Source organism: Oxyura jamaicensis, chromosome 4, assembly GCF_011077185.1.
Source record: "Oxyura jamaicensis isolate SHBP4307 breed ruddy duck chromosome 4, BPBGC_Ojam_1.0, whole genome shotgun sequence".
Lineage (NCBI taxonomy): Eukaryota > Metazoa > Chordata > Aves > Anseriformes > Anatidae > Oxyura > Oxyura jamaicensis.
Window position 1 is genome coordinate 24789249 of NC_048896.1, and position 207855 is coordinate 24997103.

The 207855-nt window shown below is 38.8% G+C and overlaps 5 protein-coding genes and 1 long non-coding RNA gene across 14 annotated transcripts; 3 read left to right on the top strand and 3 right to left on the bottom strand.

The window, feature by feature from the left end:
• Positions 1 to 7497: 7497 nt before the first annotated feature.
• MICU3 (mitochondrial calcium uptake family member 3) lies at positions 7498 to 54883 on the top strand. Of its 5 annotated transcripts, XM_035324346.1 has the most exons (15): positions 7499 to 7819; positions 17752 to 17905; positions 22168 to 22199; positions 23056 to 23134; positions 26740 to 26787; positions 28216 to 28298; positions 32011 to 32082; positions 33409 to 33447; positions 36600 to 36695; positions 40349 to 40449; positions 40731 to 40902; positions 42533 to 42641; positions 43602 to 43759; positions 46764 to 46838; positions 52432 to 54883. In XM_035324346.1, the coding sequence occupies exons 1-14, from the start codon at positions 7532 to 7534 to the stop codon at positions 46830 to 46832; spliced, it is 1500 nt and encodes a 499-aa protein (XP_035180237.1). In that variant the 5' UTR covers positions 7499 to 7531; the 3' UTR covers positions 46833 to 46838; positions 52432 to 54883. The 5 variants fall into 5 exon arrangements, with proteins under 5 accessions (XP_035180238.1, XP_035180236.1, XP_035180239.1 ...); XM_035324344.1 differs by lacking the exon at positions 46764 to 46838; XM_035324347.1 differs by lacking the exons at positions 36600 to 36695; positions 46764 to 46838 and having other exon boundaries at positions 7498 to 7819.
• Positions 54884 to 61489: 6606 nt separating this feature from the next.
• Positions 61490 to 93917, top strand: ZDHHC2 (zinc finger DHHC-type palmitoyltransferase 2). The gene is made up of 13 exons (XM_035324375.1): positions 61490 to 61716; positions 71634 to 71660; positions 74833 to 74927; positions 78062 to 78182; positions 79119 to 79188; positions 80478 to 80510; positions 85245 to 85365; positions 86044 to 86176; positions 87552 to 87678; positions 87861 to 87953; positions 89106 to 89215; positions 89684 to 89761; positions 92534 to 93917. The coding sequence occupies exons 1-12, from the start codon at positions 61524 to 61526 to the stop codon at positions 89722 to 89724; spliced, it is 1164 nt and encodes a 387-aa protein (XP_035180266.1). The 5' UTR covers positions 61490 to 61523; the 3' UTR covers positions 89725 to 89761; positions 92534 to 93917.
• Positions 93918 to 101166: 7249 nt separating this feature from the next.
• On the bottom strand, positions 101167 to 118845 carry CNOT7 (CCR4-NOT transcription complex subunit 7). Of its 3 annotated transcripts, none has more exons than XM_035326126.1 (7): positions 118710 to 118845; positions 118021 to 118230; positions 117525 to 117718; positions 114498 to 114659; positions 108623 to 108767; positions 104484 to 104594; positions 101167 to 102904 (listed from the first exon to the last, which is right to left on the bottom strand). In XM_035326126.1, exons 2-7 carry the CDS (start codon positions 118135 to 118137, stop codon positions 102776 to 102778), a joined length of 858 nt encoding a protein of 285 aa, XP_035182017.1. In that variant the 5' UTR covers positions 118138 to 118230; positions 118710 to 118845; the 3' UTR covers positions 101167 to 102775. The 3 variants fall into 3 exon arrangements, with proteins under 3 accessions (XP_035182017.1, XP_035182016.1, XP_035182015.1); XM_035326125.1 differs by having other exon boundaries at positions 118021 to 118237; positions 118710 to 118843; XM_035326124.1 differs by having other exon boundaries at positions 118021 to 118239; positions 118707 to 118841.
• Positions 118846 to 118951: 106 nt separating this feature from the next.
• Positions 118952 to 132401, top strand: VPS37A (VPS37A subunit of ESCRT-I). The gene is made up of 12 exons (XM_035326123.1): positions 118952 to 119135; positions 122056 to 122130; positions 123015 to 123129; positions 124026 to 124126; positions 125051 to 125270; positions 126269 to 126339; positions 128537 to 128664; positions 128759 to 128817; positions 128899 to 128967; positions 129703 to 129846; positions 130553 to 130633; positions 130863 to 132401. Exons 1-11 carry the CDS (start codon positions 119008 to 119010, stop codon positions 130631 to 130633), a joined length of 1191 nt encoding a protein of 396 aa, XP_035182014.1. The 5' UTR covers positions 118952 to 119007; the 3' UTR covers positions 130863 to 132401.
• Positions 132402 to 136449: 4048 nt separating this feature from the next.
• On the bottom strand, positions 136450 to 185039 carry MTMR7 (myotubularin related protein 7). Of its 3 annotated transcripts, none has more exons than XM_035326121.1 (15): positions 184934 to 185039; positions 184669 to 184766; positions 167730 to 167852; positions 166809 to 166971; positions 163138 to 163295; positions 161426 to 161554; positions 157976 to 158110; positions 154139 to 154271; positions 149144 to 149253; positions 146544 to 146669; positions 145734 to 145783; positions 143884 to 144084; positions 141987 to 142127; positions 139587 to 139713; positions 136450 to 139113 (listed from the first exon to the last, which is right to left on the bottom strand). In XM_035326121.1, exons 2-15 carry the CDS (start codon positions 184690 to 184692, stop codon positions 138757 to 138759), a joined length of 1977 nt encoding a protein of 658 aa, XP_035182012.1. In that variant the 5' UTR covers positions 184693 to 184766; positions 184934 to 185039; the 3' UTR covers positions 136450 to 138756. The 3 variants fall into 3 exon arrangements, with proteins under 3 accessions (XP_035182012.1, XP_035182010.1, XP_035182013.1); XM_035326119.1 differs by having other exon boundaries at positions 184669 to 184770; positions 184936 to 185005; XM_035326122.1 differs by lacking the exon at positions 146544 to 146669 and having other exon boundaries at positions 184669 to 184770; positions 184936 to 185006.
• LOC118166962 lies at positions 177218 to 179669 on the bottom strand. Its single transcript, XR_004750839.1, has 2 exons — positions 179064 to 179669; positions 177218 to 178403 (listed from the first exon to the last, which is right to left on the bottom strand). It is a non-coding gene; the product is annotated as an uncharacterized LOC118166962 (long non-coding RNA).
• Positions 185040 to 207855: the final 22816 nt, after the last annotated feature.

The following is a 207855-nucleotide window of genomic DNA, read 5'->3' on the forward strand; positions in this document are numbered from 1 at the left end:
CCAGAGGGTCGCGGGCCGGCGGAGGAGCGGGCGGCGGCTGCCGGGCATGTGGGGGGGCGCGGCGGGGCCGGGCCGGGCCGAGCCGCTGCGAGCCAGGCGGCGGGGTGGCGGCGGCGCGGCCCCGCGCCGGTATATATAGCCCGCGGGCCCCCTGACATATGCTAATGGCGGCCGCGGCGGGGAGGCCGCGTTTGAAATTGTAAACCCCGAGCCCCGCGCATCGCACCTCCAGCACGGCCCGGCCCGGCGGGGAGCGGGGAGCGGGGAGCGGGGAGCGGCGGCACGGGCTCGGGCACGGGCAGGGCAGGGCAGGGGCGGCCCCCGGGCGGGCACGCACTGATAGAGCCGCACACACACACGTGTATACGCATATACCTGTGTACACACACATAGACTTGCGTACACACACACATGTACGTGTGTACACACGTGTATACGTATGTACGCGCATACACAGCAAACATGCACACGCAGACAGACGTATACACACATATACACGTACACAGACGTACACACACACACACACGTACATGCACACATATACACATGCACAGGTGCCTTTGCTGCTGGTGGACAGTGCCCAACCCAGGGCTAGGACCGGGGCAAGGACCAGGAATCAGGGCTAGGACTTGGAATCAGGACCTGGACCGGGACCAGGACCGAGAGCAGGACTGGGATCAGGACCGGGACCACAGGTGGGACTGGAATCAGGACCAGGACCAGGACTGGGATCAGGACGAGGACTGGGACTGGAATCAGGACCAGGACCAGTATCAGGAACAGGAACAGGAACAGGACTGGGACCAGAATTGGGACCAGGACCAGGATCAGGACCAGGACCACAACCAGGACCAGGACCAGGGCCACAACTGGAATCAGGACCAGGACCAGGGCCACAACAGGAATCAGGACCAGGACCAGGACCACAATCGGAATCAGGACCGGTATCAGGATCAGGATCAGGACCAGGACCAGAACCAAGATCAGGACCGGGATCAGGACCAGAACCAGCTCCGGGTCCACAGCAGGGCCCACGTGGGAGCTGCTGGAGCATTACGTGGACAGGTGCAAGGAGAGGCAGGAGGGAAGAAGGAGAAAGGGCGTTACCTGAGGGTTAGACCTGCCCAGACACACATGAAAGAAAAAAAACACAAAGATCTGACAGCTTTGCTCCCTGTTTCTGAAACGCTAATAAAATGTACATGCATTACCCTTTCCTTTTATGACTTCAGTTACAAGGAGGGGAATTTTTAAAGAAATTGGCATAGTCAGGGAGGTGTTTTCCCCTCTGCAAATTCTCCCTCGGATTTAATTTATCATTAACATGACATGAAACTGATCTATGGCGTTTGTATATCGGTCTTAAAAACATAAATGGGCAGACACATGGTTTGTGATAAATATTTTCAAAGCTTGCACCCACGAAGAAACAGAGAGCAAGAGATGGCCCATCTAGTCCATCTTTCTTGGGGTTTTGCAATGGGACCATTATCAAAGTCCGTAAGCACCACAAATTAAAGATAATGTAATATCCTAAAAGCCCCCTGTTATCTTTCTATGATGTTTTAAAAAATGTGGGACCTTTTTGTCCTGTTCTAGCTAAGCATATGCATTTTTCAACACAAAAGCAGAATGGTTCACACAAGCAAAATTATTTGCGGAACACATTAATTACTAGCAATGATAAAGCAATGGTGTATTAAAACCAAGAACTCAATTTCTGCCTTTTGTGCTGCTTTTCTACCATATCTCATGAATTTTAGGGCTCAAACTGCACGGCTCATCTTAGCGTTCAAGATGTGCAATGCAGTTCCTTGCCAATATTAATACAAGGTTTTAAGGGACGAAACGCAAAGATCTTTTGCAGTTAACTCTCTCAGAAGTTTGAGAGAATTGCTTGGCTGTCTAAGGTTTCATTTAAACAAAAAAGTTGTAGAGAATCATGAAAGATTAGTTCTCCAGTCTTGCTCCGTGGTCTTTTCAGTCACCGTCTAAATCTGGGAGATCAAATGGATTTGACTGCTTAGCTTTATTTGCTGTGGAGAGTATAGGGCTAATTAATTGGCAGGTGCTTTAAAGCAGGTAATGCTACACCTTTTCATCATTGCAGTCCTAAGTACTGCCCCTGTGTGCACCTGAATTATAAAAAGGCTGCTTTAAAGCAAGTGATTTACTGTGGAGGGATTTAAAACTGAAAAAACTAACGCTAAATACAATGATCAGATAAATCACCTCAGAAGAGAGCACAGGCAGACCTGCTCTGAAGGCAGTTACAGATAGATGTTATATTATTTTACCTTTCAGATAACAGGAGCCTGTCATGTGGTGGGACCCAAAAATCCACCATAATCGAGATTTCAAAGCACATCTGTGTAAACATTATCACATCAGTGTAAAACATCAACCAATGAGCTTTCTCTTTGAACCAAATCTACTTAATTGCAGTGCTAAATCAAAGAAATAGATCAAAGTTGAATTATCTATATGGCACCTATTTCTCAAGTAGCCTGTACGCTGATTACTCAAATATACCTGAAACGTTTGAAACACGCATCAAGCATTTTTATTGACATGACGGGTAGGTCAGGATCAAACTGTAATTAGTTCATCACAGCTGCTAAGTTGCAGGACATGCACTTGGATGGTACAGCTAAGTATATAGGAGGTGTATTCTGAGCCGAAAGATGCCCCGTTACCGAAAACGTTCCCGGGTCCCAGCGGTACTCGCCAAGCCCTACCAAGCAGAGGGCTCTTCTGGTTAGATGGCACCCAATGGAGGAAGGTTTTTCTGAAAACAATATCCTCTGCCGTCATCCACTGGAAGACCCTTATGGCTAAATCTTTCCTGTTATATAGTGGAAACATTTTCTGTAGAGTGGAATATGTAACGCCGATCTGTTCCGAGTGGAGTCTTTAATGTCTGGGCACTGAACCGGTTACGCTGTTTTATAAAGCACGAGAAAAGAAACAAAAAGATAAGAATTTTTTTTGTTGTTTGCACTAATCATGTGACAGGAAAAGATAACACTGGAGATTTTTTTTTATGCACCTTCTGAGACTATACCATGGGAAGTTAAATAATTTTGAAGAGTGTTTTTACAAGAGTGCATTATTGAACTTAAAGTATACAGTGCAATCTAATCAACGTTATGTATACTTCCTAGAGACTGCACTTTCAGCGTCGTTGAACAAATACATATGTGGTCAAGTTTTTATTTCTATAGCAAGTAGCTGGGGCTTCTATAGACAATATAATTACTGTACATTGCCTAAGAATAGCATATTGTCACAGGAAAAACCTAGTGGCTACCAAGGAGAAAGCAACGCACCAAAATCTTTGATGTGCATACATATGCATAGAGAGAGAGAGATCTATGTATCTATCAGGTTGGTTAGAAAACCTTGTAAAACTTTACGTCCTGCAATGTATTGTGCCATTATTAATTTTAGAACTCCTTTACAGAAGTGTCATGCCAGCCATAAAATGGTAATTGTATTATAAAATAACATTTAACAGAACAAAGGGGGCAGGTAGGTCATGAATACACAAGAAAGCAAACACTGGGTGGAACAAAAACTACTGAGTAGAACACGAAGAAATTTGTCCAGCTGGAGACATCTGTGTATCATGGTCATTTCCAGATTATTCCTAGTCTGGGACCAGAAAACATGGCTGGCTGCTTTCAACAAGAAGAGCAGAACAGGATGAAGCTACAGTGAGAGCCTGATGGAGTACTGCAAATCTGAGTGAAGTAAGGTGTATTCTTATATAGGATTTACTAGGAAAAAAAAAAAAAAAAAAGATAACTTTCAAGGCTGCATGTGCAAATAGGGTCATAATCTGATGACGCAAAACCTTTAAAATGCAATACGCACATCCAGAACCTTTTCTTCTGAACTGCTGTAGTTACAGATATGTATGCATGTATATATACATACATATGTGTGTAAGTATATCTATGTATAATGAAAAAAAATGGAGGTAAAAGTAATGCTGAAAAAATAACTTTCCTATAGAAATTAAGTTCTACCTTTCTGGCATCTTAATTTTTTTGTTTGTTTGTTTCTTGAGTGAAAACAGAAATTCTTAGAGCTTTTTAAGATTCATTGTTTTATTGCCCATGTTTTTGTGGGTAAACTCTCGTGTAAGTGGAATGGGATAGAGAAGTTACGCAGTGAGCTGCCTAGGTAGCGAGGAACCTTTACATCCAGTTACATCCACAGAAAATGGACCTTTTCCATATATATCAGCATCCAAATGTCGTTTGACAACTTTCATATTAGTTCTCCAAGCGGATCGCTAAATAAAAAACACATAGATTTACTTAAATTAGATGGTTTCTGAACCTGTGCACATAGGATCATGTGCACAGACAGCTTACAGCTTTTGACTTACTGCACAAATAAATTGTGCTCTTGTTCTTAAGCAAACACTTCACCAGGGAAGTTCTAACATACCCAGACATAAGTAGTTACAGATGTGTATTGGTTTTTCTGAAGTGGAAAAAAAAAATTAAAAAAATGAAGGTGTTATTGAAAAGTTATTAAATTGTGGCTAATCAATTTCAGAGAAACAATGCGATCAGGGAGATAACTCATGGTTCTTGTCTACAGTTTTAAGTGACTGATCAGGCATTCAGCAAACAGGTTTACTCAGGGACACTGCGCAGACCAAAAGATTTCTTTTCCAGTAAAATTTAAAAAAAAAAAAAAAAAAAAAAAAAAAGACTATTTTTAAAAGGTAATTCCATTGCTGAATGATGTCTCCTCATAAGGCAGCTAGAACTGAAGAGATCCAAGAGCCACGTTCTACTAAACTTTCCAAATTGAATGCTTAGTCATGCAACTGCTGAAAAAATACCTGAGTAGACAACTTGTTAGACATCTAGGTGGCAATATTGCCTTGACACCTAAATACTGTCCTTTTATCATTTAGTACAGAGATGTAGTTCAGATCTGGAGACGACCGTTTCACTGTGTAAACACACATATACTTACAAACAAAGCAGTAATCATTAAAAAAATACTTTTTAATATATGGGAATAATGAAGTCAATGCAATTACTGTAGTGGCTCATGAATTGGCTTACAGTATTCTAAAATATCAAAAGAAATGCAGTGACTATCATTCACCCCAAATACTAGCCTTTCCAGACCTATCTTGGAGGTAAATCAACCCTGGACATACATACAGTTGTACGAACTGTCAGGTTGCCTGTTGTCAAATATAGCCGCAATTCTCCCTTTACAGAATATGGTAACTATGGAACATTTTGTTAGAAATTGAAAATGTATAAATGCATTAAACATATTTAAATGTTTAGTTTATGCATTTCCTCAAACATGCATATACAATTACGTAACAGATTCACTTCTTGTTCATAGTAACGTATAAACCCAGCAAAGATTTAGGAAAAAAAAAAAAAAAAACTCTGGAAGAGCATTCTTGCAACAATTAAAGGACAAAAAAAAATAAAAATAAAAATAAAAATAAAAAAATTAGGCTGCACCTGACCATTGCAATAAATGCCACAGGGCATGCAGTGACTTGAAATGTGTGTATGCAGCTTACAAAATTTCAATGCAGCGTAGGAGGCAATGCAGGTTGTACCGTGAAGAACGACGAATCATGAAATGCTTGACAAGGTAATGAGCCATCACCACCAGCTAGGGACAAAAGTACATGATTATTATTAAGAACTGTTCTTTAATACTTGGTTATGCATGGGGGCTGACTGTGGCCAAGAAAATTTGTCAGAGGTGAGGCTGCAGACATGGCAAGTGTCTGTGGTTTCCTTCGGGGGCTGATGAGAAGGCCTCAAAATGCAAAGTTATAAAAGGGTAGGAGAAACTGAAGTCTGAGGTCACTTTGAAAGGATCAGTATAAATACTTGAAAAGGTTGTGGGAGAATCCCACTTTTCTGAGGAGAACATGAGGTATAGAGAGAGCTATTGGAAGGAGAGGTGAGATGGTTTCTAGCCTACTGGTATTTAGGAATTAAGTAATTAAATTGGGTCCCAACTAAACAATGTAGTAAAGAAAAGGAACATTACATGGCTCAATGTTAAATGACACTTTGACTCTTTGACGATTAGATTAGTCACTTAGCTCCCTGCTTCACATTTCACTTGCAGAAACTGTTCCTTTTGTAATCAAGTGCCTCCTATGGACACATAACAGCACAGTTTCAAAAATTGTGGAATGTCAGTTTCCAATAAACTTAAAAAACAACAACTTGATACATGAAATGCATCACAGGCAACACCGTTGAATGCAAGTTTATCTGAAACAAGCCTCACATTTTTAGTTTTGGCAGGCTGCAGACCTTTATATAGCTGGCACGCCCCAAGAGTTTCCAACATTTTAAATGGATCAGGACATTAGTAGGTTTTAAGGGACTGATGGACTCACAGCAATCTTCATTTTAGTAAGGATAACTAAGGTCAGTGAATGTTTTTGACTCAGCAGTAAAAGTGAACACTTTTGATGCTCTTGTCACCTCTAGACTTCATGCTTATGACCCAAATGAGGTATAGTTGGAAGCTCCTTCTTCTCTGAAGCTAGTGCTTCCAGGTTTCTGTAAAGACGTATTGCTGGGCCATGAAGGAAGACCTCAGAGGCATAACTCTACAAAAACAAAAAGGTAGGCTCTGGAGCATTGCTAGCCGGTCTAGAAAAGGGATTGTCCTGCTCTGCTCTGGTGCAGTCTCACCTTGAGCACTGTGTGGTTGGGCACCACAATGTAAGGACATTAAACTATAATAGTGTTCAAAGGAGGGCTACAAAGATGGTGAAGGGTCTAGAGGGGAAGACTTATGAGGAGCAGCTGAGGTCCCTTGGTTTGCTCAGCCCAGAGCAGAGCAGGCCAAGGCGAGGCCTCATGGCGGCCTGCAGCTCCCTCACGAGGGGAGCAGAGTGGCAGGCGCTGAGCTCTGCTCTCTGGGGACAGCGACAGGACCTGAGGGAATGGCATTGAGCTGGGACAGGGGAGGGACAGGCTGGGGGTTAGGGAAAGGTTCTGCACCCAGAGGGTGGTCAGGCACTGGGACAGGCTCCCCAAGGCAGTGGTCACAGCACCAAGCCTGTCAGAGTTCAAGAAGTGTTTGGACACTGCTGTCAGACACACGGTCTGATTTTTGGATCATTGTTGGTCCCTTCCAGCTGGAGATATTCTGTGATTCCATGACTGTACACCACAATGCCCACGAATAAGCTCAGTCCTCACTCAGGGCTCTTTCTACACACCCTGCCCTGCAACTTCGCCCTGAGCAGCCCGGCTTTGGGCTCCCGCCCGCTCACAGCCCAACACGGGCACAAAACCCTGCGGCTGCCCGGGGCCGCCCCTCGGGCACCCCTCGCTACGACCACAACGGTCGGACTGGCAGAGACCTCCGGTACCGACGGGGGGACGGGAGGGGGGCAGTGGGGCGGTGTCGTGCCGCTTCCCCACCCCTTCCCCGCTTCTCGCGAGCTTTCCCCTTCTCCCCCTCGGGGGCTCCGTGCGCCCGTCAGCGGGGCGGAGCCGCGGCCATGGCCGCCCTGCGCACCCTCCTGCGGTGGCGCCGCCGCTTGTGCCCCGCGCCCGGCGCCCAGCCCGGCCGGCGGCTGTGGGCCGGCGGCGGGGCCGGGACGAGGCGGGGGCGGCGGGAGCTGGGCTGGGCAGCGGCTGCGGCGGCGGCTGGAGCGGCTGTCGCCGGCTACGCGGGGCACCGGCTGTCCGAGCGGCGGCGGGAGCCCCCCCGGGAGCCGGCAGCCGCCGAGGCGGGCGGAGCCCGGGCGCTGCTCCCCATTCCGGTGGCGGCCGCCGCCAAGGAGACGGTAGGTTGGGAGCCGGGCCGCTGCCCGCCGCGGCAGGACTCCGACCCGGGGCGAAGGGGATGGAGAAGAGGGGGCTGTATAGGGCGGGGGGCTGCCCTGCCCTGCCTCCCCGGGGGTGTCCCGCTACTGGGCACAGCCAGCGCCGGGAGGCTCCCGCTGTGAGCAGCCTGCGTCTGTGGAGCTCTTAATCACCTTCTGCTTTATGAAAAGTTGTTCTGTAAGGGGAACCGCTGCTGGTAGCACAAAACCTGCGTCTTGTGCTCCGCACGGGGGTTTCCTCGGAACTTCGGTGCTTGCTGCTGGTGAGAAACGCGGCAGGTGCGGTGGCCGGCCGGCCACGGGTGGCCAGGAAGAGTTGGCAGCCCCATGGGGACTGAAGTTTCCCCCATAGGGAGAAAATCCTGCACGGTGCTGTGCTTAGCATATGGTGGTGATGTCTGTCTGTCCGTTTTTTCATTGAAAGTTACAGGTTTGTTAAAATGGCAAGAGCCGTGGTTAGGCAGGCTGATGGCTCCTAAGGCTGAAAATCAGTGGTGCAAGTGGCCCACTTTCTTTACATCGAGTTTATCTTATAATATATGCGGGCACAGGCTCTGCATTTTTACAGTGGAGGCCTTGGGCTCAGTTATGAACGCTGGTAGCACGTTTGCCATCGTTATTAGCCAAAAGGCGGTCTCTATGGGCAGCATCATGTATGAAGCGAAAGGGAGCCAGGTACTGTTGATCCTGCACCTACTTGTGGTCTCAAGTCTGGTACCAGGGCGTAGAGGACCTAAGAAACTCTTTCAGCCTTTCATGCCATTTTGATTGGACAGACCTTTACATCATTTGACTTATCCAGTCTTAATTCCGGGACTTCTTTTGAAGGAAATACGGCTGCTGCGTCCTTGAAAAGTCAATAAATTTAGCGTGACTTGGAATGACGTTTTTAACACGCATAACTTCCAAAGTGTTGAGGTTGCAAAGAGTAGAGCTTAGATGTCAGAGCTAAGGTTAGATTTGAACCAATATAAAATAACGTGTAAATTAAAATGTCTACTTTCTATACACAGAATATTTTTGAACGCTGTAGAGTCAAACACCAGGGAGGGAAAAAGAAAGAACAAATGAACATGCTTATTTTTGTGCGCCTGTGTGAAAAGAGAAAGCAGTTATTTGGGGTTTCAATTGGGTTAACAATAAAATCTGAAGGAGTAAGTTGAAATGCGTCCACTCAGCTTGTGCAGCCAGACTAAATGCACAGAGAGCGATTGATGTATTGGCTTTGTGTTCCATCTTTTATTTTGAATGAGAGTTCTCATTGATTTCAAGTTGCAGATCTTAATGGTCAGCATTTGGGGTGACAAAACATCCTTTCAATTCTGCCCCCCCTACCCATCCTCCCAAAATGAGGATCAAATAGGTGTGAAAGTTTTGGTTTGAATTAATGTATTCATGTGCTTTTCCTATCATTGGCGGTTGCCCTGCAGAAGGGTTTGTGTGGCAACAGAGGAATGCCATAGTTTGATACTGGGTCTAGCTGTTCAGCTACCAAGAGTAGTTTGACCGTGAGCTCGGTCAGTGATCTGTGCGCCATTTGTGATTGCCCTCAAGAGTTGTGCCTGCTCTTTCATTACAGGCATCTAAAATACCTCCGTGAATAAAATACCACGAATGTTATTCATGGTATTGTGCAATGGGAGTGTGTTGTTCATAATCTTCCGTCCAGCAGGATGGCCTTCCCAGATGCTTCTTACTTGGATCGTTTGAAGGAAGAGGCAGCTGGTGTCTCTGCTCTTGCTTCCTGGTGCTATAGTGAGCTGCAGTAGCTGCTAGAAGGAATTGCACTGCATGATTTTTGCCTTATTTCTGGGGCTTCATGTAGCAGATGGAAATGAGTATTCCATCCAAAAAAATGAGTATTTTTGGATGAAGGTTTTTGTAGGCTCACAACTTCTTATTAGAACAACAACTTAAAAGAACAGTCAAAGTGATCACCTCTTTGCAAAACCTGAAATCCTCTCCTCAAAACATGGAATTGATGGAGATTCTTAACAAATCTCAAATATTCTAGTGTGTGCTACACAAAATGCATCTCTTCCCATGTATTGGTTCCATTAAAAAAAATCTGGAATATTAATTGACGATGGAAAAAGTAGTTTTTAATGGTTAGTGCGCTGTCGACTTGTAAGTGAAGACAGTATCACAATGTATTCAAATATTAAAGTACTTAGATATTAAAAATGGTCGGGATAATTCAAGATAGGTATGGATGAGGCAGTCGTAAACAGTCCTTAATTCCCACGTGTTCTTTATTTCTTGAGGTGGCTTTTTATGGAAGTGTAATAGGCAGAACAGCCTTGTTTCATCTAGGCAGCTCCAGTAAGCAGCAGAATAGGTTTCTGGTCCCCCTAGATACTGAAAAAGATGCCTGTGTCTTTTTTTTTTTTTTTTTTTTTAAACCTACTTTATTGTGACTTTCCAAGAACAGCTTGCAGGCCAACAGCTTCCAGGTAACCTTCATATGGCCTATGGGAGGAGTTGTGCTTGGCCCAGGTAGTATCGCTACAGGTTACTTTTCTTCAGGTTCTACCACTGAGTGCAAATAATGCTTGGGAAAAGTAAAGGAATATTTAGGAAAATGACATTAGCATATCCACCTTGGTAATTAGTTGCCTTGTCCTACCCATTGTGTCTAGTATTTACTGGTATGGAACCAATCTTACGAGAGTTTTGGGATTGCATGCCTAAGACTGAAGATGATGTGGATGTTGATGGGGGTACTTCCCCATTCCCGGCCAGTTCAGGAATGATGTGCATCATTTGAGAGTAACTGGAAAAAAAAAAGTCTCCTGGAGAAAGAGAGTGTCTGAATGAGCTGCAGATCTTTCTGTGCTATGAAATGCTTACAAAATGAAACCCGGTGAGCAACAGATTTGTGAATTTATGTGCAGCTGAATAAGAAGTTGCTCTTTCCTAGAAGTCAGATAAATGCTAATATGTGTCACTAACATGTGGCGACACGTGTGATGTGGCAAACAGTTCTGCTGTTGAATTCATTACTAAAGTCCACAAAGCCTTCCACTTAATTTCCAGGTCACTTCCATGTAATGTTTCAGAATCAAGTAAAATTCTGCACCCAGACCTGCTGATATCGTGCCTGAAGGCTTTGGTAAGGACTGAGAGAGCTCCTTTGCGGGTCTAGGAGATGCTTATGCAGAACAGGAAACTCCTTGAGACAACAGTTATTTTGATATAGATTATCTGTACTGACAACTGAGAATGGTATTGATGCCAAAAGAGCCCTGATCCTGAAGATTTCAAACAACGTTCTGTTCATGAGGTATCTACCTTGTCAGGACAGCTGTGTATCATGCTTTTTCAGCACATTATCGCAGTGCTAGAAAAAAATAATGTGGTATCAGAAGATCTGGCTTCCAGTTCCTTGCTTCCATGTTCCTTACTTCCCGTGTCATCTCTGCAGCTTATAAAATTTTTCTTGGAAATACCGATGATGACATATTTAGCACCCCAAAAAGATCTCTTCTGTAATCGTATTGTCATTGTGTAAAGGTAGTGAACTCCAGGTCCTCATGTTCAGACGTTTTTATGAACAGCTGCTGAGAATCACTTCCTTCAGAGGTGACTTAGGAATTAAAAGGGAAGTTGAGGAGAGACAGACACAGAATATTTACTTACCATGTTTCTTGAAGGCATGCTCCTTTCCAGAAGGAAGCTGCATGCTTTGGATGTTTCTCAGAGGGTTTTTTCCTTCTACCTCAGCAGTACCATGAAACTCTCTCTTTCTCCTTGTGAAAATACTCAAAAGGTCAAGTTTATTTGTAGTAGCACATTTCTGAGTAGATTACATCATATATTTCCAACTCGATGAAATGAAGAAGAGTTTAACTCTAAAAAGTAAGGCAAATGCCCCTACAGAGCAGGCTCTTCTGCCTCCTCAAAGAGGATGCTGCTTGAAGAGATGCGTAAAGGATCATTTTCACAAGGATCACTTGTAGTTAACCTTTTTCCATATGCCTTGTGCATTTCATGTAGCAGGTCAATTGCCAAATGTAGGCAAGTGGTTTGCTTGTTGGCTGATAACATCTGATGCTCTTCACCATGTAATCACCCTGCGAGGGATAGTGCTTGCCAGCCAGCTGTCGCAGAGCCTTGTTGATGGAAAAGGAACATTTTCCTCTCAGCATTACTTCTGTGTTCCTCGGGCTGTTAAAAAGGGATGATAAGTGCTTGGGAGAGACAGATCCAGCATGTTTCAGTCTCGCACGCAGCGAAGCATATGGACATGTATAGCAGGGTATACACGCAGACTGAATCTTCTGGAAGAGCTGCTGGAAGAGTTCAAGTAATCTGCATGTCAAACTTATGCAAGACGGACTGTTGGAGAATATGGCAGTGTAATACTAATTTTGGAGGATTTCTGGAATAGCTGTGCTTCTAGATAAACATTGTTACCCCAAGAATTTCCTGTAACGGAATTGTATTTGAACAGGGCCCTTTTTACAGCATTTTAAACTCATTCCAGCTTCCTATGCTTGTAAATATTTTAATATAATAATGTCCTTGTCTTAGAGAAAAGGGATCAACTAACAAAATTGTTGGCTGTGCTACATCTAAGTAGCTGCTAGAAATATAACTTCACTAAGCATCAAAACAATTTTGTCTACTTTGGGATTTTCCCCACACTGGGAACTTGACGTTTAACCTTTTGGCCACCCAGCATGAAAACAAAATTGTGCTACTTTTATCTACATGGGAGCATATTAAATAAGCCTGAAGTCAAATATAAGTGAAGGAAGTAAGGAGCAGCATTGCTTTGAAAACCTTTTTATTTTAATAATTTGCACAGATTCTCATTGATGGAAGACAGATTACTTTGCAAGCAAAAATTCAAAGAAACTCACTCACTTGAAATAAATTAAAGATTAAACTACTGTAACATAACATATTTTTGACTGCAAGCAAAAGGTACTTTTCGTAGCAAATGTTGGCTTCTTTAGCTAAAATAGTCTCACCTTTATGTCAGTTGGGAAAAGCAAAAGAACACTGATTTGACTTGGAACACAACAAACGTGTGTTTTTTATGATACTGTTGGAGCCATTCACTTCATATACATGTACATACAGAGTGTATTTTTGTGTGTTCTGTAAAATATTTTGCATTAGTTTAGATATTCTTAGGACCTGAAAGTTGAAGCGTTGTTATGGGTTTTGATAATATGTTCTTTTGGGTTACTTCTGCTTGTAGGCACCAGTTTTTCTAATTTTCAAATAAAAATCCTGTCTCTGGCATTTAAGCTTGTCTCTATGGGAAAAAATAGATCTTTGGCCACAGAATAAAACTTCATAATTACTGACTTAACGTTCTATGACTAACACTTGGCAAAGGACATTTCTCCTCTAAGAGGAAGAGTAGTGATTTCATGTTTTATCGTCTGCACCGTGCTTCTGCTGACCCTGAGCAGTATCATTACCATTTATTGATATTTTCAAATAATTTGAGGTCATAACTACTGCAGTGTTTTAATTACCTTGACGTCACTGTGTGAGCTTGTGTCCAGCGTCAGGCCATCTTACGGCAGGTTAGAGTTACTGCATGGATTTCAGTGTAACCATCCAGCTTAATTCACGTTATACCAAATTCAGACATCATATCAGTGAGGTAAGAGAGCCAGTAAGAGAAATATGGGACTAGAAATGGAGATGAAACCATGCCTTAAGGCAGTTGGACTAATACAAGGAAATCTTTGATGAGAGTGGACTTTTGGGGCTGTTTGACTTGGCAGTGCTGGCAGACACAGTAACTGAGCTATGAATACAAAATGGGAGTGAGTTCGGCCTAGATTTCCTTCAGTTAAGTTCTTGCTGTGGTTTAAGGGAGAAAATACAGGGTGGTATCACTCTAAAAGAGATGCTGCTTGGAATGCATTCAGAGCTGATTGACTTAAAAATGCTGAGCGACCTTAACAAAGATGCACTGGACTTAGAAAGGGGAAGGGCAGAGGGATGAGAGGCACAAACTGTTTACAACTCCTGGTGCTTAGGCTCCTGTGGGAGCAGGGAGAAGATAACACATGGTTTGTGAGAGCTGCTGAGCCTCAGTCTCCCCCTTCTGCATCTACTTGATCAGTTGTGAGGTGGAAGGATGGGAATTACGGCCATCACCTGGATTATTGGTGTCAGCCACCTTTTTTCCAGCGAGCTCAGTGAAGTAGATGGTACGCATGCACAGATAAACAGGAACTAACCTGCTACGCTTAAAGTTAAGATAATACTGCTACCGGGAGGTTCGTCACATTCTGCTCGAAGGGAATTACCATGTCCAGTTTTCAAAAGAACCATAACACGATGCGAGATCATTGTAGTTTGCAGGTAGGATTGCCCAGAGGATTAGTAAACAGAAGCATAAAAAAAATCTCCCCTCTTTTGTTTGTCAAAGAGATGTACTTTCATGAAAGTATTTTTTTTTTTTTTTGAAGATTGCTGGTAATTACAGAGAGATTTAGTCTGGATAAGATCATGAAACTTCAAATAGAAATTGGAATCTTACCGAATGCTATTCACTCCCTCACTAAGAGTACCTTTCCTGAGGTATTCAGTATCTACTCTCTGTGTCTCGTTCCTGCGTCCATCGGATTTGATACTAGTGCTGTTATAACAAGATTGCCTAACCTGGGCGAAAATATCAAATAAACCAATTGAGAGCAAATCATGGTGTCACAAAAATTCTCATACTTGCCTCACTGGAGTATAATCTGCTAAAGTCGGGGAGAATATATTGAGGAGACATTGTAATTACAGGTTGAGAACTCCTTAAGTGAATGCCTGTAAAGGTATGGGTTGAGGTAGCATTTTAGGATGTCTCGACTTTTTAATTAGCATATTAAGTAGTTTCTAACAATGACAGACTCTATGCAAATAAGTTTCATGAATTAATAAGCAGTAGTAGAAGAAGGAAAGCTTTCATAGGTGGCTTTACTTGGCAGTTTAGTAATGCTTGTGCCTAGAGTCTTCCGCAGCCAAGCCCTGCCTAGACACTTGGACACTTGATAGGTGAGTCCAGTGATCTGGCACAGTAAGTTAAGCCCTGTGTACATTCATTTGAGTTCATGTTAAATCAGTAGCATTGTTCTGATTCTTTCAGGTGAAACCACAAAGTTCATAGTAAAGTGGTATTTTTATACCTTAGACTAAAATTATGCTTAAACTGTGATTTCCCCACCATGCTAACCTGAAGTAGGTGCAGGTTTCTGCTGGGAGAGGTGAAACTTTCTTTTCCATAAGCTACAAATTCCTGTGGCCTAGGTTTTGGAACAAATACTGTGCTTTGGGGACAGATCCAGGATTTTGTCTGGCTAAGAAATAACACCACGAAAACAAAAAAAATTCGGATCAGTACACTTATCCAGTTTGACACTTAGCAAATAGAGCATTTAAGTGCCAGACCAAGGGTGTGCAGGGTATTGAGAGGTATGGCTCTTAATGGTGGCCAGCAGTATTTCTATTGGATTGCAATGACTTCTAGCCAGAGGGTAAAATACTGGTATTGCTATTTAGCCAGAGGGAAAACGTAGACTGGTGAAGGTGAAGCGGAAAATAAGATTTTGGAGACCAGAGTGCTGGCATGAATTGAGTCTAAACGTGTCTCAAAAATTCCATGTTTGCAGTATGTTGTTTTATATTAGTGTAGGGTACTTAAGGTAACGTTAAGATACGCCTGAGAATTTTGCAAATCCTTTTTTAAGTGTCTTGAGGGAAATACTAAGCAGCAGTACCTGAGATGGTGTGAGTTTCTCGAGAACAAAGAAACTCAACATGCTCTCCAAATCTTAACAGTCAAGGTGAGATGATATTTCTTGAATGATGTATTACCTACAGATTCTTCTGATTATGCGTGATTGGTTATGATTGATTACAATTGATTACACATACTGCACGTGTAATATGGCCTTGAAGCAGTTTCTTTCCTGAAAGTTGACTTTGCAGAGGTACTGCTATATTACTCATGCTTACAACCTGCATTTATTCAAAAGCATGTTTGTAATAGTGATAAAATAACATATGTATCAAAAAAAAGATAGATTATTAAACTTCAAATACAAAGATAATCAGTTATGTCGCTACAAGCTCTACCAAAACAATGGTGTTGTGTAAATCCCACATGAAGGCATAGCTTGAATGCCACTGGACTGTAGAAGGATCACTAAGACTATATTCAAACAGCAGTAGCACATAACTATTTTGGCTTGAATATGGATATGTCAGAAGAGAATTCGTCTTTTTTTTTTTTTTTTTTTTTTTTTTTTCCCCTCCGGGGAGACCTTAGAGGCTTTCCAGTACCTAAAGGGGGCCTGCAAGAAAACTGGGGAGGGACTCCTTGTCAGGGGGTGTAGTGATAGGGCAAGGGTTAACAGCTTTAAAGTAAAAGAGATTTGGGTTAGGTATAAGGAAGAAATTCTTTACTCAGAGGGTGGTGAGGCACTGGCACAGGTTGCCCAGAGAAGCTGTGGATGTCCCATCCCTAGAAGTGCTCAAGGCCAGGTTGGATGGGGGTTTGGGCAACGTGATGTAGTGGGAGGTGTCCCTGCTCCTGGCAAGGGCTTGGAACTGGATGGTCTTTAAAGTCCCTTCTAACCCAATCCTGTGATTATATGTGTGTTTGTAGGTCTGGTTGTTAGAATATTTTTTATTGGTCACATTTAACTGAGTAATCATTTAAAAAAAACTATGGAAGACTGATTCTCAGTCAGAAGTATAGAATATTTGTATATAGAGCAGCCTACTAAAAATTAAATGAATGTATAAGCATTTCATTTAGAATTAATTTCTGTGACCGTTTTTGCCATTGAAACTAAATTTGATTCCCTTTTCCTTCTCCCCTGTAGACGCAATAATTTCAGAGGGACAAGAGACAGTCCAGAAAGAGAACTATGTACTCAGTCATCTTTTTTTCTTCCTTCTAGAAGGCAGGTTAAAATGTCCTAGGTAAAATATCCAAGTACCAAGACTCCTATATATGAAATGGATTTAGGTATATCCTTTCTTTTCCTTTTATGAAGCAGTTTGGATTTTATCTTTTTCACCTCTGAAAACACGTTCAAGAAACACGCAGTTTCTTCAAGTTATTGATTCCACCATGGAGGAGTTTGCCTGGCTTTGAGGTTGAAAAAAAAAAGCTTTCAGTTAGTAGTAGTATATTTTCTGTTTGAAGCTTTGACAGTATAAAATAAAGATACAACAACTTAGAATATTTACAGCTTTGTACTACTAAGTTTAAAAATAGTGGGATGATGAACACAACAGAATTGGCCAATATCTATAAACCTCTCATGGGTTGTGTGAACTCCATGCCATACAATACTTCTGTACCTCTGGAGGAGTAATTCTGCTCTTATTCTGTTCCCTGAGTATGATAGCTTTGATTGCAGTAGATAGTTGAAACAGCAATCATCATAGAAGGTTTGCATTGTGTAAATGGAGTTATGGAGGTGTTTCACCTATTACTGTCAGTAGCTGCATTCTACATGAAAAAGCAATACAAAAAAAAGTTTTCAATTTTCTTCTGGAAATGTCAGACAACTGAAATAATTTTAACACAGTCATTTAAAGTCTGACTGCTCAAGTTACACTGACTTCTTTGAGTTAAAATTGCCCTCCTTTCTCTGATTCATGAGCCTAAGTCCTCCTCCCCCGTCGAGCTTGAGTAGTATCAACAATTTCAGTGCACGAAGATTTATTGTTAAAATTGTAGACGACTGAAAATTATAGCAGTAAAAATCTTAATTTCAGCTCTAACTGTACAAAAATATTTGGTTGGATTTGACTTTATGAATTATCACCTTTACATTTACAGTTTCTTTGTAGCGAATGGCAGTGGCAATTGTAAAACAATGCTTTTTGTACATTGAAATTATTTCCTTCTGTCTTTGAAGGTTACAGAAAGCAGATCAGACCTTGAAGATTTGCACCTTTATGCGACACCTCGGGAGCAACGGTTTCGTAGGTTTGCCAGTTTAGAATTTGAAGGGCAGCTGTATATGACTCCATATGACTTCATTCAGGCTGTCACAAACGATGAACCCAAACGTAAGCGGGATTTTTATATTGATAAAATTACTTGGGAAGTGATGGTGGTTTATGTTATTTTTCCTTTTAGTTTTGATTACTAATGTTGTTACTGATTGTGGTGAAAAGATGCTGAACCTTCCAGAATTTTATCTGTAACGGTATCCAAATGCATGCAGACAGTGTCCTGATTTCTACTAGGTTGTAAACATCTGTATACTTTTTTTTTTGGATTCCCTCAGAAAACATTAGATAAACATTCTTACCTTAGAGGTCACACACAGCGTAATGGGCATGAAAGACAAATTCATGTTTACCTTTTGCATTGACACAGTTACAGTTCTGGTTTCTTTCCAAGCAGACCAGTGTTGCTGTAAAACTCACCTCCTCTGTGTACTTTCTGTGTAAATCGGCAAGCAAGAATCCAGTATTCTAAATAATTTAGGATAGCATTGGTTTGCAATTTTTGCAATCTTAAATTGTCATCTGGGATCATTTTTGTTGGGGAGGGGGGTTGTTTTTTGTTGTTTGGTTGGTTTTGTTCTACAGAGATTCTATAAGCATGTCATGGTTTTCTAGATAACATAACTTTGAGCAGGAGTTTCAGTCCTTTGGGGAATCTACTTTCTACACTTTCTAGCGCTGCGTGTTAATTAAATTGATGAAAAATAAGCTAACAACTTCATTTCACTTTTTCTAAAATTTTTGCTTTAAATATCAAAGAGTGACCAAAGAGTAAATGAATGTTACAATCCATTGCTGCTCCAATATTACTTTTGTTTGCAGGGCATTGGTAGCAGCACACAACTGAGAAATGAGAGTATCTCTGCTCAGATGTGACGTGTATAATACCTTACCATAGACTTCAGGAAGAAAGATCTATACCACAAAGCTAATACAGAGAGCAGTCAAAAGCAGGTAAAACAGTCAAGGAGCTCTTAAAGCTCTCTGCAGATTTTTCCCCACTGTTATGTTAGCTGTAATGAAACAAAGAGGAAAGAACCTAGCCATGGCACATCCATGATCAAAACTTCCATAACATTTGAATAAAGATGTAATCTCGTGACAGTGAAGACAGAAGATAGATGCTTAGGGAGTGAAAACTTGCAAAACTTTGAAGCACTTAGCAGGAAGCAAATCTTCATTCCCTTTTTTGCTCTCCATTTGAAACAGAGAAAGCAGATTCCTTATCACAAAATATATATATATAATTACACATCAGCACGTTGGATCTACTTTCTTTACCCAGATCTCCAGGTTATCCTTTTTTTCCTTTTTTTTTTTTTTGGTCACTGTGAAAGTGGGTTTCAACAGCTTTTCCATTGGCAGTGCATCCCATAGCATAGCCATGTGTGTCTATGGAGTATTTGTGTCATTTACTGGGCATCGGTTAAATAATCTACTTCATTTTAAATTCATTTTATGATGTTTTGACTAGTCTGTCTAAGCTGCATATGTGGTACATCTGTAAGAGTTTTCATGTTAATTAAACTTAGGTATCTTCCTCCCTCACTGCAAGTATTCAGATGTTTAAAAAATAAAAGTATTAAGCCTACAAGGATATTCTGTTCATATCATGTCAAAAGAGAAGAGATCAGGAACTCAAACAATGAAGAACCCTTCTGAGTTGAGTGTAAAAAACCTTGCTTGTGTCAAAATCCTTCCCATGTATCCAGTCGATCTCGGAGACAGAAAGCAAAACCAACCTGCATGCCTTTTAGTTTTATACTCTAGTTTAATAGATTACATGACTAAGATAATTATTTTAAGGGATGGTGTAGGAGGCTGCAACTAAGTAGAAGTGGATGACTTCATTATGATGGAAGTCATCTAGGATATTTAGGCAGAACTGGGCTGACCTCTTGGATAGAAGGCTGACAAATAGGAAATAATAAATGAAGTAAATGACATGTACTTAGTACCATTTCTAGCTTCTGATCTCTGAATGTTTAGTTTTAATCTTTATATTGCTTTGTCAGTTTGCACATCTTAATTATCTGTCTTCATTATGTTCTCCTAAAGGAAGTAAGTTTAAATAAAGTCTTTTTCTGAATAAAATAATACCTGCTAGAAATACTTTGTAATTTTGGATCATTTTAGTTTTGTTTGAAACTATAAATAGCAGGGTCCGTGCAGGCCAACATACCACAGTGTCTATATTTTTGCATAAAAGAAGAACATATGCTTAATTTTTTTTTTATGGATGAAGACTATAAAGGTCTTAAATATTGTCAGAAAGCAAAACCACCCTTTGAAGAGTAATAATAGTAGCTCTTTGTGTCTGCTTTATAGAAAAGCTAATGATACTAGACCTGAATGAGATTTTTGATGGAGTGAATGCGTCTATTGTGATTGATTTACTCTGGAAATCTTGTAAACCCCTACAAAAGTCAAGAGGGTGTTCACTTCCTTTTTTTGATTAAACACTAACTAATATGGTAAGAGTATATTTTTCTTTTATAAAATGTAACTTTTGACTCCAGGCAGCTGGAGTCAAATATGAAATAAATGGTATAATTAACTTTTTGCTGCTGCCTTTAAGGTGAAGGCTTTCATTTGGGAAAATATATCTTAATAGTCATGCTTGATACATTTTTACCATCTGAATGCGTGTTTATATGTTCAGAAAGTCAATTAAAAGAAGAGGAAATATTTTGTTTGTTTTGCTAAAAAGCTCTTGATAACTATAAAAACTTCAACTTAATACTGAGCTGTAAGAAGTATGTATATAGACAGAAAACTTTACTTGCTTGTCTAGAAGGATAAATCTATATATAACATGAGAAATTATCTGGCTGGAAAGCTAGATATAATTATTCCCCATTTTTGCATAAACATACAGTGATTTATGTGGTAAAGGAGGTTGTTTTGTTTTAGTATTTTGAGACAAAGCTTTAATTGACATTAAATAAACTGAAAAGTATATAAAAAAATTGGCTCATGTTATGATGTTGTGTGATATAACCTCACCATATTTGCAGTGGGATTTGCAGACACTCTTAGTGCTATTGCTGAGGCGTAGAACTAAAATTTCAGTCAGTGTCATACCACGAACCAGTAAGAGACCATAGTGAGTAGCTTTTGCGTCCTGGTTGTTATTTAATGAAGCATGGACACTACCGTGAGAAAGGGTTTTATAGCACCAGAGGGTGTTTTGCTCTATAAAAATTAGCCTTTACTACCCAAGAATATTATTATTTGACCACATAATCAATTTTTTGTACCTTTGCAAATTCTGATATTTGCAGTGCTTTATCTTGATACTGAATGTGTGCAAAGGTTTGTCTTGAGAGGGTGGTGATAAACATCAAGTTCTGAATTCTTAGGTGGTTGTAGACAACTGTTGTCAAATGCCAGTATCATCTGCTCCTGGATTCTTTCATACTAAGGCTTCAGGAAGAAAGCTTCTGTTCAGTCTTATTCATTATGAGTTTTCAGGTGTAATGAGCAATTTCAGTTCTGAACTCTTCAGCTTCTTTGTTAAAATTCCTTACAAAAAAATTAACAGAGGCTCTAAAAGGGAGCACGAATCTGATCACAGAATCACAGAATCATCTAGGTTGGAAGAGACCTCCGAGGTCACTGAGTCCAACCTCTGACCTAACACTAACAAGTCCTCCACTAAACCATATCCCTAAGCTCTACATCTAAACGTCTTTTAAAGACCTCCAGGGATGGTGACTCAACCACTTCCCTGGGCAGCCTATTCCAATGCCTAACAACCTTTTCAGTAAAGAAGTTCTTCCTAAGTTAAGAAGTTCTTAGGAATGGCTGAAAGGAGTCCCAGCTTCTGATGTTGTTTCAAGGATTTTTTTTCTATGTATTTGCTTTAAAATACATGACTAGTGAACTGAAGCAAGGGCTAGAATCTAGGTTTCCTTTACAGTCAGAATTGTAATACTATTGCTGCTAAATTATGGTTCAGACTATTCATTGATACCACAAGTTAACACAAATGCTCTCTATTTCCAGTTTAATGCTTTAATGATGTGTTTAGGAGATAGAATGTATTTTCTCATGCTAAAGTGGAGTTTGATTAAAAATTGTAAGTCTGAAATGATTCTTGAACGTTAGGAGTCTAGGTATGTATTAAACTATTTTTTTCTATTAATAAGATAAAGATAATTTTTTTGAACCAGGCTGAGGACTTACCTCATTAATAAAGTAGGGAAAATACTTCTTGTTTGGCTAGAAATGAGGGATTGCGGATGTAGTATTATTTTAATGACATCATATTGACATAACTAAATTTGGTATATTCATAACTTTGTCTTTTGTTGCAGGTGCTAAAAAGTGGCGATCCCTTTCAAAGCAGGTGGGTAATAATTCCTATGCTGGAATAATTCCTATAACCATACGTTTTGCTACAACTGCCTTTTTCCATGATGTAAACTTGGGGTTGCAGAAGAAAGGTTTTTCTTCCTTATAAAAAAAAAATGCAAAATTTTTAATTTCTTCTTTTTTGTCACTTCAGACTGATTTGAATCCAGAATCTCAAACATACTTGAGCAGCTGTGCCTGTTACGTTGCATTTACTGACTCCCGAACCTCTGCCAGTTCCTTCCTCAGCCTGTATCTGAGTTTCTTTAGTGGCTAAGTGTAACAGCTGCCTGAAATACTCGTGCCACTCTACCTTTTGTGATGTTGAAGTGCCTCTCGCATTTTATTTTTTTTTGTATTTGTACAACTGCAAGAAGGCCGTTTCAGTGTCCATGTATTGAAAGTAAAGTACATTTGTATTCATGGGTGAAGTTTGCTTTAGTTTAGGTTGAGTATTTTAAAGGAACAATTGCCTAGAGCTTGTATCAAAACCTCACTGAAATCCAGGGGGGACTCATCCTTGGCTTCAGTGAACGTGTGCAACGGTGAGTAATTTCAGCAACAATATGTTATACGTATCTCTCCAATTCTACAAACACTTAGTATTCTTGCAGATTTTTTCTTGGATGAGCAATTCTTGTATTAATCATGTTTGCAAAATTTATGTATGTGTTTGAGGAATTAATTACAAAGTCATTGTGATAAACTGAAGTTAAATTAAGTGGTAGATTTGCATGGAGTTCCTTTCTTGTCTTTTATGTGGATTTGCTAGCATTTACTCATAATCAGAGAACATCTTCATTTAAATATCTAAATATATTCTTCAGTATTTTTCAAATGTTATTTTTTAGGAATTGAATCAGATACTTATGGAGACACCACCAGTTTGGAAAGGATCATCCAAACTTTTCCGTAATCTTAATGAGAAAGGTGAGGGATAAGAATTCATTTTCCTGAACCAAAATGTCGTATGTATTAATTTGTTGTGGCTGAAGTTATGTCATACTTAAATCTTTCAGAAGTAATCAAGTTTAAAAAAAAAGAAAATGTCGCTTTCTACATTTTAAAGAATACAGAAGTTCCCTTTAGTCTCTACAGCGTTTTAATTGTGACATCTTCCAGCTAATATTCTTAAGTGAATTGGTAATTTAGTATATGTTAAACTGATGTTTGGCTGTTTCACGTTCAGTTTCTTACAGTGAAGAATCATTTGTAGAACTGTTGTCAGTTTGGACAACAGAACTTATATGGAATGTTCTAAAAAAGATGTAAAATGTCTTTACTTTTTTAAAATTGGTACAGTGATATGATTATAAAGACAGTGATGGTCCCTGATATAATTGAGTAAGCGTTTTCTTCACAACAAAAAGAGAGTTTCAGAAATGCTGTTTATCCCTTTAAAGCGAGCAGACCAAGCTATTTCTGAGCCTTTAAAACTTTATTGGTAAAGGAAGAGCCATGGTCCAGGTCTCCTTTTATTTTTTTCCCTCTAATATTCTGTATCACTTAAAAAAATAAATAAATAGATAAATAAATAAACTGTTAGCTTGTGTACCAAAATGCAAAAGCTACTTATGGTAAATAACCCCCATATTCTTTTGCTTGTTTTCAGAATAATAAAGGACTGATGGAACTTTAAAAATATTTCTAAAAGCAGCCACAAGTAATTGCTGTAAAATAAAGACACTTTTTGGATCATTAAAAAATCATGCTAACAACAAAACTCAAAACAAATCTGTTCTCTTATATGATGAGTCTAATTCAACTACAGCTTAAATTTATTAAACGAGTAAGTAATCCACTATTTTTAGAGGAGGGTCCCAAGTTCAAATCTCTAGCGTGTTCTAGAGACTTGAATCTCTTGAATCTTGAATTGTAAACTGCCCTTAGATTTTTTTTGCCCCAAGTTTGCAGTCAGTACTTCAGGGAGAAGCAGAAACTGGCACGTTTTTCCATTCTATTTCCTTGCTCTTGGCTGACAGTTGTATAGTCAGAACACCTGACTATTCACCTTCAGAATCTGTTAAATCAGTACATTATCAGTTTATAAAAATGTATTTAGATATTGCTTACTAAGTCTGTAATAAGATGGCTCCAAAACAGACGGTCTTGATTCAACAATATTGTACTCCAGTCTTTTGTTAGTGGAATTCTACAGAATCTCATATAAGAGGACTCAAAACTAGTGTAATAAACTGGTAACATTGGTAATAAACTTTAGCACTTACATAGCTTTTCGGTACACTTTACAAAACAAGTGAGTTCTGCTCTCCAATTTTATAGATAATATAAGAACAGATGATGGGAAAGGGAATAGAAATGGATGGGAATAGAATTCAAGTCTCCTTCATTCTCATTTAGTATATGACATGAACACTTCAGGATTATTTTACTCATATTCTTTAAAACATGCACATTTTAGTATGAAGCAGGTACCAAAGTCAATATATTTTGCGATAGATAAACTACACAGGTTTATTGCAGCCATCCTTAGGTCTTAGTTTTTTGTGTTTTACCCTCAAGTGACCTCCACCTCTTCTTTCTGATCTTGGTATAAGCTTTTCTTTCAATTCAATTGAAATTACAGAGCCTCTCTCCCTTAACACTCAGAGCAATCAACCAGAACTATCTGTCTACAGCTAGGACAAACAAAAGGAGGGAATGCTTTCAAGGCCTTTTATATTGCTGTCTTCATACCTGTGGTGGACTGTTTGACAATTGCACTTCCTTCCTCCGTTCTACAACAAAGAAGGTGTCATCAAACAAACAAAAATTCATTTTTTACATTTATTGACGGGCTATTAAGGAATGTTTTACATCACTGAATGAGAACCTTTGAGGTATCTGATTTCTTGATAGCTGCTTGTCCAAACAGACTCAAGTAGGCATTTGTCAAAGAATTTCTGCAAGGTGCTGTATAAATTCAAGCCACACGTTTATTCACATCTTTGTGTTACTGGAGAATGCAGCTGAAGAAGTATCTAAGTTGATTTTTATAACTGTTTTTAAAAGCAGGGAATCTTCACTGCAAATCTGGAAAAATGACAAAGTCTTCATTAATGTTATTTCAGGACAGTACTAATATGGAACTTTTTGTGCTATAAGTATTAATAAAAAATACTGGTTTCTTAGTTTGGCAGCACTGGAAGTACTGATGTTAAATCTGTTCAATAATTGTGAAATCTAAACACTGGATAATACAGTGTTTAAGTTTGAATTATACAGGTGTTTCAATGAAAAAAAAAATCAGAGGACAATTTACATAGTTCATTATATCTTCTAAGGTCTAACTCAACTGAATATATTTAAGCATCCGAAGGTGTGACTGGGTTTTTTAAAAGTGCTTACAAACTTCACTTGGACTGAAATAAAGGAGACAGACAATAACTTTTGAAAATCGCAGCAGTTAGACATCTCTGCTATCAGGCATCTAATACTTTTTTGTTCTTCTTTGTTAGGCTTTTGAAATAGTCTAATATTGTGGACTGACTTAAGATTTTGGGTTTTATAAAGCAGACAGAATCAATTGGTTAGAAATCAGGAACCAGTTTTGGTAGCTCAGCATTGAAGATGGTTAGAGCTAAAGGCTGTTGGTAGAGTTGCAGGTTACTGTTGCCAGTTCTTAGTGCACTGCAGGATGCTCTTCTTCACTTGCGCTATATGCATTCTGCAAGGTTATCTTTTTACGCAAGAGATGAAGAAGTGGAGGTACAGCTTATGGTACTGGACATACCATTTGGATACTGACTTCAGCACTAACTTTAATTTTGCCTTTTTTATTTCTGAAGAGGAAAGGAAATGCCATTTCATACTGTGATTGCCTTTTGACATCTAACAAAAGATGAAAAGCTTGGATGTATTCCTCACAGGTCTTTTGCATGTGGAAGATGACAGTACAGGTTCCATTAATAGGCTTTGAAAATATTTAACAAAATCTACACAATCATTTAATAAGAGTTTTAATATAAAATTCAGGTTATTATTTTGAAAGTGTGCATATAAAGTCAACTCAAAAGCCCAAACTATGCTTTCATAAGTAATACGAGGTCAAGTTTTCAATTAATACAGGACATGCACTTAGAAAGCACATACTAAAGTCAAGAACTGTTTTCAAACTATGCATCAGGAGGAAGTACTAATAAAGTTCTCAGAGTAAATGTTCTCCTTGTTAAAGGGTGTTTTCATATATTATTGGTGAGATTTTCAGAGACCTAAATAGCTTCTAAAAATCTAACCAGCTTCTGTTTAATGAGCTATGCTACACTGTCTAGTTTATTTGCCTTATTTAATGTATCTATCTCCCAAAATACTCTACAGCAAAAACAAAACAAACAAAAAAACCCACCATAGATCCATATTTTAGTCAAACGAATCAATGACTAGCTTGAATATGGTCACATGCAAACAAATATGAATACACATATGCATATGTATGAAAATGTTCTGTCTTGTACGTAGATTTAATGTCTTCAAGTTTAAGATTTGAATCCAAAGTAAAACTAATATTGCATATTTTTTTCTGTTTTTGTTATCAGGTGTGATATCTTACACAGAATATTTATTTCTCTTATGTATTTTAACAAGTAAGTATTTGGGGGAAAGAAAAAAAATGCTTCCTTAGAAATTCTTAAGTTTTGAATGTATTGCTCTACGTTGGGATGTTTTTTGTTCTCTCCTGCATATCCCAATATTGAAAAAAAAAATGTTTCAAGCATCTTTATATTCATTTGAACCTCTCTTGTCCTACAGAATCCTGTGTTATGCTTTAAGTGATGTATTCTCTAGAAACATCTTTTACTGGATGTTACGAAAGCTGAGGCACTTCAGCCAAAATCCAGTAAAGATCTCAAACTTACTTTGTTCTTTGAAATTCCTGTACAATTTCTAGTTGAATTTACTAAATGTACCGAATTCACTAGTCCTAAAGGACATTGAATATAGGGAGAAGAATATATGTTATATACATTATTATTGTTTTGTTTTACCTCCCAGTGCATAAAAGATAGCATCAGTGGGATAGTGATATCAGTAACGTTTCATTTTAGAAAATCTGTCAAACTGAAGTAAATGTTTATTTATGTAAGAAAACACTAACAAAATTGAATACTTATTGTTCTACCACCTGTGAAAACAAAGTAGAACTTATAGCTAGAGTAAACTAAGCCTGATGCCAACTGATATTTTAAGAGCTGCTTTTTGGGAAGGATCAAAGTGTTTTGTCTTTCCTTTGTATACAGTTTTCTTGTTTCTATTGGATTCATCAGATTTTTATTCAGATATGATTTGGATACTTTCTGTGAAACAGACAGAGTGGGAACTTTACCCCAAACCTGTACAATCCTTAAGTGCTGCATCAGTGGATATCCTTCCATCATCTCTTTATCTGGACTAACCTCTAGCCATAATTCATCCATATTGCAAGGCAGTGAATTATCACCATAGTGTTGCCCAAAGACTTCACTTACAGTTGCCTTCAAAGTCAACGTGTTTCTGAACTGTTGTAAAATTCTAACCTGATCTCAAATTTCAAGGACTGTAAGCATGTAAGCAAGAAAGTTCTGCCTCTTTCAACACGTCATTCATTTTGACCAGGAGTTGCATCCTGTACTTTTTTTTTTTTTTTTTTTGGAAAGCTTTTTAAAGTGTCTTGAGAACACTGTTTTCATAAACTTATTTTTTACAATTTTATTAAGTAAAATGGACTCTAATTATGAACTAACACTCTTTTAACTGCTGAACCAACCTCTAGTGAAATGTTTTTCTTGAATATTTCATGTTCTGTTTCTATTGTATATTTCCCTAATCGATGCATTTGTGAGCATGCCTTATGTTTTCATAATATTGACAATACTGTTATATTGATGTTATGATTTGCATTTACTATGTTCACAAATATACTAATCTAAGTTAGCTAAGGATATGGCTATTATAAAAGACACCAAATAATTTCTTAGAATTTTATATGTTTTTTTTCTGAGCATATGAAGAAATGATTGTTGTTTTTTTGGCAGAGCCGCATGCAGGTTTTAGAATTGCTTTCAACATGTTTGATACTGATGGCAATGAGATGGTGGACAAAAAGGAATTCTTAGTGGTACGTATATTTTCAGTCTCTCAATGTTTTATGTAAACTTGAAATTCACTTTTTATCCAGACTGAGACTTAAGATGATGTCAGCAATCATGAGAACGTGAGGCATTCTCCGCTGACTAGAGTGGTTCCTTTGCCTTATTTAATGTAAACAGTAAATGTAATGTAAATAGTAGCTTCTTATTACAGTGCATGTGTATATTGTATATAATGGTTTTTGAAGCTTAATTCCAGTTTTTATTCTGGATCTTTATAATTGCTACTACATTCACAGATAATTAGACCGTTGTCTAATATAAAGTAATATTGCTATGTCAGTGATCAGTAGAATTATTTAATTAGAAACACAATTAAAAACAAAGGCACCCTAACTTCCCATGTTCTGTTTCTGAATTATTTCCAACTCAAGCTATAAGGCTCAATTCAAATAACCTTTGCTAACCTAAAGAAAATGGAAACTTGAAAGAAACTGTCCTCAACCTACTGCACTTCCTTCAATTCTCTTTTTCAAGGAGATGATGCACAGCCAGTAAGTGAGATCTGAAGAGGACTTGTTTTCTGTTGGCCTAGCTCCATCAGAACAGGTCTCTTTTGTTTTGGAAGCTGCTGCCACATGCATATTTTGGCATGCTAAACATTTTTTCTATTATAATATTAAATGCACATTTCCTTCTATTTGCTGATTCCAGTAACGATCTCCTCCAGAAAAAAAGCTCCAAACATTGAAGTAATTTGCTGGGAGATGGGAAGGTTGTCTTTCATGACTCCCCAGACCAGCTAGTGGAATAGACTGTTAACTTAAAATAATAAAAGAAGGGCATGCATTACAAGAGCTAGAAAATTGTAGCAGGAAGCATTGCCTTTCAGAAACTTACAGGAAAAATAGGATCAAATACATACATAAAGGAGGTAAACAAGTGCAACATTTAGGGATGGATATTACATCTTTCTAAATGTGCTTTTATAGTCCTCTTCACATCCTGCTTTCTATTTCTTCTATGTCACGGTCACCGATAGCCATTAAAAATTCCTCTTTACTCTTTTCTTGTTACCAGACTTAGTGGATAGAAGAAATGAGACTTTTCAAACATTAGATACACTGTTCTCCACCTATCATATTTAACAAAATTGTATAAATGACCCTAACTCTGCTGGATTAGTGCCAGTGACCCTTCAAAAAAATTAGATCAAAACCCATACATCAGAATGTTAGACCTAAAGTAAGAAAAACTAAAATACGTAGGAAGGTAGATAAATAGTGTCTGTGTAAATAAAAGTAAATATGAGAATAAAAGTTTATTCAGTGATACCAGAGTTATTCTCTGATAGACACAGCTGCAGACTATGTATCTGACATCCGTACTCACTTTGCATGGGTGTGGATCTTCTCCTCTGTGCTTGGAAGCAGGAAACCGTAAGCACAGACATTTGAACTACGTCCAACATTTGGAAAATACTTCATTGATTATGGAGAGCTAATTGGAAGTAAAGTTAATACTTTTCAGATTTACAAAAAACCCTCTTTCTAGAGAATGGTGTAGGGATTGCGTGTTACGATTCCCAAAGAAAAAGAGTACATGTAGTGAAGAGTTGCAAAATACTTAGCTTTTCTGATAACAGCTTTGGTGGTTTTGTAAACTAATTCATCAGGTGTTTGTGCTTTTCCCTCTGGTTATATCATAAGGGTGAGGTCAGAGAACAGAAGGATTGTGTTCCCTTGTTACAGGAGATCTTGGTTTTGCTCCTTTCAACAATCTCATTATCCTGTTCCGAACAATGTTCCTATGAAAGTACTCCCAGATCCTTTCACATTCACTTTTCTACTCACTGGTATCCTATAGCACTCTTTCTGAAGAAAAGATCCATTTCCAGAAGTTTAGCAAGCGCTTTAATGATGAATGCAACAGAATCCTACCCTCTTTGCTTCAGTGCAAGGGGAAATATATCCAAAGATGCACTGCTTTTTTTTTCCCCTTGATTTTTTTTATTTTTTAATATTTTTTTTTTAGGGGGAGGTGTGTGTGTGTTCAATTACTGCCACTCTTCTCTCTTACTTGATGGCTTGTCACTTCAGTTTTCACAACGTATTTTCTTTCTACGTCTATCTCTTCATTTACCTTTCTCCTTTCCACAGTTGTGGGTTGCAAGCTGTTTAATACTCTAGTCCATCAAACTAAATGTCCTCTCATCACTCTTTCCTTGTCAGCATAGGTTACAGTAGTTTGTGCCTGTAAATTTACAAAAATATTTGAAAAGATATAACTAGATCTGTAAATTAATCCTGTACTTAAAAGTAGGTACAGTGACACACAATATTCTGATCTGTATTTGCACTATAGTCAGTTCCAGAAGACAGCAGTTAATTTTGGAAATTCATAAAATGTTATTTACAAAGGCATTTGCTGTTTGATCTCTAACACAGCATTCATTTATTTTATTGCTATTATACCACAGCAGCAGCGTTTGCTGATCCCATTGTCTTTCATTCTCTGAAATACGTTATTCTGATTAAATTTGGAAAAATTTCTTGCAAAGTATATCACAAACACTTTATCAGTACTGTGTTTTTACCAGACTTCTGGTAGGTAAAATCCAGTCTTTGCAACCACTGTTTGTATACCATGATGTTTGGTTCTAAAAATACCATATTCTGGATAGGACAAAATTGTCAGCTACAGTGTTTTTTTTTTTTTTGTTTTGTTTTGTCTAGTTTTGAATTAACACATGCTACAAGGGGCAGTATAATATTTTCAGTTGTGATTTTTGAAAAGCTGAAGTTCACTGGTAGATGGCATCACAGTAATAGCATCGTAATACTGCTCTGGCAGCTGTGAAGAATAATGGCACTTTTCTTTTTCTAATGGTTTGGTAATATTGTAAGTATTGCAATAATAAAATTATTTAAAGTATATTGATACTTACAAAGAAAGAGAATTGCAGACCATTTCATAAAATGAAGACATTGCGATTTCTAAAAATAAATGTGTAACAATCTCTGTATGTTTTAAATGTTGTGTTTGAAGTTGTCTCAGAAGTCATGTCTAAAGCTCTTAACATAAAGAAATTTGGGAAGGAGGTGTTTTACAAGACTCAAAAGTATTCTTTGAACATACTTGAAAAAACAAAGGTACTTCATAAATTACTCTTGAGTAGTAGTTTGTTGCTGCTTAAAGGGAATGTTTCGCCCCCACCAGGTGTTTCCACCCCATGCTTGTGCCAGCGGGAATAAGAACTGATCTAGCTAACTAACATGAAAAAAAGATTGATCCAGCTGACTGCATAGCTATACAACTATACTAAATAGTACCTGACAACAAAGGATGTACTTTGAGGAGTTGGAAAAGACTGGAAACTCCCATTTGTTGGAAGCCAGTACAGACCTAGGCTGGCTAAAACATAAAGCTAAATAGGATGTTCTGAGTATTGTGCTCCCAATCAGAGTTATTAGCTTTAGTTTGTGGGAAAACAAATAAACAACTTTATCCTTTCTGTGTTATGCTTAAGGTGACAGAAGGTTCACAAAGGTATGAATATAAACAAAAAAAACCATCATCGGAACATTTATATTTTACTGAAGAACTAATATAAACAAAAAACATAATTGGAACTGAAGAACTGTGTTTTAATAGTGCATGCAGTGTTACTCACAGTGAATGATTGTTATGCATATGAAATGGCCCAAAAGCACAATAAGAACAAAATGATTTGTTTTGTAGCTACAGGAGATTTTCAGGAAAAAAAATGAGAAGAGAGAAAGAAAGGGAGATGAAGAAAAACGTGCAATGCTGGTAAGTAAAATCAGAATGGTTGCAGCTGGTAGTCCGTTTATTTTCTTTAATGCCGGTCAAAATCGTACAAGATTGTGTGTGTCTGTGTATTGCGTTCACTAATGACTTTCAATTTGTTTTGAAACAATTTTTTATCATTAACAGAATATTTATAATTTTAAGTATATACAAAGAAAAACAGTTTCTGCAGTTATTGGAAAAAATACTTAAGTGGTTTATAGAAAAAGAAAAAAATAGTATTTAAATATTGTATTGTAAGTATTTAAATATTGCCATGACGGTAGCATTGATTCCACTTGGAATCTTTAAGAAAACCGAATAGTAATGAGGCAGTGCCATTCACTCACTTAAAAGTGAGGCGTCTCGGTAGCAAAACCAAACTATACTCCTGCTCTTACATCTTACAAAAAATGTTAAATGTAGACATAGTAATGCTGATACTTGCTGTTAATGTAGCAGTTTTACTATAGCTGATAAAATTTGATAAGCAAACAGATTTTATATATTTTTTTTTATTAAATACCGCTTATGACCAGCGCAAAACATCTTTAGTTGTTTATATTATATGAATAGATTTTTGTGGAACATTAAACACTTAATGTAATGTCAAATTTGTGTTTATTACATGCATGAGAAAAGTAAGTCAGAAGCAGACTAGTGTCATTTGTCTGGAGGATGGCAGCAGTACCAGGAACTATTTTACTGGTGGACAAGTAAAAATCAGGTGCAAGTGTCTGTCAAGCCCATGGCAGAATAAACGTGTTCTTTTGTGATTTGCACATATTTATGGAAAGAATTCTTCATTATAAGAAACATCTTGACATATCTATGAAGCTTGTCATGGTGCCCGGTATCCTTTTCGGACCATTGATTCACAGTCTCAGGTTTTTGTCCTTGAAACTGTATAAAGTTTGAATTCCAAGAATTAATACTTTTTAAACATTACTTGAGCATGAAAAGGGGTCTGTTCTTCCCACCCAGAGAAGACCTATCCTTCGTAGTTTTTCAAAACTGTAGGTCGATTGTTGAATCTCTCACATACTGTTTATTCTGAACAAGGGAACATGCACCCAAAAGAAGAGCTTTTCAATAAAGATTACAAAATGGAACTTTCCTCCTGGCATTAATCTCTTTAACTTTGTGCTTCTCTTAAGAAAATTTAATGAATGAAAATAAAGCAAACCAGTTTCTATTCACTGTCACCTTAAAGTAAAGCTAAATCTAATATTATATAAAATAAATCTTAACCTATTCTGTTATTTTTTTCCTTCTTTTGTCTTCATTCTGACGTGATACTTGGTTTGGCCCGTTTTTGCTGTATGTCAGCGTCTTCAACTTTATGGATATCATACCTCTACTAACAGTGTATGTACTCTAAATATTTTTAATTTATGCAGTCTTCACCAGCAAGGTGAAATAATATGCTATAAGAATATTTACTATATTTATATTTTTCATCAAAGTTACCTCTGCTAATCAGTAAAAATGTGATGGTTGCTTACTTTTCCATGAAAAGTTGCATGTGCTCATTGCAAGCATTCAGAAGCAGACTGGACTACCAGAATGAAAGGTTGTTCTCACTGTTTATATAAAATGAAGGAATTAGTATTTTTTTAGGAGAAGGACAAAATAGTTCTTAAGAAATTGTAGAGCCGTCTTGTTAATTAAGCTAGGTACATCAAGCCCGAGTCTGTCTTGCCTACTTGTATATAATGTGAAGTAATTGCAAAAGTCATATGAAACCTTCACCTTTGTCATCTGCCCCCACCCTGCTGGCAAAACACAAAAAAAAAAACACGACCCACACACAACCGGACAAAAAAGGGGGGGGGGGAGGGGGGGAAAGAAATAGAAGAATAGAAGGGAGCCTTTGTGCTTCATTTACAGAACAAATAAGAACTTTTAGTGATGAACTAGAATAGGATCTTACAGAAAAAAGCCCCTGCATTCCTTCATTATGTAGGTGACAGTAAACTTATTTTTGATCATTTTTGAAGAGTAGGAGATGAAACTGTCAAGAAAGAAAAAGAATGTTCAGGTTTTTTGAATATATTCACAAGGATTGTAGTGGCCTTTTCAGTTTTTCCCTTAATGTCCTGGGGAGTAGAAGATACTTAAGACCAAGGAAGTACAACCCTAAAATGTCTGAGATAGTGCAAAAGTACTATGTTGGGCCCTTTTCTTCACCTCATCCTTAAAAACAGTTGTAATTTTTTGAGAAGTGTCAAGGTCTGTAAGCCATAAGGTGCATGCCATGCAGCTTTAAGTGGTTTAAATATGTTTGCATTTTCATTTCCGTAGGTTAATTTTTTTAAGTCATGATCTGGTGCATACTGCAGTTGTGTGCTAAGACTAGCTCAGCATGTATTGCATGAGTGCTTTTACTAGCCAAATGCCAACTGAAATGTAATAATTGTCATGAGATGCATGTAAGGAAGATGAAATCTGCATGCCCTAAAGTACTAATTCCATTAGCTAAAGTAAGACAATAAATTCAGTGAGTACTTAAGATAGATATATTACAGAATTGTATGCATAAAAGAATGAGGTGTTCTAACACACAGCCTAGTGAATACCAAAGGGATATAAATAAGTGTTAGAGAAAAACTGATGCCATAAGGACCTATTCCTGTACACGCTGAAGTAAATCAATGTCTTCAAATTTAGCAGTTTAGAACTAAACGGAGTTTTGAGAATGTATGAGAGTAATGCGAATATGAAAAGCATATGGACTGTTACTCTACCATAAGAGAAAGATAAAACCAGATTTTTTCAAAAAGGAAATAAAAGTGTAGTATATATTAAATAAGGCTATAATTCCTAGTAACTTGTCACATTTCTTTGATGACAATTCACAGAAGGAGCTGAATTGAATTGGATAGAGGAGAAAGTACATAATAGAAGTTCGAGAAGCAGTAGACAAGTTAAAATATTTCTATTATTTAGTACCTTCCAGCAAGTATTTTGAAATGTTCTGCAGTTAACACCGTATATTAAATATCTTAATGTATTTTTATTGGTTCTATTTTATAAAATTACATATTGACTTAGTGCTGCAATATTGCTTTGGTAGTATTAAGAGCATTATTCATAAAAAATGCAAATTACAGAAATCGTAGACAGATTCGTTAATTTATACATGTGAAATACAGCTGAGACAAATTAATACATGACAGTCCCATTTGCACTGAGCCCCACTGCATTGATAAGAGCTCTTAGATAATACCTTCACTCGTGTAGTGGTATCACTGGTGGAAATATTACAAGTGTATTGAAGACCTGTTACCTGAGGAGCTATTGTACTGACGAACGTTAAGGGAAAAGAGAAGGTTGGAAATCGTACTATATTTCTGCTATCTAAAGAGTTTTGTATATTAGTACTTCTATTTTTGGCATAATGTGAAATACACAGACACAGTAACCCTTCAACTTGTTGAAGGTCAACTATTAATACAAACAGTATTCTTTGTGATAATGGTGTGTATTACACATTGCACAACATTCTGATCAGTGTAAATTGTCTAATAGAACTATTTGCTGATACAAAGAAAAAAAATCATATTTGGAAGATTAAACTCATTCGGTGTTTTTGACTTGAATGCCCATATGGACATGAGTAGGGAGTCCTAAAAATGGAAGACCTACTTACGGTTAATTGGAGGAAAGAGGAATATTCATGTAGTTACAATAACCCTAACCAAATTCAGATTAGCCTTCTGCTGTCTCCAGGATCATGTCCCCTTTGGGGGAGGGAAAAAAAAAAAAAAAAAAAAAGCAGTATTACATAAATCTTTCAAGACTAATTGCAAGATAAAGGAATGCTTATAAAAAGGGAGGATTTTTCAGGTGACCAAAAATAATGCAGATCATTTCAGAGCAAAAAGGTAAGCATATTTTCCTTGGAGAAATTAAACACCCTATTTTTCATTTAAGTAAGGTAAGTTTGTTCATCATATTTGCCTAGTGTTTTCTTGATACGTATGTCAGTAAAAGGTTTGTTAGGCTTGATAGTTAGGTTTTGTTAGGCTTTTCCTTATTACTACAAGAATGTCATCCTGGTGATTGGATTAAATTAATATAACAATTTGAATGGTGACTTTTATATTCGGATCAATAAGGAAATAAATTTTGTATTGTAAGATGGAAAATAAATATATTTGGCAAAACAACATTGTGAGGAAAAATCTACAGCAAAATACGAAGTTTAGATGGCCATTTTCACACGTACTTATAGAAAAAAAAAATTTGGAAATATAGAAAAAAAATCATTCTGCTTTCCCTAGCTTGCTTACTTTGGGTAGGTGGAGTCTGGTGATACTTTCAGCACAGCCACATCTTAAGTAAAAATCAAATAGCCATAATGGACCGGTATTGCTTTGATTTACAGTGTCATATAACTGGGTAGAGATTTCTCTGTGTAGAAGCAAAAGAATCAAGCCTTGTTTCTGAGGATCAATTAGGAAAGATTTTAAAGTCTGTAACCTGTTGTTTTATTGTGCTTCTTGAAACTTCTGCAGGTTCTTAAAACAGAAGGAGAGGACCTTGTCCCCAGGAGCTACTGGGATACTTTGAGACGTAGCACAAGTCAAGCACTCTTTTCAGACCTTGCGGAGGTATAAGACAACCTCTGTCTCTGGTCCATAAACACATCGCTATTTTATCTATTTCTGTTCTGATTGTTCTCTTATTTCATGCATTTTGTTCCTTTTCCTCCTTTTACTTTCTTTAGATCTGAAAGTTCTCAAATCTCGTGGATTTGATTCCATGCAGTGCAACAACTCAAAAGTTTTCATTTCCAAGTAAAAGCAAAGTTACTTTTTGAAAGAGTTGGAAAATCAAGTCCTCTTCAGTCCATATTGTAGGAAGCATTTTCTAACATTAACAGTGACGCTATTTCACAGTTAGAGAAGGTTCAGGAAACCTTTGTCATTTAGATTTGGTCCAGTGATGTGACAATTTAAATGAGGTAAGCCCCTTAGGGATTTAAACCCTAGGTCCTTAATGTGCTTTTTATGCATGCTATTAAAGCTTATCTTCACAAAAAGTATTGCACAGTTGTTGGATCGAAACAGGAATATTTTAAGGTAACACTTGTCAATCTTATTGAATATTACAAAATCATTATGGAGGACTAGCAATATCCCTGAGCTGTCAAATTTCCATAGTTCTTTAAATTCTAGTAAGATTCTTCCTTCATGATCTACTTTCAAATACTTGAATAAGACATTTGTACTGATCACTTAAGAGGGTCAGAAAACTAGATTATTTAGGCTTTTCTGTGCCCCATACAGTGAAGTTGATTGCTTTTCTAGTTGTGGCGTTAAAGGATGTACAGCAGCTCCTCGCTGATTCTCTCGTGATATGCTTCATAAGCAGGATCATAATGAGAAAGAACATAGAACTAAAACAAACCTACAGAGCAAAATAGACTTTCTCTTTGCTTCATAAACAATGTATGCTCCATATTAAAAGTAATTTGTATTTTGTCCATGCTGTTCCTCTTCAGAAGCTATTCTATAACCTGAGGAGTTGGATGGACTTCTTCCAATTTCCAAGCTAAATTTACTTACAGTCCCTTTAGTCTGTTGCCCTTTCATTTTAGGAGGGCCTTTTAACCTTTTGTTATTCTTTTACTCATGATTTTGTCTATAAAAACAGTCATAGCCCTCAGTTTTCATTATTGTAGGCTAAACAAAACATGGTCATTGATTATTCTCTTAAGGTAGAATCCGCATTTCCCAGATATCAATTACAAATTGATAGATATCAATTATGAATTGATTTGCTTTTGCAAAAATCTCAATGTAGTGGTACAGAATTGAGTTTTAGGCCAATATTTATAGTAATAATTCACAGTAATAATACAGTAATAGTAATCTTCCAATGTAGTACAGCTGGATCAAAATAGTTTCATATTTTTATATATGGAAATAGGTTTGGTCATTTAATTTTCTCTGATGTAAAATAGAACATTAACTTTATAACAAATAATAAAATATTTTTAAGTGACTAAAGCTTATGTTTTTACCCTAAAGAGAGAGAATTTATATCGTCCTATCAATGTAGAAGGAGTTTTTCATTGCCTGTAATTCTGGGGAGAAACATACAGGGTTGAGTTTCTGGGGCGAGGTTTTTAGGGATTGCTTTTTTTTTATTTGTTCATTTGGTGAGGCCAGCCAAATGGGAATTGTGAAAAGACTTACAGATTGTATTTTTTAAATGGTTCTTTAGGTATGGGTGAGTGCAACCTAAGTCTGAGGTTTTGAAATTTTTTGCAAGATGAAAGGCTGTAATTTAACATTTGATATCTTTTCAGTGTACTTGAGGGTAATTGTTTGAATATACTTGGGGATTTAATTGCTTACAAGACATAAGAAATCAGGGTATCTGTGTTTCAGTATATTGTGTCCTGTAGTGGAGGATAACAATATTAAAAGACAAATAGTGATTACTTTTCTGAATTAATTTGCTCACTGACTTAACTGAAGGGCATGAAATACCTCTCTCTATATATACACTACATCATCTTATTTCTCCCTGGAGAAGAAGATGAGAATAAAGAGGAAGCTAAAGCACATTAAATATAATCTTGAGAATCCTACGCTGATTATACTGAAGTATAGAAATGTTTCCCTCTTACTTCTTTAGCTCTTGGATGTTAAAAGGAAAGATTTTGTGTTTTTACTGCCTCATGTTTTTTCCTAGTTGTTGATCCATAAATACTATTAATCAATATTGCATTTTACCTTTCTTACAAATTAGTATATAAATGTGAAATTAATTAACTATATTTCAGAGAATGTAGATCAGAAATGTTTTTTTTCACAACCACTTGAGATTTTTTCCTAGTTTCCTCATTTAGAGTTTCTCCATAATTATCAATACATGATCTCTTCAGTTAGGAAATAAAGTCAGACTTAAAGGATTCTGAGTGCTGCTTCCAGATTTGTATAAGCTGATCTTTACAGATTTCTGTACTTAAAATAAATCCAGTATGTTTATAATCTGTCATGGTGATAAATAACTAATATTATAAGTCATCTTCTAAATACTTGCTAGGTTTCTGTACCGTATATTCTATTTTGTACTCTAAGAGTGGAGTCGGTAGGCATACTTTCATGAAAATATGGTGTTGCTGATTGTTCGTCCAAGGCAAGCTATTAGCAGAGACTACTGCCTCCCACCCTTTGCTTTTAAATAAGATCTTGTCTTTGTAAGAAAATGGGAGCTTGGACAGAAGTTTCTCCCTAGGCAGGTGCACAAGAAAGCTACATATATTTTTGAATTTCAAATGTTAGCAGATGTACGTAAGAACAGAAGGACATTTCCATGGTGGAATACTATGGCTTATTTAAGACCCTTATTTTACAGAATCATTTTTCTAGCTCTTCAGTATATGAAGAGTCTCCTTGTAAAAGAGGTAAAATCAATGCACATACAGTGACAGTTATGGGTAATGAATATTTATATAGTTTAAAAAAATGTTGCACATATTTAAAAGTCTTCCTGTAACAAATGGTCAAAATTAGTTTCTATTTGTCTCATTCTATGCCTTAGAAGTTGATAGTTATTTATTAAGGAAAAAGTCTCTGCAGGGACCACATACTCTGGAGATGATGAATATTCTTAAGAGAATAAATGAAAATAATATCCCTCCATGGAATTTTGTTTTGTTTGTTTGTTTGTTTTGTAATTCTGTTGTTTTCAATCTCTTTTGACAAGCAAATTTGATCTGTAGTCATCTGCTACTTGTAATACAGAATCAAATAACGTACACCTTCTTGATTGTTTCTGGAATACAGTTCCATACTTAATAATTTTGAAATATAAAATAAGATTATATGAAGTAACTGCTTTTAATATCTTTGTAGTTGCTTGGGAGAGGAGTTTGTATGCAGAGGGTGTTATTCTTATGATTTACCTCAACTGACTAGATCATTCTTATCTCAAAAGCTTCTGTTTTTTTATTCTTTTTTTCCACCTTCATCATATTACATTAGATTGTTCATTATATTCAACCATTATATTAGATTGTTGTTCAAAGTGTTTTCTACTAAATGCAATTAACAGCTTAAAGTTGTTCTGTGTGAAAATTGTGTGACTAAATTAACTTCAACTTTAATACTAAAATCTTTTTTAAAGCTGTGAATGTAAAACATACAAACTCTTTTGATAGAAAGGCCTATTGTGTTGATAGGCATTCCCAGATTATACTTCTGTAACTGATCCAATAATGGCCTTTAATTTTTTTATTCTAATATTTAAGCGTGCTGATGATACTACAAGTTCACTGTCAGATACAACACTGCTTGTACACTTTTTTGGCAAGAAAGGAAAAGCTGAACTGAACTTTGAAGATTTTTATAGGTGAGTCTCAATTTTATGAATTGTTTGTAAAGAAATACTTCTTCAATTGTGTATATAATGTATATAGGATATAAATGTTATTTTTCCTCTGTACTACACATACGAAGAGCAAAATAAAGCAATTAACAAAATAAAACAGATATATGGTTTGATTTAGGGTCTGATCCTATGTGGAGACAGAAGTTGGACTCAGTGCAGGTCCCTTCCAATTCAGGATATGCTATGATTCTATAATAAAAAGCCATGTACTGTTTATATATTGCTTCCTATTTGTGCTTCAGATTTATGGACAACCTACAAACTGAAGTTCTAGAGATAGAATTCCTTTCCTATTCTAATGGGATGAACACCATCAGTGAAGAAGACTTTGCCCATATTCTTTTGAGATACACAAATGTGGAAAATACATCAAGTTACCTGGAAAACATGCGCTGCAGGATCCCTGAAGAAAAGGTAATCGTTTAGCTGGGACAGCAGTGGGCCACGGCACCAAGTCCCAGTGTCATCAAGGTGAAAATACAGCCTTGCTTGACTGAAATTCTGAGATTGTGTCACAGATTTCATTTGCACCGGAAATTTATACTGATAATAATCTGTGCATCATGCATTTTTCAGATTTCTTCCTGAATACAAAGTAGAAGAGTAAACAACATCAAATTATTTGTGTTCATTATGTGATTTAGTTAATAATATTTTTGAAGGTTTGCATTACATTCAAGTTCACCTTAAACAACAAAGAACATAAGACTTGAAAAAACAAATTTTTAGCAATGAGATTAAAAAAACCTTTTTTATCTGGCTTCTCTTTTTCATTGTATTCATATCTACCTGCATTATAGTTTTAATAATGGGTCACATATATAATTATCAATGAGTGTGTGGTTCTCTTTAATGGCTGGGGAATGGAAAGGGCAGGCAGGGCTGTCTCTGTTGTACCAGATTAGCTGTAAGAGGAAGCAGTACGGGTGGGATCAGAGTTTCTATTCACTGACCCTTCCTGAGTTGCCAGTCTAGCTGTTGAGGAGTTCAGTTCTAAGTACTCTGTGAAAGGTCTGCATAGCTTTTAATATATAAAGCCAAGACAGTGCAACAGAAATTGTATGAAACTTTTTTTCATGGTTCCTAGATGGTTTTTGTTTAACTGAAATTACTACAAATATCAGCTTCCAATGAAAGTCTATGAATTTTAACAGAATTTGTGCACTAATACAACAGTTTTATTTGCTGTATTAAAATATTATCTGTCCAAAGGAAAGAGAACTTTTTTATTTATTTTACATCGAAAGGTATTCCCATTCTAGCAAATGAGAGGCAGGCATTAATTCAGTCCTGGCTCAATTCAAAGTGTCTGTTTAAGATTTCTTTCAGAAATGATACAGAGGTAAATTATCAGCACTTTGAATGTGTAGGGGGAAGTAGAATACCACAAGAAAAGAAAAAAAAAAGTTCTTTTAACAACTTAGCGCCTTCACAGAAGAAATTTGAATTCTGATCAAAATTAAAAAGGTTGTTTGTGGGTTTTTTTGTTTGTTTGTTTTTATTAAAGTTGAACAAGCCCTGTAATGTAAAACGTAGAGTATCAACTGAAGAGATTTACGTTGTTAAATCTGGATATGTAAAACCCTCAAAGTATAGAGCTTACATTCGATCATAACGCATCTATGAATTCAGTGTATTTTTGCACACACACATAGAATTAATAGTAGTTTGCAAGTTTTGAGTAGTAGACATATTCTAATATTTATACAAACCCGAACTCTTATTCTCAGTATCTATTGCCATATCATAAAAATCCTCCTGGAATTTTTAAGATTGCCTTAAGTAGTGAAAAAGCATTTTTGACTGTATTTTGAGTGTGAATTATTGTCCATTGCAGTGGCAAATACGAAAAACATCTTACATTCTTCAGGTGGCTACAATTCTTTACTTCACTCACTTCAGTGGAAACTTTTGTTTATTTCAATGAATGTAGTACCTATTATTAAATGGAGTAGACATATGTAATGGCAAGGTTTGTTTATTCACTTGTCACCACTACTGATAATTCTAATGGTACTAATACACATATTCTTTTATTCATTAGGGTATCACATTTGATGAGTTTAGATCATTTTTCCAGTTCTTGAACAATCTAGAGGACTTTACAATTGCAATGCAAATGTATAATTTTGCAAGTCGTTCCATAGGTCAGGGTAAGTATTATTAAAAAGTCAGATAATTATTGCATTTGTTGATGAAGATACTGCACTGTTAACAAAAACAGGGAGGAAATTGTTCTATGAGTCCTAGTTTTTAGTTTTAGCATCTAAGGTAAAATGCTGAAAAGGCTAGAAATCCAGCTTTGAAAGGGGAAGTCTCAATTATATGATAAAGCTTTACAAAATCAAGTAAGTGGTGGATAAGCAGAATGCAGAAGAGTTTATCACCAAATCCTTCAATACAAGAGTTAAGAGGCACTTGATGACACTAGTAAGAGATCAGCTTAAAGCAAACAAAAGCATTTATTTACACAGTGGGTCTGTGGAACTCACTGCTGTGAAGTTCACAGAAGGAAACAGTATCAGGAGGTTCAAAGAGGGATTAGACATATTTTTGAACAAATCACTAAGTGGGCACTGAAAGGCATGTACCAGCTGAAATGCGTAACACAACAGTAGAGATGCTTGGGGAGTGCAAGATGAACAACCATGTAAAGGTGTCAAACATGTATGCTCGCTCCAAGTAGCATCTCAGTGTGTCTAACACGTTCGCACCCGTGTAGTCCTACCTTATGTGGCCTTACTAAAGAAGTATATAGTTTTCTCTGTGCTCTATTTCCCAAGTTCTGTTTCTTGTTAATTAAGTAGATATCATCAGTATAAATGTAATGTAAGGTGAATTACAATAAAATTTTCTGATTTTGCTACATATAGTATACAACGTGTGCTGTTGTATTTCATGCAAAATAAAGGATATTGTATGTATTATTTTATACCATTTGAGAGCTACTTATTTTAGACCTGTGAAATTCAATTCTACCTTTCATGTTTTATTATTCTTGAGTGCTTGAGTGTGAAAGCTTAGTTTAAAAGTGTACTTGATTTTCCTAATCCCAAGTTTCTCAAGTTTAAATTTCTGTGTTTATTTTTTCTTCTTCCATTTTCTTTATGTAGATGAATTCAAGCGTGCTGTGTATGTAGCCACAGGTGTGAAGCTTTCACCACATTTGGTGAATACAGTGTTCAAGATTTTTGATGTCGACAGAGATGACCAACTGAGTTACAAAGAATTTATCGGCATTATGAAAGATAGACTTAATCGAGGGTTTAGGGTAAGGATTTTAATTTTTGTAATTACCTTAATTGACTTCACTACTTACTGTTACTTTGTGATCTGAAGCATCAGTATGTTGCAAACCAAATGTTTATATGTTTAAGCATATGTTAGAGAAATCCTGAAGCAGTCAAACAAATCAGATGGGAGATGAGCAATCCACTGCATACTGTATTTTTTTTTCTATTTGATTCAACTGATTGATTAGCATTAGGAGTTTTGACAAGGATATTAATTACACCTGGGTTGTTTTCAGGAAAGAGAGTTTGTCTCTCTAACTTGGGCAGTTTAGTTAAAGGTCCATCAGCTGTTTTAAAACATTTAAAATACCAAGTGTTGACAATGAGTGTTGGAAAGACTTGAAGCATATGATAGTTTAAATTTTCAAAGAATTAGTGAAGTTACACTGAACAACACTATATTCTGCTTCAAAGTTGCTTTTGATATTTTGAATCTGTATCTAACATATTAAATTACAAGAAGCTAGAGGGCAGGAAATTACTTGCAGAAAATTTTCCTAGGGAACAAGCTTGTAAATCACACATAGAACTTTGTCCTTTAGGTGAATATATAGGCCTTACTGCCCTCTTCAGGTTCACTGTAGTATAGTACACTGTAGCAATTGTAAAGTAGCAGAAAAAAAATAGAGTATGATCAATAACAGTTGCATTTTTTCTTCATATAACAGGTGTTAACATTTTTAACCAAATGCAAAAATCTGTTTTTACCTACAATCTAATCCCTTAGGCATAAATTTTGAATTTTAACCTCTCTGTAAGGAGTGTATAATGGTTTCTAAATTCATGTTTCAGTATATTCTTTCTGTAATGTAATTTTAGTCATTTTTAATTAGGTTCCTAAATGCAATTTCAGAACTTTCTGTGAAGTGATGTTGGGTTTAATAGGTTACTTGTTATTTTTGTAATATGACCTAATGTAAAAGTGTGGGTAACAACCACTACATTTGTGATGAGCTTATTTTCTTGTTGGTCCTCAGATCCTTTATGGTGTGGGAATGATGATTGTTTCATGACCGTTTCAAGATGTTCAGCTATATGTTTTAATTGTTTACTAAATGTAAATGTGCAGTGTATGTTAATTTAACCAGAGCACAGTCTGCTTACTAAGCAATTCTTGTGTTTTACATGTTTCTATTTCACAAAATGCATGACAGAAATCACATATAATTCTTGAGTGTCACCCAGCACTATTTAAACTTATGCATGTGCCTTTCTTTTGCCAAGGCCACTTGAAAATATTGTAGTGGACAGTGTAAAAACTATGAAGGCAATGATAAAAACTATGATAGGCAATGATGTTTAGACAAGTAGAACCTTCCTTCATAAATGTTAAGTCTAGCTTTAATTAGATACTGGATATCTCCTGGATTGTGTAGAAAGAGATCATTATTTGGTCCTATAGCTCAGTGACCAAAAATACTATATATATATATATTATTTTTTTTTTAACATACCTACATGCAGATTTGAAGATTATTCAGGAAAAAAAAATAGCTTTCTTTTCACTGATCGGCTTTTCACTGATCGGTAGTACTCCGAGACAGCTACAGTACCAAACTTGTCAGTTAACCACTTCAAGAAAGGTTTTGTAAGCATCACACAAACCTGATTTTTCTGGGTGTGTGGGTAGTGGCCTATGATGTGAAAACTCTGCACAAATCCTCCTTCTAAGTTTAATTCCTCCTTCCCCCATATTGTTTTAGAAGGGGAACAAGAAGAAACATAGGAACTTCTAGTCCAGAACCAATTGGTTGAAAGTGTTATTAAATGCTTCCTATTGTTTGTACATTTAAAGTTGTACAGTATTTAGTGTGATCAGACCAAGTAAAAATTTACTCTTTAGCACCTACATTGTGGTAGGCTAAAACATTGTCTTGTGCTAAATCAAAACTAACAAATCACTAATCTTTTCTTTGTTAATAACTATGTTTTGAAACTATATGAAGATTTGGTTAGTTCATTGTACACATCAGAGAACATTATAGCTTCCGCTTATGCAGTAGTTTGTAGCTCCGTGGAAATCCTTGCCTTGTCATTTAACCTGTGTTATCAAGTGTAAATGCCTGATTTTAATATTAAGTATCTTACAATTAATGCCTGCCCAAGTCAGTGTAGTTCCTGATTATCATTCTGAAAACATCTCAAAATAGCAGATTAAAACAGACCTATGATGTGAAGTGTGATTTCACAGTTAACATTTTCTACTTAGTAATTCAAATTTTCTTAAAGTAGCTTTATGAAAATGTTTGCCCAGAAGAATCTTGAGCTTATTACAAATTGTGTTACTAAACCATGTATTATAAAAAAAAGGGCATTTGTAATTATATAATCCAACTAAAGCAAAGGCACTTAAAGCAAGAGCAAAGAGTTAATCAAGTGTGATGAAACTGGAATTCTGAAAGATCTGTGTCCTATTTGTCCTATTTAAAAAGTGAGCCATAAATTTATGAACTTTAAGTCAGGTGCTACCCCTTATAGAAACGTTATAAATGTTCATTTTAACATGTATTTCAGAAATGGTTTTGAGAAAACAAAAGTCTTGAAGAGTTTATCAAATGAAATTTCTCTCTTTTTGGAACACAATATCATAATCAGAAACTTTTTATTGTTTTACTATTTTGAAGCACACTAGTATATAATCTGCCATCAAGTGGTCAGTTAGAGTATTACCATAAATTTAAAATGAAAAGCTTTTTTTTCCTGCTTGCTGTTTGGTTTAAAAGTTATTTCCTTTTTTTTTTCAGTTTAAAAATATCCAAGTAGATTCCCCTTCCTTTATAAATTAAATTTTTAAACTGAAAGATTCAGTCCTTGATGACTAAATGATAAAGGTTTTACCTAGCAAATACTATACTGTATCTTCTAGTTATTCGTCACTTAAAGCCATTTTTTTGTATTTTCATGATACTGTTGTCTTATGCTTAACTGGCTGCCTTCACATGTTGTCTGCATCTGCGCACTTCTCCATCTTCTGCTCCACAGGGCTACAAACCTATACAGAGGTATACTACTTTCAAATCCTGCGTGAGGAAGGAACTCTATAGCAGATAAATTACGGTATGTGTTAGCTGCCCAGTCTGAGTGCGCTGGCATGCTTGCAGGAATGGCTGAATGTTAAACTGTCACTGCTTCGTTTCCCATTTCAGAAATCAGGAGTTAAGTTACCTGATTGTAAGCAACGTAGTAGCTCAAAATGTCATGTTGTGTTTTTGACTGAAGTGGTAGGATTTTATTCTGGAGTTGGCAATAATTAACTCATGTTGTCAGTGTTTTGTAAGCCAATTGCAACTTTGTGCTATGTTTGGAATAGGGAAAACTATTCTTTCCTAGTTTCTGTTATTGTTTTCTGTCTGTCCTGTGATCATCTTTTCAATAATTTCTCAGGTACCTAGAGCTAATAAATATTTACCAATGAAGATTATAGAAGCAATTTTTTCTCTCTGAGGGCCAATAGGTAACTTGATCGTTCTTTGATTTATACAGTTGCTTTTGAAAACAAAAATGTCGTTTGGACACAATTTATTCTACATCAGCAGTGTTCAAAAATAGGCACTGTGCCTGTACATGACCACCATGGCTGTTTCTGTGTATCCACCACATGAATATTAATTCTTACAGTTAAATTGTATTGTGAAGTATTAAAAATGCAGTGTAGATATTCTGGAGACATATTTCAAAACCACTGGTCACCCTCTGGGCGCAGTAGAAATGTCTGTCTGAATCTTAAACTCCCTTGCACAAGGCAAGTTTGCTCCTTTGCAATTGACTGTTTTGGTGCCAGCACCTTTTTCCTGTTTATGTTGACCAATGAAGACCATTAGCAGCAGCTGACGTAGGTCCCAGATTTATTTTTTTGCAATGGGGAGTAACAAAGAGATGTACCAAACAAAACCCCGTAGCCACTGGTGTGTGAGTGGACCAGTGGAGCAACCAGTGCATCTCATGTGCTCTTGACTCAAATGTTTTGACTATGGCTCCCCCAATGTTTTAAATTCTGAGGAACAATATTAAGCTGAGATTTCTCATCTTTGGATGCCTCTGGTTTAAATATTTCTTCCCTGACTTTTAAACAGGCAGGAAAGCAAACAATATAGGTTAATTCAGCAGGATTTCCTTGGATCCTGTTTATCAGAGGTGGTGGCTGGCTTCCAGCACAGTGGAAAATCAAGTCTTTAAGGATGAGAGGTGTGGTCCATTTACTTGTACTGGTAGCCCACCAGCTCACCATTCCTTCTGATGTTTTTCTTTTGTAGATGCCTGTGCAAGATAGGTAAGGGAGAGAGAATAATATTTAAACTACTGACACACCCCCATGGCATGTGTCCCAAGCTGTCGTCTTTGGTACTTTTTGTACCTTTCTTCTTTTTCCAAAGAGGTGTCACATCTTTTGAGCAGGGTGCTTTTTTGAAATGCAGTATTACTATTACCTGATAGCTTGGAGCATATCCGGGTTTACGCAGCTGATTTGTCTTCACAGAGAACATGAGTTCCATTTCATCTGCATACACTATACTGTTACATTAGAATAATAATAACCATAGGATTCTTTCTTTATTATTTTGATTAACTGTTAACCTATAGTTAGTATAACCTAAATGTTGAAACATTTTACGAGTACATAAGGAACAAAAAAGGAGAATTGATCTTACCAAAGTGTCTAGTTTCTCCACCCAATTAATGGAAATATAAATAGCTAATGAAATCCTTGGATTACTAACATGTTGGTTTAGCTTAACAATCACGTAAGAGGAAATCTGTGGCTTCAGGTAAAATGTGTGTAACTTTATCTCTTTAAAACTTTGACTCTTTCAGAATTTCCTTTCTTATTTTCCCATATCTTTAAATATCATGCTGTGTCTTTTTGTCCCCACTAATTCTGCCATTGATTAGGTTGTGGTTTTTTTTTTTTTTACATTTCACATTTCCAGGTACAATCTGCACTGTAATTGCACAAGTGTTGTTTATACTCTGCACTTTTCAAGATAGCGAACAGCTCTTACAGGACATAGGCAAAACATTACATAGTCATGATGCTTTCCTGATACCTTCAGTGAAGGTTATGTGACTGACTGGAGCAAGATGAAGTGACACAAAAGAATCCAATGTCTAATCATCATGCCTAATAAAATTAGTTTGGCAAAAACAGAGACTGTGATAAATGCATCAAGTTTACATACCTAGACATCTTGACAGAGCCTGAATTCAGGCAATAAATTGTGTGTTAAGACAGAGCAAACTCTAAGAAGAAAACATGTATTTACATATACAGATATTTACACACATACACAGTGGAGATTTATAAAGGGAGATTTTATCTGTATTTTGTCTTTATAAACTCATTCTCAAGGGAAATTTTGAAGTTGAATAACAGTATGTCTACAGTATACGCTGGGAGACAGCATAGAGCAAACAAAGTAATTCCAAGTGCAATTCCATGATCACAGGCAGCCTCATGATAGTAGTGTAGAGATTGCTGGTTAATTTAGCCTGCTCTTGCCACCCTGAACTCCTGGGTGCTATAACAAGAATGCTTCTGGTACCAAAAGCTTGCTTGTGTAGGACTATATCAGATATCCATTCCTTGTGCAGTGAAGAATGTGGAATAAGCCTCATATGTGTAAAATTCCTTCTTCCCTACAGACATGTTAGTCAGCCACTGCTCATCACTTGAGTAACTGCTCCTTGTCTCTTGTGATGGATTACGTTAACGTATCTCGTTGTTAGCTCTTCTGAGTTCCTTTTGTGTAAAATGTTACATAGCTTATCATTTCATGTTGTAAGTATTTCTTAAAGATAGTTACAAACTTTTGTTAATGGAAATGGAAACTTTAGTCAAAACATTTAAGAAGTGGTTTAGAGTTAGCTACTGGAGAGAAACTAAATTTGTCTTTGCTATGCAATGTGAGGTGAAAGCGAACTAAAGATAATTATTTTCTATTTAGTTTTTAAATGAAGAAGAGGATGAAGAATGATTCATTGGTATTTAAAATTGAAAAGTTTCAATTGTTAATTAAATTTCAGTTGGATGTACAATTTCTGATGTACAGAATGGAACAAAATGCAGAACACAAATTATGTGAAATACAAAAATCTGCTGCAAATGCATCCCAAGGTTAGGTACAATGTGGTTTCACTGAATTTTACTTTGTTCCCAAAGTAAATGTAAAGATCATTGTGCTTTGATATACTTTCTGTGGTAAACTTAGAACTCTGATGAAAGAAATGCAGATTTTTGGCATACTTACCACTGATTATGCCATAGTTTGAATTGGCACCCTGAAATGGGGTAAACAGTTCATTGTGCTGAACAGTGCATCTCTCTAAATTGCACAAATGCCATTTGCCTCACAGCGTAAAGAATGTTATACCCTTGTAATAAATAATTAAAATCTGTCCTTGGGGATCAATTATACAAGCTCCCTGTGGTATAAAGAGCTGACGATGTTGTTGGAAAGCTTGTCTTTCTACATTGCTCATGCTGCAGGGCACAGAACCTGGCTTGGCATCAGCAGGTGTACTGCTTTGTATGTACTGTAGGGAAAACAGGAAAAAAAAACTTCAGTAGAGAATTGGTAAGTAGAGTTGAGAGGAGGACTGTACTTTGAACATTTTAAGAAAAGGCTATCCATTACATTTTTAACAAAGCCCTTCCAGAGCTAATTTAGAATCACAGCATCACAGAATGGTTTGGGTTGGAAGGGATGTTAAAGCCCACCCAGTTCCAACCCCCTGCTATGGGCAGGGACACCTCCCACCTGACCAGGCTGCCCAAAGCCCCATCCAGCCTGGCCCTGAGCACCTCCAGGGATGGGGCATCCACAGCTGCTCTGGGCAACCTGTGCCAGTGCCTCACTGCCATATAGTAAAGAATTTCCTCCTTATATCTAATCTAAACTTACCTTAGTTTAAAACCATTATTCCTTCTCCAGTCACTGCAGTCCCTGGCAAAGGGTCCCTCTCCAGCTTTCTTTTCATTCCTGAAGCAGGATGCTAGAGGCCAACTTCATTAGGAATTCTAATCCATTTAAACATGCTGTTTGATAAACTGTTTGTGTATTCAGTAACTGTAATAGCTATTTAAGCTGTAATTCTGATTGTATTGACTTTTACGGTATTGGCATAAATACTCTGTCATAAGTGTAAAACTAGAAATGGAGAAGTATATCCCAATGATTTATTCAATACCTTAAGATTTTTGAATTACAAAAACTATTTGCTAGATGATCTGAATTTTGTGGGGTTTTAAAATTTCTACTTAAGTTTTTTAGGAAGTAATAGTAGATAAAACAAAAATGGGAGTGATTGGGAAAGGAAATTTCATTTTGAGAAAGATGTGAAAGACTTAAGCATGAACTTAGAAGAACTTCATTTTTATTCATACTTCAACAATAAATTACTATCTTCTGTCTTCTGGTTTGTCATGTAGTACTTTGAAAGCAGTTAGTTTCCATACCTTACTAATATTCAATAGCTGAATGCGTCTAAAAGAAGAGAACTTTTTAAAAATAAAAAATAAAAACTGAAGTGGCTGGTGCTTAATTCATCTCCAAAGTAGAAGAAGTGAGAAGTGTGGGATAGCCACACCTTAGTCATTTAACAAATGTAACTGGCAGTTACAGAAGTCAGACTTGGTGCTAAAATTGAGTAGACCCTTAAAAACATCTCTGGATACAGTGGGAGGAAAATATTCCACTGGAATGGGAAAATATCAGAGAGCAATGTGACAAGATGTTTCTTCTGTAAGTTTAGTACACTGAGAGTAGATACAACAAAAATGTGTACATTTAGAAGTAGGTGAACAGTTCATGTAGTTCAGCATTTCTTTTACAGACTTTCATGAACATTTCTCTGAATCTGTTTAACCAAAACAAGCTATCAGGCAGTCTCTCACCTTGACACTGTAACCATTTTCCTGTAGATGCTGATGGATTACAATTGAAAATTACTTGTAAATGCTTGTGACTCATCGACAATTGCTATTCCTCCGTTAGCTTCTTTCCCCAGTTGCTATCGTGCTCCATCTTTGTGTACACACTATCAAAAAAGGCTTGTGAAATTAGGTATAGTGGAAGAAATGAGGAGATCCAGTGGTGCCTGCAGACAGCATACAGGCTTCTGAGTCTCCCAGGACAGCCTTTGGCCATTATTCCTCTCCATTCAATGGGCACTTAATAATGTTACTGAGCTACAATGCAGTTTAGGTTTAAGGTAACCTAGTATAAAGAAGCTTTCTTATCATCTACCTGGCTTTTGTTAATGCCTCAGACTCATGAACATCAATAGTTGTCTATGTTCATGCTAGAGGTGAACTTTTTAGCGCAGTGTCAACACGAAGAAGGAAGAAACAAAGCTATATAGAGAGTAGGAGACATATCTGAATGAACAGGAATAGTCCTTTCCTACAGCTTTTAATATAAATAGGCTTTGGTTGAATGCTGTGTGCTGTGAGGTGAGGATGTTTTTTGAAATCTTACCCTACCTAAAGGTTTATAAACTCTCATTTTAAGTACTTTTGAGCCATTGAAGTATTTGATCTTTCATTATTTTAATATTAAAGCATATATCTGGTTTGTATCAGTCTGAGTAAAATTTAATGTAGTATCAGAGTGAAAAATATCTTTTTCCAATTCTAAGTTCTCACTTTTCACAGGAGAGTCCGAAGTCTGGTTGGAAGGAATACTATTCTTGTGTGATGACTGTAACCAGTGAACATCTCAGAGATCTATGGAAGCAATTTCGGAGACGAGATATGCTAAGATAAAGAAAGAAATAAGGATTACGTGCACTGGTTAGAACTATATTTATTCCTATAAATTTTGGATGACAAACAAGCTAACCCAGGTGAATTGTGAATCTTCCAGCTGTGTTAGAAAACAGAGGACAACTTAGCCACTAAAAGTACTGGTTATGAACCCTTACAACCAGTTTTCAGTATGTATTTATTTAAATGACAAACTATCCTCTGATTGGCAGAAGCCTTTTTTTTTTTTTTTTTTTTTAAGATCACATTTTGAATATTTGTCATGATTTTGAGATACGTTTGTCACATAAAGGAAAACAAAAAAGAAGTATTACACCTGGGTAAGCAAACGTTTTGGCAACGAACAGAAACTGCCCATATCAACTTAGACTGTGAATTTGCTTTCAGAAGAACACTACTAAATGTTTGTGCTGAATTGGAAATGAGAGTGTGTTATGTAGCATAACCATTACATACGAGTTGAATGTACAAATTAAACTCTTAGAAGCTGTAACAAAGCAGTTATTTTGAAAATGGTAATAATATTATGGTCATAATGTGAAAGATAGGTTATTTACCTGAGAGAGGTACTGTATGGACTATAATGTTCAGATTCTCTAAGTCTTACTATTATTTTTATTAATTTATCTTTAAAAAATATATATTGATTTTAAGATATCTTATGAGCAATATGCTGAAGGAAAGTCAAAATATTCAAATTCATGTTAAGTAACACACACTTCATAATATTTATTCTAAACTGTATTTCCGTATGTATAAATTCACTTAGAGTAAAATTTCATGTGTTTCTGTGAATAGTGCACTTTAATAGGAAGTAAGACATGGTATTGAGTAGAAATTGTTGTCATCTAATTTGCTACTCTGGAATGCAGCATCTGAAAAATGGTTAAAGAACTTGTGTTTGTGTCAAACTAAAAAGCAAAAAAAAAAACATAAATGCATGCAGCAGCTCAGAGTAATGCTCAGTTATATTACTTGATTATTATGCATCAAATATTAGACATAAATTGGGTTTTAATAAGGTGATGGAGACTACAGGCAGTCAGTAGCCACCATGACCTTTTATGTCCTATACGTTTAGGTGTTACTGAAACAGTCATAGGGACATTGTTATATTTGTTTTTTCTCTTCTCTAATTTTCTTCTTTGCAATCCAGTAGCAGTGTTCTTTTCTTACACCCTTTCAAAATGATTATTATGTGGTGTGAATTAGGTCTAAAGAAACATGAACACAATTTTTATATCATTCTTGAAAAGGTTCACTGGACCTTAAATAAATCTGTATATGTTTAGGAACAATCTGTGCCTTGAAAGATTTCTGTCTGGATAGACACACATTAAAACTAATGTCAATAAATTAATGTTGCCAGAAAGGCAAGTATTTTGTTTGGTTGACAATAAAACCAAACTAATGGTTTTAAATCTTCTATTATTCCTAGTACTTGTAAGCAAACATTTCAAAATTGTGTTTAGTGCATGTTGTTTGAATACCATCTAAACATTGCATGCAAGTGGAAAAGATGTATAGCATCTGTGGAAGTACACCTAAGTTCATAAATACTTAATTTATCATAAGAATTATCTCTATTTAAAAATCAAATTAAAAGCAGACTGTTTTTTAAGAAATTCCACTTTGAAAATAAAATTTTAAAAAAGCTAATTAGGATGTCTTTTTAAGTGTGGCTTTAATCTAAGAAAGAGCCAGTTCAGAAAGCTTTTGGAAGATGCTATTTTAATTTATATTTCATGATAAATACTTACCAAATTTCCACTTTGACCTGCTTAAGCCACTGGCAACAAAAATCAAAAAAGATTTGTATAGAGGTTCTTGAACTGACACAACAGAACATGGATAAGCTGCAGTCCCCGTGTGATCATTTAGGGAATCATTGGTATTCAATGTATCATCTTGGTACGCAGAACTGTCTCACTGCTTCTTGTCAGTGTATGTGAAACCCAATTTGTTACTTCAGCGATGAAGGACAAGAAATGGGAAGAAAGGATAGGGAGTTACTGAAGGAGTTCCCCTCCTTCATCTTCACTCCCTGCTGCCTGCTCACAGTGGTCCTCGCCGCGGAGAAGGCAGCAGCACCATCATCATTCGGCTCCTCCGCTACCCTAGGCAATAGTGCACTTTGCTTTTAAGGCTGGCTAGAGACAATTTTATCATTTTTCTATATATATTTCCTAACTGTAGGCACTTAATATAAAATAGAATGTGAAAATGTCGGATTAGTTTTTAAGAGTATTTTTCTTGTGTTTAATAATAATTTATGTAATGTAGAATATGAAGATATGCATATAATATTCTTGTTTATTTCAAAATAAATGCACTTGAAACTAATTTTCTTTGCAGTATATATCATTCAAGTTCTGTCATTGATGCTTTTTTCGTGTAACACGGGTGTGCAAGTACTTTGCATTAGAGCATCTCTTCATCACAAGAGTTCTCTTTTTTGATCTTTTTAGATGGCTGTGCTTTTCTGCCACAGAATTCTGTATCAAAAAGCTGGACATACAAGGAAAGACAGGTGAAAACAAAGTATAATGGGACATGCCATCTGCTGTGGGGGCACCCCTCGGATAAGGAGCACTCAGTGTGCTCAATAAAAGCTTATTCAAAATCCTCCAAATTCCTGTCAGCAGGAAAAATGTATATGCTGAAACTAAGTAAAAGTTGAGGAACTGAAGGCTTTGGCATTTTTGTAATACCGGCTCTTGCTCTCTTCCATGAATTAAGAAGACTGTAATAATTGCAAAAGTTATTTAGTGGATGCTAGGAACTACTCGCTGAGGCCCAGTGCAGCTGTAAATTCTGATAAAATGGTAACTGCTAAACCCCGCAGCTTTGTGATACTCGCTTCTGTCTGAGCTCTGATTAATTCCTCCTTCCCAGCAGAATATCCTGTACAGTATTAGCTGCTCCCTGCTAATCTTCTGATGGTTAAAATCACACTGGCAGATTCTCTCCGTGCACATTTTGACAGCAAGTTGGTTCCAATTACTTTCACAGCAAATTTATGCACTTTCTTCTAAAGTTATCAGGCTGAAGAAGAAATATGAGCTAATGGTGACTAACAGCATAGTGTTGGTCATACTGCCTGCTTTTCTATAGTTAGTTGGTCGCCTCTTTTCCTAAATACCAGGATAAGAATGCATTCAAACAAAATGAGAATAAGACAATAGAGGAATATTTCACTTTGCTTTGATTCAACATTGCATTATACTCTCAAAGTAATGATCCATCGTGCTCTCTTGTCCCTCTGGGGACACGTTCAAAACAGTTTCTGGGAAAAGAACTCCAGGCTAATACTTGTAGAACGAGAAAAATCAGACCAAAATCTGACTATTCCAAAAATCAATCTGAAAAAAGACTATAGCAGTTATCAGGTCTGAACGCCCCTTAAAATTAAGCCAAAGCTAATGTATTTTCTTATATCTGTGAGGTCTGAATGTTCAGTATTTTTTCACAATATCTGAACATTCATTTTGTTTGGCATTTGTTTGGCATTTGTTTGACAGGTTCAGTCAGCAGATGGTGCCGTTGGATATATTAAGTTCTTCTTACACACAAAAAGACTATTAAATACATGGAACATGCTTTAATCTTGAATTGGGTAATGTTAATTTTTACCACTACATTGACTTATAAATTCTTCCTCCAGGAGAACATCACTGTTACCTAGAAAAGTTCCATAAGAATAGTAGTATCTAGTTGAAAAATTGTAATATAGAATACCTAATCTGTATGTATAAATATGCATATAAACAGCAACTTATTAAATTTTAAAGTTTTAGTAATAAGTTGCTATTTATTCAATATAAGAATATAAGGAAACAAGTTATTACTCCTGGTTGCTTTTTTTTTTTTTTTTTAGAAAGTAGACAGAGCTGAGTTACCTACTTATACATCCACTTTAGTTTAAAAAATAAATAAAATGAATATCACTGCAGAAGAACTTTACCTGCTCCTGTTTCATAGCATTCATTGCAAGCTTTTAATGTACAGTTTCCTTCTTAGATTGATAATCCTTCTCCTTTTTTAACAGCCATAGCTATTAGCCGTGCTTTTTTAATAACTGATTTTACCATTAAGCAGTTTAGGTGGTATGCCTGAGGTTGTATTTTCTGGTTGGAAAGAATGAAGTCATTTCATTCTAATCCTGAATTAGACGCTACAACCTCAATTCAAGAGAGGTAATGCTGTAAGGAGGAAAAAAATAATACAAATAAAAAAATCAGGTATTCAAATCTCTGCAGTACAGTACTGAGCCACATATGCTCTTTAACAAATGCACACAGAGAATTGCACAACGTCCAGAAATACTGCAAACCATTTAAAATCAAACGAACTACACGGCATACCAGGTCAGCCCTGAGTGATGAATATGTCTGGGGGATAAACAACACATTGAAAAAATTTCTGCTGAAAGTGACAGAAGAGTGGGTGGATAATAAGCCTAAATACGGCTTTGAACAACATCCCTGAGGGCAGACTCTGCAAATACAGTATCATATCAGTCTGGAGCAGCAATCAGGAAATCACCAGGAAAGATTTCATTACTTGAAAACTAGCTAAATGAGCCTCCCCCGTGGAGAACTGGGCAAATTTCCACACGAAGGAAAGTGAAAAAGAATGTAAATAAAGCTTAAAGCAACAGTTAGGTTTGGTATGCAAACAGTTGTAGTTTATTAAGTACCTAGATAGGGTGAAGGAGGAGCAAGAGGGTGAATACCTGTGGGCCAGCGGTTCCATTAAAACACGTCCTATGGCTAGAATAGTTAAGACAGGAGTGGCTACCAAGAGGCTTTTCTTATGCAGCTGAGAACCACGAACTGTAGGCAGATGGTACTTGAGTCCAGCTGGGATGCAGCATGCATTTTCTAATTGGTTTCTTAGGAAGGAGACATTGCAGAGAGATTTCTTTTTCCATGTGCAGCAAGAGCGCTCTATCTCCCAAACACTAGAGAGAAGCAAGCAGCACGTTGCCTGTTGTGAAGGTTGAAGAACGTCCCTGCAGAGCCACTGGTTTGTCTAATTAGCATTGTCTGTTGGCTTGTGTGGATGTCTGTGTCGATGCAGATTCTTGCTTCTGCCTTCTTGTCCGTGCATTGCACTGGTGTGAAGGCAAATAGTTATCCTCCTGTCCTATCGTCCCTCCTTTTCTTCCTGTTTCATTTCATGTGTGGGACAATTGGTGATGAAGAAACAATTCCATCATAGCGGATTGTTTACACAGAGGAGATGATCACAGTCTATAAGCCACAAATTTCTGGTTGGATTCTCTGGAAAAAAAAAATAATAATAATTAAAAAAAAAAAAAAGTATTTTTAATGTGTGTTTTATTTAGCACTCACTGTGTTCTGTATATACCTAGTTCAGGAGTTTTTAATTGACCAAATAAACATTATTTTTCTAAAATACTGCACTTAAATTAAAGCTATTATGGGAATGTAGGAAGAATAATGCTTTATCACTTTCAAATGATTTTAGCATTCAGTAAATCTGTGACGTTAAAAGGAGCTCATAATATGAAGTCTTGTTATTTCACACTCAGTTGTTGTAATGGTAGTCTTAAGAGTTCAGGGGAATTTTATAGCTGAAATGTAATGAGCTGGATACACATTGTATTTCCAGCTACTTATTGTAACTCATGAGTGGGCTGTAAATGTGAACGTCTATGGCCAGCCTTGGATATTAAATCCTCAGGAAACTAAATGAATGCTGAAGTAATTCCCAATCTAAGCCTGACAAATGCTCTCTCACTGCAGTACTATGGCATTTAAATCACATATACATTAAGGAGAATGCTGTCAATTTACATAATTGTTGTTCTTCAAGTTATTTTCTTTTGTGGCTCATCTTGCTTGTTTCTATTCTTATTTTGAAATTTTATGACCATTCAGACTGGTACAAAACTGATCTCTGAAGAGGCTTTTTATGCCAAATTATCAATGACAGATTGTTTCTCTCCACCACATATTAAACATTCTCCTTTGCTTGACATTTCCTTCTATTTTGCTGCTTTTACTTTACAAGGTTGATTATCAAAAACTGCTTATCACATCTTAAAATACATTCAAGATGCCTGTGTAATTTCATTAGATGTCTACATATTATGTACGTCTACTATGTCTGCTATGGTTTGCTCTATCTGGATGACTTGCTAAGATCTGAAGTCCTAGTACATTTTGTCACTTCCTAAATGCACCACAGTGCTCTGAACAGCTATCCGTACACAATGGACATTGTAGAAATGCAGCACGATCTGACAATAATTTGCGTATTCAAAGGAACTCGTCATATCAGCAACGACAACAATTCTTCATCTAAAGGTGGTGCTCTCAATGAAATGGAGCCCCCCAGACTTCCACAGGAGTATCTTTTAGTTTTTTTACTGTGTGCTAGGACATAAAGATGACTAGTGTTGAACCAGAATGACCATGATTTTGCATCTCTAGTAAACACTATATTACGGTAATAGCTATGTTAATAGTTATACTAAACAGTGAAATCCCAGTTTTTGTAGAATCTGAGCAGCAAGAGGAGAATGGTGCTGGCCATTAAAAAAGTTAGAAAGCCAGACTACAGAAGCCCATTTCCGTGAAGGGGCAATAAAATTCCTCTGACCAGAAACTGTGTGATGTAATTTGAGGTCTTTGTAACATTTCATCTTTTTGTTCCCGCATCTCTGGCAAGCTGCCACCTCTCTGTATACATAGTTTTGTATAACTACTGTTATCGTAAAGAATTAATTACTATGGTACATAGTGTTCTCCATTTAGCATCTTGCCCTGGCATGTGTTGTTGTCTGTCCTGTATCCTATATGGCATTTTAAAATGGTTTACTGGAGAATTCTAATGTCATGAGAACTGCTTTACTGGCGTGCATACAGCAGCATGGCAGGTGCTGTCTGAACACTTAGGGAACACTTAGGAAACAGAAGCCAAGGCATTTACTGTTCCTCTTTCCCGTACCCTTCATAAACACATGAGGGGACAAAGAATCAGATACCTGAACATTAGAGAATTAGGTCAAACATACAATGTATGTATGGTGATGGGTGAAATAACACATAACATTTATAAAATAGTGATAGTATTAAGAAGCTTTCCACAGCCCCCAGGTACAATACAAAAACTTATTCCCACTTAGGTATACAGTTTCCAGCAGCTATTCCCTAGAAAAACATAACACACCAGGTGCCTTTTCTGAGAGAGGTCCCTGTCACTTACTTCCAAGTACGTGTGTGAAAAGCCATCAACAGGATTAAATTGCCTTCATTTCTTTTAGCTTTTGCCAGTAAAGCATGGGGTATGCCTTCAAGCAGTGGTAACTTTGCTCCTTATTCTTTTAAGATCTGTTTTGAATAACCATGGATATTTTCATTAAGCATACTAAAGTCAAATCCTTTAAATGTTCTAGTAAAATTTTGGCCTCAGCAATGACTTGTATGTTTAATTACAGTAAAATCAGTTAAGTGAAATAAAATGGTTTTATTGTCTATATCATGTTGGTTTTGGTCCCTATCCTCTTGTTTTATGAAATACAGTATGTAAGAAAATCAAATCTAGTTTTTCGCTATCTCTACATTTTCAATGTAATTTGTTCCCTCCATTTTCATGTTTCAGATTGCCCCATTGCAATGTATATCAAACTCTAGAAGTTATTTTAAGCAAATTCCATACCATAATTCCATGACACATAGCACTTCCATAAATTATTATATCCCGGTCTTTCCATGGCATAATATTTTGTGCATTTCTTTTATAATGTGTGTACAGGGATGAGACGGTTTCACTGAGCCATTCACAGTGATACACAAGTCTTTCTCTTGAATAGGTAAAGATCATTTCCTGCCCTGGTCTATTTTATAGTTTTACGCATTCCTCTCAGTATGTAATTCTGCATTGCTCAGTCACCCGGTTTACCAAGGGTACCTCAAATTCCTCAGCCTCATCGTGTAACAATGAGGAGCATGCAGTTTTGCATTGAGTAAAAATACCACAGCTATATGGCCAACTACCTTTTCAGTACCTTTAATAAATATGCTAACAACTCATTTTCATATTGTGGAGCCTGGCAGCTCACCTATGCTGTTTTTGTCATATTTCATCTATTTTTCTGCCTTGCAGCCTGTTTCTAATCTAATCAATGGCAGCACTATTCTGATCACCGCATGGTCTCTTATGTGGGACATTATACAAACCTTTTTTCCAAATCCGAACACATTTTATTCAGCCACATCTTGTACACCTACTGCATTGCCAATGCTCTGGGAGATTCCAGCAGATTGCAGAAACGCGTCGCGCCGTTCTCGGCATTTCTAATTCTGGCACGATAATTCAGCCACGACTTGGGCGCACATACCGTAAGGCAATGTGGATTTACCAGGACGTTTCACGAGGGTTTGGTTACCATGCCCGTAGCGTAAAGCATCTTTGGGAAGGCGTGAGTCAGCAGGCCGCAGGCCAACCACCCCCGGGACGCCCAGGTCTCCGACAGCCTCCTGCTCGCTGTGACACAGCGACCTGCCACGCTCGCTGCTCGCTATTTAATTGTGTGCCAATGTTTTAAGGGCCGCTACGAAACATTGCACACGAGGCACCACTTTTCTATTTTTTTGTCCGAGTGTTTTCAAAGCATTTTCAAGGGAGGTTAAATATCACCATCCCCGGGTGGAAAATAAACTAAAATAAAAGTGGAGGGACGGGGAGAAAACCAGAGGACCCCCCCCCCCCCCCCCCCCACCACCTCAGAGGAACCACAAACTTGTGCCCCAGCCTAGGGCCTGAGGCAGCAGGGGCCCGGCCACCCAACCCCGTGGAGGGGGGCGGGCAGAGCCGCCCCTTGTGCCGGCCCGCGGTGGGAGGAGCGCGGAGGGAAGGAGGGAAGGGAGGAGAAGGAGGGAGGAGAAGGAGGGACCCTGGCGGGGCGGGGATGCGCGGCCGGGACGCGGGGCGCAGAGTGCGCGGCCGGGATGCGGTGCGGGAAGATGGCGGCGGCGCCGCCACCAGCGGCAGCAGCGGGGGCAGCGGCGGCGGCCGGGTCGGCGGGCGGCTGGGGCGGCGTGCGGCGGCGCTGCCAGCGGCTGCTCTACTGGGTGCCCGTGCTCTTCATCTCCAGCATCCTGTGCTGGTCCTACTACGCCTATGTCACCCAGCTCTGCCTGCGTGAGTGCCGCCGGGGAGGGGAGGGCAGGGGGAGGCCGCCGGTTGTGGCCAGCCCGTGGCTTGTGCCGCGAAGGGGGTCGGGGAAGCGCCGTGTGCCGACATTCGGCTTGTGCCGACCGGGGTGGAAACGTGAAGGGGTGAACTGGAGCCCCCCGAGGTGGGAGTGGAAGGACCGTGGGGCAGGGCAGCTCCCTGGGGGGGGTTGGGGTGCCCAAAGGATGCCCGCTGCCCCCGCTCCTGGCCCTGGGCAGCAGGCAGGTGGGCACGCACCTGGCTGCTGGGCGTTTGGTGCAGCTGGGGCGTCGAGCCAGAAGGGTTAACTAAATGGCAAGCCAGCTGGGCTCTCTGGAATCGGTTCCAGTTTCTGAGGGAGTATATCCTGCAGGAAACAATCTTTAAATTTTAGATGCGTCATGATGTTTAGGTATGTCATGGTGTTTGTGTAAATCCAGGTGTTTCGTGAACAGCGTTAGGATGCTGGGAACACAAGCTGTCCGCTGCATCTCCTTTACCCCTTTGCTCTAGGGGGGATCACAGTGAGCACTGAGCAGCTGCCAAGCATCTGTTTGGGAATCGAGGTGGTGGTGGTGGTGGGGAAATACCCTCATCAAGCTCACTCAGTGCATTTATATGCCCGTATAACTTTGCCAGACTTCGGCTGTTCATGTGGAAAATCTCAGCAGTCTGGTAACTAATTCTGGATATTTTTTTAACAGAAGAATGTGATGGGAAGGTTTTTGTTGTACAGATGCCTGACTGAACTGTTGAGGCATTAAGCCAGACATGATTCCCTGGCTTAGCACCTCTGTTTTGGGGGGGAGGTATCAAGACTTGATGTGGTCTAATTGATATATATATATATATATCACTAATAGCATTCAGATGTGTTATTTTTAAGTGCTGCTCTTCTGCTAGAAAGTGGGATTTGGGTGCTGTGTCCTGGTGAGAGGGGGCGCGAAGGGTCTCCCTGCAGAGCATTGTGTGGGAAGCTGCGGGGAGAGGTGGCTGAGGGGAGCTGTGGGCTGGTACAAGGAGGGCAAGGATGCTGCAGGAGCGAGTGACCCTGTAGTTCATGTCTGTCCTCATGTACACAGCCCCTTGATATGTACACAGCAGGGGAGGCTTGATGTGGGCAGTGCTATTCGAGTGATCTACTGTATGCTTTTTTTCTATGTAATTCTACCAAACAGAGGGAAAAGGAGTTGTAGTGTACCTGAAAGCATTTCATAAGGCCTCTTAGAGTAATTGCAGGCTTGAAACTTCCTGTCAACTATGGCACTGTAAGTCCTTGAGAACCCCTCGGAGCAAAAGGCCTGCAACAGGAAGGAAGGGAGAGGGACTCTTGGGACTCTGCTAAAACTGCTGGTGCTGAAGCCCTGTCTGTGAACAAAGGTGGCTTTTAAGATTTTATTGTCGTTTCCCTCTACCCACATTCCTCCTAGCTTACCAGCTTATGAATTCAGCATAACAGTTGCCCACGACTTGCCTTGCTTCCATCTTTTATCCATCTCTGGATGTTTTTCCTCATTTTTGGCATGTTAAGATAAAACAAACTTACGTCTTGTCTTACTAATGAATATTTAGTGTAAACAACAGAAGGAATAGCTAACAGCTCTGAGAACGAAAGCCAGCAGCAGGAAAAGACTGTAAGCGTTTCAGCGCTTTGAAGCCAGCCTGTCTGCTCTGCTCATCTTTTATTCCTGCGGCGCTGCCAGCTCCCGGGGATGTGTGTAACTGCTGATTTTGTTGCGACTGGCTGTCAGGGATGCTGATGACAAGACAATGTACAGCAAACAATGTTAACCGCTGTGCCGTAGGATTTAGCAGGCAGCGTTGCACGGTTCTGATGTAAATGGTTTCTTTGAGCTTCTAGTAATGAGAGTTTCAGTTGTAGTGTTCTGGGTGCTTTTGTAGTTTTGACTGAGTGTTGTAGGAGGGAGCTTACACTGGAAAAAAAGAAGTTCCCTGAGGTGTTCCCTTTAATCCCTAAAACTTAGCAGTTACGGTATTGGGCAACGTTTTAGAAATCAGGAAAAATGATTCAGGCTTTAGAAACAATAACAAATAAAGGCAGGGGGGAGAGAAAAGGAACCACAACTTTTACGCGTGGTGTTACCGCGCTTAGAGTTCTGCCTCTTTTGTTAGTGGATTCAGCTAAGTGCTTGCATGTCTTTAACCTTTAAGATAATTGAGAAAGGCATTCAAGGCCTTCCAGTAAATGGTCGTCCTCTTCCTGCTGCTTATAGAACACTGGAGTTAAATGAGTTGAGACGATTTTTAAAAACTGCAAAGCTGGAAATGTTGTAAAATGCGTTTGTTTTCAGAGAATCTCTAATACGGGAACAGCACCTTTACAGTATATGAGAAATGTTGTTTTTTACAAACCTAAAGGACAACGCTGCTGCTTGCTGTCTCTTGGATGTCGCTTTGGGAGCAGGATGTAAAGTCATCTCTGAAGGGCTAGACTAAACACTAATGCACACAGAAGGGAACATGCATTGGACTGGAAACTTTATTTATTTATTTATTTTTACAGCAGTGTCTATTTTTTCCTAGACAGTGTGGATAGCCTTGTTTCTAGGATCTGCAGTGCGCTTAAGTAAAACAGAACTTTTTTTGTGTGTGCTTTTTAAATTCTCTGGTATAATAATATTTTGTGGCATCTCACAGTGCTTCTGGGCTTGCAAGCATCCTGCTCTTTGAAATCGTAATTGTTCCTTATTGCTAGAAGTGGAGTGATTCATAGGACTGATTGAAAACTCTCCCAGAAAGAAAAAGGCTGCATGCTGTAGAGGGTAGATTTTAATTCGGGATTTCTCAAACATATCATCTCTGATTAATTGTAGCCTTTGGTTAGATCAGATGAAGTTTTGTATGAGATACCACAACTCTCGTCAAATTCCTTTGTATCTCTAAGGTTAATAATATCTTCAAAATAAGATGTATTCTTCCATAAAAATAATTTAGAGGGTTTGGTATGACCCCAAATTCTCACATCTGGAGATAAAGTGAAATCAAAATGATGTTCAGTTAAAATTTATTTGCTAGGTGGAAGAGTGTGTTGGAATCTCATGCTTTTCTAATTCCTGCCAATTGTTCTCACAGTAGCTGTGGATGCATAAATATAAAACTAGAGAGTTTTTTAAACATACTTTTTTTTTTATTGTTTTTATATTCTGCATTTGCAAGCCTTCCAAAATTTCATAAAGAGTGATGCGCTTTAAAAAGAGTAGAAAGCACTAACAATGCACAATGATTATGTTGCACTTTGGTAGTGAAGTTACTGAAATTTCAGCATAAGGTATTTGGAACAACAACATGAACTGCAAATGCAATGTTCTCCTGTCTTCTTCATCCATGTGTCTGTACTCCGAAAATGCATTTTGGATCCAGTAAACTCTGCATATGCAAAGAAATTTTTTCTTAGGTTTTCCTCTTTAGGTGCATCTCTAATTTGGGTTAGTAGAACTATAAGGGGCTTTGAATAATTACCAACTCCATTACCCACTGCTTTGGGTGAGGCAGAACCATTAGATGTGTGTGCTGTTTCTGACAGCTATTTGTCAGAAATGTTCTTGACAATCTTGGATATTGAGATTTATTTATTTTTCCTACCAGTTCATGATTAAAAGTTATTTATAAGAAGGAAAACCTGAACATTTGACAGTGCTGGGACAGATGGTGACAATTTTAACTGTGCTGCTGAAACAGTTGTCCAATAAAGTACAAATTGGTTTCATATGTACAGTATTAATCCTTTTATACTTGTCACCAGTTTTAGTTTGAAGGATAATACTCTTGCTCAGGGAATCGTGTCCTAAAATACAACCTGAATTTGTAACTTTAAAGAAGGAGGATAGGTCTGCTGTGGAACCTGGAAAGGAGCAATGGCATTTTCTAACTACTTCAGTGAAGAGAGAGGAAGGAAACGTTCCCAGCTGGTGAGTGGTGTGGCTGATCTGAGAAAGCGCGAGAGACTTCAGCAGAGTTGAAGGTGGAGGCAGCAAGACATTCACCATCCAGTCAGGAGAGCTCATAAAGCACATCCTTGTATTCTATATGAATGTGTAACTGTGAGCTGCCCACCACTACCTTCAGTGCAGAACAGAGAAACATGATGTGACACCCAGCTGCTAAAGATGTTAATGGGTGTAAAAGAGTTTTGCTGGAGGACCAGATTGGTTAGTGCTGAATGGAGGGTTTTGATTCAATGCAGTGACAGCGGAGTGGAGTTATAGCGGGATAAAAAGCTGCTTAATTCATCACAATTTAGAGGCAGGAATTAATGTGTGCCCTGGAGGCATGGCACAGTGTGATCAGGGATCAGAACGTGTTGAGATAGATAGAAGCTGATAGACCCGTGTGCATGGCAAAGGAAAAAGTGGGGGCCCAAGATTTGGTCATCTGGGTTTGAGCTGTTTGCTCCATATGTTCTCCAAATGGATCAAAGGATTTCTGGTACTTAGAGCTCATGTCTTGTAATCAACTGCAGCTTCCATTTCACTACAAAAATACACATATGTTGTAACACTGCTGTCTGTACGTTGGCTGCTAAGATAGCAATGGATTTTGGTCAAAGCATAATTGTATATGTATTTATGCCAGGTTCTGCAGATGCCACATTTTTTCTCTTCTGATCTCCCGTTGCTTTTAGGAAAGCTTAAAACCTCACAGCTGAAGTAAAATCAGCGTCTGAATTTTAGCCAGCAGGAATTCCTGTGCATTTCCCAAATTTCATTTGATTTCTGTCTCAGAATTTCAAAGAAAGCTCCACTTCTGAAATTGAGTTAGCACTGCTTGAAGTATAGTAGCTTGTATAGATGTGTTCGTCGCGGTATGCGCTTTCTTTGCTAAAAGGGGTCTGATCTTACAAATTTAGGAGTAGTTTAAAAGTAGTCCTTACGGCATGGGAAGTGAATAAGAACTTTTATAAAGAGGAAAGATTAGATCACTTTTGGGGCATACTCAGTTTGCAAGCAATGGTTTTGTTGTGACCCTACCTGAAAGGATGTCAGATGGCAGCTTGCTGTTGGTAGGGGAGCACTGATGTAGTTCAATGGGCATCGTAGTAGGGGTTCAATACTGACACATTCACAAATACTGTCAAATCCAAATGTGTGCATTATTGAGGACTACACTAACCTTATATCTCCCAGGAATAGTTTGTTGCTTTTGTTCTTAAATGAAGCAGTGTCCCAAGCCTCCTTGTCATTCTGAGTCAATGCAATTCACTGCTCTGCCTAGCAAAGTGGCAGTTTGTATTATAGCACTGATTTTTATTATTATTGTTATTTGTAAAGGACTATTGCATATAAGGATAGAATACTTGTCACAACAGTAAAACACTTTTATGTGTGCAGAGAGTTAAACTGCATCTATAGATCAGTGTTTTACAGCTTCAAATGCATTATAAAGACGAAATACATACTTAGTTTTGTGAATCAGATCCAGGATGTTAAATTGTATACAAGTTTGAGAGAAACAGCTATTTATAGATGTGGCTGCAGAGGCTCAAAATTAGATCTATCTGATATTCCCATCCCAAAGTTTTAAATATTTTAAAGATGTACATCAAATGTGGAAGCAAGATTTTGTATATCCGCTTCCATTAAAGCTTTTAAAGATTCATTGCTTTCTGCAGTCTTATATTATTATTATTATTCATCCATTACATTCACTGCTCAGAAACTTTGATTTTGGGTTTAGAACTCAAGCAAGATTTAACGCAGGAAAACTGATGCTTTTTATTTATTTCATTAATTTTATCTTCTGAGATCACTTTGGGGTTCTGTGCTAGCAATGTGTCTTGCTGTGTCCCAGGCTATCTGGAGACGGATGCCTACTTAATTTTTCCATGGGTAAGTGAAAATAAAGATTTCTAGAGAAAATGAGCCCTAGCTCAAGAAATGGGAAGTCCACTTCTAAGCTGAAGTTAGGTCTGATCCAGCACGAATTGACTTCACAGAGTCAAAGGAGCATGCATGGATTAACCTTTTACAAACGAGTTGTTTTGCATCGAGTTGTTGCTGCACAGGCTGCCCAGAGGGGTTGTGGACTTTCTCTCCTTGGAGATCTTCAGAAGCCCCCTGGATGTGGTCCTGGCAGCCAGCTTTGGGTGACCCTGCTGGAGCAGGGGTTGGAGCATACAGGCTCCAGAGGGCCCTGCCAGCCTCAGTTGTGCTCTGGTTTTGTGATAAAGGAGTTGTAGCAGGCAGTCTTGAGATACTTTGGCGCCTCTTTGGCTATCGAGGTGCATTCCTAATGCTTGAATGCCTTTCTCCCAGTAATGAGGACTACCAGCTGGCACAGGGTGAATTCCCCAGGCTTTTACAGTGTCCTCTCCGTCATGAATTTTTACTCTGCTGATAAATTATTATTATTATTTTTTTTTTTCACCCTATATCATGTAGTGTAACTTTCTGTCCTCAGTCTGATGTGGTGTTTTTTTGTTTCAAGCATAGACAACATATTCAGTGGCGTAGACTAATGAGTGTGCTGTACTGTGGCTGATGGCCCAGGAAACCGGCATCTATGTTGGCCAAAGTCCCACGTGTGTCCCAGCCTGTTCCTTGATGCTGATGAGCACCGTCTGTAAGCCGTGTAATGAAACAGAGAGGCTCTAATGACGTGACAGTCTGCTGGTGCTGAACCGTAAATGGCATCCTGGCAGCGCAGCAGCGGAAGGCTAATTCTTCACGAAGCGTGCATCTCAGATGAGCAGAGCTCTGACTTGGTGCTGACTACCTGAAGGCAGGTCGTGCTTTGACAATTATCTCTGGCTCTGAAAATATGGAAGCCGCCATGCCATTGCTATTGCAAAGGCTCTTTGCCTGTTTCCTCCAAACCTGTAAAAATTGCTTCACGGTTGGTCCTGGTGTGTCCTTGGTGCTTATTTTTAGTTACTGTAGATGCAAGTACTTTCTATGCTTATTATTTCTGTGGTATTTGACTACCAGTACGCGAATGTGCAGCATTTAAGCTGATATTTATTAATGACAATGCGGTCTGACCTACTTTTTTGTGCATTACCAGCAGTTAACGCAACCCCTAGGAGAAGAGATGAGAAAACCGCCAGAAAGTAGTATAAATGTTTCACAAAAGACTATATAATCAAGTACCATTGAATAATGTTGCAAAGGCAGATCATTGTATCTACTGAAAAACGGGGAATTCATTTTTAATAAACATATTGAGGGTGGTGGTTCGGAAGGTGGGAAAAATAGCAAACATTTTTGTTCAAATTACAAATTAGTCAGATTTTTCTTGTTAAAAAATGACTTTCCATGCACTTAAACAGTGTGATTTATTTATTTATTTATTTATTTTAGAACTGTAAGCATCTTGTAGTTACCTGGGAAAGGCTTTGTATCGTGGTCATTCAACAAATAAATTAAGTTTACTTTTCACAGGAGATTTAAGGGAAAGATTGATTTCTAAGGGCAATTTTTTCCTGTTGTTTAATTCTGTCTCATTTAGGGGGAAGGAAAAACATATTTCCTCCCTGGTCATGTGGTCCCACAGTCACCTTTCAATTACTTTCCCACTTCTTTATGCTTCCTTCAGGGAGCCTTTGTCAAAGGCGATTTAAAAAAGCATGAACAGGAGGAGTAATACTTCACCCAGGTTGTTGGATAGCTGGCATATTCCTCCGTGTCACAGTCAGAGGGGATGTTTGCTAAGCAGTGCAGTCAGGCTCTGTGTAAACATCCATTGCAGTATGTGTGGAGAAAAAGAGCCGTGAGGTTGGAGAGGGGGGCCTCTCTCAGACGTGGTGCTTCTACCTCAGTCTTGCGTGGTGGTGGCGACTCAGGAGCACATGAAATAGCTCTCCTGCCAATCGGTAAGAGATTAAAATGACACAAATGTCCATAAAATTGTTTCTCACTCATCTTTGGGCACCTAATGTTTCAGCCTTCAGGATCTGCAGCTGCTGCCTGTCAGGAATACTTGGCTTCCAAGCTAGATACTGCAAAGCTGGAAAGCTTGTCTCCTGAGCAGATGCAGGCTCTGAAGAGCCTGTCTCCTCCAGGAGGTTCACAGAAACTTTGAGAAGCTGTAGGCCTGCAGTGAAAAACAGATTACTAAATTTGGATTTATCGGTTGTGTCGGTCCTTTACTTGCAGACATAGAAATGTTCCTCTTGTGAGCAGACAGACCATCAGCATCCAAAGTCTCTTCTCTGTCCTTAATCAATAACTGCAGTTGGTCCCCATCAGATGTGCTACTTAACAGAAGATGATGTATGGAGGAAGGGAATGTGCTTTTCTGATGCTGATTCAGTGACTGGAAAACAAGTCTCAAAAAACATTAATATGTTTTATCCAAAGTTAATGGGGAGAAAGGTGGTGACAAGTGCTCTCACAACAATGGTCTAAGCCCTTGTTAGGAGGAGAAGTACCACCAATGATTGTGAAAGGTCAGATAAGTAAACTCATTTGAAATTAGTGCTCCTGCACTGTATGCCTGGCTAAGGCTTTTTAATTAGCAGAGTAGTTATTTGGAGAAGACTAGCAGAATTTTTACTGTGGAAGGATTCTGCATACCTTCCTGGTCATACCAAGTGGAGGAATAAATTCAGAATTTGTAAACTGGCTGTTCTGCCCTAATTTGAGAGCTCCAGCACTCTTAAATTAATGCACCAACTCTAAAGATGTCTTTGGGTTATTCCTGGTGGGTGACTGATTACAATTTCACAGTTTTTGTGCATGCTTATACTGCAGCATCTCTGCTCCTCAGAGTCACACATGTATATGTATTTTCTCGGCTTCTTTCTAGCTGTTGTCTAGGTTGATACCTAGTTTGTCAAACTGTGCTGTCAATTAGCTAAACCTGAAAATTGAGGGTGGAATAGATTTTTCTTTATAATATGAAACTTCTGTGGTGTCTTTCTGACTTTTCTAAAAATGCTTTAAACATGGTTATTTACTACTTCCCCTTGGGTTATGTAGATGCTCATTTTAGTCAATCTAGAGTCATATACCCATTTTAATTGACCTGTTTTATAATTATAGAATTATAGAATAATTTATGTTTGAGGGGACCTTAGCCCATCTATTCCAACCCAAAGCAGGGTAGGTATGAGATCAGGCCAGGCTGTTTGAAGTGTTACCCAAAGCTGGAGACCATACAGCCTTTCTAGGCAACTTGCTCCACTGGTGGACTCTTCTCATGGTGGAAAAGCCTTTCCTTGTATCAAATCCAATCCTCTTTTTAATTTATGGCCAATATTTCTTGTCGTCCCACCAAGCACTCTTATGAAGAGCCCAGCTCCACCTCCTTGATGCCTCCTTGGAGGTCCTTGTAGGCTGCTGTTGGGTCCCACCAAAACTTTGCCTTTCCCAGGCTGAACAAGTCCCAGTCATGCAGCCTCTGCTCAGAGGATGGGTGGACCAGTCCCTACCACTTTGGTGGCTCTCCCCTGGACTTGCAGCTTTGTACTGGGGGGCTCAAAGCCAGGGGGAGCATTCTGGATGTGGTCTACTTTTGTCTATTTTTATGCCTTGGAGATCTAAGGTATCACTGGCAAAAACAGCTCTGGAGTCTGACACCTCCACCTCAAGAGCAGAACATGTATAAACAATAAAACTTAAAGATCCACAGTTAAATAAGTGTTCTTCAGAGGTGGTTTCTATGGGCTAAACTTTGGCAACTTCAGATGAAAGAAAGCTCTATGGAACTGAGCCTGGGAATGGGGGCTGGAAACATTTATAAGCAATTAGCATTGATTTTAGTTATTTACCTGTTCCAGTGATGAATGTACACAGCTGCACTATAAAAGCTTGATAGTGTATAGTCTTAAGCTCGTATCATTTGATGATTACTCTTCCCTATTTGGTTGAAAAACAAAAGCTTAAAATACTCAGTTACGTCATTTGCTATTTTAAAATAATTTTTACTCTTTCTTTCTCGTTTTTCAGTAACAATGACAAACATTGGAGAAAAAGGTAAGATTTTTATTTGCTGTTTATAAGTGGAATTCATATGCCAGGGTAGTACAGTAGCTTATGAATAGAATTGAGATTCAGCTCTGTTGCATTTTAAATGAAGGCATTTGGTGTGCTCCTCAGCTCCTTCTATTATTGTCTTGATCCTGAACATTGCTTTTACCATTCAAAATAGAGATGAGAAAAATGAGGACTTTTTACTCTCCTTTACAGACTTTCTGAAGTATCAACTAAAATAATCCTTTACATTCTGTTTTGTTTTTTTATTTTTATTCATAACAAGGACAGCTCTTTACATTCTGTTTTGGTTTTTTATTTTTATTCATAACAAGGACAGCTCTTGTAAAACCGAGGCTTTTGAAAATGATCAGGGTGGTTGTGCAGGGTGCAACATACTTAAATGAGAGATGTTTTCTTTTTTCTCCAGCTTCATTTTAGCCGATGTCTTTGAAGACGCAGAATCCTTCAGATACATAACCTTTCCAGAAAGTAATAAAACTGCCTGATTAGCTATCACTACCCAAAGGCACTGAGATTGCTTTTCCAGATGCTATTTTAAAGCTACAGCACAACTTGGAACTGCAGAGTGAGGCTGTGAAGCTTATGCAGAAGGGGGATAAGGGTTAGGAGGCACACGGTGTGCTACTTACACTTGTATCATCCCAACAGCTTTTGAGTCATTTGAGACTCCCTCACTTAGTAAAAGGTTTTGATAATTAAGAAATATTTGCTTGAAAAACACGTTTCTCCTTCAGTGACCTTCCCCACACAGCCAGCACAGGAGTGCGTGTGCATACCCACACACTTCAACACCTGCAGGCTGTGAAACAGCTCCAGCTTCTTCCTGCTCCGTCGTGGAAAAACAAAGTTCAGTGTGTCGGTAGGCATTGCTCACAAAGCAAATCAGAAAAAGCCATTGATGACCATTAAATTTCCTTTCATAATTTTTTTTTTTTCCTGCTCAAAACCTCGGTGAGCCAGTCAGGAGAAATTTACCCAGTGCTTCTATCCCCTGTACTTGCTGTACTTCTACCCAAAGTGTTGTCAGGGATGACAACTGGGCAGATGTGGCTCACCCCCCTGGTGCCCCCTATTAGTGGGTGTTCTAACCTTCCAGGCAACTCTAGCTATTTTTAAGTGGGTTGCCTTCATACGAGGGCTACACTAATTAATATATATTAAGGAAATGTGTAAAATAGAAGGATTTTTGTGGCAGCACCTGGGTGAGATGGGGCTCCATCACAGTGTAAAGAAACTGGTGGCTGGGTGACCTGGGAGACGTGACAGGTCAGGGCCTTGGCCACGCTGGAGGACTGAGGTGCAAGAACAAATGAAGGGAGCTCGGGTCTTGTGCAGACCTTAAAGGGGATAATCTCTTTAGGCTGTTTTTTTTTTTTTATTTTTTCTTCCTATATATGGAAAATGATTTTTCGTACTGACCACAGTTACTCTTCTTCTCTCAGTAATAAAATACAGGTACAGATTGGTAAATACATGGTGTACCGAAATGATACAGTGCCCTGCCTTGCCCTCATTTTACGCCATGAATATGCTGGTTAAAAAAAAATAAAAATACTGATTTTCTTTGAGTAGATCAGTTTTTCTTGGAATTGATTAAAAGATGGATTAAAAAAAAAAAAAAGCTCCACTAAAAATATGGACTGTACCTGCCAGAAGCTTTTGTAATAGCAAAATAGTATAATCCAGGATATTGTGGTTGATGTGGGGTCCAGGTCTATCATTTACTTACACTGATAAGATTTTTTGTCAGTTTATAGATGTGACACATGGCATCATGTCACATCATGGCACATTTTGCTAGCTTTTGTTTCATATCCTTTTTAACTGTGGAGTGAACAAGAATATTTACTGTGTTGTGCCTTTTTTGAATAAACAAACTTCAGTACCAGAAACATCTATTCAGAGTTATTCTGGAGGCAAAATTGCAAAAGCCAAGAACATTCTGGGCTACTGTTCCTGCGGTTCTGCACACCATCCCAAGTGGTATGGAGAATTCTCTAGCACTGAATAGCTTTATATATACACGTAGAAAAACCACAGGCTAACCATCTGGGGACAGCATTTCAGACTGCGCAGTGAAAGTCCGTGTTTCCTTTTGTGATGTTTTTTGACAGTCTTATGAGTTTACAGCAGCTGCATGAAGAATATTTGACAGATGTAGCATCTATATAACTGTGAGGTCTTTATAATCTGAGTTCATCTGCACAACAGGGAAATAATATTTTGTGCTGCTGTGGTTCTAGCTGGCCTTTATTGGCAATTCTGTACCCAAGGAAGAAGAACCTAAGGAAATACTCCTCCTTGTGAACTAGGGCAAGTAAATCAGGGGACACAGATTTTGGAATTAGTATACACTGTAGTGAATTGATAGCATCACTGATGGCTTCCTGCAGTAATGTACAGAATAACTGGTTTGTACAGCAAGAGTGTTTGAACAAAAATACCTAGCAATACATGGCAGGTCTTTGGAAAAGTTCATGTTACATTCTGTGTTCTCTTAAAAACAAACAAACAAAAAAAAACATAGTAAATGTTGACAGGCATCTATTAAAATCCATGAATATATTGCTGGCTGTGAAGAATATAAAGCAGTGAACACTTGAGTTTAAAGAACCTGGAGGGACGCAAGGCTGTTTCTAAAAACCTGCATCTTAAAAATCTAGCAAAACAAATTAACTGGTTATGGTTACTGTTCAGGCACCAAAGGCACATGAAGTCTCTTCTCACTCTGGTTGTTTAGGTATTGTAACACCTTATTGTTAGGTAACTATAATTCCTATAATTCCTTTTTTTTTTTTTTCTCCGTGGCTAATAGTCTCTCTGCATGGTTTACGAAACTGAAATGCAGAGAAGGTTCTGTTAAATAGGTTTTAACAAATGCAAAAAGGAAGACTGCTTGCTTGAAAATAAGCAAATAACAGTTCCCCTCAGACTTTTGTAGTATGCGTAGCCTGGCTACTCATGGCTTCCCCCATGCAGTCTGTATTGTCTCATGTAAAGTTGCAGTGCAGTATTTCTGTTGCAGAGCTTTTGCAGAGCCTCTGTATTTACATCTGTTAGAGTAAATACCTGTGGCATGTACCGTATCTATCTGTAAGCACTATACTATCACTGGTCCGTTGGTATTAATTCTGTTCCTTTTTGATTTTAGTTGTGTGCCTGGTTGCTTACCACATATTTTTCATGCTGTTCGTCTGGTCATATTGGAAAACAATCTTTACGCTACCAATGAATCCTTCAAAAGAAGTAAGATAAACTTAACTTTTGTTTCTGAAATAGCCTAGTCAAATGCCTGCTTTTTGTAGCGTTTGAGTAATTTAGGCTCTGCTCTCATGTAGTTTTACACTGTGTAGAAAGATACGGCTAGTAGTTGCAGCTTCTTATTAGGAAGAAGTCAGATTGCAAACTGCATAATTGAAAAGTCAAAAAAAAAAAAAAAAGCTAAACCTTACCTAAATTTCAAAGATACTTAAATTAAAAAAAAATAGACAATATTTTTGATGTTAAAAAGAAAAAAAAAAAAAGCTTCATTTGAAAAAATGTGTGTTATTTGAATTAGCAGATTAAATCTTTGCGTGGAAGTATATTTTTATATGGGGAAAAATATTTCCATGTGTTTTAGACACATTTTGAGTTGCCTGTCAGCATCTGTCAGTTGTCCCCTAAATTCAAGCTTCTTCCACATCTGTTTTGGTATGAAGGAACTTGGTTGTGGTACGAGTGCGCGGTCAGGTAAGCTGATACTGGGGAGAGTGTAGAAAAGCTGCATGGAACAGATGTCAAAGGTAGATATATACCCCAGATCCAAGTCCAGCTAGTACAGAAGTGTTAAATGAAAAGGATCTGGTTGTCTTGGAGAACATTATGATACAAACTGCATTCAACATCACATAGCCTCCTGGCGATTGCTTTTCGTTCTTTGTGGTTGATTTTATTTTTACTTTTTGTTTTAATTTTATATTATTTTCTAACATTAAAAAAAAATAAAGGATAATAAAACTTCATAATATTAATAACATTCTTCCCTATGCAACTCAGTACAACCAAAACAAGCTTTTGGCATCTTCCATCCTGTCTGTATACAGACACCCCAACTTCCTGAGGAGGTGCCGTGTAACAAAACCTCTCAGGCCAGGAGGAAGCATCCTCTGGCTGCTTTGGAGTTTTGAAATACCCACAAAGCCAATACTTACTTTGGCGTGGACTCCTAGCTTCATCTCCTATAATTACCATGCCAACACGATATGAATAGCTTGTGGTTTCTACTGTCTGTTTTGCGGAGGTTCTTCTCTGGGTAATTTTCATTCACTAAAAAGATATGTAATTGTGAAGACAAGTAGATAATTCAAAGTAATTGGCATCTTCCTTGAATTTCACACTGCAGTCTTTCCTCTCTGCCCCAAGCTGTAGCAGGGAAATAAATTAAGAACTTACTTCATTTAGTAATTACATAGCGAAATATGTGCATATATATATGGTGACTGTAGTGATAATTAGAAGGCTTTTCAAATCACTGGGCTGATGTCATTAAAAGGCTACCAAAACATTTTGACAAGTCTTCAGTAATTATGCTGACATTCTAAAACCACCATATGATGCTACCAAAGCACTTCAAATATCATATTAAAAGTAGTGAAGCTAGGTAATAGAAAGCAATGTGTGATGTTTCCATGTTCTTTGAATTTACACAATGTTGCTGGCAGTAAGTGACATCTTTTGTTGTTCCATGTCTTTTTGCTAATCTGCTAGAGCATAATTTTTTTAATTAATTAGGATGTTTTGTGATGTTAAGTTACTGTTTGGCTTCCAGCTTATGAGATAAAGTCTGTAAATGTGAATGGATGTACTTTCAACTTACCTGTCAACTACAGCAAATATTAATTAGAAGACTAAAAAGCAGATAAACCTTTTGCATTTTGTTCTTATGAATACTGCAGCTGGTTCAAACCACACAGCATGTATGATGCTACCTAACCTTATTTCAACTTTTTACGCCTACTAAAAGCATTAAAGTACTCTGGCTTGATATTTAAAATGTTTTCAGCTTAACGCTTTTATTCTGAAATTCAATGTGTTGTAGCCATCCCTCACGTATTAGAAATAGTTGTCCTGAGAAACGCTTCAGACACAGATGATACCATACTACCGTAACTACTTCAGGTCAGACCGCGCCGTTCTGCGCCTGTGTGTACCAGCTACATGCAGGCATTGCATGAAGGTGGGAGAGAAGATGGTTTCCCAGGCAGGAAGGTTTTGCAGACTTCAGACTACTTTGAGAAATGGTACAAAACGATGGAGGAGTAACTTTATGTGCTTTCAAAAAGGAAGCGTTAAAAAAAAGTGTTATTCTGAACCAAGTTTCTACAGTGAGAAATCCTATGTCACCCAGTATAAATCAATTCAGGTGTTAGCAACAGGAGTGTGTTCTTGCTAGGAAAAATAAAAGAAGCTTTTCCATTTCTGAGAAGCTCAGGTTAGACTGTGAACCTCTAGCTTATACTGCAAGATTGTGAAACCATCAGGAAAGTGGAGGGATGCCTCTCCCCTCTTTATGGAGGTGAGAATGGGTTCCTACCTATGTGTTTCTGAGCTTTCTTAGCTTTACATACATCATCTTTATTTAGGAAAAAAGTTCATATTATAATGACTAGTTCTTAAGCCTTTCTGTAGACATAAACACTAGTGATACCAAGGACTTCTGCATCTTCCCATTTCTAGAAGCAACAGTGACAGTGTTGGTTCTGTTGCTGTGCTAAAGAGGAATTCAAAAAGTGTAAGAAATTTGGACAACTTAATGCATACCATGTATCTCTTTCCAGTAAAACCCTCTGAGCTGTTACAGAAGCAATGGTTGCCGTTGCCACTTCAGGCAGGAACAGAAGTTACTCGGTGCAGGAGACGATGAGAGGTGGTTATTCTGTCATGTAGGCCACGCAGCTCTTTCTTGCTCCCAGCTGCTTTTCTGCTATTGCTAGTAGCATATTATATTTTGGTTAAAGACAGGTATTCCTAGTTTAGAGTCACTAGCTAATATTTGGTATTACAGTAGATTAACTACTTTTCAAGGGATTGGTAATTAAATTTGATCATGACAACTCTTGTTCCTCCCTTTGAAGAGTGTCTCTTAATACTTCTGGAAACATTCAGCATTACATCTACACCAACTCAGAAGGAATTTTAATGTTGCGTTGCTTCAATAGTAGTCAAAAATGCTACAAACGGAATTAGTGTTCATAGGAACAGAGAGTTATTTGCTGTAATACCTCATATAAGCTGCTAATCCATGTTTCTCTTTATGAATGTTTCTCTTTACATCTCTACAGGTACTTATTTAACTTGCAAGTTGCTAACTTATCTTCTGTTTTTAAAAATTATTCCAGTTTCATCTATCATACTCAGACAAGGAATCTCTAGAGAGGGAGCCTAGAGGTGAATCCCAGCAAGAAGTCTTACGACGGGCAGCCAAGGATCTTCCTATCTATACAAGGACAATGTCTGGAGGTAAATAGGTGTTCAGGAGACCACTGAAGGCAGGTGTCTTCATGTACTTGGCTGCTTAAACTAATTAAAAGTCTTTCAAGGATTTTAGGGAAGAATCTCTTTTCATAGTTCATAAATCAACAGTGTAACCCAAGAACTTAACTTCCTGAATACACGTAATTTATGCAGTTACACATATTCAATGAAAAACACTGCTGGAGAGTAAATTGCTGTGTACAATTTCTGATTTTTAAAGTGGATAGACAGTGCCTTGCTAAATGTTTGCAAACTGAAGTTAAACAGTAGCATATAATACTAAGAAACTGCAGGAGAAAATACAGTTTTATTTGCACAGATTTAATTTCTTAGTGCATAATTGAAAAATAGTATTAATAAATTATTATCTGAACGTGGTATATAGCTAGAGAGATCACAGAAAGAAACGGTTACTATTTCACTTGCTGGTTGTTCCGTAGCAAGGACAAAAGTTCTTCCAGACTGAGAATTAGTCTTAACCTAATAATACTGTAAGTTTGTGAATGCTTATTAGCTAAGCAAATGCAAAAGCTTCTCATACAGTAAATTAGAGTTGTTAGAATAATAGCTTAAAAAGGCTTTTTTGTTGGTTAGTCTTGAAAGGATTTCTGGCCTGGTTCTAGGAGGGGCTTTGTGGGTGCGGTGGTTGGTTTGTAGCATTGGCTTGGCTTTGGAGGAAAAAGCCCTGATCATGAGCATAATTAGAAGATTGGAAAAAATGAACGTTTTGGAGTCGTTCTGCTAGATTCAGCATTGCAGTATGTAAAGAATGCTTCAGTGTTTGCAAGTGCTTCCGATCTCACTGCAACACTTTCTGGGGAGCTCTGCTGAGCTGAGCTTCTAGTGCACACTTTCAGGAATTTCAGGAATCAAAATGTGTATCTGTATGTTGAGATCTAATCTTGCAACTTCTTTCTTTAGCAATCAGATACTGTGACAGATGCCATCTTGTAAAACCAGATCGTTGCCATCACTGCTCTGTGTGTGACAAGTAAGAAAATATTTTAAATGAGTAGTTTTTCTGAATAAATACATTTTTTTTCTTGATGCAGAAGCTTTCTTTTTTTTTTATTCTCTGATTTTTCAGGTTTAATGTTTTTGCAGAGAAGCTTTTCTTTTTTGTTAGATTCTTTTTTCAGATTTAGTTTTTATTTCTTATTGAGGAAGTCTGTAACGTACTCTAATTCATTTAATGACTTTCTTGATGCCAAATTGGATTACATGGTCTTATACACTAATTATGAAAATTATACATATTAATAAAGAATTTTCCTGAATAATGTAACCAAAAGTAGCTGATAAACAAAAATTTGCTTCTTTTGTTAGAATCTGAATAAAGATCCCTACCCATCTCAATCTAATCATGATGTCACTTACATCTTATCCGAGGTAATAAACTTAATATCCTATTTTTCATTGGATAACTTGCAGGGTATTTCTGTTTAAAGAAGGAACCAACCAAGCAGCCCCCATTTCTAACTGAAGCATTAACATAAAGTTTTTGTTTGTGTAACATGAAAGGAAACTCACCTCCGTATTCCCCCAAAGTCCAATTACCTTATTTTGTCAGCTTTCCTCCCTCTGACCTTTCTCCAATTAGTTTCTATGTCTGTGTGCTTCTCTGCTCTTGATTTAGATATTTAAATTGAAGAGAAGGGGCTTCCTCAGACTTATTTATCCTTACCTTGTTCCAAATACTCATCAGCTGCTTATATATCAGATCTTGCTACACTGCTGTGAGGCAGAGCAGACTTAGCATTTTGTGCAGTGAAAATAGGAGAGGCACTGAAAGAGTTGCAGTGTAACTTAGGAACAGTGTTATGTTTAAGCATAGCAGAGAAAAAGGGTGACCTGTGTTATCCTATGAAATGTAAGTGAAAATTGCAGAATGACATTTTCAGAATACCTTAACTTTGTTCTTACATTTTCAAAATTCAGTTCCTTCAATTACATCTATTTTCTTGTACATTTTATTAATGGAGAGTGATTAATTGCAAAAATATTTTCGATTTTTCATACAAGGTAAGTTCTTAAAATATTTGCGCTCTAAGCTGATATTGTAGATAGCATTTTCTTATCACTAAGCTGTTGTAAGCTCTCGGGCACTTGTAGGTAAATTCTATTCTGTTAATTTTTATAGTTGTCTTTGCTTAATAGACTAGGTAACCAATAGCATGTATAGGCAATTCTTTGTCTCTTCTTGAGTAGATTAAACTGTGTTTTCTGACTTTTTTTTTTCCTTTTTCTTTCTGTGGTGCTTGGAAATCTGTTTTTTTAAAGATGCATTCTGAAAATGGATCATCATTGCCCTTGGTGAGTGAACTATTTGTTTTCTTGTATTGCTTTGATTTGGTAAAACAAACTTGAGGGATCATAGGTGATGCTTCACTGTTCCTAGAGTTAGATGCTTACATGAAGTTACTGGTCTTGCAGGACAGTTGGAATTGTTTACTTTATATCCTCTTTTCTTAGGTGTGAAATGTAAAAAGAAGTTTAGATGCTGTTTTTTGTAGAACTTTGACTTAGCTATTTCTATAATTAGGGTGAGGTAGATTTCTGATCAGTAAGAACAATTCCTTTAAGAATTGCATTTTTTCTTGATGGACCTTGAATATTGTGGCTTCTTTGGATTGAATGATGAAATATTACCCTAGGTTGAAAACCAAGGGAAAGGGCTGTGCCTTGTTCCCCATACTGCCCTGGGAGGTAGAGCTCCTAGGACAGCTTGCATGGATTTGCTGGAAACATCTTGTTAGCTCTTCAGTTTGACAGGCTGTTTTCTTGCTTCTTCTCCTCTTTCCTTTCCCCTCTTCCTCCTTTTGCCGCATATTGGCCTGTGCAGTGTTTTTGTCTTCCTGCCTTTCTCAGTAGCCCTTGGAGGCAGCATGTAGGCAGGATATGGAATTGATTTTATTTCATTTTGGCAGATGTCTCAGAAATCATTAAAGACAAATGTTTAGTAAGGTACAAGTTAAGAGGACTGGCTAGTAGATGGCAGCTCTTCACCATGTGAAAGCAGACAGAAAAGAAGCATCTCCTGTGTTGGACAAACTGAATGGAAGATAATTCTAAACTGTTCTGACCACCTTCAATCCAATTCCTGGGCAAAAGTGACTTCCCTGTCCTGGGGGAAGAAGGGATGGAGGGTTCCTTCTGTCTGTCTTAGTCTTGACTAGATCCTCTGGCATAATTCAGAATGATTTAACAATCCCTTTTTATTTTGCAGATGCATGTTGATTAAAACAGAAATACTTATCAATATAGTATTGAGTTACTTCCTACATAGGTGCTTTTTTTTTTTCTGTAGGGATTCTTGGTGATGCTTGGTGTTAGCATTTCTACAAATGCAAAACAAACAGATTGAAAAACCCTTGAATGGTGAACAATTTTATTTTATTTTTAACCGCAAGAAAAAGGCTGTTTTTTGTACCCTGGCAAAAATCAGTGAAAAGTCGTAGTATTGTTATTAGGTATTATACATGCTTCTCATAAGCTTTATGGCCTGTTTGGCATTTTTTGAGGTTTTCATGTATTATCCTAAGGCAGAATATGTACTTCAGATAAGTTTCTATTTCGGAATAAAAATCCATTGCAGCAAATAACAAATCATAAGCTGAGCAAATCATAATTGTGTGAAGTGGCAGTGATGTGGTATTTCCCTAGAGCACAGACTTTCAGAAAAACCAACTCCATTTTCCTTTCCACAGTATTGGCGTACTTTACCTGCTGGCAGACTATTTGTATCCAAACACAGTAGACATACCCAGTTTGAGGGAGAATTTACACTGCTCATTAGTTTTAACCTAATAAGCAATAGGTACAGAAAGAAAAAGTAGAATTAGAGAATATGTTGTAATACTTCTTGATGGAGGATTGTTCCTTTATATTCCAGGTAACAGAAACATGCTAGAAGAGGTATTGCCTTGTTTTATTTTTCCTAAGTTGATTGGATATCCACAGTTCCTTGCTCACACTGGAAATGGCAGGAGATGTTTAGCATACTGCATGGATGAAATTCAAAGTGAGGATAACAACACACTCAGCCCAATTATTTTTTCCCTTTCTGTGAAACCTCTTAAGGGAAAAAAAAAATAGTTCATGTGTGTCCAGACAGATGCAGTTAGATGCACATAAACATTTGTTATTTCTTCTTTGCTGATTCTGAGGCTTTCTAGTGTCTCTGATGAGAGCGACACAGAGCAATGACTTCCAACTTCTCTTCAGCTAGCATGAGTTTGATTCTGAGCAAACATTATAGTTTCATTTAAAGACCTGTCTTTCAGGCTTTAAGGGTTCTTTGGGACATCCTGCAAGACTTTTTTTTTTTTTCCTCCAACAAAAGAGTGCAAATCACTGTAATGGGTGGGTTGTGGCCTTCCTGAAAACAGAAATCCTGCTTTGTTTTTTTTCTGTTGAGATTTTCTGGTGGGAGCAGGTTTGGTGAGCAGAAGGGGGAAAGAACCCAAGTGATGCTTAGGGAGAGCAGCAAGACAGTAATGGGAATTACTGTTTGAATAGTCTGCTTGTAGGAGGATTTCTGGAGAGGATGGGTAAAAATAACCTAGGGAAAGCTAGGTGAAGCATTTGGAAGGAGAGGTAGTAAGATGGAAGTCATGTTCTTGCCCCAGGTCAGCTGTTTCCTGCTTCTGGGGAGGCTATATTTTGGCCTGCACTTCCACAGTAATGGAAATGCCGTGGTAAGTGGACATATGTAATGCTAATTGGCCTTTAGCTACTCTAAAAGGCTTAAGTGAAGCGGAAATAAAAGCATTAGTGATTTCTGTAAGTGCTCCTGCTACTCATACTATAGATGGAGCTTCAGGCAGGAATGGAATGGCTTGAGGCATCACCAAAAATATGATCTATGTATAACAACTCTAAGACTAACAAGGTGTGTTATGAACACCTTAGCAATCATTTGAAATGTACCTCCTCCTCTGTCATTTGAGTCATCCAAGAAGAGTTTAGCATCTCCTTCATTTTGTGATTCTTTTTCTTACCTGAGTTGCCTTGTAGCTTATATTTTTTGCCTGGTAATTTTAGTAAGCTAACTTTTGAGAGGGAAGGATGTCTCTTCCTTTTGTACTTTAAAAGTAAGCATTCTAAATGTTATCTACAATCCAAGTGGAACATAGAATGGTCTTTTGAACAAATGTTTCACTGCAATAGGATGGTTATTTAGCAAGCTGTATTTTATCAGTTTTACTCTTTCTCAAGATGTTATGCTTCATATTTAACCACTCGTTTTTTTGAAATTTGATACTATATGTTCAAATAGCACAATTACAAACCCTTGGTGTTTACTTCCTTGTTAGTCTTGTAATGAAATATTCTTTTCTAGTGTGAACTCCTCAGTCTGGGGCTGAGAAGAGCAGGATGGTTTGTGAAAGCTTATTTTAACTTGTGCACCATATGTAGTAGTGAGAAAGAACAATGAGAATGAAATCTTTGATTCAAGAAATTTCATCTTTTGCTGAAGAACATTTCATGTGATGGTTTAGTGTGAGAAAAAAACTATGTCATATAGAATGTCATAAAGCAAATGCCCCGAGAGTAAACAGGGTTATCATAGAAACCGTGAATCTGAATTGCTTGCAGTTTATGATGGAGTTGCTAATTTTGATATCTGTAATGAAAAAAACACTTCACTGGGGAGAACTGTAAATTTACTTTTCAATAAGAATCATGATGAGCTTAGAAAGGTCTTCGGGTTTTTCTAATTAGAACAATCTCATGTGAATCCTACTTAATTGTAGTTGATACAGATGCTTACCTATTGCTTTCTATTTAAACGGTGATGCCAAATTTAATATTTATCCAAGATGGCATGTTTTGTAACACGAAAAATAAATTAAACAACAAACAACAACAAAAAACAACAACCTCCCTCTACCTTGTGGATAGATAATGGTGTACAGGGAGAGCTGTTTTAAGATTTTACCCTATTATGATTACTGTGTATCCTGCTCTTAGCATCACTGTCTTCTTATATAAGAGAATAGTTGCAATAACTTGTCCTGTACTTCTAGAGGCAGATGAAGTTGATATTCTCCAAGCCTTCTTTTTTATTTTTATTTTTGTCAGAATTATTTTTCAACATAGCTGCTTTCATGGCTGTAGCCTTCTCTTAATTATCTAATCTTTCTGATAGGAATATCTATTAGTTAAAGAAAGAAGGAATGTGGGTTTTTTAAAATTATTTATTCATTCATTTTAACTCTCTGGAGAATTCTGTCAAAGTTCACAGTGGAATGATAAGCTTTGGTTAGTTTCTAAATACATTAAAAAACAAAGAGAAATAACAAAAAAATAGAAGCTGTTTACCACTAAATTCTCCATGGGCATCCCTCCAATATTTTTCATCTGGTGGATGTAGCATCATTACATCCTTAATAGAACTGCAAAATTCATTGCCTTTAATGAGAAGCTGCCATGGTACTAAATGAACCCTCAACATGTCTCCTAGGTGGTAGTGTATACTAGTAGCTAATTACCATGTATAAATCCTTTAAAAATAGGAAGCAGGTGAACGTGAAGCCTGGAGAAGGATAAATGGGATTTATTTTAATTTTTGGATGTGTATTTAAATGTTCTTAATCCCTTTGGTTTGCTATCATGTTGTCACTGGTATGGAATGTTTTCTCTTTATTTAACAGTAGTATTTCCCTACAATGACTACTTAGAAGCTTCAGAATCTTACTACATAATAATGTAAACTTTATTTGTACGGTTAACAAAAGACTAACAGATTTCATACAATAATACAAATTTGAATTTCTGTGAACTACTGAAAGTGGCATTGCCTTGTGAAGTTATTTTTGTTTAGTTGGTTGATTTGGTTAGAATTACTATACGACTAATTGGAAATGTGAAGCCAAAATGCATTTCAGTGGCTTGAAGCATCACAGATAGGGGGCAAAATAGGGTTTTCATACTGATATTAACTTCTATGGAGTAAATGAGTTTGATCTTAAATTGGGTGAAAGCAAAGCAAATAACTTTCTTTACGTTCCATTTTCATCTTTACTTTTTTTTTGTTGTTATCAGGGTGAACAACTGTGTAGGATTCTCCAACTACAAATTTTTTCTTCTCTTCTTGGCTTACTCTCTACTGTATTGCCTTTTCATTGCTGCAACAGATTTACAGTATTTTATCAAGTTTTGGACAGTAAGTACTCCAATTTATGTACAGTCAGTGCATGTAGCTACTACTCTGCAAGAAATACAAGATTTGAGGTTTTACATTGTAACCTAGTATCTTCTAAGACAAAATTTAGATAATAGTTGTAACACATTTTTTTTTTTCTGTTTGTCCTACATTATTTTGAAGCTGCATAACTAACAATCATTTAGAAACTATTTTACAAGAGAATTGATACTATAGATGGTTTTAAGATGTTCTAATGATATGCTATGAAAAAGCTTCATGGAAATTTTCTGGTGTATCTGTTATGACTATCTGGTTCACAACTTAGGATGTTAACCTTCTTAGGTCTGCAGTATTTATGCTACGGTATTCTGAAAAGGCTAAGTAAACGAGGTATTTTTTGGAAGATAAATTATTCTCCTCTAAAAGACACTTGAAAGTTCAAATCCAAATGTCAGTCAGGTTCTTGTGGTTGGTATTTATACTTTCTCAAGAAAGGGCCAGTTACTTTCCATGCTGTCAACAACCTAATTGCATGACCATCTGTGCATAAAAGGTGCATAATTCATTTATTCAGGCTCTTGTTGCGTGATACGTTTCTGTCTGCACTGAATTTGATTTGGCTGAATAAAGGATTATTAATAATCAAGTTAAACAGCTATTTCCCCAGTTCTAACAGCCTATTTCTTTTATTTTTAGAATGGCCTTCCTGATACTCAAGCCAAGTTCCACATCATGTTTTTATTTTTTGCTGCCGCTATGTTTTCTGTCAGTCTGTCTTCTCTCTTTGGGTACCACTGTTGGCTCGTCAGTAAGAACAAGTCAACATTAGGTAAGTTTAATGCTCCTGCATTTGACAGGAAAAAATAAATATTAGGTGTCTATTATATCAGAACAGATTTTAAGGCAGCGCTTCTACATTTAGTTGTAAATGAACTTGGAGAGGTGAATGGCAGTTTGACAGTTACAAGTCCTGTCTACCATGTCATTGTAGATGTGTGAAGAGGACTCTGTGTTATGGGTTAATTTTAAAAACCTCAGAGAAGTTGGCCTGTGCCTCTAATATGGGAGTATATTTAACTGAATTTAATATCGATATTAAACCATGATTTCCCACCACCCTGATGCATGTTTGTCAGGTTATAATTTAAAAGATTAAAAGAAGTGCAGAAGATCCTTGTGAGCCTGCCCTTTACTGTAGCATGAACTGTAATAATACCGATGTTCATGAAAGTTTCTAGATCTATAAATGTTTTCCTGTTGATACAAGTTGAATTAGAACAAGCAAATTATTTCATTTTTTTTCCCACAGTTTTCTTGGGATTTACTAATATGCAAATGATTAATGGGAAATTTTTGAACACATTTCATTTGGAGGAAAGCTTGTTTACTTCAAGATTTCTCTAGGGTTTGTGGGTTTCCTCTGTACTGTGAACGATGTAAAGCCCCTGGTACCTCATGCATACCTACATGCGGGAGGTCGCTGCCTGCGCTCCCTGGCCTGGTGCAGAAGCGCGATCCCCACATGGATCCAGAGTGTTTTCTGTGAGCTGTGCTGTCAGCACATCAGGACATGGTTTGTCTACGTGTGTAGAGCCCATTAGGGGAATTAAACGGTTATCAGTCACTGTGTGGAAAGAGGAGGAGTTCTCTGCCTTGGGCGCTTTGTGACACTTCAGGCTATGTTTAGCTCTCTTCCCATGAAATTCAGATTGGGCATCTGTGGGGAATGGTCTGGGTCCACAGGTAAAATGCTTTCTGTATGCAGCTGTAAAAACCATAAGATATTTTCATACTCCAGGGTGTAAAAAGCTACTAAAGCTACCTACAAACGTAGGTTAAGCTTTATTTCTTTTCCATTGCTCTTACTGTAGTATACCCTTTGTTCGTTGTTGTTTTTTTGTTTCTCAAATACCGTCTGTTGTGTAGTCATGTGCCAAAACCTTCATATAACATATCATACCTTAAGAACCAGGTTCCTTCTCCTTGATCAGGGAGGAGGGTGGCAGGACACTTCCCCCTGTCCCCTGCACATACGATGGTGCCTAACAGTGACTTTAGCTTTCCTGAGTGAACCAGGTCATTGGAGCACTACAGCCTTTCCTCTTGGCTGGAGACATCATCAGTGCAATCTCCTGATTACTGGTGTGAAACTTAAATGTGCTATATTGTGAAGAAATCTAATGATTTCTTATTTTATTTTTAAGAGGTATTTAGAGCGCCCATATTTCGTCACAGAACGGACAAGAATGGTTTTAGCTTGGGCTTCAGCAAGAACCTAAGGCAGGTGTTTGGTGATGAGAAGAAATACTGGCTGCTGCCTGTGTTTTCAAGGTATGCTCAGCTTTTAATGCCTCATTTGCTGAAATTGTTCAATTGTCAGGACAAACGGGGCATGAGGGGTGTTTTTTGTTTTCTGAAATTAGATATAGTAATATTCATTTTAGGGAAAAAAAAAAAAAAAAGTTCTTCAAAGCATTTTTTGTAAGTGTGGCACTAATTCTGATTTTTTTCAGTCTAGGGGATGGTTGTTCCTTCCCAACTTGCCTTGTTAATCAGGATCCTGAGCAAGCCTCCACACCTGGTGGTCTTAATTCAACCTCCAAAAAGTAATCTGCTTTTTGTTACTTATTTCAGGTAGCTGATATTCTGTTCTGTGCCAGTGCACATAGAAATGGAACAGTGTTTTACATATTTAAAAGTGGTAAGCAAATGAAGAGTCTCCTGTTAAGAAGTACAAGTCAAATTTTAAACAGCCAAGCTGTAATTCCGCTAAGCCTCAGACTTGTATTTAAAGTTATGGAAATAACACCCCATCTACTTTCTCAATTCAGTAGCATCCCTGGACCTGAATTTTCTGTGCCTGCCTAGTTAGTGCCAGTATCTGCATGCAAGATGCTTAGTTGGTCTGCCAGTGATACAGGTGCATTGCCTTGGAAGGCTTTTTGGGGAGGCCTGCTGCTTCCTATCTGGTGAAAAACAGTTTGTATAAGCGAATCTCAGGCCTCAAGGTATGGCAGGGAGAGCTAAAGTAGAGGGTGGGAAGGAAAGTGTATATTCAATTCAAATATATTGTTTCTGCTGATGATCAGAGGCATTTTCTTAATCCTTATCCGTTGTGGTCATGACATCTTTAGAGTACAAAAAGCATGCAGATGTTCTTTAAATGAAAATATTACAATAGCTTAGTAAATTATATTGTAACTTTATAGCAACATTTAAGTAATGAAGCATGACACAGATAATAGACATGGATATGTGATTAAGAAATGATAATGGGTTCATACTGACAATCTTTTATTCATAAACAAATACGTTGCATGTTAGCAAGGTGTTCATTGACAGACAAAAAACATCACCGAGCTGGAGAACTTCTTACATCTTGCCCCAGTGATCTGAGCAGGATGAAAGGAACCATAAGCTGTATTAGGAGAGAGATTTTGGAGGTGTTCTCCGCTGTTTTCCATGGGACAGCGTATGGCTAGAGAGCCTTTGGAATGAACATATGTGTGTAAAGATAGAATATCTGTCAAAGAAAAAATGAGCAAGTTTCCCCGTTCTGTGCTAGAGTTGCCTTTTAGATTACACTTGTATTTGTGGCAACTACACTGTGTGTAATGACAGAAGTGTAGTGACTCATCAGAAAATACGCAAGCTAAGGCAGGGAAGATACTGCAGATGACAAACCTGCTTGAAGTGTGTGGTAAGGTAATGGAAAAATTACTGAGGTTTACTACAATGTTCACTTACTGGCGTTACAGCGAGAGTCACCTGTTCCCTGCCAAGCCACTGCGCGATTCCCAGAGCCACCTCCTCACTGACACGCAGTCTTGGTCAGACATCAGTGCAAAGGCTGAAAAGGGCAAAATCGGTAAGGAACTGATCTATGCTGCAACGATTTGTTCTGCAATTTGCCTGCTAAACTAGTTTTGGAGGATGTAGTGTAAAAATGACCATGCTCACTTGGTTAGTATTTCTTAGAGCTGTGCTACTGAGCTTATTTAAAATGCATCTTTGTAGAAAGTTGGATATTTCAAGCTGTTGTTGCCTTCCACATTAAACCCAACCAGGAGGTACTGAGAGCACCAGCACTAGTAGGTGTCAGTAAACCTTTAGGCTTAGGCTGGTAATTCTTTTGGGGACAAATTGCTTATACCAGAATATGATGACACCTCGTTACAAGAGCCATGTGATGGACACAGGATGGGAATAGACTTGGTTAGTAGTGGAGCAACATCAAGGTGATGATTGATAATTAAAGGCTGTATTATTTGCTGAAAAACACGAGAGCTTTCCTGTTGAAATATCTTTTTTTTTTTTTTTTTTTTTTGTATTTCAGGTATGAGCAATCCTGCATTAACCATGGAAAATGAAACCTAACTTCCCTTAAAAGAAACTTCTGAATGCTTTAGGAAAGGTAGGTTACTGTTCTGTGTATTCAATTTGCTATTCCGTGATTCCTTGCCACTTCAAAAATGCACAAAAGAAAGGTTTTTAAATAATTCATGTTGGTTTTTTTTCTATTCTTAATTTGTTTTACCATGAGGTAGTAGCCCATGAATTCAGTTTTAAACTAAGCCTCTGACTTCTTGATGGCTCATGCTTGCAAGATATTGTTTAACCTTTATACTCGTTGCTTTTAGGTAATATTCCCTAAATGTTGTTATTCCCTTTCTCTAGAAAGGCAATGGAATTTTGGCTCTTCAAGCTGTACAGCAAATCTTTGTAAAGCTAGGTTTAAAGTTGAAGTTAGTTATTAACAGTGACACAACAGATCATAGCTTGGTCTACTAAAGTGGGCAAAGGTCTATCAGATGATGAAGGGGAAAACAGATTTATTCTAATATGTAAAACCATTAGCAGCTTTTTCTATGCCAGCTACTGAGCTGTGTCCTAATCATTTAAAAAGTGCTGCCTACTGAAGATAAAAGGTATCCATATAACTTCCCGTGCGTTTACTGAGATTTATTTTTTGATCTCTTGCATTGATATCTTGCAACATAAAAGGCAGGTTTGAGAAGCAGCTAGGAAAGCCTGTCCTGTAGACAAGAGGAGGACACCTTAAGGGTTGAGGGGAATGGATGCAGTTGATAATCACATTCCCTTTAGTATTAGAAGACTTCTAAGTTCTAAAGCTTGATAAAAGATTCCTATTTAAGATTCCCACCTTAAAAATTTCATACTGGGTAATGTACAGTTTTGCAACAAGATTGGAGGAATCATTCAGGCAAGGTCATTTCCATCTCTGCTCTTGGAAGTCATCATTCTTTCAGTCATCCTCAAGAAGTGTCTCAAAAGGATGTCCTCCACTTGTGTGTGGCGTGACTCGGGGACATGCTGTCATGGCTGTCAGGCTGCACTCAGGCACTCCTGGAAGAAGTGGGGTACAGAAAGCAGTCAGGGGACTGCAGTGATCATTACTGGAGTGGCCAGACATGGCTTTACACTCGAGGCAGATGATAAAAGCTGTAGTTGGGCACATACCAACAGATGGCCTGTAGCTTGTAGCAAAAAGTTCCCAAAAGTTCAGTGTATCGAGTTGGATTCATCAGAGAAACTAGAAAACTGTTGACCCTCATGTTCCTTTTTTGTTTTAAGTGATGAATGAAGGCACAGATGGTTCCAGATATAGGTGCTCCTGGAGCATCTACCAACGCGATGATACTGTGAAATGCTAAGTGTTGAAAATGTGGGTGTCAAATGAGCTCAGTTAGAGATGAGTGAAATGAAACTCAGCCAGTGTCAGCAATTTTGCCTGCTCTGTGTATGTCTTTTACGGGATCTAAGCTCCTATTTCTAACCCTTCATTCAAAACCTAAAATGACATCCCTGTGCCCTCTTTAATCCATCAGTTGCTTCAACAAAAGAGCAGCTTTTGTGAAAAAATGAGCAATTACTCAACTTCAGTTAGTTTCACATCTTTTATGGGCCATCACCACTCAAGAATAAAGCACTGGAGATAGGCCTTAAAAAGGCAAACAAACAGAATTTTGGATTATAGCACAGAAATATTAATTATAACTAGTTTCCTTCGGTCAGAGTTCTACTTGGAACTTTGTGATTCAGATCATTGCGACTGTCAAGCATTCTGTGGGTTGTTCCCAAGACACTCACAGGGTGTAAGAAAATCGTTATTTGAGCTGTATTGCTTGGTAAACATCTCCAGCTGTTTATTTGTTTAATCCAGTCTGGGAAAGTAACAACCTGTGGTCTGATTACCCCCAGCCCTTGTTTTTTTTTTTTTTTGTCTGTTTTTGTTTAGTGTTTTTTTGTTTGTTTGAGTGTGTAAGCATCCATTTAGAAGTGCAGCTTTTTAAAGAGAGAACTTGTCTTCAGAGGAGGTGGTGTTCCCAAGAGCAGGTGTGAAATCCAGGAACCCCTTCAGATTTTAGTTTTGCCTCAGAGCAAAGCATGCGCATCTCAAAAGGGCAGTAGCTGAGGACTCATAACTTCTCTGCACAAGCGTAAGTTCCAGTTCGGTGGTATCCTTAACCATGCCTGAGATTTTTCTATGTGGCACTTGGAAAGACTTTCTGGAGAGATCACAAGAAAGATAGATTGTGTGTGTGTGTATATATAGCTGACATACAGTTGCTGGAATAAGAACCCTTATCTAAAAATATTTTTTACTGTATTTTGAAGGCACTACCTTGCATGGAACTTCCTTCCTTTGTTGTCGGTATTTTGAGTTGTATTTGTTCCTAGGGAGTGATTAAAATACTTTATTAAAAATGCTGAAATCACAATAGCCAAGCCAACTAATTTCATCTTCGATGTGAAAAATGCAGCCCACAGCCGGTGTGTTAGTAATTTACCTTTCTGTCCCAACTAAGGATATGTTCAATATCCTGTACTTATAGTTATTTGGAGGACTAATTACTGAGCATGCTGGATGTGGTTCACACTGACGTAATACAGAATTGTTTTTCAATGATGTAGGTACCTGCAAGTACTGTAAAAATAGTTCATCTCATAAACCGGTGGTCTGCTTACAATGTAGTCAGTTTTTATTCACTGTCATCCTGGACTGATAACGTATCTGTGAACAGTCTGACTGCGTTCCTCTTCTCTGTTGTGGGATTTTTATTCAGCTGTTGCTCACCCTCCCCTTTGAGTTGATGCGACTTGTTGCAATAATTTGTGTTCTTTAATACTAACAACATGTTTTGTGATTTATGTTCTGTTCCAGTTCAAGAAAAAGCTGTTGGTGGAAGGAAGATGGGTTCTTCCAAAAATCAGCCCTATCAGCCAGCTGCTCCTGTCTGCTCCTGTGTGGATGTGCTCAGAAAACAAACTGACAGATGATAGCTGTCTCCATGTCACTGCTTGAAACATGAAACAAAACATACAACTTTTGAACCACATAAAGAATGTTTCAACTTAGGATTACTGGTTTTGAATGGTGAAGGGTGATTCTGAGTATTATGGGGAAAAAAAAGTCTGAGTTTACTATTGTAAAAATTCTGTGGCTGGTTTTACTTTGATATTCAGCACAAGAAAAATGTGACCTCCTTACTTATCAGCCCAGGTTCTCACCTTGGTTTTGAAAGTTCACCTGTGATTTCAAACTGCTGTAAGTATTTGACTTACTTCAAAAATCAAATGTTTGCACTGCTGGCTATATGACGTGAGAAAACAGGGGTGATTATGGACAATTCAGTGGCTTGGTGGACTGTGTTTTCTTTTGAGCGCTTGATAAGCAAGTTATTTCTTTTTTTTGAAGATAAGGCAACCCTAGTGAAGTGTCAGACTATTTTTGGATCACTTTTGGAAAACACTATTGTGAAGGCTTTCAATAGCTGTGGAGGGCGAGGGGGAAACCTCCTTTGTTAATTAAATACTACAGCGAGTCCCTGGTAAATCAGTGATTAAAAAGTCCACATTCGGATGGCTAATACAAAAGTAAAGCTGGTAGCTGGGGATTGTGATGAAAGCTGCACAGAACGATCCTATGAAATTGGGGATTTTATTCTCCCATTTGGAGCCTTTATCCCCTAAGGAAAAGGAAGGCTGGCACTTCACTTTGAAGTGAAAAAAGGTGCTTTTTTTAAAAAAAAAAATCAACCTGTGTTCTTGATTGATGGCCACTGTCTTTCAAAATCCTAGTTTTTTATTACTCAATAGTTATCTCAACTTTTTTCACTTCTTTAAGACACTGAATTTCTCACTGCATAAATTAACGAGTATCACATCCAAACAAGGAGACACTGTTATAACTTACGATACTTGCAGTTACAGGACAAAGGACACTTGATTGTAATACCAAAAAGCCAAACTGCTGCATATAGGAAGTTCCCTTCTGTTAAGTTAGGAGACAGCAGGTTTTTCTAGGATTGAAGTTTGCCAGCCTGATGATAAAAGATGTGTTATAAATTGCAAAGTCAAGGAAGTTTCAGCAACACAAATCTATTTGTCTTGTGCCTTTTGTATGCACTAAACTTACGGTATCAGTGTTTACATTTAAATGCAAAGTAATTGTTTTTCTGAAAATAACAAGAAGGATCTTAGCTATGCTTTCTAGGTGGCTAGGTAAAACAACTAGTCAAAAGAAACCCCAACAACCTGAAAACCTGCCAGAAGTTCTCAAAAGTGAACTACTTAGCTGGTGTATTCCCAGTGGAAGGATTTTGGTTTCTAAAGAATAACAAACCCAGTTAGAAAGCTGGCAGCAGGACTAAGTGACCCATTTCTGAAAGCAAAAATTTTTATCATTAACTCTTCTACAGGCAGGTAACTTAAAATTTTGAGGTTTCGTTTCCTGGATTTACAACTTAAGTGGTAACTATGAGAGCACAAATGTGGCATTTTTCTTTTTTTTTTTTTTTTCCAATGAGGAAGAATGCATTGGGTTTAATTTATTTAAAATCTCAAAATTTTACCAGCCTGAAAACATCTGAATTTTGCCAGAAGTGCCAGAGTATGGATCCCTTGATGTAGAAGGCTTTTTTTTAAACAAGCATGAAGGTAGCGCACAGTTTACACGATGCCTGCAGACATCCTAGCAACCAAAAGTTTTCCACAGCTATTTATTCAGTGTTGTCCTGTCAGCTTATTTTGCCTTAGTGTCTGTTTAAAGGCTAACTTGTCAAGGGATAAGGGGGAGAGGGAAAATATATATTTTTAACACTTCAAGTTCTCTAGCTGTATAGCCTTGTTTTTTACACAGTCAGGGTGGTTTGTTACAGAGCATGCATTGGAAAGCAGTGACTAAAAAGTTGAAATTCAGCTTTAATGGAAATTGCTCCATACTTTCAGGTAAAGATGAAGTACCACTTTCTCCCCCAGCAAAATCCGTAATGGAAATTGCTCTAACGCAGGTGGCAGACCTGCCCTTAGGCAGGAAGGAGGCCAGCTTCCCTGGCTGTGCCTGGGGCTCTGCCAGGTGGCAGTAAGGCTGGGAATTGATATAGAGAAAGGGCAGGGATAGGGGCTCAAGAAAAGCCCTGGGTGTCTCAGCAGTCACATTTAGAAAGCACAATAGCCCTAAATAATCTGCAGTTTTGATGTAGCTAAAGGCTGTCCCTCTAGTAGAAAACTGATGGAGGCCACAGAGCCAAGAAATATAAATGGATGAGGGGAAGGGGAGAGGAAAATGAGGGTAATTCAGGTGTATCTGTTCAGCAGACCAGAGCCAGCAGGCCCTAGCTATACCTGATCTCAGGTTGGGTATGAGCTGTGCCTCCAGGAAGAGCGATGGCAGGAAGCTTTGAGGGGTCCTGGCTGGCCTCTCCTGGCCTGACAGTAAGCTAATCGTGCTCCAAGGTGTAGTTTCTGATTCAACTATATTTTTGGCTTGCAGTGCCCTAATACCTTACATAATTTAAGTGAAAATGGTATTTTTGACATATTGTCATTGAGCACTGGAGCTGTTACGATGCATGTGGGAGAAGTTGTGAACAGGTAACAGGCACCAAGAATGCAATGTTGTCCGTCTGCTTACACTGATTCTCCTGTTCTTTGTAATATTCTTGCTAGGCACTTTACTACAGTCTTTTGGGTAATTTCTGTATTTTTTTTTTAAGACTGCTTTATACCTACTGTACAGTTACTAATCTAATCTACTTTTTTGCTAAAAAAAAAAAAAAAAAGCCCTGGTATTTGTCTAGAAATAGCCCTTCACTTCAGGCTTCATTGGAAGTTGGGTGAGTTTGACAGACTCCTCGGCCAGGCCTGAGTCCCTCAAGACAGAGCTTAGTTTATTTTGTATACATAAAAGCTGTCATGTGAATCACTAGCCACCCACCTGTTTAATAAGCTTCCTTAATTTGTAGCTTAGAACAAATCCACTACATCTCTGCACCAGAAGAGGTCCACACCCATTCTGTATCAGTTGATGCAATGCTCAGAGTCCTCACAGAGATCTATTTTTAATAAGAAAATTGAGCACCTAGGTGTTGGTGAGCTCCTCCCGTAGCGCAATTAGACACAACTGCTAATATGCACCAAACTGCAGACTGAGAGCTTGTCAATAGCCCACGGGCAGGGAACTAAAGAAGCCTTGGTAATTATATTTTTTAAACTATGTGTACTTAAAATCATGGTCTTCAAGCAAGACTTCAGCATGGTTGGATGCAGCAAGTTTGTTTTAGTGCATGGTATTCTAGAGCTGTTGTTAGTCCCACACGTGGACTGAAAGAATTCTTGCCCTGATTCAGCTGACCACTGTGTTGGATGGGTGGGGGGGAATAAGTTTCCACATGTCTTTTGTGTAGAATTTTGCCACTTATTTAAAGTATTGCTCACATAAATAAACGCTTCATGTTCAGCAAGTCACAGCTGGAGTAGTCATTGGTACACCACCCGCAGTTTCACAGCAGAATAGCCTTCATCTCTACTACAGCTCCAGTAACAATCTAAGTACTGTAAGCGCCCCTCACCTCTTCACCAAGAATCACCCTCCTTACTTTATAGAAGCGAGGGTCATAAGGAGAAGTATGTTACTCACCTGGGCCATCACCAACAGCAGGACTGTGTCTTTCTACAGCTTTCCTTCACGTTGGGCTCTGTACAGTCTTTCCACGTTCTTCTCGCCACCTGTGTTTCCCCTCTTTGCATTCTGCTAACAGTCTGCTCTGGCGTAGAGAGGAACCTGTCTGCTCAGGGGCAGAACAAGCTGCAGGAACATTCATGGAAAGTAGAGGCTGCAACTAGCCCCTTCCAGTTCAGCCATGCCCTGCAGCACACACTCAGAACTTTACCCCTCTTTCTATAGACACGGTGGGGTTTTGGCTTAAAACCCTTTCATTAATAGTGGTATTGAACCCTATGCAAAAGTTCTCATCCAAAAGAAGATTAGAGAACGTACTGTAATCTGTAATGTCATATGGGTGATGAGGTGTTTTTGTTGCCACTTGTAGCTAACATTTTTTCCAGCGGTGATCAGGTAAGAGGACAGGAAAAGCAGCAGCCTTCTGAGGTAAAATTTTGAGCAAGCAGCATCTGACCTAACCCAAGGCAAACCTTCATGTTTGCCCATTGTAGCTTTTGACTTTTTCCCTTTTTTCTTCTCTGCCCACCCCTTCCTCCTTTCCATACTAAGGCAATGAAAACAATCCCAATAGAAAAGCCTTCCCTTTGAGAGGCACTACCAAGATCTACGAACCCTTCATCCCTCTCCTTCCCCAGTTCCGTTCCAGATAGATAAACCCTTCCTTTCTCACAGTTTTCCTAATGGCACTCCTCGCTGCCATACAGTAACTCAGTCATCCTGAGGTCTGCCCGTGTAGCTCCCAGTATCTGGGGCACCGATTACAGGCTTCAGCCTAGATCACCACAGTGCAATCTTCTCAAGCAGATGGGCTCAACAGTTTACAGCAGGTGGCAGAGCACCCTGTGAAGCCACGTCCCCTTTCCCACCCTCCTCCACGTTCACACCAAAACCCATCGGTGTCTCTGGAACTGACCCAACGCTTCCCAACAGTCAGTTTTGGGAAACCGTTTTTTCCTCTCCCTTCTGAACAGAAAAAAAAAATCTCAGTTCATTTAAGGAGTACCAGATACAAAGACAAAACCCACTGACCACACAGACTGCATGTTACAGCTGAACAGCAGGAACATACACCCACTTATTTTCCCCTATTAGTGATTGAATTGGCCACAGACGAGCGCAAAACAGGAATTCAGCAGCTCAGTGATGGAATAAGTACTTGAGCAACTAACCTTCATATAAAACACCATCACAGACACCACAGCTACGCTCCAGAGCATGCAGAGGGACGAGAATGAAGGAAAACACGGAGCTTGCAGAGCACTGTCTGTAGTATGATGAAAGCTAAATAAAAGATACAGTCAATGTAATGCATTTAAAAACCAAACAAAAAACACTTTTTCAGATGATAAGGTGATGAATGCAACCACAGCTCTGAACTGCTGCCCAGTCACAGATGAAGCACGTTCTGCGGGATGCAGATCGACCCTCACAGTCAGCTGCTGCTGCTTTCTGTGACTCACGTGGAAGGGAAGGCTTCCCCTCCACCTCCTGCCCCCACACTACCCAACCCAGTTAGCTGAGACAACTATCTCATGGGAGCAAGAAAAAGCACGCTCAGGGAAGAGAATCCTCTCTCTTCAGCAGACAAAAATCTCATCTGTGCTGGCAGAAAAAGGATGAGAGAAGCCTCTGCAGCAATCACATCTTGGCATATGGCATCAACAAGCACACTTCATTCGCAATCTGAGACAGCAGCCTCAGATCTCTCTACAAAGAATGCAGTACAACCTTCCTCATTTCTCTGCAATCCCTAGTCAGGCAAGACGGAAGAAAACAGCAAAACAATCTCCTATAAACCAACCAAGATACATTCAAGTTCAGGAATACCAGAAAAATAATTTCATGTTGTGATTGGGAAAGTGTCCTGAGACAATCTGTGCATTACTCTATGTAAAATTAGGTTTTATTATTTGAGATTTTGTTCAAATTCTACAGATTTGTAGTATTCGAACATATCCCACAAATTGTAATGGAGGCTTTTGGATTCCTTTGCCGACACTGACTTGGTGCAGTTTTTTTAAAAGTTAATTTCTTAAGTATTTTACACGCTAATGCACTGAACCCACACTACCCTGAATCCATTAGCATCAATATTAGACAGCTGGTGTTTGCTGAGAAGTTCCAAAAACTGTTTCTCTATGGAAGACATTTCTTCATTTCAGTGGGTTCAACTCGTTTAGGTGAGCTATTAATTGATTCAACGTCAAGAAACCAATCAGGAGTTTAAGGACAGATGAGCTGGATATGCACGTTCTCAAGTAAAAAGAGCACTTGGCAAAATGGAGAAAGAATGATCAAAAAGCACGTCAACAACACAAAACCAGATACCACTGGGAAGCTTAAGTGAAGATACATGGGGCTTGAGAGTCGTGTCGTCCCGCCCCCCGAATGGTATATTAACTAACATTTAGCATATTTAAAATAAATAAACGTGGCAGGAAGAGCAAGCGTGGCTCAGCCCAGCCCAGAGTAAAATCCCTGAACATGCAGATGGTAAGCATAAGGAAACCAGTAACAAGGACCATGTTTGCACTGTAATCCAACTGTACATTACAGTTGCTACACTGTTCTTCTGTTGAGATTTCAGTACGCTTCTGTACCACTTTTCTAAATCAAAATGCCAGGTGACGTCAGGTATCTCCAAACAAGTAAGCTAAGCATCAAAACATGAAGCCCTCCTCAGTGGAATACCTAAAAGAGCCCTGCCAGAGAGTACTGGACCAACGAACTCATTTTGCCAGCTGATTCAAGTAGCCCTTCACCAATTCTTCCAAGTGACCACAAAAGAAGAATTATACAAAAGAATTTTACAGAGCTGAACAAGCACTACCACTCAACATTCAGCCAGCAAGATAAAAGACAAGATTTCTTAAGCACTAATGCTTATCAAGCTAGGAAATTCTACTCGGAACTGTTAAATAAAATATAAAACATTATCTGCTACTTTCTCCAACAGGAACCTCTCAAAAGCTAGGTTTGATTCCGTCACTTTCATTCTGAAGTACACTGACCAGATTCAACTCCAGACAGACGGTGGCTTTCTTAACCCAACCCCTGCACACTTGGACAGTGTCTTTGCATCACTCCTGGCTCATCTGTCCCTGCTTCCACCTTTTGTACACTTCCTTTCCATCTTTGAGTTCAACCAGAAGTTCCTCGTTCATCAGTGCAGACTTTGTACAACTTTCGCTCCACTTGCTGCATGAGGGAATGAATCATTCTCGAGCTTGGAGAAAGCAGGCAGATAAGATTAGGGAAAGTTCTTGGATGTCAGAGGTCATCCCCAGATTCACAACCAAAAACGCCCCAAATGCTCTCAATCTGTTCCAGACTGATTTTCTTCTGGCTCAAAGATTTCTCTTGCCTAGTTTTAATGAGGAAAGGGATTAAATGCTTAAAAAAAAAAGGTGACAGAACATAATGTTCCTGGAACATCTGACTCCAGAAGCCAAAAATAGAAGTGGGAAAAAAAGTCAAATATAAGTTTCTGATACTGCATTTCTTCTGACAAACCTCCAACAACAGATTTTAAATGGATTGGGAAGAACAGAAGCCTGGAAAGAGAATTCCTGTCTCTGAACAAAAAGGTACATGTCTAGACAGCTGGAACTACGCCTGCACATTTTTTTCCACAAAAGCAATTAATCCTCTCCACTTTGGAAACAGATTGAGATTTCAGGCTCTGCAGTTCACAAGGAACAGTACTATATATAAGAAGAAAAGACGTTTTTCACAATCTCGGCAGCTCACTATCTGAATCACTCCTTAATGGAAACTAAACCTAATTTTGCCACAGAAACTGAACACTGCACAGATGTCTCCCAGCTGTAATCAACTCATCACGGACAGATCACATTTGATCTGACCAAGAGCTCTCACACAGAATAAAGCATAATCTTAGTTTCATGCCAATTAGTGGCTTTTGAGAATTTTTTTTCTTAAATGGGAGGAAAGCTGAAGAACACAAGTGCTTGAAGTCCAATATCCGACGAGAATTTCAGGCTAGGACTTAATGCAAACAGCCTGGTCCTGCATACTGCGTGCTCACTAGCAGCTGAACACCAGAAACACACCTATTGCACACCTTTGGGTTTAGGTTCTTCCACTTAAAGGAGTCCAAGCTCTGACAGTTCATAACTACAAGCAAAGCAAGGCACAGAACAGCACACAGAATGCACAGTCACTTCAAAAGCACATCCCAATGTGAACTAAAGCTTCTACCACACACAAAACTTTATAAACTTCTAAAACCTTCCCTTGATTCACAACTTGAAAAGTTATTTTAAAACAAAACCCCAAAGTTTGTAGAAAAGTCATTCCCTTCAAAAGTTAACCACATAGAGCTGTACCAGCTACTACAATTTAAAACAAATATTTCAGGGGTTCTTCATTCCACGTGTATGTGAAATTTCCATACCTTGAGTTCAAAGGTTAAAAGACAGAATTTCATGCTGCAGGAAGAACGCATCCTGCTTGTCTGTCGGACAGCACCTATTTTCTTGTCAAAGCCAAAGACAGCCAAGGTTAAAAATAAAATAACTCACCCTCAACTAACGTATGATGATCCTAAAAGAAATCACTAACAGCGTTTGGAAACCTCAGCAGTGAAGTGTATTTACCACCCTTGCAACTCAGGTCAGTTGGAATGAAGTTATCGATAACATCCAGAAAGAATTCTGCTCTGAAAGTGGAACCAGTCAGCAAGCAGTGAATGACATCATTTTACTAACAGTGGAAGAGAACTAGCATGCCTAAAGAAAACAACGTACAGAAGTGAATTGATTATAATGCACACGTTCCAGGAAGAAATTGGCAACAAAACCACCAGTCTCTTGTTATGTAAGAAAACATTTTTTAGGCCTTTATTTACAAAAGCTTTAAAAAGAAATACCCTCTGTTATGCAAATTATTTGTTGTTTAAAAAGGACCACCCAGTTACATCATCGTAACTCAATGAAAAAAAGGCGTTTGGTGTTGTGGGTTTTTTCTGAAGTACAAGGTAAAACAGAGTAATTTGGCGAACATTTGGAGATTTTTCTACTATTGATTTCTGTGTTGAACACACACATACGCGCGCACGCACACACAGGCACACAATGTCGCACATTCCATCATTTCAGGCTAGTATTTAGCTATTCAATACCAAAAATCCTTCCTGCACAACTGCTCCGTACACATGGTATGCAGAGTTAAGAACATCCTTTAGGGTCCTTTAAAACAATATATCTAAAATATATTGCTAAGGTATACTCAAAAATAAACTAGCATTACACTCCTCAGGTAACTTTATTAGCTATAAGTTATTTATATTTTGTTGTTTTACAACAAGTATCTGCAACAGCTGTCTTTGTATCGACTACAAAAGAGCACGATTTAATTGCCCTAATTTAATAATTCAATCAGTGGTGGGTTTTTTTTCAGATCTTTGGGTTTTATCTTTACCTAAACTGACTTTCAAAAATTATCAAATCATGTATTCAATAAATATGAATTCATAAAAAATATTTGGGGTATAACATTACTAGAATAAAAGCTAGAAGTTAATCAAGGGAAGTGCGCCATTACAAAATTCCTACTATTCCAATATCCTTCAAATCTTAGCTTAATGGCAAAATGCTAAAGCCAAAGCTGTTTTTCTCCTGAAGGGTGTAAAGCTGTTTTTTCAAGCTTCTTTCCCTCATCACAGAGCGGTTTTAAAGCAGCAGGCCAACCAGCAGTTGACATGTGCAGGATGTGCTTGACGACTGAACACTAGTAAAATAACAGCAGTTACTATGATATCAGTAGTTTCTTTTGCTCGAACAAATGCAGATTATGCAGCAAATAAGTCATGTTCTATGGGCTAAGATACCATGGAAATACAGTGTGAAGCTGCTGAGCTCGGAAGATGATTGTTTTCTATCTGAGGGCAAGAGAAAAAAAAAAAAAAACAAACAAAACTTGAAATAAAGCAGAGGATTTGAGTCAGTCGCCCTCTAAAGTGCAAATCTGATGGTCCACAATCTTGAATAGCTAAAGCGCCTGCATACTGGAAGGAACAGACATGAATGGGGAAGTTAGTTACAACCAGTGCGAGTTAATTTGGATAAGGGAGGGGAAAGAGGAAAAAAAAAAACTAAGACCAAAGACCAATATAAGTAAGTTTACCATACTGTTCATTTTGATTTAGCTTTCCCCTTCTCTCTGCCACACTGATCCTACACGTGCTTCTTTACAAATGGGCTAGTTATGACTCCAAAAGTAACCCATAAAATTATACATATCAATCAATATTAAGATCAAAATCTGTGATAGCAACAGTCAGGTTTAGTACATAGAAAGGCAGAAAAGAAAGTGTGCTGAGAAAGGGGGAAAAAAAGCCTTATTGTCCAAGGGGTTCAACCAGAGATAAAACCTATATACAAGCATGTGGAGCTCAAAAAGATGGCCTTTCCTTTCATGTCATGACTGTTTGTTGGCTTCTTCTTCGTAAGCATTTCCCGTGCCATTCTGTACATAAGATGACCCCGAACCAAGGCCATATAAGTGGCCACAATATTTGGCATCGTCAATGTGATCTTCAAAGAACATCTAGAGTGTGAAAAGAAAGACACAAATTATTGCCAAAGAAAAGGCCAAGTTCAAACAGAACTATAGAAAGGTTTAAAGACTTTTTAAAACTAAGTTTTTAAGTTACACATACATTGCTAAACAATTAAAAACATTTAAAAATGCACACTAAGCATAGTCATCTCTGCTGACTACTGCATCCTTACTTAGAAATGCTGTATTTAGAAAGAATCTCTGAAAGCACTGGAAAAAAAAACATCATAAACCATTTTTGTTTATTTAAACAAGTTATTTTCACTAAAACCCCATAATTCTATGAATAAGAGGCTTTGGGTAGACAAATTCAAGCAGGCAATTTGCCATGTTACAATCTGCGTTTTAAAGAAATGATGATGGGTTTGAACCTTTTCTCTAAAAAACTAACTAGAAAGTCAGTATTCTAGGTATGATTATCAGATACCTTTCCTTTATTTGCTTTGGATGTTGTTTCAAATTCGAGAGTAAAATACTAACGATACCATGCAGTTAGCAGCACCATGCTATGATGCTTGGATCACATCAGAAACAGAATCTTCTGCAGCCCACGACCTGCTCAACAATGTTAAGTTTCAGGGGAGGCAGAACAGTGTTACAATGAGCAAAGCAGATTAAACCACAGCACTTATTATTCACTTGTTATCTCATTAGCAGCTGGCAGAAACTTGTGGTCAGTTTCTCCTTTACACAAAAGACCAGATTACAGGAGGTAGAAGCCTCAGCATCCAGTACTAAAGCTTACTAAAGGATCAAGTTTGCTGTTTGTCACCTGTTTTGATATGGTCAATGACACCAACCCTGACAGATTGCCACATTCGGATGTCTGAGCATTTGTCCAGTGCAACTGCTTTCAAGACAAAGCCCCTTCATGAAAAATATCCTAGTATCTTCCTATTGTATGCAGACAAGTAGCAGTGATATGCACTGCTCGTAAGACTTAATTTCAACTTCTGTAAGACTTTAAATAACTGATATATACTCTTTTAGAATCTCAGTTAGTTTACCTGTGCTTATGCATGGTAAATTCAAGATGAAAGATGCATGGGCCTTTTTCCACAGCAGCCTGTGAGTCAGTGTTTAGCATGACCATACCAAAAGTGGCTAGCGAAAAAAGACCTGCTCTTTCCCTGGCACTAGGCCTCTCACAAGCAGCAGCAGACACTGGCTGGGTATTACAACTGAGAAGCAGGTCTGCAAAAAGCAGCCTGAGTACAGTCACTCCAAAAGGAGGCTGGCTCTAGCAGCTCCACTGCAACAACCACCTAAGAAAGAAATTTTGCAGAACAGGAAAGGAAAAAATAAAAATAAAAAATCCTTTTTCCATCATATGCCTGGCTTTGGGAAGCAATGCTCACAGCAACTAAGCAGGGAATTTGTAGGGCTAGTTCACACTTACTCTGGCAAAAATACAGTCTTGTATCTGTTAAGAAAGCAGAGATTCCCCGAAGCCCCTTAGAGACGTCTTTAAAATACAGCAGACTTATCAGCCATCAGCAAAGAACCAGCAATTCCCTCTATTACAGCAAGTTACTACTATGGAGATAAAACCAATACATCCACCTACTTCTCGCATTTTGAAAAAGGCCATTCCTGTGAGTAAAGAATCAGATCCTGCCTGATGCTGTGGTCCTATCCTTTCCAGCTCTAACTGCTCAGCCACTTCTTGTAATCCACCCTGAAAGAGAAAATATTTGTTAACTGCCACAGAACTGAAATTTGAAAACTGATTATCAGTATTTGGAAGAGCCCATTACACCAGACACACAACTTCAGGTATATTTTAACATTTGCACAGAAGCATAAGCAGGCACTATGCTAGACAGATACACACCTGGTGAATCCACATTTCAGTATCAAGAGCTGCATTAAAGTTCTGTGTCAGCGCTGCTTAAATAAAGCAACAAAACTACTACTGCTTCTTGTTCCAACCTGTCCAGTAAACAGATCTTGCTACTTAACAAAGCAAATCCTTTAAGGCATCAAAAGGACTGGCAATGCTGAAGAACAATACAAGGTGTTCCTGTAACCCTTCTATTTGAATGAAAGTTTAAAAGGTAAAAATAATGTTCTACAAACACAAGTATTCAAGTACTTACAAATGAGGCGCTCAGTTACAGTATCTAGGCTTCCTTTGAAATTGACTTTTCTCCCCACTTACCTTTCAACAATGAAGTTGAGGGTTGTTCACTTCCCTTTACAAAAAAATGAGAGCATCCTTAAGTATCTAGAAAACTACAGGGAATCCAGGAAAATGTTACACAGCAGGCATTTAGAAACAAGGAGGCCAAGTTTAAAAAAAAGGAAAAGGAGGAAAAGAGCACCCACTCCATCTCTACAAGATGTTCCACGCCTCTTTAAAGTTAGTTTCATTAACTGCTGTAAGAGGGTATGGGGAAATCATTTCCACAGAGTGGAAATGATTTTAAATAAAGACTACCGAGTATCTGAGGCAACCTGTCCTCATGCCCTTAACCTGCTTCAAGTGCAAGAAAGGAAGCACTAAGAGGCAAAAGTGTGTAACAGTAAAAGTTAGAACTGACACAGTAACAAAAGTCAAGTCTGACCAGAAAGTCAAACTTCGCATTATGAAGATTTCTACGAATCTTAGGACAAGAGCTTTGGGTTTGGGTTTCTGTTTCCTTTTAAAAATGGCAACTTCAGTAAAAACATTCCAAAGTAACATCAAGTAACCAACACTAGAAGCTGGTACAGGGATGTTTAGCTTTATTCTAGCTTGAACAGTACGAATATAGTTTGCATAAGTTTGAGAATGAGGCTATACAGATAGTCTAGATAAAAAACTGCTTTCTATCTCCCAGTAATTAGCCCCCAGTGTCCTCTGCTTTCTGCCTCCCAGTAATTAGGTATTGGAGTTTGCAACAGCAGTTAAACCTTCACCCTTTTCAAGGCACCATTTGCTGCTTCTAAACTCTTCTTTCTCAAGCTGCAACTTATCATCACGTTCTGCTACCTGTACAACTACACCAACTTCGAATAGCTTGGAAGAAAAAACACCCAATATTAGAAATCAACAATATTTACACAGTGGCTGCATGCTCTGCAACGTAGACATGGTAATTCAAAATTCACAGGAACAGGAGCCTAGAGAAGATTGCTTTGAAAATACCACCTCTGCTGACGTGTATCTAGTTGTATATATAGCATGCATCACTTGCAGGAGAGACCACTTCTTGGTCAGGAATTATAGAATAAAACCCAGCTGTATCCACAGATTATGAGGCTACTAAAATTCTCTTTCAGGACTTTTGCACTCCAGATAAGAACATCTTACTGTTGGGGGAGAAGGATGATAGAAAGGGACTCAAAACAAACATGAAACTAAAATGATTCACAAGGTATGAATTAGATCCCATCTTCCACTTGATAAATTAAAGAATTCCAGCTTTTCAGAGCATCAGTCTTTCAAGAAAAGGGCCAACAAAAATGTATATAACCACATGACCACAGTCAGCTGTATTTCAAACTCAATTTTCATGGCAATGCTACGAGAGTTCATTGCTCTATACAAACCCGCATATTAAAAACAAGGTTTCCAAAAAGGTCTACTCATCTTTATTAGAGTTGCCATTACTGTAAAAATATACGGAATTGACTACATAAAAAGACTTTTAGAGACCAAGCAAGAGTTTCACCTGTACGACGCTAACGTCTCAAGTTAAGTCCCAACTGCATGGCACTGAAATACACTCGTGTCCATCTGAGTAGCATACTGTGAATCCATAACTGCCTTAATCCCACAACAACAGCCTCGAAATCCTCGAGCATATTTCTCTTCTCAAGGCCAAAAATTCATTTTTGGATGTGTGGGGCATGGTGGAGGATGCACAGGGGACAAGTTACAGCAAGTCAGTGACTTCTGTATGAAAATAACTTAGACAAGTCAATAAAGGACAACTGCACAGCAGTTCAGTTCTCTGCCATTTAATAGAGATTGAATGTGACATACTTTTGGAGAAAGAGCATGCATTTTTAGTCACAACGCGGAACATTTAGCAACGCGTTTCAGAAAGCTGCACTCAGTACAAGTCCCACAATCATTTCATTGCTGGTGCTTAGAGGGGTAGGGTAGTCCACAGCCCTTCCCCTCCTCTCATGACTAGTCTGCAGGTTACAAGGAAGGATTAAGATTTACTGCAGGAAAGCTGACTACATGTTTAACTCTGAAAAATCATCCTTGTTCTTAAGGTGTGCTGAAATAAGACTCGTGAAGGTTTTTCTTATCTTGCATAATACATCCAGATCTCTAAACAATGCAAGTTGCATACAACTATATTAATTAAGTGACAGGAAATACAGTCCCTTCTCCCCAAACCCACTTGGAACATCACCTCTGGAATGGTGGTATGGAATATCACTCTGTCACCTTTCCCAGGTCACTAGAGTTAGACCATATATACTGTTCTTGACCACCACCAAAGATATCAGGTACTTTCCTTTACTAGGAGTGAGAAAATGAGAAGGATTTGTTGTTGTTGGGTTCATTGCCCCCACCCCTTTAAGGCACCTAAATGGTAACATTTATTTTTTTTTCTTCTAGTCTCTGTGGAGGAAAATCACTTCTAAAATGCCCTGTAATAACTAACCATTTGCCCAGCTGATTATACCAATACCTGGCCGAGCACAGGTAAATAAACTTTTCTTACTAACCAGAAGGGAGAGCTCCATTTCCAGCATCAATCTGGTTAACAAAAGGAATTGCACATCTTACTTCGCACACAACTAGGGTACTATTTAAAAGTGACAAGCTATTTATCTCGAAGACACAGAGGACTGCAAACCCACGCAGATCACTAGGTTAGCACGATGAAGTGGAAAGCCATTCCTCAGGATCTAGTTGTACTACAGTCAGTGCTCTCTTTTTTCTTCGGATTCTTATCAAGAACGCCTAAAAGATCGGGTTACTTTCCAAAAAAGCAGCAAGTCATGTATTGCCACAGATGAGCGACGGGCCTCATTTCAGCAGCAGTCCAGACTCTTACGGTTCTTTGGCAAGTAAAGTTGTTAACATCTGTAGCACCTTTCACTTTGCTGTCTTCCCCTTCAACATAGTTTGTTTCCATTAATTCTCCAGTCCACTTAAGTCTCCAAATTTTATGATAGAGTAAGCCAATTAGCAGCCCCAATGGCCTGACACGAGAGATTAATTTCTAGTACTGCATTTTTTCTAGAAGTCGCATGTTGCTCCTGAACATACGCTTTTCTTTATTTTTCCTTCTTGGACCATTTTAAACATTCTTCGCTCAACTTCTCTTCCCAAGAGGCTTGCACAGCATCATGGTTGCAATGACCTTTGTGAAGACGACCACAGCCCTTTAATGGACCGCACAATGAGGAAATAACAGCGTATGAAACCCATCAGTTCTTATGGCTCAGGGAGTGAAGGATTAATTCCAAACGTGGGTTTATCATCTGGCAACAAAGACTGGACACAGCTATAAATGTAGTAGCATCGTGCTATTGTTTAGTAAGCAGTTATAAAAGTTATTGTGTGCGCCTGCCTGCCTCTACTGATAGCCTTTAATACTAAACACACAAAATTTGAGAGAAAAGTGCTGATTAACGGTACTATCAAAGCAAAAAAAAGAAGAAAAAAAGGAAAATAAGAATACAGAACATAAGTTAGTATCAGTAAGTATTTCCTCCCCAAAAAAGTTGGTTCTGAGCCATTAGCAGATTACTTACCTTCAGATTTTTGCAGCTCTTCATGAGATACTTTACATCATAGATGACAGGGAAAAACAATCGCAGTATCTCAAAGAAGTCCAGCTCTTCTTCAGGTAAATTAGAGTTGGTCAGGATTTTGATTAGATAGCCAAAGTCATATCCACTGCAAATTGACAAGAAAAACAATGCAGTCAAATAACTTAAAAGCACCCTTTTCACTTCCAATATCAAGACTATTACATGTTAAAAGGAAGGCATTTTGCCAGTTTGCAATGCAATTTAGACCGACTCTTAAAAAGACTGAGCCATAATGTAAATGGCCTCATTGCAGCTTCCAGAGAAAACATTTTAACTTAGTCTCAAGGAGGTCAAGTGAAGAAGCAAAAAAAATAAAACCAAATCTGCCTGTAGGAGCTTCTCCAAACTCTGGAACAAGGTAGTGCTGACGGAGCTTCATCTGGGAACAAGAACTTAAACAGGAAGACTCCTAGCTGGTTCCCTGGACTGGAGTTCCTCTCTACAAGTGGAAAGAGAGGAAAAAACTTTTCTAGTTCTTTGAAATCCAAAGGAAGCATTAGCTTCCACAAGAGCCAACACATTTTTATGCCTGGAGGTAAGGTTCATCCTCAGCAGTGCAGAAGAAGGGGCTGTCTTTCAGCTTTCCCAATTAAATCAGCATAGACAGACAGCTGACAACTTTCAATACAAGTGAATGGGTGGCCACCATAGGCTCCAAAATCCCAGTTTACGTTGTCACGTTTGTTCTTGGCTGAATGAGAATCATACTCCAAACCAGTAATGTTGCAACATGGACAAAGCTCGACTGGGGCCTTTCAGCTTTAACTGTGAGGTGAGCAATACCAAAGATGCAAATCAGCAGAAAGCACTGTCCTACCGACCCTGCAGGAATTTAGCACCCACTTAGACCCGTGACTTCTGAGGGAGGCTTCAGGCCTTAGCTCACTCCCTCATGGTAAAGAGGATTGGTTTTTGTATCTTTTGTATATGACAGAGATCTCTACATCTCCTTGATTTTACAGGTTTCTAGACCAAAAGTAGGAAGTCTTGAACACACAAGGAGCGACTGGACTGGTTCCTGTGAGCGCGTTAATACAAGATACGAACTACTGCAGCTCTCCCAAGGGGCTTTCCAGTACGCTAAATAGGAATTTCAAGCTGAATGAATCCTGCACTGCATCTGGTGCTTTGAAGGTGGGCTGGCAGCATTCCATGCTCCACACCAGCAGCCACTGGCCAGGGAGCAAAGGAGCCAAAGACTTTCAGCCAAGTCTTAAAACGTAAAAACTTGTAGCATGCTTCACAAAACAGCAGCTGGGAAGCTTACTTTTATTAGATCACCTACGGCAGCAGGGTTGGGAGGGGAAGAGAGGGAGGTCTGTATCAGCATAAAGCCTTTTCCTTGTTCCATAGAACAGGGAAAAAAGACATTAGCAAAACAGAGGCTGTTTAGAAGGATGCAGAAAAACAAAAACAAACAAAAAAAGGACACACCAGCAATGTGCTCTTCAAGATTAAGGCGACTCACTCCTCAAGAGACTAAGCTCTCCTCTCTAGTGAGCTTACTTATTAACGCACTGAATTCCTGACGTTTGTCATTCTTGTGACTCAAACAAAACACCTCTATCAAAACTTTTTATGTAACAAAACAATACTTGTGCCGCTCCTGCTCCAAAAAATATTTGGCCCTTCCAAAAATACGTGTGACTGGATTACTGGAAAATGGATGTTCTCAAACACCTCTGAATTCTATGAAGAAGGAAATACCGTAAGAAAAGCCAAAGGATTCATTTAGTGTTTGTATTGAGAAGGAGCAGGCTATCATAAGTTAGCAATTATGATGAATTATATATAAGATTTTTTTTTTTTCTGCTGGAGATTGTAGCAGACACATTCATTTTGGAATCTTCACACAGAAAGAAGGCACAGGATACATGAACAGTGGACTTATTTAACAGACGGGATTACCCTTCTATTATTTGGCAGCATTCAATCAGATGTCCATTCTTGGATCCTAAACATGGGCTAAGATTTAGTCAGCTCAACCAAATTCTCTTTCACATTCCTTAAGTTCCAGCTGCTTGCACTTAGTCCCATTGTGCTCATATAAAACGAACACAAAACTGTGCTTTACTGTTCATGGTGCAGTATCAAGGCATTTACATTATCTTTTAGTCCTCTTTTAAGGCTTAATATGCTCCAGTCACCCAAACTTACACAGACATAAGAACAGTGACTCCAATTCAAGACTACGATAATTTTTAGTTCAAAAAAAATTGAGTGGCCACTGCTAAATTGTTAACAGAAGGGTAGGAAAGTCCACAGTGAGCAATTATGTAATTACCTGCTCATTAGTGAAGTTTTCTTCTAATCCTCTAACAGACAATTAGCGGTTGGCTTATACCCTGGAGCACAGAAGCTTCCTTTCCTTAAAGAGCTTTCACCGTTTCTAATATAATCACTTGAAGTTAGCAACAGCAGCTAGCCACAGTCCCTGGAGCTACAGAGCACCATAAGCAGGCTTACAACCACTCAATCAATACAGACAGCTCTAGGCAACAAGACCATCAAGAAAAGATCAAATGTGACTATTCCTTCCCCTTATTATCCAGAAAAAATTAAATCAAAAATCAGATAGCCAATTAGCAATGAGCTTTACTCAAGTACAAATGGCCTCTGAAATAAACCAAAACCTGACAGGGCTGAAAAAGATTTCATTTTATAACTAGCTATAAATTCACTCAGAAACAAGCCAGCAAATTGAATTTTACTAATAGTTAGACACAAATGATTAATGAAATGCGATGGCTAGGAACTTTCCAGCTTCCCCAAAACATTTGGGTTAACAGGCACATAAGAAGTGTCTCCTGAGGTAGATTGAGAAGGCTGCACACCGGTGGACGCTCAACGCTTCAGCATATCCGTCAACCAAACACCCCAAAACCAGCATTTGAGCCCTTGTGTTTTATAACTGGCTAGACCACCAGGCATCCACAGCTCTCTTGGCTGTGATGAGAAGTAGGAACTCAGTGCTTGCCCTCCCTCTCATCAACTCAAGTATATTTTTATACACACACACAAAATAACGTAGTCTCTTATGAAGTTGCAAAACGTCTCTTCTCTCATGCCTGACAGAACCACAGATCCACACAGATTTGCCAATAGGTCGGGATGCCAAAGCAGCTACATCAAATGCAGATGGAAAACATAACGGGAAAACTATTTCAGAAACTAAGAGATTAGAAAAAAAAACGCATGACTTCCAGGAAGTTGAAGACTGGGAAGTGAAACACCACCAAAACACAACCTCTCACTCTGAGACCCCCAGAAATTTTGGGGGCTGGTACTAATTAAAACTTTTTGAGGAAGCAGAAGTAAGCAGAAGCCAGCAACTATCATGCACAATCTTTACACTATTGAAAAGACTACTGCATGGAAACATACACAAAACAGATTTTCAACTAAGCTGTCATGATGTTAAAGCTTCCACTGATAAAAAATAAACACAAGCAATCTAAGCTGTATTTATAAACAACTGTTTGCTATTCTTTTGTGGCATCTTTGGTGACCTGTGGTCACTTCATAGCTATGCACAGTCTTTGCATCCCCAGAATTTCAGCCATTACTCCCAGGCTTTGTGCTTAAGATAACCTCAGCGTGCTTTGTCAGGTGAAAAGCCTTGAACACTGACTTCAAACAGAGCTGCAGACAATCAGTGTTTGTCAAACACTTGCTAGAATTAGAATGTCTTAAGAGGATTTCTAAAGGCATTTTCAATGAAATCCACAAGAGAAACTCCTTTTAGCAGATGCAAATGAACTTCAAAGGTATTCGAGAAACATGATGCAAATTGCGCTACTAAAAATGCCATTAGTGCAGTTTGCACTACACTTCCACCAGTACGGAATCACAGAATATCCCGAGTTGGAAGGGACCCACAAGGATCGTCAGGTCCAAGAGTATTAGCAAGGAATCACACAATCAGTATAATTACACTTTAAAAAGAATACCTGGTGTAAAAATGTCTCCTGTTCTTTTGCTAGTATTAGCACAGCTTTCACTGGTTCCTTAAAGTTAATAACCTATGCTGGAGAAACAATGTTTTGCAGGTATAGCTGCTTCTACGTGGCAGCTTCTGTTCAAACACTTGTTACAGGCTTAATGTGAACCCCTGCTCTTCTCCTGAACCATCCCATTTATTTTTTAACTGCAGTCACGTGTAAATCACAAATACACATATAATAATGGATTTAAGAAGCTGAAAGAAACTTAATTCGACACTGATTCAGCATTTGTAGTTATTTTGACAGTTCATGGCACTCTTCTTCCACTATTTTCCCCAGGGTGTTGCCATAGTAGCAAGACAGCAAAAGTAAGGTTATTTTGGAGTCACACTGTGAGTCAAGACAGCTATGAGTGGAAGATATTGTAAGCAGATTAGGCAACAAGATCCTCTTTCAGTATGCTTAAAGTCAGTCTAGCTGAAATAATGTTTCTACTAAGCAAGTCAAAGCTATGAATTCTGCAGCATTCGGCAACAGGCTGAATAAAAACCAGCATGCTTCTTTACAATGGCTGGCAGCAGTTGTTGAGCATGCACAGAAGACTTACAACCTCTTTGCAAGTTGTTACTGTATAGCAATTTCAGAAAAACAAATCTCAGGTACTAGCAGCCCCATACAAAATTTGGCAAGTTTTCTTTTCTATTTTCAGCAATCTTTTGAACCTTTCTACTTCTCAGTATAAAGGCACAAAGTTCCATACAGAGCACCATGGCTTTGCTAGGTGTCAAAATGTATATAACGTGCCTTTCTAGGCATCCAGGAAGAAAAAGCCTTTTGTTCTTTTAAGTCTGTATTTACGTGGAGTTGGGAATGGGGTTGTTACCGGTTTTTTGGCGTTTGTTTTTGTTTTTTCTCCCATTTCCACCAGGGAAAGTGGAGAATCACTTTCCTTGTAATGTGCAGCTTTCTACCATTACCTTACATTCCTTACTAAAGCAATCAGTATTTTTTGGTTGCTTAATGACTTGTATACTTCCGATTTCACATGCATTTCTCCTGTCCAAGGCTTAATTGTTTAGGATGAAGAAATGGGTGGGCTGCTTACCAGCCAGCATTTAAGGTGTCAACTTACACGCATTACATAGCAATGAGCCTCTAAAGCCACTGCTGCCTGCAAGAAGTGCAAATTATCTCTGGCATGTACAATGACCATTGCGTGAGTTTTAAAGTCTTCAATCTTACCAACACCAGAAAATCTTTTATATCTTGATAGATTCATGGCTACTTAGCATTGTCATTTGTATTTCTACTTGAAAAACAGGTTCCCGCAATGGAAGGAGTGGTAAAATATATTCATTGCTGCAGTCAGAATGAAGACTTATAATGGTTCTTCTTCTAATCTGAAGGATTTCATCTACTAAGATTCCTAGAAGATTTATAACAAATTTAAAGGCGCTTTATAAAACTCTTCACTAATAATTCTGAGGTCTCTCCCATGAGACAAACCCTATTTGCTGAAGAACTGCTTACAAATAGCTTGCTTTTATCGCTGTTACCATTATTACTTACACCTGCCATACTAAAAGATACAATGCCACCTGCTGGCTTAGGAGTTTAATGTATTTTGAGTTTAGTTTTCTGGTTAGAATGTAATCAGCTATGAAAACAAAATGTCATTACCACCCTGTACGCTCTGTTCTTTTAATACTCTACAGTGCCATACATGTCACAGCAGAAATACATTTCTCAGACTTACCAAACAAGATATAAACTAGCAGATGTATATCATATGAGACACCAGATCCGAAATCCAAGCTCTAGAATTCATCAATCAACACAGACAATTCAAATACTTAACACGCAAAATTTACCTGTGAAATGAAAGCCACTTGACTCCTTCACAAAGTACAACTCCTGATGTCATAAGCAGTTCTGCAAAGTATTGCGTCTCAATTCCTTCTTCCTCATGCTTTTTAAACTGGATTCCAGATGTTGTTAACAGCTCAATGGAGTCCTGTGCATACATATCTTCTCTAAAACAGAAGAGAAAGAAATTTTCCAAACGTACAGACCTCAGTGACTATAAACGGGGTAACGTTTTTTCCTGTTCACTCCACAGATGACTTTAACTAGGGAAACAACTTGGCTTTATTCCATGTTTATTACAAAAACAACAATTTTCACAGCTTTTGTTAACCTTCACTTGCAGTTCATCATTCCTAGCACCCCTGTTCTTGTCTCCTTCACAACAGCCTACTTCCTATCACCTAGAACCCTTCCTATCACCCTTTTGCAAACTCCACAGAGAAAAGCATGTGTATGAACACCAGTATTTTACCCAACAACATCTGTTACTTAAACTGTAACAAAATAAATGTAATAGTTCAGGCACTAACATCTGTTAAGGAACTAAGAGCAGTACACTCCAGATCCCAGGTACTGTTTTTTCCATCCCTGTCTTGTCATCTGTGATTTAAGTTTGCATAAATATTTAGACACATGCTCATCAAAACTTTGTCACTACAACTGGAAATTAAGTACTTGCCCTATCAACTCAACCCCTGAAGTTCAGGTAGCCTACCATTTTTGCTCTAAACCACCAACTTCAATTTTTCTTTAACAGCCAGGTCTGGGACCTATAGCTTAACAGGAGAGGGAAAAAAAAATCCTTTATGCTGGCCGGCTTGATCCCTTTTATCAGTGTATTTGTTCCATTTGTCACTAGTGTTTTTGTGAGCTCTTCGGTATTTTGTGATGAAGTGGACAGAGCTTTTTTCTCTCTGAAGTATAAACTGTATCATAAGAAATACACAGAATGCCTAACTGAAAAAAAAAAAAAAAGCAAAAGGTGGCTCTTCTTAGACAATATTCATATTGCTGTCCACAACAGCCTATTCTGCAAAGTCTCTTCAGTGTACAGATTTTAATGAAAAAAAAAATAATCCAATTTTAATGAAAAAAAATAATCCAAAGATGAAACATACTAGGCAACCCAACACACCAAACCTGACTGTTGGATCCAGTTGTAGGCTTCATACTTCCTCAGAGCAAGTCATCGTTCATCAGAACATAGACACACATTCTCTTTTTTCCTCCCTCTCACACAGCTGCTCATTAGCTCTCCAGCTTTAAGGCATCAGCTTCCTAACACCTGTCCATTTCCGTAACACATTCAAGAACCCATCCAAAACAAACACGCCTATATGCCTATGTTTTTTTTTTAAAAAAACAGTTTATTCTTGTTTGTTCTCTGCACTCATCAGGTGGATAGTTATTTTATAGAAATATTTACGCTCTTTAAAAATAAATGACCTAGCAGGAATGACAGGAAAAAAAAAAGTTGCTTTCTTCTAGGAAGAGTCAACAGCTGTTTTGCTTTGGGAGAAGAACACTTGGCATGGTGCCACTTCCCAAAAGGAAGTTTAGTAACAGACAAAAATAAGTCATTTTTCCATTCCTGTTCTAAATATTCATATTTGACGCAGCTCTTATCTAGCTTACCATATTATAAAATTCGCCCCTTCAATGAACTAGCAACAAGTCAGCCAGATGACTACCTAGATCTGGCCACACTAAACTTTATCTATGCAGCATCTGGAACAAATGGATGGAAAACCACATTTGTTTTCAATTGCTTGACATTGATAGACCTTTGAAACATGGAAAATTAATAAAACATAACCCAGGCTCTTCTTCCCAGATCACAGTTTGGATCCTCCTCTTTCTCCTGTACTCAGCAGGATTGGCATATTCTTCCAAGAGGTAACTTCCATCCAGCAAGTTATATGGCCAAGCAAGTTGAGATAACAAAATATCAAATCTGTGCTTCCTTTCAAGGGATGCTTCAAACAAAACTAAAAAGAGCACGTTATTCCTCAGACCAGACAGATCTGTGACAAGACACAGCGCTGCTTGTTTAGAAAAGCAAGAAGATCAAGAGGGGCAGCAGCAGGCTTTCTTCATAAGAATCATGATTACTTTGAAAAGAATCTTTTTATCTGCCGGTTCTCTAAACTTCCTTTGTAGGCTGCAATTTTAACTCGTGTATATCGAGCTTTCCAGTGATTGGCCTGTAACGCTGCCAAAAATCCCCAAGCCTTCAACACATTTAAATTTGAGAAGTGTTTGCTCTGATACTTATATCAGGCCATATGAGAACCTGTCAGACCAATTATATTTACTTAGGAAGAGTCAAGATACTGTTTTAGCTGCTTTAGTAACTTTGTCAACTGCTGCTAGATATAATTAGAACTCCACACAGGTGTCTCATCCCGCTGGGAAAGTCACATTCATACTTACACGTTTATCACTGATAAAAAGCATGTTCTGAAATGAAGTCACAAAACTACTCTGACCGACAGGAAAAATAACCTTGCTTTTTAAACACCACATTGCACCAAAAAAAAAAGAATCTGGAGCAGAGATCTCTGCAAGCATTATGCTATGAAATCAAGACCCCCCCTTTCAACCCACTATAGAATTAAACAGAGTAATGAATAGCAGCGTTTGTTTACAAAACACAAGAAAAGCTGCTACATTATAAAAAACAACATGCCACTTCTCTAACAACTGGTAGGAGTCAAACTGTGTTTAGGAAGAAGTACTTTGAAATGCTAAATATGAAAATGCAGAGCTAACTTTTGCACTGAACATAAACGCATCATTCAAAAACATTTGTTGAAACAACTTAGCATTTCTGATTAAGCTACTAATGGCAAGATAGAGAGCACACAAATGAGGCAAGAAAGCACACGTTTGGCTGACAAAAGATCTCCTCGCATAAAGCTTTCCAATCGGTAGATAAAAACAGTTGAAACTTTTACAGCCTGTAGTGCATTATCAGTATCAGTAAGTCAGAAACATACATCCAATTATGTAATTAGAGATTTAACACTTACGTTAAATTAAATTTAAAATTAAATTGCCAAGTTGAAGTTCCTGGAGGGTATTCCCCTTGCTCATTCATAAATGTCAGTCCTAGTTGAATTATTTTTAGCAAGTCGACATTACAGCGTAATAATTGGTACTGATAGTCTGCATTGCTTCTGAATTCTCCAATAGGCCTTGCAACTACTCCTGGAAATTCTGTGTCCTGTAAGAACAGAAGGAAAATTTTAACAAGAGACACCCAAAAAAACTCAGTGCTCAGTTTTAGTAAAGCGTATCTCAAGCCCCGAACAATTTCATGGCTAAAGAACACGGTGAGTAAGCATAGCTTTTGGAGGTAATAGATTACAATCTAAATGTTTAAGCATTAATTCATCATTAAAATTCCACCCTTTTTTCCAAGACAGATTGATAAATGACTTTAGTAAGGTAAAATTTACTAACATCAAATGAAATCGTTGTGGTTTTTACAGCAACTTCCTAGATAAACAGCACGTGCCCGCTTACCATAGCTACATAGTTATACTTCCGTATAACCTGGCGGATCTTCTTCATCTCTTCGTCCAAGTTACAAGCCCAAACTTCACAGATTCTTTGGCTATGGTCTACGGTAGCTGCTGGCATAGTGGGGGGCTTTAGAGACCATACATCAAAAGGTACACTTGACTGAGGATCAGTGTCATAAAGAGGACCTTATTTCCCTTTTTTTTTTTTTGTTTTTTTAACCTAAGAGACAAATAAAGCATTACGTTTTTATTTCTTAGTTATGGGAAGAAGAAACGCTTAGAGATACGGACAAGGCTTGTTCGCCAATGGCTCGTAAAAGCAGCGTGGCTCGGCCCCCGACCCCCCGCAGGTCTCAGATGCACGAGGTGAGGCAGGGAAGCAGACCCCCCGAGCGGAAAGGGGCTCAAACGAAGCCTCCCGGCCGCAGCCCAACGCCCCGAAGGGGCAACCCCGGGGCTCAGCGGGGCGCTCGGCCCCCCCCTCACGCGACCAGCCACGGGGCCGCCGTTAGGCCCGGAGCAGGCCGCGCACCGGGCCCGGCTCCTCCCCACCCCCCCAGGGCCCCACCGAGGGCCTCAAACCCCCCCGAGGGCAGCGCAGCGAGGCCGGCGGCCGGCCCGGGGCCTCCCTCCCGCTCCGGGGGCGGCCTCGGAGAGGCCTCCCCGGAGGCCCCGCGGGGGGCCCGCACTCACCCTCGGGGCCGTCTCCGGGGGAGGGGAGGGCCGGGCCAGGCCAGGCCAGGCCGGGCCGGGTGCTGCGAGGCCCCGCGGCGGCCCCGCCGGCCCGGAGCCGCGAGTGGGCGCGCAGCAGGCACGGAGCGCCGCCCCCGCCGCACAAAGCCATGACGTCACCGCCGCGCCCCAGCTCTCCTCTTCCTCCTCCTCTTCCTCCTCCTCCTTTCCCGCGCCGGGTGATGACGCGCGGGCCGTGACGTCACGGGAGGCCGCGGCGGCGGCGGCGGCGGCGGCGGTGGAGGCGGCGGCCGCCATGAACTGGCTGTTCCCCCTCGCCAAGGGCGGCGGCGCCTCCGGGAGCCCCGCGGCGCTGCCCGCCCGCACCGGCCTCCAGCAGCAGAAGCAGCGGCAGATCGAGGCCCTGCGCGCTGCGCACGCCGCGTGAGTGGGGCCCGGGGGGAGCCTGGGCTCCGGGGGGGGGGGGGGGGGGGGCGGGGCGCCGCCGGGGCGGGGGGGGGTCCCGGCCCAGGGCAGGGGGGTGGAACCAGCTGGGCGTTAAGGTCCCTCCCAACCCACCCGCCTTGGCTCTGTAAGCTACTTGGTTGGTGTACAGTGTTAATTGCTGGTTATTTATTAGTGGCTTGCTTTGTTTACGTGCTCCCCACAGGCACCGGACAGTTGTTGTTTTTTTTCCCCAATCAACAGTCACGCTTCCTACAAGACCCTCCCTTCTCTTAAGAAACCTTAGCGCAACGCTCATCAATTTTGCCTAACTTTTCAATCTTTTATCAGTATCCATTTTCTTTTAAAAAGAGATCCACGCTTCATCTCCTCCCAGTTTTGTTTTGAGCAAGTCATCAAGCTTCCAAGGACTTCATTCCATTGAAGTGGAATGATCAATGCCTCCAAAAACTGTCTGTAAAGACAAAGAACGCGACAACTCGGTATACTTGGTGTAAAGAAACTCCTCCACCTGCAGGTTTGCTAGTTGCAGACAGCTCACTGTCCTGATATTTTGAATCATCGCACAGGAAGCATAGCTATGGCAATATTGCTTATTATTGCTTAAACTTAAGTCCGTTCAGAGCCAGTTTCACAAATATTTTTTGAAATATTCTCTAAGAAGCTCTTTGTGAAGCCAGGCAGCAGCTTATCTACCCAGACATTTATGTTGGGCCAGCCCTACTTAGCCCTTTATTCCTACCCTTTTCACTGTACCAGGGCGACGAGCTCATTCAGAGTTAAATCCTCCAAAAAGGTGACTGTTTTTTGTCAAGGTCAGCTTGCTGGGCTGGCTTGTTACCTGTTACCTGATCGGGCCCTGCTGAAGTGTGTACAGGGAGGGAACGGACCCCATAGCCCGGGGCAGGGATACGGTGGCTGCTCAGCTGTGGCTTTGGAGCGATGTAAACTCGCTTGCCTGATCCCTCTCCAGGAGAGGGGAAAAAAAAAACAAAACGTAGGCAAGTAAAGGAGCATGTTTTGACAAAGCATCCAGTTTTTAAAGTGAGACGTTTTACAGAATAAATCTGGAGAACAGTGCCTCAAGGTGTATGTTTTTGAAAAGGTCTGTGTATTTCTGCAAGGTTTCAATAGTGCAGAGGGCTTTTTGGGGGCGGCACTGATGCGCTTGCTTATGCAGTCCGCAGCAGCAGAGTTCTGTAGGAATATTCATTCGTCAAGCCTTACCAAGCATTTGTTTCCTAAGGAATGATTGAGAAAATGTCGCTCCAGTGTTTTTGTCTCATATGGATGTTTTGTCATTCGTTTTAGTGTAACCCAACTGAAATGCTGGAAATAAAATTCTTAGCGTGGTGTAGTTTCCCTAAGTTGTTCTTTGTTTGCTTGTCTTAGGTAGTAAAAGCCCTGGTCCATGTGATCTTAATTTCATTAAAGTAGCTTTAATTTCATTAAAGGTCCCTCATCCATTAGGAGCTTGAAATCCGTTTGTTTTGGTGGCGGTTGTTTTTGCATTTAAAACATACTTGTATTTGCTTTTGTCTTAGCCAAAGTTAAGAATGTGCCATTTTTCCATTGTACCCATTCCCACCTGGGGGAGGGACAACTTTGTTGTTCCAAGGGTTTGCTCAAAGGAGCTTACAACAGTTTGGGCAGCTCAGTGAGATCCTGGGTTTCTTGTATTCTCTCTCCCTCTTTTCTTTTCCCTCCCCAGTTCCTGTGGGTTGCCCAGGTGAGGAGAACGTAATTATATGCCCTGCTCAAAATGATTTTGTAGCTGGCTTTTTAGAGCGTGACTGATCCTTGTAGTGCAGGAACACGCATGAGAGATTCCAGGGAGAATTCTTTGGTTAAGAATGAATTGATGATGATTACTGTGGGGGGGTGTTGCGGTAGAGCCCTAAACTCTGATGGAGGGCTGTTTCGGAAGGTGGGTGCAAAGAGGCTTTCTGGAAACACCCAGGTGCCAGAATTACCAATTCTAGCTGTTTTCTCCCCTCACAAGGGAGCTGTAGAGGGGTGAGGGAGAAGAATATAGTAACCAGGTGCGGGTAGGAAAAATACGTGGCAGAGGAATCAGGCTGCTTTTCAAGTTTGTTTTGACTGGGACATTACAAGGTGAAGCTGATTTTCTGCACTTTCTTTCCTGATCTCCGCCTAAGTGTGTTTACGTGGTCTGGAAATTATTCTTCTGAGCTTCTACGCCTCCTCCTCCTCCCCGTTCTTTGGGATGCCATCTTTCAAAACATTCCTGCTATGCATGCAAATCAGAGTGTGCCCTGAATGTTGAAATCAACTTCCTATTAACACAGCTGCTTTTAGAGATTTTTCTCAGAAACTAGTCTGTTAGGAGGAGTATGTTTGAATCGAGTCTCGTAAGATTTCCTAAGGTGTGTGTTGCTTCATTTGGTGGTTTTAGGGGGTCTGCTCTGTCTCTTGGTTGTCCCTGGATTAAGGGCTTGCAGTTTTTGGCAAGCAGCTCTTCTGCAGATAAAACTTCTTTAAAATATCTGCATAAGTGCAGTAAATGTTTCATGGAAAAATATTTAATTGTTAAGAAAGCACTGAAGTGATTCATATATTAGGCCAGTACGAAGAGGAAGAGAAGTTGGGAGTGTTGACAGATCAGTAGGTAGCACAATGCCTCTGCCTGTACTTGCATTGTTTGTGATAATGGTGAGGTTTAAAGGTTGCACCTGCTGTTTTTTTGCTTTAATCTTCATATTCAATATTGCATTCTGAAGCATATTAACTTATTCCAGTGTTTTTTAATTTCATTGTTACACGGCTTTTCAAAACTAAGCTCAATAAAAAGGGCTGAGGTCCTGCCTTGTTTTAGGCTGTAGGTACTAAGGCTGTTTATTGACCATGGATTGGATGCTAACAATTTCTTCTTTGCCAGCATTGCAGAAATTCAGAAAGATGTGGAATATCGACTGCCCTTCACTGTAAACAACTTGACAATAAATATTAACATGTAAGTAGAGTGAGATACCTCTGTGCACATCGTGAAAATTAAAGTTGTTCTCACAAAATATGGTATAGAACATAAGTGGGTTGCATCTCATAACTGATTTCAGGAACCATAGCCCCGATTTGCACAAGTAGTTTTAGTAATCCAGGTGAAACTAGTTCTGTACAAGAGGCAGATGCTAAGCTCAAAGCGTACTTACATTTTGCTGTGCTCAATTCCCAAGATATCTGCATGTTTTTAGTTGAAGGTGAGTAACAGAAAACTGAGAATTTCAGATGTCTTTGAGTCCCCAGCAGGTGAAAACAAACAGTAGCCGATTAATCTGCTGTTAACTCTTGGTATTAACTCATATCCCAGTGAAACTTCTGGACTGTAACTTGAAAGTGCTTTGCTGTAACATTTCCTATGAATTTACTTGAGGGGGTGCTTTTACTGTGGCAAATGCGGATGGTATTCTGTTCGCAGCTTTTTTTGTTACTTAGCCTCAAGGTATTGTCAATTTGCTTGATATTCTTGCAGGCTACGCTGCATTGTCCTTAGAGCGATATAGTTTGTATTAGGAAGTGTTCTCAACACATAGCTTTTCCTTTGTCTGTGGACATAATCGCATCGTTGTTATTCTGCAGTTCTCCACAGTAAATGTTCTCTTCAGTTCCATGAAAATCTAGTATTCCAGTCTCTCTGAAATGGTATTACTGACTTACAGCTTTGTTACTGAATACTCCTTGCATGCTTCATGATGTATTTCTCTATAACTTTTCTCACAGAGGAGCAAATTTATGTAACTAATAGTTTTTGTAATATTTTTTCTTTTGCATAAGAAGCCTTCTTGAAGCAAACCTGATCACGGGGTGTACCTGTAGTAATGGTAATTTTTGTGTTTGCAGCTTGCTTCCACCTCAGTTTCCTCAGGAAAAACCCGTCATCAGTGTTTTCCCACCTGTGAGACATCATTTAATGGACAAGCAGGGAGTTTATGTGACTGGTCCATTAATAAATAACGTATGTATAATTTGTAGCTTCACATATATCTACTGCTAATAGCAATTTTACTATGTCATGCTAGATTATTGACAGTACTTCTGAAAAAAAAAAGTCTAGGGCTGATTTTAATCCTTCTTAAGTGTCCACAGTCTGAAAATATAAATTCAGTGCTGTTCAGTATACTACTATTCATTCCATTACTGCTATTACTGAGTTCAGTATTAAATACAGCTAAAACTAAGTTGTTACAGCTTAGAAAGTTCCTGTCGCTTTTCTCATTAATGCCAATAGCACGGTTCTTGTTTCTCTACGGTGTATTCCAAATGAAGGAGAAAGATGGTTTTGGACTGTTTTGTAACCTTGTGCTTTCTACCCTAATCCTATTAGAAAAGGTTTTGCTCTAATATGCAGGATTTTCATATGCTGTTCTTTTTTTTCTCCTCTCTGCCAACAAGGATGGGGGCTGGGGAGCAGGTTGTTGGTGTTTTTTTTTTGTTTGTTTGTTTGTTTTTGAGTGACTTTTTATGAACGCTACAATTAATGATGCAGTTGGTCTCAAATTTAAATCTTAATTTATAGATTTGATTATTTTTCGAATGTAACTGGGTACTTACGTTTTTGTTGTTCATTGAAAATGTTGAACTTAATCGTTTCTCCATTGATAATGGAATATGCAGGGAAAAAAAACTTTTAGTTTCTGTTCTATTCTGTGTGGCTTTGTCACTTAAAGAATTTGGAGCTCTTGCATAAATAGCTTAACATTAGGCAATATATCTCTGAAATCACCTAGCACGCTGCTATGTGTAATAAATGGCCGTGTTCAGTGTATGTTGGAACTGCAGAATTCTAGGCATGATTTTTCTTTTGCATATAACTTAAAATTGTTTCTTGTTTGTTTTTGTTTTTAATACCAGTTTACAATGCACTCAGATCTTGGGAAAATTGTTCAAAGTGTACTAGATGAGTTTTGGAAGAGTCCTCCGGTTCTGGCTCCTAGCCCATCATCATTTCCTTAGTAAGTATCTGTAACATGGTGATCGGTGTACGTGTAACCATGTATATTAACTTTTTTTAAGAAACTTTTTTTTTTTAAAAAAAAAAGGATTCAACCAAATATTATGAAGACAGGAGCAGGAATAATGTAGTGGATTTGTTGGGTGACATACATGCTTTGCATCTACACAATTGCGTGTTTGGTGGCGGTATGTTTTTTAAAAGCACTAGATTTCATTGGATTTATATATGACACAACTTCTATTTTCCTGAAAATGGCTGGTTGTTTGCAATAAATGAAATTTTGAATTTGCTGTAGATCATGATCTGAGCAGTTATGTTTCTTGGTATTCTGTTCATAATTTCCCAGGCTTGGAGGTAGTTTTCTGTTGCACATAGGTAACTATTGTTTTAAATAATGGTACTAAATATGGAAAAGTGGCCTGAGACACCACAGTCTTGTCTATACAGCAGTGCTTCTTTTGGCTGACAGTGATCCTCAAATTAGATGCAGCTGCAATTGTGAATTTAACCAACAATTCATGTTATTTAGAAGTAATTATGGATATGTTGCTGAAGCTGTTAAATACTATATAAACAAGAACTAATGATACAGATGCATTTTGCAGGACTTTAAGATATAAAGAACTTAAATTTACATTCTCATAAGTTTTTGAGAAGAACTTTTTTATAGTTATGTGTGCATGTGTGTATTTGGCTGCTCTTCAAGGATATAGCTTAATAAAGTTGTGTATCTGTCTTGCACTATAATACATAAAGTAAGCTTTCTAACGTTAGAAGTGGATGAGAGCAGAAAATGCGAAGTTTATGGTCTTTTAAAAATTCAGTGTTGTGTCTGTATGCGGTCTAGCAATTATAATTGAAATGATAAGAAAAATGCTGTAAGAGGTTGCTTGCTGATGGTCACATTTTCTGTTGTTTTTAGCCTTTACAGCAAACCAGCTGGAATGCCTCCATATGCTGCTCCTCAGGGGTTTCCATTTCTTCCTCCGTACCCACCTCAAGAAACAAACAGAACAATGGCAGCTGTGCCTGTTTCTGAATCAGTTTCTTCGAGCTACACAACAGATAAGCCTGCTGCTCCCTCTTACGGCTTGATTACTGACCTGCCATTACCTGTTCCGACAGCAGAAGCGGTGCTTCAGGTCTGTGCATTGAGGTTTGCTGCTTAAGTTACTCAGGGTGCGCGTTCCCTAGAAGGCAAACGTGGCAGGGCCACAAAAATCAAAGGACTGTGCAGAACTGCGTTGCAGGTGCTAGGAGAATGAAACTATTATTCTGGCCGTGACAAAAAGGTTGTTTAGATAAACTTGAAGCCGAACAAGTTTGTCTTTCTGAGTTTCGGTGAAAATATAGTTACGCTAAGTATCTTTGAATATACTTTTGAGCTGCACTCTTACCCTGCAGCTGTGGCTGTTTATCCAGCCACAAAAAGTGAGGTGCTTTTCTTCACAGGATTTCTTGCCCAAAAGCTATCTGGTTAGAACAATGTGCAGTGTCAGGCATTTATTCCTCATTGTCCTGCTTTAGATAGCTTCTCTTCATGGATCTTGTGTGTCTGTATTTGCACACTGCTCTAAACCATGGGAGGAAGTATATTTTAAGTGTCTTCAAAAAGCTTCGTATATAAATATTTAGTCTTTCTCTCATCATGTGGATAAAACCTTGTCTTTAGAAACAAGCTTTTCTTGGCAGATACTCTTCTGGTTTTGTAAATTAAAATTTCTACCTGCTATGAAGACATTTTTTCTTTTCTGGCAACTTTTTTAATGAGGGGTGGGCTGGAAAGACGTGCAAAAGATCAGAATGTCCATTTCTTTTATTTGTTCTCTGAGTTCTACACCTCTGTGTTTCCTGGGTCATTTGTCTATTGGGAAATGGAAGACTTAGCAAGACAAAAGAGCCAAATTTGGAGGAAGATAATTCTATCATATGCCACCTCAAACCTCCCTGAGTATTTTTGTTGCTGTGGTTGAACTGAGACTTTCTCTGTTGGGAGACAGTGCTTACAGCTGCTTATTGCTTTTCCTACTTGTTACTGGTAAATATGTATCTCCAGTTTTGGATTAATCAGTTTACCTACTAAGAAATTGTTCTTTTTTTCTTTTTTTAATCTACTAAACATTTCTAAACTTCCATTTAGGTTGGCCAAAATGGATTTACTTACAAGATGCCTGATATTCCTGATACGTTTCCAGAACTTTCAGAACTAAGGTAAATTTTCAGAAGGTAATAAACTTTCCCTAGTCCACAGTTACTGCTGTGTGTGATTTTGGTCATAATTCGGTATATATCACTGAAAGGTTTTTGTAGAAATGGTTAATAGAATAACTACCAGTTATCAAAACTGTACAGTGAGAAAGTAAGCTAGCTTTGTATTCAGATTTGCTTCTTGTTTAGGGTTTTTCCTCAGTGGGAACAATACTTCAGGATTTGACACCAGGAAAAAGAGTCTTTGCTTATACTTTTTCTAGCTACTAGTATTCTGCTGTCTTCTGGGGCCTCAACAGGAACTTAACTGCCATTAACACAGTAGAAGGAAATTTCAAGAGCTTACTCCTGAAAGGAAGAAAAAGTACAAGGAACCGGATTTGAGACTGGTTCACAAATTACATTCTTTTAAATTGCTGGACTGTAGCAGAAGGTAAACAGTGGACTACTTTGTGAGCAGCTCAGCACATATTGCAGGATTGGGTTAGATAAATCCAGGTGGTAAATTGCCAGCTGTCCCAGGGTGAGTCATCTCCTTACCTGAATACTTCATACACATTACGCAAATGTTGTCATCAAAATGTATCTTGTCATGATCCAGAAATTGTACGTATCATTGTTCCCATCAACTTGCTAAGATCTAGTGAGACAGCCTTCTTGATCAGTTATCTGGAGTTGAATAGATTACTCATCAGTTATTAATTCTGGAAGAGTTTTAGAGAATCAGTTTATTCCCTTTCTGATCTCACATCTTTTTGCTGTTATCACAGTTTATTGATTGAAAAAGCTGTCCTTTCAAAATGGAACAGACCTCTCTTGAGAAGGACTTGTGTGGTTTTTGTTTGTGTGTTTCCCTGGACATTTTCCTAAGGGTCTGTGTTGAATTTAGCTAAGACAGCTATTAAGTTCTACTAGCATCCCTAATATGTGGCAGAAAATTTGTGCGTTGGAACGTGTGTGAGGGGTGTTTGTTTAAAGAAATAAAATGCTGTTATCCAGTCTTTTCCTTCCAGGAAGACCAGACTAAAAGTCTATGACTCTTCAAAAGGTAGTTGGGGTGTTAGAATTTGTTGGCAATATGAGTGTATTTAAATCATGGATGATAAAACAGCTGTGCTGAGTAGCTGTATTACGTACAGGTGGCAAGGCTTTGCTAGATGGGGGCTGCACACATGGTCCCTGTGAGAATGAGCTATGGTGTGCCTCTGTGCCTGGCACAGTTACAGACCCACTGCAGGACAGCTGACCTGATCAGCAAAGCTTGGGGCACCTCTTTGAAAACTTATCTAAGAAAACAAAAAGCATCGGGGGGAAAGAAAGTGTCATTCCCATGAACACCAAGGTCAGAAAAGAAGGGAGAGGAGGTGTTCCAGGCACCAAAACAGATATTCCTCTGCAGCCCATGGATGTTTTGGAAGAAATCACAGAGGAGCAGGTAATTCCCTGCAGTCCCTGCAGAGGACCACATCAGAACAGATATCCACGCTGCAGCCAATGAAGGACCCCATGCTGGAGCTGATGGATATTGCCTGGACACTGCAGCTGTGGAGAGCCCACACTAGAGCAGGCTCTCGTGCCAGGAACTGCAGCCCACAGAGAGTACACACACTGGAGCAGAGGAAAAGTTTGAGGAGGAAGGAGCTGCTGAGACAGTGTTGTAGACTGACAGCAACCCCCATTTCTCCTGTGCTGCAAGGGGAAAGGGGAGGTGGAAGAGTTGGGAATGAAGTAGTGAAGTTGAGTAAAAAGGGGGCAAGATGGAGAGAAAGGTGTTTCAGTTTGTCTTTGTTTCTCACAACCCATCTCAGCATTAAAGTAAAATATTTTTTTCTACGTTGAGTGTGTTTTGACAATAACTTGTAGGTGATCTCCCTGCCTCTATCTCAATCCATGTGCTTTTCCTTCTTATTTTCTCCCCACATCCTGTTGAAGACGGAAGTAAAGGGAGCACTTGGGTTTTTGTCTGGCAACCAGCCAAGGTCAACCCTCCACAGTAGGGTTAGAAACCACTTTGAAGTAAGGCTTGAAATGAGAGATACTTTGGGCTCTTTAAGTGCACTGCTGTAGATAAGCAATCCAGGAGAAAGGGTAAAAAGCTGTGGCCAAGCATCCTGCATCTGTAAAGTTAGTTTCTTGTGAATGTCTCAAACTTTTGTTTTATTGTTAATTTTAAATGTGCTTTCTTTTTGTTTGAATACAGTATATCACAGCTGACCAATATGAATGAGCAAGAGGAAGTGTTACTGGAACAGTTTGTGAATCTGCCACAACTGAAGCAAGTCATTACTGATAAAGATGAGCTAGTGAAAAGCATTGAAGAGCTGGCAAGTAAGATGGCAAGATAACTAGCATCTATGGCTGTGTTCTGAGAACTGAATCCTTTAAAATAATAATAATTAATAATAGTGACTTTATTTTACAGAAAAAAACTTGTTGCTGGAGCCTAGTCTAGAAGCAAAAAGACAGACAGTGCTGGATAAAGTAAGTGAATAGTGTAGTCTTTTTCAGAAACTAGTTGTAATGTTTTTTTCAGGGAGAAAACATTCTTTTTCTTCCTTTCAGTATGAACAACTCACACAGATGAAAGCAGCCTTTGAAAAAAAGATGCAAAGACAGCATGAACTTAGTGAGGTATAATCCCTGTATTATATTATCCTTGAAGAATACTTTACTAAAGTTAAGTTTTATTTGTATCTTTTCTCATAAAGAATGTTCTGGTTAAATTCCAATTTTACATGAAATAGTAAGATTCATGTTCAGGATGAAATAGCAACCATTTTGAGAGCAAAGTAGTGCAATTGCACAGCTGTATTTCTTACAGTGTAGTAGAAGCAAAGCTGGAAGAAAGCATATGATGAACTTGTAGTGCTGTTTTTAAGTACAGTCCTGGGGCAAGGAGTTTTAAGAATAAAGTCATTTTTAAAGAAGGCTTGTTTAATTAATAGTACCCATTTAACGTCATGAACTTCTAAACCTGTACCTGGTAAAAATGACTAAAACCATTGCTGTGGAACTTTAAATTCTGTGTTTCACTTGGTATGCGTACTTTGGGCAACATGTTACATATGCTGTCAAACTCCCTTCTCACACTGAATGCCTTCTAGATTAATAAGCTGAGCTGTTCCTTGGAGATGAAGCTTCATTTGGGCATTTAGGCTTCTATGTAATCATAGAATCATTCTAGATAGCATGGACGTTGTAGACAGCATACTCACTTCTCACACTGACTCCCTTCTAGATTAATAAGACTTTTATGTAATAGTAATGCTCTGTTCACATATCCCATATTTATGTAGTCATTTTTCTTGTCCTTGGACATGTGGATTTTGATGGACGATTTAATATTAAGAGTTTTTGTTTTCTTAGAGTTGCAGTCCGAGTGCTCTGCAAGCCAGACTTAAAGTAGCCGCTCATGAAGCTGAAGAGGAATCTGACACTATTGCAGAAGACTTCTTGGAAGGCAAAACAGAAATAGATGACTTTCTTAGTAGTTTCATGGAAAAGAGAACGGTATATAAAATACAAGTAATTGTAGTCTGAGAGATATACAGCACATAGTGATTAAATTTAAGACGGGTCGAGCAGTCCTGTGATTTAGAACAGTGCTTTAGCAAGCTCCAACAAAACAAAAATGTCGCTATGTGTCTTCAGTCTATTTAAAATGCAGTCTGCATTCTGAATGCACATATATTTGAGGCAGGAATGAAAAGCTCTCTTCCATTAGACGCTTACCGTGCTGCTGCAGGTATTTTTGTGGCACTTTCTTCTGTATCCTATAGATCTCTATAGATCCAGGAAACAGCCACATGGGCTATTTTAAATTTGGGAAGTCAATATAGCATGATGTGTTATATTAAACATCCCTAACGCTCAATTTATTAAACTTCTTATTAATCTGTCAATGGTTATCAGCAAATAAGCAGCAGGTTCAAAACCAATTGTTCTTGCTCATGCTGTGACAAGCACGACTTACTGTGTAGTGTACCTTTCTTTCAAGTTACCTGCTAAAGGCATTTCATAAAAGAGGAAACTTTTAACATTGTGGATGGAGTGATGTTATCAATACACACAGTTCAACCTGAAGCTTGGAGAGAATGTTCATGCGTCTTTCCTTTCTTAAAGAGTCTGAGAAGTAGCTAAATCACTGAAGAGAAACTACAGTATATGTGGTACAAATTTCTTTCAGAATTCACTCTTTCTGTGTCTTATTTTCTAGCTCTGCCACTGTAGACGAGCCAAAGAAGAAAAACTTCAACAGGCAATAGCAATGCACAGCCAATTTCATGCTCCGCTATAGGTAAACTTTATATTTGTGGTGAACTTCTTTTAATCTACCACATTGTTACACACCCTTCTGAATTGCTAACAGCAAATGGATTTGTTGCAATGTTTAGTGTTCTAATAATGCTTTGTTTGGGAATCAAGTATGTGCTCCACCTATTGTTCATTAACTCTTCCAGAAATGCAAAATGTCTGATTATGGTTTTAAATGCAAAATATCTGATTATGGAAATTTGTCTTTACAGGCTTCCTGCAGATTACACCTGCCAACAGAAGAGTGAAAAACCCAATAAAGCACACTTTTTAATAACTATTATTTGCGAATAAGCATTTCATCTTATGTGGTTGTATTTATAGAAGAGATTGTATACGGAGTTGGGACTGTTTTTGTACAAATTAGAATGTCTCTTTATATTCTCATTGTACTCAAGAATCCTTCTATTGCAATCTTTGCACTAATTTCTTGTATTTATTGTTGATAGTTCTTATTATATTTAAGTTCCTGCTGCTATACCCCATTCTTCAAAGATTAAATATCTGAACATGTAATTTTGACTAGCTTTTTACATTTTTATAAAAACATAATTCATATCTTTTGTATTTTGGAATTTAAACAGGTTTGGCTGTGGAAGTTTGAGATAAACGGTGATAGGGCTTTGGAAACTGAAGAAGTTCATATTTGAGATTGTCAGTAAATTCACAAGCTGTCTTTCCTTGAAGCCAAAATGTTTAAGAATAATTTTTTTACTTTTAGGTGATAACAAAACTAATTATAGCCCGTACTGTGTTTTGGATAAGTAGATTCAGATTAAGCAAAAGATGTGTTGGAAGAAAATATATTGGAATCAAAATGGAATAAATGAGCTCTCTGTAGATTTATGTTGCTCAGTAGCACCAATGCACTGGATGTCAGGAGTGGCTTGGTACCTGGCACTGTAATTAAACGCAACTTTCATCTAAAAAATTTGTTTTGATATTTGTTTTTACTTACAGGAAAATAAAAATCAGGTTATCTTCCTTGTATGTTAGGCATGAATATGTTCATCGTGTGAGGAACTCAACCCCTAAGTATGTACATGTATGTTCTCTCTTGGTCTTGCAAAAAGACAAATTCTTTATCTTGTCAGTGAATTAGGTTTCCATGGGGACAGTCAAGTTCCAGAAGAACAGAAGTAACTACAGTTCTGGAAGAGGAATAAGGTAAAGAACTGATTAAGTAATCTGTCAGAAAGCCTTCTCCTTTCTTGTCAGAAAACAGTTTCGAGATAACCGTCGTAGCCAAGACGTTACTCTCTTGCCTGGTTAGGGCCAAAAAACATCACAGATTCAAGTCTGAAACTAAAGCAGGTCAGTCCAGGAGAGAACTTCTTTATATCACTCATCTTCAGTTAGTCCTAGACTCAACACTGGCAGAATGGAATAAGGTATCTCATTATTCAGTTTTCTCCAATTTTAAACTTGAAGTTATGGAAAAAAAAAAAAGTCAGTGCAAGAAGTCTGTACTGCAACCTAGTGAATCTTCAAATGGGGCTTCAATCTCAGCCCTCTTGTACTTCACAGTTTTGTTGCCTGTCTTAAGCTGCTGCCATTCAGGGCAAGCATAATATTTGCTGGTGTTTGAATTTTTTTTCTTTTGAAAAGCTGGGCCAAATGCTGAGATTGGATGTCCCCAGGTAAATACAACTATCGTCCAAATCAAAAAAGATACGTATGTGCCTGAAAAAATAAGTAGTTTATAAATGCCACCAGTTAAGCAATAATGTACAGAATATTTTCAAAAAAAAGAATACACACCAAAACCATTTCCACTGAGTGTGCATAATACTGCTTTCTCTATTGATAGAGCACTTCTACTAGCTTGCTAACTAAAGCCCTACTTTAAAATGAGATTGAAATAGATTCTAAGTAGTTTTGGAAACATCTCTGCGTAGTGTGATTTCTGCATCTCTAGGCAAGTTAGACTTAAGTCATCAGTGTTACCTTCTTGGCAAACCCCATCTACTTCTGTGTTGAGTGTACAAGTTGCTTTGAATCTTTCTGAGTATCTAGCTAAGGAAGCTTAAAGACTGGTCATGCAATTCTGTACGGGGCTGTTACTTTTTTATTTTCCCCCTATTCCTTGTAAGAAGAGAAAGGAGCAGATGAGCTCTCCTTGTAAGAAGAGAAAGGAGCAGTCTGGTGCTCTTCCTCAGTTGGACTATTTTCCTTACACATTTTATATTGCTATGAAATGACAGGCTTCTGTCTTCATTGGCCACCTCCTGTTCAACATTACGTGGTATATTATGGTGCTCTTCTGCTGTGACTGAACTCTCCAGCCGGGTCACTTTCAAATGATTTGCTTCCAAAACTAGAACAAGTTCACAGCATTTCAGCTTTTCCTCTTTGGTTAGTCTTGTTTTCCAGGAGATCAGACTTACAAATGTAGATCTTCATAGTGTCCTGATGGTAGCAAAGGTCCTGATGGTATGTCAGTCTTCCATGCAAGTTGTTAGTACAGTGTTTCTTTTTCAGGGATTCAACGTTGAAAGACTTCTCTCATCTCCCTTTTTATTTTCCCTGTTCCAATTATCTGTTCCTATTTCTAAGATTTTTCCCCTCTTATTTTTTTTTCTAGTGGTCACAAACCCATCCGAAGGAGCACAGAGCTCCCTGAATCCAGTAACAGTGTACTTGGCTAACTACAGGTGTCCTGTAAAATATGCAGGAATGGCATCCTTATGACCCTTAAAAGATAGACCAACCTGCTGTTGTTTTTTCTATTGTTGCTTTGTTGTTTTAAATCCAACATTATTTGTGCCAATGCAAACATTTTTCCTTATATGTAACCTTCACACTGTCACCATAAGACATGGTAGAACAGTGATAAATACTCTTGTCAGAGTTAGCTGGCTTCTAGCTTGCTAGTTGTTCACTGTTAAGCATATTCTTTATTATATTTTACAGAAATGTGAAGTGTAGTTGTAAATCCAGCTTTAAACAATTCCCTATGAAGTATAAGAGGATGGAAGCTGCTGTTAGATGCATATCCTAAAAGTCTTTTGAAATGTGTCAAGTGAACTTCTAAGCATCCTGAAGCGGTGGGCTGCTTGTAGTGACCGGTTTCTGAAGGGCCTTGCATTGTGTAAAGCTCGTACTGAGGTGTTATGCCAAATGGAAAAGTGAAATGAGTAAGAAATACGAAAGTAAGGAGGCAATTTGTCATTGGTATTACAGTAGTTTGGGGTGGGTTCGAGGGCACATTCTGTATTGTAACTGCTAATTGAGTCTGATTTTTGCATATTTAAATACCTCATCTCATTGCAAAATGGTGGGTTTTAAGCTGAATTTAGGCCTCTTGTTCTTTCCTGAGTCAAGAGACTACTTAAATCCAGAAGTGAATTCTCCATACAGCAATTGTAACCGATGGTATGGCAGACCAGAGAGACTTTAAAATATGTCTGACATCAAGTAGGTTTCATTTTAACTGCTGTTAATGGTATGTTCTGCTGGGGGTTACAGAAGAAAGTTTTCTTAGATTTCACAGTATATTTGACATGCTAACTCTTCTGAAAGACAGAGGTTGTCGGATACATACAGCTATGCTAACCACCAGTATGAGCAAAAGACTAGGAAGTTAGATCTAAGTAGCATCTAATCTACTGTACTTGCTGTATTTACTCTATACATACCCCTGCAGTTTTGCCACTTTGGACTTTGACCAAATACAGAAGTTAGAAATCTTTTGGTCTTGTTTCTGTCCAAGTTCTTACTGGTCCCTCTGAAGAATAGGAATGTCTTAGAGACATTCAGGTAAAGCTGAATAAAAATACTGGCAAGAGAGTTAAAGTGAGTTATTACAGCCTTATTGTGTACATTATTCTGAATAATAAATCCTGTAGTGTGTTAAACATACAAATAAAGGCTTTGGGATTTTTTAACAAAACTGGTAATTGTCTTAAATTATGGACAGAGTTGTGTATTTCAGGAGTTGTTGGGTGGATACAAAATTGTGTTGGAAACTGGTGCAGTAAGCTACTCAAAGACAAACTTTCATTCTTTGCATGTAGTCATGGGAGTTTTTCCAGCTTAACCCTTTCAACAGCAGTAGTTACTGGAGCCATCTTCACTGAAATGGGTTTTGCAAACCCACATTGCAGCTCCGGCTACTGCTTTTGTAAATGCTGTAGTTTGGTCAGACAGCTGTAGAAATCAGCTTTACTGTCGTTCTTTGTCGCTTATTGCTATGTACAACACCAATAATAAGGGAATACTTTAACAAAGTAAGAACAATGACTACATTATTTAATCATTGGAAACAATAAATTAATCTGAATAAGCTTGACAACCAGTAGACACTTAAAAACAGGTCCTTGGCTGAATTCAGTTATTGATTCTAGTGGACCAGTAAAGTTTCATTAGTTTCTTTTACAGAACAATCTATATTAGAAGACCACTAAATTTTAAGATGTAAAATAATTTAATTTTCTGTCTCCTTGTGTTTTACTGGCAATTTAAATAATGTAAATAAAGGTGAATGCTTATTTTAATATTCCTTCCCATCTCCCCATTTCTCTGGCAATGTTTCTGGTGTCTCTGAAGTCCAGCTTTGCTGTGCTCCTGGCCCTAGAACTTTGGCAAATATTTCATTAGTCTTAATACTGTGTAAATTGACCTACTTTCAACTTTCTGTACCACATGTTCCTCCCTTCACAAAGAAATTGGCAGAAACTTACCTGTCACTGTTGTTCAGTCACTGTAGTGTTTACCTGTCTCTGCACTATAGCATGGTGTATAGCATGGTTTTATGACCAGCCACTGTGAAAGCTGTGCTCAAGCTTCAGCTGGAAAATCACCCTATTGCCTTGGCTAAGATGGTGTTAAACTTGAGGATTCTGTGTGCAGATCAGGGCGATGTCCTTGATTAAGCATTAAGGTAGTTTGTGGAAAATCCTTCTCTTCATTGCAAAGATTACCTCTTTGTTATTGCTGGATTTTGTTAGTGATTTGTCATCAAACACTTTTTATGCTATGTAAACTTCTGTTCTGACTTGCCCCATATCTTCAAAGTATGTGGTTCCCCTCCCAGTCATTTTACAGAGAGCTTTACTCCCTGCCTCCATCTTTCTATTATTTTTTCTTCCTTGCTTGCAATGATACTGTTCAATCTCAGCTGTCCTCTCCAAGTTATTTCATCTTTTTTCTCAGCTTTTCAGTATCCAATTTACTACCTTTGTCTACGTTGTGTATAGAGCTACCATTAAAAGCAGTTGATGAATACATTTTGTCTGTTCTTCAGCTGGAGATCATGCGTAGAAAAAACTTTCACTGTTTGATCTAATTACCCTCAGTGTCCTCTAGATACACATTTTCATACTAAAGAACAGCCTGAAGTGTTATGAGGCTAAAGTTACACTGCAGAAACCTCTAATACCCTTCTAATCCCTTCTTCCCAGCAGTTTGCTATGCTCATGTGTGTCCTATTTCAAATTACAGTGGACTCATGCCAGATTTGCAAGGATTTGCAGCAGAGAGAAGATCCCTGCAAGGCTCAAAGAAATTAAGGTAGTTCATAGTATGATTTGCTCATCCTTTTTGTTTTGCATAGAAGAAATAAAGGGATGTAACAGACTCCGATATAAATGAACTCAAGTCAACTGACAGCAGCTGTTTTCAGCTGTAGATTTCTCCACAGTTCAAAGTACTGAACTCAAGTATGAAAGTAGGAAAGATAAAATAATCCCTTGACCTCAGTGACAAAAAGCCTCTTGAGCAACTGTAGAACTGTATTAATAAGAACTGGGAAAGCAAACCTTTGTTTCATTCAGCATTACGAAATAACATAACAGTTCATGACTCTAAGTATTTATTTGGAAGTGTTTCTCAGCAGGCTAATAATGTCGCAAATACATACATTACCATGATGAAAACAATAGTAATAATGCAGAATTTCAAGGACTCAGACACGTCAGAGAGGGCTGCTAAGGAGAGACTTCATTTAAAATGTTAGTATGTTAGCTAAGAATTTGCATTAGCTCCGTGAGGACAGTGCTTTGAGTATGCCTATATTCCTGTTCTGCATTTGTTTCTGAACGTATTTAATAAGGTGCAATACCCTGATACACAATTTTACATTTTAAAGATGCACAATGGTATTGCCGAGTCTCAAACTCAGTTTTAGGAAGATAGCTGTATGTTTTCTTTCATTGCTGACTGTACAATATATTTCTTTGCTTTGAGAAAACCCATTCAAAATCTCCTCATAAATTTTACAGGCCATGTTCAAAATACGAAACATTTTTAAAAGTACAATTAAAATCAGAATTTTCATTCATTAAAAAGCCCTAAAGATTAAAAACTAGAAGGCTGGATCCTCAGCAGAAGTTAAGTTGTTATAGCCCTATTTTTAATTGAGTGACAGGGATTTATCAAACTGAGAATCTGGCCTTTCCAGTATAACAATAAGATTTATCTTGTTGTTAAGAATTAAATTCTTTCTTCAAAGACAGCAGCTCTCTTAAGAGGATATTAATCAGGATAGTAATCATACTGAAGTTTACCTACTCAATAACAAGTTCTTAGAACAAAATGAAGAGCCATTCCACAAAAGCAGACTGAGTAATAAAATCTAAAGCTTCTAAATTGAGGTATATTTATATAATTTAATTCTGCCTGTAAATCTGTACTTGAAGGAGTAGTACGAAGCGCCATCAAAGTCAACTTACATCACTACCATGTTTTGCTTTATTAGAACTCAATGCTACATCATTGTCTTCAAGGAGTTAAAAGCAGACATGAATTATATATTTAACTAATTTGCTTTAATTGGGGGGTGGCGAGGAGCAGGAGGCTTCATCTGGAGGCCTTTTAGTGAGTTTCAAAACATCCCAAGTTTTAAACATTTTTCAATGGTTTATTTCCGTATCTATAATTATGAAAGCTATTGCGCCTACTGATAAAATGAAAATTATTAAACCAAACTTAAGACAGAACTTTCTATTGTGTTGTTCTATTCCATATTTAATACTAGAATATAATTCTTTGAATCAGTCTTAAATTAGCATTGCTCAGGTTGGCAAATGCTATAAGGGAAATTTTGTGTGCAGATAAAACAACTTTTAGGTTAGTCTGAACAATAAAATTGGGAAGAAATACAATAATTCCTTTATGGGCATAACCATCTGCTAATTCTGGATTTGGAGCAACACTTGTAGGTGACTTTTAGAAGTGATTTTGGACTATTCCTCGCTCCCACTGAAATAAGACTGACAAGTAGGAGTCAAAATAGGCTGAAGAGTCTGGATTTTTACTATGTTTAAAAATGTATACCTTACTTAGGCAGTTTTGAACAAGGGTAAACTATAAATAACGTTTGAGAACAAAAGACAGAGGCTATAGTAGGTAGCCTAACATCTTTAATTTTAAAGGGATGTTTCACCACAAAGATTGTGTGAAGTATTGTTATAGTCCTTGAAGTTTTGTTCACAGAAACTACTGAACTTTCAGCACTGGTTGAGAGTTGAGTACAAACGGGATGCATTCACATGCTTCTTACTAAGGAATCCTTCTGTGGTATCAAAGCTGCATTTGTTCCCTAAGCAAGCATGTTCATTTGTTAGTTTTACACTGCCATAAAGGATTCTAGTAGGAGAATGTGCAAAATAAATAACTGTTGGAATTCAAAAAGTAACACCTCTCATGGAAAAAAACAAAGGGCGCTCACAATACATCTGAAGGCAACAAAAGCTATAAAAATAAGTTCTGACTGCTTCACCAGTAGCCTAGCACTAAGTTTGTTCATATATGTAAGAGTACTTTGGAATTTCATGTCTTTGGAGAATAACTTATTTTGCACAATAAATATGGAAATGTACAAAGTAAGGAATAGCTATGTGCAGCATTGATAAAGTGAAAACAAACACCACATTGGCTTGAAATAAATATTTGTAACAGCGGAGATTACCTTTCATTAGCATTATGTCTAAAAACTAATAATGGCTTGTTCTGCTCAATCTTTACTTACACAATTGCACAGTTCCCTTTCTTTGGATTATTTCTTTAGGCCACAGACCACTCCCATTCTTCATCTGATGAAAATGCATCATTCCAGACCATGAAGGACTTGGCTTCATCTAGTTCCTTTCCTGCTGAGAAGGTATTTCACACTGCCAGACATACAGCTTCATCTGAATCCTTCCCACTGTCCTCGCTAGGCAAGCAGCCACCCCCACTTGGGGACCTGCAGCTTAAGTCCTCCACACCAGACTCCTGATCGCTGTTGGCTGAGAGGTCAGGATCAGAGCTTTTCAGGTTGTCCTGTGTCAAAATCAAGGCTGAATCTTCATCTCCTTGTGAAGGGCTCCGGGATGGGAATGATTTCAGATCGCTGCTGTACTCCTGGGGAGTATTGGCTAAACTGTTGGTGGAAGCAGAAAGCCCTAATTGTTTGCTTCGGTCTTGCTGCTTACTCTGGATTTTATTATCATTTAATTGCATTTTCTGAAGATTGGCCAGTCTCTGAAATCAAGAAAACAGTATACATTATATGCACCCATTTAGGGCCCAGTGTTCCTTTTAAGTGTCTTTGCCTTTTGAAAAATAAATCAGTTAGAGCCCAACCCAAGGGACATCCCTTATTTTTTTCTTCTGTTTATGGAGTATGAGACATGCACAAGTCTGTCTCTGTCACAAACTGATGCTGAACTGAATTACAGAAGGATGTAAGTTTTCTTTCAGGAATAGTATGGATGCACTATCACAGGTGAAATTCTCACCTTAAAGAGAGAGGTCTACCTTTGTGCCTCAGAATGTTAAAAGCAAAAGAGTCTCTGTGATTTATGTGAGAAAAAGGACCATGGCTGGACATCCTTATGCCAGAAGAGGATGCATTGTGTCGCAGACACAATGTGTCGCAGATTCTGTCACATATGGAATTGGGTTTCATTTGCCATCAGCTCGAGTCTGGGACATCCCAATCGAATGTTTATTACCTCTCCTAAGATTTCCAGCTCTTCTTCCAGCTGCTGAGTCTCTTCCTTCACTGCCATCAGATAATCAGTCACTGACTGTCGAGGATGCAGCCCCTTTTCAAAGCGATTGTACATACCACTCCAGAACCTGGAATTGAGGGGAAGGTCAGCAATTTTCTCATTTGGCAAGATGGTATCAGAAGATAAATGCATGCATTTTTTTCAGCCTTTTTTAGATCCATCATTGGAGTGCACACACGTTCCATTCAGTCATTAACTATTTGGTAAGATTTATAATCATTTAAGTTGGAAAAGATCTCTAAGATCACCAAGTCCAACCGTTACCTTAGCACTGCCAAGTCTACCACTAAACCGTGTCCCTAAGCACTGTAGCTGTGGTTCATTACGGTTCGTTTACATTGGGTCTGTCCTGAAGATGCAAATCTGTGGACATGCACAGCTTGAACCACTTCTTAGACACAATGGAAAGAAACAGGAATGTCTTGGATCACATGGCTCCGGGTAGTTCACTGATTAGGGTTTTCAGTGATTCAGGACATTAACTATTAGAAGTGATATAGCTTGTCAAAAGAACAGGTATCTTCTGCAACTAATACAAACTTCTGCTACAGTATTTTCTTGTTCTACACTGTACGTGCTTTAGAGCAAAGGTACCTGCCGATACTGTAGCCATGGTTACAGACAGTTTTTCATAATCCTAGTTGTTAACCGTTATTTAGCCTCCCACAAAGCCAATTTTGGAATTCTGTATGCTTATTTTTGTCTGGGGTAGGGGAGTGAGGGGCAGCTAATTAGCAATTTGCTTCCCCCCCCCCCCCGGCAGGGCTTAAAAACAAAGGATAAAAAACAGGATGGTGTCCTGGTGTCTTAAAATTTAAACTGAAATCTTAAAAAAGGTGATGTTTTTTTTTTTTTTTTTTTTTCTCAAAAATAATGATGGCATTTCAGTTGCTGCATAAATATATGCTTACACCTCTCAAGTAAACAGAATGCTTAAGAAGCAAGCTGGGAAAGAAAGAAAAATAATTAAATAGGTTCTTTAGGTGGAGGTGTACTCAGGTGCTTTCTGGAACTGGGGACTTAGGTGTTGTTCTAATGGAGAAACCTCTGCTAGTGATACCAAGTTGCTGTACACTGAATTGCAATTGATTTAAAATAGCAATCCATAGCAAAAGGAAAGGCAAACCCCAGCCTACAGAAACTGCATGAAGCATACACGCTGGCTAGTCACCTTCCTGCTCTATGGAATTATCTGACAAACTTTTAGCTAAACAGTTGAGTTGATTTTTCATCTTCAGGAGAAGAGGATTCAAACTGTAAGTCTGTAGCTTACTCTAGTATTCTTCTTTTCCTGTTTTCCACACAACACATGGCCAGAACGTGACTTTGAGTATGTAAGTAGCTCACCAGACAGGTTAAGTAACGGGGAGACTTGCCCTCAGATGCACCTGTCCAGCCAAGTAGCTGTTATTCCTACCCCAATACTATACTGTATACTATTTAAGTCACGTTCCCCCTTAAGTTTACGGTCTGATAGCTTGGAAATCATTACACACCCAAGTAATTCAATTAAAATCAATGGGATTACTTTTCTAATGGAGTATTGGTATTTCTTTTATGAATCCCACTATACCAAAGGATACAATTAATGGTTATTTTTAAACTCTTTTAATGTGGATATGGCCTGGAACAGTAGATGTGAGAAAATTCAGTTTATGTCATCTAGGATACCTACTGACCTCTTAGCAGGTGCTTTTAGTTGCAATTAGAAAGCAAATTAATTGATTTTACTTAAGTCACAGCTTTCATGTATTTCTAATCAAGTTCTCCTTAAGTTGGTTAAAATTAATGGCACAATTAATTACTCAAGTCAGAATGTCAATACCAACAGTTCTAAATTCATTAGGTTTAGTTCAATTTTGAAAAAAAAAAAAAAACAGCACAATTCATCGTGTATACTTTAAGGTATGACAACAACACGGAGAAAGTCTGCTTTTTGTTTTACTGAACACTCAGTTTAGCAATTAAACCGTATCAAATTATCGTTGTAAAATCTTGAATGGAAGAAGTTTAAGGAAATTTAAATTTAGAAAACATCTTTGAGAACAGACCTGAAAGAGCCATTTCTCAGTGGAAGAAGTGAGTAACCATGAAATTAGGACACGCCACTATCAATATAGCTCTAATCTTAAGCTTCTTTTCAGACTAATACTCTGCTGTGGACTGCTGCAGAGGTGTTGGCTGACTGTTGAGCATGCAAGGAATGAACTCATAGCATCTGAACCTGAATTCACTCTGTAAGGTCTCTTATGGAGTGATAAATACATAAATACAAAGGCATTATGTTCTTTTATGTACTAACACATCCTATGCTTCTCAGCGGCAAGTGATATTACCTACTTGTACAAGAAGTTGCATGGAGCCATCTGTGGGTACAGGGTCCCTTGGGTTTGGCTGTGGTTTGATCTGTACAGAGGATTCAAGTAATCTGCACGATTTTTCCACAAGTGAGCCCACAGTGAATATGTTCGTTCTTGGATTCTGAAAAAATAGAGTCAAGTGTATAAACAAACATCTCAAGCACAATTCAGGTATCAACAGAGCTTGGGTAAGACATTCTAGTGCTCTACTTGTTTACAATCAGCTTTATACTTCCTTAGCAGAATAAGATGTATCCCTTTGTTGGTCATTAACAGCAAAATCCAATAAAGCCAGAGCAGCTGGAGGGAGAATGTAGAGAGCTGGGTTCATTTTAGGTTTCCTCTATAGAAGTCCTAGAACAGCCCCATGAACCTTCCCCTGCAGTATGCGTGGAATGATGATGGACAGCTTGGTGTTGATTAATCTCTTGGTGCTTTCTTTCCTGCCCCACTGCTCTGCAAGCCCTTCGTGGCCTTGGTGAAACTGGAGGCATTCATAACCCATGCTTGTTATGCGTGGTCAGTAAGCAGGCAGAAGCCTGACATGTATATGAACATTGCCTGGCTGCAGAAGCTGAGCAGTCACTTGTTCTCTCTACTCTGCGTTAAATTCAGCCATGGGAGGGCTTGTAATTATGCAAGCTGGCAATGACAGCTGCTGTATAAAATAATTGAGATTGTTAAAAAAACTGATTTATATGACAGGACCTTCCTTCCGTGAGGTGAATTGACTTTCAGCTTCTTTTTAAGACTCCAGTGATGGGTCACTTTTTTCTGTGGATTACGTGGAGTGAGTCACAGCAGGTTCATTGCTTGGCCAGGTTTTGTGTTCTTGGTCTGAATCACATAATCATACATCTGAATCGCATAATGGTGGAGTCTGTGGTCACATGTAAACTGTGATTGACAGCAAGATGCTTTGGGATGGTTTGCCCTAGCAGTATCAGCTACAATTTCTTTGTTAGCATGAGAATTTAGGAGTATTTGGTCCCAAAGGTTTGAGGATCACCTCCATAGAATTGGCTTTCAGACCTATTGCTGCACCAAAAGGATGCCCACACAAGTGAGCTGAGATTTCTCCTGCAGTTATAGCTTGGGATATGATGAAGGTATATCAAATGCTCTGCATCTGAGCAGTGAAAGGGTCCAAACAGCAGCAGCACGCAATGACTGCCGCTTCCCTCGCAACACTACTGCCGTCATGATCATGATGCATGAGAAAAGCAGGGGGTACCATGATGTAACCTAGGAGCCAGGGCCCCGTGCAGCAGATAACGAACATCAGCTCTGCCATGAGCAATAACGTTGGCTCTGTTTGGAACTGAGGACAGGTAGATTAATGCATAATTGCTTTGGAGCTAAACAGCAGAAGGACAGTTTGGTGACTCAGTCCTCAGGAGGGGTACCAGACTAAAAGGCTGTTCATAAGTAAGTGTCCCAGAGGACAGGACTAGAGCGGTGGCTGGGAAGAACATGAGATCCAAAGACAGGTTAGAACACAGAAGAGCAGTGACTCTTAAACTGAGAAATTAATTTTCATTAATATCATCATCATCATTTTTTTTTTAGAGCTTGCCTCATATGTTGTTAATGCTGCAATAAGGCTAGGGCCATGTGGCTAAAGGTCTAATGCTCTCATCAGTTCTCACTAATCCCTGTCATGCACACAGTGGATTATACAGCAGACCACATTACAGAGGATCAACATTTTTGGTATTAATCTGTGTCACCAGAAGATGACAGTCAGGAATGCTACACTGCACCTTGTGCCTTACGGAAGCACGTACACCTGGGGTGGGAAACACTGGAGTCTTGAACACAGTAACACACCCACAGACCCCAACATAAATAAGCTTCTACAGAAAAGGCTTTCATACTTCAGCTCTCGTCTCTCCTTCTGGCTGTTACACAGGAAATTACCGAACTGGCAAGAATAGATATGGTGCTGTATGTGGATCAGGAATCTCTCATTGAATTCAAAGGCACAAGGAAATTGTTCCATTAACTGCCAGACACATTCGATGAACTGGTCAATAACAGGGGATATCTCTTTTGGATCTCCATCTAAATTGCCATACCTAAAACAGGACAAGATACGTTCAGTTATAATCTGAAATCCGCTAGGAAAACTGAATTGATGAATCCTGAATTAATGAAAACAAAGCCCTCACACTTTCAGCACACAAATTGTATTCATTTCTAAAATCTCAACCACTGCTGTGTTTTTACTTACAAAAATGATGCAAGGCTCATGGAGTAGAAGGAAAGCAGAATTTATCAAATAGAAACAGAAGCCCCTTATTGGTGTCTTGTTGTTTCACGTCTACTAACAGCTGGCTGCTACGTAGCCACGTTATAATGCTGTTAATACACAGTTATACCATAGTAACAGAAGTCAACATAAGAATGACTGCAGTGACTTTAGCAAGCTATCCTAGACAGTCTGTCAACGTCAGACCATTGCCAAACCCAGAAGACTGGAGCAGGAGAGGAACAACTTTGGCAGAAAACAGTTTAAAGCTGCCCTCTCTTGGTGAGATTTTTAGAAAGTGGGAAATTTTCACAGCTACTTTATCTGTAAAGTGAACATGAAACTTTCTATCTATAAAACTGTCGGTTGGAACCACTTGCTGTAGGGTACGTTGAAGAACAGGAACCTGAAAATACAGAACACACAGAAATAAAAGTATTTTATAAGTCTACCTAATAGGAAGAAGCATTTTCAATTAATTATTCTGCTTGTCTAGTGTCATAAAGCTTGGGAAAAATGGAAAGTAGAAAACTGGAGAGTGGAAATCTATCAATATCAAAAATCAAAGCCTTCAGTTCTACTCTTACTATGCATCAAAGTGAGCATAACAGCACTGGAAATCACTGTACAGCCATCGATTATTACATTTCGTTGTATCTATCACCTGATAATAATAGGCACCTGACAGCATTATTTTTTAATGTGGTAATTCCTGCTGGAATTTCACAAGTGTTGTGGCGCTTATACGGAAAAGTTGGTTTTTGTGTGTGTGTGTGCTTTTTTTTTTTAAGAACATAAATTTATATCCGAATCAAGCAATATCATGTACTTAAGCTCCAGTACAAAAATTACACTTCATATTTTTACAGAAACTAAAGGAAAATAAAGAAAATATGGATATTTATACATAAACTCTTCAGACGTTTTCATTATGTTATAGCCTTTATCTTATGGATACACAAAATAACTTGTCCAGATAGATGACTTTCTGCTTTTCCTGATGTTTCTGAACAAATGCTATTGTTTTCATTGGAACAAAGCATAATAAGAAAATTATATTTTAGATAATATGTAACTCAAAGACATGCCTAAATTTAAGTAGTCTCCTGGAAGATGTACACTCTCCTGAACAGGGACTTAAGTGGGAAGTCTTGGCACTACTGAAAGATCTGCTGGATTCCAAAGGGGATTTTCAAGCCACATACTATTTTTTTTTTTTTTCTCACATGCATCATAGCAATTGCAAGACCAGCACTCAGTATTCTTCGTAGCAATCTTGTAGTGAATATTCAAGAAAAGACAGATACAAAAATATTTCACTTTGATGTTTCCAGGCAGCTAAGTTACATAGATGGATGTGGTGGTATCCTGAGGGTGTGTTCTGTTGATATGCTTTGAAAGACAACAAGTAAAGATTGGAATGGCAGTGGATACTGACTACATAAAATAGAGAGAAAAACTTTAGCACAGCCTTACCTGTGGTTAAATTTGTGACCAAAGGAAATCCAATCTTTTTCAATTAAAACCTAAAATGAGAATATTGCATTCAGTGTAGTGGAGCAGAGCTGACATATTGAAGCAGGCAGAACAAGCACTATTGGAATCCCAGGTATTTTTTAGAATAAGCAGAAAAGTGATGAGCAAGATATGATGTAAGCAAGCAGTATTGGAATCCCAGAAAAAATTTACAGTAAGCAGGAAAATGATGAGCATTGAGCACCACTGCCAACTCAGAAAAAAGTAGCATTTTTGATTAATGCAAGTAGGATGCCAGTATTTCAACATAAATTAGGTTGCTTTTCTAAACCAGAACCTAACAATGTTTCAAACCTCGTCTTAATGTGTGCCCATTAACTTGATAGGCATTCCTAGATGCCTCACTAGTGCTGGTGTGCTTGGTAAAATATCAGATCTTCCAACATGCTTGCTCATTGCAATCTAGTGTCTGGGGATCACACACTTCTGACACTCATAACTTCACTTGTTCCTGAAAATAAACACAAACTCATGCTTGCACCAAAAAGCCCCTTGGGCCGCAAGAAAGTTTCTTGGTTGAGGTTATGAAAAAAAAAATAGATGGGTACCCAACTGCTCCACACCTTTGATAGCATTTCATAAAGATATAGGGAGACTAACTTGGATGGATAAAAACCTTTATACTTAAGGAGAAAAAAAAAAAAAATAGGGAAAGTTGATTTTCCATCAAAAAACAAACAAAAAACCTCAACATTCTCTAAAATGATGCCATAATATTTTCATTTACTATGTGAAAGAGAACCTGCTTACCATGAATCCCTTCATAGTTCTGTAATATGGGTCCAACAGAAGGCTTGCTACAGAGCAAACCTGGGCTGTTCTATCCCAGCCATCAGAGCAGTGAACAAGCACACTCACACCCTCCTCAGCCACAGCCTAAGAATACAGAAAAAGTCAGAGATTTCACGAGCAGCAGAAAGGCAATAGTAAGAGAGGAAAAGTGAGACAGCACAGTATGGAGGGCATTCATTTGAGAACTGGGAAAACTTTGGGTTTGTTTAGTTCTGTTTTTAATTCTGCCACAGATTTCCTGAATGATGTTGAGCATTATTCCTCTCATTTGGAAGGTCTTAATCGCATCCCATCCCATGCAATACAGCGTTTGCAGCATCACCTCTTTATGCGCCAGTATGGGAGGACGAGGGATCCACTTCAACAGTTTCTTGTGCCAAAGGAGCAGTGAATCCTGTCCCACATGCCAAGCAGCTTTCTAACTGCCAAGTTGTTAGCTATGCTGGTTTTGAGTTACTTTCACCTCCTCTTCATGAAGCTGTTCTGCATTGAATAGCTAAGTATGCTTTTGGGCCATGGGGAGACAGAAGAGAGAACTTACCCTTTGACCTTATCCAGAAAGGAAGAGATCTGAATTTCAGCACCTGTTTTTTGTGAACACCAGTGAGGCACAAGCATTGGATCTGGGGACTTGACGGAGCATACTACAAAATCTCATTTGTAATTTGTGATAGGCATCCCTCCCTGCCCTTGAGATGCACTAAGAGGATAGATACATTGAAAAAAAAATATGGGGGTACTTAGCTATTATGGAACTTGCAGATAAATACATTTCCAAAGTATACCAGCAAATTCACGTAGAAGACAGCTTCACCGATTCTCAGTTCCAAAAGCCTACTGTGTACAAGAGGATCCAGACCACACAGAGCAATTAAAATACATCAACTGGCCAGAGTGGACAACTGTCTAAAGCCAGCTCAGCTACTGCTAATGCTCTCACTCACATACCAGCAACAGAACAGCCCTATTTCCATATGGCTCTTAAATTCCTTTCCTGACGGCAATGTCAATAATGGTAATGTCCACTTCCAGTGCCAGGCTAGCGTGGACATTATTACACCATACTGCATTAAAGACATAATTGTAAAGATTTCTGATGCAGCCTGTGGTAGTAGTGAACATCCATATCTAATAAGCAAGATTGTACAAATACTTTTAATAACTGTGGAGAGAGGATCCCATTTTAATCATAATCTAGGAGAAACACACGAAGAGGGGATTTGTACAATGCCCTCCAAAGTCTCATGTTGCATTATTTTTGGAACTTGAGGGTTATTTTAAATTCTAAGGATTTTGGCCTTTGCCATTTCTAAAGAGAACTATGTTTAGAAAAGAAAAAAATAAAATAGGTTAGGAAAGACACTGCTTAGATAAATAAACATTTAGGTTAAATTTGGGCTTAAAAGGAAACAAGGAATAATAATAAATTATCTATGTTTATCTCAAGAGACAAGTAAAGTCTACCAAAATAGAACCCATATGGGCAGAAGACCAAAAACTGAGAACTGGGAACTGTGCAAATAAGAACAGGTCAAAATGCAAGCCTGAGTAAGCACGAGGCTGGCAAGCATATGGACAAAGGATATACTTTTTGGACATTAAACACTAGCCACTGGGAAAAAAATGGCAAAAGCTAATGTAAATGACTTGATTTCTATGAGCTAAGGAAGCTAGTAGGGCTGGGAGAAATAACACGGGCATTTATCTTGCAGATGGCACTCAGGTAAGAAGCTACAACTGCTGAGCAGGAAGAAGCAAAGCAAGAAGCAAACAGGCAGTTACTTAGGAGGGCAGATCCATGAAGTTTATCCATATAGGCATATATAGCAGGTCTTGTAAATAAAATGGCCTGTAAAAAATTGTAATAGTAATCTTAAAAATAAGAAATGAACCAGAAAGAGATAGAGCACAAGTAAGGGGGTGATAAAATTAAAATTACTGTTGGTAGATGAGAAATGTCTGCACTACTTGAGGTGGAATTAGGAGAAATAATTTCTTACCAAAGCCAACACTTTTTTTTCCTGAAGCAGTTATCAAGTACATAAGAGTAGAACCTGCTAGAGAATTTGGTCATCATAATGGACAGGCACTGGATTAGGGGGTTAATTTAGGTGTTTCATAAATAACTCAGAGGATAGTGCTAATATTCCTATAGTACAACTACCATGTGAAGTGGTAGTCCTGGAACAGAAATAGTCAGCAAAGAAAATGTCCTGGAAACAGTGGAGGAGGCAAGAGTGGAGCAACAACCACTGGAGGGGCAGTAAAGAAAGGGCATTGAAATACATGGCATAACAAGATACAGGAAAGTAGAGGCCATAATACATTTGAGATCTTCAGTACAAATTAACACAAACTCTGTTTACCCTATTAGCAAAATGTTCATGTCACAGCACCTAAAACCTTTCTCTCCTCATATGCGAGGCACCACAAGACACACTAGTTTCAGATAGAGCATCACTGAAGATAACAAAAGTTACCCAAGTAACTTGGGTTACTTGGTCCTCACTCTCTGTATCTGGTTAGTTCAAGTTTTGTTTTTATTTTACACACCTTACCTTTGCAATAAAAATGCCAGCATCCATAATGGCTTTGATATGCTTCAGCCAGCCAGAATTTTCAAGGCCCCACAGAAAGTCACTCATTGAAGGTGATTTCAGTTCACAAACTGCAAAATAAGCTACATCTTAAACGCATGGTAAATACAGGAAGCCTGATGCAATCAGTTTACCAAATACATCCTTCTGTGCATCACAGATCTTCCCCAACTGTGTTGTGAGTGAAGTTTTCAAACCCTTTAGAGAGGGGGCTTCTATTATTGAGGTCTTGGAATCAGAGAATGAACAAATTTCTGTCTTTGGACAGGCAGAAAACCACTAAATGCTATAGCCTCCTAATTACAACCATATTTGCTGGTGAAGCTGGATTTGGTGAGCGCTATAAGGGCAGCCCCACCAAATCCAGATGTTAGCATCACCACACATAATGGTGTTTTGGATAAGGCAATTCACTCAACAGTTCCCTGTCCCTGAATGAAACCTTATTAAAATTTCAGATGTAGCCAAAAAACATCACCTGATGGTGAGGAAAAGTCATAGCTCACCAAGGAAAACATTTCTGCTGAAAACTTTGCTACCTTAACACCATGTTTGAAGAACAAAATCTCACAGCTTTTACAACATTAAATTTCTATCCTACTGTACCCAAGTGCCTTTTTTAAAAAAATATTACAGAGCTCTCGCTATCATAAGAAAAATAGTCAATAAGAATCTAAACCAGATATCTAATTCCAGCAAGAAATACCTAGCAATATTCGGTGTAATCTATTTTCAAGAGTGAGACACTAAATTTACCACAGAAATAGATTACAGACTTACTCTGATCCATGTTCAACTATACAGTCTTTTAAGGAAAAAAGGTATTAATCTGTGAAATTCATTTAAGGAATATAGTCAAAACATCATGTTTTTCATTGAGTTCATGTGAATTAATAATGTCTTAGTAGATCCCTTTTCCTCTGGACATCTTCTAAAAGACTCAGCTCATATTTTGAGCCATTATGACTGGTGGCAAAACTTCCATTTCTTTCAACATGACCAGAGTTTAATTTTACAAGCCAAATTCAGAGTTTATACCATGTCTGAGTGAATCTGACTGTCTTCACTCTTTTTAGTTCAGAGGCAAAATTTTGACTCCTTTTAATTCAGAGGCAAAACAGCCTAATGTGTCCATGTGAAATCCAGTAATCGTTGTACTCAGCTCTCTTCCAGATGGTTATTTTAAAAGTCTTTTAGAAGGATATTTATAAAAATGCATAGATAGCAGCACTGAAAGCAAACATCTTTTCACATGACTAATGCTCCTGTGCAGATGGAAGCATGAGCAATTAGTAGCTGGATTCTGGCTGAGGCTGCTGTCTCTGTTTATAAAAGTCCAAGGTAAAGCTGAAATAGTGCTTTGCTCATTCCCACCACCAAATTGGAATCAATATTTACCTACCACTTCACTGAGCAAAGTTCAGACTGTCCTAAATTAAAGGCACACACCATATATTTCAAATGATTTTGGCCACCAACCTGGACCTCAGTACTGAGTTCAGTGATGAATTCAGCTTATCCTGAGGGAAAAGGACTTTTCTGTCTCAGCAGGGAAAAAATAATGATAACAGCACACAAAAAATAAATAAATAAAAAAATCTTGCTACCTTATTTCCTTCAGGAGAAAGAAATAACTAACTAACTAACTAAATAAATAAATAAAAACTTGATACCAAAATCTGGGAGAAATAAGACCTCCTGCACACATGCCGTGGGAAAGAGAGCATAGGCTGGGCACAGGAAAATCAAGGGCCCGTGCCAGAGTTCATTTAAATCCAACTATGCTTCCTTCCCCTGGAGGGTAGGAAGAAATAGGGCACGTGGTGGAAACTGCCTCTTCCATCAGCACAAGTACCAGAAGGGGATGCAACTGATGCTCGGTTTCACTCTTTCTGGCAGCAGCAGGGAGAGGAAGGAGAAGGGCTGTGGGCCAACCCCTCAATCTCTCTTTCTGGCTGATCTGTCACTGCAGTCCAAGGATCAGAGCTCCTGGTATGAGGGGAGGAGAAGCTCATGTTTGCTGTTTAAATACAGACAGAGAGCATGTGGGGTCGCCATCTCAGTGCACAACAAACAGGGGTCAAGCTTTGGTTGTCCCCTGGAAGCCTGACAGGGCTCCCCTGCTTCGCACATACCAAACAACAGGCTCAGCACCTGAATCTTGCCTGAGAAAACATCTTCGTCTAATATTAAAACATATTTCAAGGAAGTTGTGTCCAGGATCAAAATTGGCACAAGTTTCTTCATATACACCTCTCTTAAAAATAACAATAATAAAATTCAATATTATACAAAATGATATGAGGCAGCAGAGGCAATGATAAAACTTGTTTGTTTGTTTTTCTGGAAGGAAATGTCAGCACCTCAAAGTACATTTTTCTTCCACAGTAAAGCGAAATCTCAACTTCTTTTGCATATTCTTAAAAAAATCTCATCCTACAAATTTAGTATTTAAAATATTAATAATCTGTAATTAATTTTAATATAAATTTATAATGCTCTTATATTATGCTAAAATAAATATACAAGAGTAAATACATGTTAAAGTTAATTAAATAAAACTGTTAGAATTAAAGTTATTAAAATTTCAAAGCTGATTTTTTTTTTTTCTAATCAAATTCTTGGCAATAAGTATAAACTAATTGCTTCGGCTTTTTTCTAAAGAAATGTAATTGAAATCAACATATTCCTAATATAAGTGCATTTTTAGTTCGGATTATTTCTTCAGTGTTTGAAATTATTTAAAATTGTATGTTGACAACAAATTGCAGTCTTTCATGTGACCTTCACTTCTGCTTAATTCCAGTAAATGGAATAAAGTTACCTTTGCTGCACTCCTGCACCAAATCAGACTCATCTCACAACATACCATGATCAGTAGGCACATTCTGGGGTGTTGGCAGCGTAATGTGATATTTACATTAGAGATTTACCCAGCTATATTCAAATACTTGATGAAAATGTAAAGCCGTATCAAGTGGATATCGTTGTTGTCTTTGGCAGCCTCTTTGATTCTGGTTCCCCAGTAATAACATTTTTAAAGGACACAAGAAAAATAAGATGAAGGGACACTTCTACAAATGGAAAAAGAGAAAAACTGTATGGATTTTTACATGAAAAAATGCCCTCGTGCACCTCAAGCCTTAAAATTCAATGAAAGCCTCAGGTATTTGGAACCTCACTTATTTAATTTCTAATCTTATCCGCCAGGTCTCTAACTGAGATTTCAACAAAGAAAATATAAAATCTATGAAGAAAACACAGACATATGCAACATATGGCTCATTTAAGAACAGATGCTAAGAAGTTATGCCCCCAAGCAGCATGAAGTGTTAAATGTATGAGAAATTACTTTGTTACCTATCAGTTTGTTCCATGGGCCCAGCTCATGAACTTCTGGCTCTAAAATAATACCCAACACTACCCCGTGCAGCCAGGCTGGTTGTTTACTACTTTAACCTCGCTAGGCTCAAGCTGAACAAACAAAGGGAAAGGTTTGTTCATGAGGCCTCTCTTCCAGCCAAACAAGGCTTTGTTGTTCACTAAAACCCCTTCTAGTCTCCCTTCTGAGACCCTTAGGCAAGGAACTAAACAAGAATACACCACGGAAGGAGTGATGTACTAAAAATAAAACGAGTTGCCCAGCAGTTATTGATTTAACCTAAGATCCTGTGTAGGGCTGAGCACACGTGCATCTGTAGTGGGCAGAGCAATGACTACAGCGCATTCCTCCTTCACTTAGACAAGGTTACTGACCAGAGATCACAGAAGACTATGCAGACTGCCTGGGAATCACGTGTGGCCGAAGAGGACATGGTAAGGTACGTTCCTGTGGTACCAGAAGGCACATTTCAGCCTGGAGAAGTGAAGGCCCCGAGGACAGCTCTTTGTGGCCTTTCACTACTTAAAGGGGTCTTATGAAAAGGATGGAGACGGACTCTTTACTTGGGTAGATACTGATGGGACAAGGGGGAATGGTCTTAACCTAAAAAAGGATAGATTTAGATTAGACATTAGGAAGTAATTCTTCACTGTAAGAGTAGTGAGGCACTGGAACAGGTTGCCCTGAGAAGCTGTGGATGCCCCATCCCCAGAGGGGATCCCCTGATTCAAGACCAAGGCCTGTTCAGGATCAAGCTGATTCAGGAGGGGAAAGAATTTAGAAGTCTTTTGTTGATGATATACATGAAGTAAATACTGAGACTGCGTGGGATGGAGTGAGCACTTACTATTTGCCTGTTAAAAATCAACAAAACAACTGTGGGTCAAGGATGGCTTTTTATTATCCTTACCCTTTTCCGAGAAGGCCTCTAAACTGTTATGTATTCCAAACACTAAAACTATAAACCAGTACAATGTGCTGGTTTATACAGCGCTAGGTATTTATAAAGCAATTATTACTAATTTACAGGGGATTATGAAGGTGTTGAATGGTTACACCCACTAACTGTGAGTTTCACAAAGAGACCTGATATGATGTACCCTATACAGGCCATGAACAAATTTCTGTTAAAATTTAAAGTCCCAAATACATGAGTTCCTTACTGACCAAATACAAAACTCAAGCCATATGTTTTCTGAGTTTTTTTGTTTGTTTTTTTTTGAATCTTCTGTCTGTCCCACCATCATCTTAGTCAGGTATAAGCAACTGTTTACATTCTACCATCAAACTGCAAACCACAAGGAAAGAGTAGTAGCAGTATTGAAGCAGTATTGAAGCAGGTGTATTGAAGTCAAATGAGGTTCGTCATTAAAGTAAACAGTACCTGGATTTCACTCGTGGAACAAGATTTTCACACAATTAGGAAAACATCCCTAATTGCATGGTACAAGTCCATTAGACAGCAGGCAACTACATGCTGTACACCAGACAAAATTTTATTTTGGTAGTGCTTTCAAAGTTGTTCTGATTTGGGTCAAAACTTTTCCTTAGCTTTCAATATAGAAGAGTAATACCTTCAAGCATTTTCTGCAGACTATTTCTCATGACATGGATGTTCTCAATGCCTATGAATTGAAACTTGATGTTGGAGTAGTTGTCTTCGTTCTCATATCCCTTCCCTGCTGCTCGGTTTGCCATTGCATTGAGCTGAAAAAAAAAAAAAAATAGGAAAACTGGATGAAAACAAGTAGCGCAGATTCTTTTCAAAACAAAGCTCATGGTCTAGTGCAATAAATCAGAGTGATTTAAGTCAGGCATAAATTGGAAGCGTTTACCATGGTGTCAACACAACTAGTTAGGCAATGGGAATCCATTTACAGCATATTGCAGTCTGCTGGGTCACTAAGACTCTGATCTCTATTTCACACACATTGAGTGTTAATCAAACGCACACACACAAAATACCCCACAGCTTATGTCGGGCTCTTCTGCAAGAGCACAAAGGTTTAATTTTGCTTTTAAAAGGCCATTTTGATTTTATTTGTGGTCAGCGTTATGTTTACTTGCAGAATATACCCAGAAGGTGGCAGTGTCTTATCTGCCATAACACTGTTCCATGGCATATGGAACATATATTTCCCAGAAATACATTTTATTGCTCAAATCACCCAAAAGTTCATATAGAGTAGTTCTCTTAAGCTTGAAATAGTGAAGAGTCAGAGTAGCTTTCCCAAGTTTAGAGTGTCTTGGTTCCAGTTGTGTAATGCCACAAAATATCTGAATTGACAAAATTACCACAAACATCTTCATCTACAATGCAGTACTATCAAATATTTTGCTGTGCTTCAGCAAAAAAAAATACATTGAAATGGAAGCTGGAGTTTTATCTTTGAATCTGCTGCTTGCTTGCTAGCCTGGGAAAGTCACTAAATGCTTCTTTTGTTCAGTTTTCCCATGTGTAAAATTGTTTTATTATGCTTATTTCCCCCTTTTTGAGATTCTTGGGGGAAAAGAAAGCTATCTGCCAAGCCCCTTATGCCAAATTCAGATCTACACACATACACACACACAAAAATAGAGCTGACTGAAATTAAGTACTTTTACTTTATTAACCTGTATATATTTATTAATATTTATTATTTCCCATACTTTTTTCATTTCTTACTCCAAATGGTCAGTGTTACAGGAATTCCATGCCTCTAAGCACAACTAACAAGTTCTGCTCAGGAAAGATCTCTGATTTAAAGTACCAACGCACACTGCACATCCATACTGAAGGACACTAACAAAGCTTTTCGAGACACCTTGTGAGGTATCAGTTGACAAAAAATAAAATAAAATAAGAAAGAGAGGTATTCATTGCAAAGAGAGATTATGTTCTGAAAAAATCAAAATGAAGTATCTCAAGTATTGTCTAGGGGACAAAGGACTTGGTAGGTAACTCCTTTTCCAGTTTATTTCCGAATGTTGCAGGAAGCGTTGTTGATTTGCTACTTCTCTGGTTGTATTTGAGGTTCACGATAGTATACTTCAGTACTCAGCTAATGGTGCCATGAATGCAGGACATTAAGGAGGATTGTCTGCTGCCAGTTTATCTCCAACTAAGATGAACAGGTCTAGCTTTATGTCATAAGTCAAAACTGGTTCACATGCCCCATATCTGACCTCTTAACTTTTAAAGTGCTAAAACTAAGCCCTTTTTATGAACTTTAATTTAATTGTAGATGCATAAGTAAACAGGTGAGACCGCTTTTCAACTGTTTTATTCTAATTCAGAAAGGTGAAGATAGGGTTTTTCCCCCATCTTCACTTTTCTAACACATCCATTCCCTTGAGTAGAACTTAGCAACAGGAATGCATAGTTGCATTTGTGGAGGACCATTAGGAATTGAAACATTGCACGACTTTATGATAAAACAGAAGAAACTATACTCTAAAACAGGAAACTAGACCAAAAAAAAAGAAGAAGAAAGGAAAGAAGAAGAAAGGAACTAGTCTACCAATGAGCAGTCTGCTGATCTTTGACAGTCAAGGAACAATAAAAAAAATTACTGCCTGTGAACAGCATGTCCTCTAAGGACAGAGCCCTCAGTGTGACTTGCTAGAAAGATTTAAATCATCTGTCAACTCCTAATCTTTCTCTTTTGAAGTAGACCTCAGTGTTCTTATATCAGCAACATGAAGCCATTGCTCCTGACAACAGCATATAGCTTCAGAAAAAAAGATCTGTATGTATGTCTGAATCACCAGAAAGCCCAGAAGCCCTAAATGAAACACACCTTGCCCTTAACTGACCTAATCCTCAGCACTGCAAATGTTATAAACTGTCTCTGCATCAGAGCAATTTCATCACAGAAATCCTTCATTAAAATAAATAAATAAATAAATCTGAGACAGCTCTCTTTAAAAGTAAATAAACATAAGGTTAAATTTGCAAGGCTTTCTGACACTCATTTATTTTAAATATTATCAGTTGCCAAATTTTGCAGCTGCCACAATATTTACTAACAACTTTTCCACATCACCTAACCAAATTCCATCTGTTGCTCCTAAAGCAGTTGTTAATTTCTAAATTGTGTCTGCCCCAGTTTAATCTCAGCAAACAGGAGGATAAAACCTTTAAAGGGAACAGACCTCACTTGCCAGTTTTCCTGGCATCTTCTTTAGTGTGGAAGGTAACAAAGTCCTTGCTTTTTTAAAAAAGTAATAGAACTAATGTATTTCACTCACAAAATTTTTATTAACATCTTCTGTAAACACACAGAGGAAGGAGAAAATGAAGAAAGGCAGTAGCCAAAGTTAAAGCTCTGTGCTTGGTCACCCTGGCCTATTTAAATGAAGTGGAAACAAAGCTTTCCTCCACAGCCAAATCTTTTGTTTTGAACATTAGCAATCGCAATGAAGGACAGTGTACAAGAAGCACTTGGGAATGCTGGATTCAAGGATCTGTCAATATTCATCTTCACAAGGAACTAGTCCTGGTGAGAAAAGAGGCAGGTAGCTCTTTAGCTTAGCAGAGCAATGGAGGACCTTGCAGCAGACTTGATAACTTACCTGTGTGTTTGTTCAGTCTCCCAGAGAAGTGCCAGGAGCAGCTTGCACTGGGATCTACCACTGCCTACATGCTCCAGGGTTATATATGCATGAAGAGCTGCACAGCTGTAACAAGGCTGCATTTGGCACCTGGGATCACAGAAGCTTTGGTAAAACAGCCCAGTGCAGACAGAGATGAGTGGGAATCTAGGTATCCAGATTTCTTTCTATCAGAACTCTTTTTCCAGAAAAGTTCAGTGAAAACCAAAGTGTTTTCACCTGCTGATTGGCTCTTGAAGAAGTCAGCACTGCTGGAAATACAGAGTTTTTTGTAATTTCCAGCCAGTTTTGCTCTCTTCACTTAAAGTTGAGGCTTTTTTCACTGCTCACAGGAGGTGTCTCACCAATCCCTTTACTGGAAAAATTTGCAGGATTGGAGCTTATTCTCCCACTTATAGGAGTGATCTTACATGGTAAATTTTATTATAAGCAGGTAGAGGTTTGCAAGACTACAAATAACTGTAAATACAATTTTATAACAGAAATTATTTGTCACTAGCCTCATCAGTATTACTGTTAGCTCCTGCATGTGTTGAAACGAGCCTTTTATCGCATAATCTTACCGTTACTATTCCAAGTTTTTATTTATTTTTCTGTATCTTAACACGTTGCTAAGAACAAAAAAGAGAAAGACTCAGTGTAAAGAATAAAACTCTCAGAGTGAGGAAAACATGGGCAAGATTCCTAGTTAAGATATCCCTGATAAATCCTGATTTACCTGTGGAGTTACGCAGGTGCAACAGAGAGCAGAAGAACAGACAGTCATTCATTCAGCCCAGATTCAGTCTTTTTATGGGCAAGAAAGGCAATATACTTACTTTGGGTCGAGTGTCAACAACATATAGGAAATCACTTCCTGGATTTGCTTTTCTGATGGCCTGGAGCATCTGTTCATCCTCAAGACATCGAGCACTAAAGCCAGATAAAGGCTGGCTGCTCCTACATATTGATGCCTGCAGGAAAAGAAAAATTAAATAAATAAATTAGTATACATATTAAGCAGAAATGATTTAGCATCCAGAAGCATTTACAAAAGCAGCTTATTAGATGTTCACCATAGGTATACAGTTGCATGGAAATGGTAAAGTGAATTGCATGTAACTAAATAAATTATTTTTAGAAAGACAAGGGAATATTATGGCAATAATACCCCAATGCCCAGGTCTAATCTTGAATCCAACTTTTAGAGCTATTTTAAATACAGACTTTTCCCTCGTGGGGAATATCTCCTGAAAGGTGGTCTCTAGAGAACAATGAGTACAGCACTGCAATCACAAGAGCACAGATGTAGCATAAGGAATGGATCCCTCTGCACAGTCACTCACTCTTCGGTTATGATACTAGTTACACCCAGCTTACACCAATACACGCTTTACTAAACAGCCTGAGACACCACGAGTCCAGGAAGCAAAAATGCATACTGTGCAGCCAGATCAGTGATGCTGCTGTATTTTTAGCACTGCCTCTGGAGAAAGAGCTCACTACATGGGCAGTGTGTCAGGCAGCCTGGTTCCTGGAGCACATTTATTAGCCAGAGCTGTTGAAGAAGGTGAAGGAGTTTCTCCGTAAACCTGTTAGGAACAGGCTGCTCAATGAAACTGGGAAAGGAGGAACTGGATGTGGAACAGGGAGGTTTTATTTCCCAGTCACTGCTAGGCAGGAGCAGCTAGGTTTGTAGGAGGTACAGGGCTAATGCATGCACTTTCTAAGCACTGAACGTAAGCATGAAGAGAATCTGTACTCTGAAGGTCGTGACCCACACAGACTGCCCTACAGATTATTTATTACTGTGAGAGGGAACATGCTTGTTTTCAGCCAAGTCTTTGAACTATCAGGGGTTAGTAAAATGGGTATCTTTATACATAAACCCTGAATTGTGTGAGAGCCTGTTCAGACACGAAACATTTTTTGCAACCAGATTATTAGTCATTTAATTTTGCCTGCTGATCAGTGTACTTCCCAGTGATTTAATATACGCTAACACCTCTTTTTCATGAAGCAAAATATACTCATGAATATGTTCACAACCTATTATTTTAATAGAAGGAAGACATTTCTCTCTCAACCATGGTGTACCATACTTGAAGTAGATATGGACATCAAGACTAAGGCTAAAGTTAGGGTTGTGGATTAAGGTTAAGACTGAGGCAAGTAGGGGCTGGAGCTCATTACGTTATAGCACTCTGGGGTCTAAAGGGCTAAGATATGTGCTGCCACCAAGAGAGAGCAGCTTGTCTGTCAAGTTAAGCTTGAGGTTAAGATCATGTTTAGCCTCAGCTTATGAAACAGCTGCACTGACAGCAGTGCAAAACTAGAAAGATAAATTGACTTAGATACCCGTTCGGTGTCAAGCAGGAATCATTATACGCTATCTCCATGAACAGCTTGCCTCCAGCTGAATCAGGCCAAATGCTGAGCCCGTATGTCTGTAACATTTCTTGGGATGTGGGGAGGGCAAAAGATCAGGTCACTTTATATTGCACAGGCTGAACAAATAGTTCCAGGATTTGATCTTAGCATAACCACAAGGATCCTGTGAGACACAGAGTGGTGTCGCAACATCATTTGGACTTGTGCATACCAAATTACTATGGGGCAGTAGTGGTTATGAAAGACTGAATGAGTGGCAGCCATCCCCCTGCCAGCAGCAGACCTCTTCCCAACCTGCTGTTACTCTAGTTTTTCAATGCCTACCTTCACCAATCTTACCCCACTTCTTTTGAACCTTGCAGGATCCAGGAGTGAATACGGTACTTCAGACCCTGGTGGTCTGAAAGTGAACCTTAGCCTTAACCTGAACACCGGCTGAAATGGGAAAAACATCTAGGCCGAAACTGGGCCACTATATATTGCAATCCAGCTGACCCCCAAGACCTGTTCTTTTTCTGAGATTTGAAAATGTCCAAGTGTTTTGAATCCTAAATGCCTGTATGACTTAGTTGATTATGCAAAGTGATTCAGTTTGAAAAATTTGGCCTTAATTAAATATTAAATACAACATACAACTTATACATAGACTGTATTTGCTATTTAAACCTTTATTTCCTCCTGTTTTGTAGTCAAACCCATAGATCTTACTGAAGCAGAATTCTGCTGAAATAAGGGGGTAAAGAACGAGTCAAAAATAATATCTCATTCCCTTCTGAAGCTTAACCTAGGATAAGGACCACAGCAAAGAAAAGATTTCTGTGGAGACTGTAGCTTATCGTTCTTGCTAATGACAGCCTATGGAAATAGTTCCATCCTGTGTGGGAGACTCTAAAGATGCCCTGTAATCCCACACTAGCTCTGTCCTTGGGAAGTCCTGGCCATCTCCCAGAACTACCAGGTAAGACTTCTCGATGCAGCTGCCAGTCTGGGACTGAAAGAGGAGCTATTAGACACACAGATCTTCTGGGAGTACCAGGGGACACCACCCTCCTAACTGGTAATGGCAGCTGAGCTAAGCCAGTTCCTAGAGGCCCAGGACACAAATGTAAAAACACTCAGTCCATGGGATCCTTCAGTCCACCCATCAGCTGCCAAAACCAGGAGTGCCAATAGTCTAGGTGCAAGTTTTTTTCCAAATGGTTACAGACAAGTGAGGCAGCTCCTGACTCAGCCCTGAGAACATCTAGCACAGGGATTAGGTGGTGCTCTTCTCTCCTACCAAAGACAAGGAAAGCCTCTTCAACAAAGCCACAATACATCATACACACATAACATGTGTGCTCAGCAAAAATTTGGTAGCTCTTTCAGCCATCCTCACTAGGTTGAGTCACAGATTTTTTTTCTTGAGAGGCTACTCCCAATTTTCCAATGGTTTCAAGTAGTTTTTCTCCTCCTCATCTTGCTCTCAGGCTATGGCTACCACATCCTAAATTTCTCTGTTCTCCTCCACTCATCTCCCCAGTCACCTGCTACTGGTCTTCGCTCTTCTGCCACCCATGTTTCGGGCTGCATCTCATCTGGTCTCCCCAGGCCCCTCTGACTTCTTGTATCTTGTCTTGATTCCTCGTGATACAGGGATTGCAATAAATTTTTTTGATGTTATCTTGATGATGAAGCTGAGTTTAAATAACTGCATTAAATGCCTGTGAGTGATCTAACCATAATTCCAGTATGCGCCTGCTGACAATATGTAAAAACCACACTAACCAGACTACACCAACAATCTTTTAATATTTTTTTTAAACAAACACTGATTCTTCTTGTAGAAGTTTACTAGAAGAATTACAAAGTCAAGGACAAAATAAGTAAACACATCAAAGCTACAAATTCACACTTACATTGTTATCCTTGCAGTAGTAGGAAAGAGCTGGGAAACGCCTTCGGCTCCGGAATTTAGAGCTCCCCACTATGATGTGAGCAGTTGCAGACTTTGGTACGTACACTTCTGTAGGATAGGAGTCACAGACCTGCAAAAGAAAACTGCTTATTTGGTCTACAGAATACAACATTAGCCAGCTCCAAAATAGCAAGGAACCCTGTTCTCAAGCAATAGAGAGGTATAGTACAGCTGCTATACACATCACCTACATTTCTCAAGACAGTCTTCTAAAATTGGGATGTGTTAATTCTATCTTGCAGACAACAAAGCCAGAGTAGAAAATTAAAAGGACTGTATTTCCAAGTGTTAATTTATGCCATGTTGAGAACATATATTCAAATCAGAAAAAAAAAAAAAAAAAAAAAACAGCATTATGTACAGCATGGTTTTATTTACAACTGCTGCTTCCTCCAGAGCAGAATTTGGAAGAAAGGATGGGAATGGTTGAAGTTCCCAAACATCTCTCTGTTATAATGGGGACTGCAGAGCCAAATTTTCTGGCAGATCTGGGGAAAATAACAAAAAACATAAGGATGTGGCAAAAAGGAATTCATCTGTATGAAATGAGGATACTAAAAGGCTAGCAGCCCTGCCAATGTCTTCCTTCTCAAAGGAACACAATGACCAGGCAACAAACAAATTAAAAACTAGAGGTTCTTCTGGAGACAAATAGGAACAGAAATGGGATCCCTGCCTAACTTTCTTTTCCTGATATCGTGTGTGGCATTCTGGCTGGGGCCAATAGGATGTTCACTATCTCCCTGGGACTTGCTGAGATGAATAAAGAAGTTAAGATGCCCAACAGGAATTCAGTTTCTGAGACTTCTAGAGACGAGTAATGAAGGAGAAGGAAAAGGAAGAGCTTGTGGTTAAAGATGCTGTGGTGAATCTGGCTCTATGCATGATCCCATTTTTCCTACGCTTTATCTTAAGAGAGGTCAAACATTTTTTCCGCTTGTTTTAACAAAAAGAAAACAAACCCTGACAGCACACTCAGTCTTCTCTGAGAACTTCACAGGCCTTCCTTAACATGGACATGATCCAGCAACAAAGCCAATGGAGGGCATGGACAAATTTCTTTCAGATCATATTTTGGTTGTTATTTCTCACAATTTATTAACATTCTGGGGACTTCAGTTGAACAAAACTGAACTAGGCAGGACAGTATGTGGCTAGGAGAGATATAACCTCTCAGACAACTGTGGAAAACTCTAACAGTCAATCACAGAGGCTTCAAAAGGATTGTGAGAATAGCCAGTGAGGAAAAAGTGTTGCTAAATTTGCTGTTACAAGTATTTTTTTCTTAAAATGTCTGTGTAGTAATTTTACATAAGAGTACATGTCAGGAAAATTCTCATTTAGACACTTAACATTAGACATGATTTACTTAATTTTAGGTGTGATTTACCAGCAGCCAAGCACTAAGGTTTAAAACTTACTCTTGCCAAATTTCTGCTCTTCAGCTTCCAATACATTAAATGAAGATACATCCTTTATCCTGCTATCTATTTTCCTTTCGTTGTGAAAGAGGAGAAGGGCTGCACCTTCCTACAAGTGCGTACAGGGCTGGGCACACAGGAATTCTGCATCTAAGCACTAGGGTAGCCCACAGTCGGACTGCTGGTCCATGCACTTCATGGGCTCCATCACATAAAAATCATAACAACTCACGCCATAGTCTCTGTTAACGTCACTAATCTGCCAGTAATCGTTTGGAATACCCATCCGGTTATATTCTTCATTGAGGTCCACAAGCTTCCAGCCTTGTTCTCGTTCTTCTTTATCTAATTTTGGATTGAATGAGAAACAATACAGCTCTTCGTATTTCACTGAAACAAACAAACAAACACAACAGTAAGACATCTAATTTCTGATCCTGAAGTCACTCTTCAAAAACAAAACTTGGCACTGTCTTTTTTTGTAGTTTCTCTTTTAAAAATAGCATAAATTGCTACTCCAAATCCTACAGCCTGGCTTACAACTATTGTCAAGCATACTGTGATATTTTTGTTATTTCCATAAGTTATAATATATGTGCCTTATTAGCAATGCTATTTGAAATATTCTGTTCTAAATAATTAAAATTAAAGGAATTAATTAACATGAATTAAAATTAAGATTAAAATTCTCCTCCAGCACAAAAAAACAAAACAAAACAAAAAAAACACAGAGATGATATGCTTTTATCTGATGAAAATTAAAGTCAGAGGTAGCTTATAGATCCCTTTATTAACATAACATCTGTTTTGTGCAAAATAGCATGTGTTGCATCAATCATTTCATCATTGGTAACTGATACAAAAAAAACTATTCCACATATAGCTTGAAACAAAAGTTCTTGCTGCTGAAGAGTGTTATCCCGCGAGGGCATGTTTTATCCTGTTGTTTGAAGTTCCTTAAAACTTTCTGACAAATAGGTATTTAACTTTGAAATTGAAATAAAGTAAATCAAAAGCTGAATCCTCTCTGGTGTCATAGTTCCCCATGGATACAGGTCTTTTATGATATAATTTTAACAAGATCAGTAAATTTAACTACCATACTTTCTTTTCTAATAATATCTGCCTATAATAATATACTAAGCAGAGTCTTAGTATACCACAGTAAGGAACTCATGGACATAAAACTAATAATATCAACAACAATAACAACTACACAATTAATAAAGATAAGGCTTCCACTTTTTTTTTTTTCTATAGGTAGTCTTTGTTTTTATTTTAATTATCACAGAATTACAGAATGGCCGAGGTTGGAAGGGACCTCTGAAGATCATCCAGTCCAACCCCCCTGCCGAGCACGATCACCTAGAGCACACTGCATAGGATGGCATCCAGGTGGGTTTTGAATATCTCCAGAGAAGGAGACTGCACAACCTCTCTGGGCAATTATGTCTTTTAAAAGTGTAATTTAAGTTAGATTTTGCACTTTTTAATTAAATGGATTGTATATACACACATGAAAAATAACAAACGCATAGAAAGAAAACTTCATGTTAATTCTGTCAGGAAAGTACTGAAAGACAGCAAGGTCATGAGAGAAGGGGAAGGAGAACGAAAATAACGATTTGCACATGGTTCGATAGTTCAAACTCTTCCTGTATTCTCTGACCTCAAATTTCTGTCATGGCACAGATTAGGAAGACAGACTGGTTTATTTCTCATCTGCTAACAAAGTTTCATCATTATCCATAAGTCCAATCTGAGCTCATTTCAATAAAGTGCTTTAAGTAGCAATCCAAGCTCTTGCTTTTACTGTTTGGTTGTCAGAAGCATCTGGAAATTCTTTCCAAGTGGACCTGCTTTCAGGCATAGTGGAAAGCCTTTAAAAATGCACCTGTTACAAAATATCCAGGTTATTTATGACTGAAGTCTCTCAACATTATAACTATGACAACATGATGGTTATCTATAGGTGGTGACAAAATTGTTTAAGTATTAATAATCAGTGTCTTAAAGCTCGTTTATCAATTCTTCTCCAGCACTTCCAGGACCTTCTACAATCTTCCACACTTATTTTGTCATAAATGTCTGCAGTCCTGTAATAACTGTTACAGTCTGCTTGTTTCACAAAATGTCTTAACTAAGCAAAAAAGGATGGATTCAGCTGACAGCATGATATTAAAATGCTATTAACTGCTGGGAAGAATAAAATCAAACACAAATTTCTCCTTTCTCATACAACATGGAAGAGATTAAGCCAGTACACAACAAGGCTTCACTCAGGTTCAGCTGTGCTGGAATCAATAAAAAGATCAGGCAGAGAAGGGAAAACAGGGCTTAAACAAGTCCATTTTTCTCCTCACGGAGTAAAGTGTACTTTATGATGCTGGGTAACTGTGTAACCTAAAAAAGTGAAGCTTCTTGCCCTGACAAAAAGGACAGAGTAGAGCAGAGCATCAGGATACATTTGGGTCAACTTTCGGTTACAGCCTTCTAAATTTTAAGTAAGCAAGATTTTATCCTGCCTAACTTGAAGATTGGATACTTTGCTGGAGAAGTGAAGCCACTGTGCAGCTGAACTCTGCCAAAAGCAAATTCTGCTGTGCTATTACTGCGCCTTCTTTGTTCAAATGTCTTTTCCCACTGTGGTCTGGCACTGAGCATGTGTCCATGCTCCTCAGCCACTCTTCTTTTGGGCAGTCTGTACCAAAGTGTCCGTCCTGGTGCACAGCAATAGGCACACATCCTCCTGGCTCCAAGGAGATAGTGTTACAGAACTGCTTTCCTTCCAGCACGCATGAGCACATACTTGTGGTGAAGGCCCGTGGAATTAATCCAGATCTACATCAGCAGAAGCACAGGCTAAATTTGTCTCATTGTTTCATAATTTCTCCAATTGCTTTCATCTTGCATCACCTAACATATCAAGTTACATCTGCTGCACTTGCATATTGCTACTACTACTACTCCCCTAATTATAGAAGGCACTTTACAAAGATCAGTTATTGTGCTGGCTGACTGTGCAATTTTTCCCCCCTACACACTAGATAAAATTGGCATTGTCCTAGTGAGATATAAATTAAAGCCAATGCTGTCACTTTTGTACAGACTGTGGCAAACATTTCTTTGCCTACCGTTAAAATAATACTACAGGACAGAGGTGGGTGTTGTCTTTATGCAGTTATCATTTTAAACAAACAATCCAGAGGCCTTGTGAGTTGGCTCCTGACATAGGGGATCAGATGCTAGACTCCACTGCAACATTTAGATTTTCACTGTAAAGAGGAAAGGCTTCAAAAGGACCTTGTTTGGGTTTAATAAATTCATAAAGGGCACATTCATCTTTCATCATTAAAATCTAGACAATAATAAGCCAAAACACAAGCAGTCCAGTGGCATAAATTAACTACTTGCTGCAACACATTTCTTTGATTTAAAAAAAAATATGCACAGCACAGAAAAATCAGATCTTGATGTGGTCGCTAGATTTATCATAAGTTTTTCATCACCACAGGAATATGAAAGTTCCCTGAATTTAGAGACTTGTCAGTGTTTTCCTAAATTCACGCTTACACAAGGCATCCAGTAAGCAACAGTGACATGTAAAATAGCATTGTAATATATTTTATGTTCAGCAATCCCTTGGAGTATCATTTTAAGTAAAAGTTCATGTCAAACATTTTGGAATGAGCTACTTGTTATAATGTGTGTTCTTCATTACTCTAGAAGTGATTACTTCAATAGCTTGTGTGCTCAGAGACCTTTGTTTTCATCATAATGCATCCCCAATGAAGTCTTTTCTCTTAAACTGCAAAGAAGAAAGATGCACAGCTACACTTCTCCCATTACGTTCTCTCTCTTCAGAGGAGTGATTGACTTTAGTGCCGTATTTCCTTCTCATACCTGGCCGTGCCAAACGTATTAGGGAGATGTAAACATCGTGGCAGTCTCGTTCCTGAGGGATGATCAGCTGGATGACCTGGAAGTTCTTGCAGCGGATCAGCAGTGGGCAACCTGTGGCAGTTGTGGCCTGCTTCTCAATGGAGGAAATTTGGCTGTGGAGAACCTGTGAGGGAATTGAAAATTGTTATGCCACATGATGTAAATCTTCAGGAAGAAAAATTGTTTCATATAATGATCTGCCAGGACAGACACAATAGCTTCCACTGGTGTTTCAGAAAATCCCCCCACACCTCCTCTTGTAGTTTTGTTCCTACCTCCAGAATCAGGCTCAGGCAGTGCCAGATACATACCCTACAGACAAAGACTTCTAGGGTCTTTCAGTTGGTCAGACATTAGCCTGGTAATGGTATCCAAAGCTTTCTGGTTTTGTTTGTTTTTTAGGATAAGCTAATGGTTGCCATAAAAAGAGCTCTTATCATCTATCTGTGCAGTGAAAAGATGAACCAGCATCAGTTATATAAAACTCTTTCAGCATCCCTAGGCTAAAAAATTGGGCATCCTAACTAACAGAATCAAAGTACAGGCAGTCAGGGAGACAGGCAAGAGCTGACTGAGCCTGGGTAGTAACTCACATTCAAAACAGATGTACTTTACAAAGGTGGTTCCTTGGTGAAACACATCCAGTACTTGTACAGTGAAGGCCCTTGCATTCCTCTGGATTACAATATCCAGAAGCCACTGAAAGTGCTCAAGAATTATCAAGCTGCAAAGGTCTTGAATTGGAATTTCACATGCTCTTAAGTTATAAAAGCAGCCATGTAAACTAATTTATCACATTTAGTCTACTTTGCAAGGTATTTTCAAATTACCATCAATAAATTGCCATGCACTTACAGCTAACTGAAAAATAAAAATTCATACCCAGGTTTCTTTACGAGTTTCAGAAGCATTCTCCACAAATATGACATGGGTAGCTGTTAAATACAAGGTTCCCAGTGCAGCTTTTCTTGAGGATACACGATCAAGTAACCGAACATTTTCCACCTAAACAAAGAAATGACAGAGAGAAAAAGAAAAACTAGGCTATCGCATAGCCATCCACAGAGATATCTCAAAAATCACATTTTGTCCATTGTGAACACAGGTTTTTCATTCTAAGATTAGACATTTACCACCTACACAGTACATATATATGTGAGGTTGATCTACCTTCACAAGCAATAGAATGCAGGTTAGTTTCATAGGACAATTCAGGTTGGAAGAGAGCCCGGGAGGTCTCCAGTCCAACCTCCTGCTCCAAGCACAGCCAGCTCTGAGGTTAGATCAGGTTACCCAGGGCTTCTCCCAGTCAGGTCTTGAAAATCTCCAAGGATGGAGCCTATCCAACAGGTCTGTGTGACCTGCTCCATTGCCAAACTGTCCTCACAGTGAAAATGATAGAAAAACATGCTGCAGGATAGAGTAGTACCAGAAGAACTACCGAATCCCTTAGTGATAAGTGTAGTCATTACGTTTTAGGTTTAGGTATTAGGTTTGTGCCTATGGTCTTTTCTGAGGAAATTATTTTTACACTGATTCTCAAAAATGGCAAAACTAAAGCTAAAACAGATACATACTCTTCCCTTGACCCCATTCTGTGGCCCCCACTGATCTCAGCTGGAGGGTTGCATGCACCAGTGCACAAATGTGCACCCCAGATTTCTACTGCACTATACACATGCTGTATAGAAGATTAAGGAATAAGCTGAAATTCTGGGAAAGTGAAATAAGGGAAGCAAACTGAAACTGAGAGTCGTAAGTAGATTTTAGTTTGTGTGGTTATAGGAGCAATCTATCCAACGTCCCCACTCCCAGAAAATTCCAGAGAATGTCCAAGTCATAAACCAAGTACTGGTTTATAAGGAAATACAGAATGGTCAAAAAAATAAATCACACACAGGAATGTCTCAAAATTAACAGTCAAGCCTGAACCAAATAATGTTGGAAAGCTGCCTCACTATTGAAAAAATAAAAATAAACAAACTATCTCACACATAATATGGAAAAGTATAGCTAAAACCATCTGAACCAGAAATGCTGTGTGTGAGAGCATGAAAAGATGCTTTTCCCATAAGATCTTTCCAGAGCCATATGAAAAGACTATCAGAAAAGTATTTATATATGAGAAAATATGATTATATTACGTGATCTAACTCCAGATCTAGCTTAATGTTCATTTTTTTTCCCCTCTTGTGGTACCTCTGTAACCAAACATCTGTTAGTAAAGAAATCCAAATACAATTTCTCCCTTGAGCTCTTTCTTTTTATCTCACCTTACCTAAACCCTGTGACAGCAAAGCAGGGCCTGGCATCCCTCTAAGCCATTCCAGAATTATCAGTGATACAAAGAAAGCTTAATTAAAAATAAAAACATATATATATATATAAAATCAATAATAATAATAATAATAATAATAAGCAGGAGGTGACAGTGGTAGAGTGTCTTTCTTCAGCAAGTCCCACTCGGGCTTGCAGACAAGTCTCTGGTAATAGTTCAAAAAATGTCTAAGCTATGCTGCTATTAGTGGACATATCTGGAAAATTTTACCTCCAGTCACCTTCCAAATGGAATCAAAAGACTTAACACCCACTGTTTTGTTTCACGGGACACAAAACAGACATTCTCTCTTTGGTACACTCCTGAAAATAGGTGAGTCTATAATGCTACAAATCCTCAGATAACCAGCCTGTGGCCTTTTACACAGTATGGGGTATATGGCATATGTCACAGGTATTTGATCCAATGTTATATGGCATTTCTGGCTGAGAGGCTGAAGGGATAAAAAGATCAACAAGGTGGCTGTTGAATGGATTAAAATTGCCTGAAATGGTTAATAATTTCTTAACAATGGCTTTGGTAGGTTTCCCAGTGCAACAAATTTAAAGCCAAAATTAGCTGGTTTTCCTATAAAACATGCCTAGTTCAAAAACATTAAACCAAGGAATGCTGATGGTCAGGATCATATAATGGGTAGCAAATTACCAAATTGTTTTATAATATTAGAATTGTACTAGAGCACGATTTTCACACACATGGTTGCAAAGCTTCCTGTGTAGCCTTCCCACCACTGCAAGAGATCTGCAACACACTGGCAATCTTCTCTACTCCTCTCCAACTCTCCACTCAAGACTTACAGTTCCTTTTATACACCCAGTTATTTTCAGGGCCTAGGGTTGGTTATCTCTTGGGTTGAAGAGATATGACCCCATTAAAATCAAAAAGGACTATTCTTGTGTTTAAAGTACTGAAGCTGACTTAAATGTTGCTCCAAGAAAATGGAAGAGAATTAAAAAAAAAAAAAAAAAAAAAGGAAGAACACTAGTAGGGAGGACATAATCACTTTTTACAATTAAATAAAAGTAATTTTGCACCACCTCATGAAAACCAGAGCTGGGTGCCACAGAAATAAATAATGAAGATCTACAAAGTCATTTTGATTTTCAATAACATAGAGATCCCAGATTACATTGACAGAGGCTTCCTACAATACTTTCAGAGATGGGATATAGTGTTTCTTGACATGTATCATCTCAGTCTTTACGGACTTCCACTGAAATCACACAAGTAGAATGATGCCAGCACCCAGAACTGGGTGTTTGCAGTGTGTAATCTAAACACATTGCACTAATTTAAGAATAGGAACAGAGAGGTCCTTAAAACCAAAACAAGCCAGTATGGTAGCAAAATGCTTAAAAATCAAACAATTAGCAAGACAGCAAAAACCAAGTCTTCTCCCTCAAGGCCAGTTATAATCTGCTTTAAACAAAAATAAAACAGCTAGAAAGCATGAATAAAGTCTTTTCCCAGGACCATCTACTTCAGGGGTCACATATTGGGGTGAGGAGGAATGAAAGGAACACATTGTTAACCCAAAACATTCACTAACAAAGAGGAGATATAAAAGAGCCCAGATGATACAAAACAAAGATTTAGGCAGTGCTTAAAACCTAAAATGAACCCACAAATAACAACAAAAATGAGGTTCATCTAGACAAAACGGAAGTACCTACAGTGTAGTCTGCCCATGGAGGGTTCTGCTCTACAGGCTCTGGTCTTGTCCAAGGAAGTTGTCGCCCCCAGATATCACCCTACACATTGAGGTACTTCAGGAGATGAAACACAAGCAATGCAGACTCAAACAGCAGGGCAGGGGCTGAGGGCTGAATTTTCAGGCCTCCTAATCACACCTTCACCCTACTCTTCAGTCAGAGACCCACAACTGAATAGCAACCAAGACTCACTATAATTATTTTTTTGAATACAAAGCTACAAATAAAGAGTAGACATGAACGAACAGGAATAGCTGCAATAGGAACTATGCAGTAAGTCGTATTTCATTAAAACAAATACTACAACTGCATGGTTCATCCAGCCCTGCAGTTTATCTCTTAGAGTGGAAGAGCATGAGGCAAGCATGTACTGATACTCCCTCAGGATGTTACCCCAACTTCTAGAAGCCAGCAGCTCTGGGGGCTTTCTAAGCTGAGGTCATCGTTTCTAATAGCTCTACTTAGATTTACATTCCATGAATTTTGTCATGTAACGTTTTGAATCCCCGTAAACTAATGACACCCACAATGCCCTGTGAGAGTGAACTTCACATTTTGCTACGCGTTGTACAAACAAATATCCTTTCCTCTTGCTTGTTTTGACTCTGCCACCAATGGCAGGTGCACTGTGCCATTTGGTGACTGAGTTCTTAAACAGTGAATGTTGTTCCTCATTTACCGTCTCTGTCATACACACTGCTACAGATCCTTCCCTCCATTGTCTCATTCCCAGACAGAAGAGCCCAACTTTATGTAGTTGCTACCTGTATGGAAGCTATTCCTGACAAGCTCTTCCATACTTCTGATCTTGTGACAAAAATTCAATTTCTTAAGAGGCCAGAAGTGCAAACATAATTCAGGATATGGATGTATGGCAGATCTGTGGAGTGAAATAGTATGTTTGCTCTTTTGTTCCCTATTGAATTTTTTAAAGTTTTCAAACATTGATTGCTTTTTTTTTTTTTTGCTCCTTGATTAACACTTTTTTTTTTTTTTAGAACTAGGTATTATAACTCCAAGTCATCTCTGCATACATAAACTAAGACTCCCCCCACCCGTTTGTATTATCTTACATTTATCAATGATTAATGTTGTCCATCAGTATCAGGAGACATTGCTACAAGCCTCTATGGCAATCTTTCATTTCTCCTACACTAGGTAATTAAAGTACTGCCAGGGAAGTTTGCTGCCTCTGGCATCTCCTCCTCCCTATACCTTTCAAAACAGCTGTCAGCTGAACATCAGAGGCTTTCACATATTACTTGAATCTCTAGAGAGGAGTTCCCTCCACTGCAAAAACTGAGTTGTTTGTTTCTGCTGTGGCTTAGCCCCAGCAGGCAGCTCAGCACCACACAGCCACTCACTGTCCCCAGGTGGGAAGGGGGAGAGAGTAAAAGTGCACGAACTCATGGGCTGAGATAAGGAAAGTTCACCAGGGAAGGCAAAAACCGTGCACACAAGCAAAGCAAGACAGGGAATTAATTTGCTACGTCCCATCAGCAGGCACTTCCAGGACAGCAGGGCTGATCACGTGTAGTGGTTTCTTGGGAAGACAAATGCCATCACTCCAAACATCCCTCTTTCATCCTCCTTTACCCCAGTTTTATTGCTAAGCATGACACCACGTGCTGTGGGACATCCCTTGGATGTCCCTGGGCCAGCTGTCCTGGCCGTGTCCCCTCCCAGCTCCTGGTGCACCCCCAGCCTCCTTGTGGCCAGGGCAGCATGAGGAGCTGGGAAGGCCTCGGCTCTGTGCAAGCACCACTCTGCAACAACTCAAACATTGGTGTGTTACCAGCAGTATTCTCATCCTAAATCCAAAACACAGCATTGTGTGAGCCTCTATGAAGAAATTAACTCTGGCCCAGCCAAACCTATGACAGTTTCTTATTTTTTAACTAGTTATTACTGAGAGGACCTTAGTCTGTGGTGATTAAGTTTCTCTAAGAGTCTTTGATAAAGATGTGGGAGATCACCTAGATTCTATCAGATGGATTCACCCTAGTTCATATGTTCAGTTACTTTTCCAAAGAAATTTAAAGAATTATAAGTTCCTCCATGAAAGCTATGCTGATTCTTCCCCTTTTTAATAACACCCATAAGCGTAAAGATTTAGAAGGGAGGAACAAGGGGTGTAGCAGCTCCTATCAGTTTTCTCAGATTAGGTATCATTCATCACCTCAATTTTATTTATTTATTTATTGGACTAGAACACTTTTAAGCAGCACACCATAGTTACTGGCTTGACAGTTTTGTACTTTTTTTTTTTTTTTTTTTTTTTAAATCGTTTTGTGTGGATATCATCCGGCCATAGTATTTTTTTTAACATTCATTGTTGTCAGTTTCTCATGAAATCTCTTCTAATAACACTTTCATTGGTAACAAATATTCTGGCACATTCTTGACAGAGAGGTATGCCAGAAAGGGCATGGCCCTAAATACTTTTGCCGCCTTGATCATTTACTAGCCCTATATATTTTGTCAAGATTTTGTCTCCTTAAAGACAGCTAGAAAAAGGTTTTGCTACTATTTTTTTTTTTTTTTTGCTAAGTTGTTCTTCAAAATCTCTTTTGGCCTGCTTTATTTTGTTTATATATTTGGCTTATGTTCTATTTTCCTCATTTAAGTACAACTTCAACTTGAAAGAAGCCCTTTTACTTCTAATAAAAGAAGTCCTTTTAATAAGAGACATCCTCTTACTCCTTTACCCTGCTGTTTAGCTATGCAAATCTTTTGCTGGTCTTTTAAAGCCTTTTTTCTGGAAGTTGGCTTGCAGTAAGCTCCTGTATTTAAACAATCTTCATGACTCCCATAAACATTTTAATTTTTGGCTCTCTTTCTTTTTAAACAGTTTTCACATTTTTATGTAGCTTCCTCTTTGAAGTTAAACATTGCCATGGGAGATTTTTCTTTTCTTTTCTTTTTTTTTTTTTTTTTTTTCCTCCCCTTTTGCTATTTCAGGAATACTCATCTAAGTATTTTCATTGCTGTCACACAGAGGTTCCAGTTTTATCTTGAACCAGGTCTTTGTGTCAGGTCCTAGAATTACTTAGCATTACTTTCAGTTTTTTTCAAGAATTACTTTCATTTTTTTCAAAATAAGCAAATAGCCTCTGTATAAACAATCATTTACAACACCTAAACTTTTACTCAGAACCGCATCCTTAGCACTGTTACCCTATACCAATTTTATAATGTCTCCCTTCATTATTGTATTTTCTGCCTTCTTGCCCTGTTTGATTTCAACAGGTGATGTGACAGTGAAGTTCCCCATTTTTCCTGTGTAGTTTGCTTGTCACACTGATTATTGTTCTTTCACCAAAGCTTCTTGGTTTTTCTTCAGCATGGACAAGTACAACTCCAAATTAGCTCTCTAACCAGGCTTCACAAGGCAAAAGTACTGTTTGTTAGACAATGCAGTTGCATTTTTATCTAGCACTTATTCCTGCTGGCCTCAATGAGTATAGTAATTCAGTTAAAATTAATGAGAGCCTCAAAATTTGACTTGATTAAAATTAGCATGATTTGTCAATTAATCTTGGCTAACTCTCATGCCATATATGCTACTCTGTGATGGTAGTAATAGAAAAAAATAAAGCAGGTTTACTAATAACTTGCCTCATAAACGACTTCATCATATCTAACATTGTTTTCAATGGGGAAGTAAATTACTGTAGTCTAATCTCTTTCTAGATTCAAAACCACAGTTCTGATTCACTGCAAGCAAATGGCACTAAGCACCCTCAGGAGCAGTAAGTGTTTCTAAGCTCTCGGGAGCTTGTTCTAAACATCTCTGCATAACCCCCAGCTGGCATACATGGCTTTCATCTGAACTTCATCTGTATTTCTCTGCCTAGTTTCCAGTTACTCAAACTTTCTGGAAAAGACATATATTTCACCCATGGACAAATAAATAACAAAGCAGTCTTCAATCTTAGATTTCATTCTGCTCATCAAAGGATTCAGAGAATGAATCTTCTGTCTTCTTCTCCACCCTTCTAATCAGGAAAAGAAAGACACGTCAAATAGTATCTTTAAATGTTCTAGAGGGAACAGAAATATTTCTGTTTCCACAAGAGGGGAACACACATGGCAATATTGCTTTGAAAAAGTTCAGTTTTTCTATCCAAAAAAGTACAAGCATGAGGAGAAGAATAGTTAAATAAAAAAAATGAATTCAATATTAGAAAAAGTCACTGTAGTAATTATTCTCCCACTTCTTCTCCAATATCTGCTCTAATTTTTAATCAAAGCTGATGCAGCTGTTGTTGCAGAACATAAGAATTCATGTATGTACACATCAGGAAAAGGCATAGTCACCACACACATGGGCTTTGCCTAAAATGAAAACCTGGTGAGAGAGACCAGGTCAGAGTACGACAGGTAAAGAATAAAACAGAGCAAGTAAAGCTGAGAGCTCAGAGAACTTGAGGAGCAAAAATGCAAGCACTAACCAAGCCAGCCTGAAGAGTGGCACCTAAAGAAAACCTTTCATAATTCATTTGAAGCTGTTGCCCACATCATTTATTTTTGCTTGATGACTGTGGTTGTCTAGGCTTAAGGAAAAGACTGCCAAGAGATTTATTTCAATGATTACAACCCCTTACATGGGGATAAATAAAGTTGGCCAAAACCTCTATTTTCAATGCAACACAGATGACAGAAAAAGGAGGCAAAAATAGAAGTTACAGGGAACACAAATTAAGAACAGATGGAAGGCACTTTTTACTCAGAGAATAAACATGATAAATTGCTTACGAACAAGGTTGCCAGAAGGTCATTCAAGAAAAAGATGTCATATTAGGGAAAAGCACGGGTCAAATCTTTATTCAGGCACAACTCCCACCAGTTTCAATGGGACTCCCACCTAAGGCAGAACAGCAAAGATATGACCCTGAAAGTGTTCAGAAAAGCTGCTGTGCCAAAACGTTACTCCTAAAAATATCCATGTACCCTAATTTGTTTTCATCGCTAGCATAGATTACTTCTTGAATAAGCTCTGACTGCATGGCCTATTTTTAAAAGCTTATTGAACATGGTACCTTCATTCTCACTTCTCTAATTTATTTAGGCATCTCCAAACACATGGCAACATCAAAAAATGCAGAAGTTACTGCTAGTTTTTCATGCTGTTTATAGCTCCACATTTTAACTTTCATATAAATACGGGATCAGTTTTTATGGTGGACATAGGCCTGAGTCAGGAAAGGAGAGAGAAGTAAGATGACAAGCAAGAAGGAAGGCATGAAGACCCTCACAGCTAGGAGGAAGCTGCTAATTAAAAGAAACCAAGGAATCTCCTGGCTCAGGACACGTCCTCATATTGCTTTGCAGCAAAAGTCTAAGTGACAAAAGTTGATCGAGGACCTTGAGATTTGAGTGTACAAAGCAGAGAAGTCATTGTTGGTGGTTCTTTAAAGGTACAGAAAGTGCAATGATGCAATGATTTCAGTCACTGATTCACTGAATATGACTGAGCTTCTAAGGTTTTGTATTATGTCCACGACCAAAAGAAGCAGGCTTTCATTGTGGGTTTGTTTTGGGTCTGGAAAGTGAGGAAAGAGAGAATCATTGCAGAAAAAGCAGAAAATCATTGCAGAAAAAGAGGAAACAGAGAAGTCTGAAAGCTCACAGTGTGTGTCATGGCAGGCACACAAGAACACCAGAACACAGTGGTAAATGCACAGGATCTGCAAAAAGGATCACACTTTCCAGAAGGGTCTTGCGGGCTCTGTCTATGCCAGCTCAACAGCCGCTATTTCACAACCATCAGTACTGCTGAAAAGCTTGCTCCAAAGCCAAGTATTGGGGCTGCCTTAGGTCAGCAGCATGCACGTAGCCCTAGAAAGGCTCCTTCTCGTCCATCCATGCCTTCATCTTCCCTCGGGCTCCTAGCCCCAGGGTTGCTGCCACTTTGCCTACTTATCTTGCAATGTTAGACATGCGAGTAGAAGCAAGAAGAAACTGCATCTTGGGAATCAGCGACAGGGCTCCGACTGACTTCAGCACTGCAGGCATGCAAACGCTAAGGGAAGAGCTTGTACAAGCCAAAAGTCTGAGCCTAATGAGAAAAAAGGAGCACAGCTGGTATGGTTTGAGGCCAAGTGGAATATTTGAGCTTTCTTTACCCTGGTTGACCCCAGCTATCCATGTGTTTAGCACAATGCTCAAGAGTGAAAAAATATAACGTGCAAAAGACCAAACACTGCTAAATATTTTTTCCACACAGAGAAAGTATAATGTTGTACTCATTAAACAAAATACACAATAAATTATCTTTCTGCATAGTTTTGGAACAAGAAAAAAGGAAAGCGGAGTTGTCAATTTAATGCCATTTAATGTGGTTTCTATTGTGTTTTCAATAAGAATCACAAAAACTGTAGTTGATCCATGTAACTTTTTTACATTTTCATCTTTGAAGAGGTTTCTTGAGCGCAGTAAACTAATGCACGATCAATCTGTAACAGAGTCAGAAGGCTGCATATGTCAAAAAAAAAATCAACCAAAACCTAAAACACCAACATAATAAAATTTAAATAAAAACACCTTAAGTTCAACATTATAAAAAGCTTCCTCGGGGCAAACCTGCCAGGATGGGGGACAATATTCAAGAAAAATCTAAACAAAACTTAATTCATTAAAGGACAGAAGTTAAGTCGAAATACTGGAAAAGAGCTGGAAAAAAAAGGTTGCAAGGAATGACGAGTATGTGAGCAAGACAGTGAAAAAATTACCTAACAATTTGTTTGATTAAAAAAAACCTCTGTTGTCTGCTATGATCTCCAAGTGGGAAGTCAGTACCTTATTAGCATATACAGCTGCGTAGCAGTTGTATAATGGATGCAGTGAACTGTAACCTATTACAAGCATAGACTGCATTGCAATACGGTGACAGCATCACAGCTCAAAGTTTTTCCATAATGTTTTCTCTTTCAGTCCACATTAGATCCCATTTATCCAGAAAAGGAGAAGGGAGCAACTGAGGAATTTCACAGGTCAGTGTATTTTTCTACATTTTCCAAAATTATTTAGACTTAGCTCTGAAAAAAATACACAGAAAATTCTTGTGCACAGCAATAGTCTAGAGTAGGGAGGAACAATTGTGCATGGAGCTAAGGTGTGGTGAACAAAATCAGGTATGTATACATGTATATATATATTCCTCCATTTGATACAGGTTGCTCCATTGCGTATTCAAAACTATGCACTGTTCAGCAGTCTGTTTCAGAGCAGCAGCACCAGTCCCTTTGTGCTGCACAGGCCACCAGAGACTTGCATTAAAGCTGGATTTGTAGGAGTCCCTTTTCTCATGGTATGGATCTGGCTTTCTCAGCAGGAAACGGCAGTGTAGTCTTTCTGTTGCAAATAGATCATTGCTCTAGCTAGCAGACACTGACAGATCAAATACCACCCACTTGAGTCCACCAGCTGCAGGCTTAAAGATTCCAGCCTTGACCACTCCAAAGCCAAACTTCCCAAATCCTTCACTACAACCTCAGCCTCCTACTACACAAAAATACAAATCAAAGAATATCCTGCAGGCACGTTCTGATGACTGTCAGTACCGTCTTCAGTGCAACAAGTTTTAGAACTGCTGGATTAGACGCAGATACCAAGACAGAAAATTAAAGCATGTGGTTAACCGCGTTTTTAGAGCTTGTTTTGTGACTTTAGCCAGCTGCCTCTTTACTGAGGGTCACATTATTGCAAATATGAAGGTCTGGCATAAAAACCCAAAGGGGACCTGCCAATTCCAGGATTAGGAAAATATTTATATTACTATGGACTTAACAGAGCAACCTAAATTTTAAAAAAAGAACAAAACTAGAAATATAAGAATTTAAATTACCTTTCCAGTTAATATAGTGACACAGTATATGAATTTCACAGAAGAGAGTGCCTTGCTACTCAAACAATGTGGAAAAAAGCAAGATACTTGATTTTTCTTTAAACAACACTGCAACCAAAATAGAAATAAAGTGCATATTGGGAACAGGCATGCGTTTGAACATCAAGTTTCAAAAGTGAAAAAGCATCCAGAATCAAAGGGCTCTAATGCCAAAGGTAATGTAAAATAAAGAAAACCAAGTTAAAAAAGAACCAAAACCAAAAAAGCTAAAATGCTGATTTCTGAGACCTTTAAAGCCAGAGGAACACCTTCATTACCTTAAAAAACCTTTGGATCACTGGCTTCATCAGTGTTCTCACTTCAGCTCATAAATTTGGCAGCAGTTTCCCAGATGGATCATTCTTCCCTTCATCCCCTTCTAAACGTCTTTAAGTTAATATTCTGAATCAGATGTTTTGGTCTCTAAACCAGAAGCACAATTATCCTGATCTAGTACGACAGCTCCTTTGCTCTCTTGAATAAATCATTCACTTCACAAAGGTCAGGATGCTCCTGGATTCACTAGCTTAGATGTAACCAGTCGAGTCTGAATTAGCTCTTATTTAAATGTTCAGCTGTCCCACAGGCTAAGAGTAATACATAGGCGCAGAGTTTTGAGATGATGAATATATGACGTGTTTTAACAGTTTAACCTGTTTCACGTGGAACTTCCAACAGGATAACCAAAGACTAAGAAAGTCGATATGGATGAAGAGGACCAAAAGTAGTATTCTGTTTCTTTAAGAGAACATTTATTAATATATCACTATGAGAAATATGACTCAGATTACGGGACTGAGAAAACAGGTGTAAGAGTAGTGAACAGATGAAGGTGATTATTTTAATAGACACAAACAGGAGAAAAAAAAAAAAAAAAAGGCAAACTTCCACCAGATAAGCAGAAAAGTGAAATTTCAGCTGAAACTGCAGAAACAAAGTTTTGGTTGTAGTCCTCTGTAACAATCAAATTGTTTGAAAAAAACACACTGACAGAAGATCATTTAGATAATATTTCAGTATGTTGAGAACAGAAAAATTAAAACCTACTTGGACAAAATAGGATATATTTGGTCCACCTACTCCATGCTCAAGAAAAGGGGGGAAGAGCTGTTATAATCTTGTTATATTTTGAAATTCCAGCAACAGGATGAAGGGTTTTGTCTACTGTCTACTCTTCTGTGCTGAATCTGCTATGGTTGCTTTGGCTCCTTGCCCTAAGCATTGCACATCAAGAGCTACCTACAGTTAGATTTCCAGGTTGGACAACAGATTTAGCACTGTGGAGCTCAGATTCTCTAAAATGTCCAATTTCACTTCTGACATGAAGGAAGGACAGTTCTCAGATCCCCAGTAATCTCCTGGGCAGACAGCCAGGAAAAAGGAAATTTTTCATCAGAACCCTGCTGGTGCTTTTGCAGAACTTCAGCTACAACAAGAGGCTTCTGGGAGATTTTTTTATTTTTTTTTTGTCTGCTAAGTAAGAACATGCCAATGTAAAGCAATTTAATTCAGAAGTCCCTGCCAGGAGAAATAAAATGATGAAGAACGGAGGGAAGGTGGGGTCCAACAGAAACACTCCAAAAGAAGGAAAATGGTGACACTATAACCTGGTAAGCCTGAGAGAAAGAAGTAAAACATCCAAACAGGTGAAATACTGCTCAGGGAACCCAAATCTTCCAATATAACAAGACAAAAACTGGTATTCACAAATATAGAAGAATATTGGGAATGAGCCAAACAAAAACCGTGATGTGAGGGAGGAGGAGATCCAAGACCTGAAGAGCAGCTCTGGCTATATGAGTCACTGGAGCTGCAGTGTCACTGCAATATTTCTTTTTAGCAGGAGTTAGTTTAATTTCACTAATAATGAAATTATCTTGAAACCCTCCAAAATCAAAGACGGCTCTGGATTTCCTCTAGTACTATTCCAAAAAAAAAAAAAAAAAAAAGACATAGCAAGTGACTTGATTTGTCATATACAAAATGGATGAAAGTTATATGGATTCCCAATGGAGACATTGGGAAGATTGACTTGAGTATGAAGTTGTTTGAATAGAAAGAAAGAACTATGAAAAAGAAAATAGATTTAAAATAAAAGGAAACATGACTCATTTACATATGCTGGAAATTAATTTTGGAAAGTAATACGCCTGGTAGAAAGACTTGTCGTTATCATGAGGAATGTCATTGTATCTTAAATTCTGCCAGAGAAAGGGATCATTGAAAGGAAATACCTCACTATAACATCACAAAAATGAAAGCACTTGAGCAACTCAAGTCATCCCAAGTATTGCGTTAACAAGAGTTACTCAGCCAAATGAATTTCTGAACTAACTCCACTGAAGACAGCTGGTACGCCAGGGATATATACGATGTACTCTTTATAATAGGAATCTCATGTAGTAGGCCTGCTGCCAATATGCAAAGACAAATGATAGGGAACAGAGGTAAATAAAATAAAGTAACTGACTAGCAACAGTGTGTGAAGTCCCCCTAAGAAATAAGTGATTATTTAGAACTTTTATCTGTCAACCTGTCCATGGTCAGACATGTCTCTATGGATGTTATCAAGATATGCTTCTCATCTGTGTGGAAGTATTACTTATTAACTTTTTTATGAGTGTTATGAGCAGTTTATCACATTTTGGGCTCGGGCAGTTATCCTAGGCTGTCTTGCTGCTCTGTCCACACTAATAGCTGACAGTGGTTTTACTCATTTTTAATTTTGAATTGATTATTGGAATTATATACCATTCTACTTAGCTCTGCAGGACAGTTAGCAACTCTTAAATATACTCAAATTACAGTCTTCATATATAGGATGACATTTTCATTGTGACATTTACATCATTAGTGCCTGTGTATTTGTATAAGCACACATCAAATGTTCACTCTCCATTCTACTGATAATATCACAACACAACGATGGCATTTGCTACGTAAAAGAGTGTGTTAGGGACTCATCTATCTGTTCTCCAGTAGGCCTAAGGAATACCATTTCAAAAATAATGAAGAAAAGCTGTGTTGTCAAGTGGTTTCTATTTCTACTATTGACATGCTATTTTTGCTTAGTAAGGAGAGATGGCAGTTAAACTGTTTAAGAGTAGAATTAAAGGCATTACATCTTCTGGTGCAAGACTAGGCAATGTACCATTTGCAAACTCACGTCATCACATCAACAGCACGTGGAAGAACAGGAGCGTTGAGCAGGTGGATGCACACAGTCTGTTGGGAAAGACTCAGAATGGCCTTTGCAGTAGGAAATCCCACTGGAGCCGTGACGCTGCCATATAGGTAAAGGTCACCCAGAGGATTCAATATATTTAGAATTCAACAAAGCTTCTGACAATCAAAGGATATTAGAGAAACTAAGTTGCCATGTTACTACAGGAAAAAAAAAAAAAAAAAAAAAACACAACCTAAACCACATCTACATGGACTCAGATCTGATAGTTACCACACAGGGAAGAGGTCTTGGAGTCATTGTTGTAATTTCCCCGAAATTATCAGAATTGGGTGGGCTGTAATCAAGATTTATGGTAAAGACATGGATAAGGTGAACACGAATGGTTATTTACCAAATCATTGAAGCTAAATGCTGGGGGTTGTGAATGAAACTACGAAGATTTTTTTTTTTTTAACAGATAGGAGAAAGTAAGTCTACAGCTGTGACCTTCTGGAATTTGCTCCCACGCAAGCTGTGGAGGCAGAGGGTGTCAGCACGTTCAGAAAGGTTTTTAGCGAACTCACGCACAAGAGGTCCATAAATGGACACAAATCAAAGCAGGGAGGGCGGGACCCTACTGCAACAACCAGGGATGCTGACAGGATGCGGAAGGTGGCCAGGCTCTCCCTCCGCCACTGTCAGGCGCACAGTAATGACCTAAATGAATTATTCGTCCAAACAATAAAGTGTGAAGAAATTCCATATTATTTATTATTTTGTTTAAATGATGGCTATGTTATATTGGATTTATTTTAATATTTACAAACTGTCAGTCAATACTGTTGTATTTCAACTAAAAATCAAGAACAGTTGCCAGGTCCTAATGGACATCATGCTTTTTACTGCCTTTTGAAGGAAAAGCTTTTACTTGGGGTAGGAATTTTGTTTTCCAGTACTATTAAGTTCATTAACTTTCAATGCATGGGATTTATCTTGATTTTCAAAGTGGCTGGGAATCTGGGAAAGTACCATTATTCCAAAATAAATACCTCTACAGAGTAGGGCAGTTGCTTATCAAACTTCTCTTAGGACAAAATTGGATGGGGTCAAGAAATGTGATACCAGAGACTAACTTCCATGCAATACAATGAGAATATCCCCATATTCACATAGCTCTCTCTTATCTCTTTTTAAATTGCTGGGGCTCAAATTCATTTAACATTAAACTCCAAATTATCAGTTAGAAATTCAGCAAAACCAAAACAAACCAGAAAAAAAAAAAAAGTTTCTGTCACTCATTTCAAGCTGAGTTTTTCTGAACAAACAAATCAAAGATATCAGTCTGCCAGGTAACTGTAGAAACATTGACACGTGACTGTATTTAGGAAAAACTGGAGAGAGGTATTTCAATGCATCTGTATTTCAATACATCAATACTCATGTTTAATGTCTTAGCTTTTATATATTTCTGGAAGGATTTCTAAAGGATTTAAAGGCACCTTTACCTCAAGCCTTCTAAACTGCTTTATTATATCAGAGACATAACTTCTAGCATATTTACAATGTAGGGGGATGCCAGGAACTGAGACAGCAGAATCAACGCCCACCGAGGAAAGTTTCCAGTGCAAGTCTTCAGTCATCAATACCAGGCCTTCTCACAGCTGCCTGCTACAGAAAGGGGCTTTACATATGCATAATAACATTTTAAGGCACTTGTTTGTAGAAAAGCTTCCATTGCTCATAACAGGGGCTTGCTGAGGCCATTTGTTCAAAACAAGTGTGGAGATTTACTTTTAATTTTTTTTTTCTCCCTTATTTACCTGCTTTCATTATCTTTCTCATTTGTGCTTTCAACATTCTTCAGCCAATGTGCAGAAGCACCTGCTCAGGCAACTTTGATCGTTTCCCACCTGTGGTAGGAGAGATCTGTGCTGTTCTGACAGCCTTCCTTCCCACAACATGATAGCTCATCAAATAAGTTCCTATAATACCTATATTCCTAATATATATGGTTTAGCACCAAAAGGCCCCAAAATCCAAGTTGAGTAAGATGAATCTCATCTCAAATTAATGTCCTCATGCTAGATATTGACAATAAACGTAATATATTACGTAATATTTACTATATAACTAATATCACATATACACAAAACAACTTTTAATAGATCTTTTAGGGGGTACAAAAATAAAGAGATAAAAATATATCCCACCCCCAATTCAAGCTGACATACTGCTGTTTATTTTTAGCACTATTTTGAATTAATTTTTGTGTGTGTCAAAACTGTATCTTTTCTTTTTTTTAGTGCTAGATGGATTTTTTTTTTTTTTTAATTTTTTTTTAATAAAGGCTTTATGCTTGGAAAGATGGACAAGTAGAAGGAATACACCTTCGGGCTACAGAAGCTAAACAAATTCACCGTCAGATCTTACATGCTGGGATGCACTAAAGACGGACAAAAAGGAGGGTGCCCTGGTTACCCATGAGGCACGGACAGGGCAACTCGGGAGCCCCATAAATCCCCAGCCCACATCGCAATGCTCACCCCTTAGGGTAGTAGGGATGGCTGAAACAGCAGAATGGCTTAATAATAATAATGGTGGTGGTGGTGGTGGTAGTGATGATGATAAAACCACCTCACAGGGGCCGGATCCTGCCCGCGTGCCTGATCGCACCGCCCGGCCCGGCCCGACCCCACTGCCCGGCCGCCAGGACCCACCTTGGGCATCCGGATGTGCTCCATGGTGCCTCCGGGCCTGGCTTTTCACGGCAGCCAGGCAGCCATCCGCACCTGCGGCTCGCTCCCAGTTTCCCCTCCTTTAAAAAAAAAAAAATATATATATATATATATATATGTAAATAGGAATAAAAATTAATATTTTAAAAAAAATCTCTCCGAGCTTTCCTGCGCAGGTAGGAAAAAATATATTTATAATGATTTTTTTTTTAAAAAGGCACTTATTTATTGAAAGCAGCTAACGTGCCTGTGTGTCGGTGCGGGCAGGTCAGCGGCTGGCCCCACCTCCCCGGCAGCAGCCATGCAGCACCGCCGGCGGGGATGCTCGGCGGGGCCGCATCCTGCCCGCCCGCCCGGCCCGGCCCCGGGCACCGCGGGGCACAGCCCGGGGGAGGATCTCCGGCAGTTCGTGGTCTGGTCCGAAACGACGTGGAGAGGTCCTTTCTTTCAGAAAAAGGCTCGGAAACGGGCAAGGGAGCTCTGGCTGAGATGGCCTCCCCCTGTGTTTAGCCGTTCCCTGGCCCGGCGTGCGCAGTATCCCAAAGACAAAAGCCGTGCTTATTGAAACTGAGGCACTGATTCTGTTTATCTCAGGCTCTGCGGGTCTGTCTCAATAATTAGCCATTTTGCTGCATCCTCAGATTGGTGCAGGGGGAGATTTTTTTGTGTCACACAATGTTCAGTCTTCTGCAAGAAATTTCTTGTCCTGTCCTTTCCTTACCTGGCCCATACCTCTTTTTTACCTCTTGAGGCAAAAAGAATTGCTAGAGAGCTGATTTCTCCAGACTGCAGCTCCATACAGTCAAGAATAAATCTCTAACCATCTTGGAATCACTGTCATATTCTGTGCAAAACAAGAAACTCTTCAGTTTATGCCAATGTGGTGGTAATAATTTCAGATACAGCGTAGGCTTTGAGGCTTATTAAATGCCCAAATATTCTATATTCATCAATGTATTACAGCAATTCTTGACAAATAGGCTAGTCCTGTTTGGGCTAACCACACCAAGGAATAGGAACAAATGTGAAGACCTGTCAAACCACATAAAGGCCATGGCAGGAGTGCCCTGCTCCAGAGCAGAAGCTCCGTATGTATCCTTATCTTGCCTGCAGGGAACAGAGCAAGCTTAATCCATTTTGTGAAAGCTAAAATATGTGCTGAAAATAATGGTGCTACCAAAAAATGTGAATGTATTTTACCATAAGGGAAAGGGAACGATGGGTATAGGACTGTGCTGGCTCCAGTCCTGCCACTTTCTTGCTAGATGGTTCAGCATCTGGAATTTTTTTATGCTGGCTCTTTGATTAAAGGAGACAGAAGCTGTGTTGCCAGGAGTAGGAGGTAAATCATGTCTGGGTTCCCTCCTTCCCTGTTTTGGCCCATTCCTGCCCTCTTTTCTCTCATAATTCAGCTGCTGTTATTGTGCAGGAGTGGCTGGGTCAACCATTATCTGAAGACACCATCAACTGGATGAAACTCCTACTGAGAGTTTTCAGCCTTTCCCTTTAACTCTGTTCACTCAGATCTGATATGAGAGTTGAAGATAACAATTTCTGTTTGAAAATTCACTGGATGGCATCCATAAAATTGCATGAATTGCGTAAAGAATCTTGTATTCACAAGGCTCAATTGGTGGCATATTTTGCTCTCTGTTTTAGGCCAGAGCTATCAGAAACAGTTAAGCATTAACCATCCACATAAACTGTTTCCTATGTAGTTATGGTTAATGTAATTCATTGCATATAATATCATCTTTTGGCATTTGCTACTGCCAGTGAGTAATTAAAGTTGGAAGACAGCATGCTCATCTTTCCAGTCCCTGGAGACTTTTTCTTTGGTACATCTTGTGATTCATCGTGGCCAAGTTCGAGTCCTACTGTTGATGCTGCTTTATCTCTGCTTCACATTCATCAATATCTGCAAAACTAAGACGTTGCTCAGAGGAGACTGTTTATGTAGCAATCAGTTGCTCCACATCCTGCCAGGGTTTTTGACCTGTATTGGATTAGTAAAATAATTCATGGGTGAGTACAGCTATAAACAGAACTTGGGTTTAGTTAAACGTTCTGTCTACTGCATTTGTCACAGAAAGCTGCAATAAGCACAAGCTTCTATAAGTTCTCTTGCATTTTTCATTTGCATTTCATGCTCATGGAAGTTGCTGTCTTAACAACCCTGAAAATGAAATATTGTCTCCAGAGAAGCAGCAGGGACAAGAGAATTAAATTGTCGTGCATGAATAGTTTTGATGTAACTGCTGCAACTAACAGGAAAGTTTCCGATTAATGTCCCTTGAAGAAGGCCAGCCATTGAGGATTAGAATGATACCAGGGTATTTATTTTCTGTGCCCATAAGCAGTTAAGATGGGTTTTGGCCTAGTTTGCTAAAACCTGAAAGCATACATTTAACTTACAACATATAAAAATTTCTATTATAATCAGAGCAGTCACCTGAATGCTCAAACATTTACTGTCTGTTAAGACCTGGATTTGAAACATCATGTTAAATCTGAAAGGCTTTGTAGATTTTGTGTGTGTGTGTGTTTTGCTATTATATCTTACTAGCTTACCATAGGTTGCATTTTAATATGATAAAAACTTCAAGAATAAATTTATGTGTTTGTATTAATACTTATTTTTAAGTGTAGTCTACAGGTGATCATATCAGTTTATAGATATATATTAAACACTGCTGTGTACGTGTAGTGGGTTTACGTGGCAAGGTTTTGGTAGCTGGGGAGCCATAGGGGTTGCTTCTGCGAGAAGAATCCAGAAGCTGCCCAATGTTAAATAAGGGCCCCACTGCTAGCCAGAGCCAGGTCAATAAGCCTGGCTTATTGTTTGCACCTCTGTGAGAACATATTTAATACATGGAAAATAAATGGCTGGGAACAGCAGCTGGGAGAGAGTGAGAGGAGTGAGGAACAGCCTTGCAGCCCCCCAGGTGAGTGCAGCAGGAGGGCAGGAGGTGCCCAAGGCAGGCAGCAGCAGTTCCCCTGCGGCCTGTGGAGAGGCCCCTGGTGGAGCAGGCTGTCCCCCTGCAGCCCATGGGTCCCCCATGGGTCCCCCACGCTGCAGCCCGTGGAGGAGCCCCCGGGGGAGCAGGTGGAGGTGGCCTGGAGGAGGCTGCAGCCCATGGAGAGCCCCCGCAGGAGCAGGCCCCGGGCCGCAGCTGCAGCCCATGGAGAGGAGCCCACGCAGGAGCAGGGGGCCTGGGGTGAGCTGCCACCCGTGGGGGACCCGTGCTGGAGCAATTTGCTCCTGGGGGATGGATGGACCCTGTGGTACGGAGCCGTGTGGGAGCAGTTCTTGAAGAGCTGCTGCCTGTGGGCAGCCCCCGCAGGCTCAGTTCAGGAAGGACGGCATCCCATGGGAGGGACCCCACGGGGAGCAGGGGCAGAGAGGGACCGTGAAGGAGTGGGTGGTTGTGCACGGCTGCCCACCCAAGTAAAAACCTCCACAGTAGGGAAAAAAATGACTTGAACATGATAGTATAGCAGCTTTGTTTCTAGGCAGCTACAGCCAATGTGACAGAATCCACCTGCAGTCTGGGTTGTGGGATGAAGACATGGAGGCTGGGATCAGCCTGTATTACTGCGGGATGAAGGCAGACTGTGCTGGTTTGAGTGCGGCGTTGGGTTTGGGGTTAAGGATGGAGCAAATACAACAACAACAACCAAGAATTTTCTAATGGCATGTCACCAAAGAAATACTTCTGGACTCAGAGCAAGAGATGGTTTGTAGGTATCAAAGTTTTCTCGTCCAGTTAATCACACAGGTCTTTGCACATTATTTGTTTAAAACAATGAGCCAGCCAGTCAAACAGAATTACCTCAAAGTCACCTGGCCTTTTTATCAATCTTATCCTTATGGAAATATCCAGAAAGATTCGTAGACTTTTATATTACCAAAGGGGAAACAATAGTGCTTTTTAGCATAAAAAACAATATATTTTTGAAAATTATTTATCTACACCTGTAATACACTAAAGATTCATCTCATGTAGATTGGTAATTCTAGATTAACAATGGCAGCACATCATAATCATATAAATTTTAGGCATGTTTACTCTATTGTTTGATTTTTTTTTTCATCCACCATTTCTGTAGCGCTGCTCTACTGTTTTAACCCCTTCAGAAGATAACAAAATTAAAGTTACTTATTTCTTTTTTTTTTCAGAAATTTTCATGCCACTTTTCAAATGATAAAGTTCAATTCTTCAGGAGCATGTTGGAGAAGACTCTAACATCACAGCCTTTTGAAAGACAAAAGCCAAAAAGGCCTAACTTCATGTGTGTGAGGTGGGGTGCTTTCACTCCCTCAGCAGGCTGGGCAGCGTGCAGATGCTGCAGCATCATAGTTCCTGTTTGCCTGTTACCTACTGCCTATTGCCATCAACGATAGCAGCCAAAGGTACAAATGCACACACACAATTTGCGGGTGTCTGTAGTGCTTATAGCCTGGATAATCAGTACCATGGATTCAGAAACAGTGTGTCTCTTTCTGTGCTTCATAACTTTTGAACTTTTAGAGGGAACATCCCAAGTTTCTTGTGTCCAATGCACTTGGACACACAAACTTCTCTCCCAGTTAATCTAGCAGGAGCTACACATGACCTGGTAAAGGATCCAGCGAGCAGCTCTGACTTTATTGTTTAACTCAGCTAACTGTTACTTGGCTTGCCCTTTCAACATTTCCTTCAAGAATTACTCAAAGTAATCGTTGGATTTGCCTTGTTATAAAACATCGCTGCATTGTTACAAAAACAACATTCTCGCAAGAGAGAATACCAGCAGTCCTCTGGAAACTAGAATGTGTTTGATCATATTTTGCAGATAGCTGAGCAGATATGCACCTGGCCTGAGATGCAGAGAGGAGAAATAAAACAGATAAAATTCTGGAATGCCTCAGGATGGAAGGCCAGTCTCTAGCAGGAGGATTCTGCCAAATGAGAAGGCAGCTGGCAAAGTCCTAACTTTCTGTTAAATGAGAGCATTTCAACAAGATTAGAACAGTTAATCCTGCTACTCTGAAATGCTATGTTTTTCATTAAAAAAAAACATGTCAGGACTACTGGCAGTAAAGTACAGTACTGGGAGGTCAGCGGTGATATACTTGAGTCATACCAGGAAGGTTAGAACAGCTAAAGGAAGGGGCTAGTTATTACAATGGGTGTTATGTGGGGAAAATGGAGAAGAGTGCATCTCAGTATAGCCAGTAGAGAAAAAGACACTTCCACAAGACAATTAAGAGTTCCTAAACTCTTGAAGTAGTGTAATATTGCTTAGAGATTTACCCCATTCTGCAGATCCCCATCCCCATGCATCAATATTTCTACCTACACTGTTTTGTCAGTTCAATGAGAAGTGATTGCTTCCTCTTGCCCTTTACTGCTTCTAAGAAGGACACTGCTGTAATGTATACCTATACAGGGAACTGGAAACCTCTAAGAAAGCAACCCTCTCCCCACACATTAGCTATAAATGGATATATGTGAGCAGGTTTTCTCTCAAGTTGAACATCCAGCCATGTAGAAAAACATTGAAGAAACAAATTTATTTATTTATTTATTTATTTTTAAAAACTTACTTTTCATTAAAATCTAACAGAAGCTGCTCGATGTGCTACTTCCACTTAAACCTGCTGATTTGATCTTGCAAGCAGCTTTGCTACAGAGTCGGGTATCAGCCATGAGTGACAGTGGGTGACTGAATTCTCTTTGAGCAGAAGTGTTAGGAGCCATCCCAACTCCTAGAGAGTCACAGAGGGGTTCTCCAAATTGTAGCATCTCTAATTTTCTGTCAACCTTTACAATACCTCATCCAGAATCTTAGACAGGAAATAGTTCCTAAACTGATATAAAAAAAATATTTAACAAAACTGAATGCATTTTTATAACAAAACTGAATGCATTTTTATCTTCTCAGATCTTTTCCGCTGAAACATTTAGTTACAGGCTCAGCAACAAGTTAGGAGAAAGAAGTAAGACTACTGAGCTCAAAGCAGACCATGACTGTGTTTTTTTCTGAAGCAGTATTGAATGAAGCATAAAATCGTGATAGCACGGCATCTTTCAACATTTTCACAAAGAAAATTTTATTAACTTACGGGACAGTATTAATGGTCTGCCTACAGCATTTTTCCCAACATGAAATGAAAGAAATGAACATGGCATATTTGGGTTTAGGGAAAAAAGAACAGAGGAGAAGGAAAAAAATGGGTAATAAAGTATCCCATGGTGTCTATATAATTAGCTAAAGCTGTGTTTAAAACACTGAAGAGTTGGTTTATCTTGAAACTTCCCAATGACCTGTGATGATCATTATTCAGTGAAGCAAATGCAGCCTTTCAAGTTGTAAGATTTAGGCACAAGTTAATGATGGCAGCAAAATGGTTCCATTGGTCTACAAATTTTACAGAAGCTCTGGAGCTGTATGTAGAAAAACAAACAACAAAAAAAAAACTAATTTGTTCCCCAAAAACACATTAAAAAAAAACTTCACTGAAATGCTACTTTCTATCCTGAATTCATACCATATGGAGGCATATTTTGGGAGTAAATAATTAGTTTCTCTCCATGCTTTAATAGGAAACTATAACATCGGGATATTTGCCTTTTTATTTTTATTTTTTAATAAGGTGCTGAAGCAAAATGCACTTGAAATACAGAACTGAAATTGAAGTGATTCCCAGCATCTTACTAACAAACAGCCATCACAGTAAATGGCCAGAATCACTTTTGGCTGACTTGCGCCTCTTGAAATCCTTCTGAAGAAGGAAGCGATCACCACCACATACTGTAGTGGTAAGGAGATAAGCTGACACTGTGAAAGTGGTTAGTGAAGTCTTGCTTACTTACATTCCGTGAAAAGGAGGTTCAAATTATGTGACCTTCTTTCAGGTACAGGCAAGCAATTTAGTTTTTAAGAAATAGGCTAAGCAAGGGTCATAGAAACCTCAGTGTTCAGCCTGACAGGACGTTATGGTTGAATTCATATGTGCTCTTCCGAAATTTATCCAGTTTATTACTTGAATTCAGTTTGCTTTTTTTTCACCTGATAAGTGTTTTTAAGGTTCCATTGTTGCTTTTTTTTTTTTTTTTTTTTTTTTGTGTGTGTGTGAGAAAAATAAATAAATTTTGGTGTGGGTTCTGAAGGAACTTGTGTTGAACTCCTTCTGGCATTCCCTGGCTGAAAGGCCTGTAGTCCAAGGTCTTGTCTAACTCCTGAAAATTTCCAACCCCGTGTAGTATTAGATTTATGTTCTTGATCACTGTCAATTATTTTCATGGGTTATGCATGGGAGAACAGTGTTTGATGTACTCTGCTCCCAGAGCGGAACGTCCAGGGGTTTGTTCCAAGGCATTTTTGCCAGCTGGTCACAGTCAAGATGCATGAGCTATCATGGTTGAAAGGTTCTCATCCGAGTGGAAAGGATGCAATCTTTGGAAGAAAAATATGTGTGGGATGAGATGTATCATTAACTACAGATAGCTACAGATACGGTTATACATAACTGTCCACTCTGAGGTTAGTGGTTAACTAACTTAACGATTGTAGTCAACACGTAAAGAGTATGACTACATTTGTATTTTTGCTGCGTGCCACATCATGAAGCACTGAACTTTGTGTGCTGCTACTTACCAGCTTGTATCTGTAATGCTAATCTGCATCTATACAAGTCTCAATGAAGACCATTCACATCACCCTGGCTCAATAGCTGGTGGTCATGGTGCCCACGTAGGACAGACATCTCTGTGGCTAGGCTCACCAGCCATCTGCATCATGCACATTATACATCACCAAGCTATGTAAAAGCAATACCAGGATTCTCATCCTTGCTGTTCCCAACACATATCCAGATTTGATCATCATGCAATGACTGCTGCCAGTGCAGCTAGAAGAATCGGGTTGAGGAATTACCCCTGAAAGATCAAAGGTTAAGTCCTGTACTGGGCTTTAGCTGGAGTCCTCTCCTGGCCCTTGGGAATCAGAAAAGATTTTTGCCTCTATAAAACTAGAAATGGAACTGCACCATTGTAGCCCAAGCTGACTAGCAGGGGGCAGAGCTTACAGGTATGTAGGTTCACACCTGAAAGCCTCTGTTGCTAGGTAGTGCCTACCCTTCAGCACCAATGTACTCCTTCCCCAGATTTTAGCTCTGTGGAAGAGGATGAACGTCTGTTTGTACAGCGTCACTCCCACCCAGTCTTGCTTATCGCTGGCCACCCAATTTCCACAATAGCCTGGCCACTGTCTGTGTGATCATCATGGACATCTCCTGCCACCATTTGGTTGGAAGTGGCAGCATCCCCAAGAACAGGCTGACTTTCAGTCACTATCAAAATTCACAGTAGGAAAATCAGCAATATTTACATTTTCCCTCACGTTATCCCCACCGAACTGATAAATCTGTGCTCACTGCTCACTGATCACACTGTGAGATTCATTAATACCATGGCTTCCATGGCTTCCCGAGCCATGGCTGGGCTTGTGAAGATGTCTTCTGAAATTTAATTAATTTTTTTTTAGAGAGAATGAAGCTGGAGGACTATGAAGGATAAGCCAGGCGCTGATAGCCCAATACCAGTCATAGCTGCCTACTGTACCTTGTCTACTGCTGCTTATTAGTCTCAGAAATCCCTTCCCAGGGGCTTCCCACAGCTTACATTTAGGGTTAAGAGCAGGAATTCAGTGTCAGGAATGTAATATCATAGTAAATATTAGTGTAGTCAGCAGAATTATAGAAAAAGAGAAATGGTTTCTGCATCCCGTAGGCATCTTCTTGCTGGGAATGAACTGCCATATGTACAGTAACAGTGAGGGCCACATCCCAAACTGGCTGCTCTCTGGCATGCAGAACTTAAGTTTTTTAGCATTTTATTTGGTGTTTTTCGTGAGGAATGAGTCCATCTCAGGGGTTTCCCGAGAACAGAATGCTCTGGGAAAATGTTGGGATTGTTCGGGGCAGGGAGAGAACAACCCTTGGCAATTTATGTTTCTCCACAGCCAAGGAGTGCTCCACCACAGAGATTTCCTCCCGGCAGTCCCACAGTAACTCTGAAGCAGATTGAGCTCCACTGTCTCTGACTACAGCTGAAAAGAAGAGTGGGGAGGCAGGAGGAGGTGGTAAAACAAATTGCCAGATTGACTAGGTAGAAGTACCTTTGGTGGCCTGGTGCTCAGGGAAAGGAATGCCTGCATTTTTGTGTATATCAAAACTTAAGAAATGTCTGTTTGTAGTGTTATTACAATTGTTACATGGAAAATAAATTTCAGGGAATAATTTCACTAAAATCTCTAGGTGTACAAGCATAGCTTTTATATTGTAATCTCTATGATCTTAGAAAATCTTTAAAAGAAATATTTGAAGTTTTAATCTTACTGTTGCATTTTGTAGGAGGGAAAGTTCAGTTTGCAGAAACATGCAAGAAGATATTGGAATTCAAGATCACCTTTTCTCTCAGATGTTATGGCTTTAGATGTTTTCTTTTCTTGGCCATGTATCTTGGCCACTTTTTTGGACAAGCCCTTTGTTGGTATATTTCAAAAAGGTCTTTGTAGATCAGCTTATTCATTTCTTCCATGTTCTAGTGTATTTTTTAATAATTGTCCTTAATTTTGCATTTGTGGAAAAGCACAGATTGGCATTTGTTTTTCTTCTCAATGTAATACAGCAATGGGTAAAAGAAAGGTGAACTAGAGGTGAGAAACACAGAGACAATAAGAGGTATCCCTAGTATGTGGAGTTTTTATGTGCCAAAAAGCACAGAAATTAACTTTTAGGAAAAAAGCTCCCCAAATCCACATTGGGTGAAGCATTTATCTGAAGGGAAACTTGAAAGATCCCAAAGGTCTCTTTTCAGAATTGAACTCTTTTGTTTAAGTAGTACAAAATCTGTTACATTTGAAAAGATAACGAAGCCCTTCTTTGATTTGCCCAAGACTTAACTGAGTTGATTAAACTGTGCAGAAATATACTTTTTTGGGATGACATGCTGTTTTTGTAAGATTGTCACTTATTAACACCTAAGTGTTGTTCTACTGTGAAGAATAATGTTATTGTGACTGTTTTTACGACCATTTTAATGTGACCATCTAAAGATAAAGTTTGGCAAGTGGTAGAAAATGGTAAGCATTAGCAGATGTCTAAATCAAACTACATACGGTCTTCACTTCTATTGTATAAATCTCTTTCCATATTTAATACTGGCCAATATGTTTTAACAATATGCTTCCTACATAAACACCAGTCAGACAAACACAATCCTCCAGGGCTTATTTAAATAGAAATATGTGAGGTAGATTTAGTAGAGTAGAAATCCAAGGTCTGTGTAATTTAGAGCCCTGTGTAATTTTCCAGTTGTTAGATCACATGTGGTTCTCCGTCGCAACAGAGTGACCTTGGTTAGATTTTGATATGGCAATAACTGTAGGCATAAGATAGAAGAAACTCTCTGCCCCAGCATTTCTATAGAACAAAATATACATATTTTACCATGACTTCCATCAAAAAATCATTTTTCCAGCATTCATTACATTAAAAGTTCATCAATTGATTCTATTTGCCATATGATCCAGTATATTAATATGAGCAAGGAAATTACAAAGTAAATTATAAGGTGAAAAGGAGGATCTTTTTACAACATTGAGAAGTCCATTTGTAGCTGGCAGATTCCACTGTTTTATATTCTTTGTTGATGTGTCTTGAAGGGATTAGGAATGCTGTCTATCATCTGGACGGCTTAGCAGGTACTCAGAAGTTGTGCAGTCAGATTCTTGTTTTCCTAAATTTCTTTTATATTATTAACGAGAAGAAAATTACATGATTAGCTGATTTCTGAGCCAGTAACCCTCTGCACTTAAAAAGTGTGATATCTCCCTCTTCACCAAATGAATACAGGAGTCACATTGCAAAAAGCAATGAGATGTACAGCTATCATGGAAGCAAAGGAGCAAGCACTAGAAGTCTTCAGAAGCAGGTATGCTGAAGTAGCATTGTGCAGCAACAAAATGTTCACATAGACATATGGAAATCATGCTGCCCAAGCCCTGCTCCAAAACCTACTCTTACATGTCACTCGAAAGGTGGAGAAAACACGTCAGGAATATCCAGTTAGTGTACAAAGATAACAAAAGTTTTCACAGTTGCACGTGAAGTAGCTGTTTCATGAGTATGTGACTCGTGATCTGTACAACGTGAAGCATTCCTGGTTCTTAAAAAAGAGAAAAGGTTAAGTAGTGCTAAGAATAGAAAATATGTTTCTGTTATTGTTGCTGGATCATACATTGTACAAGGCAGCTGCAAGTCTTCACTTTGAACAATCCCACACCCTTCTTCACCCTAACTACCCTTTCCCTTTTCATGGAAGATATTATTTCTTGACTAAGAACCTCATTCTGCAGTACTAAACTAACCCAAACTCAAGGGATGTTAAGTGGGATGTTTAAAGCAGTCAGCAATTTCCAGGGAGTGTGCAGCACCTTACAAGTCCTGAATAAAAGGCACTTTTTCTTCTCTTTGAATAAGCTTGCAATTAGTACTTATTTTCTGTGACAGGAAATTTCGGAGTTGCCAGCATCATTTTTATGATATATACGGTCTTTGGCAACTGTACCTTTTTACCAGCAGTTTTACGTAATACGTCTCACAGCAAGTGCTCAGTGGCTGAACTTCACCTTCAGCCTTTGCATGTTATGAATTAGAACAACTGAGCTTCTCTTTGCATCCTTACGACTTTTGGGGCAGGGATGTCAGTAGTGTAAGCACTTTTTCCTTCTGTTTTCACTCTACATCAAAAAGGAAAGAAAATTGAAAAAAATGGAGGTACGGTATTTATTTCCTTCCAGGCTACCTTTCACACTTTAGACCCTGGAAAGCTTCCCAAGTACTCAGTGCAGGCTGCAGGGATCCATCAAGTGCCCCTAAAGCTTGCTCCTGCTCTGACTCACGCTCTGGAGGAACAAAGAGAGGAAGACCACCTACATCAGAAGCCTGCAGTATGAACATCCCATGTACTGTCCCCCTGTCGCTTAAAAGAGGAATGACATCCATTCACCTCTTGTGACATTGCTAGGTCACCCTCCAATGAAAGTACTCTGATAAAAAGCTAGGCAAGACTCGGCATCAAATTCAGCGGGAAGCCTTGCAAGCTGGAGTGACAGTGACAGTCCGAGCCGCTTTTGGATGACCTTCACCACTTCCAAATTTCTCTGAGAGGAGCTGGCTCCCACATTGCACTGCCAGATCCACCCCCACCCTCATCCGTGAGCATCGGTCCCTGCGGACAAGATGACTGACACAGCCTGCAGAGGCTAGCTATTAATGTGCAGTAACACTTCTGGCTTCTATACCGGGCATGGGAAAGTCCACGCCGAATAGACCGATGTGTTGGAAGTGTGCCTAGCAATACAGAAAGCCTTAAATTTCTGTTAGCTTTTTTATTCTATCCTATTTTTTAGCATTCTTGATTTTTTGGCAAATTTCTCTGTACTCTGGTGGTAGATTTTTCCCACAAAACTAAAAAGTTATAAAAAGTGCAATGGGCAGGAGCCATACCTGGTCTGATTTTCAAAGGCAGTCGCTTTTCCTCACTAATATCTCAAGGCAATGACTGTGATTCAATAATGATCTTTTTTCAAAATAAAATAAAAAAAAAGAAGAAGAAGAAGAAGGTGCTAACCTGCTTGTATTTCAAATAATCTGATCTCCTGTGGTAACGATATTTCTGGTGTGTGTTATGAAAGGGTGGAGCTCCGAACGACAATTTGGTTCCCAGAGTTTTTGGCTGCTGAGCCAGGGAAATCAGAACCTCACCTGAACAACGAGCTGCAACGTGAGCACAACCTCTGAGAAATCAGGGAATCTGCACACGGGAGGTGTTATTCATTATTCCAAAGCACGAAAAGCAACACTCTGTATTCACAGAGCAGAAACTTCTTACAGAAATGCGAAGCTAGTTAATCAGCTACTGGGAACTTAAAGGCTTACTTACTGCAGATTTACACCCAGGGAGCTGGCTGCTGTCCAGGTGACACAGGAGAAGAAAACTCTGCTCTAGTGATGTGAGCAAACAGCTGGCATTTGGCAAGGAAATTTTGCCAGACTCTCAGATTCAAATATTTTCTGTTCTGATATAACGCCTCCTTTTCACTGACAGAGAATGGTCAAATGCAAATTTATTCGGTTTTATTTTAGAAGTTATAAGTAGTTTGGTATGGTTGTTAACTTCCAGTTGGAGTCAGTGTCTGCAATTTACCCGTTCATTACACTCCTGAACCTGGGAGAGTTCAGAAGCTATTTTGCAGCCATTTGGCAGGAAGCCACTAGAAGAAAGATGGCCACAAAAACGTCTCCTCGACCACTGAACCTCCTGGAGTCCCATCACTGTGGAATGACAGCAGGAATGCAGAAGCATCACACTAATAGGGCCAAGGTTAGTCATAAAACAAAATGTACAATCTGCAGCAGAACTGTTCTTTGTGCTTTGAGATAACCATGGAAAAATCCCAGTATTATTATTATTATTATTATTATTATTATTACATGTCTATTGATGTCACTCTCCTTCAAAATAGCACATTTTGGGAGAAGTTTCTGTAAAGATTAATAACCTTTTTTAGCATCTTGGCTTACTTCTTAAACACTATTAACTGTCACACAGCTCTGGGGTTATTTGGATGGGTACTCGCCTTGTTTCTGCATTTCAGTCCCATTCACATTCACAGATCCCACTGGCTGAGGCAGATGCCCTCCTGTTTTCATTCTTTACTTTGTTCCCTCCTCTCTCCACCCTCTCACACATTCCCTGAGCGTAGGGTCTCTTTCTTATAATTCATTTCTGAGAGTGCCAGGCCCTGCAGGACAGGTGACTTTCCAGATTCTCCAGGGCCTGAGGTACACCTTTTCCCAAGAGCTACAGTCCCAGGGGGTTCAAGACTTACAATTCAACACATAAATGGTATTAAACAGTTAAAACAGATGAACACTACCTTATAGATTGCAAAATTGATCACCTCATTTCTTCATAGGTGGCGTCAGGACTCTGCAGATACGGCACATATCACTGCAGATTTCCTGCCTCTCCTTCCTCACCACAGCAGAACATTTTTTTTGACTCCAACAGCAATCCTCGGAGCAATCTCTCTCCCTGAACATAGTTACTTTTCTGACCCAAATGGACTGGAAGGCCTTCAGCACTGGGGTTAATAGGTCATGCTCTATATTAGTTCTGACAGTGAACAGAGATGAATCAAATTACACTGCAAAGAATTGCTCTTAGACCAGTACAGCCCAGCAGTCACCTGCAAGGGTGCTAAGTTCTCAAACAGCTTTTAGAGCTGAGCTGCTAATCCACATAGTTATAATGTTGTTACAGCTAGTTTAGTTCAGTTCTGTGTTGTGTGTCTTGCTTCTTGGGGTAGTACTAACACAATCCATTTTTGCTGCACTCCTTCTATTGGGAATTAAATCCAATCCATGTGTGCTCATTCTTATAAAAAGCATACATAAAAAAATAAAAATAAAAATATGAATTGTCTCTAAATCCTTGTGCTCAGGCCTGATGTTTCCCAGGCAATGTTACAAACATAGACAGTGCTTTCCAAAACTACTTTAGCAATTAGAAATACATTCACCCTTTCCAAAAGACAGAGGACTGAAGGGGACCTTCTGGTTCATCATGCTTAGCCCCCAGCCATTGTGAACTACTCTGTTATATGATCTTCACATATTCAGCTAGATCCATTTTAAAACCAGTTCCTTTATTTCCCCCTCTCCACATCACTGTTAGGAAGAATTAGATACTGACTCATCCGTCCCAGCCAAAACGTATCCATGGGCCACTTGTGCCAAAGTGTTCTTTTGCCAATCTAAACAGTTCCTCTCTCTTCCCAAAAATTACCCTTTGAAATATACGCTGCAATCATATATCCCATCAGCCTTCAATTCGCCAGGATAAAATTCTCTTTTGGAAGTGTTCATGCTACAGATTGCAGCGCGGTGTATGTACACCACAAGGCAGCTCTTGATGAGGGCAACCTTCCTGTGACAGCTGGCAGCTCTGTGCAGCCTCTGACTACATTTCTCTTTGCAGTTTCCCTGCATTTAGTATGCTTAGTGTATCATGTATCTTGCATCATCTTTTTAACAGATGCAAAAATCAACTAAAGAATAAAAACTATGATGTAAATGTAGATATATAGCACGAATATGCACCTATTTTTTCATTTGTGTGCAAATAAAGTCCTCTAACCAGTTAAAATGACTAAAACAGCAATTTGATTACTACATGAAAGAAGATCCATATAAAATGTTGCAAATCCATGTGGATACTAGGACAAGCAAACTTAATCTGGAAGATTAGAAAATCAGTGTTGAGAAAGTTACCAACCTGAGCTTTTGTGATCACAGTGCTAGGGAAGCTTTTCCATACCCATATTTAAAGCCAGGATTCAGTGCTTTCTCCCCGACAGAGTGTTTCTTCCTCCTGCATAAGTGGTTACAGTTGTGAGTCGGCTCTTGGGGACACATTCTGCCCCTGAGTTCCACAGAGGTCCCTACAAATGTGAAATCACATCATTAAGGAATGTGCATCTGTTTGTACTACCGTAGATAGGAAATGTTCCCAATTAAGCCTTTCCCTCTGCTATTTGAATCACATTACCTTTAACATTAGTACAGCCCGAGTGGCAGAACAAATCTTGTAACATTACCAGAACCGTGTCCTCCAGCACTGCAGTGCTCACAGCTCTGAACCGAAATGAGCTTCTTCTACTTCCAGTCACAGTTCACATCCAGTAGAATATTTTATGGGCTTATTTGGTTAAAACAAGCACTCCAAGCTCTCCCTAGAGTGTTGGGTCTTGTATTTGTTCCTGAGGCCAGTACAGTCTCAGGAGTTCACGGGAGATATCAGATTTAGGAGTAGGAGAAGATACAGCACCTCTGGTTTCTCAGCAGTCTCTCCTATTGATTAAAGAGTTTAATCAGTTTTGATTAAAGATTTCCCACAGCATAAAGAGTGACACTGGTTTCCCTCAACCTGAAGAACAGCAGTTACACACACAAGGGTATTTAAAGGGGGAAAAATTACAAGTATGGATGCCATGAGAAAAATAGTCTTCCACCATTTGCTGCTCAGTTAAGCTCACCACATTATATATATCAAAAGAAGAAAAGAGTAATAGTGTATGAATCATATTTCTTTCAGAAAATGAATAGCAGTGTAAAGAAAGGTGGTGCACACAAATCCATCATGTGAACAATATCCTAGATTTATTACCAGGTTCCCTCTGATGGGCTCAAAGAATTTTGCAGGATGATCAATGATCGTGTCACCTCTTGCTGATGAATAGCAACCACAGGAATGGAACAATTCAACCACTTTGCAGGTGCATGCTATTACAGTAACCAGCTGAAGAAGTGAACAAGAAGGTAAAATGCAAAATCCAGTGGCAGTTATAGGAGGTCACTTTTTTTTTTTTTTTTTTTGAGGAAAAAATACAAAGAGAAATTATGTGCAGTATCCAAAACATGTTGCATTCTTCCTTCCCACTTAAAAATTTAGCTTTGTCTCATCAGAAAGTAGCTGCAAACGTGCTGTTCTTTTCAAGAGCTTCAGCGCATGTATATGTATAATGTATACTTGCATATAACATATACACACAGACACAGATGAACAAAGACATACACAAATACTGCGTGGCACAATTTGTGGCATCTCTGTAGTCAATTACAAGCCCCGATTGTAAACATTCACTTCCCTGGGGAATATTTCAGTAATTAATGAATGCTGTTGTTGTGCAGAGATGGAGCAGAGTGTGCTAACATGATGGTTTCCCCAGTGGTATAACTGGGACTGGATGATTCAGACAACTTCCTTCCCACCACCACGCTAGGCAGAGCTGAACTTAAAAATGTGTCAGTATATATTTATACTCTCTCTTTTCCAAGGGCAGAAGGGCTGTTTAAGTCTTCCACATCTGGCTGCTCTCTCCCACCCTTTTCCTGTGGGAAGTTCTTCTCTCACATCTTCGGCCACAGAGAAGGGGAAGACTAGCTGTGTGGGGGGACTACACAGCAACCCAAAGGTCAGCGGAATCTTCCTGGGAAAGCTGATTAGAAGTAGCGCTTTACTCTGAAAAATGATTTTGTAAAAATTTCAGTCAGTTCTCTGAGTGATAGAGACATGCTGGATCACAGGAGCTAACTTAGGAAAGCTGGAGGGCCTTTCTGGTAGGTAGGAGCTGGAGGATGCAGTGTGAAACTGTGCAGAACTGCAACTAATACATTTGCTAAAAGTCGATGTAGGAGACTATTAATTAATGAAGAGCACTGCCAGTGATGTAGAATTGCCTTTGGCATTGAAACGAACGAGCTGACTGAAATGTGTGGAGCAGCTCACACTTCTCACAATGTGACCACACCGCACAGTTGGCACTTAGTGCCAAAGAGACTGACCAGACTTTCAAAGATCGACTTTGTATGTCAGGAAAAAACTAACAGCAGTGACACAAAGCTCAACGTGAATAGTTACCAGAACCCAGAATCAAAAACTTGTCTGTTAAAAGATAACCCAAGTCTCTTTACATAAAGGTTCATTCTCAAGTGTGAACTCTTTGTTCAGACATCCCGGAAGCTCAATGAGACATCATCTGTATCTGGTTATCTGAGCTTTCTTTGCAAATCAAAGGCAGGATACTTTCTCCCACCCTACACTGAAAGTTTGGACTCCTCAAGACAGTTTAGTGTCTGAGGCCATTAAGTCATACTGCTCATATTGATGATGCTGGGATAAAAAGAAAGGAAGTTCAGAAACTACGCTAAACTTGCAGAATTGGTACTGACAATGACATCCTATAGCATCACTTCTGCAGTGCCCCATTTAAAAAGGAGTTCCAGTTTCAGCTTTAGCGTTTCACTTCTGCTGGAGCATGTTATATTGTTCTCTTTTTGCTGGTCTCCTACCAGACAGACCTCCAGCAGCAGATGATCTTCTTGTGCAGAACTCCATTGACTAATCCATACAATGCATACATGCATCAGTAATGCATGTGGTTTCTGAACTCAAGAAGCCCCTCTACACAGACTGCAGAACTTGCACCTATTTAATGTCATAGAAAGACTCAAAAAACAAAATCACAACCTTCCTAATTGAAGGGATTACCTGCTCCACTTCTTAAAGGACAAATTAAAGTGTCACTTTGATGCACAGTTCATGTGGAAAAGTAGAAGAGATGAAAAGAAGCCAACCCTCACAATCCCATAAGGCACATTTCATTCTTTAAATGTGCCAAAACTCACGTTGTCTGGTACGGTTTCAGCAAGTCATCTAATGTATCTTAGTGAGGCAACTCGTGATTCATTATGGCTAATCAAAACTTAAGTACTTAGGCAAATTCTGGCCCCAGAAGAGAATAAGTTGGGCCTGTGAACAGTGATTGTGTACCGCAGACTGTAAAGCAGTGGTTAATATGTAAGCAACCTGCTGATAACTGTAAAAAAAAAAAAAAAAAGTATATTTTCTTTGCTGAGGCAAAGGCTGGGCAAGTTTCTTGGCGTGTGCACCTTCTACTTTTTAAAGTTTCATTGACGCGGCCCCAGTTGCTCAACAGCTGAGACTTGCCATAGGTTGCTCGAGATACTTGCTGGTTACCTCAGCATTGTTCGCTGGAAAACAGAAGATGATTGCAGCTTTCCTGCCACTCCCCCCTACACTCCCCTTGGTACACCCCCTCGAAGTCTCAAATGGCAGGCCTGCTTTATGCAGCTGAAGATCAAGTCCTGCCAGAACGTTTTTTCCTACTGTTATGGAAAAGTAATAATTCATTTCTGACTCTACATAGCCAAGATCTCTAAAGAAAATAAACACCCAAACTGATGGAAAGAATAAAAATTGTCACCCACTGCTCATGGAAATATCCTTCTAAATCTTCATACTTTTTTTTTTCCTGCAAATGGGTAGTTGGTTATTTACAGATATACACTAATTTTCTGTGATTAATCTAAATTCCTTAGTTCCTTTGTTGTTCAGCCTAATAAAATACAGTGTTTTGCATTTATTTAACACAGATTAGAAATATATATTTTTTTTTTCTTTGCAATCTTTTTTTCCTCCGTGTTTGTGTTTGAAAAGGTTAAAGGACAATCTGTCCTGCATAATAAAAGCCCTTATTTGTCTAGTGACTAAATGTATTCCAGTCAGCCAAATCGTGAAACTTCTGTTCTGCCAAATAATTGTCATGACCTGATGGGTATTAACCTGCTTGCAAGGGAAAATGCCTTCATTTTTATGATATTTGCATTCCTCACAAAATCACTGACTCTGAACAACATTGCCATGAGCTAGGTGGAGAAGGGGGCTGTAGCCTCCTTCCCTCCAGTCACCAGCCAGCACAGCTCCCAGTGACATTAAAAGCTCCACTAGGTACCTTCCTACCAAGAAAATTTCTCTGAAAACATTATTCATAGAATTCATAGAATTCATAGAATTAAGGCACCAACGACCAAGGCTAATACACATAGTGAAGCTTATTGTATTATTAAGTGATACCTTTGGTGGGAATATTGAGTTGGTGAGAGAAATCTATTATTTCCCTCTCTTTTCCCTCTTTGCCCCCTCTCCTCTCTGCATTTTTGAGCCTTTTTGTATGACGTGCCTAAAAGTATGGGCTGATATCTGGAGTTCTGCTATGCAAATAAGATACAATCAGTGTTGTGAACCCTACCTAAAAGCTTGTCAGACTCCAAGAGTCAGGATACTTGTTTAAAACTCATTAGGTTTTTCAACGTTGAATTTTACATTAATGTTACCTATCTTCAGAGCTTTGTTTTCTGAGCCTCACTTGGATCAAGGTTCATTTCCTGTACTATCATGTACACGGATGACCACCCTGTTCATTCTCTTTGACTGCCTATTACTTTTTCATACTTCTATCTAGTTATTTGATTTGGTGAAAAACATTTCATAGCAGTGGTCTGACCCACTGACCAACAACTCTAACTTATTCCATTGTGCCTTATTATTATAGCATCTGACTTCTGATACACGATGTAGTACTGTCACACTTAGTACACCTTTCACATTTACAAATCCAGTTACTCTAAGAGTTACTCTTCAATAGCATTCAGAAGGTTTTATGCATCACGCATTCAATTTATTGATAAGGGTTAAGACCCTTAGTCAAAGCTGTTGTCCTGCGGATATGGCAAGGGCACGAGCAAGTACCTTTCTTGTTGCAAATGTTTTGGTTGAATGTTTTCCACTAGTAACATGGTTTTTCTGAAAAATTGATGAGCATCATGAAAAAAAATCTTTGCAGTACTGCTCATGTTAATGATGACAGGCTGATGATATTCCACACATCTGAGATATCCAGAAAAGGGAAGAAGAGAGACACTACTGAGAAGAATAGTAGTAGTAGTCCAACCACACAGGAGCACAACACCACTCTTCAAGAGAATGGTCCACAGTCTATTTTTCCTTAGATAAATCAATCATTCTGAGCCATGAATTTACTTTTACAGTGTTAAGTCATTAAACAGTCACTCCCCATATGTGCTTCTGCTCGTTTTCTTTCATCAGATTGATCCTCTGCATGATGAGGCAGTATCAGAGTTACAGATACTTGTCTCAGATTGACATTTCTAAATGAGTTCTCCTGTAGAAGGGGAAGGGTAAAGCCCAGCCAAGTTTAAGACAGAATTTGATCTACTTTTGAAAGAAGCCATGTGATATCCCAGTCTTTGCAAGAACAGCAAAGGTATTTCCATGGTGCAGTCCAGGCAGTATCTGACAGTGTAGCGACGGCAGCAGTGACTGAACTCATTGATCTGGACTAATTCTTGTCAGTCTACCTGCAGTCATAGAGGTCTGGGGCTCATTGCTGACTCCAAACATGCCCAGGAAGCTTTAGTAAATAAACAGAAAATTCTTCGGTGTGTTTGTAGACAGTCCTGATCTCCCTGACTGTACTAGTTTCTGATCTAGCCTGTTTAAAGCTAGAATGTGAGGATGTTTGTGAGGTGCAGTTGTGCATTTGACTCTAGGATACACACATTCCCAGCGAGGCTGTGAAAGCAGCAAACCAGATTAACTGCTCTTTGCTTTAATTACAGGATACATTAATATGCAGTAAACATTGGAATCAGGACTGATACATTTACATATGGCCAGCCATAAATTGAAGGCTGTCACTCTGACTTTGAGCCCCTCAACATGGGAGCTGTTCCAAGGGCAGACAATTTGCTCTGTCTGCGCAGTCACTGGGAAAGGACTTTCCTCCGAAGGAAAGCTGTGGCTGTGGAGAACTACCAGACCTCCCAGAAACATGCATGCAGAGTTTCATGGCACTCTGCTGCTTTTTACAAAAGCAGTTATGGTTTTGTCAACATTTCAAAGCCATCACAGAGAGAGAGCAGAGAAAGCCACTTCAGTTGTTAACAGAGCAATGCAGTATAAGCAGGGCTGAGATAGGATCTGGCTATTTCTCGCGTTTTAGGTCATGGCATTTCAAAAACCCACTTATATGGGATGTAAATATTTAAGTTCACACTTTAAAGGCAGTTTTGACAGTGGAAGACACACATGACTGCTTCAGGTGGAATCTTCACAGAGGAAACGTCCTTTGATCTAATAGCTGAAACTTAACCTGTTAATTACTTAACTGCAAGGAATATGGTTATTCATCATGAAAAGAACTATATTTAAGACTCCTTGCCTGAAGGACAAATGGCATCTAGACCTAAGAATGAAACAAAAGGGAATAATCTGCAATCTGCAATCTGCAAGTCCTCTTACAAAACCAAACAAACCCAAAACATCTAGGCATGCTGAAACTGGTCCAGGCCTTCATGGGCTTTGCCTGCATCCTTAGCATTAGCGTCTTCAGGGCCTCTTACGGATGTGGAGTGGTCAGAAGCAAAATAGGGCTGGTATAAAATCTGTTTGGAAGTAAGCTTGCTTATTTTTTTGTGAACTGCACGCAACATAATTACCTTTTACTGAGGATAGTTGATAGTTGATGATGCTCTGCTATTGTTGGTCTTTTTCAAATATTATCTGAAACAAATCTTAAGGTCTGTTCATAGAAATTTACAGAGGAGTTTAGCCCAGCTGTGAAATGCTGGTCATGTGTGATCCACTGATAGCACTAGGTTTCATTATATAAATATATCATATTTACCATGTTTATACAGTATTTATATGGTATCAAGTACTATATAAATGACACTTTTTTTTTTTTTTTTGAAAGTTAGATCTATGCAGAAGGCTTAGGTTTAAAGATAAAACCACAAAGAAAATGAAGACTTTTATTCACAAGTCACTAGTTCTGGTGTCTGCAAAACCACTGTTTTCTTAAAAACTACAGTAGGGTCATGCATGTGTGTGTGTATAATGTATTAATGCACATATGCACACACACCACATATATGGTGACAGAACGTCACAGAAGAGAGATGAGCAGATCCACAGCCAAAATTTTAAAAAATATTCCCCAAAATTTGATGTGCAACAATTTGACTATAGCATTGAAAATGAAAGATCTTATATAAGTAGAATATATTCAGGGAGAGAGATTGTGATTGTAAGATTTATTCTGGTTATTCTTAATGTTAGTTATTCATAGCATTAGCTATTCTTAGCCTAAGCCTATTCTTAGCCCTAAAATAAGTTTTTTAGGATATTTGGCCCAGGGGAACAATCTGAATTATTTAAGCTGAAGCAGAGGGAGACACAAAAACTCCCCAACCTGTGGACAAATGGAGCTGCCACATCCCAGGCATCTCAAACAAAAATGACAAGGCTTATAGGAAGAAGCAGGGTTTTATGAAGCCGATTGGTAACACCAGAATGAAAAGAAGCATTGCACATTTGTCAGGCCTGTTCTGTATCCTATCCTGTGGTGCGTTTTGCAGCTCTCAGACAAATTTTGCCTGTGATGCACCTGAAAAGCAACATCCGAAGTGCATCCGAATATGCAGAGAGCTGAAGTGGCTCTTTCCCCTCCATTCCCACCGCTCCCTGGAGCTTGGCCACAAAATCCCATGCGGAGCCGCACAGGTCGTGCTCTCCTACCATACGTGCCTCAGAGCTGGCCTGTGATACACATCCAGCAAGTCGTGAGGGCTGCTAGGCTCAAGCTGTAAGGGCTGCTAGGCTCAAGCTG

Bases quoted from the DNA above. Each gene is read 5' to 3' on its own strand.
- MICU3 (XM_035324344.1), top strand. From the start codon at position 7,532: ATGGCCGCCCTGCGCACCCTCCTGCGGTGGCGCCGCCGCTTGTGCCCC. The intron at 33,448-36,599 runs GTATGTACTCTA...AAACTTCTGCAG, and splicing joins ATCATACCTCTACTAACAGT to GTTCTTAAAACAGAAGGAGA. The intron at 43,760-52,431 runs GTAAGGATTTTA...CACTTTTCACAG, and splicing joins GACTTAATCGAGGGTTTAGG to GAGAGTCCGAAGTCTGGTTG.
- ZDHHC2 (XM_035324375.1), top strand. From the start codon at position 61,524: ATGCGGTGCGGGAAGATGGCGGCGGCGCCGCCACCAGCGGCAGCAGCG. The intron at 80,511-85,244 runs GTGAGTGAACTA...TGTTGTTATCAG, and splicing joins ATGGATCATCATTGCCCTTG to GGTGAACAACTGTGTAGGAT. The intron at 87,679-87,860 runs GTATGCTCAGCT...GATTTTTTTCAG, and splicing joins CTGCTGCCTGTGTTTTCAAG to TCTAGGGGATGGTTGTTCCT.
- CNOT7 (XM_035326126.1), bottom strand. From the start codon at position 118,137: ATGCCAGCAGCTACCGTAGACCATAGCCAAAGAATCTGTGAAGTTTGG. The intron at 114,660-117,524 runs GTAAGTGTTAAA...CTTCTGTTTTAG, and splicing joins AATTTTAAATTTAATTTAAC to AGAAGATATGTATGCACAGG. The intron at 102,905-104,483 runs GTAGGTGGATGT...TTCACACTCTAG, and splicing joins CCTTTTTCAAAATGCGAGAA to ATGTTCTTTGAAGATCACAT.
- MTMR7 (XM_035326121.1), bottom strand. From the start codon at position 184,692: ATGGAGCACATCCGGATGCCCAAG. The intron at 167,853-184,668 runs GTGGGTCCTGGC...TTCTTTGTTTAG, and splicing joins AGCACATCCGGATGCCCAAG to GTGGAAAATGTTCGGTTACT. The intron at 146,670-149,143 runs GTAAGGTGTGTA...CTGTATTCTTAG, and splicing joins CTGGCATTTTTATTGCAAAG to GCTGTGGCTGAGGAGGGTGT.
- VPS37A (XM_035326123.1), top strand. From the start codon at position 119,008: ATGAACTGGCTGTTCCCCCTCGCCAAGGGCGGCGGCGCCTCCGGGAGC. The intron at 123,130-124,025 runs GTATGTATAATT...TTTTAATACCAG, and splicing joins CTGGTCCATTAATAAATAAC to TTTACAATGCACTCAGATCT. The intron at 128,968-129,702 runs GTATAATCCCTG...TTGTTTTCTTAG, and splicing joins GACAGCATGAACTTAGTGAG to AGTTGCAGTCCGAGTGCTCT.